The sequence below is a fragment of the Ceratotherium simum genome, chromosome 7, assembly GCF_057802395.1.
Source record: "Ceratotherium simum simum isolate JZ-2026a chromosome 7, ASM5780239v1, whole genome shotgun sequence".
In the NCBI taxonomy this organism is placed as follows: Eukaryota; Metazoa; Chordata; class Mammalia; order Perissodactyla; family Rhinocerotidae; genus Ceratotherium; species Ceratotherium simum.
Genome location: NC_141906.1, coordinates 32,587,148 through 32,875,505, shown reverse-complemented (window position 1 = coordinate 32,875,505; position 288,358 = coordinate 32,587,148). Strand labels below are relative to the sequence as shown.

Here is a 288,358-nt window from a genome sequence, read left to right as displayed (position 1 = left end):
CCAGAGCTCACTTCCTATCCTAGGGATCCCCCAGGCAGATGAGAGAGGTCAGGCAGAGGGGAAGGGCGGGACAGCCTGAGCCCCGTGAGCTGCACGCCATCACCTGTACCAGGTGAGAGCCTCGCCCTGCCAGCTCTGCCTCCACATGGACTTGAGAGCCTGCCAGAACCCTCAAGGCCCTGGGAGGCCTGGCCTCGCTGGCCCTGCAGCCTCTTCTCTCCCCTCTTCCTCCTTTGCCCCATGAGCTCCTGCCACATGGTCTTCTTTGCTTTCTTAAACATACCAGGCCCCCAGCCACTGGGCCTTTACATATGCAGTTCCCTTAGCTTAGAAGGCACACCCCAAGCCCCAGCCCCTGCCATGTCCATAGTTAATGCCTCTTAATTCTTCCATCTGTTTTAAATAACAGCTTTATTGTGGGCTGGCCCCATGGCGTAGCGGTTAAGTGCACGCACTCCACCGCTGGCGGCCCGGGTTCGGATCCCGGGTGCGCACCGAGGCACCGCTTGTCAGATCATGCTATGGTGGCATCCCACATAAAGTGGAGGAAGATGGGCACAGATGTTAGCTCAGGGCCAGTCTTCCTCAGTAAAAGGAGGAGGATTTGCATGGACGTTAGCTCAGGGCTGATCTTCCTCACAAAAAAAATAACAACTTTATATATCATACAATTCTCCTATTTAAAGTATATAATTCTGTGGTTTTTAGTATATCCACAGATTTGGCTAACCATCGCCACAATCAGTTTTAGAACGTTTGCAACTCCCCCTCCAAAACCTTGTACTCGTTAGCAGTCACTACCCCCTCCTCTCCACAATTGACAACCACTAATCTAATTTCTGTCTCTATGGATTTGCCTATTCTGGACATTTCATGTAAATGGAATCATACAATATGTGGTCTTTTGTGTCTGGCTTCTTTCACTCAGCATGATGTTTTCAAGATTCATCCATGTTGTAGCATATGTTAGTACTTCATTGCTCTTTATTGCCAAGCAGTACTCCATTGGATGGATATACCACATCTTGTTTACCCATTCATCAGTTGATGGACATTTTGGGTGTTTCCACTTTTTAGCTATTATGAATAATGCTGCTATGAACATTCATGTATAAATTTTTGTGTGGACATATGTTTTCATTTGTCTTGCATATATTCCTAGGAGTGGAATTGCTGGATCGTGTGGTAATTCTGTGTTTAAACTTTTGAGGAACTGCCAGACTGTTTCCCACAGATGCTGCATCATTTTCCATTGCAACTAGCAGTGTATTAGGTTTCCAATTTCTTCATATTCTCATTGACACTTTTATCTTTTTTTTTTTTTTATTGCCATTGTAGTGGGTGTGAAGTGGTATCTCATTGTGGCTTTGAGTTGCATTTCCCTAGTGGCTAATGATGTCAGAGCATCTTTTCATAGGCTTATTGGCCATTTGTATATCTTCTTTGGAGAAATGTCTATCTAGATCTTTTGCCCTTTTTTTTTTTTTGGTGAGGAATATTAGCCCTGAGCTTACATCTGTTGCCAAGCCTCCTCTTTTTGCTGGGGAAGATTGGCCCTGGGCTAACATCTGTGTCCATCTTCCTCTGCTTTATATGTGGGATGCCTGTCACAGCATGGCTTGATAAGCAGTGCATAGGTCCACACCCGGGATCCGAACCTGCGAACCCTGGGCTGCTGAAGCAGAATGAGCAAATTTAACCACTACATGGGCCAGCCCCGTGGCTTAGCGGTTAAGTGCGTGCACTCCGCTGCTGGCAGCCCGGGTTCAGATCCTGGGATCGCACCGACGCACCACTTCTCCGGCCATGCTGAGGCCGAGTCCCACATACAGCAACTAGGAGGATGTGCAGCTATGACAGACAACTATCTACTGGGGCGTTGGGGGAAAAATAAATAAATAAAATCTTTAAAAAAAAAAATATTTAACCACTACACCACCGGGCCAGTCTCGTTTGCCCATTTTTTAATTGGGTTGTCTTTTATTATTGAGTTGTAAGAATTCCTTATACTATATTCTAGATTGAAGTCCCTTATCAGATATATGATTTGCAAACAATTTTTTCTCATTCTTGATGGTGTTCTTTGAAGCATATAAGTTTTAAACATTGATATCTGACATTTCTAATTTTCTTTTTGTTGCTTATGCTTTTGGTGTCATAGTCAAGAAATCATTGCTTAATCCAAGGTCACAAAGATTTACAACTATATTGTCTTCTAAGAGTTTTATAGCTTTGGTTTTTACATTGAGGTCTTTGATTCATTTTGAGTTAATTTTTTGTGTATGGTGTGAGGTAGGGGATCAACTTCATTCTTTCACACGTGGATATGCAGTTGTCCCAGCACCATTTGCTGAAAAGACTATTCTTTCTCTCATGGAGTGGTCTTGGCACCATTATCAAAAATCGATTGCCAGTAAATATCGTCCTTCCATCTTACCTCAAGCATCACTTCCTCAGGGAAGCCTTTGCTGACTCCCCTTTCCACCACATCTCAGCTTAGCCAGCTCCCCCAGTATATGTATAAAACACATAGGCAGCACTGTAGATTATCCACTGTGTTTACCTGTATAGTGCAGTTGTCATGAGCACACGCTCTGGAGCCAGAGAGCTGAGGTTCAAATCCCAGCTCTGCCACTTCCAGGCTGCCTGGCACATTGCTTCACCTCTCCGGACCTCAATTTCCTCATCTGTAAATAGGGGATTTACTGACCTCACAGAGTTGTCATGAGAGTTGATATGTGTAAAGTGCATGGCAGGTAGTAATAAGGTTGAGTGTCTGAGCTCTTATTAATCAGTGTCATCTCCTGAGACTTTAAACACCGTGAGGACAAGGAATCCGTCTGTTTTGGCTTCCACACAATCCTCGTGGTCAGCACTAGGCCTGGCCAGGGGAGGGCATTCGATACCTGCTTGTGGAATTGAGTGAGCGAAGCCGTGCAGGCAAGAATGAATGAATGGGCCTGGCAGACAGGGTTCTAATGCCACCCTCATGCTGTCTGGCCATGTGATTTCTCCGGAACTCTAAAACCAGATCATTGCGTACGCTGGTGGTTTACTCCCTTTCTCTGGTTGCAGAACTCTCTCTTCTCTTGAAATAAGAGGAACCCAACATATAAGGCAGATAAAGGGAGCTGCTGTGAGAAAAGCCAGAGCAGAGCCCAGAGCCCCCACCCCCCCAGGCACCCGCGAGGGCCCCCAGAGCCTGCAGGACACAGTGTGAAAATCGCTGTCCGGGATGTGATCCTACATGCTCCCCCGGCTCGGAGCAGCAGTGATTCAGAGGCAGCTGATGTCTGAGGTTCCTAATTCAGCCCAAATGCTGGAGGTCTGTGTCTGCAGCACGGGGGAGGCGGGGGGCACATTCCAAAGGGGAGAGCTCTTTCTTCCTTCTGCCCATAGGAGGGGAGCCCTGCGCCCTGAGGTTGCCCAAGCACAGATAAGCACGACGTTGCTCTCATGCCCTCCTTCCCTCTCTCCTTGGCTTCCTAACCCAGACCTGGAAGGGCCTGGCTTCCTGGGCCAAGCTTCCTCCTGCCTGCCTCTCCACCCTGACCTCAGACCCAGCTCACTTCCAGGGGGTCCACCATGCTCCTGCCCTAAGTCACCTCCACACCCTCGCTTCACCTGGGAGACAATCCCTTGGAGGCTGAGAGAGGTGAATGGCACAGCAAATAAGGGCAGAGCAAAGATTCGAACCCCAAGCTCTTGACTTCAAATCTGGACTCTCTCTTCAATAGCTGCCTCCAATACCTTAATGGGGCACCGCCATCCACGTGACTACAGGGGCAGCACCAGACCAGGAGGTGCTGGGGGTCAGCCAAGCTCTGCGGCCTTTGGGAGGAGGGAGAGGCCCCCCAAGGTGGTCTCCTGGCAAGAGACCTAATGATCCTTCCAGGCAGAGGTCCCTGGCCACAGTGGGAGGAGCTGCCGTGGGAAAGGAGGGGAGGGAAGGTCCCCACTTGGTAGGTTACAAACATGAACGTTGGGGCTAGGCAGATCTGTCAAAGATACCATCAACCTCTCTGAGCCATAGTCTCTCCTTGCCCATGACATAAGGATAATCGTACCCAGACAGCTGGGTTGTTGACCTTAGCCCTCCCAGCCTGGCGTGAACGTAGTTATTACTTAGTGCCGAGAAGCCGTCAGCTGGGCCCCACGGGAGATACCGAGGGTCCCTGTAGGAGGCAGATCCAGGAGACAACTGGCTCCCCTCTCCCTCCCAGGTCCTTGAGTTTGCTGACCATGTCTTGTTTCAGGAACTATATTTCTACCAGAAAAAGAGGTTTATAACACTAGCAGTTTGGAGGAACAAACTTGGGAAAGTCACTGGTGAAGTGGAGAGTCACTTTGGGTTAATTTTAAATTTTTTTCAACTCAGACTTCCTTCAGGACATTACCTTCATTTGTCTGGTTAAGACAAGGAGAGTGTAGAAATGGGACTGTGCATGGGGTGGGGGGAAGGGCAGGGGCTGCCTTGCTGTGAATCCTAGCTCTGCAGATTGTCCAGGGAAAGTTATTCAACCTTTCTGAGCCTCAGTTTCCTCATCTGTAAAACAGGAAGATGAGAAGCTGGGTGGAAGCACCCCGTTCCAACTGTGCGTGCTGAGTGGGAGCTCCTATTAGGGGCCTTTAAAGGGACACCTACAAAATGCTAAGGAAAAGATCCCTTGTTGGGGGGGAACCTGGGAACACTTCCTGGAGGCAGTGGCTGGGCCCAGAAGACCAGGGAAGGGAGTCCAGGTGGAGGGAACAGCTTGAGCAGGGGTACGGCAGCAGGAAACCACTGGGCCCACAGAGATGGCTGCAATTGGATGGTGAGATCATGGACAGAAGACCGGGAAGAAGGCGGGGAGCTCAGGTGATCTGCTCCAAGTCACCCACAGAGTCCGGATCCTAGCTGGGGCCTGTCTGTCTTTCCCGTGCTCCAGGCTACTTCTGGGAAGGGCTCCTGGATCTATTTTCAGAGCCCCCGAGGGATGGGGAGGGCCGAGTGATTCAGGTCTGCCCCTGCGCTGACACAGCTTCCTGACACGCACGTTGAGGAGCAGGTTCCTGGAGGACGTGGCCTCCCATCCACCACGCCCATAGCCCCTCGACCCACAGGAGGGTCAAGGGGAGTGGGGTCTGACCCACGCCTGAATTATTCATCAAAAAGCCCAAAAAAGCCAATGAAAGACGCCCACGTTCATAATAAAAATAACAATTCCTTAAATGTGATCAGAAGATAGGAGCTGACTGGCCAAGGCCCGCCTCTCTGTGAGGTCACCCTCATTACCCTCCTTCCACGGAGGCGGAAACTGAGACTTGGGAGGGAAGTGGCTTCTCTGAGGCCAGTCATTATGAGACTGTGCCCTAGGTGGGGGTGGGGGCACTTGTGTGTGTGATGTGAGGGGTGGAGGCATGGGCACCGCAGGGAAGGGACCACTGCCTGGGACATTAACCCACTGGGTTCTCCCAGTCTCGGGAGGGATGAAGGGGACTGGGGTAGCTGGTCCCAGGGCCTCTCATTGCCCTCAGCACAGGTGACACAGCAGGAACAGAGAACAAGAACAGCGTGTGCCACGATGTGGCAGCGAGACCCAAGTGGCAGGGGCAAATCTGGGCGTGGATGGAGTCGGGGCTTGTAAGAGCCAGATGTGGGAAGTGGGCTCTGAGGGGGGAAAAGGGGGCAGGTCTCCTGGGGAATCTGTTGATGTACCACGGGGAGACTGAGGCCCAGGAGAAGGGGGATTGTCTATCCCAGGCTGTACTGGAATATTCCAGCCCGATCTGAAGTAAGTTGCCTTTCCCCTGTGAATTGAAGCAGTCCCCACCAGGAGTCCTGAAATGAGGGCACCCCAGCCACATGGCGTAGGTGTGGCAACCTCCCGAGGGGACTGTTTCCTGGGGGAGGTGTATTTGGAAGGATGCGTCCAGCTGTGCTGGTGACACCTCTAATATTCCATCTCACATGATAGACAGGGACCCTCCTCCTCCCCGCCCCGAGGGTAGGGCCTGACTTGCCTGCTCTCTGAGCATAGTTTGTTAATGGACAGAGGATGGATTTTTGAACCCCAATCCCTGCTGGACCCAGCTCTCCCCTTTGACCGGCTGCTCTTCCCCTGGCCTGGCAACCAGGACCAGGTCAGACAATGGTTAGTCCTTGGAACACTCCCAGGCCTTCCAGGGCCAGAGGGGCCCTTCCTGCACAGCTCTGACTAACAAACCCCTGATTCTGTGTAGCATCACAACAAAGTCTGTTGCCAGGGCGACCTCCAGACCCAGTGGCCTGGGGCCTGGGGCTCCGGCCACCCCACACTGGCTGCTGGGATGAGCAGCGCTCTCTGGCTCAGCTGGGCTATGTGGGACAATAAGGCAGGAGGAGACCCTGTCTGGGCCTGGGGCCTGCTCAGCCTGGGGCGAAAGCAGAGAGGAAGCAGAGGCCCTGGCTTTTCTCTCTCCCTGGGTCCTGGTCTCCTGATTTCTCCAGTGGGACCCCACATGGCCACCGCATCACAGGGCTCAGGGGCCCAGGCAGCAGCATGCGCACCTCCCGAGCTCTCCCCATGCCCTCCTCCCATCCACCACCACAGCCTGCGCTTCCGCCTTCTCCAAAACCTCTGGGGCTCACCTCTCCCCGCTCCTCTGGCCCTCAGCCCCAGGCCCAGCTCAGGCTCCCTCCTGAGCCGGGTCTGGATCACAGCCCAGCCTCCCCTCTAGACGCCAGGCCCTAGTTTCCAGAGTGGACTCGAATGGACATTGTCCCTCCCTCAGGAATCCCTCCCTAGCTTCCCCATCACTCTCAGCCATGGAAGAATCTCACCCTCTCTTCAGTAAAAGCAAAGTTTGTGCAATCTAACCAATATAGGTGTTTATTTATTTATAAATTATATATGTATGCCACCATATAAATATATTGGATAAATTAATTATGTGTTGCTTAACAACAGGGATAGGTTCTGAGAAATGCGTGATTTCGTCATTGTGTGAACATCATAGAGTGTACTTACACGAACCCAGGTGGTATAGCCTACTACACACCTAGGCTCTACGGTACTAATCTTACGGGACCACCGTCGTTATATGCTGTTCATCGTTGACTGAAATGTCGTTATGAGGCGCACAACTGTATAAAATATACACCAAAAATAGAAACTGAACAAAGAATGAAAGAGTAAATAAATAATATTATTTTTAAAGTTTTGTTTTCCTTTTATTTAGTGGTCTAAAAAAAGCTGCTTGGTCTGACTAAATATATTATTTCTAAAAATTATGATTAAGTATATTTCATTTTTAAATAAAATCTTGGTTAAATGATGTGGTACGCTCATTTGAGAATCTGGCACTAAATTCCATTTATCTTTTCACTTGGTTTAATGACCGTTGTAGCTGAAAAATACGTATACCTCACAAAGAGCCAAAGCGCCACGGGGAAGAAGCGCGTTCCTGGACGGGCTTACTGAATCACGAGGGGAGATTTCAATTCTGTGCAGAGGTGTTTGTTGAAGTTTGGTTTAACTGATGTCAGTCAGTTGTTATCGGAAACAAATCAGGTGTTATTTTTAAAATATCTTTGACAAATGAGTTCAAAACCCAGTGAAACTCTTTACTTAGAAGATTTTAAAATAGGTTATAAAATTCCATTTCCCAGTTCTTAAATGTGTCGATGCGACAGACAGGTGATGCCCCAACAACCACTTCAGCAACGAAATCATTCCAAGATACCCATCGGCAAAGTGCTCTCTCGGCAGCATGAGTTTCTTCCCGAAAGCAGTTGCTTTCTTACTCAATCTTAAAACGACCTCTTCCCCTATGCTATTCACCTATGCTTCACCTCTTCACCTATTTATTTGTTTTAGTATCTGCTGGATGGCATACCTTGTTGTGTCAGAAAAAGCCAGCATGTTTGGCTCATTTGTCTTTTCGTAAAAGAAAAAGGCAAAACTCATCTTTAAGGTGGTAACTCTTTTAAGTAATTTGCTGTGAGACAACCAGCAAATTTCTGTATGGCACAAAAGATTTTTGTGCCTCCTGCCTTTGTCAATAATAAGTTTTGCGAAGATTTTACGATTGTTTTTATAGAATTAAGTGCCTGTGGCAACTAATTGAAGGCATCACAGAGGGCTGGGGGTGCCATTGTCAGCCAAGCCCACACAATGGACCCCACGCTGCTTTCCTCAGGAGACCTGGGATGTGGAACATGTGACCTCCCATGGTGTGGACAATGTGAGGGGACTGATGTCAGTCTATTCATTAAATATTAGTAGAGTTTAAATTTTTCTTCCTTTTCTTTAAAAGGTAAGAATAAAAATAAATAAAAGTTCTAGAATGTTCTTTCCACATGAATGGATCCTCTTTTACAACCCATTTTGGACACCTCTGGGCCGTGCAGCAGGGTCCTTAGCCATGCTCACAGCCCCTTAGGATCTGTTCCAGTCTTCCTTCCACCTTGGCTACCGCATAAAACTACATCCAGTGTTCTTGAGTACACCACACACTGTTGTGTCTTCCCAGTGCAAGTCTTTGTGCCTGATATGCCCATCCCAGTGGACTGGCTCAAACGTCTACCCTTTCTTCAAGAGCCAGCCCCAGGCCACCCCACAAAGGGTTCGAGGAATGACCCTTGAATAGAGTCATTCATTTAGCTGTTCAACAAATATTTATTGAGCACCTACTGTATGCCAGGCACTGCTGGGTATACAGCTGGTGAACCAAACAGACAAAAATCCCTCCTCTGGGAGCTCGCATTCTGGTAGGGGAGATGTTGATATTCTCAGGTCAGTCCTCATTCCATTCACCCACAGGTGGTTGGCCATTTACAGGTCTGTCTCCCTAGGAAAACGTCTGTTCTTAAGAGCAGAGGTGTCTGAGCCTGAGCTCCAAGCACAAGTCCTAGCCCAGAATAAGGGCCCAAGAGATAGGTTGGAACTAATGAATAATATGGGGGTAACCCATGCCATGACCCCCACCATAGACGAAGATCTGACACCAAATCCAGATTGAGGGCTTCCAAGCGCCAGTCTGCTGCAGGCCAGCCTGGACCTCTAGCTCAGTCTCAACGCTGTAACCGAGAGCCTCCCCCTGCTCCTACGAGAAGGAACTGGATGGCCCCCTGCAGCCGGCAGGAACCACTTCCACCTCTGTGTGTCCCTATATTTAGCATCCGCTGTGACGCTGCGGCACTCCCCTCTCTGTGGCCCGAGGGAATTGCCCAGGCGGCTTTGATGGCCTGTTTTCCCAGGCCCGGCTCCTGCTTCCCAGGCCTTCAGCAGCCCTGCAGGAGGTGCGGCTTGAGTCCAGCCCCCACTCAACCGGCAGGTTCCGCATCCCAGAATAGCATCAGCACTTGGCAAGGAGAGATGGCCATCTGAAGGGACAGCACTGGGGGTGTGGTGGAGGGACAGCCGGTGGGAGGATGGCAGACGGGGGCATGGCCTGGGCTGAAACCGCCCAGGTAACTCCCGTGCTCCCTGATCCCTTCCACACAGTGTCCTTGGCCCCTAATTCTTCCACCGTGCGTGAGGCCAACTGCTGACTGCCAAAATAAGGCCTTGAGCCCCCTCCCACCACGCCCCCACCCCTGCACGCCCAATCTGGACACTGGCCACACTGCTCCACACAGGTTCCCGAGTGAGCTGCCCACCCCTGAAACTTGGCTTACTTCACCTCCCCCCGCCCCATGAATGCCTCTGTTATCTGTTGAAACCCAGTCGGTCTGTAAAGAGTCAGTTCAAATGCCACCTGGGCCACAGAGGCCCTCGGATGCCGTGGGCTTGGAGGAGGCAGCCGTGCTTCAGTTCTCTGTCCCAGATCCCCCAGGCCCGCCCACCCTGTGACTTCTGCTTGGTTCAAAATGCCAGACTGATGGTTGGAGGATGGCGGTTCTAGCCTCAGCTTGCTCTGGGACTTTGGGGGTGTCACTCCCTTGTCTGGCCCTCACTTTCCCTGCCCCTGAAATGGAGAAGTTGTATTCCATGATCTCCATAGGGCCCTCCCAGAGATCTGAAACTGTGATTCCCCATCCGGGGGAATAAGGTCAGTTTGGTAGAGAGAACTTGCCTCGACCCTCGAGCTTTCGGAGGTGTGGTCCCCTCCTCCTTCTCCCATCCTTCCCCACAAAGCCAGTCGGCCCTGAGGCAGATGTGGGCTCCCAAGGGGGTTCTTCTGCTGCCGCGGGTGGGATGGGCGCTATGGCGAGGCTGGCTCCCAAACCAGCGAGGCAGCCTTCCTCTCAGCATCCATCTGGTTCAGGTTTCTCTGTTTTGTCTCAGCTGGAGCACTCGGCCCACAAGTCTTGTCAACTGGAATGAAACGTCCCAACCACACATTTCCATGTTGTTTACTTCAGCAGGGCACAGGCCCAGGGGTTCCGCCCAGACCACTGGGATCTCAGCAGGACGGTAGGAAACCCCAGCAGAGGTGCTGTGGAAACTGGAGAGGGCACCAGCTCCTGCTGGGCTTCCAGTGAGGCGACAAAGATTCCAGAAGGTGTTCAAGTCTCACCAGGCCATTGAACCCCATTGAATTCTCAGGCATGCACTCTCTCCTTTCAGCAGAGATTGGAGGTGGCTTCCAGGAGCTGTACCGTTTAGAGAGAACAGTAAGAGGCCATCTGAACCAGACCGCGTGTTCCACGAGGGCAAGGATAGCAAGCATTCAATGGTAACTTATTCAGTAAATGTCCACTGGGGGCCAAGCACTATTCTGAGCCTTGGGGTACAACTGTGAGTAAAACTGACATAGCCCCTGCCCTCAAGGACCTGACATTCTAGTGGAGGAAAGTGGACAAACAAATATACAATATTCCAGGTAGTCATAAGTGCTTGGAAGGAAAATAAAGTGAGGCAAAGGGACTACAGGAAAACTGGGAGTGGGGGGCTATTTTAAACAGGCCAGTCTGGAATAAGTCAAGATCCGGAGGAAGTGAGAGAGGGAGCCCTGGGGATATCTGGAGGAGGAATGTTCCAGACAGAACAGCCAGTGCAAATGCTCTGAGGCAGGAATGTGGCAGGAGTGACAGGGGAACAGTGAAAAAGTCAACGAGGCTGCAGCAGAGTGAGCGAGGGAGAGAAGGAAGAGGTAAAGTCAGGGGGTAACGGGCTGGGAAGCAGACCATACTGATCAGCATCTTAATTTTTGTTGATTACAACCCACAGTAAGAAAAAAATCTTATACTGCAATCCAGTACAAACATACATATACAAAAATAACACCAAGGTAAACATTTTATGAAACATACCTTTACTATAAGTGTGCATTCTTATATATTTTATTTTATTCTATTTCACCTAAAAAAATAATGCTGGTCATGATCCTGAAATTGATTTCCTGACCTACTAAAGGGTCATGGTCCACAGTCTAAAAAACACTGATATAGGGCCTTCCAGACCATTGTAGAGGGTAAGCTGGGAGCCACTGGACAGGGTCGTGCGGAGCAGTGATGGGATCTGTTTTGCTTTTGTTTTCCATTTTTTAAATGAACACATGATTTATATACAGTAAAATATACCCTTTCCAGTGTATGGTTCCGTGAGTTTTGACAAATGCATCCAGTCGTATACACAACATGTTTTGCTTTTGAAAGGGCTCAGACAAGCTGCTGAGTTGAGACAATCCTGGAGCGGGCAAGAGCGGCCTCAGAGGGACCGGCTGGAGGCTGTGGAGACGGCCCAGGAGAGAGACAGTGCTGGCCCAGAGCGGGGTTGGAGTGCGTTTCTGAAGGCTGAGCCGACAGCATTTGCTGACATTTTGAAGGTGGGATGAGAGAGCAAGAAAGGCATCGAGAAGGCCTGGAAGGTTCCTGGCCTGAGCAATGGGAGGTGGAGAAACAGAGGAGGGAAAGGTTTGGAGGAGAAAATCACAAGTCCTGGTTTGGACAAGCTACTTGTGAAAGTCACTGAGGCCACCAGCTGGGAGCGGTGGGCAGGCGGGGAGGGGCCCGGCCCCGAGGTCTGAGCTTGGGAGAGCCACGGGCCTGCCCGAGATGGGCCACGGGAGGTGGGGTGGAAAAGCCCCGGGGCATGGCCATGTTAGAGGGGTGGATGGTCACGGTAGGAGTTCTCCGCGGGAGGGGGAGAATCAGCTGCCGGTGGGGCCAGCAGAGACCCGGGGGCCAGGGTCTGCTAAGTTGGGCAAGATGAGGGCAGAAGATCGATGGCTGTAACTCGCTTGGACTTTATTCAGTGGACACTGGGGGGAGGGTAGGTTTCTGAGCAGGCAGTGGCTTGAGCTGCACTACGCTTTAGGAAAATTAATTATTATTATTTATCTATTATTTATCATTGATTGAACTCTGGCTCCGGCCAGGCCCTGCGCTAGTACTTTACACATATTAATTCCTGGACTGCCCCGTCAGCCTTTTGCGACAGGTGCTACTATAATTTCTGACTTACAGGTGAAGACGCTGAGAGGCCCAGTGACTTGCCCAAGGTCACACGGCCAGGAGGCCGTGGAGCTGGGCTTAGAACCCGGACGGTCTGGCTCCAGAGTAAGACTCAGTGGGGGAAGGAATTCACTCCTGGGAGCACAGCCTCAATTCAGACTCAGGCTTTTTGGTCTATTGCCCAGTCACTGGTGACCTTGAGAAGGTCACTGAAGAAGTCTGGACTTTGATTTCTGGCCCGGGAAGTTGGGGGAGGACCACTTGATTTCCAGTGGCCCTGTTCCTTTGCCTTTGACTGCTCCTGGTGTCTGTGCCCTTGGCGCCCAGCACCACCCCCGTGCCTCCCTACCCGGGGGCCAGAGCAGCCCAAAGGCTCCTGGGTGGGGTTTGGCAGCTGCAGGACTGTGAGTCTTTTGCTCTTTGGCTGGCTTGCCCTCCCCTGGGGCCCCTGCTCCCTTGCCCAAAGTGGTTAGTGTCTTGAGGAATCTGTCGCCATCTGGTCCCCATGTGCTGCCTGCGGGTCTGTCTCCAGTGTCTGTGGCACCGCAGGATTCCTCTCCAGCGCAGAGTAATTGTTACCAGAGGAGGAAGACCAGGGTGGGAGGAGGGGGAAGGGATGGAGCCCTGCCCAGAGCAGTCGCTGGGGCCTTCAGCGACTTGAAAAGAGGGGGCGTGAGACAGAGGCAGAGAGAAAATCAGAGACAGAAGGTGGCAGAGAGACAGAGGGAGACACCAAGACAGCGCAGGGCAAGAGAGGGAATGAGTGAAAGCAAGACGGGGACTGAGGCCGAGGTGACAGCGGGAGGCAGAGACAGAGGGAGCCACATGGACAGAGAGCAAGATAGGGAGAGAAAGGCATCAAGAGATGGACCCTCGGAGAGGGGCAGAGACAGCCTCAAGGCCAAAATCCAAGAAGAGACTCAGCAGAGAGGAAGAAGGGACAGAAAGGGAGAGAAGAGAACAGAATGGGGGAGAGAGGCAGTGTCAGAGGGCGAAAGCACAAGGCTGAGAAAATGCCAGGACGGCAGAGCTGGCGAGATGGGCGGGATGTGGGAAGGCTCAGAGCAGCCGGAGCCCCCAAGCCCAGATGGTGCCCACTGCAGCCACAGTCCTGGGGCCGCCATGGTCACCCTGGGAGAGGCCAGCTCTTGCCTGCTGGCCTCTCAGAGCCCGGCCCCTGCCCTGCACCCTGCACCCGAGGACACCCTCCCTCCTGGGCCCAGGGCCTGGTCACCAAGTCACCTCCCCACTTGGATCTAGGAAACCATTTCTCTGAGGGTGGTCCTGGGAGGTGGGACGAGCACTAGACCATGAGCCTTGTTCCTGCCCCTGCCTCTATTCACCATGTAACTTCTTGCATCCTCCCTCTCCTCCCTGTGCCTCAGTTTCTTCATCTGTAGAGAGGTCTGGGCTTGCCCATCCAGCTCTACATTCTGGCCTCTGCTATACCCCCACCCACGCCCTCAGTCACTCATCCACTCATTCTTTCCTTCACTCACCCTCTCCTTTTCCCCCTCTATCTTTTCCTTTCTTCCTGTCTCATTCTCTCTCTCTTTCTTTGTCTTCCTCTCTCCCTCCCTTCCTTTCTCTCTCTTTCTTCCCTACTCACTGAGTAGCCGCTTTGTGCCAACCCTGGGCCGGGCACTGATGCCTCACAGGTGGATTCTACAAGATCCCTGCGTCTGGTGGGCTCAGCCCAGGCCTGAGGCACAAGGCCCGGGGCCAGTAGGGGCAGATCAGACTCCAGGCCAGCTGGCCCCAGCTCATGCCGCTCAGCCCAACCCCCACGTCTACACAGCCCTGCTTTGGGCCGTTCAGCTCTGGACACTGACCCCGACATGCACCCAGGCTAGCACTGGCATAACCAAACATTTACCCTGTTACGGTCAGAGAGGGGCAGGGACTCGCCCAAGGTAACACGGCCAATCACAGCCTGACTCACTTTCTACTTGGCCTTGGTCTGTCCTGGGGGGCTGGAAGCTGTACAAATCCCACACCCGAAAGGAGGGCAGCCTCAGCCAGGCCTTTGAAGAACCAGGGAAAGTCTGATGATGGCCAGTCAGAGTGAGGTCACTGATGGGATCCATGTGTTCAGGCCTTGCCCCCCCACAGCACTCCCCGCCCAGCACCATGAGGCCCGGGAGGTAAGGGGATGCCACGGTGCGTCAGTCCAGGCGCTGCGCCCAGAGGTGATGAAGGCCGAGGGTGAGAAACAGGAGACACAGTGGCCCCCACCCTGCCACCTTACATATGTTGGGGGTGGGGGGTGGGAGGGCTCTGGAAGGATCAAGCCTCAGGCTAGAGTGGTGCCTGCAGGCTCCATGGCCTCAGGCGAGCCCAGACACTGGGCCCAAACTGAGTTCTTCAGACTTGCCTAGCCAGCCCCCTTGCTCTATACAGCCAGTTCCCAGGAATGTGTCTCGTAGTGTACATCTCCTACTGCTTCTGCTTCTCTGATGGAGCCCTGACTGATGCACCATCCGTGGTGGAGACCATGTGCACATGCCATTTTTTACTTAATATTCCTTCCCAAACACTTTTCCATGTTGCAACAAAGTCTTCATTTTTAGCTGCAGAATATTCTATCTCATCAATGCGCCATAATTTACTAAGCCAATCCCCTTTTGCTGGATATTTAGATTACCTCTAAATATCCACTATTTTATATATATATATATATATGTATATTTTTTTAAACTGTCAAGAACATCGTCGTATAGTTTGAAAGTTTTTCTCAAGAGGAACCTCCAGGCGTGGGGCTGAGATAGAGCCTGCGGACACCCCACCCACACCAGCCCAGCCTCCGCCTGTTCCTCTTCTCCTCTCTCTCTACTGGAGGGCTCCCTCCGGTGTCAAAAGACCTTGTTCAGCCTGTGCAGGGAAGTGCCAGAGATTCCATACTGCCCCGGGCAGCCCTCAGTTATGAAGGATGGGAGCTGGACAAACACCCCAGCCTTTAGCTCCCCGGTTTGAGAACGCTGGTGTGTGTTCTACACACCAGCTCCAAGGGTGCCCAGTGGGCCTGAGCCCAGGCACCCGCAGTGGTGACCTGCTCATCACACACACTTTCCTGGGCTCACTCGAGTCCTTGGCTCAGGGTCCGCTTTGGGGAACCCAGTTTAGGACAGGAGTTGTGGACACTTTCTCTCAAAGACTCAACATCACCAGTGGGAGAGGGGCCATATTAACGCAAGTTTCTTCTCAAACTCTCTTGCGTCCCCCTCCCTCGTAGACCGTTCTCAGACTTCACGGTGCAGTGTAGTAGAGAGCGTGGGCTTCGGAGACAGGCACCCCAGTGACAGCCCCCAGCGCCAGCCGTGGACAAGTCACTACACCTCTATGAGCCTCAATTTGCTCATCTGAAAATGGGCTACCTATAGCCCAAGATCTAACAGGAACTGCAGTCCCACCGCCTCCTTCCCACCCCGGGCCCTGCCCCCTTGGCACCTGCCTCTTCTCCGTGGCTGCGTGAGCGAGGCTGTGGCCAAAAGCCACATCCCTAACTCTTTCCTGTTCTTTAACAACCACCACTTACTATAAATCAGGTGCTGTGCCGGGGGCCATGCATCGATGATCTCATTTAATCCCCAACGACTCTATGAGGCAGGTACGATGATTATGGCCATGTCATAAATGAGAATACCGAGGTGCAGAGAAGATGGGGCATGCCCCGGCCACACAGCTGGCGCGAGGCAGAGCCTGGATTCGCCTCAGGTCTCTCTGGCTCCTAAAGCCATGCTCTTGAGCATCACATAGGCCTGCTTCTCATCCTCAGAAGCCTCTTGAGAGGAGAGGGGATTCCTTGGAGCTGACTCAGGGCCTGGGGCAAGGAAGCCACATCCCTGGGGTCTGCAGGGAGGGAGAAAGTGACGCCGGGGAAATTCCCACACAGCTTTGAGGTTCTGACCAGCTGGGAAGCTGGGGTTTGGAGCAGAGGGCTGCAGGCCTTGTTGGCCACACTCGTCCTTGGGCACGGGTCCCTTGGCTGGTCTGAGCGTCCTGGGAGGCTGCGTGACGCATGGGGAGTTGGGGAGAAGATGGAGTGAGGCCACCCTGAGTGACTTCCGGAACCCAGGGGCTGTCTGGGAAGCAGACATTCTTCACTGGCTGAGGTTGAGTGGAATTCAGTGGAAATTCCAAAGGCTGCTTTTCCTGGGAGCCACTGGGAAGATGCCCTGAAAGTGGGCTTTCCAAGTTCTAAAGCAGCGGGATCCAATAAAATACAACACGAGCCACATATGTAATTAAATCTCTCTAGTAGCCGCATTATGAAAGTAAAACAAACAGGCGAACTTAATTTTAATAGTATATTTTATTTAACCGAATATCTCAAAAATATTGTCATTTCGGCATGTAATTAACATTAAAAATTATTAATGATATATTTTACATTCTCTTTTTAAGTCTTTGGAATCCGGTGTGTGTTTTCTACTCAGAGCACATTTCGATTCAGACAAGCCACCGTTTCAAATGCTCAATAGCTGCCCATGGCTGGTGGCTACTGACTCGGAGAGCACAGTCCCAGAGGCCCAGGGGTGACCTGAGGATGCAGCTTTCCAAGCAGGAGTAAAGAGCGTGAACCCCAGTGCCGGGCGGGCTGGGAACCCAGAAGTAGCGACTGGGCTCCAGGTACTGGTCATATACCATTTAATGTTCTCAACAACCCCATGAGGTAAGTATTATTGCCCTTGTTAGCTAGATGAGGAAGCCAGCTCAGAGAAGTCAAGTGACTTGCACAAGGTCACGCAGCAGAATGGGAGTGTAGTCACCCCCCAGCATTGAGAGGATGTTGTAGCCCATCCCACCCCGGGAGCACAGATGAGCAAAGGAGGACCCCCATCCCCCGCCCCAGGATTGCTGAACTCGCTGACCTGGCTCACCCGGTGAGGGACAGAAAGATCCAGGGAGAGGCCTTCAGTCACCCTCCTTCACATGGAAGTGGAGGGACCAGCAAGTGGTGGGCAGCAACAGCTCTTTTCTCCTTCACCTTGACCAGTCAAAGGCTAGTATGGGTGGTGCCAGGCGGCCTCACCTAGGATGTGGCTTCTCTCCTTCCTTCCCCACTCTCCTGCATGAGCATGTGTGCGCACGCACACACACACACACACACAAGGCAGAGCAACGGGTGCCATTCAACCTGAATAGGGAGCTAGGCAGGCAGCTCCATTCAGCAGATGGGGAAACTGAGGCACACGCTGAGAAAATCATATGAGATCAAAAGTCCGTGGACCACCCCCAACCTCAGCTGCATAGCTTGTGTCCTGAGCACCCACTGTGCTTCATGCCCTCCGCGAGCACCCGAGTGTGGTAAGCTAGCCGGAGACGACCATACCCCCAGGACCTGTGCCGCTCCGGCCTGGAGCATCTCGGAGGCAAGAGACAAGGGAGGCTTGGTCAATGTTCCGGTTTGGGGAACATGTCTGGGTGTCCCTCCTGCCGCCCCACTCCCCACCACCAAGCCTCCGGCATCCCTGGAAAGTCCATGGAAACTCCGGGATCCCAGAGATCAGTCGATCCCACTCCATGATTCCAGATCAGGGAAGAGAACTGCCTGCTGCACAGTGTGTCCCCTCGAGGCAGGGGTGCCTGGGCCGGAACCTTCCTGCAGAAGACCACAGGAGAGAGGCTCACAGAGGAAACCGGTGAGGGGAGAGCTTCTTGTGACGACTGGGCTAGCCCAGGTCACTCTGGCCCCTTCCAAGGCTATGGACGCTGCCTTCTGGCTGGTCCACACAACACATACAGCGTCCTGCCCCACCCTCCCCTCACCCCAGCCCGTCCACATGTACACACCGTTCAGAGCAATGCCACTCACATCTGTTGGCTCAGCCAAAATAACCTGAGAGATTAGCCCTACAGGGATTTCTGCCCATTATACAGATGGGGAGACTGAGGCCCAGAAAGGGAAGAGACTTGGTTCCCTGATCCCTGCAGGGCGTCGGTCCTGGGAGTCTGTCCACAGCCTCCCGCTGGCTCTCATGGGACAGACCCCCACAGGAGGGGCACAGCATTTGTGGGCATGAAGAGGAGGCAGATTTGCAGATCTCAGGGCCCAACTATGGGCTCTGAAGTTGGAGCCACCAACAGCGGTGGACAGGGTCTGAGCAGGTGTTGAGAATGGCGCCGGGTCCACGATTTCCAGAAACAGCCCTCCTCCCCAAACTGGGGCGCTCTGCCCAAGCTGAGAGGGAGCTGAGCCAGCAACTTCAGCACCTGTGGAGGGGCACCTCCCAGTGACGGGAGGGGTGAGGGGCAAGGGTTGGGGAGATCTAGTTGGCTTCCAGGTTTCTGGCTTGAGCGGCTGAGTGTGACAGTGGTTCCATCTGCTGGGATGTGCACCCGGCGGTGGAGCATATGGTGGGGAAGCTGAGTTCAGGTTGGGCAGGGTGAGTCCCAGGGGAGCTGCTCCATCGGGAGGATCCGGGAGGTGTCTCTCTGGAGGGCGCTGCAGCCTGGGTGGGCGCAATGCTGTCAGGAATGTCACCTTCCTGGTGAGCCTTCCCAACCACCCTGTTCACCCAGCCCTCCACACCCCTATGCCCCTTCCCTGCCTCATTTCCCCAAGACACTCAGACCCACAGCACACTATCGACCTATATGTCACTTACCAGCTTATTGTCTGTTCCCCATGGGGGGGGGGGTGTCTGTTGTTTGTTTGTTTGTATTTGTGTTTTTCTGCTGAGCCCCTCTGCTTAGAACACTCCTGCCTCAAAGACGCGTGGATGGATGAACGCCTGAAGAACCGAGGGCTCAGGATGGGGGAGTGTTGGATATCAGCATTTCAGAGGTGACAGAGAAATAAGCATCAGTCACCGAAGTGCACCGTGCCCAGGGAACCTCAGGGAAGTCACTACTGGATCTTGGTTTCACTCATGCGTATAAAGGAGATAGGTGAGTCTGCTAGGGCTGCTGTAACAAAGTACCCCAGACTGACTGGCTTCAACAACAGAAATGTATTGTCTCACAGTTCTGTAGCCTGGGAGTCTGAGACCCAATGTCAGCTGGGTCAGTTCCCTTCGAGGGCTGTGAGGGGGAGTCAGTTCCATGCTCTCCCCGAGATTCTGGTGGCTGGCTGGCGACCATTGGCATTCCTTGGCTTGTAGAAGCCTCACCCTGATCTCTGCCTTCATTTTCCCGTGGCCTTTTCCCTGTGCACATCTATTTCCAAATTTCCCCTTTGTACAACGACACCGGTCATGCTGGATCAGGGCCCACCCTCATGACTTCATTTTTACCTTGACTATCTCTGTAAAGATGCTGTCTCCAAATAAGACCATATTCTGAGGGACTAGGGATTAGGACTTCAGATGAATTTGAGGGCGACAAAATACAACCCATAACATGAGATAATATAAAACTTGTTGTGGGGGAGGTTTGAAGATGAATGCAAATTACTGTCCGGGCTAAGCCCCTCTGCCATGACCATTAAGACTGCATTATAGCCCACTAAGATGGACCTGGCCGCACATGGAGTCCCATAAAGAACTGTCATAAAATGCCGATGCCCAGACCCCACCCAGAGATTCTGGTTTAATTGGTCTGGGGTGGCGCCCTGGTTTTTTCTAAGCTCCCAGGTGATTCTGACACGCAGGCGGGAATGAGAGCCCGTGTCCTCAATCTGTGGGTATGAGGACTCTGCTGCCTCAGCAGCAAACCCACGCTTGGTTGGCACAGCTGCCCAAGCCCTCCCCAAATCCAGGCTGCTCAGGGCGGGGTCACAGGGGGGCAGACTATGGAACAAAGAGGTTTTGTCCCCAGGCCCACACCCTAGGGTGGAGCCCTCCTCGTACCTGGCTGTACTGAGAGAGGCAGATGTTCCCAGGCTGTGGCTGTGGGAAAAATGGGGATTACGAAGTTCCCATTTCCAGGGGATTATACCCAGGAAGTCCCTGCCTGACAGCCTGTGACAGGGAAGAGGATGGAGCCTTCCGGGCCCCGAGGTTTTACGGTGAAACTGGAGGAGGTCAGAGAATGGGATGGTGAAAAGGAAAGTAGGGGAGGGAGGGTCCCCAGAAAAGGTGAAGTCTGCGTGATGCAGTGGGCCGTGGTGTGGTGGCCTCTGATGTCGTGTGTGTGGGCATTCAGATCCCCACCCTGCCACCCCCCCAGCAGTCTGATGCTCGGCAAGCGGATAACTTTTCTAAGCCTCAGCTTACACATCTGTAAGATGGGAATTGTAGACAGAATACCAAAATCGTGTGTGTGCGTGCATGCGCGCGCGCACGCACGTGTGTGATGATGGTGGTATGGTGAGAATAAACATCAGAATTAGCCAAACAGTCCTTTACTTCAGATTTCACCCTATCCTCTATCCGTGCATTGAGTTAATCCCTCTGCTCAACACCTCCCACCCCTGCTGGGGGCATGGTCCTGGGGTCACACCGTCCACCCCGCACAGAGCAGGCCCCTTGCAGTTTCACACCTGTCTGCTCCCCACGAGACGGAGGATCTGGAGGAAGGGGCCTGGGTCTTGTGCCTCTGTGTCGCGGACCCAAGGTTTATGCTCAGCGAACAGTGGGTCCCTTCTGAGAAACACAGCTGGGCAGAGATAAGCATCTCCACGGGTTCTCGAGAAGTACCTTGCAGAAGGGAGCAGCCCATTCTGTGTTTGTATGCAACACCACACCTGAGCTGGGTTTGTTCCAACAGGTGCCAGGGAGTGTTGGGCTCAGGGATGGACGGACACACGCGCACAGCATTTCCTGTGGGGTCCACCCTCCTCGAGGGGGGTTCCCGTGAGACCCAACGCTTACTGAGCAGCTGTGCTTGGTTCTGTACGTGCACCATCTCATTTGCCCCTCACAACAACCTTCTGGGGCAGCTGCTGGTATGCATGCCTGCTTTGCAGATGAGGAGACAGAGCTAGAAGGAGTTGAGCACTTGTCCACAACGCGGGTCCCGCCATGCCCCACCCCTCTGCAGCGCACAGGGCACTGGGAACGCCATCTCGTCTCTGCAGGCCCAGCGCTGTACCACCACGGCCGTGCCTGGCTCTGACCTCCCACCAGACTGGGAGCCCCTGGCAGGCAGGCACCGGGTCCCCTACATCTCTGTGGCCCCCACAGCCTGCCCAGCACAGGGCCTGGCACAGACAAGGGTTCGTTATGTGCGTGAGCAAATGAATGAGTGAATGAATGAATGAGAGAAAGCCAGGACCGCTGTCCTCGAGGGTCTTGTGGCTCGAGGGACAAGCACACAAAATGTTCAGGGAGCAGAGGGCCTGGGGAAGCACCGGCTTCTCCCTCTGCATGCACGGGGAGCTGCCCACCCAGCCATCCAGCCCAGGTAAGGTGGAGAGTGAGGTTGATGACAGAGAAGGGGCTTTGGGCAGTGGGAGAAAGTGCCCCCTGAGTACCCCCTCTTTGGGCAAGAAGGAAGCTGAGGCCCAGGAGCGGCAGGGACTTGGCCAAGGCCACACGGCTAGTCCGTGGCAGAGCAGGTTTAGGGCCCGCTTCTCCCAGCTCCCTGCCGGCCGGTGTCCTCTCCTCAACGCCTCATGATCATCGCTGTGCCATAATTATCATTACATGCGATCTCGCCCTTTAGGAAGTCCCCTTGAGAGGCTGGCCTGTGCCAGTGTGGGAACAACAGCAGCCACTCCTGGGTGCACCCCGCTTGACCTGGAAGCACGGCCCACACCCGTCTCCTTCGTCCCGCAACAAGCCATGAGGGCGGCGAGCTCGCTGGGGTAAATGAGCACGCTGAGGCCCCAGGCGGGGAGTTACTCTCCCGAGGGCACACCGCCAAAAACCACCGCCAAGAGTTGTTTGGAAAAGTTCTGGGGATGGATGGTGATGATGGTTGCACAACAATGTGAATGTACTTAATGCCACTGAATTGTACATTCAAAAGAGGTTAAAGTGGTAAATTTTATGTTACGGATATTTTATCGCACTTTGAAAAAAAATGGCCAAGGTGGGATTCGCACCTGGGCCAGGGGAGCAGGTGGGGCACCACGCTTGGTTTCTTTCCCTTCTTCTGCAGGTGGGGAAATTTCACTTAGTCTTGGCATCCTGGTAACCCAGGCCACTCTCCACCCCTTCCCTCTTCAGTAAAACTTTTCCTGGTTCTGCTCCGTGCCAGGCCCTGGCCGGGGGCTGGTGACACAGGGATGAGGCAGGCGTGGGCCCCGCCTTCCAGGAGCTCAGCGCTGAGGCCAGTCCAGGCTCCTTCTGCCTACAGGTCCAGGAAACCCGGATATAGAGCGACCCAGCCCGGGGCAGGATGGGGTCCACCATGCCTCTACAGGCCTCCAGGCCAGGCTGGAAGCAAAAGACGAACTGACCCTGGATGAGTAAGATGCTCAAGAATGCAGCGAAGGGAGGACCAACTCAGGCGACCCCGGGGCCACGACTCCTCATGGAGGCTAGGGCTGGGATGAAGCCCCCAACCTTAGCGCAAGACCAGGGGCAGGAGCACAGGGGTCCTGCAAACCTGCATTTGAGCCCCGCTCTGCCACTCACCTGTGGCAGCTCACTCCCTCTCCGAGTCTCAGTTTCCCCAGGGTGAGACATGCTCCACCTTAGGCTTGTGGGACTTCATGCATGCACAGAAACCGCCCAACTCAAACTCTCCTCCCTCCTCTGCCCCCTCCCCAACCCTGACCCTCTTGAACTCCTGTCGCTCCACTTTGGCCCTGACTTAGATTCGGGACCCTCCCCTGAGCAGAGGAGGGCAGGAGGGCCCGGCCCCATGCTCCAGGGCTGACTGTGGGCTCCCCGCCTCCCTGGGCCCAGACTGAGCCCCCGTATATGCCAGGGGCTTTGCTAAACACCTTCCCTTGTGCATTTATTTCATCCTCTCGCGAGGCGGGGATTACTAACCTCCATTCTACAGAAATGGAAGCTGGGCTCAGAGAGCGACTCCCTCAGTGTGTCAGGGCTGCCTGACTCTCAGACCACGACCTTGCCGCTCCACCAGCTGTTGGGGTCGTCTGCAGTAGACCTCGGCCCCTGAGGCCTTCACCCTCCATCCTTCCACCACACTTCACTCTGGGACTGGACTCAGGCCTGCTGCTGGGCCTGCCATCCCGGCCGTTACCTGCACAAGCCTCCCACGGCCCCCTTGTCCTGTTACCACGTGGCTTGTACCATCACACACACACCCGCAGATGCCCCAGCTCACCTGGACACTGCTGGTGCCTGGGTAAGACCAGGTCATCTGCTCCCCACTCTGAGGGGGGGAGAGGCCTTGTCCATCTTTGTCATGATGTGTCCCCAGTACATGGCACGTACCATGGGCTCCATAAATGTTTGAGTGAATAAAGAATGAATGACCCACTGCAATATCCCTGGCACCTAGAGCCAACACTGTCTGTGCAGGACCATGCCACCCCAGAGCCGGAGCCAGGGCCCTGCCCCAGAGGAGTGACCAGGACGGTGTCTGCAGCTGGGGAAGAAAGTGCACACCTGGAGCAGGTTCAGAGGAAGGGGCAGAAGGCAGCAGGTTCTAGAAACCACACCAGGGAGGATGGTTGGGAGAGGTGGGTGGCAGGGTGTTATCCTGGAGAAGACTCCAGAGGGGACTGCTCATTCATTCATTCATTCGTTTGTTCAACAAACTTTCTGGAGCAGTCTTCTCATGCCACAGCTGTGCTGGATGCTGGGCACAGAGGTGAATCCAACCTGTCCCTGCCCTGGAGAACTCCCAGTGAGTAGGATTCAGAGCAGGACCGGACCAGAGCCCTCCTCACACTGCTGTGAATGGGCCAGGAGCCCAGACGGAGAGGTCTGGCTGATGGGCTGCAGGGATTGGGCAGGGGGCACAACGATGCCCTTAATTCTGACTGAGCAGCCGGGTAGATGTTGATAGCACCACAGAGATGGGGAACTGAGGAACACCTAGAAGAATATGCGTGAGGCAAGAGAGGATCTGAGTGGGACATGTGGATGGAGCTGCTGCTCAGACATCCGGGGGGACTTCCAAGAGGACCAGACAGATGGGTCAGGCGATCTGCAGAGGGCTCCAGGCTGAGGACGCAAGCCCTGGAGACTGTCAGCGTAGAGATGATTCTGATGCCCCTGGAGCAGCTGAGTGGGCAGAACACAGGTTGGGGGAAGAGTTGAGGACCCTGAGTGAGAGGAAGCCCTCCCCGGGGAGCCCAGGCCACTTCCTCCCTCTGCTTGGAGCCGGTGGTGATGAACGCTGGGCCTCAAGCCTGGAGGCACTGGGCCCTTCCTGCTGAGCAGCGCAGCATACGAAGGAAATAACTTTATTAGCTCGTGGATGAAAAACAGGAAATGTATGCTATGACTCGGGCACCGGCCGAGTTTCACTCACATCTAGTTTCTAGGAAACAGTTATGTAGCCTCAGACTAGGTTGGGGTTTTCTCAGCCAAGTCTTTCTGGAAACGCCATGCTTTTCTCAGGAAAAACCATGTCCTGTAGGCCCCCAGACTAAGAGGTAGTAGCGAGAAGAGGCCTCACTTCCCTTCCCAGCCCCCTACTCCAGCAGGCCTCTAAGAGACCCCAGTTGACAATGGCTGATTTCCTGAGCACCTACTATGTGCTGTACGGTAGAAATAAATTGAATACATCAGTCATCACCATACAAGATGAAGATGGTCAGAGTAAGTAAGAAAAAAAATAGCTCTAAGAACACAGCAAAGTTGAAAGTCAAAGGATGAACAGATAAATATTAACCAAAAGAAATCTGGAGTAGTCTTGTTAGTCTCAGACAGAACAGACTTGAAGACAGAAGCATTATTAAAGTGGGCCATTACAAAATGATTAAAGATTCAATTAACCAGGAAGATATAAAACTGTTTAATTCATACACATATAATAACATAGCTTCAAAATACATATATACGTATATATCAGACAAACAGTGGGAGCTATCAGGATTTGATAGATCATGTAAACAAAAATCATCAGTACGAGTCAGCAACCCCATTAAGAAGCGACCTAGTGCGTGTATATAGACCCCGCACCCAATGACTAGAGAAGAAACCCAATTTTAAAGCACATATGGACCACCTTTGCATGCTGATGACAGACCAGGCCATAATGCAAGTACCAACATATTCCAAAGAATCCGTTCCATACAAACCATATTCTCTGACCACAGGGTTCAACATTAGAAAAATCTATAAATGAAGTGCTTTGATTAACAGATTAAAGGGAAAAAATTAATAATTTCAATAAATATATAGAAAACATTCAGCATCTATTAATAATTAAAAATAAAACTCTTAGTAAATTAGTAATATAAACAACTTTCTAAACCTGACATCTATCAAAAAAAAATTTTAAAACATCTTACTATATTAAACATCTTACTAAATTCCAAAATGTTAAAAGTGTTCCTTTTAAAAACAAGAATAAGGGGTCAGCCTGGTGGCACAGTGGTTTAGTTTGTGCGCTCCACTTCAGCAGCCCAAGGTTTGCGGGTTTGGATCCCAGGCGTGGACCTATGCACCATGCATCAAGCCATGCTGTGGCAGTGTCCCACATACAAAATAGAGGAAGGAGGGCACAGATGTTGGCTCAGGGCCAATCTTCCTCACTAAAAAAAAAACAAAAAACAAACCAATATAAGGATGCCTACTATTGCCATTTCTATTCAACATTGCACTAGAAGCTCCAGAAAACACAAGAAGACACAATAGAAATAAAACTATAGGGACTGAAGAGGAAGAAACAAAACTGTGTTATGATTTAACATGATTTTCTACATAGAAAAGCAAAATCTAAAATCAAATTGTTAGACTTAAGAGAGTTTAGCAATTTGTCTGATCTAAAATCAATATACAAAAGTCAACTGCACTTCTATATACTACCATTTTTCCATTTTTTCAGTTATAAAATGCACTTTAAAAAGGATGCAATTTGTGGGGCCGGCCCAGTGGCGTAGTGGTTAAGTTCGTGCACTCCGCTTTTGTGCCTGGGGTTCGAAGGTTTGGCTCCCAGGCGTGGACCTACGCACTGCTCATCAAGCCACACTGTGGCAGGTGTCCCACGTATAAAGTAGAGGAAGATGGGCACGGATGTTAGCCCAGGGCCAACCTTCCTCAGCAAAAAGAGGAGGATTGGCAACAGATGTTAACTCAGGGCTAATCTTGCTCACCAAAAAAAAAAGGATGTGATTTGTAGTAGCAATAAAAATACACAATATCTTGGAATAAAGCTAACAAGATCATTAATAAAATTTCATTGAAAGACATTAGAGGAGACCTAAATAAGCAGAGATGTCCACTACATGCATGAACAGGAAGGCTCACTGTCTTGATGATGTCAGTTCTCCCCAAGTTGACCCACAGATTCAATGCAATCCCGAACAAAATCCCCAATGAACTTTTTCATGGGGAAAAAACTCGTTTCGGTTTGTTTTCTCCTGTTTCATCATATTAGTATCATATGAAAAAGGAAAAGTCCAAGACAGGCTCCCACTGACCACGAGATGGGATCATTTGAACATCAATAACAATTAATGACAAGTAGATTGAAATGCATAAAAATGAATAAGTTCATAATAATACTTTTTTAAAAACCTTATTGATCACCTCTAGAGGATGCTTGAAAGCTAACTCATCATGATAAAAACTGTCATTAAAGAGAAAGACTCAGATATTTATCCTGACTCGCTATTTAAACTGTACCTCCAGGAAATGAACTAGTGCAGTTGATGAAAAGGAAGTTTTTGAATAAAGGAATTCTAGCTAATGAACAAAGAAAGAATAAGAGAATTAGAATATCACCACTTTGCATTTCCTCAGAGAATGCCTAATAACAGGCTAGGGATAGGAAAAGTACAAGATGCACCTGGAACTTCTTGTTATGCCAGAAGGTAAGGACATATTCAAAGAATGACGGGGACTTTTCAAAAGGATACAGGAGCCAGCTTGAAGAGACTCCCACTGGGCAAATTGGGGACAATTTGATCATCAAATTAAATAATGATAGTGAGAGATTATAACCCATTGAATAAAACAGAAAACCATGAGTCCATACTGATATAAACAAATGAATAAATTGAAAATTTGATGAGGAACGAGATATTTGCATAGTTTCAAAGTATCTCTTTATAGAACCACAAAGGAGAAAAGAGTAACCTCATGGAGAAGGCTGGCAGACCTCACCCCAAATCGCCATCAGTAATGGGACTGATCAAAATCACACGCCACCTGAGGAAGCAACAAGAAATCTACAGGGTCACTTCCGTGCTATTCCTGCTGAAGATGCATACTGGACAGGAAACGTCAGACAAACTCAAGCTGAGGAAGATCTACACAACAACTTCCAAAATGTCAAGGTCTTAAAAGTCAAATAAAAGTTGAGGAATTCCAGACAGAAGGAGACTAAGGAGACACAACAACTAAATACAGTGCGTGTGTCTGAACTGGATCCTTTGGCCAAAAAAGATGTTATTCAGACAATTGGCCACTTGAATGGGGTCTGAGGAGTAAATGACAGCAACCATTCCATGGGAACCTCCTGGTTTTGATGGTTGTACCATAGTTATAGAGAAGACGGTCCTTGACTCTAGGAAGCATTACAGATTTACGGGGTGATGAGAAAGCAGGTCCACGCCTCACCTTCAAAAGGTTCACAAGAAGGAACATTCTTTGCAACGTACTTGCAACTTTTCTGTGTTTGTGATTGTTTCAAAATTTAAAAAAAATTTTAAGAGACACAAAGGCAATGTCTAGATCTTATTTTGGATCCTTATTCAAGCAAACACATTACATATATATGTGTTAAAAGATAACCAGGGAAATTTGATACATTGGATATTTGATTGTATTAGAAAATCATTCATTTTTTAAGGTGTGAGTCTTTATCTTTTGGAGAGACTTGCTGAAGTGTTCATCAATGAAATTATATGATGTCTGGCATCTGCTTCAAATTACCTTGGAGCTAGGAGTCTGGATGGAGCATGTTAGCCATGAATTGGTCATTGTTGAAGGTGTGTGATGGGCTTCATTGTATCATTCACTCTACTTTTGCGTATGTGTGAAATTTCCTTAATATATTTTTTTTAATTTCCAAAGAAAATGTAATAAAAGCTAATGTAGGGGCCGGCCCAGTGGAGTAGTGGTTAAGTTCAGTGTGCTCCACTTCGGTGGCCTGGGGTTCGTGGGTTCAGATCCTGGGCCTGAACAAACACCACTCATCAGGCCATGCTGTGGTGGCGACCCACATACAAACTAGAAGAAGATCAGCAACAGACATTAGCTCAGGGCAAATCTTCCTCACCAAAAAAAAAAAAAAAAAAAAAGCTAATGCAGTAAATATGAGTGATGGATACAAAGTGTCTATTATGTTCTTTGTTCTCTCTTTATTGTATCTGTTTAAATATTTTCTTAAAAATACTCTGCATTGGTGACTGTGTGATCCGACAGGCAGTGTGCTACATGGCTAGTGGCATATAAACGGCTACAACCTTTTTGGAGGGTAATTTGTTTATTGAAGTAGAATTGATTTTCAAAAAATGATCTGTTGAAAACACCAACATACCTCCAGGAATTGATTGACTATATTGGAATACTTCTCTAAAATGGGATCCTCTGTAGGTAATTTTTTAAATGGGGCAGTTCTATTTTTCTGACATGAAAATATATTTGACATATTTCTAAGTGAAATGTCAAATGGCAGGACAGTACACGCAGAACGATTCCATCATAACGTATACACAAATACATTGCATGTGCATGTTGGGATCCACACTGAAAACGTTTTATAAAAATGTATACCACACTGTCAGACTCTCGCTTTCTCTGTTATACAAATTTTAGAGTAAATCATTCAAATTAATAGTGAGACTAGTATTATTTTAAGAGAAATTTTATATAAATGAACAGTGCTAAGAATTTTTTAAGTGACCTTTAAAAGATACAAAAACTATAGCAAAGACATTCCAGAAGAAGAAGATGAAGACGGGGAGTTTTGCTCTACCGGATATTAAGACTTACAATACAATTCTAGCAATTAAGACTGTGAGGTATGGCTGCAGAGACAGACATAAGACAAGAGACGGTGCTGCAGATCAACAAAAGATGCTGTGGGCCGGCCCTGTGGCTTGGTGGTTAAGTGCGCGCGCTGCGATGCTGGCGGCCGGGGTTCGGATCCCGGGTGCGCATCGAGGCACCACTTCTCTGTCCATCCTGAGGCCGAGTCCCACATACAGCAACTAGAAGGATGTGCAGCTGTGACATACAACTATCTACTGGGGCTTTGGGGGCAAAAAATAAATAAAAAATCTTTAAACAAAAGATGCTGAGTTTGGGCCGGCGCGGTGGCGCAGCGGTGAAGTGCATGTGCTCTTTTTTGGCGGCCCGGGGTTCACGGTTCGGATCCCAGGTGCGCACCGACGCACCGCTTGTCAGGCCATGCTGTGGCGGCGTCCCACATAAAGTAGCGGAAGATGGGATGTTAGCCCAAGGCCAGTCTTCCTCAGCAAAAAGAGGAGGATTGACATCTGATTTTAGCTCAGGGCTAATCTTCCTCACAAAAAGAAAAAACAAAACAAAAAAGGATGCTGAGCAGTTGCTTATCTGTATTATAGAAACAAAACTAGCATGCCACCTCACACACTACACAAAAATCAACGTGAAAAGACATATGTGTAAAGACACATGTGAAAGATGGCATTTAAAATTTTTAGAAAAATATAGGAGCCTCTCTTATGATCTTGGGATTTAAAAAAAGGATTTAAAAAGCAGACAACAAAGGATCAGAGCATGAAAAAAACATGGATAAATTTGACAACATTAAAATTAAGAACTTCTGTTCATTAAAAGACATCATAAAGAATATGAAAAGACAAGCCCCAAACTAGGAAACATATTTTGCAAAATACATAATAAATTTATTATCCAGCAGGACAATCTATCTTTCTAGTTTTATATCTCTATATAACTTTATGAATTCCCAAAAATCAATAAGAAAGAGACAACTCAACATCTCCGTCAAATGGCCATCTACTCCGCATCTACACCCCAGGATGTGGCCTTCCTCTGGGGACTCACTCTGACTGGGAGAAAGTTCTTGTCCTCATGGAGCTGAGAACGGGGCTCTGCTCTCCCACACCTTCCAGGCTGCCTGCTTCCTAAGGAGGCCCAGGGCAACCAGGCCAACCTCAGCTGCACGCATTTCCCAGGGCTGCCGTAACAAAGGACCACAAACAGGATGGCTTAAAACAACAGAAACGTACTGTCTCACAGTTCTGGAGACTAGAGTACAAAAATCTAGGTGTTGGCAGTCATGCTCCCTCCAAAGCCTGCAGAGAAGGATCCCTCCTTGCCTCTTCCAACCTCTGGTAGCCTCAGGCATTCCTTGGTTTATGGCAGTGTGACTCCGTGGCTGTCTTCCCTCTTCTTATCAGGACATCAGTCATACTGGATTAGGGCTCACCCTAGTGACCTCATCTTAACTTGATTACGTCTGCCAAGGCCTTATTTCCAAATAAGGTCACATTCACCAGTATGGGGGTTAGGACTTCCACATATCTTTTGGAGGGACACGGTTCAACCCATAACACCAGCCTCATTTCTGCCTTGCTGATCAGGTCTTGGTGTCCCAGGACCTGGGGCTACCACAGCCCAAGGGAGAAGGGGAGCTTTGTGCACAAGCCAGTCCAGGGTTTATTCACTCCACCCACCAGCCTCCATGTGGGCCCTGCCAGAGCCAGCATGGTGCAAAGCACAGTCTTAGAGCCAAGTAATGTAAAATCCAGTCCTAAGTCTACCATTCGCTGGTTGTGAAAACTTGAACAGGTCATGCCCATCTGAGCCTCATTTTCTTCATCTGTAAAATGAGAAGTGATAATATACACCTCCAAGGCTTGTTGGGAGGGTCAAAGGGGATGATTGTGGAAGTGCCTGGTGTTTACCAGGCACGTGGCTGGCTCTCAGTAAATATCAGTGCTCTCTCCTCCAGTTTCCAAGAGCTCCTCATGGAGAGAGGAAGCCCAGCCCTGCCCCCCAATGGCTTGTGAGCCCCTCAAGGGCAGAGTTGTGTCATATACTTCTCAAATCCCCCATGCATGGTCCCTGCAGCTGTCCCATCAGCGTCATCATGTCTGGGATGAGTGACCCCTGGGAAAGGGCAGCCTGACACCAAGAAAAAGCCAGTCACCACTGGGAAAGCCGTGGGAGTCTCCTCACTCCTGTCATGAAGCAAAGTCTTGACCCTCAAGAAAGGAACCAAAAGGACAGAAGCCGGACTTCTCAGTGGGCGGCTGGGCATGTTCTCGTTCCCTTTTCCCCTCTTTGGAGTCTGGCCCCAGTGGGATTTGGGAATGTTTATTTTTTTTTTGGTGGGAAAACAGAGTAGGATAAAATATTTCCTTGTGTCTGGAGAGCTATTTTGAGCCAGGCCAGCCGGGCGATGCTCCTGGTGATGGACGCTGGCTGACCCGGGCTGGGCCCTGGCCTTCCGGCCTCTCTCCCTCCCAGGCCCCAGAGTCCTGGCAGCAACGCAGCTTATGGGAGCCTGGGTTCCAACCCCAGCCCAGTGACTCGTCCTGGGGTGGTCTTGGGGACGCCTTTGGTGCTCCTTGGAGCTTATCTGCCCAAGGGGAGACTGAGGGTTGTGCTGCCCCCTCCTGGGGATTTGACGGGGGACTCAGATGGTGACATGAACATGCTGTAGAGATATTCAGGGTGTAGACACACAATAGGACTGCCATACAACCTGTCCAGCTCAAGATCCCAGAGGTGGAAGGGACCTCACTGGAGGCTCCTCGGACCCCCACCAGCCTCCACACGTCAAGCCATGCCCCCTCCTGTCCATCTCCACTCAGGGGCCGCACAGTGCTTCTGGGAAGCCAATCTGATTTGGCCCCAAACTTGCCTAATCCATTCCCAGCCTCCCACCGCTCCTAGAAAGAAGTCCACCTCCACCGGAGGCCTGTAGGCCCCGCCTGAAGGGGACGCCCCCTCCTCTGCCCGCCCCAGCCTCCTCTTTCTTTGTGCTCTAAAGCCGGGCTGGCCTCTGCCCACTCCTCAGACTGCTGACGAGTTACCCAGGAGTCTCACGTGATTCATCCTCGCAGCGACCTTCAAGCAAGCGTACCTTCCGGGGCCGAGGGTCGGGCGGAAGTGACGTTTTTAAAAGTGCCTGCCACACAATAGGACCTTAATCAATGTTGGTTTTCTTCCTTCCTTATGAACACACACCCTCTTTTCTTTACAAAACCCCAGTGGCACCCACATAAATCTCACTCTAGCAGCTGCTGCTGTTGGGCGGGCACAGCCGGGGCAGGAAGGCCCAGGCGGCCCCAGAGCAGCGGTGTGAGCCAGGCCTCAGGGTGGGAGGCTCCTAGGAGCCCTGCTCTCTAGTGCTTGCCTGGCCTCCACTGAGGAGCTGGGGAGCTGTGTAATGAGCCCCCCACATCCTCCACGGAGACGAGGCTCTGTCTCCCGGGAAAGGCTAGTGGAGGGTCCTCCCGAGGCAAGTCCCAACGGGAGGAGGGAGCAACTTGAGACTTCTTGATCCTGACAGCGAAACAGGAGCAGATGGAGGGGAGAGTGCCAGAGGTGGGAGGAAGTGCTCCCAAGGAGGACTTTCGGGAACCTCTGGAAAACCCCGGGGGCAAGGAGGGCGCCTGGGATGAGGGACAGGAGGCATCTCAGAGCCCCAGCGGCTTAGAGGAGGCCAGGCCTGGAAGTCCTTCGGGCTCTTCCAGGCACTGGCTCTTAAAATGTGATTCAAAGGCCAGCAGCATCAGCAGATTCTGGAAGCTTGTTAGAAATGCAGACTCTGGGCCAGCCCAGTGGCGTAGTGGTTAAGTGTGCGCACTCTGCGGCTGGCGGCCCGGGTTAGGATCCCGGGCGCGCACCAACGCACCGCTTGTCAGGCCATGATGTGGCGGCGTCCCATATAAAGTGGAGGAAGGTGGGCACTGATGTTAGCCCAGGGCCAGTCTTCCTCAGCAAAAAGAGGAGGATTGGCATGGATGTTAGCTCAGGGCTGACCTTCCCCACAAAAAAAAAAAAAAAAAATGCAGACTCTCAGGTCCTGCCCCAGACCTGCTGAATCAGAATCTGCTATCAACAAAATCCCAGTGATTCACAGCACACAAGGGTCTGAGAGGCACTGTTCACAGCAATGTCCCCATTTTACAATAAAGAAACCAAGGCCCCGAGAGGAGACAGCCTCTGCCCTGGTTCCCGCAGCAAGTTGGTGACAGCACAGAGCCTGGAGGGTTCAGGGTCCTGGGACTACTTCCACCTCGCCCTGCCCCCCAGCCTCCCAACAGGAAGCCGTCCTCCCTCGCTGGATGTGGTCAGGACAGAAAAGACTGAAACTGGGGTAGAAGAGACCTGGTTGGGGAAGCGGGGAGCCTGGAGTCTAGTCCCGGCTCTGTTACCAATTCAAGGTGTGATCTGTGCTCTTGGGACCTCAGTTTCCCCTGTGGTTCTCTGAGATGGGCTGGAGTAGGCAATACAATCAGGTAGTACAATCAACCACACATTTTCTCACAGCTGCTGGTGAGGCAGGCAGGCCAAGAAATATCATCCCTATTCTACAGATGGGGAAACTGAGGCCTGTTAGGCAGTGACTTGCCCGAGGCTGCCAGCCCTGGCCGCCTTGCAGTGTTCTGCACAGCCCAAGCGACTCTGAAACGTGCCCCCTCGACCCAGCCTTCCCCTCTAATGGTTCTTTCAGCTCCTGTCAGTTATCAGGGGCCCTGGTTCGGCTGACAGCCAGCGTGTCTGCTGCTGCTGCTCGGATGCCCACATTCCTGGGCTGTGACGGGGAGCACACCCAGAGCCTGGGCTGGGGGCACCCGGAGGGGTTCCACTTGGCTGCAAGCCCTGGGGCCTGGCTGTCTGGGGAGTGTCAGGAAGTAAGAACTTTCTCTCCTTCTCCCTGATGGGGGGGGGGGTGGATGGGGAGATATGTCTCCAGAGGCTGATACGGCAGGAGCAGGACAGGGTGCAGGCTCAGCCCAGCCCTGAGGCAAGGCCTAGCCCTGCAGACTGGGGGACGGGGAGTGTGAGGGGGCAGGAATGAGCTGGGGGTCAGGGGCTGAGCAAGAGTGAGCTATCTGAGCAGCAAGACTGAAAGACCTCAGGCTAGAATGCCAGACCCGGCTGGATTTTTGTCCAGGCTCTGACGTTTCTTAACTGTGTGACTGGAGGCGAGGCACTGGTTTCTGACCCTCAGACCCTCTCTGACCCTCAGTTTCTTCATTTGTAAAGTCCTTAACACAGCCTGGTACATACACAGTAAGCCTGCAATGTAACCTTATGAAGCCAGAGGCACTCACGGTGCAGTCTCAGAGCGACACTGCATCAAAGAGGCGCACCTAAGCAGATAAAGCCGTTAGAACAATTCATTTGTTTTCTTTTTCTTTTTTTCTTTTTTGGTGAGGAAGATTGGCCCTGAGCTAACATCTGTGCCCATCTTTCTCTTATCCATTCTTTTTTTTTTGTTAGCTCAGCCCTGAGCTAACATCCATGCCAATCCTCCTCTTTTTGCTAAGGAAGACCGGCTCTGAGCTAACATCCGTGCCCATATTCCTCCACTTTATATGGGACACCGCCACAGCATGGCTTGACAAGCAGTGCGTCGGTGCGCGCCCGGGATCCGAACCCAGGCCGCCAGCAGTGCAGCACGCCATTTAAGCGCTATGCCATGGAGCCGGCCCCGTCCTCTTATCCATTCTTTTCTTGACTCTCTTGAAGAGAAAAACAAATCTAAATACAGTCCATGCAACACTCTCAGGGTCCACTTTCTTTTCCACTTCTATCCTCTGCCTGGTTTGGCTCCTCTCTCCTGAGAGACCCTGAAAACTTCTCCAACCCCGAGCTATTCAGCTTTCTCATCTTCTCTCCTCCCTCCCCTCGTCCCCAATACTTGATTACGTGGATCAGCTTGGCCTCTCGTCCAGCAACAGAGAAAATAAAGGGGAAAACTGTAAGGCCCCTCGTAGTTCTCCCTTTGGCAGGATGGAGGTCCTGCGTAGTGACCCACACACCATCCCAATGACTGCTATTATTTAAAGCTGTGACAGAACAAAAACGACTAACATGTGAGTATCCAAGGGCTTCTCCTAGCCCCTGCCCACTAACAAGGCTCTGCCTTTTCCCCTCAGTTTCTTCCCGTCCCTGCCCCTGTCTTGCACTGCCTGGTAGGATCTGTGACTTTGGGAATGAAGAGTGGAGTTGGAGGGTAGGCAGAGAGAGACCAGTCAGAGGGCAATCGGGAGCGGGAAGAACTTGGCAAGAGAGATCAAGCCTGTTTACTAAGTACCCAGGAGAGAGGTTTCACTACCGCCCAAGATGCAGAAAGCTGGGAAGAGCGTTGCTCCCATCCACACAAGAAAAAGCCAGAACTTTCCTTGAACCCAGTGGACAACCAGGTACCCTGAACCCCAGGAGGGACAGGCACCTCCAAGGAGAGATGGAGCCAGGGACCAGCTCGCCTGTGGCAGCACAGACATTGTATGGCCATCATACAAGCAGATAAGAAGAAACGAGCTATGAGTTTAATAACTGAAAGCGGCTGAGTGTTGGCCAGCATGACAGTATGGAGCCCCAGATGCAAGGAGCGGTTTAACGCACTTCCAGGATCTTTTCCATGGACTTCTACCACATGATCATAAGAAATTTTGGAGGAAGGGAGAGATACCGGAGAGAGCCACCTTTGGGAGTGCAGGTGTGCAGGTGGGGCACTCGAGAAAGGGCACACAGTACTGTCCCTCTGCCAAGATCCTTCTCTCCTCTGCAACAAAGCCCTTAAGCTACTTGGGCAAAAGCAGCACACCTTCTTGTTCCCCAAGGGCACAGGCAACCTCCCATTGCCATTGAGAGAAAGATAAAAAATTCCTCTACCCTGGTAGGCAGAAAACTGTCCTGGGCCCAGAATCCTAAACTAATACCACTAGAGGTCTCTTCCTGCTGGAGGAGGGCAGGAGGTCCTATCCAGAACAACACTCACCACAGATACAAAGCAGAGATTGGCCTCCATGAGGAGGAGTGGCAGGGATGCTGAGAAAGCCACACCTCTGAGGCCCAGGCACCCAGGGCCAGCCTAGGACAGAGGCTGGAACATAACATGGAGAACACTTCCTTAAGCCCACAACGAGCCTCGTAAGCACTGAGTAACAAGCAACATCAGTCTACTCCTGGGGGAGGAGAAGAATGTGGAGAGTGAGCCCTTCTGTGGTGAGGGAGTGCAGGGATGGCTGAAGCCCAATCACTGAGAAACCCCCCCACCCCAGCATCCTAATTCCAATCCTAAACACGAGGCAATTCCAGAAGAACTTGAAACCTGTGATGCACTGAAGATAACCATAGTAACAACAAAAACCCAAACCCAGGTCAACTCTCGACTAGATTGACTCAGTCCCACACACTAATAGTCTGACAGAACAGGAGACCTGCCTATTTCCAGGTATCAATACTTCTATCTCAGTCTCTACTGTTCTATGAACAGTGTCTGACATTCAGTAAAGAATACCAGATACACCAAAAAAGCAAGACACAAATGACCCATTGTCCAGAGACAAAGTAGTCTATACAACCAGACTCAGAGATGACCCAGATGTTGGAACTCTCAGAGGAGGCCTTTAAAATAACTAAGAGTAATATGTTATAGAATCGAGTGGAAGAGGTGGGCAATACACAGGAACAGAAAGAGGCGTTTCAGCAAAGAGATGGAAACTATAAGGTTGAGTCTAATGGAAGTCCTAGAAACAAAAATCACAGTACCAGAGATGAAGAATTCCTTCAGTGGCTCATCAGTAGACTGGAAATGGCTAAAGAATGAATCAGTGAAGACAGGCCAATAGAAATTACTCAAACCAAAACACAAAGAAAACAAGAGTGACAAAACAAACAAACAAACAAAAATAGAGAATTCAATAGCTGTGAGACAACATCAAACAGTCTAATATAACAGTAATTGGAGGCCCAGAAAGTGGGGGGAGAGAGCAAGAGCACGAGGGAGAGGTCCTTTTATTGTTCAAAGGGAGAGTAAAGACATTAACTACATTGGATTTTGGTAAATTCACGACAATCTTTTAATTTCTAAAGAAACTTCTAAGAAGACAAAAACAGAGCGTATATCTTTCAGACTAGTAGAGGGAAAAATGGAATGGCACCAAATAATCAATCCAAACGAAGGTGAGAAAGGGAGAAAAATAAATAAAATGAATGGAATAAATAGAAAGCACAAATAAATGATAGATATAAATCCAATATATCTGTATTTAAATTAAATATAGAGTAAATGCTCTAGTTCTAATACAGAGTTTTTCTGTTTATCAAAAGGCATTAAAAGTGAAAAGGAAGCCATAAAGTAAGGAAAAACATGTGCAATACATTCCACCAGAAAAGAACTTACACCCAGAATATATAAAGAAATTCTAAGAACAATAAGAAAAAGGTAAGAATCAAATAGAAAAATGTGCAAAAAACTTGAACAGGCACTTCATAAGGAGAAAAGTCAAATGGCCAATAAACATATGAAAATAAACTCCATCTTAATAATAATCACAAAAATGAAATTAAAAGTGTGATTCCATTCAAAATCATTTGTCATTAGGGAAATACAAATAAAAACAACGAGATTCTATTACACACATTAAAATGGCTAAAATCCAAAAACCTGAAAATACCAAAAGCTGATGAGGATGTGAAGGAAGCAAGAGGAAATCTCATTCATTGCTGGTGGGAATGCAAATAGTATAGCTACTTGGGAAGATAATTTGGCAGTTTCTCACAAAGTTAAACGTAGACTTACCATACAACCCAGCAATCACACTCCTGGCTATTTACTCAAGTGAACTGAAAACTTAAGTAAATACAAAATCCTGTACATAAATGTTTATGGCATATTTATTCATAATTGCCCCAACAGGAAACAACCAAGATGCTGAATGGATAAACAAACTTCATGTAACAGTCAGAGTTCTCCAGAGAAACAGAATCAATGGGAGATATATATATCTATCCTATATATATATATATATCCTGGGCCTGGAAAAACTTGTACATGTACCAAAATATTTCTATCATAGCAAGAAACTAGAAATCATCCACCTTAAGTAGACTGGAAAATAAATTGTGGTATATCCATTCAATGGAATACTATACAACAGTAATAATGAACAGCCACAACCATCAACATAGAAAGATCATATGAACATCATGTTGGGCAAAAGAAGCAAATCATGGAAGAATACATTCAGTATAACTCCACTTCTATAAAGTTCAAAAATTGAAAAATATATTATTTAGCCACACACAAGTAGATGGTAAACTATTTTTTATTTTTTAAAGCAAGGGCATGACTACAACAAAAATGGGGGAGAGTGGTTTTGTCTTGAGAAGAGAGGAGGAAGTTGACCAAAAGGGTCATGCAGACTTGTGGGGTGACTGGTAATGTCCCATTTCTTAACTTGGGTGGTGGTTACATGAATGTTTGACTTGTAATTATTCTTTAAACTGTACCTATATGTTTTATACAGTCTTCTGTATATATTATGTATTTCTAGATGTAAACATTATTAAAGAAGAGTATAGAAGCATCTATTCCTCCAGCACTAGCTTCTTTATAGGCACTTCAGCCTGCTAACCTTCAGAGAGCAGTCAGCCCTGCCTGCTCCAGCCCCACCTCTGCTAGAGGCAATGCTGGTGTCACTTAGGCATGACCTTCACCCACTCTTGCTACCCATCATGCCTTGCTCCCTAGTGCCAGTATTTCTACCACCAGTGCATACTTCTACTGTTCTCTCTGGCCTGGATAGCTCTCATTTGGCCAACAACCACATGCCAGGCATTGTTCTACGAACTGTGGATACAGCAGGGAATAAGACAAGAAACTTCCTCAATGAGTGTACATTACATTCTAGTGCAGGAAGACACATATGTCAATAAAAAAAGAAGGTGGTTTCAGGTACTAAGTTCCATGAAATAGATAAAATAGGGTAATGTAGAATAGGAAGTAGGCTTTTGCCAGGATAGTTTGGGAAAACCTCTCTGAGAAGATGATACTTGAGATGAAACATGACTGATGAGAGGGAAGTAGTTCTGTTTGAAGAGTTGATAGAATAGCCTTCTAGGCAAAAGTAACAGCAAGTGCAAAGGTCCTGAGACAGGAATCAGCTTACCATGTCCAGGAACAGAGAGAAAGCCATTGTGGCTGGAGCATGGTGAACGAGGAGAATGGAGGAAGATGAGGTTGCAGAGGTAGGCAAGGGTCAATCGCACCAGGGTTAGGGGTTGGGTGTTATGCTACGTACAGTGAGAAGCCAACAGTTTGTTTGATACTTAACCCAAGAGTTATTTACAAAATTTAGAACTATTTTTTAGTAGTTTAATGGAGATATACTTCGCAAATCGCAAAATTCACCTATTTAAAGTGTAAAATTCAATTGTTTTTAGTGTATCCACAGAGCTGGGCAATCATCTCCACTATCAATTTTAGAACATTTGCATCACACCAAAAAAAAAAAAAGACAAAAACCCCATGTCTGTTAGCAGTCACTCCTTCCCACCCTGAAACCCAAGCCACAGGCAACCACTAATCTATCGTCTGTGCGGATTTGCCTATTCTGTACATCACGTATAAATGGAATTATACAATATACGGTCTTTTTGTGTGTGTGAGGAAGATCGTCCCTGAGCTAACATTTGCCAATCCTCCTCTTTTTGCTGAGGAAGACTGGCCCTGGGCTAACATCCATACCCATCTTCCTCCACTTTATATAGGACGCCGCCACAGCATGGCTTGTCAAGCGGTGCGTCGGTGTGCGCCCAGGATCCGAACCGGCGAACCCCGGGCCACCACAGTAGAGCCTGCGCACTTAACTGCTTGTGGCACCGGGCTGGCTCCCAATATATGGTCCTTTGTGATGGGCTTCTTTCACTTAGCATAACGTTTTCTTTTTGTTTTTTTGGATTTTTTTGGCTTTCTTAGTGTGGAAGTTTTTTTTCTTTACTGATATTCTGTCTGTTTTTTTCATTAATAAGAAAGGGATGTTGAAGTTTCTGGACCTAATTGTGAATTTGTCTATTTCTCCTTGCAATTCTGTCAGTTTTTCTCTAATATGGTTTGAAATTCTGTTGTTAGGTGCATATGCTTTTAGGATTATGTCCTCTTGATGAATTGACCCCTTTCTCATTAGGAAATGATGTCTTTAACCCTGATAATGTTCTTTGTTCTGAAGTCGACTTTATCTGACCTTAATATAGTCACTCCATCTTTCTTTGTATTATTGATAGCATGGTATATATTTTTCAGTCCATTTACTTTTAACCTACTTATGACTTCCATTTTTAAAGTGTGTTTCTTGGAGGCAGCATATAGTTGGGTCTTGCTTTTATATTTAATCTAATGATCTATGCCTTTTAGCTGGGGGTAGACAGTTTACATTTAGTGTGATTATTTATATGGTTAGGTTTAAATCTATCACTTTGCCATTTGATCTGTCTCTTCTTTGCTCCCATGTGTGCCCACCAGCTTCCCTTAATGACGGCATCCCGCATAACCATAGTGTATTGTCAAAATCATCACCTTCATTTGTGAAACATTTTCAGTGGGTACAGAATTTTAGGTTGATAGTTATTTTCTTTCAGTACCTAAAAGATGTTGTTCCACTCTTTTCCTGCTTGAATTGTTTCCGAAAAGAAATCTGTTGTTATCCTTATTTTTGTTCCTTTGTATTGTAGTGTGTCTTTTTTACCCCTCTGGCACTTTTTTCTATTTATCATTGGTTTTGAGCAATTGACTGTGAAGTGTCTGGGTAGACTCTTTCATGTTTCTTGTATTTAGAGTTCATTGAGCTTCTTGGATATGTGGGTTTATAGTTTTAATCAAATTTGGGGAAATGTTGGCCATTATTTTCAGGGTTTTTTTTCCCTGTCTCCCCCTCCCTTTTATTTCCCCAGGATACCACATTACACATATATCAGACTGCTTGAAGTTGTCTCACAGTTAACTGATGCTCTGTTCATTTTTTATTTTCTTTATTTATTTTCATTATTTTTTATATTTTTGCTGAGGAAGATGAGCCCTGAGCTAACATCCATGCCAATCTTCCTCTACTTTATGTGTGGGTCGCTGCCACAGCATGGCTGACGAGTGGTGTAGATCCAAGCCCGGGATCCAAACCCATGAACCCAGGCTGCTGAAGTGGAACGTGCCAAACTTAACCACTACACCATGGGGCCAGCCCCTGTTCACTTTTTAAATTTTTCTTCTTACTGTCTGTGTTTCATTTTGGATAATTTCTATTATTGTCATTAAGTACACTGATCTTTCTTCTGAAATGTCTAATCTGCTGTTAATCCCCTTCAGTGTGTGTGTGTGTGTGTATATATATATATATATATACTGCAGAAGTTTGATCTGTAGAAGTTTGATTTGGATCTTTTTTTGTATCTTCTATGTCTCCGTTTAACATGTGAACACATATATGCAGTTAAAATAACGTTTTTAATGTCCTCATCTGCTAGTTTTTACATCTGTGGCAATCCTGGGTCTGTTCTGATTGTTTGATTTTTCTTATTATAGGTTGTATTTTCCTGCTTCTTTGCATTTCTGAGAATTTTAATCAATGCTAGCAATTGTGAATATTACCTTGTTGAATGTCGGATATTTTTGTATTTCTATAAACATTCTTGAACTCTGTTCTGGGATGCAGTTAAGTTAGTTGGAAACAGTGTGATCCTTTTGGGGTATTTCTTTTAAGAGTTGTTAGGCAGGACCAGAGCAGCATTTAGTCTAGTGCTTAGTATTCCCCACTACTGAGACAAAACTCTGCTGAGTACTCCACCTGCAGTCTTGTGACACATAAAGTTTTCCAGACCAGCTGGTGGGAACCAATGCTATTCCTGGCCCCGTGTGAGTGCCAGCTGTTTCCTCTACTCCTTCCAGGTGGTTCTTTCCCTAGTCTTGGATAGTTTCTTCATACACATGCACTGATCAGCACTCTGCTGAGTACTCAAGGGCCCTCTGCAGATCTCAGGAGTTCTCTCTCCGTGAAGCTCTCTCCTTTCCAGTACTTGGTCCTGCACAGTCGATCCACCGTAGTCTGGACTCTTAGCTCAGTCTCCTCAACTCAGGGAGTCCACCAGGCTCTGCCGGGCTCTCCTCCCCGTGCCAAGGCCTGGAGCCAGCCTGTGTTTGTTTCCCACCTCTCAAGGACCACTGTGCTTTGTTGCTTCATGTCCAGTATCTTCAAAACCACTGTTTCATATATTTTCTTTGGTTGTTGTTTTGTTGTTTCAGGCAGGAGAGGAAATCTAGTCCCTGTTACTCCATACTGGCCAGAAGATTTTTGCAGGTTGGAATGATCTGGTGGGAGGGAGAAGGAGAGAGAGAGGTGACGCCACAGAGAAAGGGGATAACGGCAGGAGGGAAACCCTTCAGAAGCCGGAGGGATGTCATCCGGGGCCCTGGTAGAGGGTGTGACCTTCCTAAGGAACTGGAATACTTTCTCCATTATGACTAGAGGAAAGTCAGGTACGCGGGTCCAGATGGAAGTGGATTAGTAGAAATAGCGGTGGGGAGAAGTAAGTGGGTTCCCCAAGCAGACCCTGAGATGAGGAGTTGCAGGTAAGTCATTCATTCAGGAGGGGATCCCAGGACACACTATTATAGGAGTGGGAAGTGAGGCAGGGAGGGGAAGGCAGCAAATAAAGGCAACAGCATCAAGCAAGTTACCACTGTGGGTAACTGGGGCTAAATGTGGGGCGAAAATGCCTCAGACTTATCCCAAATCAAGAGGCGAGAGAGCTGGGTTATTTTTACATGGGATCTCATCAGTCCTTCGTTGACTGAGGGGCATACATTTCCCAGCACTTTGGCACCTGCCAGGGCAGAGCAGGCATCCATGGCCAGAGAAAGCCCTCAGGCAGAGAGGCCAGGTGCCAGCAGATGCATTGAGTCCGGCCAGCCTGCCCTGAAATGGAAAGGCTTGAAGGGGCGCTGGGTGGGGCACCCACAGCATCTCCGCATACGCTACAGACGGTCACTGCTGCTTGTGATTCCTGTCCTTAGTTTACACGGTATGAGGCAAGGTCCTCTGAGGGGGGAGATTTGAGGGGAGAGGAAACGCTATTCTCAGCCGGGGTGTCCTAAGCGAGCCTGCTGGGCCCCATGTGCTTACAGCTGTTGACCGGCCTTTCATTTAATACAGGCATGCGTGTGCGCACATGTGCAGCCGTTTCCCCCCAGCATCCCCACAGCGCCGCGTCCGCAGGGCTGTGTGTGACACACAGCACAGACACGGTAAAGGCAGCAGGAAGCAGTGAAGAGCACTAAACCTGGAGCCATGAGCCCTGGTTCTGCCCCTTGGTGAGCTGTGCGACGTCAGGAATTGGTTTCCCAGTAGGGAAAATGGTGCTCACTTCCCTCCCAGGACTATTGTGAGGAGGAAGAGAAACAAGGAATGTGACGCCGCTGCCTAAACCTCGGAGCACTGTGCACATGGACGAATTATTACTACCGGAGGCCACCTGGTAATTGTAAGATGCCCCAGAGAAACAGTCTCTAAAGATAAGCTTCCTACTAAAACCCACACAAGACGACCTCTGGGAGGTCAACTCAAGACTTGAGGTTGAGAGGGTGACCGGTGGGCCAGCAGCATGGGCATCGCCTGGGATCTTGTTCAAGTTGCAGAACTCAGATCTCAGACCAGAAGTGACTCCAAATCTACTGAATTGGAATCTGCATTTTCACAGGATCCCCAGGCGCTTTGAACGCACATTGAAGCAGGACACCAACTGGTCCTGTTGTGGGGGTCAGGGCCTGCCTCTGTTCCTTCACTTACCCCTCTGATTTCTGGGGCAGCTCACTGTCTCCACCTTAGATTTCAGGCTCTCGTCCAGATCTGCTCCAGGGAGAGATCAAGCCTGAATGACCCCTCCTCTCACTCATTTAGGAAGGCTCTGTATTCTCATTGCTGAGCTGGAAAATTTTTTTTTTTTTTTTTTTTGGTGAGGAAGGTCAGCCCTGAGCTAACATCCGTGCTAATCCTCCTCTTTTTGTTAAGGAAGACCGGCTCTGAACTAACGTCTATTGCCAATCCTCCTCCTTTTCCCCCCCCCAAAGCCCCAGTAGATAGTTGTATGTCATAGTTGCACATCCTTCTAGTTGCTGTATGTGGGACGCAACCTCAGCATGGTCGGAGAAGCGGTGCATCGGTGCACACCCCGGATCCGAACCCGGGCCGCCAGTAGCGGAGTGCGCGCACTTAACTGCTAAGCCACAGGGCCGGCCTGGCCCCGGAGAGGGATATTTAAATCAGCATTATGAAGCTGTATTTAGAGGTTTTATTTCAAATTTTTTATTTATTTATTTTTCCCCCAAAGCCCCAGGAGATAGTTGTATGTCATAGCTGCACATCCTTCTAGTTGCTGTATGTGGGACGCGGCCTCAGCATGGCCGGAGAAGCGGTGCGTCAGTGCGCGCCCAGGTTCCGAACCCGGGCCGCCAGCAGCAGAGTGCACGCACTTAACCGCTAAGCCACGGGGCCGGCCCTGGAAAATTATTATAACTATGTTCATCATAATAATCCTGAAGAAACAAGAGATGGGAGAATCATGATCAGAAAAGTATGATAATGCACTTCTGAAATTTACCATCTAAAATGGTTAAAATCAACAAGAACGAAAATAATGTCCTGTTGCTTAATTTATTTGAACTGTGGCAATCCGGAAAAGTCGTCAATACAAAATGACTCATTCCCTGAGGGTTCTGAATAAGATTCTAAAATCACCACCCATGGTTTTCCTGCACTTTGAAGTGACAGAACAAATGACAGCAGAGATGGGCACTGTCCTCTGAGTCCAGAGTGGCTGATACACAAACATCTCACAACAATAACATCCTCATCCAAAAACAACCTGCAATAAGGATGTTATTTCTGGGATTTGCTTGTGCATTCTAGTTAATAAGCATTTGTGCACCTGTGGGCAGAGCTCCAGGATCAGGATGGTCTGGGTTTTTTTATACAGTCAATCAACAAACTTGTTGATGCCTCCTCCACGCCAGGTCTGGTTTTAAGGACACGAAGATGAATCCAACTTTCAGAGCAAAACTTTCGAGGAGCATAAATTGAGAGCCATAAAGGAGACAGATACAGAAGAGGAGGCTAAGAGGGAAAGCGTCTGGGAAAACATCTCAGGAGGTGACCATGAAGATGCAAGATGAGAAGCGGTTTGGTCAATAACCAGAGGTAGGTGCATTTTATAAGGAGAGAACAGCTTGCACAAGGCCCAGAGGGTGAGAGGGCTTCTTCTTCCCGCAGGACAATGGTCTAATGCTATGGAAGAAAAACTCAAGATAAATACCCCTTTGCATCATGTAACAAACTACAGATAACTCCAAGGGACCCGCACAGAAGGCTTAGTTGGCCTCTGGGTGTATAACACCCTCCAGGTGACTGGTCTGAGCTCACTGCTCCCTAGGCACCCACACCCAAGCCCAGTTCCCACTCCCCATATTTGGGTGCTCTTCCCATTTCATTCTTCTACCCTCTTACCCATAGAACATGTCTACCCTTCTTCCAGCCTCACTTCTGGGATTGCCTCTTTACTGAGGCCTCCATGCCACCCAAAAACCTGCCCCTTCCTCTTCTCAGCATGGGTGGGGATGCCATGGACAGATAGTAACATAGCAGAAAGCATGGATTAAACAGAAAGGAGTTGATCTTGGCTTGGGACAACTTGAGGCTGAAGTACTCATGGGAAATTCAGTTGGGGATGTCTCAAGGCAGTGGCTTTTGGCTTAGGGAAGAGAGAACGATTCTTGATATGGGTTTGAGACTCGTTGGAAAATTGAAGCAACTGTATCTACCCACCTACCTGCTTCTGTCCCTGCATATTTTCTTTCTCTTCTGTTGTAATGGATGAACCCAGTGCCTTCATAAATCCCCTCCCCTCCCACTATTCAAGAACAGGGCACTAGCAATTCCCCTCTCTCCTGCATTATAAACTCTCTCCTCTCCATTGGATCAATCACATCCAGTATCCCATTTCCTTAAATTATAAAAACAAAACAAAAACAACAAACTTCTTGACTCCACTTGCCTTTCCAGCAGCTGCTCCATATCTCTGCTCCTCTGTACAGCCACTCACTGAATTATCTGTAGTCTCAGTCTCCAATTCCCTCCTCACATTCTCTTCTAGCTCTTTTTCCCAACTCCACCAAAATTGTTCTTCCCAAGGTCACCAGTGACTTCACGTGGCTAACTCCATGAGTCCTCATCTTATTTGACTTATCAGCTTGGTCTGTTTTCAAGATAAACACTTTCTTTATCTGCATTGAGACTTTTCCAAGACACTACAGTCTCAATCTCCAGCTTTACTTCCCATCCTTCTGGCCACTCCTTCCCAGTCTCTTCCCTGGTTCTTCCTCATCTTCCTGACCCCTATGTGTTGGACTGCCCAGGGATCAGCCTTTGGATCTCTTTTCTTTTCTACCTATCTACTTGACTTCTCCACTTGATGTCTAATAGGCATCTTGAATTTAATTTATCCTAAACTGAGCCCTTGATATTCCCCTTCAAAGTTAGATCTTTCCACAGTCTTTCCACCTCAGTTAATGGCTATTCTACTCTTCCAAGCTGCTCAGGACAAAACCTTGGTGTTGAGAGTGATGTCAGCAAAATGGCAAAGTAGGCAGCTCCAAGCTCCCATCCTCCCACAGAAACCTCGAAAAACAAGCAGAAACTATCAGAACCAACTTTGTCTGAACTCATGAAAATAGTCAAAGGTTTACAGCAACAACCAAATGCTGAATCAAGAAAAAGGCAACTTCAAAAGTGTAGGGTGGTTAATTTTGGGGCTGAGGGAGGCGGGAATGGGGAGTCATTGTATAACAGGTACAAAGTTTCAGTTTGGGATGATGAAAAAGTTCTGGAGATGGATAGTGATGATGGTTGCACAACAATATGAATGTACATAATGCCACTGAAATGTACACTTAAAAATGGTTAAAATGGTAAATTTTATGTTATGTATATTTTACCACAATAAAAAAAATGAGACAGAAAAAAAATTGTGGGAAACCTTTGCGGCATTTTTACTAGCCTTCGCCCTACCCTCTCCCTGGCTTGGAAGCAGTCTTGAAAGATGTCCACCCACATCAGTATGGGGCCCTGGTCCTTGGTTCTGAAAAGAGTACAGCAGACCTTACTCACAAATTATTGTGCACATCTGTTCTAACCTGCCTCAGGGCTATTTTGAAGGACTATGGAAGGCCTTTGTCTGTTTCACCTAAATCAGAACCCACCCAGGCTGGAAAAGAAGCAGACATTGCTTGAAAACCTGGTAAGGGTGACAAACAACCTGCAGACGCTTGAGGCAAAAAATTATGGTTGAGACATACAATAGACCACCTAAGGCCTGTGAGGAAAAGCTAGGGAGAGAGTTCCTTTAGAAAACTAGGGCATTCAAAAACAGCTGCATATAAGGAAGAATTTAGAGAGTTATGTGCATGCTTAGAAAAGAACTGAGAAGACCTCAAGCTTTCACCTCAGGCTGGTCCCTCATCTCAGTGGAAGTCTGGATAAGAGTTGAAGAAGGGCCACAGCAAAAAGCCAAGTTGCAAAGACCAGGAGAGGGGTGTGTGTGTGTGTGTGTGTGTGTGTGTGTGTGTGTGTTTGCTTAGCTCCTAGGTTTCAAGGAAATCTATGTCAAAACACTATTAAACACATGATGATGAATAGAGACTTCAGTGACCACACATGAAAAGGAATACAGTCTCTGGAAAAAATAGTTAGGAGAAGTCACTAGACAAATGAACCACTACAGCATTTAAAAATCAAAAAAACCAACCAAAACAAAAAACCCTGGCAAACCCTGGGAGAAACAGAAAATCTGATTTCCAGAGTTACCACATCCTAATATTCAAATATTCAAATAATGTTCACTTTTCAACAAAAAAATCACAAAGTATACAAATAAACAGGAAAGTATGGCCTCTTCAAAGAAATACAATTAACTGACTGAAACAGTCTCCCAGAAAACCCAGACACTGGACTTACTACACAAAGACTTTAAAATAACTGTCTTAAATGTGCTCAAAGAGCTAAAAAATAACATGGACAAAGAACTAAGGGAAATAAGGAAAGTGATGTATGAACAAAATGAGAATATCAATAAAGAGAAACTATAAAATGGAACCAAACAGAGATTCTGGAGATGAAATGTACAATTATTGAAATGAAAACTTCATGGAAAACAGTATAGAGGTTCCTCAAAAAATTAAAAATAGAACTACCATATGAACCAGCAATCTCACTGCTGGGTATATATCCAAAGGAAATGAAATCAGTATCTCGAAGAGATATCTGCACTCCCATGTTCATTGGAGTCATATTCACAATAGCCAAGATATGGAAACATATAGATATACACACACACACACATACAATGAAATATTATTCAGCCTTAAAAAAGAAGGAAATCCTGAGGCTGGCCCAGTGGCATAGTGATTAAGTTCGTGTGCTCTGCTTTGGCAGCCCAGGGTTTGTAGGTTTGGATCCCGGGCGCAGACCTTAGTACCCCATATCAAGCCATGCTGTGGCAGGCATCCCACGTATAAAGTAGAGGAAGATGGGCACAGATGTTAGCCCAGGCCCAATCTTCTTCGGCAAAAAGAGGAGGATTGGCAACAGGTGTTAGCTCAGGGCTAATCTTCCTCACCAAAATAAAGAAGGAAATCCTGTCATTTGCAACAACATAGATGAACCTGGAGGACATTATGCTAAGTGAAATAAGCTAGACACAGAAAGACAAATACCGCATGATCTCACTTATATGTAGAATCTAAAAAAGTTGAACTCATAGAAGTAGAGAGTAGAATGGCGGTTGCCAGGGGCTGGGGAAATGGGAAGACGTTGGTAAATAAATTTTTTAGAAAACTTCACTAAAGGGGTTCAACAGCAAATCTGAACATGCAAAAGACAGAATCAGTGAACTTGAAGATAGGACAACTGAAATTATCCGTCCAAGGAGCAGAAAGAAAAAAGAATGAAGAAAAATGAACAGAGCCTATGGGACCTGTGGGACACTATCAAAAGGATCAATATATGCATTATGGGAGTCCCAGAAGGAGAAGAGAGACAGAAAGGGGCAGAAAGAATATTTGAAAAAATAATAACTGAAAGCTTCCCAAGTTTGATGAAAAACATGAATACATATTCAAAAAGTTCAATGAACTCCAAGTAGGATAAACTTTCAGATCCACACTAAGACATATTATAGTCAAACTGTCAAAAAACAAAGACAGAATCTTGAAAGAAATAAGAGGGCAGCAACTTGTCAAGTACAAGGGCTCCTCAGTAAGATGAAAAGCTGATTTCTCACCAGAAACCATGGAGCCCAGAAGGCCATGGGATGACACATTTAAAGTGCTGACAGAAAAAAAACCTGTCAATCAAGAATTCAATATCCAGCAAAACTATCCTTCAAAAATGAAGGAGAAATTAAGATATTCCCAGATAAACAGATGCTCAAGGAGTTCATTACCACTAGATCAACCTAAAGGGAGTCCTTCAGGTTGAAATGAAATGCCACTCAACAGTTAACTTGAAGCCATATGAAGAAATAAAAATCTCCAGTAAAGGTAACTACATGGGAAAATATAAAAGCCAGTATTATTGTATTTTTGGTTTGTAACTCCACTTTTTATGTCCTACATAATTTAAAATATAAACGCATACAAATAGTTATAAATCTATGTTACTGGGCACACAACGTATAAAAATGTAATTTGTGATGACAACGACATAAAGGGGAGATGAAACTTTACAGGGGCAGAGTTTAAATGTGATCAAAGTTAAGTTGATACCAATTCAAACTAGATTGCTACAAAATTAGGATGTTCAGTGTAATCCTTGGGGTAACCACAAAGGAAATATCTAACTATCTACAAAATGAACACAAAGGAAATGAGAAGAGAATCAAAACATTTCACTAAAAAAATCAACTAAACACTAAAGAAGGCTGTAATGGAAGAAATGAGGGATAAAAAATATATAAAACATATGAAAAACAAATACCAAATGGCAGAAGTAAATCCTTCCTTATTAGAAATTACATTAAATGTAAATGGATTAAACACTCCAATCAAAAAGCAGAGCTTGGCAGACTGGATTGAAAAAAAAACCCATGATCCCATATGCTATCCACAAGAGACTCATTTTAGATCCAAAGACACAAATAGGTTGTAAGTGAAAGGATGGAAAAATATATTCATGCAAATGGTAATCAAAAGAGAACTGAGGTGACTATATTAATATCAGTCAAAACAGACTTTAAGTCAAAAACTTTACAAGAGACAAAGAAAAACAATATATACTGATAAAGGGGCTGATTTATCAAGAAGACATAACAATTATAAACATATATGCACCAAACAGAGCTCCAAAATATATGAGACAAATATTAATAGAATCGGAGGGAGAAATAGACAGTTCCACAATAATGGAGACTTGTGGAGACTTAAGTACACCACTTTCAATCATGGACAGAACATCCACAATGGAATTAAGATAGAAATCAACAACAGAAGGAAAATTGGAAAATTCACAAATATGTGGAAATTAAACAGCACACTCTTAAATAACCAGTGGTTGAAGAAATCCCAAGAGAAACTGGAAAATAACTTGAGATGAATTTGTAAAAAACACAACATACCAAAATTTATGGAATGCAGCAAAAGCAGTGCTCAGAGGGAAATTTATAGCTGTAAATACCTACATTAAAAAAGAAGAAAGATCTCAAATCAATAACTTAACTTTACACCTTGAGGAACTAGACAAAGAAGAAAAACTAAACCCAAAGGTAGCAAAAGGAAGGAAATAATAAAGAATAGAATGGAGATAAATGAAACAGAGAATAGAAAAACAATAGAGAGAATCAATGAAACCAAAAGTCAGTTCTTGGAAAAGATCAACAAAATTGACAACCTTTAGATACTGATAAAAAAAAAAGAGAGATGCAAATAACTAAAATCAGAAATGAAAGTGGACGTTACCGCTGTCCTTACAAAAATAAAAGAATTATAAGAATACTATGAACAATTGTACACCAACAAATCAGATTACCTAGATGAAATGGACAAATTCCTAGAAACACACAAATTACTTAAACTGACTTAAGAAGAAATAGAAAATATTAACAGATCTCTAACAAGAAAAGAGATTGAATTAATAATCAAAAACCTCCCAACAAAGAAAAGTCCAGGACAAGATCATTTCACTGGTGAATTCTACCAAACATTTAAAGAACTAACACCAATCTTTCTCAAACTCTTCCAAAAAATAAAAGAAGAGGGAACACTTCCTAACTCATTCCATGAGGTCAGCATTTCCCCAATACCAAAGCCAGCTAAAGACATCACAGGAAAATTACAGACCAATATTCCTCATGAATATAGATACAAGAATCCTCAACAAATTACTAGCACATTGAATCCAACAGCATATTAAAAAGAATTTATGCCATAACCAAGTGGGATTTATAACAGGAATGCAAGAGTGGTTCAACATAAGAAAATCAATCAATTTATATATTAATAGAATGAAGGGGAAAAAAACCACATGATCATCTCAATTGATGCATAAAAAACATTTCACAAAAACTAATACTCTAATAAAAATAGTCAGAAAACTAGGAATAGCTTCCAGCTCTCTCTCTAACCTTACATCTTACTGCTCCCTCCCTTCCCATTCACTCTGATCCTATCTCGTTATTCTCCTTACTCTTCTTAGAATATGCCAGGTACAGATCTCAGGGCCTTTGCCCTTGCTGTTCCCCCCACCTTGAACACTCTTCCTGCAGACATCAGCCTGATTTCCTCACTTCCTTCAGGTTTTTCTCAAGTCACTTTCTCAGTGAGACCTTCCCTGTCTATCCTACCTAAAATTTCACACTCACAGACCCAGAATTTCATATTCTCCTTCTCGACAATTTTTTTCTCATTATCACTAAGATACTATATATTTTTCACTTATATTTATTGCCATTTAGAATGTAAGCTACATAGGGCAGGTGTTTTTTTATCACCCACTATTTTATTCACTGCTATATCTCTAATGGCTAGAACAGTGCCTGGGACAGAACTACTCGATAAATATATATTCAATGATTTAATTAATTAAGCCATATATAGGAGGAGGTTGAAGCCGTAGCATAGATGATAGCCTCAGGAAGACTGTGCAGAGTGAGACGGGATGTGGGTTGAGCACAGACCTTGGTGAACTCTACCATTCAAGGAAATAGTAGTTGATCTTGTCGAGAATCAAATAGGATGCTACTGACTTGAATATGAGAGTGAATCTTACCAAGATTATCAACGTTCTCACTAAACCCTAACAAACTTGAATATTAAGCCTTGAGATTCAATTCAAGGGCATAAGAGAAAAAGACCCGAGAAAGCTCAGCACCTCTCACTTAAGGCTGAATGAATTTTTTAGAGCGATTCCCTAGAATATTGCATTTCAAGGACTCTCTGAGAGGCACATTGTGAGGGATTACAAAGGAACCCTCACGTTGTGTGATGGTACACACCTGGGACCAGGTATTCTGTAAATTTGGTAACTTCAAAAAAATAAAATGTGAATCCTTGCCTATACAGAGGATGCTTATGCAACACAAATAATTCACAGTAGGTAACTAAGGGTAAGTGCTGAATAAACACGTGTTTCTCCCCAAATGCTAGAGGAACCCAGCAGGGGTGGGATGAGTCCTCATTAAAGAGATCTGGGCCGTCTTGGCGAAGGAGGTGGAATTGAACTGGGCTTTGAGGAATGAGTGAGACTTTCAAATGCAGAGCATAAACAATGTGTGTAGTGGGGGAGACAGGCAGTAGGTCAGGGTAGTGAAATGGGTTATGAAGCTAGAAATGTAGGTTGAAGCTTTGGCTAAGATCCTTGAATGACAGATTCATACTACAGTATTAGGTAACCACTGAAGATGTTTGAGAAAAGGACATAAGGAGATGAGACTGGTATCAAAAAAGAAATGTCAAATATATTTTTCTGTTCTAATAGACGTTCTAATAGACCAACATAACTCCAAGTACTTTATAAATGTATTAATTCATTTTGCCAGCTCCGGTGGCTTAAAACTTTTCAATGATTTCTCATTGGTCTTAGAATAAAGAGCCAAAGCTTTACCATAACCTGCAAGATCCATATAGTTTGGTCTCCACTTTCTACTCCCCTACGCTCGCTGCCCTGGCCCTCTGTGCCGCTGCCACACTGGCCTACTCTAAGTTGCCCTCCCACCACGGCCCTCCCACCACAGGGCTTTTGTACCTGCTATCCATCTGCCTGGACAGCTGCCCCCTCCTCTCTGCCCAGTTAAATCCTCTTCCTTCAGATCACAGCTCAAGCATTCCTTCCTGAGGGAAATTTCCCAACCTCCCCTTTTATACGCTATCAGGGCACCACGTATTTCTCCATCACCGCACTCAGCACTGAACATATTTAGTTGTGATCTTCGATTAACATATCTCCTTTACCAGGCTGCAGCTCCATGAGGATAAGGGCTTCCCCTCCTGGCTGACAGCTGTATCTCCAATGTCTGCACATAGAAAGTACCCAATTAACTGTTCGTTGGAAGGAAGAGAAGGAAAAGTCAGGATGCCAGAAGGAACCATTTGGGAGAACGATTGCTTATCTAGCAGACTGTTTTAAAAGTGGGAATTAGATAATGAAGCATTATACTTCACTCCATCTTCTGCTGTTTTAAGCCTCTTAGAGCTTGTCCAAGCTCACATGGCCTGTCAGGATTCAAACCCAGGCTTGTCTGGTTAAAAAAAAAAACAAGCGCATGTTTTCAGTTACAGTGTGTATGTGTGAGCGAGGCAGCGGGAAGGTGGCGGAGCGAGCTTTCTCACAAGTACAAATCTGGCCCTATTGTGTTTCGATTCTTCTGTTTTCAATATATAGGTCATCAAGCCTCACTTACTTAAAGGGAAGCTGCAGGCAGAGGCAGCAGACTCTTTTGTCACTGTCCTTTCTTGGAAAGCCTTGCTTTCACTCCACTTCCTCTTATCTGGGATTTGTGACACATAATTGAACTCAAAATAACAAACCTGAATTGAGCACCTCTGTGTGAAGGCACCTGTGGCTGGCGGAGATCATTTATAACCAATGCCAAGTTCCTCTGTTCTCCCAAAGGCCAGTCCTGTGTTTGGCGGCACAAACACACTCCTCTATAGAAAGTAGCGACTCATGGCTCAGCAAAATGCCTATCAGCATTCAATCTGTGAGTTTTGGTACATCATTTGTCTCTGAGCCTTCAGTTTTCTATTTATAAAGTGGAAGTGTTATAAATACTAGACTTAAAAAATAGAGCACAGAGTGCCTGGCATTTTTACATGCACTACTTTATCCAGTATTCACAATAATTCCATGGGGTCAGAAATACTCACTTTATATTATGGGGAATGTGACTTGCTCAAGTTCATATGATCAATAGACAGAGGAGCGTGGGACTCAAATCCAGACCACCTGACCACTATTTCCTCTGTACTATGTCTCTTATCCCAGTGAACCTCACGAAAAATATATTTAAAAGCATTTTCAACTATAAAGCTCTATACAGTTTAAGAACGTTAAGCGATTTGTGACATTAGAGAGGAAGAACTAGAACCTGATTAAGATTTTAAGGGTGAAGAATTACCAGAGAACAGCTTACTTTTCTCTTAATAGTGGTAACATTTCCTGTATTTCAAAAGTTCTTAATTTAAATAATAAAATAAAAAATAATTCAATTGAAAAACTGGCAAAGGACATTTCTCCAAAGATATATGAATGGTCAATAAGTACATGAAAAGATGCTCATCATTAGCTATCAGGGAAATGTAAATCAAAATCACAATGAGGTACCACTTCACACTGTAGGACGGTTATAATTAAAAAGACAAATAATAGCAAGTGTTGGTAGTGAGGATGTAGAGAAACTGGAACTCTCCTACACTGCTGGTGAGAATGTAAAATGTGCAGTTGCTGTGGAAAACAGTTTGGCAGTTCCTCAACTTGTTAAACATAGTTACCGTATGCCCCAGCAATTGCACTCCTAGATATATAACCCCCAAAGTTGAAAACATATGTAAAACTTGTATGCAATGTCCATTTCAGCATTATTCATAAAAGCCAAAATGTGGAAACAATCCAAATGTCTATCAACTGATGAATGGATAACTAAAATGTGGTATATCCATATTACTCAGCCATAAAAAGGAATGGAGCACTGATACATGCTACAACATGGATGAACCTTGAAAATACTATGATAAGCAAAAGAAGCCAGTCACAAAAGACCACATATTGTATGATTTCATTTATATGAAATGTCCAGAATAGGCAAACCCATAGAGACAGAAAGTAGTTTAGTGGTTGCCTAGGGTTGAGGTGCTGGGGGGGTGGGGTTCAGGGGTGATGGCTAAGTGGTACAGGGTTTTTTGGGGGGTTATACAAATGTTCTAAAATTTATTGCAGTGATGGTTGCCCAACTCTGTGAATTTACTAAAAACCACTGAACTGCACACTTTAAATGGGTGAATTGTACAGCATGTGAATTAATCACATGTGAATTAAAAGCTGTTTTTTTAAAAAAAAGTTCTCTAAGTTCACCATCAACTGCATCTGCAATATTAAGCATTTATCAAAGTTTACTTTAAACCAAATGGATTTTTCTTATCACTGCCTATAAGCTGTTAGGTTTCTAATAATTTTGTAGCATTTGCATCAAAATCTCTGAATATGTTTCACAGGGATGACTTAAAATTACATTTAATCTACGGACTTAAATAAAGGAAATACTAATAGATCCAATGCTAAGTCAGTAAAAGGATGGCTGGAGATCCACACAGCATCACCATCCAACCACTTAATCAAGAAACCTAAGAGTCACTCATTTCCTCCTTCCTTCAGCCTTTGCATCCATTTCATCAGCAGGAAGCCCAGTTTGTAAACTCCCTAAGTGTAGGATTTTGTTTATTCACTATAGTATCCCTGGCGCTTAGAGTAGTTCCTGGCACATACAAGATGCTTAATTAATATTTGTTGAATAGATTAGAAAATTCATGCTCTCCTTGAAATTAACACCTTTAAAGAAAAAGAAATTTAAATCCTTCATTTGATAATTTGTTATATATACATTAATTTTAAAAAATGTAGACTACGGAAGTTTCATTTGCCATTCTGGTTGCTGAAACATATTAAGGCTAAATTCTCAATGGGACACAGGTATGCTACACTGCCAGAATATGTAGAACATAATAACTTTATTCAAGTTTGCTCTTGTTACCTGATCCACGAATATTTAAAAGATATTTTATTTTATAAAAACTTACATCTGTAAGTAATGGATTGACCATAACAGAGGGCTTAACCTGGAATACATGGATAGGTTTAGGGGCCCATGAACCCTTAAAATTGTATGCAAAATCTAACATGTATACTGGTATGTGTATCTTTTTGGTAAGAGAGTTCATAGTGTAATTAGATCTTCAAAGAAGTCTATGACCCAAGAGGTTAAAAAATTACTTAACTAGAAACAGTCACGAAGTCTTTTAAACATGAATTTGTACAATAAAATAACATCCAACAGCTCCATCTATGGGTAAGTAATTTTCACCCAGTAGAAATAATCACAACTACCAAAGATCAGTGCATCTATGAATGCTTGTGTTTAAATCTTCAGTGTCACTCTAGTGGGGATTTATTAACTACAGTATCACAGTTTTTTTTTTTCCAGATATAGATGCAAAAATTAGGAGACTGTTGATGAATTCTACTTACAGTACTTCAGCACCAAAAAATTGGGCAGTTATGCTGATATATGTATGTACAGTTCAACATTTGTCAGTCTTAAAATGCTTATTTATAGTGAAATCTATATAAAACCGTTAAAAACTTTTCTATTTACATTTTTTAAAAAATGAAAAGTATAATTTCCTTTGCCACAACTTGTCAAAATTGACTCTTACCCTCCCACCCTCTCACCCCTCACTCTACTTGTGACAGACAGTGACCACAAGACCCAAACATATTGCTTAAACAAACTGTGTCCTAAAAAGGCAGAATGCTTAAAAACATTACATTTAGAACTGTAAATGAACTTTTTATACATTTCAAAGGGGGTTAAACAAAAGTATGTAAAAGTTTTTTCAAAGTCTCAATCCAACATGAATGTGCAATTTCAATGTTAAGATAGCATCATATGAATAATTTCTTTTCCTGAACATAACTGAACATTTCCTTTGGACCAGAAAACGTTTCTTTTCCTCTGCTTCAAAATGAAACATTTTCTCATAAGTTTTCTTAAAGGCGGGGAGGAGAGGGTGGGAGGTGGAAAGGGTAGGCAATCCTCGTTTACAGGAAATTTGTCAGAAGGAATATGGCCGACTTTGAAATGTTTACATTTAAATAAATAGAAGGCAAGTGTGCTGCCTATAGCACAAAGGAACAACAACACAATAAATTAGCATACAATTGGTGAGAATGTACAAGCCACCCAGAAAGCACTTTCCACTGGTTAGGGATCTGATTTCCACCATCCAACAAGGATTCTTTAATGCCAGTATTTTTCTAGTTATTTTATAAACTATGAATCAAGCAAATGTAAAATGTTAACCAATTCAACACTTGCAGGGATTTGCAAAAACATACAAGATTTTTTAAAAAACTGTTCCTGACACACTGTTTCAAAATACAAACTATTCACATTCTCCTTTTTTGATGGTGTTTTGCTCAGTAGAAGCCAGTTGAGGAACATTCACAGGAGAAGTTTCTTTCCACTGCAAGACAAACTTTTCCATCAGCCATGGTCCAACAGAGAAAGAACATCAGGTCTTATGTCACTGTAGATGTGCATCTTTTTTTTTTTTTTCCTTTTTAAAAAAGTACATTCCCCTGTGAGTTTTATCTTGTTTTAAAATGCTGCTCCAGCAGCAATTCTTGTTGAAACACTGCTGTTTCAGGGTCCGCAGCCTAAGCATGGGCAAAGTGCTCTCTTTAGACATCAAAATACAGGGCTTCCCTGGACACTTGGTAACCAAGTAGGTTTTAAAGTGCACTCCTGTGTCCAAAACACTAGGACCGTTCAGCAGAACTCTGAGAGGGGCTGGGCTCAGTTCCATCCTCTGTGCTACTGTCTATGTCCTGCTCCATTGCCGTCTCATCGTCATCCAACTGCTGACTGGTGAAGTTGTTCAGCTCAAGGAGCCCGCTGGGCTCTACTACCACGTTGGAGCTGGAGTGACAAGGAATAGCATACTGGGGAATGGCCTGGAAGAAAAGACACAGGAGAGAAGCTTAACGGTAAGAAAAGGTTAACAGAAGGATTTCCCCAACAACACTAAGGGAGGAAAACAGGAAATGGACATTTATTGGACAACTACTACACGCTAGGCACTGTGCTAGGTGCTTTCACATATGATATTCCTCTAAATCCCCACAACAACACTATAAGGAAACTATTATTCCCATTTTACAAATGAGGAAACTAAGAGGGTAAGTGACTTAAGGTCACACAGTTGGTCAGGGTTCAAATCCAAATCCTGTACAACTCAAAGTGATCTTTCCACTCCCTGATGGTTCCTCTTCTAACAAAAAAGGCTAAAGTCTGTGCCTAATTCAAGAGAAAGACTTTGAAGGACATTTTCATTTGATCATCAAGCAAATTTTAAATGTAAATGTAGTCAGATTTTGCCCATTATCATCTGCAAGATGATTAATTTGCTGATACCATAATATATTTTAAGCCCTTTGGCAACTCATTGGTAGTTCAAAGGGGAAGTTATTTGTTTGGGTCACACAGTAACAATCTTCATTGAAACTGAGGAGAGAGGACAAAACTATCTTTTAGATAATAAAAATACCAGCAGATAAACACATATTATGGCCACACTGCCCTGTCAAGATTCTTCTTTCTCATCTTTATTAAACATCTTTTTAAAAAGTTATCAGTTCGCATCATAGCCCTGCTTAAAACTCTACAATTGTTTCCTATTATACTTGCTATAAAATTGAACTCCTTACCATGGCTCCAGCCTATGCCAAACTCATTGGACCCTTTGCACTAATTCTTCCCCTCTTCCCGGAATACTCTTCCTTCAAATCTTTGCATGGCTGGTTCCATCCTGTCATCTGCATCTTAGCTCAAACGCTTAGTGTAAAAGGCTTCGAGAAGCCTTCCCTCTATGAACCATGAAACCAGAGTTCTGGCTTGGTCCCACCCGCTAGCTCTATTACATTCTGCTACATTTTCTTCATTGCATTTATCATCTGTTTGTTAAATTTTTTTCTTACCCTTAGAATGTAAGCTCCACGAGAGTGTGGAACAGAGTGCAGATCTTGACTATCTTTTTCACTGCTAAGACACTCAGGACTTTGAACAGGGCCTGGCACACGTTAGATGCTCAACAAACATTTGCCAAATGAATAATGTATCTTTAACATTAAAAACCCCAGAGTAAAGTTGAATACCAGCACTTTGCAAATATACCTGACCAAAACAACCTTCTACTGGGGGGAAATGTAAATTTAATTTTAACACTATCAAGAAAATATTGCAAGATGCCTAGGCATTGATTCTAAGGTGGTGGAGTTGTTTGTTTGTTTGTATCCCCCCCGCTCCATATAGCCAATCATTGTGAAAAAGCCTCAGGTAGGGTCAGGAGACCTGGATTTTAGTTCAGCTCTGGCTCTGACTTGCTGTGCATCTCTAAATAAGTCACTTCACTTCCTTGAGCTTTAGTTTAATCTTGTGTAAAATAAGATAGTTGGAGAAGATATGTTCTAAAGATCCTTGTGGTTCTAAAATGGAATGAATTCCACATATGTAGATTCCTTCAGAATAGAAGATACAGTCATCTTGTTTACTCCTCTATCCTCAGCACCTAGCACAGTGCCTGAAACAGAGATTAAACAATACATGTGGAATGAATGAATGAACAAATAAATGAAATACAGATAATCTGACTACAAAGAACAAAGCTTTTCATTCAAAGCATTTACTATCAAACACCCTGAATTTTTATATAACATTTTTCAAGGAATCAAAGCACTTCTGCAGACTTCCTTCACTCATCCTCATAGGTATTTTACTGAATCAGTAAAATCAACACGTCAGGTCAAAGCTAAGCATAACTAAGAATAAGATCTGAAAATGTTCTAACAATAAATTAATGATGATTATAATAACAGGAGCTATCTTTATTGAGTATTACACTATATCAGACACTTAAGCAGGTGCTTTATGTACATTTTCTCACTTAATTCTCAACAACTCTGTGAGTAAGTGTTATTGTTTCCACTTCATAGGTAACGAAACTGAGGTACAGAGGTTAACTCTCTTGCTCAAAGCCATAAGGCTGGTAAGGAGTATAGGTGAGATTCAAATCTAGGTATTTCTGACTCCAAAACCTTGGCTCTTAATCACTATGCTGCTCTTCCCTCTGACATAGCAACCTAGCATATGGTACACGCGAAAAGTTAGCTGAGTACTCTAAAGAGAACACACTCATTAGCTATCATCTTTTGATACATGAAACAAACTATATTTTTACCCCTGTTCATAAAGTACAGAAAATAATTTCTTTTTTTTTTTTTTTTTTAGATTTATTTATTTTTTCCCTCAAAGCCTCAGTAGATAGTTGTATGTCATAGCTGCACATCCATCCAGTTGCTGTATGTGGGACGCGGCCTCAATGTGGCTGGAGAAGCAGTGTGTCCGTGCGTGCGCGCCCGGGATGCGAACCCGGGCCGCCAGCAGGGGAGCGCGCACACTTAACCGCTAAGCCACGGGGCCGGCCCCGAAAATAATTTCCATATAAACGATCCAAAATCATTTTCAATCTAATGAGCATGCCAATTTAAACCCCCAGGAGCCATTGTAAATTTTGGTAAAAACAGTTAATAGCTACCATTTATTGGGCAATCACTAGGAGCCAAGTACTGTGCTAGGTGCTTCATCTCAGTTTTGTGTAATCCTTACGTCAATCATGTAAAGTAGGCTTTCTTTATTCCCATTTTACTGATGAGGAAACTAAGGCACAGTGAGGTTAAGCAGCCTTGACCAAAGTCACACAGTGAATGGCAAAGTCAGCAAACCATTCCTTTTCCACCATACCCTACCTCTTAGGGGAAAAAAAAACATAACAAATTCCTTTGTCAAGGATTATTTAATTTACTAACATTTGTTTTTACAAGGAAGAACAAATCATCTGAATAATTCAATGACCAGTCCTTTTTGCCTTTAAACACTTCTCCCATACTTAAGTTATATTGTATTTGGATTAATATTGATCAATTTGCATTCTCTCATAGCTTAGCATCATGGAAAAGGGAAAGTTTACCACAGGAACTTTCAAGTCACACAACAGTGAATCTATGGTAAATCCTAGACTATCCACATTTCAGTAAATCCAAATTCCCAATTAACTAAAATGTGCTGCTCTGATACCTTTCAAGCCATATATCAGCTTAGCAAAAAATGACAAATGTCAAGACAACAACCTGACAAGGAGAGAGGGGAAAAAAACACAACTTCTAAGGGTTAGTCTGGACTCATAATTCTTCAATCTTAATCTATTATGCATGATGACAGATGAGTTTTAGAATGAAGGAAATGTGAGGCACAGGAAGATCTACTGTCAATGAAGAATCCATTATGTTCACTAGCCTGTACTTACCAAGGCAGGACAGTAACCATAACAAGATTTTTCAATAACAATGATTGAAATAAAAAGCAAAGCTTTACAGTTAATCCCAAGTTAGACACAAAATTAAATTACTTAGAAACAATCTCTTATAACATGTTTCTCCAGACATGTCAGTTAATTAAGGTTTTATTGTCCTAAAAACCATAAATTTGGATCAAGATCAAGAACTGTGTTCTTCCAAGGAAAGGGTCCCTGAAATTAACTCGAAATAAAAGTGCAACCCAGTTATATCCCAGGAGTTTTTGAGCAAAGATTGAGAAGCCCCAAGTTTGACCCCAGGAGTTGTCAATCTTCTGGGTTGACTTGCTGAGGTAACACTGGCAAGTGGGGCTTGCATTTATTAATCAAGATGACAAACGGGCTCAGGGCCTTTCATTGTCTCTAAGGTGTGCTGTGTGACAATACCTATGAATTTTCTAGGACTCTATTTCCAGAAAATAAACATAAATTTGAATTACTTGTACTACAGGTATTAAGCCAAATTTGTCAAATGCCATCTCAAAGATTATCTCTGTGTCTTTGTGCCATCTTGGCTTGACTCTTCCTGTGACATTCCAAAACACACCAAACCCACAAGCCCCAAGATGCCCAAGATTTCTCATGTTCCTTCCAAGTCTTACCTGGATGATAATTTCTGCTGGGCTCTCTTCAGCTTTCTTTTGGCCTATATTCTGAATACGCATGAACTGGCCTGTTGTAGGCACTCCTGGCGCATCGATTTTCCTTGTCGTTAAGGGAGGGCCAACAGCAGATGGACTTGAACAGGACTCTCTACATTTCTGTTGCTGGGGAGTGGAATTCGCCATCCCTGCCACCACCACGTGGGTGGAGGGTAATGATCCTGCGTCACCAGTGAGCATACTAGTGGCAAGAGCCTTCTTTGGGGGATCCACTACCATATGCTCTACATTTGTATCAATCTGAGCTTCCATCAAAGACATTTTCAAAATGTCTGACATTGCTGTCTTCTCAGAGGCCTGAATGGGAGATATGCTTGTAACTGGTGATGTCAGCTTAGGCACAGAACTGCCACCAGTTATCTTTGTAACTGTAGGAGGCTGGCGCCCCTCAAAAGTTATCTTTGTAACAGAGGATCCTTGGGTTATAATTGGCTGCTCCACCTGAAAACAAATTGGGGTTGTGTGTGTTACAGCTACATTTCTTTGAGAAAACCTATCAAATACCCCAGACAATATGGCAAAAGAAACATTCGTGCGGTATACTAGGAAGACATTTTGAAGCTCGATGTTTTAATAAGAGGGCTGGATGGGAAAGTATCTGGTTACTTTTAAGGAACCTAGGGAAAGAGGAAGGGTTGAAAGAACCTTTGTTCAGCCAGCCAAGGTTCAGAGCAGTAAAGGAAAAAAAAAAGTCACAGCAGCCTTGTTTTCCTTTGGGATTTATATCCCCACACAGTACACCTTCAACCCGTCTCAAATTATTTCATATAATCTTCAGCTTTTTAAAATAAAAAGAAGCGTTTTGTTCTTTTCAATCTTTTGCTTCAAAATACATTTATACAAACATATTCTCTATATATATATGTATTTATAATATACACATACACACATATATATCACTCCAAAGCCACTGATTTTCCCTAACGTAATTTTTCTTTCAAATATCCACAGAAAATTCCTCTGCAATCTAGAAGATAAATTTATCAACTAGATGGTGATGATGTAAACTACAAAGGAAGATGTTCAATAAAGCTCCTTAAAAGACTGTAGTTTACTTAGCATTACTGCCACAGAAATAAGAGTTTACAGGCACGGAAATAAATATTTTATACCTAAAAAATAAAAATAATTTAGGCGTATCGCTTCTATGCACTGTTGATCAATGCTGAAGTGATTTCATTAAAAACTGCCTGGAAAATCAAGTTCTGAGTGCTATGCTTTTTTTTCTTCCTATATTAACATGTGCATTTCTTTCCTAATGTCAACCTTCTGATAGGGTAAGGTAATACCAGCGTAATGAGGCTTTTGAGTTTCCTTTTGCCAGGAGAAAGCACTGCTAATCACGATAGGGTCGTGATGTTCTCATTTTTTCCGTGAACAGAGAAGTTTAACTTTGCATGCTATCAATATTCTGTTACCTGGCTTGCCGGCTGTTTCTCAGACGAGGCTGGGAGTGGCATTTGGCTCTGGGGGGTTTGGGGTTGCACGTAGATTTTTGGTTGGTTCGGAGCCTGCTGCAGTTTAGGGAGCTGCTGCGTGGTTTTCACTGCAAGCACCTGTACTACAGTTTGCGGGGGCTGTGCCATTAAGGTAGGAAGTTGCCTGTCTTTGGCCACCATGGGATGCTGTGTGTGCTGTACATCTGGCTTGGGCTGTGCTTGTTCTTGCTGGAGAGGGGTGAGTTTTTGATGCCTGATGGAAAGCTGGGGCATCTGCGGGAGTTTGTGTTGAAGCTGGTCTGCCTGCAGGTGGATGGTCTGCTTCTGTTTAGTCTGGAAGCACTGCAGAGTTTTCACTTGCAGCTGAGTCTGTTCCAGCTGGGGCTGGCTAAGTTTCTGCTGTTTAGCTGACTGTGACTGAGTCAGGGCAGATCGGTAAAACAGACCTGTCTGAGGGTCTAAAGTGTCCATCTCTTCAACCTCGCCCTCCTCAGTTCCAAGTTCCTCGCTGTGTTTGGTAAAAGCAGTGTGACTGCTTAACGCCTGAGTAAAAAAGGCACAAAGTAAGAATGAAATAAGAAAAACACCTACGTTGCTAAATTTCCTCAGACTGGAAAAGACTTGGTTACAAGATTCATTCAAAAATTTTCAGAAGGCAGAGCCTAAAACGACTAAGAAAGCTCAAGGTTTCTAAACCTAAAGGGGGCTTTAGATTGAGACTCTTGTAATTTCAACTCTCAGACATTAAGTACTGCAAAAACTGGTCTACTCACTTCTATATGAAAAGTCCTAGAGGGCCCAGAACTTATAGATAAGAATAAGGTTGCCCTGTAAGCACAGCCCAACACAGAAAAAGGAAAGGCTCCCTGGCTCAGGACACAGCTCTCCAGCCTGGTCATCAGAGATGTTAACCCGTCCAAAGAAAGAATGCAGTAACCAAGGAGTGAGGCTTCCAGAGAAAAGCCAAGGTCCAGAGAAGCCCACTTTGGCCGTGTGCGCCTCCAACGCTGTCCAGAAGGTAAGAATTGTCTGAGGGACAATTCCCATCCCAGTCCCCACAGACAGCCTCTCTGCTCAGAGTGGAGATGGCTCATCAGATTTCACCAAGGTCGGCATGAAGAGCCCTCTGCACGAGCCCTCCTTGCCCCTTTGCTCAGATTCCAGGCCCATCAGGCAACAGCTTCCTGGACACCTGGCTCCCAGGAGGGAAGGAGACTCGGAGGGGACAAGAGCACTCCTGTCCTCGAAAGGGAGATTGCCTGGTGTGGGTTATAACAGCGTTGGGCGGAGGCATCGATCTTGAGTGACATGGGTAGGGCCAGCCTGTCTGACCTTTCTAGGTGTCTTGAGAAAAGTCAACATCAGGACCAACCAGATGAGGGCCAAACTCCAGGCTGAGATCTGACACTCAGCAAAATCTCTGGCCATCTGGCTTCCTTCAGTGACACAAGATCCACCCCAACCTCATCCTTCCCACTGCCTTGTCATATACTACACCTCCACTCTAAACTTTAAAACTTTGAGATTCAACTGAAACTCTCTCCTATCCCTTACACATGCAGGTTTTTAATTTAACAGTTCCCTCATTGCCTTTCAGGTAGTCTACCTACAATTAGGGTCAACTAGTCGAGTGATGGTGATTTATGTGACTACTCATGATAAGTCATGCTTAAATCTGATATCTATGATATCACTTTCTAATAGAGGCAGGACGCTTTGGGTTTAAATCCTGGCTCTGCCACCCAGGATAAGTTACTTAACTTCTGTGAGCATAAGTTTCCTCATTTGTAAGAAGGATAATAGACCCACCTTGCAGAATCATAGTGAGAAGCAAACAAGTTAATGTATTTAAAACTCAAAGCACAGTATCTGACACAAAATCAACTTAACATATTTTTTCCTTTTCCCCATTGCCCTTGATATCAGATTTTCTGTTTTATATTAATTCATTCTCCTTCCTATTGAGTCTCTTCCTCCTTAATTGGTCATATATAGTAAAAAAAAAGTCAAATATTTATTTACCTTCTTATTCACAATGTTCCCCTGAGGATTCATTATAAAAGCAAAGTGTAAAACAAACAAAAAACTCAAACAAACAGCTAAACAAACCAACTTCTATTTCATTTGAAAATCTTACCTCCATGATAAATTCTTCCATAACAGTAAAATATACAGAAACAGTGACCAATTAATTCTGAGGTCACAGATTCATCTAGATAGCCTCGCCCTATTGAAATGTTAAGAGTTCATAGAAGATCCAAGAACACTATTTCTTAATTACTTTCCAGTGTTAAGACTATAAATTCACTTCCTCTACTCACTCCTCACAGACAAAAGGATTACACAAACACTCTTCGATTCAGTTATTTCCCCTCTTTTAATAGGAGATTAAAATGAACCTTATTTCAGGAAGGAGGCAGTTATAGAAGGTAAGAAGAAAAAGAAGAGATACAACCTGCTGCATAATGTGGGTGATTGCTCCAGGGGAAGATGCCGGGATGGACTTCACCACCACCGAAGTCTGTGTTGCGGTCTGTGACTGAGCCACATGCTGGAGCAGGGTCCGCTGGGGCTGGGAGGGCTGTTGGGGCTGGGAGCGATGGCTGACTGAAAATAGAGGAAGTGATGATATTTCCCCCGAAATCACCACAGCATCTGTAACCAGTAGTCATTTTAAACAAATGTCTGTGAGACTGCATCACAGAGAAAATGAAGTAATGTGAACTAGGAGGCAGACGACCAGAGTCTGCCCGTCTATGAGCTGTGTGACTCTGAGAAAGTCACTTATCTTCTCTGAGACTCTGTGTCCTCATCTGTAAAATGGGAATAACAGAGCTATTATAAGGATGAGATGAGAAATATATGAGGAAGCACTGTGAAAACTAATATCACAAAGGAGGAACAAACCCCTTAAAGTTACATCCTCCTGTGAGTTGTACTCATTTTCTCCAATTACCTTTACCCCATTAGGGAAAGAAAACAAAATCAGTTTCTGTAATTGAACCCCAGACTAATATCTTTAAGGATAGTAAGACAATACAAGTTCTTGAATCTCTTGGTCCCAGTTCCAAATGCAATACAAAACCAGAAGCATTCACTCCTTTATATGAAGTGACACTGTTTCACAGGCTTCTAGTTTCTAAAGATGTAAAGGGTCAAGATGATACTGCGGATAGAGAACTGGACGAAGAGTCACATCTGGATTCTGTCCCACTCTGTCCCCAATCAGCTATGAGAATTTGAAGACGTCACAAGCTCTACTAACCTCTAAAACTGAGAGGTTTTATTTTGTTTGTTTGATTTTTGGGTTTAATGGGATAATAAAAATTTCTGTTTCTACTCCAAAGAGGACCAAATGAAGTAGTGGATTGAAAATGGCCCTTAAGTACTAAAATATAAAGTTAACAAAAGAATAGAAAAATCAGTGTTCTTTCATCTTCTCAAATTTAGCTCATCTGACACAAATGGGTGAGAGTACAGTGGAGGAACAACCCCACTTCTTATTTTCTTGCTACAAAGGTCCCATGGAATAAACTATGCATTTATATTTACATTTTTTTATAGACGTATAACTATACATCTACATTGATACCAATCTATCATTTTTTCCAGCCTCAATTTCAACTTTTTAAACAGTATAAATATTCACCACTTCTTATTCTACAGAGCTTTAAAAATGCTTATAGTTACCGGGAAACCAACTTTTTGAACCAGGAACAGAGTAAAACAAATCTGTAAAATTAGCTAAGGATTTTGAGACTATCAAAACTCTCTCAATAATCCATGATTCTAATGCTCATATATCTCAATTTACAATTTAAAGCAGTAGTGGTTCCATACTTAGAAAAGTCATAGTGAGGTGTCCAAGGGTAAGATGATCACTACAGAAATCCATATAAAAGTGCCATTTATGTATTATAGTCATGCGTCACTTAACGACAGGGATACGTTCTGAGAAATGTGTTGTTAGGCAATTTTGTCATTGTGTAAACATCACAGAGTATACTTACACGAACCTAGATGGTATAGCCTAGTACACACCCAGGCTATATGGTACTAATCTTATGGGACCACTATCGTGGTCCGTCGTTGACTGAAATGTCATTATGTGGCATGTGACCGTAAAGTAGAGAACTTGAAAACTAGTGAAATATAAACAAGCTTTATTTATTTTTATAATATATTCTATCTATATTCACAAATATAGATTTTCTATCGCTGCTATACATATGTCTACATGTGATATAAGAGATTATAGGCAGCATCACCAGAATTCTTTATAAATGGACTACAGTATCTTACTGTATTTCACAGTATGCTTTATATGTATATTTTAAATTATAACAGTTAATAAGATCTTCCATATGTGCTCAACCAAACTAAAAAAAGGGGAGTCAGGGTTTATATTAAAACAACTATTAAAATCATTACAACATGACTGAGTAGGAGAAAAGACAAATCATACTAACATTTAAATTAAGCAAGCAAATTAATGAAGTTTTCTATTGATGGAAGCATCATCAGAAATGAATGACATTTGAAAAATTAATAATAAATTAAAATTTTCTGATGAAACTATCAGATTATATGGAACACTTCTACTGCCCATACTAATCTTCATAATTATTACATTAAATTTTTTTATTAAGAAATGAAATGGATTTAATAGATCAACTAAAATCATTTAAAAATCATCCTCATTCAAGATACTATAAATCTCTTCATAGTAATTCCCCAGGAGTGCAGGAGAGTTAGAGAAAAGTAACACCCACTGCAGGGTAATAAAAGAGGCCAGGGCCAGAAAGCTGGCTTTGAAGTCAAAGAAAATGCTCATTGTGGCTGAGGATATGATGGGAGGAGATTATGGAAGCAGGTCACAGAGTGAACATTTGGAAAACAGCTGAAGTGACCTTAACTGGGCCATAAACACCATAAACAGTCACTCACTTATTTAAAAAACTCATATTTTCCAGTGTCAAACTGCTCATTTCTGAGAAGGAATCCCACTATTCTGCAAAAGGAAAATCTCTCTCCCTTTCACTGAGTGGAGCTTACCTTTCCTCTACCAGATCACAGTAGAGCGCATCCATTTAAGTGGTTCCCCCCAAAACAATCATCTTTTACCTTAATTATACTACAAATGGATGCACACCACTTACCTAGAAGGGGAAAAGCAACCTCTGTCCCCTCATCAGTGCGTTCTGAAAAGGATAAGGGAAGAAATCATAGGTCTTTTTATCTATTTACCATTTGATGACCTAGTCTATCCCAGAGGTTAATACTGATTTCCCCACATACTGCCTGCCCTCTGCTTTACTTAGCATTCTGCTAAATATCTCTTAAAAAAGATGTTAGATGGCTTTCCATAATCTTTAACTAGATTTTTCCTTTTAGCAAATTAACACATTAATCTTAATAACATCTCCTAAAATGATGCCAAAGAATTCCTTTTCCGCTTTGGTATTTACATCCTTCAAATATTTGTAACTTTATGTTCTCTTTTAATCACTGCTTAAGAAAACTTAAGACAGGTGTTCTTTACATATTGCCTCATAAGTCATCTCTCCTAACCCCTAATTATTCACATTACTACTCTCTGAACTATTTCAAATTTCGAGGTAATGAAGTGTCCAAAACAGAAAGCAGTATTCCAGGTGTGTTCTCACCAGAATATGAGAGAAAGAATCTATTATCCTTCCTGCTCCACTTCTCTATATATGCCATCCAAAAAACTCGTTAGTGTTTTGCTGCCAGACCACATTTGAAACAAATACCTAATTTTCTTTCCACCAGAACCTCCTAAGTATTTACAAGGATTTAAAGTTTTCCACATTTTTTTTCTTTACATTAAAAAAAGAGTTGGATTTTGTATCTTTTTTCTCCCTTGACCCACCTCCCCTCCCCTAAAACTAAAAACTTCAGTTGCATAAAAATATTTATTCTTAGATAAAAGATATTTAACTGTTACCCTATATTCACAGATGTTATTTATGGCCAACCTCCAGTTTTATATTACTTGCAACCTTTGTAACAACCTATTGATTTTTCTCCCTAGTCATTAAAGATACTTGAAGTAAATCCCAAGGACAATGTGAATTTGCTCTTAGAGCAAACTGGAAAAGATCTAGAAATACAAAAAAATATATTCTCCCCCAAAGAACCACCCCATGAAATCCAGACAGGTAGCTCTCCTACCTTAATACTACTTTGTAAAAGGACACCTACCAGTAGTGATGTATTCAGCAACTAGTTCTGACTCTACCACAGCAATTGATGGACTCTCAGGAGAATGTCTCTTTTCCTGGGTCATCTGAATAGGTACTGCCATTTGACTCAAGTCAATAGTGGGTTGTCTTGGTTTAGATTCCAATTTTTCCTTTACTGCATAAAAAAGTCAGGGGAAAAGTTAACTTTTATTACAAACAAGTACCAAAACCAGAGTTGTCCATGGGAATAATGAACCAGATCTCTGGGGTGCCACACTGGCAGTGACTAAGAAGACAGTAAGTTGTAAAGAAAAAAAGAGACTGCTATGTATGGCTGTAGAGTGCACAACTTGTGCAACCATACCCAGCAGCCTAGCAAGAAGGACACATATGCAGTCAGACCAAAATCCCCCCCATTATCACTAGGCCAAACAACTGGGTCTGTTTCTCTTGTACACACCTCCCTTAGATCATTTCCTTTACCCTTCTTCAAGGTAGTCCCTGGTATTCTTGAGTTTACCAACCTGAAAACAAAGGGTCAATAAGAAGTACACAGCATGATTTGCTCTAGGGCATGCCTACCCAGAATAGCATAACACAGTGACAAGTTTAATTTGATCTATTAGAATTCAAGATGATCTCCAAAGAAATGGTACAATGTCAATGACTCAAAGAATAAAAATTTTCAGTGTTAGGAAAAAATGGCCCTTCTGTTCCTGCAAAAATGTGTTACGGAATGGTCTGGAATCAAAGATGGTTTCCATGGATAGATTTACTTTCTATCTTATCACTTTTTCTACAAAATCCACTCATTTGGTTTCCACCCTCTATAAGGCATTAATGGAAATGGCTGAGTATGTCAAAGTCAAGGAGCTGAGCAAATGCCTAAGGCCAACAATAACACCAACAGAAAGATTAACCAAAGACTTACATTAAATGCAAGTGTTCTATGGGTAGTGTGGAATGGATACTACAACAAACAGTAACCAGTAATTAAGTCCACTGAATGATCATTCAGATTATTCCCATCAAGCATATAACGTGACAAAATCAAGATAATCATTTAAACAAAGAAACCAAAACAAAACCAAAAGAATACTAAAAGTCACCCCACAAGTAGAGAGGACATTGAACTAGGAATCAAAAGACGTGGAATCTCACTCCGCCACTAACCAATTGGGTAACCTCTCTAGATCTCAGTTTGCTTAACCATAAAATGAAAGGGTTGGATGAGATCATCGATAAGGTCCCTTAAATACTCTGACAATCTTTGAACCTATTATAATACAATAAAGTCAGTACTATAACTAACACAGTTTTGCCTAGAGTTTATCAAAGATATATAGTAACTAGAAATACTGATAGGATCTTATTAAATGAGTATAGCTTTGCATGGAAGCTCAAGTGGTTAAATTATACAAAGAATATGAAGATAAAATTAAAACAAATTAGAATGCTAGCAAGGGCCATTAATGATGTTTTATGACCACAAAACTGCCCCACCAAAATCAAGGAGGATGGCAGGGGCCCTTCAATTCTGCCTCCTACTATTCTTGAAGAGAACCGGCAACTACACTGCATGGATCCTTGTGCTTAGAATGATAGACCTACTCCTTTCTGGTGACAAGAGGCAACAGGATTGTCCATTTTAAGCAGAAGACAGAGAAGAAAGAGCTCTGCCATTTTTTTCTTCTTTCTACTGACTATAATCTCTCTTTCAGTACTCCTGTGCACATCTTAATGAACTGACAAGTAAACAGACTGCACCAATGAATACAGACAAGTCCAGAGGGGGGAAATGTGCTCAAATAATAACAAAGAAAATATAACAGTGGTAGTATTTTAGCACAACCCATCTCCAGAGAAAACATGCTTCATTCAAGTGAGCATGTGAGTTCATACCTGTTGTCTGTTGGAGTTCTAACAGAGCTTTGATTGTTGAAGTAGCTGATTGTGATTCACTGGATACATCCTGATAAATTATGGTGGGGCTAGTCTCCATTGCAATCTCATGTTCTGACCAATCCTGACGCCGGGAAGCAATTACATGAACTACAGGCTGGGAATCTGTTTTATATTAGTTAAAAAAAAACAAACCCTATAAACAAAGTTTGTCTTAAAAAAAAAAACAATTTGTTTTTTTATCTTTGTATTTACTGTAAATTTCATGCTTTATCTCCCCAAGAAGACTGTAAGCCTCCAGAGGGTATAATGTCTTTCATGTCTATATTCACTTATTCATTCATTCATTGATTCAACAAACTGGGCACCTATGTGCCAGAGTCTATATTCCACATTGAGGATATAAAAGAGCTCACAAAATAATCAGAGGATGCTCAAGAAGCACACAATCTGGTTGGGGAGACAGACATGTAAAAAGACAAATTACAATTCAATGTGCTAATTGCTATAATATAGGTGTGCATTTGTGTAGGTGTGTGCATGTTTGTGTACAGTAAGAACAAAATGCTGTAGGAGTTTTATTTTCCCCAATGCACCTGAAAATGTGTTCTGTATTACAACCTGAGCATTCAGTCAACACTTATTGGATGGCTGAATTACTGAAAGGAAATCCTGTCCACCAACAACAAGAATGGATAGATAATCTAGAAGCAGCATGATATAATAGGACACATATAACATTTAGAGTTCGAAGTCAGGTTACAGCCCCAACTCTATCAATTATTAACAAGTTGATTCTTTGGGTCTTAGTATCATTATTTCTAAAATGCCAATAATAAAATTACCTATCTCACAAGATTTCTGAGGATATAATGAAATGATATATGTAAAAGAGCTTTATAAACTATGAAGGACAAGAGAAATGTTATTATTGTTGTGGTGGTGGTGGCCTGAAAGTTCTCAATTCTAAGACTTTTTATTAAGTTTCAAAACAAATTACAGCCCTAATTCAAAGCTTATTATATTCATGATATACAGGTATGCATGTAAACACTAAATGTGCATCAAATCAAGCAACAAATTATTTATTGAGTTTCCCATCTATAGAATAAGCAGGTTGGACTAGACTAGTGTTAAGTCCCTAAACTCCTTTGTCCGAGACACCACACAGGAAATTATGTAGGATATAAAGGCATGACCCCTACTCCCAAGTTTAGATTATAATGGAAGAGACATAAAATAAAGATATACATATAGCTTTGTATTTTGGGGTAAAATCAAACGCTTAGAAAAAGACTGCTTTGAATTGGAATGGTCAGTGAAAGCATCACGGAAGAATAAAAAGAATTCATGTGGCCCAAAAAACAAGAATAAATACAACAGAAGTTCAACCTTCTATAAACCTCATATTTTTGAAAATCACAAAGTTGTCCAAAAAGGTTGGGGAAGGGGGAACGACTCTTCAAAAAAAACAGCCTTCCCAAAAGAAAACAAAATCAATATATAATAGATATGAAATTTTTAATTACCATTAACAAACTGTATTTTCCCCCAAAAAACACTGGGTAGGATATACGCCACACCAGAGATGTATAATTTCCATTAAACTTCCAAAAAAATCTAGAAGATTGAAGGACACTATCCTGCAATACCAAATGCCATGTGAAGCATGTAACTGTTTTTCTTTACTCAAAGTAGATATATAGAATTTAAACTTAAGAGAGCTGATTATATTAGGGAATCATTCTTTTTATATAACCTAAGTTCTCAAACTTAAGAAATTTTCATGATGATATAGGTACCCTTTGGTTAGGTGAGAGAACCTTTGGGCAATAACTTTGCAACCTAACTGTATACGAGACATTGAATACCGAGAAGAACACAAGGATTGCATTTATACAAAGATAAGGTAGAAAGAGACTGGAAAAGGAAAACAAATTTCCACATGGGAGCACCTATCAGAGACATCACCCCAAATAACATCATCCTGTAGGGACTGGGGAGACTGCTCACTCTTTCTGCCCATACTCAGAAAGAGTAGCTGACCATCACAAAGTATCACTGCAGCAACCCCAACAGCTGTGACACAGAATGAGAGCGTGAACCTAGACATAAAAACATTCCTTGAGTGATTTCCTCTCTACTTTTGGCTTATGCTTAGACTAGATAAATCTACCACCTATCAAGTCTGATGCTGGGGTCAGAGTACAATGACTGAGACACCAGGAGCCTGATCTCACAGTACCATTTCATCATGTAGTTTGCATCCACCTAGACTTCCCTTTCTCTCTTGAGGATGGTGGCTTGCTCACCTTCAGATATCTTTCCCAACAGGTCACTTAACAAATACTTATTGGACATAATACTACAGGTTAGGTAGTAGAGATACACACTGTATTGTTATATCCAAAGACAGACTCAGGCATCTCTATGGAAGAATGTTTCCTATGTCTTTACTATAAAAGTCCTATATCATACTTTCATAGAATTGTAAGACCTCTCAGTTAGAAAGGATCTAAAAGTTCATCTAACACTATCATCAATCCTATGCTAAAATCTTCACAACAATATCCCTGCCAGTCTAGAAACTCCAGCATCAGAGAACTCACTACTTTCCAAGACAGTTTCCTTCCATTCTGCACAGTTATGACACTGGAAAAATTTCTTACATGGAGTGGAAATACGTCTTCCTGTGACTTCTACCCAATGGTTTTAGTTTCCATCCATGTCTCCACAAAGACCAATTCTTTTTCCTCTTTCACATCACAGTCCTCAAGGTAACTGACAACAGCTCCCATGTCCCCTCCAATCCAACCCTCATCTTCTCTTCTCCATAATAAATCTCCTGTCTCCACCAACCATTCCTCATATAAATGATTCTCAGATGTCTTACACATCTAAACCATCTCTTCTAAACTATATCCCTTCTACGATGTAATGTGTACCTTCTCCCTGAACTAGTCATAAAGCCCAAGGCCTTCACAGTATTTAATTGCCTAGACAGCATCCCCCAAAATGTTCCAGAGAACATCAGTTCCTCAAGATGTTCTGCAAAAGAAGGGTTCCATGTCAAAAAAATTGGGGAGCATTTTATATTACATACTCCACTCTTCATCTTTCACAACATATATTAGCAGCACATAACGGCTCTGAAATAAGTTATGTTTTGCCTAATCTGGATTTATTTCCCACCCTTACCATGACATACCAAGATCACAAAGCTTCTGGAAAAATCATCCTAGAAACCCAAGTTGCGGCCTACTTAAAGCAATGTCTTTACAGAATGCATTTTTGTATCTGCCTCATGCCTTGTTCCATCTTAAATCCCTACCCTTGGTTTTATCTCCTTGTACTCTTCTATTTTACTTCGCATAATCTTATAGTCTATCTAATCCATCTTAAAACTTTCTGGAAATAAACAATATAAATAAATAAATCTTTAATATTTTTCTCTCTTTTTTTAAATATGGAACCCAGTAAGGCTAGACTATTTCCAAGTGAGAAAGGGAAAAAAAGAAGATCCAATTAGGAAGGAAAGCTCAGGAGCTATGGAAGGGATATGGCCCAAACTTCAGTAAGTGACCCACAAAAGCACAGCCTTGATCCACTAGGCTTGGTCACCTAGCTATCTGTCAATATCTAAAAACACTCCAAGTACATACCACTTAAAAGGCCCATCCGCAAGGTTAAGGGGGACCCCAGAAAGGAAACAATATTTTGGACTCAGGTGACAAAAATAAGTTTATAAGGCTGAAGCTTAACCCTATGCCACAGTTACTATGGTTGCTGTTTTGCTGTTTGTTCATTCAGTGAAACTTTTACTAAATGTCTACTTAGTGCTAGTTAACCTGTTTGCTAAATATTGGATATACAGAGATGAATATGATCCTTGCTCTTGAGAAGCTAGTAGCCAAGTGGAAAAGAAAACAATTGTAATAAACCAACAATCAAAAAGTACAAAATAAAATGATCAATGATAAAATAGCTGGTAGTATAAAGCAATTTTGGAAGCGTAGTGTAGAAGGAATTATGAACCTTCCCAAGGTATTCAAGGAAAGCATGACAAGGTGAAGCTGAAAATCTCTATTTTATCCTGTGAGGCAACAGTTCAGGAATAAAGTATAAGGCCTAAACTGCTCCTCCTTGGGGGTGGCAGATGGTAGGGAAAGTTGAGAAACAATAAGTAGAATCAAGAAATTTCCATGGCATAAAAGACATCCTTATTCCAGTATTTGTGTAAGGGAAGTCGACAGAAAAAGGATCTGTAGTCAAGAAAAGGTTGATTCTTTCTTACAGTAGAATGTCAACTATCAAATATATAAAGAATAATGGACTTTAGAAAATCATTCATGGATGTTCAAACTAGTAAATAATTGTTTGATGAGGAACATGGTATTTATATAGTCTCAAAGTATCTCCCCACAAATTACTATTAATTTCAAAGGGAAATATGGCAACTTTGTAATGCAAAGAACTGGAAGACATCGCCTTAACGCAGTGATGAACATTAACATCATCAATATTGAGACAAACTGACATCACATGCCTCTTGATAAGACAGAACTAAGGACATAACCTCACATCTGTGGAATTCCTGCTGAATCTAATCACGAGGAAACATCAGACAAAACCAAACTGTAGAATATTCTACAAAGTAACTGATCTATACTCTTCAAGAATGTCAAGGTCAAGAAACACAAAGAAAGGCTGAGGAACTATTCCAAGTTAAAGGAAAATAAAGTGCCATAACAATTAAATGCAAGTAACAGCCATGCAGCATCCTGAATTGGAATGTGGACTGGGGGAAAACTATAAAGAACATTATTGAGCTGCTGATGACATTTGAATGGATTGTAGATTACAGAATTGTAAAGTTAAATTTCTTGATTTTGATGACTGTATGGCAGTTATGAAGAAACTAACCTTTAAATAATACAAACCTACAAATTTTAAGTATTTAAGGGTAAGGGACATCATATCTACAACTTGCTCTCAAATGGTTAAGAAACTTAAAAATTATAAACACACAGAGGAGTAGAAAGAGAGTCAACAACAAAGCAAATATGGCAAAATGTAAACAAGTGGTGAATCTAGGTAACGAGTTTACACAGGAGTTCTTTTTACTCTTCTTGTAACTTTTTTGTAAGTTTGAAATTACATTAAAAGAAAGTTACTGAAAAGGGGAGGGGGAGCTAAAAACTACAAAAGCAATATAAAGGAAAAATGGACAGCTATGTAGTACTTACATTCCCAGTAGATGTGACCCACATATAGTTTGAAAACCACCATGATCTTAGACTGACCAAAACCGTTATCCCTTCCTCTTTATTTATTTATTTATTTTTTGTGAGGAAGATCAGCCCTGAGCTAACATCCATGCTAATCCTCCTCTTTTTGCTGAGGAAGACCGGCTCTGAGCTAACATCTATTGCCAATCCTCCTCCTTTTTCTCCCCAAAGCCCCACTAGATAGTTGTATGTCATAGGTGCACATCCTTCTAGTTGCCGTATGTGGGACACGGCCTCAGCATGGCCGGAGAAGCGGTGAGTCGGTGCGCGCCCGGAATCCGAACCCGGGCCGCCAGTAGCAGAGCATGTGCACTTAACCGCTAAGCCACGGGGCCGGCCCTATCCCTTCCTCTTTAAATCATAGCATATATATTCCCAGCCCCTTGTCTTTGTGAGAATGTACTAAGGAGCTATACAAGGATATAGGGGGAGGGGCAAATGTAGATTATAAAAACTGGCTTTACAGTCAACTATATTAGACATTCCTATGCTGAATTGTGAAATTTTTCTGTATTACAGAATATCTGTAAAAGAAATAATATGTGATGAAAGATAAAGAATAAAAATACATGAAGCTGTGTATAATAGATCGAAGAGCAGAAAATCTTACACTCAATCAGTTCCAAAAATAGCCAAACTTTTGTCCCCTTCTTAGAATGAAAACTGAAACAGTTCATTAGTGAACTGTTTTCACTAATGAAATAGCATGTTTGAGAAGTAATGATTGGCTTACAGCTCCCTTAGGAAAAGATTAGCAATTTCAAAAGATCATCTGAGATTATGTATATACAGACATCTATTGTCTGTCCCCCTTTTAGCACCAACTCATAAGCTGAACATTTTACCTGCCCTCTATGAACATGGCCAGCCCTGGTGGTCTAGTGGTTAAGATTTGATGCTCTCACCACTGTGACCTGGGTTCACTTCCCAGTCACAGAACCACATCACCCATCTGTGGTGTGGTGGCTGCATGTTGCTGTGATGCTTAAAGCTATGCCACCAGTATTTAAAATACCAGCAGGGTCACCCATGGTGGACAGTTTTCAGTGGAGCTTCCAGACTAAAACAGACTAGGAAGATGGATGTGGCCACCCACTCCAAAAAGAACGGCCATGAAAACCCTATAAATAGCAGTGGAGCACTGTCTGATATAGCACCAGAAGGTGAGAGGATGGTGCAAAAAGATTGGCAAGGTTCTGCACTACTGTACACAGGGGTCACTAGGAGTCAGAATCGACTTGGCAGCACTAACAGCTATGAAAATATTTCTCAAGGGGGAAAAAAGGCTAGTATTATTCAAGAAACTGCAGACTTAAAGAGGAAAAGCAGCTGATGTCTTGAATTAAGAATAGAATCTATAAATATCAAATCAGTATAACTCCAAAAGAAATAAGAGAATAAGCATCACTCCACTGTAACTAGCACATAAACTGAGTCACAATCAATATAGAATGATAAAGTGAATCTAAGCAAATTGATTCAGAAAATATTACTGTCATTCATGATATGCTGAAGAAAACTACCCCCTTTCTGAGTGCCATATTATTTGTTTGTTAAAATCAACATTTTTATTTACTTTGACGAGTTTTCAACCATTTCAAATGCTACTCCTTCATGAAGCTTTCTCATCCTCTCCTCACTGGAGTGTGAACTTTCAGCCTTTGGCATTTTTCTGTTTATTACTAATAAAATTCTTATACTGAAGTTGTACATATTTTTTATCCCCTCTTCTAGATTTTAAACTCCTAGAGGGCAAGAATTATATTTTACTCAATCTTTATAGGGTCTAGCACAATGCTTAACATAGCATAACCTAATAAATGTCAAACTGAATTAACAATTTGAACCATGTAAGACTAACCTGGGAAGACTCCACTGAAGAGTTAAAATAATAAATGTTCACACAATATGAAGAACCTGTATTAGAAAAGTGAAGGTGTTATGAAAGCACTCCAGAGAGAATAATGGAGAGGTGAAGAGAAGGAATGGAGTGAGTGAGAAATGATCAAGGGAAGATAAACAGCTTTGCTTAGATGCATCAGAACACATAAGCATAGGCATAAATATACCACCTGACAATAAGGGTGGTTAAAGTAACTGATAGACAGGAGTGCTAGATTTGCAGAAGGTCTCAAAGTTTATGATCATGAGTTTATTTCCAGAGACTTCCTAGAAGAGCAACATAATTAAAACAGCACAGAGGATAAAGAGCTTCCCTACTATGGAGTTTGGCTTCATAGCTCCTTTCTTATAATTAGGACAATCATAAAATTATCATCTAAGCTGGCATAGCTTTGAGAGTAAAAGGGAATGCTATTAATAACTGCACTAGAACAGACATAAAGTAGGACTTGTTCCATGCAAACTGCAATGTATGGTCACCCTACTTATAGCCCACCTCTGGCCACCTTGATTCTTTCTCAAGATTCAGCAACAACCATCAAAAAGTATATTCACTTTTTTGTATACTTCTACTTACCCAAAGCAAACAGGAGGAATCACAGCTCTATCCAGTTTGATAATCCCTCTCTGTCAAAATTATCATCTAAAATTTACCAATTACTTGATGAACATATGCCATGCAGAAAAGAATGGTAAGCCTTACCAAAAGCGAAACTTTAGCTCACTGATTACATATCAGACAAAAGAAAATAAAATCAAAAGAAATGACAAATCAAAGCATATATGTTTGTTTGAAATCCCTAGATGCAACTATTTTGGAACTAGGGCACTATGTCAGCAGTAATTATATAAATCAGAAGTAAAATGGATCTTACCTTGGGAACTTTGGGAGGACTCTGTAGAAGAGGAACTACTATCTGTATAACTCTGTGGTTCTTCTTTTCCCTCCTGAATAGATGAATTACCAGCCTCTGCCACCCTGGATGCTTGCTGTAATGTTTCTGTGACCAGCTGCCTTGTTTGCTCACTAACAACTGTGGCTTGAAACGTCACTGGTTTGGGTTTAATAAGAACCTAGAAGAAAAGCAGAAATATACCCAGTTTAAATTTTAGAGCACTATTTAAAATGCTAAACTTCTAGGTCATAAACTAATATTTTCCTGACATGGAAAACAGCATTCTATACATTGATTATGCTTTGGGCATAGCACTGTTCATCAAAAATTAATCCAATCTATGAACAAATTATAGCCAAGTCACACACAATGTTTAAAGTGGTACATGCCAGACTGCAACAGCCATGATTCTGACAAGAGCCTTTGCCCCTGTTTTTCCTTGCCTATAATGACTTCAGGAGTCATTTTACAACCTGTAGGCTATTCAGCAGAATAGTAGCCACAAGCTAAGGATGGCAGAACAGAAAGACACAAGGAGCCTAGATTCCCACTGGAATTTTTGAGCCACAGTAACAGTCCAGGATTTCCTCCCTCTAAACATTAACATAATAAAAATAAATTTGTTTATTTTTATAATTTTTTATTATTTTTATAATTTTTATTTTTGTAATTTGTTTAAGCCACTGTTGTTCGGCTTTCTTTTCATCAGCAACCAAATGAAATTCCTAATTGACACAACTGCACAAAGTAAATTTGCTTGGGACCTAAGTCATCTTTGAAGAAATCCCCAGAGGAACACTGATTTAGACAACTATCAGAAGCAATATGGAATATGTGGTAGATCAACTCCTGGCAAAAGTCCAAACCACATACACAAAAACAAGCGAAATGGGAGAAAATTTCCAAACTGAGCCATTCTACTTCAAAATTTGGACTCTAGGAGTTGACTTCAATTGGGTGTGCAGAATAAAAATGTTAACTCACCACATGAGTTTTTTCTTTCTCCCCATATAAGATTCTAAACCTTTTCAGACTCTATTAGTCACCCATTTCCAAGAATTCAAGAATGAAAACACAGGTTATACTATGACTTAGATGATGGAGCAAATGAAATTTTTACAGTTGAAATTTAAGGCAATTTGGACTTATTTCTAATCACAAATCTTATTTGTTTAGATATGTAAACTATTTGGCTACGATTCTGAGGGAATTGATTCTAAAGGCAAATTATTAGTTTATAGGTAAATTAATATCTTTTACAAAAATTCTAGGATAGCATTTCTCAAGCAAAGCTGAAATGGCTTCCTTTGATATTCTCAGAAAAGCAGTTAAAGTACCTACAAAATAAACACTAGGCTAGCAACGTAAGATTAAATCTTGAGCCTCATTTTCCCTGGCAAATTTCCAGAAAAGTTCCCTTATCTTCTATTGGTTGAAAAATGAACAGACCTCTAGCTTCTCTATTATTTAGGTTTCAAGTAAAGCAAATTTTATAATAAAATGCTTTCAAAGGCCATATAAGCTTATAAAAAATGAATACTTTTCTTTGAGAGATTCTTAATAACTACCATCCTCCCTCAACCATCTACTTCTCAAGAATATACACCTTCAGCAAATTTTATTCCAAGCGGATTCTTTTCCCCAATCTTTGCTCATGACATGACAAAAATATTTAGATATCAAAAAAAAAGTACTGAAGAGAGAAACATAGGTTTTGAAAACAGATGATATACACATTCAGTCATAACTTTTAACAATCTGATTTTTTAAAGATTACTGATCTTTTCATTCAAATTTCTACCTTCGAATTTTAGGAATTTGAAATATACCAGAATCAAGAAAAATAACCATATCTTATAGCATACCTGTGTTTTCCCTTGCTGCCCATAAACAATTTTTGTTGGGATGATTTTAGCTGCTGGTTGTACTGTGGAACCTATTCCTTTTGGCTGAGTTACAATCATTTTGGTGATAGGTCTTGTAGCTGTGATAATAGCTGGCTTTGCACCTGCTGGCACCGTCTGAATAGTCTTTTCTCCCTAAATTGAAGTCAGTGAATATATGAGATTTATATGCATTTAAATGATAAAAACTGTCCTTTTACTAAAAAGTCACAGAAAGATTTTCCCAGGGTGATGGGAAAGGACTGTAAATTAGGCAACAAAGTACAATGTTTCCAGGTGATCAAAAATCCTAGACTTAGTTGAAACCATCTTAGGAGTCATCTGACCAACTTTGTGTCCAAAGAAGACATTATTTCCTGATGAGTGAATTTTAGAAAATTACCTTACATAAGAATACTTACTATACTGTCCCATTCACAGAATACATATATTAAAATAGTCAGAGAATTGTAGAAGAATATATACTAAAATGTTAACAATAATTATCTCTAAGAGTTGGGATTATAGGTCTTGCCCCCATACATCCATCTCTATTTTCTAATTTATCTGAAATGAACATTTATGTAATAAAAAAAAAAAAACTAAGGTGCATTATACCAATAGCTAACCGTGCACATTCAAAATAAACTTCCTAAGTTGCCCAGATATGAAACTGTAAGAACATACAGCAGAACGTCTATGTGAAAAAGTATGGGCAAGAGATGAAATCAGCAGAGATATTAACATTCTTTCTGAGGTTACATGGGAAATTATGAAGGAAAAGTTTAGCACGTTTCCCACATTTTACTACTAGTATGTTACTAACATCACTTTAGTTTATCAACTAGAGATAACTTAAGCCCATTAACTTTTCACCATTTTCTGCATTTTCATCTGCTTTATTCTTAAGTACCATTTTCTGGTCATTTATGCAGTCAGTACCTGAGCACAACTAAATTAAATTTAAATACAGTGATTTTACTAAATTATTAGAATGTTAAAAATTAAAATTCACAAAATTAAGAAGAAAGGATCTGAAATTTTTCACCCTATCAGTTTTTCTTAATTTTCGGTCATTATCATCTAAATGTGTGGCCATTTAAACTTAGCAGCCAGTAAAAGCAAAGCACCCAGGTGAGCTAGCAAAAAGGTAATCACTCTGCAAATTTAGAGCTAAATATGATTACAAAAATCACAAGTTTAACTATCTGCTGTAATTATCTAAGGGAAATATGAAGTGTCTGCCAACCATGTGATTACTTATTTTAATACACATACACACCCTTCACAGCAGCATCTCTGGAAAGAGCTCTAGTTCACTTGCCAAGATCTGCTAGTTTGCAAGTGGGCATGCCTATCTATCAAATAGCTGGTTGGACCCTGTCCAAGTATAATGACTCATTCAAAGCTGATCAAAACCAACTAGCAGGTTATTTTTTGAAAAAGCTCTTCTGATGCATGTGTGTGAGCATGCATGGGTGATCAAGTTGTGAGTACAGGTACACATACACATGTGGTGAAGAGGATGGTCTTATACTCTGACCTGCTTGTTTTACTATCATTTCCTGTGTCAAACTGTTGCTACTAGATATTTCTAGCAGCTAGTATTCATTCATGACTCTGAGATCTATGTGACCTAGGGTGCATGGTATCCTTTCCTATATAACAAGTTCTATAAAATTACAAACCAGACTATAAAGGGTTCTGAAAATCTGAATTCTAATCCTGGCTTTACTTTTGGTTTACTATGTAAACTTAGGCTAGGAACAATCTGTGTTCTCATACATGATGAAAAAAATCTAATGCCGGACCCCTTCCAACACTGTAAAGACTATGATGCCTACGAAGCTACTAGAGATCTACTACAATGAAGTATAGCATTCTTTTTTCTAGCAAAGTAGGGACATTACCAAGCCTAAATAGTTAAGTACCAAGAACAATGGACAATAAGAAAAAACCCTTTATTGAGGACTTCCTACGTGCCAGGCACCGTTCTAAGCACTTTCAAAACAGCAACCAGTTACTGAACAAACTCACAAGTAGAGATCATCATCCCCAATGTACAAATGAGGAAATTAAGGATAAGAGAAGTTGAATAAGTTAGCCGAAGTCAAACAACTACTATACTGAGAGAAAAAAACCAGGTTTGTCTAACTCCAAACCTCTTAACTTCTTACCAACTGCCTTCAGAACTATAAATGAATCTGTTATTTGATTTTTTTTTAATAGCTCAAAGAGGTAAAAATGAAAGTAACAAATTCCTGTCAATTAATTTAGTCTTAATCCCAAATATTTCTCTGTGCCCAGCCTTAGCCAAATACTAGGCTGGTATCTACTGGCCATAAGCAGGAATAAAATTGTCCTCTAACAGAGATCCTCCTGTAGTTAAGCCCGTGGAATCCTCCATCTGGACCAAGCTAAGCATCTAAAGCATTGTCATAAGCAACCTAGCTATGAGCAACACGTTTTAGAAATTACTGTGAAAAATGGCATCAGTAGGTGGTGTTTCAACAGTTATTACATCACAGTAGTGGTAAACCAAGCCATTCTGGCCATTGTGGGGTTCTGAAGTCCTTAGGCAAATATTTGTATAGCTGGTCTTTAAAATCCTCAGTGGATTGCTGAGTCTGCAGTTCAAGCTCTTACTTACTCCAGCATTTAGCAATGTTGTGACAACGTTTTTGCCCGGGAGGCCTTGAATGGTCGTTCCTTTTCCTGTAGTCTTTTGCACAACAATCACATTGGGCTTGGAAGTCATTGGGATTGTAGTGATTTTGGTAGTCGTTCCTTAGAGAAGGGGGGAGAAAAGGAGGCCTGAGTTAAGGACTAGTGATATTTGGTTATTTCTGTTTACGTTGAACATAATTAATACATGTAGTCAGTCATCCCTAGATGACGTGAAGGCTGTCATGAGGATGAAAATGAAGGCTTGGAATAGTAAATTACAAGTTGTCCTAGAATGAGAGAATATTAAGAATCGACTCTTATAGCAGTAATCTTCTCGGAATCTGAGGACCTACACAGCAAACTCAGAATCTAAAAATATCACTATCCGTTTCCCCATCAATATTCCTCTTCTGAGTGGTTAATTGGAACAAATCAGAATCTCTATTCCACCACAAGCATTTCCCCTAAACCCAGTATTATATCTGTGTGACTAGCGTTATGGGAAAACTCTTCAAAAAAGAACATAAAAAAGAGGTAGATACTTATCAAAATTCACATAACACTACACTCTAGAGAAAATGTAGGAAAATAAGCCATGTATTTTTGTATGTAATCAAAAAAGACAAAATAAACACTGACTCACAGATTTAAATGTGTGCTCTGGTAATCTGCAGCACTCTGAGGAGTCTGAAGATGAAATTCTAATTTATATATTTATACATAAATTTATATTTTCAACCATTAAGATCTACTTAGTAGATCTATATCTACAGATCCAAACATATTATTATCATGCCCTCTCCCCCACATCATTCCACAATGTGCTTCTTTTCTACCTATTAAATTTATCTACCTGTCAAATTTATACCCTATATTTTTCTAATTGTCCAACTTGGAAATCCTGGTGCAAATCTTTGATTCTTGACTTGTCTTCACTCCCTGTATCCCCCAACAAAATGAAAGCCCCTTGAGATCCACACTGTATCTTTTCATGTCACTGATTCTTCAATGCTTAGCACAGTGTACGACCATTACTCAGTAATAGTTATTCAACGAGTATGTGAATGAATTCAATTTGTCACCAACCTATGTCTTCTTTCAAAATGTTATGTCAACTCAACAGACAGACCCTCATCTCTTCTGGCTTCCCATATATTCTCCCAATTTCAAGCTTCTCTATCACGCAAATAGCTCTCATGCTGTCTGTCATATCAAACATCCTGAAAAAACTAATTGCATCATGTCAAGAACCCAGAACATGTGCAACTGGTCAATAACCTTCCTAATACCTATTGTAACTTCCTAATACCTTCCTAAATCCCTATTGTAATCCTCTAGTTCTAACTTCCCCTCTTGGGTTTCAAAATTCTGTATGATCTGGCCCTTAATCTACCAATTTTATCTTATTTGTTCCTACTCCACAACACACACCACAAACTCTAGTCTAACAAGTAACTTCTTCACTATATGGCTTCCTATTACCAACCACACAAAGCCCAAACTCTTCTGCTTAGCTTTCCAGCTTCCACCAGACTTTAATTTTCAGGATTATCCAATATATACCTCTCCTTCAGTGTGCTGATTTCCACACTGGTCCTTGAGCATACCAGTCTCAATGCTACTTTTGCACCTGTAATTTCCTCTGCCTATGAAAACAGACAAGTCATATTTTTCTTCTACAGGCTTGCATATCATTTATCAAACGACTAAGCACAGAACAGGTATTTGAAAACATGACTGATTAATATATTCTCAAGAAGAAAAATTAAACAAAATTCTATTCTTTAAACAAAATTATATTCTTTTCTACTGGACAATCTTAGCATTTCTTACTAGAGTTTTAGAAATAAGATTGCACTAAGAATAAGAATATTCTAGTTATATTTCAGTTTTTGGCACTTATTAAAATATCTTTATATTTGCCATCATCTCATGTCTCTTTAGTCCATGGTAACACACTCAGGTTACATAAAAAAGCACTTTTATCCGTGGACTAGCTTCATAAATGTTTTTCCCTTTACCTGTAGTCTCTGAATAGTGAGCTGTTAAGAGCCACAAAAACCAAGCTGCTCATTATTTACTTATATCAACTTTAACTTATTTTTTTACTTTTTTTTTTTTGAGGAAGATTGGCCCTGCGCTAACATGTGTTGCCAGTCTTCCTCTTTTTCCTTTTTTCTCCCCAAAGCCCCAGTACATAGCTGTGAATCATAGTTGTAGAGTTTTGGTTCTTCTATGTGGGACACCACCTCAGCATGGCTTGATGAACGGTGAGTAGGTCCACGTCCCGGATCCAAATTGGCAAACCCTGGGACGCTGAAGCGGATTGTGCAAACTTAACTGCTATGCCACTGGGCCGGCCCCTCAACTTTAACTCTTAATTAACTCCAATCCCTCATATGTGATTGATTATGATGCCTCCTTTGATAACGCAGCCTCACCAAATATTTAAGTGTTTTTAGAAAGTAAACATTAAAAACTACCTCAAGAAAATGTAAACTAAGCTTTAACCCCACAAAGTACAAGGTCTACTTTTTTAACAAAACTTGCTTAACAAGTGAATTATATCTACAAAAATGTCTAATCCTTTCCATTACAGATGTGTGTCAATTTATGAGACAGTTGCAAACGAAGTTTATCAGCTTAACAATATACGGGTCGGGGAGGAATGTTAGAAAATAGAAGAAAAAGGCATAGCATGAGGAAAAGCAAGTACAGCATTATATTAAAATAGAATACAATTTATGACTAGAATTATCAAATTATACAAGTCTAAAATTCCAGTGAGAATGTTTCTGTATCTCAGGTGATACCTATGTTATATTGAAGAAAGAAGTATTATTCATTTTTTAAAAAAAGGTCTTCCTCTACGCTTTCATAGTATTCAGTCTACAGTCTCATGTTACAAAAGAATGTATACAAGTTCATTTGTTTAGTGTTCTTTAGGGCAGAGAATGCACCTCATGTACATCCGTAAGTATCCCAGCAACCAGCCCAGTATCTGGTTCAGAGCATATCAGAGAACCCATCTATATACGGTCTTATAAAGAGTCAAGATACAAGGGGTGCACATAATTGTGAATCACATTTGGATCACGGGCTATGATACTGATGCATTCCAGAGATTCCTATTTAAAAATAAGATGCCTGTAAAAGTTGGAGCATTATGGCAAGGAGGCTTAAAGAACGCAAATTTATTGGCCCAGATTTTACCCTTCACAGATTCTTAAATCTCTCTGACAATCTTGGTCTTTGCGTAATGCTTTACATTGCTTTGCTCAAAGAATGAGCAAATGAATGAATGAATGAAAAAGTATATAAACACTAGCTCCTTGCCTGGACACTGTACTAAAGATCAAGAGAATCAAAATCAAGTCTTGCCATTGTCACAAATTCTCATGTCCTTAGAGTCAAGATGATGAGCTCATCTCTAGAGGACCCAATCTTCTGCTTAAATAAAATAGGCATGATTCTTCAACCAACCCTCAACAAAGTTCACAAAAAAACTTACCTATCTGATAGTTCTCTCTATTTGACTCGATGAGTTAAATAACTGCAAAAATAGTCATGCCTTCCATTAACTGTTTATTATAATAAAAAGAAAAACTTGACCTTTCTAGAAAGCACTTTGGAAGCATGAACTTGCCTTCTAGGATATTATACAAAGGAAGTAAAAACTCCACATAATAATTTATGTATAATGATGTTCATCACATGATTACTTATAATGACAAAAAGATTGTAAGCAATCTAAAACATTCAACAATGAGAGAATGGCTAAATTACGGTACATCGTATGAGGAAACATTGCATAGCCATTAAGTGGGCGTATGGGAGGTGTCAAAACACATTTAGTGTAGGGGCCAGCATAGCGGCATAGTGGTTAAGCTCACGCACTCCGTTTTGGTGGCCTGGGGTTCGCATGTTCAGATCCCGGGCGTGGACCTACACACCACTTATCAAGCCATGCTGTGGCAGGCGTTCCACACATAAAATGGAGCAAAATAGGCACAAATGTTAGCTCAGGGCCAGTTTTCCTCAGCAAAAAGAGGATTGGCCGCAGATGTTAGCTCAAGACTATTCTTCCTCACACACACACAAAAAAACACATTTAGTGGAATGGGAAAATAATATTATAAGAAAAAAGGATAACTGATTATATTAAATCTCAATTTATTTTAAAAAATATAATATACACAAACTCATTTATCCAAAAAAATGAACAGAAAAAGGAATGAACAGAAATATATACACTTAAATTTTAACATATTTCTCTGGATGGTGAAAATTATAGGTTTTTAATTTTCTTTGTACCATTTTAATTTTAATTAAAATTACATCATTTAATTTTCTTTGTACCTTTAATTTTCCAAATTCCCCACAAAGAGGTAATTTTTTTTTTAAGGCTTCTATTCTTACAGCTAGATGTCTGAGTGTATTTTAAGAAAAGCATTTCGGGCCGGCCCCGTGGCTTAGCGGTTGAGTGCGCGCGCTCTGCTGCTGGTGGCCCGGGTTCGGATCCCGGGGGCTCACCGACGCACCGCTTGTCCGGCCATGCTGGGGCCGCATCCCACATACAGCACTGGAAGGATGTGCAGCTATGACATGCAACTATCTACTGGGGCTTTGGGGGAAAAAATAAATAAATAATAATTTTAAAAAAAAATTATTAAAAAGAAAAGCATTTCTTTTTTGTTGGGGGTACAGGGCCACAGACTCTAGAATCCAGCATCTGACCAGGGATGAAGGCAGAAAACTGTTTAAATTTATCCAACCAGGCATACTAGTTTGCTGTGAATAAACAACCAGTGAAACTACTGTGAAAACTACTAATTAACCTATAATCCAAATAGCATGGAACAAGATTATAAGAGAACTGTTTTTATAATATATATTGATATGTAACATAAAGATAAGTCTAGAGCAGTCAGAAATGAGAGAGTTTCTTTAGAATAAAAGTGTCAAACAGTGAAGGAGAGGCAGAGACAAAATCAGCTCCAGGCAATTCTGAAGAAAGTTGTTTCAACTGTGTGCCAAGTATATCTTATAGTGCTGGAAAAGTTTAAGAACTCTTCTCATTTGTATCCATACACTTGAAATAGCAACTAATCATGAGTTGCTGTATATTTCAATACAAAGGTGGATAAACGCATACATGTGTAGGGTATATATCTCACCACCTCTTTGATTCTAGGAAAATGTGCTTGCTGGTATTGCTCTAACCTGGTACAAAGCAGCTAAATCATAAATAAGGTCTGAAAACAGAGACCTCGTGACATCTAGGCATTCCTTCAAGCTATATGGTATTATGAATTCATACATAAGTAAAGAAAAACTCTTATGGTCATAAAAAACTATATACCAACGAAAAACATGACAACTTTTTGAAAAACGTTTGTATATGTGCTCTATGCTATTTAAAGATATTGTCAGGTAATAAATTATAATTTGAGTTTTAACTGTGTTATTTAAAATATCCTCTTAAAAGCTGGAGTATGATGATTCTTTCCCTACTGGTTTCATTCTCCTCAGTTTGGCAAATGTTGGATTTTCTCACTTACATTTAAAAGTAGAGCCAAAATTAGCAGCTTTAAATACAGTGCTTTACGCCAATACCATGCCCTGCTTTGTTTTTTTTCACTCCCTGAGTTATCAGCAACATCATATTACTGCCAGGAACTTCAATCCCTTCACTTTAAAATGTTAGAACAACTCACCTGGGGCATACAAAATATGGCTAGTCTGCAAAAATAGTAGACAGTTAAAGTCCACAGGGCTTTTGCTTGATCAGAGATTATTTACATCATTTTAATTCAAAAATAATAATCAATGAAAACGGATGCCATTTTAACATTCAACTTCAGAGTCTACAATCCAAATACTGCAGGAATTAATGAGCCAATAAAAATCAGGTAAAGTTCTAAAATACCAATAAATATGAGCCTTCACTATCTGAATAAAATATTTTTAAAAAGTAAACAGTCAATATAAATGGTGAAAAGCAAATAAAGATATTCAACTATTTTTATTTTTAATAAGCTAAAGTGACATTAGTAATTGAAAATGAGATATGGTCCCTCAAACATATTTAGATGAATAAATACTGATTCTTCCACCATCTACCTTCTGTGGTCTTAGGTCAATTTCATCTCTCTAAACTTAAGTCTGTCTGTATCTGTAAATTGAGGATGATACCAACTATTTTAGAGTTATGAGAGGTCTGAATGGATTGACAAATGGGAGAATACTTTGTAAATGAAAAATCTCTATGCAAATGTAAACCATAATCTTTCCATTCTGATTAAAAGCAACTAAATGTTCTTTCTCTTTTAAAACTATCAAAAAATTAAAATGTGAAGATTTAATATCAGAACCGAAAAACTATACTTAATCACTAAACATCAGGACTAAAACCAAAGCTCTTAGATTCCTAAGCAGGAAACTGAGATCAAACAGAATCCTTCAACAGTTCAGGAAATATGCTTTTTGCCTCTTACTGGTCACCTATACCTTTAATATATTTCGTATATACCTACCAGAAACTATATTACTGCTAATTATCTTGCCCCCCAAGGTAGCTAATGCTTTGGGTACTACTGTAATGATGCTACCACTGGTAGTTTTCACATAGGTTGCAGCTCCAGGGGTTGCAGCCATCCGACCTATGGATGGGCTCACTGTTGGCCGGGTATAGGTTGCCTGTGTGCCTATAAAAAGGGAAAAGCCAAAAAGAAAAATTTGTCATTACTTATAAGAATGACAATTTATACAGTTTAACTATAATTCAATGTAATCTACATTGCCTAACTTGAAAATGGAATTTCAAGGTGTCAAGACATTAAGTTACAATTTACAGCCAGTTTTCAATGCACATACCAGGAACTATAGCCAAGTCAATTTGAATTAATTTTACACATAAAATTTTGTGATGTGTTGCATCAAATTATTAATCCCAAGAAAAAGTATAACTAACTCTGTTCCCTTCTTCCACTACCCTTCTTCCACTAGTTTTATGCCAAAAGAAACTTAAATTTAATCATCTTTCCTGCCAGAGCATTTTAGATATTTCTGTTATAGATTTTAAGGTTTCTGCATCTGTTTTATGCTGTCTCAGTGCCAAACCCAATGTCAGCACTCAGCAAATAAGGCAGTATTGTTTGCCTAAAATTTTATAAACTTTTACTGTTTTGTACTCTGCTACCCTCTCAATATATTTCCATCTTTTAAAGAGTTATTCCATCATTTTACTAGAGATTAAAGTTGAAGCTGCCAAGAGTTGCCAGGAATATTTTTTTTTAGCCTAAAAAGTTTCCTATTTACATATTTCCTCAACTTTGACTGACCCTTTAGAATATTTTTCTTCATGTCTCTCAAAGGATTTTACACTCTTCCCCAGTATTGCTAGAACTTTTTTTCTTTTCCCTAACAGGAATTAAAAACTAACCAGATGAACCTGTCATAGTTTCTTACAAATCTGGTAACTCAGAAATACTATTCCTAAACTAAGAATTATTAGTCTTAGGGAGAATGAAGATGACAAAGATAACTTCAATTGAAAAAAAATTTTTCATGATAACTAGATTCAGAGGTCACTGTGATAACAATATTCAACAACCCCCTCCCCCCAAAAATGCTTTTAGTAAGTTATTCACTGTTTTAAAATACAATCACTACCCAAAAAGGGAGGAGGGGAAGAACATTAAGTAGAATTAGTTTAAATTGGTTATAAACAGACATCTGAACCAGAAGAAAAGTCTAGTGCAAAGTAAATATGCTATAAAGATACATAGTATGAATCAATTGAATTATAACTGAAAAAATTTCAACTTAAGCTTTTGTTTTAAAAACAGAAACACTTATCTTAATATAGATACATAAGCATAGACAAATTATTATTTTTTACTACTATCTTTGTACCAAATGGAGGAAAGTTTTGGGGGAAGTACAATAGATTTAATACAAGAATAACAGCATTTTAAAAGCACAGGCTTTGCATGGAGACAGAAAGTAGAATGGTGATTGCCAGGGACTGGGGGAAGGTGGGAATGGAGAGTTATTGTTTAGTGGGTACAGAAAATGAAAAAGTTCTGGATGGTTGCAAAATAATGTGAATGTACTCAATCTGATCTGGGTTCAAATCCCAGTTCTGCCCTTTATTGGCTGTGCGTCCTTGGGCAAGTTGCTTAATGTAAGTCTCTGTTTTGTCACTGAAAATGGAGATATTAAAGCCTAAGGGAGATTAAGTGTAATGTTTGTAAAGACCTTTACATATTGGCCAATACAAGATAGCTTGTAAACTTGAGACAGGTATCATTTTACACTATTTAGATTCTATCATCTAAATATTGACTCTCCTCAATAAGTTTGGTAAGAGTTATACAAATTTAAAATAATACCAATGGCGAATTCTAATTTTAATTAATAAAAATAGCTACTGAGCACTCTGCTGGGGACTTTACATACCTAATTTCACTGACTACTTACAATAACTTTATGGTATAGGTATTATTATCCCATTTAAATGACAAGGAAAAGATTTAGGATTAAGTAACCTGCTCAAGGTCACCGTGGGTGGTACTACTTAAAATGTTCTACACTGTCACTTCCTTGAGGACAGCCTGGCTGTTCTCATATCTGGGCAAAATGGTATCCTGTACTTCCTTCAGTCTGAGTAATGCTTATTATTACACTATAATGTAACACAGACTCTCAACCTCATCAGAGTGAGATCCTTTTGGGCTGGGACTGTGTTTTCACTCACTCAACAAAACCTGTCTAAACACCTACTTACAGACCAGCTCTGCATATATTTGGTGAATAAAACAGACATGGTCCCTTATCCTCATGGAGCTCATGGTCTAATAAGGTGAACATTCAAGAAATCAACAAACAAGTAGCTAAATAATTAGAAATTGTAGTACACGCTATAAAGGAAAAGTACAGAAGACTGCGACAATAATAAAAGAGGGCTAACTTCAGCTGGGGGGAAGGGAGAAGTCAAGAAAGGCCTCTCTGAAGAATTGTCTCATTAATCTCTATATCTGCACTGTCAAGCACATTGCTGGTCAAAGAAATTACTCAATGAATATATGATGAATGAACGGACTGATGCTCAAGAAAACTTACCAGTAGGAGTGGTTACCAGTTTAGTTGTCATAATTGCACCATTACTGCTAACCACCATAATAGGGGAATTGCTACTGGTGGGCAGGGTTGCTGTTACTGGTTTGGGTAAAATTTTACTTGGTTGAACTTGTTGTGTGATGATTTTAACACCTTTGAAAGAAGAAAGATAAATCTCAGTGCAAATTATTTTTAAAAACATGTGCCTTATACCAACCCAAGAGGGCAGTAGTTATACATATTTATTCAGTCTTGCTTAAAGAGAAGCTTTTTTCCATATTGATGAAACTCAAATTTTTATTCCCCAAATTCCTATCTTTCCTAATTTCTCTAATTTAGGAATACAATTAAAACATTACAGAAGCTATTAATAAGTTCTTTAAAAAAATCAATCTTTTGTCTATGACCATGTCATATAAGAGCTTTCAAACCAGATTAGCCATTGACCTTAATTTTTACAGACGAATAATCTGTTCCATGCAAATACTTGGGATAAAAGGATTAGAATAAGAAGTCAAAAACAAAAGTTAATGTAGCTTTTATATATTTCCAACTACACCAAAGATTTCTCTAACCTCTTAAATTATAGAGGCTGGTGAAAACTATAAACAGTAAGAACATTTTCTTTTTGAACCTTTATTTTTAAATTGACTTCTTTTAAAAGTATTTTTAATAGCTCACTTTGTCAAATACAAAATAAAGGATACACTGTTATTGTACCTACATGAAATATGTATATGGATAAGAATTTGAAGGCAATAAGTAACAATAAAATAAAAATGTTAGGGTAGTGATGTTATGAATTTTTTTACATTTTTCAAAAATTTTATTTAAATGTTATAATTGTTACATTGACTTTCCAAATGTAAAATGTCCATTTAAAAGAAATCTCTCATGCTAACTATAAATTTAAGTACTCATAATTGTTAACTGAGGAAGGAAATTTTTGGTAACACTTTTTCCCCATTAACTTCACTGAAATAATTCGTGGGATAGAATATATTGCCATAGACAACTAAAAATTTTATTACTTTTTTGGATGGTGATTTAGGTTAAGACATCAGAAAACAAATCTATTTATTTAATTGCCTTAAATAATCTTAAATTTCTTGTAGCCAACAAGTAAGTTAAAAATATGACATGCAGGCATAATTAGGCAAATTATTTAATCTCTATGACTCAACTTTCTTATCCATAAAATAAAGATACTATTAGTATATATCTAGAAGGGCTATTGTGAAGAGTAAATAAATCAAAATTGTAAAGCACCTAATAATAGCAAGATTCAGTAAATAAAGTACTATTGTAGAAATAAAGAAATTCTGATAATAAATCATAAATAGTGAAGTTATACAGGAAACAATGATTTCTAGCATTATCTCATTAATGAATTATAATAATGGTTAAGGCATATTAAAAAAAAGCCCCCAAAGAAATAACTACACAGAAAAAAATTAAAGGAATCATAAAAGACTACTTTGCTCAGTCATATGCAAATAAGCAGAAAATCTGGATCAACAGATAATTTTCTAGAAAAACACTTTTTATCCAAATTGACCTCAGAAAAGAGAGCTACTAAAGAGACAAATTTCCTCAAAACAAACTTTTAAGAGCTCCTCCCTTTTGCCAAAAAACAGCAGGCCCAGATAGTTTCACAGGGCAATTCTACAGTCCTTTAAAAAGAAGATAATTCCAATGTATTTAAAACCATTCCTCTTAAAAGTTCTCATCACAATAAAAAAAAATTCTAACTGTGTGGTGATGAATATTAACTAAACTTATTGGGGTAATCATTTTGTAATATATACATATATCAAATCATTATGTTGTACACCTAAAACTAATACAATGATATGTCAACTATATCTCAATTAAAAACAAACAAATATCCAGAGATCTATTTTTGACAAGACAGCATGAGGAGCTCTGTTAACCCACTAACCCCAATGAAATTGGTGAAAATGATAAAAGAACCACCAATAAAAAACTCTGCAAATGGTCCCAAGGAAAATTAAGAAACACCTATTCGAGAATATGTAGAAAAGTTCAGTAAAAAAGGCAAGATCTGTGGTATTTAAACTAAGACCCATTCCTCCTTCCCCCCAAGTGAGGCAAAGACTTCTCTCCAGACTGCTGCAGTTAAGAACACAGGGTTTCCTCTTACTCCAGCTCCCAGTTGGAGGGCTTTCTTCTGAGGAGCAGCAGGACTTCAGCTTATCTCATCCTGACCCCAGGTACCTGCTGATAAGGCTAAGTCCGAGACAAGTGCAATCAAGAAGTGGGGGCTCCCTTCTTCTGTCCAGCCCCCAATTTGTGGAACAAAGGCTCTATCTTGGGCATGGCACTGCTGAGAATACTGGGGTTTTGATCAACATTGCCTTGGCTTGTGAGGCGGTAGCTCCACCACCAAGAGAAGCAAACCTAAAGGATCTCAGGCTGCTGCTCATCCTCCCACCCCTGCCTTCACTGAGTGCTCAGCTCCTGGAGCTGAGGTGTCATTCAGAGAGAAGCTTGCCATGGACCCTATCCCCAGAGCTCCAGAGCTGCCTGAGAGTAGAAATAGGTCATAAAACAAATAGCTCCTAATCTCTTCATTTGTAAGCGAGCATGGAGAAGTTCAAGCCCAAGGGCACCGTCAAGAACAACGGATGATGTGATGAAAAGCAACTGGAAGGAGATTCATGGATATAATGAAGACACATTCTAGACTACAGGCCAGACAGCTTGCATGAGAGAACTGAGGAATAAGGAAGCTGAGAGGACCCTTCCTGTGGTCAGAAAAAATATCAAAAATAGATCTCTGAAACTATTCCATCAAAGAAGCCAAAATTTGGTTTGTAGAGCAATTTATGCTGCAGAGCATTGTTGAAAACAATAGAGAAATCAGTTAGTGCAGTTTGGCTGAGTGTGGTCAAGGAATAAGAGGAAGAGAGCCATACCAATACCACTGTCATCTCAGAATGACTGTGGGCATACACAGAGCTGTACCTCCCTGAGGAACAACATCAGAGATTTAAATTCACTAAAATAATTGATCTAGTCACTAAACAACAAATAACCAAGCAAATAATAACAAATCGGTGGGGGGGGGGGGGGAGGGCCTAGGGGAAGACCAGTACCCAACTACAATATATAATATCTAATATCTATACGTGTAATATTTAAAATATCAATATAAATATCCAAAATGTGCAGTTTCCAACAAAAACATTAGGAGGCATGTAAAGAAATAGGAAAATATGACTCAAACACTGGAAAAAAAGGAGGCAACAGAAACCACCTGTAAAAGCAGCCAGATGTCAGATTTAACAAAGAAAAAACTAAATAGAATTAAATATCAGATTATCTCTTCAAATGGTCCATCTAAAGAGAGTTAAAATCAAATCTGTTGGGCCAGTCCCAGTGACCTAGTTGTTAAATTCAGCACACTCTGCGTCAACAGCCTGGGTTCTGTTCCTGGGCGCAGACCTACACCACGCATCAGCAGCCATGCTGTTGCGGTAACCCACATACAAAATAGAGGAAGACTGGCAGCAGATGTCAGCTCAGGGCTAATTCTCCTCAGCAAAAAAAAAATCAAAAAACAAAAAAAAACTTCAAAGTAGCCATCACAAATATGTTCACTAAACTAAAGGAAAACATGATTATAGAAGTAAAAGGGTATGACAACAAAGTTGCATCAAATAGAGAATACTAATAAAGCAATAGGAATTACAAAAAAGAACTAAATGGAAAATCTGGGGTTGGAAAGTACAATAACTGAAACAACAAATTCACTAGAGGGTCTCAAAAGTACATCTGAACTGGCAGAAGAAAGAACTAGCAATTTGAAAATAGATCAATAGAGATTATGCAAGCCAAAGAATGGAGAGAAAAAAGAATGAAGAAAAATGAACAGACTTCAGAGAAATGTGGAACACCATTAAGTGCACCAACATACATGTAACGGAATTACCAAAGGGAAGAAACAGAAAAAATAAGAAATATTCAAAGAAATAATGTCTGAAAATGTCTCAAATTTATTGAAAAGCAATAACTTACACATCCAGGAAGCTCAACAAACACCAAATAGGATAAAGACAGTGATCCACACATGGACACATCATACTGAAAATGCTAAAAGTCAAAGATGAGGAGAAAATCTTGAAAGCAACAAGAGAAAAACAACTTATCACTTACAAGGGAACTGCATTAAGGTTAACAACTGACTTCTCAGTGGAAACAATGAAGGCCAGCAGGCAACAGGATCATGTATTCAAAGTGCTCAAAAAAAAAGAACTGTCAATGAAGAATCCAATATCCAGCAAAGCTATCTTTCAAAACTGCAGGCGAAATAAAGTCTTTGCCAGAAAAACAAAAACGGAGAGAATCTGTTGCTAGCAGACCACCTTACAACAGGCATTAATGGAAGTTCCATGAATAGAAGGAACAAATAGCAAAACAATGATGTCTTCTCTTGCCAGTTATATTCAACATTTTACTAGAGGTTCTAGTCAGGGAAATAAGGCAAGAAAAAGAAATACAAGGCATCTAGATTGCAACAGAAGAAATTACCTCTATTTGCAGATGATATGATCTTTTATTTAGAAAATCCTAAGGAATTTGAAACTACTAGAACTAAAAAATGAGTTCAGCAAAGTTGCAGGATACAAAATCAATACAAAATTCAGTTGCATTTCTATACATTAACAACGAACAATCCAAAAAATAAAATTAACAATTCCATTTATAATAGCTTCAAAAATAATAAAATGCTTAGGAATAAATTTAACAAAAGAAGTGTAAAATTTATACTCTGAAAACCACAGAACATTGTTGAAAGAAATTAAAGAAGATCTAAACAAATGAAGAAACATCCCATGTTCATGGATCAGAAGATTGAACATTGTTAAGATGGTAATATTCCTCAACTGATCTACAGATTCAATGCAATTCCTGTCAGAATCTCAGCTGACTTCTTTGTAGAAACTGACAAGCTGATTCCAAAATTCATATCGAACTGCAAGGGACCTATATAGCTGAAATAATCTTTCAAAAAAGAACAAAAAATGGAGTACTCATACTTCCTGATATCAAAATTTATTACAAACCAATGGTAATCAAAACAGTGTGGTACTGGCATATGGATAGACATATAAATTAATGGAACAGAATTGAGAGTCCAGAAATAAACCTATACATATGGTCAACTGATTTTCACCAAGGGTGCCAAGATCATTCAATGGGGGAAAAATAGTCTTTTTAACAAATGGTATTGGGACAACTGGAGAGCCATATGCAAAAGAATGAAGTGGAATCCCTACCTCACACCATAACAAAATTAACTCAAAATGGATCAAAGACCTAAATTTAAGAGGTAAAACTATCAAACTCTGAGAAAAAAACAGGGATAAATCTTTATGACCTGGCATTTGCCAAAAGATTCTTAAATATGACATCAAAGCATGAGCAACAAAAGAAAAAATAAATTGGACATTATCAAAATTAAAAACTTTTGTGCTTCAAAGGTTCATATCATGAAGAAAGTGAAAAGACAACCCACAGAATGGGAGGAAATATTTGCAAATCATATATCTGATAAGGGTTTAATATCCAAAATATATATATTTTAAAAAAACGCTTGACAACTCAATGACAAAAAGACAACCCACCTAAAAAGTGGGCAAAGGACATAAATAGACATTTCTCCAAGGAAGCTATATAAAGGGTACGTGAAAAGATGCTCATCAGTAGTCATCAAAGAAATGCAAATTAACAACACAATGAAATACCACTTTACACAACTAGGATGGCTAAAATCAAAAAGTCAGAGAATAACAAGTGTTGGAAAGGATGTAGAGAAATTGGAACCCTCACACACTACTGGTGGGAATGTAAAATTCCAAAACAGCTATTTTGGAAAACAGTGTAGCAGTTTCTCAAACAATGAAACATAGAGTCAGCAATTCCACTCCTAGGTATACACACAAGAGAATTAAATACCCAAATACTTACACACAAATGTTTTCCATAGAATTATTCATTATGGCCAACAGGTGGAAATAATCCAAATGTAGATCAACAGACAAATGGATAAAAATGTGAAATATTATTTAGCCATAAAAGGGAATGAAATACGAATACATGCTACAACATGGATGAACTTGAAACATCGTTAAGTGAAAGAAGCTAGTCATAAAAGAACCTGACTAAAAAGCCAAAAATTTTAGACCCAGTTGCCTAATATGATTCCACTCATAATGAAAATCCAGAATATAGACATCTAGAGACATATAAAGTAGCTGAGTGGTTGCTTAGGGCTAGAGACATTGTCATGGCGAATAGAAAGTGACAGCTAAAGGGTACAGGGTTCCTTTTGAAAACGATGAAAATGTTCTAAAATCAGCTGTAGTGATGATCACACATCCGTGAATATACTAAATACCATTGAATTGTACACTTTAAATAAGTGTAAATAAATATACTAAATACCATTGAATTGTACACTTTAAATAAGTGTACAAATAAGTATGTGAATTATATCTGAATAAAGCTGTTTTTTAAACAAAATTACAGAACATTTTAAAAAATGAAAACTTTACAATTCCTTCTTGGAAGCACACATAACGTTGAAACTAAAGTCTGACAAAGACTGCACACAAAAAGAAAACTACAAACCAATTTCCCTTTGACTATCAATACACTGTATTATCCATACCTCATACTAGGATAAATTCCAAAAGATTTAAATGTGAACTGTGACTAAAAATCTAGAAGCATTAAAAACCACACTGACAAATTCAACTATATAAAAACAAAAAAGATCTACACAGCAGAAGTCTCCATAAATAAACTCAAAAGAAAACAATAAACTAGCAGGAAAATCTCTGCAAATCATGAAACATACAAAACGTTAATTATCCTGACATATAAAGAATTCCTAGAAATTGATCAGAAAAAGAGCACAGTAGAAGAATGAACAATGAATACATGAAGTACACAAAAAATTAAATACAAAGGGCTCTGAAACATATAAGCAGTTGCTCAAACTCACTCTCAATAAGAGAAATGAAAATAAAACAACACTGAGATAATGGTCCCCCCACATCAGATTAGCAAAAATCCAACAGTTTGATAATATACTGGTGGGAACAGGGCACTCTGAGAAAACTGGGACTCAAGTACATTACTGACTGGAGTATAAATGTAAAATTCCTATAGAAGAAAATCTAGCAATATGTATCAAATTTTTAAATTCTTCTTTTGACACACTCTTGGGAATCTCACTCCTGGGAATTTATCCTACAGATATACTTCCAGACATGCAAAATGACTATGTACAGTCCTGTTTACTGCAGTTTTGTTTGGGGAAAAAAACCAAAAGATTGGAAACAACCTTATAGGAGATTAGTTACATAAATTATGGTATATCCACTGTAGAATATAGAGACAATTTAATTTTATGTACTGACTGCATTGGAAAGATCTCCAAGAAACATCATTAAGGGGGGGGGTAAAAAAAGCAAGGTGCAGGTGTTACATTCTACATCTGTGTAAAAAGAGAGGATGAATAAAAATTCAAAAATTTAAATTCGCTTGTATATTCAGAGACTGTGAAAATACATAAGAAACTAAGACCTTTTTTTAATGGTTAGGGAGAAATGGACAGATAGAGGACAACTTATTCACTGTATGACTTGTTATACTTCTCAGTTGTTATACTTCTCAGTTTTTTTTTTTTATTTAGTTTTTTTTTTGGTAAGGAAGCTCAGCCCGTTGCTAACATCTGTTGCCAATCCTCCTCTTTTTGCTGAGGAAGGTTGGCCCTGGGCTAACATCCATGCCCGTCTTCCTCTACTTTATATGTGAGACACTTGCCACAGCATGGCTTGATAAGTGCTGCAGAGGTCCACGCCCAGGATCCGAACCTGTGAACCCCGGGTCACTGAAGTGGAGCACACGAACTTAACCACTACACCACTGGGCCGGCCCCTATACTTTTCAGTTTTTGACAAATATATTATTCTCTATTCAAAAGATAAAATAAAATAATTGATTCACAAATAAAAATCTCACCCAAATAGACCTTAGAAACCAGAACATTGCAGAAATTGGAAGTATGATATGTAAACAGAGTTATCAAAATCTCTCTTCTTTACTAGAAAGGTAAGGTTATTTCAAATATAGAGTAATACATGGTGAAAAAGTCAAGACTATGATAAGCTACACATGTATATTATGAGATCATGAGCAAACACTAAAAAAACAAAACAAGGGGCCTGCCCGATGGCATAGTGGTTAAGTTTGTGCACTCTGCTTCAGCGGCCCAAACCTTCGGTTTGCAGGTTCAGATCCCGGGCGTGGACCTATGCACCACTTATCAAGCCATGCTAAGGCAGGTGTCCCACATATAAAATGGAGGAAGATGTTAGCTCAGGGCCAATCTTCCTCAGGAAAAAGAGGAGGATTGCCAGCGGATGTTAGCTCAGGGCTCATCTTCCTCACACACACACACAAAAATACACTCAAATTTTTCCAGTAAAACCACAAGAAGGTAAGAAAAGAGAAACAGAGAAAGAAGAAACAGAAGGAACAAACAGAAAACAAATACAATCAACGGTCACTTAACAACGGGGATATGTTCTGAGAAATGCATCGTTACGTGATTTCATCATTGTGTGAACATCATACAGTGTACTTACACAAACCTAGATGGTATGGCCTACTACACATCTAGGCTATACGGTACTAATCTTATGGGACCACCATCATACATGCAGTCTGTCGTTAACCAAAACATCATTAAGCTGCGTGTGACTATAATAAAATGGCACATTTAAGCTCTACCATATCAATAATTACCTTAAATGTAAATGATCTAAATACATCATTTAAAAGACAAAGACTGGCAGAGTAGATTAAAAAATATAACTGCACTATATGCTGTCTACAAAAAATTCACTTCAAATACAAAAACGTAGGTAGGTTGAAAGTAAAAGGACGGGAAAAGACATACTATACAAACATTGATCAAAAGAAAACAGGACTGGCTATATAAATAACAGCTAAGTAGACTTTAGAGTGAAGAAAATTATTAGAGAAAATTGGGACACTAAATAATGAGCAAGAGGACCTATCCACCAAGAGGACACAATGTTTCTAAATAGGTATGCACCAAAGATGCCTCAAAATACACGAAGCAAAAACTGAGAGAGCTATTTTTGGGGTATTCAAGCCCAACAATCATAGTCGAGAACTTCAACATCCCACTCTAACCAACTGGTAGAACTACAAGATAGAAAATTCAACAAAGATATTGGAGAACTGAACAACACAATCGACCCAGATGAGCTAATTTATATATACATAAAACACTTCACCCAACAACAGAACAGGTATTTTTTCAAATGCCATGGAACAATCATCCAAGTAGAACATATCCTGAGCCAAAAAACAAACCTCAACAAATTTAAAAGAACTCAAATGATACAGAGTATTTTCTCTGACCATATGGAATAAACTAGAAATCAACAGCAGAAAGACCACAGAAAAGTCTCCAAACGCTTGAAATTCAACAACACACTTCTAAGTAATTCATGGGTCAAAGAGGAGGTCTCAAAGGAAATTTAGAAACACACAAACTTGAATGAAAATGAAAACACAACAGGTCAAAGTAAGTGGGATGCACCTAAAGCACTGCTGAGAGAAATTTACGACATTTATTTCTGTGAATGTACACATAAATGCTCAAGGTTTAGGAAAGAGAAAATGTTTTTACTCAATAATCTAAGTTCCTACCTCAAGAAACTAGAAGAGCAAAGTAAACCCAAAGCAAGCTGAAGGAAGGAATAGTAAAGACAATAAAATTGAAAACAGAAAAATGATTAAAAAGATGAAACAAAAACCTAGTTCTTAAAAAAATTCAATAAAATTGACAAACCTCTAGCAAGTCTGACAAAGAAAAAGAGAGAGAAGACACAAACCATCAATATCAGGCATGAAACAGGGGACATTAATTTAGATGTTGCAGCCATTAAAAGGATAATAAGAGATTACAACCAACAACTTTACACACATAAATTCAACAACTTAGAAGAATTAAACCAATTCCTTGAAAAGCACAAATTACCAAAACTCAACCAAGATGAAATACATAATCTGAATAGTCCTATAAACCATTACAGAAACTAAATTCATAATTTAAAAGCTCCCCAAAAAAAGACATCTCCAGGCCCAGATGATTTCATTGGAGAATTCTACCAAACATTTAAAGAAGAATTAACACCAATTTTATACAATCTCTTCTAGAAAGCAGAAAAGGAAGAAAAGCTTCCAAACTCATTTTATGAGGCCAGTATTACCCTGATACCAAAACCAGACAAAGGTAGGACAGAAAAAATAAAACTACATGCCAATATCTCTCATGAAAACAGACACAAAAATTCTCAACAAAATGTTAACAAATTGGGTCCAGTAATGTATAAAAAGAATTATACACCATGACCAAGTGGGATTTTATTTCAGATGAACAAGGCTGGTTCAACAGACAATCAATCAATGTAATCCAGCATATCAACAGACTAAAGAAGAAAAGCATGATGATATCAATGACACAAAAAAAGAGCCTGCCAAAATCCAACACCCATTCATGATAAAAACTCTCAGAAAACTAGGAATGGAGGGGAACTTCCTCAACTTCATAAAAAGCATCTACAAAAAACCAAAAGCTGACATCATACTTAATGATGAAACATTGAATATTTTCTCCTTAAGACTGAGACTAAAGCAAGAATGTCTGCTCCCTATACTCTTATTCAACATAATACTAGAAGTTCTAGCCAATCTAAGAAGATAAGGAAAAGAAATAAAAGGCATAAAGATTAGAAAAGAAGAAATAACACTGTCCCTATTTACAGATGACACAATTGTATATATCGAAAATCCCAAGGAATCTATGAAAATACTCCTGGAACTAATATGTTAGCTTACCAAGGTCAAAGGCTATGATCAACCACATTTCTGTATATTAACAACAAACCTGTGAAAATTGAAGTTAAAATCACAATTCCATTTAAAATCACTCCCAGAAAATGAAACACTTAGATATAAATCTACCAAAACATGTACAAGATTTGTATGCTGAAAACTGTAATACACAGATGACAGAAGTCAAAAAAGACCTAAATAAAAGTAGAGACATACTGTGTTCATGGACTAGAAGACTCAACAAGATGCCAATTCTCCCCAAACTAATCTATAGGTTTAATGCAATTCCCAGGAAAATCCCAATAAGGTTTTAGTACATACAGATAGGCTTAATCTTAAATTTATATGGAAAGGCAACAGAACTAGAATAGCTAAACTAATTTTGGAATAGAAGAACGAAATGGAAGGAATCATTCTATCTGATGTTAGGGCTTACTATACATAGCTACAGTAATCAAGACAGTGTGTCACTGACAGGGAGACAGACACAGAGATCAATGGAACAAATGGAGAACATAGAAATAAGACCCACACAAATATGCTCAACTGATTTCTGACAAAGATGCCAACACAATTCAATGGAGTTTGATAGCCTTTTCAACAAATGATGCTAAAGCAATTAGACACCCACAGGCAAATAACGGATCATGGACTTACACGTAAAAAATAAAACTCTAAGACTTTTAGGAAAAAAAAAGTAGAAGAAAAACATTAGGACCAACAGCAAGGCAAAGTTCTTTGACTTGATACCCAAAGCATGATCTATAAGTAGAAAAACTGATAAACTGGACTTCATCAAAATCTGTATTAATGAACAACCAGGCCTATTATTGGGATTTTCTTAATAACAAATTCCTCCCCTAACTATGTTGGTTAGATTTCTGAAATCAGTGATGGTATAAGACTCTACAATTGAGGAACTTAAGACTTGGAAAAACAGGTTTAGAGGACTGAGGTTTTGCGTAAATCTAGAAAAGATTTATGAGCATTTTTACATGGAATAAAATAGAATCCAAACTACCCAATAAATATATAATATCATACAGCCTTTATTAGCCATAATAGATTTTGTATAATCCCTACTGTTCCAAAGAGATGATTAAAAATCCATTTTCAGAATAAGACAAGGATGCCCACTCTCACCACTTTTATTCAACATAGTACTAGAGGTCTTAGCCAGAGCAATTAGGCAAGAAAAAGAAACAAAAGGAATCCAAATCAGAAATTAAGAAGTAAAATTGTCTCTATTTGCAGATGACATGATAGTATACACAGAAAACCCTAAAGAGTCCGACAAAAAACTTGGAGAATAAATAAATTCAGTAAAGTTGTAGGATACAAAATCAATATACACAAATCAGTTGCATTTCTGTACACTAATAACAAACTATCAGAAAGAGAAATTAAGAAAAAAATCCCATTTAAAACTGCATAAAAAAAATAAAATACCTAGGAATAAACTTAATCAAGGAGCTACAAGACCTGTACGCTGAGAACTATAAGACACTAATGAAAGAAAGTGAAGATGACACAAATAAATGGAAAGACATTCCATGCTCATGGATTGAAGGAATTAATATAGTTAAAATGTCCATACTTCCCAAAGCAATCTACAGATTCAATGCAATCCCTATCAAAATTCCAATGGTATTTTTCACAAAAATAGAATAAACAATCCTAAAATTTGTATGGAACCAAAAAAGACCCCAAATAGCCAAAGCAATTGTGAGAAAGAACAAAGCTGGAGGCATCACACTTCCTGATTTCAAACTGTTACAAAGCTATAGTAATCAAACAGTATGGTATTGGCACAAAAACAGACACTTAGATCAATGGAACAGAATAGAGAGCCCAGAAATAAACTCATGCATATACAGTCAATTAACTACGTCAAAGGAGTCAAGAATACACAATAGGAAAAGGATAGTCTCTTCAATTAATGGTGTTGGGAAAACTGGATGGCCATATGCAAAAGAATGAAACTAAACCACTATCTTATACATACACAAAAATCAACTCAAAATGGGTTAAAGACTTGAACATAAGACCTGAGATCATAAAACTCCTAGAAGAAACTGTAGGGGGTAAGCTCCTTGACAGAGGTCTTGGCAATGATTTTTTGAATTTGACACCAAAAGCAAAAGCAACAAAAGCAATAATAAACTACTGGGACAACATCAAACTAAAAAGCTTCTGCTCAGCAAAGGAAATCATCAATAAGAAAAGGCAACCTACAGCATGAGAGGAAATATTTGCAAATTACATACCTGATAAGGGGTTAATATCCAAAACATATAAAAAGTCATACAACTCAATAGAAAAAAACAAACATTAAAAAACGGGCAGAGGATCTGAACAGACATTTTTCTAAAGAAGACATACAGATGGCCAACAGGTGCACAAAAAAGTGCAACATCACTAATCTCACTAATCATCAGGGAAATGCAAATCAAAACCACAATGAGATATCACCTCACACCTGCTAGAAAGGCTACTATCAAAAACAGAAGAAATAAGTGTTGGCAAGGTTGTGGAGAAAAGAAAACCCTTGTGCACTGCTGGTGGGAAGGTAAATTGGTGCAGCCACTATGGAAAACAGTATGGAAGTTCCTCAAAAAATTAAAAATGGAACTACCATATGATCCAGCAATTCTACTTCTGGGTATTTATCTGAAGGAAACAAAAACACTATCTTGAAAAGATATCTGCACCCCTATGTTGACTGCAGCATTATTTGCAACAGCCAAGATGTGGAAACAACCTAAATGTCCATCAATGGATAAATGGATAAAGAAAACATGGTATATATATACAATGGAATATTATTCAGCCATAAAAAAAGGAAGGAAATCCTGCCACTTGCAACAACATGGATGGACCCTGAGGGCATTATGCTAAGTGAAATAAGACAAAGACAGACAAATATTGGATGATCTCACTTATGTGTAGAATCTAAATAAAACAAAAACAAAAAAACTGAGGAGAACAGACTGGTGATTGCCAGAGGCAGGGAGGTGTGGGGCTGGCTGAAATAGGTGTAGGTGGTCAAAAGGTACAAACTTTCAGTTATAAGATAAATAAGCCCTGGGAGGGTAATGTACAGCATGGTGAGTATAGTTAACAATACTGTATCGTATATTAGAAAGTTGCTAAGAGAGTGAGTATTAAAAGTTCTTATCACCAGAAAAAAAAATTTGTAACTATGTGTGGTGATGGATGTTAACTAGACTTACTGTGGTAATCATTTTGCAATATATGCATATATCAAATCATTATGTTATACACCTAAAACTCATACAATGTTATATGTCATAATTATATCTCAAAAAAATAATAAAATGTTCCTATCAAAAACAAAATAAAGCAAAACTGAAAATGTCGGTATCTTCCAAATTCCTGTTCTACCATATAAAGTCCAGATTTATTGGAGGAAAACAAATCCATTTTCTTGTCTTAAAGACAGTATTTTTTTAATCTCTCTGTGTCTCAACCTCCATCCTACCTACCTTTCTATACAATACTTTTATGATTCAATAACTTACAATAATTGACTCCTACCTCTGAGTTCCCACTGTGCTAGAAATGCTTTCAATAAACTGCTAAACTGTTATTCTATAAACCACAAACTTCTTCATTGTATGCAATGTTCTATAATCTTAGCAACTCTGCCCATGACAAATTTTATGCCAAATTCATAATACAGCCCTCTAACACAAGACTCCCCAGACTAATTTTTCCACTGCCCACTTCCCATAACCCCAGTGGGCCTCAGGGTATAGTTCTAAAATCTAGGTTTGTATTTATCAGCTTCCTTTCTCTCTTCTGAGAGTTCACTGAAAAAAACTCTTCCTGCTGTGCAAGCTGCTTTTTTTCCCTTTTCTATTCCCAAGTTCCAGTTCTCTTTATATAAGTATTTCCAACAGGATGGTCTCAAAATATATTTTGGAATTAAAACTCTGGTGCTTGAGGAAACTGTATATGGAAGTAAATCCATATATATTAGCAGTCTTCAGAGAACTGGTGACTGGGGAAGAATTACTATATTTTATAACCATTTTCCAGTTACCTGACTCCTGCTTGATTTGAATGGTAGGCTTGATACCAGGTGGCAAAGGAGACTGCTGGGGCTGTTGCTGATGAGATACTGCAGAAGGCTGGGCCACCTGTTGCTGTGTCTGTTGCTGCACTGGATGTAACTGCTGCTTAGGAGACTGTTGATGCTGTTTGGGAAACTGTGCAAGAATCTGAGTTGGGGCACCCACTAAGCTTTTGGGGGAAGGAAGTCTGGTTGATGCCATTTTGACTGCTGATGTAGATACACCTGTAGAAGAGTTAGAGAAAAGAGAATTTAATAGTAAAGCATAATTAAAGTTACTTCTGGTTATTGTAGTAGATAATAGTTTAAAGACTAGATAAATCAATAAAAACTATGATTTATTAAGCACCTAGTAAGTGTCAGATATAATATGTGCTATTTTACATATTTGATATCTAGTTATCAAGCTTGGCAAGGGAGGCATCATTGCTCTCACACTCAAAAAAACTAACTGATTTTCCCTTGGCGAAGAGTTAGAACGAAAGATGGCAGGATGTTCTCATATGTGTCTCTCAATAGATTTTCTGTTAGAAAATATAGGTTTTCAATGTGAATAACTTAAGAACAAAGCAAACTAAGTTTTGAATCTTATTTGTAATACATTTTTTCAAATATTACTTTTCAGGTTCTAAAGAGCCAATTTAAACATGGCATTAGATAAAATAATTCACACGGAAACATTCACCTTTTGAACTAGTATTTAGCACGGCAAAGTAGCTTTTCTATATCTCATTTCTAATAAGCTATAACATAAGGTCATTTCTTGAGAAGTCTAACTGGATCATTAAATAATCATGTGGAAAGTTAACAAGTGGACATACTCAATATACTCACAGCAAAAAAATCTTGATAATTTAAGGTTTTAAGACATTTCTTTTCAGTGCAATACTAATATTAGCATGCACAGATAAGAAGTACCAACAACTTCCACTAAAGATGTAGAGTTTGAGAGAAATTCTTCCCTCTGCCAGATTTTTCATCAGTAATCTTTTTGGTGAGGAAGATTGGCCCTGAGCTAACACCTGTTACCAATCTTCCTCTTTTTGCTTGAGGAATAGTGGCCCTGAGCTAACATCTGTGCCCATCTACCTCTATTTTTTGTATGTGGGACACCACCACAGCATGGCTTGATGAGTGGTGAAGGTCTGCACCCGGGATTCGAACCTACAAACCCTGGGCCGCCGAAGGGGAGCACGCCGAACTTAACCAGCACGCCGCTAGGCTGGCCGCCAAGTGATCTTCTTATAATTCATCAACAACTCAACAGGACTATTATCTGTAAATGAATTAATATTCCTAACAAAAAGAACCTGGAATATAATTCACCATATCAACTTTCTGAGCACTGCTGAAACAATGGAAAGAAATTGATAATTTAACAGCCTAATTATCAACTTATTAGGCTATTAACCTTCCTCCACTACACCCCCCCACCACAATTACATTGCATTACAGAAAAATTTAAAATAATATCACATTCTTATGTAAAATGTTTCTAGAGAATGATAAAGTTGGAGAAGAAACCTTGAGAAGTCACTCTGATTCTCTGGGCCTCAGTTTCCCCATTTGTTGAATTTTCCTTGCCCTACAAGGCTCTAAGGGTTGCTGTGCGGACCAAGTAAAATCACAGAGTGAAGAATACTTTGAGAGGAGACAAAAGGTGTAGTCAGAATCACCTGGAGGGCTTACTCACATTACTTACACATTCCCCCACCATCCCTCCCTGAATACTAGTATTTTGGAGATATATATGTGCTACATTGCTTAGCTGTACTGAACTAGATTATCTCTGGAGCCCCTTTTGGCACGAACATTTTATGACTCAATGACTATAAAGTATTATACAAATCAAAGATATTATTTTAAAACTATTTAAAAGCTTTAACCTTTATATTGCATCCATAATGAACTCTAGTATTAATTGAGGTAAATTTTGTACATGGGTAACTCCCTAACTAAACTATGTTCTCCATATACTTTTGATTAGGAAAAGTATCTGATGTAAAAGCAGTCAGGGTGATTTTAGAGTTAGAGAACTGTGTTCAATCATGCCTTCAACACCTAAACACATAATGCTATATGATCTGATTAAAGTACTTAATCTCTCTGACTATTTATTCATTCAGTAAAAACTTACTGAGTACATACTTTATGCTAAATCCTTGGAAAACTATTCTGCATCCATGAAACAGTCCCTACCTTTAGTTAGAGAAGACAATCAAATGATCACATAAATGTATCATCACAAACTGTAATAAATGCTATTTTTGTTTTAACAAGTAAAAGGTTCCTCTTCCTTTTGCCCTTTGCTTCCCAAACTATTCAGCACTAAAGCCATCAGGCGGCGCAAAGCAAGATGGACCAACAAGTGGTGGCTAAGCAGAAGAATGGCCAAGCGTGGGGTGTCAGAGCCCACTGCAGAGACTGGCCTAGCATGGGAGTCAGCGTCCAAGTAGGACAAGGAGGATGTCCACGCTGGGAGGAGATAAGGGGACCATGTGTAGCGTTAAAGCCCAATTAGAATAAAGAGGAGTTCCACGAGTGTGAACCACCTAGCACAGGGTCTGAAAGTTTGAGGAGGATGTCCACGGGAAGGGGGCTGGTACCAGAGTTCAAACTAGATGAAGAGGACTTCCGGGTGGGAGGGCAGCCTGGCACAGGTGTCAAGAGCTGAGCAGGTTGAGATAGGCAACCACGCAAAAGGGTGACATGCGCAGGGTATCAGAACTCAGGTAGAGTGAAGTAGGAGTCTCTAGGATGTCAGAGCCTGAGGGAAGTGAGGAAAGCATCTGCATGGAGGTGGGGGCAACAGCAGCAACAATGACATACTGGGGGACTGATAAGTATATGAAAGACAATGGAAGCTAGGTTTTTCACTATCAAATAAGGGAAGGGAGAAAAGTAAAATTAACAGGCAGTGTTTGACTGAAATTGGATATATCAGTATGCACCCATAGTTTTCAACATATATAAATAAATATAGATGTAAATATGTGAATGTGTGTATAAACATCCGTGTAAATGCACATGCATGCACACACACGCGCCCTAGCAATGAGCATATCTAGCACCCAGATTCTGGCTTCTAATTATTACTTCCCACTAAAAGGAACCAGGGCTTCTTGAAGAAATGGCTGATCCCAGGGCTAGAGCAGGAAAAGCACAAGATAAGCTTGGTAGATACATAGGCTTTTTTTCCCCTTCTTTTGCAAGTTCTTTAAAAGAAAACTGATTGTTTAAAGCAAAAATAACAGCAATGCAGTGTGGGGTTTATTACATATAGAATCAAAATGTATGGCAACTGTAGCACAAGGATGAGAGAGAAGAAATAGAAGTATGCTATTCTAAGATTCTAACACAATATGGGAAATGGTATATTATTTGAAGTCAGACTATTATAAATTAAAAATGTATATTGTAAGCTCTAGAGCTGAGTTCTTAACCCCCTGCCCCAGGATATTTGGCAATCACTGGAGACATTTTTTATTGTCATGACAGGGAAGGTGCCTCTAGTTATCTAGTAGGTAGAGGCCAGAAATGCTGCTGAACATGCTATAATGTCAGCCCCTCATAACAGAGAGTTATCTGGTCCAGAAAGTCCATATGTGAAGGTTGAGAAGCCTACTCTATATTTTAAAATAAAAATATATAGCTAATAAGCCAATGGAAGAGATAAAACTGAATCCTTTTTTTAAAAAACTCAACTCCTAAAGAAGACAGGAAAAGAAAAAAGAAACAAAGAACAGAGAGGACAAATAAGAAACAATTATCAAGATGGTATACTTAAACTCAATCATATTGACAATCACATTAAATGTAAACAAACAAAACACTTCAATTAAAAAGCAGAGATGGTGGGGCCGGCCCGGTGGCCTAGTAGCTAAGTTCACGTGCTCCACTTCGGTGGCCTGGGGTTCGCAGGTTCAGATCCCAGGTGCAGACCTATGCACCACTTATCAAGCCAGGCTGTGGCAGGCGTCCCACATATAAATTAGAGGAAGATGGACACTGATGTTAGCCCAGGGCTCATCTTCCTCAGCAAAAAGAGGAAGACTGGCAACAGATGTTAGCGCAGGGCTAATCTTCCTTACCAAAAAAAAAGAAAGCAGAGATGGCCAGATTGGACAAAAAAGTAAGACTTAACTATGCAATGTTCGTAAGAGATGCATTTTAAATACAAAGGCACAGATGCATTAAAATTAAAAGGATGAAAAATTCGATATATTGTGCAAACACTAATTATAAGAAAGTTGGAGTGGGTACATTAATATCAGAAAAGATAGACATCAAAACAAGCAGTATTACCAAAGAAAAAGAGCAATGTTTCATAATGAAAAGGAAGTCAGTTCATCAAGAAGATACATCAATCCTAAATGTGCATGCACCTAATAACAGAGCTCAAAATACATGAGACAAAAACTGACAGAGTTAAAGGGAGAAATGTTCAAAGCCACAATTATAGCTGGACATTTTTATACTCCTCTCTCAATAACTGATATAACAAGTAAAAAAAATAAAAAGGAGGACAATTTGAATTCTGTCAACCAATTTAATCTCACTGACATGCATAAGACCAAATGAAAAGTCAATTGTTTAAAAATCATTTATTAAATAATCTAATGCAGCATACACTCTTGGTTGCCTAATCTTTCTCCTCTGCCCTTTCTCCTTTCTAACAGAACCCTATTTTCTCCCCCACAAAGGATGCACCTTCCTGGGCACTGGCATGTAGTTTAGGAGAAGCTGGCCCCAAGCCAGCCCTGGAAGTCAATTCCTAATTGATCTAAGCCAGTCATGGTGGCCCTATTCCTTTTTGCCAGGGACTAGTTTAGGCTAGGGTATATGACACAGATAACAAGACATGAGGGGAATCTTCTCCTGGGGACTTCTGGGAAAGGTTTTCTCTTTCCTAGAACAGACTCAACAGAAGGAGATTATCCTGTGCCCATTGTCATATCTGGATGTGATTCATGGAACTGCTGCACTCATCTTGCAACCATGATGGGAGCTACCAGGGAAAAAAGCTGATGCACCAAGAAAAGCAGAGAAGGTGGAAAAAAATACTCCTTGATGACTCCAGTGAGCTACTATATAACTTAACTGGAACTTCCTTGCTTCTAGACTTTTGGTTTTGTGAGATAATAAATTTTCTTATTGTTAAAAACCAATCACTCTGTCAATGCAGATTTATGTAAAGTCATTCAATTATTTATTGCATTTTACAATTCAATTTAGATATTAACAATCTAGGGGCTGTGTAACAATTATTAAACATTTGAATGTCCAAAAGAATACAGGCTGCTGTGAATACCACTGAAGCAAACATAATAGTTCATATCTGGAGGAATTACATACAGTTCAGGCTACATTGGTAATTTTGAATAAATATGAATACTTAGAGTTTTAACATGAGGCCAAGAGAAAGAATGAGGCCCAAAAGACATCAAAAAACAACGTCATGTAAATGAAGTGGAAAGAAGGTACATAACTGTAAGAATATTACCTGTGTTTTATCTTATACACATAGAGATTAAAGAAAAAAATCAGGTATTAAGCAACTGACTGGTTAAATAGTATGCCATTCAAAATTTCTTTTAATCCTAGAAATTATACTCCCCTCCTCTTTTTTTAGTAAACAGGACGAACAAGGACTTAATATTGGATACATACTAGGGAAATATTCCAAGATGATATAGTTCAGGCAGCTAAAATACGGCATTTAACAAACTCTATGAAGAAATTTGAACCCTTTGATTTGGTAATCCTGCTCCTGAGCTGGTTTTAAGAAAATAGAGGGCTCAACTAAATACAAAAAATGTTCACTATAGTTAAATCTATAATATCAAAACCTGGAAATACTCTAAATATCCAACATTAAGGGAATAATTTAATGAATTATGTAATAGTAAGAGAAATATTAAACAGCACTGAAAATAATTAGGATAATTATAGAAAAATAGAAGAATGTTAAGGAAGCAATGTTACATGAACAAAGTATGATATCAAATAAAATACAGGTTTTTTATTTCAAATAAATAAAGAATATTCATATGGGTCAAAAGGCAATAACATATAAACGGAAAGTGCTGCTGTTATAGAGTGGTGGGATTACTGACAGGCTTTTGTTCTCTACTGTTCTCTAAAATTATTTAATCCACTAATACTTTCAGGTTTTAAAAAACTTGGATGCTCAATGAGGACCACATCTGAACTGACAGGGTTGGGGGATTTCATGCAACAGAAATGGAAAACAAGAACTGCATTCAGGGCCACCCTAAAGAAAATAAATACAGTGAAGAGAACAGGAGTATTAGTAGATACAACATAATTGGAAGCAACGTGTTACTTAGGTTGAAGTGGGGTCAAGGAGGGAAAATAAAAGGTCCACAGCAGACTCTCACAGTTATTGGGTAAATAATCCATGAAGTCCACAAAAGAATACGAGAAGAATGAGATGAAAGAAAATTTCTCTCACCAAAGCGAGAGAAAAGACAATGGCAACAAGAGTTATCTGAGAGACAGGTAGAATAAAAAGTAGAAAGGTCACAGTAATCAACGTGAGCAATAAACAACAGCCCATTCTTTGTTAATGAGGAACAAGAGTCAAATGGAATTAAGAGATATAAAAAAAGCTATTTACAGTTTCTGGTCTAATAAAATGCAATCCAGAGAGGCAAAAAAGGAAGAAGTCAAATATGAAGAAGCAGTCAACTAAAATAAACTATTTCCTTCTATACACACAAAGCACATTTCAACTATCACTTTCTCTGTATTACCAGCACCAGACTTATAACCACCAAATTAAAAATTATCCCTTCCAAACATTAAAGTGCACAGCCGAGTGTATGTTACCTTTTATCTAAGAAAAAGGGGAAATGTAAGATATACATATTTGCTTATATGTTAAAAAAAATGGAAGGATAAGTAAAAATCTACAGTAGTCCCCCCTTTTCCATGGGAGCTACGTTCCAAGACCTACAGTGGATGCCTGAAACCACGATAGTACCAAACCCACATGTAGTGTTTTTCCCCATACATACATATCTATGATAAAGTTTAATTTCTAAATTAGGCACTATAAGAGATTAACAACTTCTCTTTGGCATATCCGAATTGCCAGCATTGCTACTCTTGCGCTTTGGAGCCATTATTAAGTAAAATAAGAGTTACTTGAATACAAGCACTGCAATACAGTGACAGTAGATCTGATAACCGAGACTGGCTACTAAGTGACTAACGAGCGGGTAGGTAGTATATGCTGGACAAAGGGATGATTCACTTCTCAGGTGGCACGGAGCTGGACGGCGCAAGATTTCATCAGACTATTCAGAACAGCGGGCAATTTAAAACTTATGACTTGTTTATTTCTGAAATTTTCCATTTAATATTTTTGGGCTGCAGTTGACCATGGGTGACTGAAACCATGGAAAACGAAACCACAGGTAAGGGGGGACTACTGTAAAAGAAAAAAAGGTTACCTATCAGGGAATGACAAAACAAAGTGTAAGAATTGTAGATCAAAGGTAGACTCCTCAGAACACACCTTGTTTTGTAGATTTGACCTTGGAACTACATAAATATCCTACATAATTATAAATGAAATTAAGTCAAAAAATTTTAAAGTGCAATCCATAAAAACAAAACAAAATGAAACAAATTAACCTAACGATATACTGAATTAGAGCTTAACCACAGAGAAAAAAGTTATTTCAAGTGACTTTAAAATACAGTAATTTGACCATTTAACCCATTAGTGAGAATATCCTAAGAACCAAAAGAACCATAATAAAATCTTAAATTCTGTTCAGTAATCATACTGTTAGTCATCATATTGGTTTTGTTATTCTGAAACTATTATATATTACAGAGTAAATCAAATACATAATTTTATTAATCATTATGAACCAGGATTTTCAGTACAAGAGGACAAAAAAGATACAATTATACAAATAGAAAAACAAAGAAGTAAAAACCCATACTTCTAAATTGAAATTGGTAATATCAGTACAAACTGATGACGTATTACCTCCTTAAAATAAAGAAAAGGACTTTAGCTCTGTCTACAGAAAAGATCTAGAAACAATGACGAACCCAATAGTAAAGACCATCCCCAAAGTGCCCAGATTGTGGTGTCTAAACACCATTTCTCACTGAGAAACCAGGGCTCCTTAAAGAAATGTCTAATTCCAAATCTGGGGCAGAAAATGCGTAAGAGGAACCCAGGACATCTTGTCACACCACAAAACAAGAAAGCTATTAAGGACTAATGTGGTTGTGTCAAAAAAATTTAGGCGCTAACTTGAAGAGGCTACCTCTGGAATGGACGGTACATTTGAACACCAAAAGAATATCTGCAACAGACCGACAGACATCAAAAATCTTAATGATACTGGAAATAAAAATCTCATTGGTCACTGAACCAACTCATTATCTGAAAACATACAAATAAAGAGAAATCGTCAGGCATTTATTCTTCTCTTCCTACAAGAACTGTACCTCAGGGTAAATGGTAATAAGGGAAAGTTCTTTAAGAATTTTACCTAATAAATGAAAAAAATAAATTTAAAATTCATTTTGTAACTACCAATAAAATAATGATCGAGGCAAAGACTATCAAAAGCTATTAAAACATTTGGTAATACTTGTGCCTACCGATCAATGTTAATATCATTAGAGAGAACCCAGACATGTGCCTCCTAAAGCGATGCAACAGGAAGGACCACAATACCACTTATAAAATGCTCATTCCCCTACCTCTAAAAACAATCAGACTTGAATCTGATCAGGCTTCTTGATTTAACTATCAGTTTTATGGAAATATATGGAACAGGAGAACTTGTTAAACCACACCATGGGGATAAAAATCAGCAAAATCCAGATTATGGAAAACTCTCAGGAAAAATGATTGATTTCTTCAATTAATAAATTACAAAGAAAAGGGAAAAGAGGGAAGTTAAAAAAAAGTAACCATATCAACCAATGTGTAGACTTCGTTTGGATCATAACCCAAAAACAAATTTTTTTTTTATGACATGATCAAGGAAATCTGGATACTAGAGATTTTATTATATCAAGAAATTATTGTTAAAAATTCTAGGTGTGATAGTGGTATTGTGAGTTGTGATCTTTTTTTTAGAGATACATACTGAAGTATTTACAGCTGAAATTATACGGTATCTGGGATCGGCTTCAAAACATTATAGGTCAAAAAAAAAAAAATTACAGGTCAGGGGTGTGTGGAGGGAAATAGCAGGTACAGATGAAACAAGACTGATCATGTATTGCTTATCCCTGAAGCTGGATAATGGGCACATGGGGGTTCATTTTACTATTCTCTCTACTTATGTATGTTTGGAATTTTCCATAATAAAAAATGTTAATTATCCTTTCATCTAGATGACCAACTCAGAATAACCATTCTAATCAGTAGAATTTTAAGAAGTCCCATATTCCAAATATTAAGGAGTTCCTTTCCCTTCCCACAGCATGAGCCAGCCATACACAATCACCCTACTCCCTACCTTTGGAACCATCTCTATACTTATAAACATGGGGTCAAGCCGCCAAGTTACTACTACTAAGACTCTTCCCCTCTACCACCAGCTGCCCCTATAAGAATAACCAGAGATAGATACATCAGCTCTAAAACAGCCTGTCTCTAGTCCCCAACAGCAGCACACACTGAATGCCCCTGTCCCTCAGGAGCTGCTACAGAAGCCCTAGTCAGAATCACAACCACAGTCTGTATATTACCACTTCCAATAACATTTACCTTTTTTAAAAGAAAATGCCTTAATTTCTTAGCACTAATAATATCCAAATTAAATATCACAAACAAAAATTCAAAGGAATCATGTAGTTTCCTGGAGTATCTATATTCAGATAGTTTACTTTTACATCTCTCATGCTCTACAGAATTCCAGTGAATTTACATGAAATTTCTGAGACGTGTTGTACAGCTCCCCTTTAACTACTTACAGCTTGAAGAGATATAGGATGCTAAGAAGCAAAGGAGAAAATAGGGAAGTCATAAGTTCCCAAAAGATTCAGAGGATACCTGGAGAAAATTAAGAATGAAAAACAGAAGCATGGAATATTCGTTTTGCCTAAAGATAGCTCATTAGTAACCAAGAGAAATACCCCACTTATCTCAGATAATAACATCTTCCTTGGAAGAACAGTAATCTTTCCAATACAGTAAAACTTCAGCAAATTGTGTGATGAGTACTAAAAGGGAAAAACAACTATCAATGGATGATAGTTTTGATACAGGGGTCAGTCAGGTGAAGAGACAGGTGGCTTTTCCTTCTCTCACCTTCAAATTCTGAAATGGTGAATTTGGATCATGTTTTCAACCAACATTTTATTTTATTTTATTTTCTGTATTAAAACTATTTCTATTTTTAATAATACTATATTATATTTAACTGTTATGCAAACAGAAAAGTTGGAATGGTTATAAAAAATTACTTAACGTAACAAATAAGAAAGAAAATAAAGAAAAATTCAAGCCTGCTATTTCCTGTCATTGATTGAGACATTAAATGGGTATTAGAGCCAGAAAATAATGACAGACGCTCTCATATCCTACCATTAGGGCTGCAGAGTTAAGGAATACTGATCACATTCCTATCTATGTAACCTCTTCTTTGCTAACACAGTTATAGAGAACACACTAAATAAACATGACTAAAGCAATTATGAAGAACACTGTGCTTTCCTATTTGAGCGCTTGCATTCACTACTAGTTCATAAACTAGGATATTTCCAAGTCCCAGTCTATCTTAAGCTATATATCATTCAAGTAAAATTCAATGAAAACTAATACTAAGTACTGTTCTATATTGCTCCTATGCTCCCTTTGATAGACTACCACAATGGGTATAAATTCTGTATAAATGCTTCCCTCTGATCCCCATCTTAAGACTTACCAACACTAAAAAGAAAATTTCTGACAGTGTGCTATTTGCCTTTCTACAGCAGGATTACAAAGATATGGAAGACAGCTAAGCTGATTTAAGCTAACATGGAACTGAGGTTTCCACATTTCCTTTCCTCTGCTATTAAGCAGCAACTGTCCTTCAGTTCAGCCTTAGTTCCTCTCAATACCTCCCATCATCCATCTATACAGAAAATTTAGGAGACTGAAGAAAAGGCAAATGGCATGTCCTTGAAATCATCCTCTTCACCATACCTCTTATCACTGGGTAACTTACTTTGAAGAGGTTATATAATTAATGTTTCTTCTGAAGAACCTATAGTAAAATAATTTGAAATTCCTCATTTAAAAATTTTATTAAACGTATTTGTATATGCCTTTGAAATTTGTTCTGACAAGATTTAACCTACATTTTGTGAATGTTAATTGCCTAGGTGGCTAGGTACTATGCATTTGAAAAAAAAATCTTGGAGTAAGCATATTAATATAAGAAAACTGAGTAACCCACTATCTTGAGTAACCCACTATCTTGACATTCTCAAACTGGGGGAGGGGGAGTGGTAAGCTCTGATATAACAGTAGGAACCTTCACACCCAAAGCAGAAAAACACACCCACAGAGTTTTCTTCAAAATTCCCATACCGCACAGGGACAGAATTACATGGTGAATCACCACTCACCTTGTGCTACTGTTGACATGACCACAGACGGTGTGGAAGATACCACAGCTGTTACTGCAACTGTATTAGGAATAGGTGATGGTGTAGAACTGCTGCTGCCACTGCTGCTACTACTGACCAGAGAGGACTGTGAAGCAGTTATAACCACTGGTGGCTTCTGGGTTGTGGAAGCAATGACTGATGTTGGTACAAGCTTAGTGACTGCTGCATAGTTATGGGATTTGGAGAGAATGTTGGGCACGAAGGTTGAACTTGGTGATGTGGTCACTATAATAACCTAAGGAAGGAAAAATAAGTTATTTTCATGTACCTACCATACTACTAATGTATCTAAACTCACAGTTAAGTCATATACAATGCAAAAATAGCTTATGAAACATGAAGAAACAATTCAACAAAGAGAAATGTACAGCTAAAAATATATGAAAGCTTTCCTTTACTAGTAATCATCAAAATGTATTTAAAAGAAACAATTTTTACCAACCAAATATTTTAAAAGACAACATTCAATGCAGTACAAGATACAGCAAAGTAAGCATTTCAATATACTGCTTAGGGAGTGTAAATTGGAACAATCTTTCTAGAAAGCAATTTCGACAATCATTCATTTATAAATATTTGTTGAGCATCTACTATGTGCCAGGCATGGTTCTAGATGCTGGGGAAAGTGGAACGAACAAAACAGATGAAGTTCATACTTTCGTGGAGCTACGTTCTAGTAGGGGGAGAGAAACAATAAACAAATAAAAAAGTACGTAGGTAAAGATAAACAGAAGAGACAATAAAGCAGGGTAGGAAATAAAGGATAATAGGAATGATTATTTGAATCGTTTTTTATAAAGTAACATGAATGATTTTTTATAAAGTATTCAATGAGGATCTCTCTGATAAGGTGACATTTGAGTACAAACTATAAGTAGGGGTGTGAACTATGTTGCTACCTAGAGGAAGAGCATCCAATAGCACAGGGAGCAGCAGTAAATACAAAGGACATGAGGCAGAAGCAAGCTTGGTATGTTCAAGAAATTTCAAGGACCTAATGAACAGGATTGGAATTTATAAGGTAAAGAGTAGAAGGAAGCAGATTCAGAGAGGTAATGGAAGACTAGATGATTTAAGATCATGTTGATAGTATATACCCTTGATAAGATACAATGAAAAGGGCATTTTAACCTCTATGGTCTTCCTTCTGAAAACCCATAACCCTAGTCTAATCATAAGAAAAACATTAGACAAATTCTAATAGTGAGGCATCCTACAAAATACTATTCCTCAAAACTGTCAAGGTCATCAAACACAAGGAAAGTCTGAGAAACTTTCACAGCCAAGAGGAGCCTAAGGAGACATAACAAGTAAATGTAATGCGGTATCCTGGAACAGAAAAAGACAACAGGTAAAAACTAAAGATATCTGAATAAACCATGGACTTTAGTTAATATTAACGCATCAATATTGGTTCATTAATTGTAACAAATGTATCATACTAATATAAAATGTTAAGAATACGGGAAATTGAGTGCAGAGTATAAGAGAACTCTCTGTACTATTTTTTCAACTTTTCTGTAAATCTAAAACTGTTCTAAAAAATAAAATATTTTTTAAAAAGCATTACTCTATCTGCTAGGTGAAAAGTACAGTAGGGCAGAGACAGTAGAAACAGGGAGACAAATCAGGAGGCTCCTACAATAAACCAAGAAGAGATGACACTGACCAAAGTGTTTGTGGTAGAAGTGGTGAAAACTGAACAGATTCTGAATATATTTAAAGGTAAAACCAACAAGATTTGCTCTTAGGTTGATATAGAGAATGGAGAAAAAAAGAGGCAAGAAAGACACTTCAAGGTTAGCAAGTACGGCTAGAAACCTGTAGATGATATAAGAACACAACATTTCAGACAGAGAGAACAGGATGGAGCAAAGGACCTAACGTGGGAATTAGCTTGATGTATTTAAAAACAGAAAGAAAGCCTGTGTCGCAAAAGCGTATAGGGCAAGCAGGGGTTGGAAAAGCAAGCAGAAGCTGGATCAAATTTGTTAAGCCAGAGTAAAGAATTAAAACTTTATATTAAGTATAATGGGAAGCCATGGGAGGATTTTTTTAAGTAGGGAAACAACAAAATTTGATTTATATTTTAAAAGATCATTCTAGCTGCTATGTGGTAAGAGGCAAGAGTAGAAGCAATGAGACTAGTAAAGAAGCAATTACAGTAGACCAGGCAAGAAATGATAGAGCTGCTTGGACTGGGGTGTTAGTAGTGGAAATAAAGACAAGTGATCAGATTCAGATTATTTGAAGGGGTAGTTAATAGGACTTGATGTATGGAAATGGTAGGGTTAAGGAAAAGAACATAAACAAGATTAATTCCTACACCTAACATGCATTGGGGCTTATTTAAATCCCCCAAAAATCCAATAATACAGATACTATTATTATCCCCATTTTATAGCTGAGAACACAAAAATCATTTACGAATCTGTAGTATCACAGTTCTGGGTGAGTATAATGGTGGCACAGTGATACCCAAAACAGAGCAGAGTATCTTTTTTCAAACTCTTTCATCAAAATTACTTGTACCACCTAGGACAGAAAATTGTTTTGAAAAATCCAAAGAATTTAAGGGAGAAACTCTTTTTCATTTTTATATCAGTTCTAAAGAAGGCCTGAAGTTAAAATAGTCAGTCAAAATTTACCAAGTATGTCTATACTCATACCTACATCTCAAAGAAACTTTAACTATATCATTGTTTTTATATATTTTTGGCATTACAGAGAATTATAAGATATAAGTACATGGCCATTACTTTAAGGAGTTTGTTAATTATTTGAGGAGTCAAGAGAGATAAACAAGTCTTGACTGGCAAATACCTTTATAGAGTTGACCAGCATACTTCTACATAGACTTAATCAGCAAACACCTATGTAGCATTATTACAAAAACAACCATCAGCCATCATATAAACTGAGAAGAAGTACATCAATATGGTAAGAAGACCAGAAGTTTAAGAGTCAAATGAACCTGAGCTTAATCCTGCCTCTGCCACTGACAAATGGCAGGCCCCTGAACATGTTAAAATCTCTGGGCTCCAATTTCCATCTATAAAATAGGGATAATAATACCTACCTTGCAAATCATTACAAGGATTAAACAAGATAATGATGTGAAGCATCTAACATAGTGCTAGGCACATAGCAGGTGGTCAATATTTGGCAGTCAACAAATGGTACTTATTAGTAGCTTATTATTACTACTTACTAAATGTTAAAAAGATATCAGTAAAGGCATTATAGATCAAATCAATCTGGAAATATATTTTAATGTACTCTTTTTGTTTCATTAAAAAATTTTATATATCTTTTTCCCAAATTCTGATACCCCTGAGAATCCAAAGAACTCATAGCTACTACCACAGTCAAACCAATTAGAGTAGTAATGGTAATTAGGTTTCACATTTGCCAATTCCAAACTAATAGTAATAGCTTCCCGGAGCACAGTGTTTATAAGGACTCTGCAGCACAGATGAGGACTCACCAAGGCTTGGCAGGAAAGTATGCCACAGTTAATTAGCAATGTCTGTCATGGGCAAGGGAAGAGGAAGCATTCACACTTGTGTCAAATATCTGCAAGTTTAGAACTAGAGTATGCATGTAGGCTTCTAACATTAAGACAACAAAATTTTAGCAAAATAAATCTGGAGTCTTTAAGAGCATGTTTTAGGTTATAGATACAAATGATTGAGCATGTTTTAGGTTATAGACACAAATGATACAACATATTTTGAGTTTTCAATCTGCAAGTTCATTTCTGATCTGAAAAGGGGTTATCCAAAATTAGAGATCCACCTTGAAGAAAATTACTTGCACTTTAAAGTTATTTATTACGACAGGGGAAATAAAGGGATTTTGAAACCAAGTGAACCCAACAGTGTTTATTCAGGCCATAATTCAAATTACTGACCTTCTAGCACTCACAAAAACTCCTTAAGAGTGCTGGGACTTGCACCCTAAGGATAAAATGAAAAATATCAATCAAGCACGTGAAAGCATAAAGCTATATTCTGTTGCTTTGTTTATATAAGTGCTGTACCAATGTTATACTCAAAATGAAGGCACCACATTAACATAGGTGGAAATTTGTCTACCCTGAAAATCGATGACCTATCTGAATTTGAATCAAGTCCACAAATTCATAACTATACTTAATGTAAAATTTCACTTTACCTAAAATAATTCCTAAGTTGACTTACACAGGATTTGTGAGAAATCCAAGGTGAATGCAACAATGGCAACAGCCTCACAGAGATTTCAAAAAAATCCAATTACCAAGCAAGAGGAAAACAAAATCCCAAAGAATATCTATTAGTCCTATCTATACTCAGCTTGTCCAAGAAATATAACACTAATGGCACTGAGTCCACGTGAAATAAAAGAGTACAGTTTTGCATCTGGAACATAGTAGATACTCAATAAATATTTGTGGAATGAATGAGTCTTATTTTTAATTTAGTTTGTTTTAAATGTTTACTTTTTAACACAGTAGGACAAATCTAAGGTTCTGAGCCTGGAATATCAGGGTATGGCTCATATACGACTTTGAAGATAAATATGCCCTCTTATAAGCATCACAAGTAACTACCTCAACTATCCATTCTCAATTGACAATTCAGAAGAGAAAAAAGAAAACAGAGATATGGTTAAGTCAGTGAATCAAAAAAAATTTCACCAACTTCATTTATAGGTGAACCCCCCATCTATTACAAGTATTTTTATATAGGTCTACCAAAGAAGGTTGGAAAGTTAATAATGGTAGGTGACATTTACTAAACACTCATCATATGTACTATATACTAAGCACTTTCCATGAATCATCTGATTTAATTATCCTGATAACTCTAGGAAGTAAGTACTATTATTATCTTTGTTTTATAAGGAAACGGAGGCTCAAGTGAGGTGGCAGAGCCAGTATTGGAACCAGATCTATTTATTCATTTACTCATTCATTCATTCAACAAATATTAATTAACACCTACTACATGCCAGGCACTGTTCTAAACACTAGGGGATACAGTGATGAATAAGACAGTCTCTACCCTCAGCAACTTATACTCTATAGGAGAAATAGGAAATAAACAAATATGTGATATAATGTCAACTAGTTATAAGTGTAATGAATAAAAATAAAACACAGTAAGGGAATAGAAGGACATGGATGGGAGGTGGGTGCTCTTTTAGCTATAACTTTGCTACACTATTTCTCAAAAAACAAATTAAAAGAGTAGATAAGAAGGGGGGAGGAGAGAAAAATTACTGATAAAATAAGACCCAGCCAAGAAGGTAGTAAAAAAAATTACAGTAAGTAGATTTAAAAACTCACAGAGTATAGCAGGCTGATGACATCATTATAGGGCTAGCCCAGAAAGCAGTAACTATATTATAATATAATATGAAAAATGATATTCAGAAAGATTACCTTGGAGTCATCAAATACAAATGCAAAAATTATGTTCAGTAAAGTCATCAAAAATAGTCAATTTCTACATATTAAGGGGTAAGCTTCAGTTAACTGATGAATTCACTATTTGGAACAGCTCCTTCTCAACAGTGCAAATAAATAAACACTGCTTTCCATAAAATACCTGCAAGGAAAGGGAGCTAACATTTTTGAGTATATACCTTATGCTGCACTTTAAAATACCCAAGCTCATTTAATCCCCACAATAACCTTATAAAATTGGCATTATTCTCATCTTACAGATGGGTAAACAGATTTACAAAGACTAATTTATCTCTGGTCATACTGGAAGAGCTGGGGTTCTAACCCAGGCCTCTTTGACTACCAAAATTCTTGCTTGATTTTAACACCACACCATCATACCTCATCCTAAGACTGAAAATAGAATTATATTCCACGGATCAGCTCATTACCACTTTCAGTTTATTAAGAAAATGATAATTGTTTTTATTATATAATGACATCTTCCAGGAAACTCAAGGAGGTTCATTAAATGAAAGTTATTGTGGATCTGAAGATTCAAAGGTAGGAAAGACCACGCATTGAACACAAAATTTATCTCCACTCCTTCCCCAAAATCTCTCTAAAACAGTATGAAGGGATATTTTAAAAGGAAGAAAGGCACATAAACCCATAAGGTCAAAATGGAAAAGAGACAACAGCTATAAAGTTTTGGAAACTGGAAAACAGACAGATAAGTAGTAACCGATCAAGCACACCCAAGAAAGTGGAAACCTAAGACAGCAAACAAAAACAAAAAACATGACAACTTGCATCAGAGAACCCCAGAAAGACTCAGGAATTGAGAGCACCAGATATTTTGAAGTGGGAGTAAAAGAGAGACTAGAGAGAGAAAAATTAGTTGAAAATCTGTTTAAGCAGCATTTAGATCCCTAGCTATCTTCCCCCATCCTAAAGGAAGACTAGGCATTTATTCTCTGAGGGAGAGACTGAATCCAAGGGAACCTGATGACACCAGGCTGAGGCAGGTGGGTGCTATGCTAAAAACAGAAGGGTTAAGTAAAGTCTATATTATATACTGAATGATGAGACTATCCAGCTCTCTCCCTCCATTTACTCCCAAAATACTGGCAGAAAGGCTTATTACTGCAGGCAGGAGACTAGAAGATTCTTTTCTAAGGAAATCTAATCAGTCCATGAAAAAGCCCTAATGAAAGTGACAACTGGTGGAGGTAAAGGGGTAGTGGGTGTTTCTCAACAAAACAGCCCAGTTAGTTCAACCTACAATGAAAGCCACCAGCCAACATGTGCCACCCTATACACAGAGCTTTCTGTTAGCTTTTTAGTGCCCACTTGCATACATAGACAGACAGCCAGCATTTAAGGAGACTCTGAAATGAAAGACAGAGATCAAAACAAATAGATAAAGGGAACTTACAGGTAAGAGAGAAAACATGAAAGAAGAAAACATGAAAAAAATTATCATGAATATCATCAGATAAGAGAATATAGTGATTTTATGAAGAGCAGGACACTATTTTTTTTTAAAAAAAGGAACTTTCAGAGAACAAGAGTTATTAGAAATGTAAAGCATGATAGCAAAAATGAGAAGTTCCATAGAAATAGTAAAGCACAAAGTAAAAGGACAAAGAAAATAATACTTATAGAACATCTACTATGTGCTAGGCTCTATTCTAACAGTTTTATATTTATTATTTCATTTTTTTACACCCAAAACCTTATAAAATAGATATATTGTTTTCCCTATTTTACAAATGAGAAAACTTAGGTCTGGAGTTTAGTCTTCCCAGAGTCACATAGCTAGTAAGTGGCAAAAATTGGGATTTGAATTCAGGAAGTCTAGTTCCAAAATCCAGACTTGTAACCACTATACTATAGTAGAAAGAAAAAGCAAACAGGAAATGGGAGTGAGAAAAGATAAGAACATTAAAGGATCAATCTAGGCAGTTCAATGTCTTGAAAAATAACTGATCCAAAAAGAGAGAATAGAGAAAAATCAAAGAAATAATTCAATAAATTTCCCAAAATCAAAGGACATGAGTGTCTAAAATGAAAAGGGCCATTGATTGTGCAACCCAATGGATAAAATAAAGACCCACACCAAGGAAAACTACTTTGAAATTTCAGAACTCTGCAAGTTATTAAAAGTTTTCAAAGAGAAAAAGATCTGAAATTAGAATGGCACTGGGCTTCTCAAAAGCAATACTGGAAGCCAACAGCCAATGGAGCAATACCTTCAAAATTCTCACTGAAAATGACCTCCAGCCTAGAATACTTTAACTAGCTAAACCATCAGGGAAGTGGGAGGGTGGAATAAAGAAATTTTTAGTCCACCATGCAAGGTCTCAAAAAATTTACTTTCCATCCACCTATACACCAAGAAGCTACTGGAGGATATGTTCCAGCAAATGAGTAAATAAATCAAGAAAGAGGAAGATCACAATGATGGTGAAGGGAGATGCCCAGAAATACAGGTGTGCAACAAGCCTAGGGTGTCATCAGCATCCAGATTAGTGCGGGAAGTTAGAGGGTTCTAAGAACATAAAATTGACAGAAGATGATTTGAACATACTGAGAGAAGAGTTCAGGAATGAAATAATGATAGCATACAAAGAATAAAAAAAAGACAACAATAATTATTCACTTAATCATATCCTTCCTTTCTTCTATGAAACACCTAACTGACAACTTTGTTACTCTGGCAAAGTAAAAACTGAGTTCCTAAAGGTAAAGTTATCCAAATACAGGTTAAAAAAATCTTTTATATTTTAATTTTTTTCCAAATGGCATCACAATAAAACTGACCAAAAGTCTTAAAAGTGGGAGATCTGCTATCTGTGTTATATTAGGCAAGTCATTTGGCATCTCTGAGCCTCATCTACAAAAAGTGAAATAATAATACCTATCCGAAAGCTTTATGTGCAGAATTAAAGAGATGTGAACATTCCCAGCATAATGCCAAGCACATAGTAAGCACTCAGTGCATGTCTGTTAAATGTGAATCATAATGACTGAAAAAGATGAAAATAGCAATTGGCAGACAGAGACTCCCTCCACCACATACCTTCTGTGTTGTTGTGTTTGTCGTCTGTGTTGATGGTTTGGTGAAGGTTATTTTCACAGGAGACATGTGGGGTGGTAAGGAGTTGGCAATGCTCTGCATGATGTTGCTCATCTTGGGACTGCCACTCACAGGCACAGTGATCGTCTTTGAGACCGGAACAACGGCCTTTGGAACTTCCTTTAGGACAACAGGGGAGGAGCTAGACGAGTTTGTTCGCCTTCGTTTTCTGGGTTTTTCATCTTCATCTGAGCAGCTAACACCTGAAAGGCAATGACAATATTGCTATATTTATAGCAATTTAACTTTGCATTTTATACTTTATCTTAAAATCTTTGTCATCAGTCATCTTGGACCTCTTCCTTTGCCTCAAGCCCCAATCAGAGAGTAAGTCCTATCAATCTTCCCTCAGAGAAGTTGTCTCTGAATGCCTTCCCTCCTTTCTTTAATCCTACAGCCATGTCAGGCCTTCTTATCTCCAGTCTGTATTTTAGCAACAACCTCCTAAAAGGTGTCCATGCTTCCAACTGCTCCACTTCTATTCTATCCTCCATCCTACTACCAGTTATAAAATCTCACATCGAATCATGCCAACGCCCTGCCTCAAATCCTTTAGTAGTTTTTATCTCCCTACAAGATGAGGCACAAAATCATTACTATATCGTTCACGGTCCTATATATCTCCAAGAACACGATACCCTGTTCCACCTAACCCTGCACACCCCTATAATCCTGGCACACTGAACTACTCACCATTCCCCAAAGCCACCTTACCACGTTCTATCCATCTAGAGTCTCTATACACTATTGTTCTTTGGGGAATACCACCTACCATCAGTGACCTCTTCATCATTCTGCAATTATCATCCTGCAAGCCAAGTCCTCAGTGAAGCTTTCTCTTACTCCTCTAAGGAAAGCTAATCCATGTCTCCTCTGAGCTTACAGAGCACTCTGGACGTCCCCTTCTGTATCACTTACTCCATGGCAATGTGGCTGTCACTGTGCACGTCTCCCATTATTAAGGGACTCCCAGAGGGCAATGACTAATTCTTATTGGTTTATTTTCCTGGTATAGTGCCTTGTGCATATGAAGTTAGGTGAATGAATAATTATATCCCAAACTAATGTTGCCTGTGTCACTTCTGAGAATAAAGCAATAAACCTCCTGTTCAAACTACATATTATGTGAAATGGTTTCTTCACGTTTGGGATTCATTTTCAATGTTTTAAAAAAAGAGCAAAAAATAGATCTCTATAGTTATTTTAAAAGACCACCTTGGCTAAATCCACAGAAATCAGATATAAACTTAACAGTCCCAGATTCTTAGTTTTTTCTTTATGCACTAAAGCCTCAACTGTTTTTGTAGACTTTTAAAAAGAATCAAGTGAGAAACATAAAACCTTGCAATATACATAGGAAATCTCTACAGAGCAGACATTAAAAAAGTATACAGCATGACTCATAAAATTGGTCATAAAATATAACTCCTTACACCTTCAATTTTTAGACTCTAATTTAAACAAGGCTGACAATGACCTAAAATCATTCCTGTCTAAAACAGCAAATTCCACCCCTAAAAGTTACAAAGAAATCAAGTTTATAACTATATTGAGAAAAATGAAAATCAAAGTTACAGTCAACTAGAATATAAAAGATGGACTCTCTAGAATGCTTCACTGAGTCTAACAGTTAGATGATATATAAATAATTTTTAAAACACCACAAAGATTATAATTACAGGAGTAAACACTGAATAAATCACACAAGCACATTCCTTCAATTTCTAGTCACGTTTCTATTCCATGACAATCAAAACAAGTGAATACTTGAAGGATAGCACTGTTCAAGGCAGATTTCCCACAAAGAATAAGAAAGAAGTAATTTCTCAACCCCCAGAACTGATTAAAAAGCAGTATATACCTAGTCATATGTATAGGAAGGAATTCTTTAGAAACTTCAAAAACTAACCACTGCTAATAGCCAGTGGACTGATGATTTAATCCAGGAAGGCAGATCTAATCAGAGCCTATGCTGCAGCATTTAGCCAAGAAGGCCCTGATAACACTGAGAATATCACTTACTTTTGACATAAACAGTACTTCCACTTGGCAAGACAACTACATTGGAGGCAGGACTGGCAGGTCTTGGAGACTTAACCGTTGCTACGCTGCCACTTGGAACAGGGGTAGAGGTTGGGGTTGACGTGGTACTTGTGTAGGAATAGCAAACCACTACTGAAGGAACGATAAAAAAGTCTGCTGTTAACTTTCACCAAAACTGTCCACACATACAGAAAAATTATTTTTTCACTGCAGGCCAATTTTAACATTTTCATATGATCAGCAGTTAGAGGCCAATACTAGGTATTAGGTTCACAGGTTAAAAGGTATTAATTAATAACCTTTCCTGAAAATCATCACTTAACTGGGTTTTCCCCAAGTATTTAACAGCTGTCTACAGGTAACACTGCCAATGGAGAAGAGCACAATTACAAAGAAATCAAGTTTAAAACTATAGTGGGAAAAACGAAAAAAATTTTTCATTCATGGCAGGAGTTGGGCAAGAGGCACATTACTTGTATTCCCTTTTAATACTAAAAGCAGCACCACTGACAGAGTGATGGATAATTTTTCCCTAACCATAGCAATTTCCAACTTGGCTACTGAGGGGAACCAAGGCAAGGTTCCTTTATTATAAACCAACTCACTAGTCACTTGCCATCCAAGCAGTGCAAGAATAACTAAAGTAATGACAACGTCATATTTCAACTTCTTGAATAACCACCACAAGAAGCAAGAATAGCTCATAGGCCCCATTTACTGAGTACCACACATTATGCTAAATCCTTACATATATTATCACCAATTCTCACAACACCACATCCTCATTTTAAAGATGAGGAACCCGAGGCTCAGAGAAACTAAAGAAAGACTTGCTGGAGGTGACACAGCTAGGAAATGGCAAACTAGGATTCAAACATAGATTTGACCATTGGAAATCCTTTCCACTTTACCGAAGAGTTGGTGGACAGAAACGGTAAAAGTGGAAAAAGAAGATACCCCTCCTACAACAAAGAAAACAGGAACTCAATGGAGGCCAAGTTTATACGCTGCTAACTGTCTCTCTCTAAATATAGTTTCCTTCAGCCTAAAACAGAGTCTGGCATGCATGGAAAGAGTGTCTCACTCTGCTCCACAGCCCATTGCTAGTCAAGAAAAGGCAATTCTCCAAAGTAATCTGACAACTGCATTATTTTCAGGGTCATTTTCATGCAATACCTAACTAAGCCATTAGAGTTAACCTAAATATGTGCTCTCAAATTTAATATTACTCTTGGTGACCTCAGGAGAATTCAAGGATTTTTAAAGTGTGTGTCAATTATTAGATTAAGTAACAAGAAGAAAGCCTTCTTCTGCCAGGTAATCCCTAACGGATTCAGCACATTGACTGGAACAGAGAAGCAGCATATACCATTGATTCCAGAAGACAAAAACAGAGCTTTATTTTCTAAAGTATCAGTTCGGCATCTCTGTCCAGCAGCTAAATGACTTCTATCATCTTATTTATTTTCCATGTCACCCATTAAGGCCTTTTATTCACTTCTAACAAGATACACTGATATCAAAAATTCATTCCAAGGAGGCTTTTTGCGACTTTGTGATTAATATAATTCACACTTTGAACAAAAGGGAGATTTAATTTTGGCTGAGACCAAAGTCTTGGCAGTTTCTAGTTTCAGAATAAGAGCTGCTCACTATGTTCTGCAACCTTTAAACACTGGGATAAAAACAGATGAAAAATAAGACAACTTTTCTTGAAGAATCTGAGAAAAGTCATCTCTACACACAGAAATATTTTCCTACTCACCTTCCTTGCTTCCTGTTTCCGCAGGCACTGGAAGAGATGCATTGTGCTGCACAGCTGCATTGGCAACAGCGTTAGCTGTTACAGTGAAGGCGGTTTGGGGAACCAGCCGGGGCATCAGCGGTACCAATCGACGACCTTCAATGGACCATTCTGAAGAGCTATTAGGTCCAGACATACTAAACAAAAAAGAAAACACTGCTACAAGGGTTCTCAATCACTAAAAATGAATCAAATATATTCTCTTAAACAAATATAACTTTTTAAATTATAAAAAGTACCCTGAGTGAATAGGAGAGGCTTTATTTTAATTACGTAAGCAAGATCAAAATTATGAATAACCAGAATTCAAGGAATTTCACACACACACACTTTATTCTATAATCTGAATCTTCTAATGAACATAACTGAAACTCTGAAAAATTTTCCTATGCCTTCTAAATAAACATTGACATTATTTTCATTAGTTTAAATCCAGTATTGCTAACGAAAACTAGTATTTCTCCTAACTTTTAGAACTTAACTTTGTAATTAAACTAAAAAGGTAAAAAGTATTCATAATTTTAAAAATCAGATTTTCCTTAATAATTAAGGATGGAATTCACTGAACCTTTGCAAAATTATCTAACTGCCTGCATGGCCAGAGGTTCTAAGGCTTTCAAACAAGGGAAACTGAGGCAGTAAACGAGGGAGACTAGGTACTGAGGGATAGAAGAGGGCTGTATATATCACTGCATGTGTCACTGACAATGTGTTATATTATTATCCTTCCTATTAAAAAATAGACTAGATCTGAGGACACTGGAAGAAACCTGCCAGTACTTTTTTTTTTTTTCCATTCATCTCTGTAAGAAGTGTTTGAGGCTACTGAAATCTATCCCTAAGCAGACACTGTTCTCAGTTTTTCTACTCTAAACTTCTTGAGCAAATTTTATCCCAGGAATCCAAACAGAGGTTAAAATATGAAAAGACAGGTGTCTTCACTTGGCTCTACAAAAAGTAGTCGTGTCACCTCTCCTGACTAATGATTAGTGTCAAAGTTTAAAATTCACTCAGAATCAATCAAACACTTCACTAAGAAATATTCACTGCACCTTTTTAAAAACCAACGATCCTACAACTCAACCTAGAGTTTAACATTGTGTGTCCACTGATTCATCAGATTTTGACAGATTACACAAAGCCCTTGTTAGTGGAGAGTGGAATAATTATAATGATGATGACAATGGTAATGATGATAGTTAACATCAATTAAGCACTTACTATATATCAGGCATTGTTCTAGACATTTTATATGTATTAACTCATCTACTTCTCTCAACAATCCTATGAAATTGGTAGTATTATTATCTCCATTTTATAGATGGGGAAACTGAGTCACTGAGAAGTTAAATAACTTGCCTAAGGTCAGACAGCTACTAAACATCTCTTTCAACAAGCATACATCATGCTACTGAAATTATTTACCACATCAAAAGTAGAAAGTATAAAATTTTTCAAGTGTGTTTTATGTCTAACTTTTGCCTCTGATTTATACTAAGTGGGCACTGCTGTCTAATTACTACCAACTTTCACTGAATGGAAAAAATAAATTACAACTTGGGAAGGATTTACATTCAGTTCAGAAAGGAATTTCCAGGAGTTGAGGAACCCAATTAGTTTATTGTAGGAAATCTGCAAATTCCCTTCTGATTTAACACAGTCCTAAGACAAGAGAAAGAGGAGTTCCTAAGACCCCGATAACCCTCACAAATTTTTTATCACTTAATCTCCAAGTTGATGCTAGTTCTGAAATAGAGAACAGTACAAACAAGAGAGAACGGGCTTTAGCTAATTGCCAAAGGAAAAAATTCTAAAAGCTATTCAGCGTTTTCTTGGCTTATTCCTATTTTGCTATCGTTTTATTAGAATATCGCTAAGAAATCTGCTTGGTGAGAGTTTACCACACAAATAAAGCAATGTCTACACTTACCTGGTGCATTGTTTAAATGGTGGCAGAAATTATGGAAGATTAATCATTTGAAACACATGAACATATGCCATGGAAAAAACAATTTGCAGTGCAAAAGACACAACTGCAACTTTCAGAAAGATCTATAAATCTTCCAAATTTCTACTCATGCAAACATGCTCAAGCTTTTTTTAAGTGAGTGAAAAATTAAACATCATGTTAGAATTAGATTTAAAAAATTCCTATTTGCTTAGTAACGAGGGTGTAAATATGCATTAGTTGCACAAATCATCTAAACCGATTTTTACAGATTTTTGTAAACATCTCACTCCAGGGCTTCCCTGGGATACCTAAGTTTCAATGTAAGAATGCCTCTCTATTTACACTAAGTATGGCAAGGGAGGGTGGAAACCTTGCTCCAGTCCCTTTTCTCAGAAATCTGACATAATACTACTGAAACTATCTTGGCTTTCACATCCCTTGCTGTGCAGGGCACCAGCATGAAATCCTCATCCTCACATAGAAACTCACCAAGTATCCTAACAACGTTTGGCTTATGGGGAAGGGGTTAAGAGAATTGTAATTCCAGATAACCACTTTTCTGTGAACTCTAGAGACAACGCTGGCAAGAGTAGCCCAACTAAAAACTGACGCCCCTTGACATTCCAGACTTTAATACTATAATATTCTGACATATTTCAAAACTGAATTAGAGTATCAAACTTAATAAATGGTCTGGTGCCAAATAATAAGTGTTATGCTTTAAGCCACAAGCAAGGCTTTTCTTTGATCTCAGACACCCCACTCCTTTTTTTTCCACCTCCTTTGTGCTCAGTCTTCTCGGCTTTCTCTTCACCTTTCAACAACATTCCTTCTGGCCTAAGCTGCTGTTCTGAGTGGGGGAGGGGAGGGAGAGGAGAAAGGGAATGCAGTCGGGTCAGATGCATTCCTGCTTGGCTCCAGTTGCTTTTTTCAGGATCAGAGTGTGAAGCTCTCCTATAGATAACCTTAGGAACTGGGTTCCGTTGCAACTTCTGAGGGGAAGAGGGCAGAGGTGATGGAGAGGAGGGGTCTATTCCTTCCTCACCATTCCCCACTCACTGACCCTTGGGCTCAATGAGTAAATTCGACATCTGGTCAAACTAGAACCACAATATAAAATATTAAAACAGGAGTATGGAAAGACCAAAGAAGCTTAAAATTATACACTGAAGTAAACTCTTTTCAAAAAATTAAATTCATGTATTAAAGAAATCAGAAAGAGAAAAAAAGAGGAAACACAGGCAGATAAAAGCCAACTCTCAATTATCCATGCTGATAGAGAGAGGAGGGAAAGGGAGAGGTCAAACAGATTAAAGCAACCCACATATTATCCAAAAGTACTTTAGCAAAAACTTGTAAATTCTTCAACCAAACCTTTTCCAGGACAACTAACAAGTAGCAAAATGACTAATTAAAATTTTCACCTCCTCTCCCTTCCCACCCTCTGACTAGAGGTACTCCCAAGCAGCAAAATGGCTAAAGGGTGGGCAGTATTAGGAGGGGGAGGAGGGGAAGAGAAGGAAAAGCAAGGGGCACGGTTAATTTGTAAATGGAATATGTGCCCCTGAATAATTGAGAGCTTCAATTTTGAAATAAATACAAGAAAAAGCCTGAAATAATAATAACCTAGTTGCATACCTGTAACTTGGTCTTTCACCCAAATATAAGGATAAATTCATTCTTTAAAGGGGAAAAAAGGAAAAGGAGACTAAATAAATGTTATCCTTTAAGTATGAAACTGATGCATCAACTTAAAACTAATTGCCCCACAATACTGTTCCAATGCTTCTAAGGTATTGATTTTGTCTCTAAGTGCCTCTGAATGCAAGCTATTGTTGACTACTTTATTATTTAGCACGTAAATTTCCTATTAGCAGTTCTCAAATTAGAATCTGTCTCAGTTATTATTTTTAGAGTATCCCAATTCAAAAGTTTAGAGCAAATTAGAGGAGGAACACATCAATATTTGAATGTTTCAACCATGTTGGTCTGCCAACTAAATACTTAATGTCTCTAATGGAAAATTTCCAAATTTCTACAGTGCATACATACCTACCATTGAAAAACCTCAAAATTCAAATAGCTAAACTTTCAAACTATGCAGTTAAAAAGGTAGCACCTCATTTTACAAGTTAAGTAAAATGAGGAACAGGGAAGCACAACATGAAGCTAATGGATCTTCTGAGTCAGTTCGAATACTGCCAATTGGTTTAAATGCACTATTTATCACAATATGGAAATGCACTAAATTTTTTCCTTTAGTTGTATTTCACAGTAAAACATAAAAACAAAAAACAAATGAATTATACTAGAACATATTTTATGAAATGTTCCTATCATCTTGCATTAACATTTAAAGGATTTCTATTCCTTTTTATTCTTTAGGAGGCACTGTCTCCATACATACTCTATTAATGCCCTCCACCCCATCTGTCAAATAGTTATAACGATCTGAAAACAATTTGATAAAAATCTTTCATAATTTTATTCTGTTGGCTTTTTAAAGTAAATTAAGATATAGTGTATTCATATTTCTTAAAAGCATAACATATATTTTACAACCTTTTTTTCTGAATCTCAAAATACATGAAATATTAGAGTCAGTTATCAAAAAACTTATAATGCCTATTTATAAAGCAATATACACATCAAATACCATTACAAAGAACCTCTAAGGGGCTGTCAAATTCAGGGAGCACACTACTTTGTTACTAAACTTTGCTTCAAGTAAGAGAATCATCTGCTGAAGTGTGGTGGCCTTTAGTTATACAGAGATTACATTGTAACAGATTTGACCTGAGTACTTAAAGCTTGCCTAACCAAATGCAAAAACATAACCAACTGAATAAACAGTTAACACCGCTATAATCAAGATCCCTGAGTATAGAGATATTACTATTAAGATAAAAACTCAGGAATCTGCTACACAATAGGAAGACTGTTTCAAAACTATGTTATACTACGTCATAAAAAATCAGGGGTGGTATGACTAATGGCTTACTTATGTGCAATTGTTGTTAACCGTTCATCGTTTACTGCTCTCCGAACTTCAGCACGGTGGCGTTCTGTTGAGATGCTATGAAAAAAAATAGCCATTATAGAACTCTGCCAAGCAGGCAGCTCTTTTCTACACTTTTATTCATGATTAAGTCAACATTTTGCTTGGGGGAGAGGGGACAAGACTGATTTGTGAAAAGAAATAGACGGGTGCCCAATATATATCTTCACATGCTTTAATTAGTCATAGAAAAGGATTCATACTGATTCTGTGTAACTGCAGAGAAAATTAGTTACAAATTAGAAATCACAGGAAGACAAATTTGGCTTAATATCAAGTCATTACTTCCAAAACTCAGAAATGTCAGACCATGTTCAAGATTAGTAGATGTTCCTCTTATCTAAATATGCAAACAGCCACTGAATGACCTCTAATCATGGTTACTGAGAAGAGGATTTTGGCACTCAGAAGAAAGTCTGCTAAGGTCCTTTCTAAAGCTTAAGAGTCTACAATCTTAGGTTCAGTGAATATAATAAAGAAATGAAAGTGGCAAGATAATCAGTTTTCTGTGGGTATATGCTATGAAACTCGACACCAGGATATCACTCCTTTATTATCCAATACTTCAGCTGTTATGGTACCACTATGGTTAAAATGTACTTATATTGATCCTGATTAAATACATGTAAAGTTAATACTACACAACTGAAAAAAGGCCACACCTATTCCATTCATAAATATTCAATAAAATGAATACCACTCTTCAAATTGTAATCTTTACTGCTTAAGCTAAATCTATACCATGGACTGAACTATTTAAGGGGCTGGAAAGCAGAATTTACGAGGAAATATAAACAACAAACAAACAAAAAATATAAATTGTTAAATTTAAAGGACAATAAGACTGAGGATTTGGCTTAATAACAATGCTGATTAAATACAGGAAAAGCCTCTTCCCTATTTTCACTTAAAAAAAAGAACAGGACAAAATGGTTTTAAACGTAGAAAGGAGAGGCTGGCCCTGTGGCCTAGTGGTTAAGTTCAGCGTGCTCCGCTTCGGCAGCCCAGGTGCGGACCTACACCACCCGTCGGTGCCACGCTGTTGCGGGAACTGACATACAAAATAGAGGAAGACTGGCAGATGTTAGCTCAGGACAGATCTTCCTCAGCAGACAAAAAAAAAATGTAGAAAGGAAACTTCCATTAAAACAGCTAATTTTTTGAGAAAGCTCAAGATGTCAGAATGATCAAGGCAAAATATCAAAAAATGTCTGTCACTAGAATTTTTTAACAGAGTCAAGTGCCACTCTAATGGGAAGCTGAAGGGATAAACTATGTTTAAGGCTATGAGTATATAATCACCACCCATTTCTATCAAGTAAGACAACAATTTCCTAGTATCTCCTTCTTCTCCCCAACAAATGCCACTGGCCACTCCAGATCTTCTATCCAGTTGCTGCCAGCTCTTCTTCCCTTCACCCATGTCAAAAATATTTCCCTTTCCCAGGTAGCTCAAACCTAAAATAACCTGCCTTAAACCCTTTCTGATTAGATTACAGAATAAATGGTAAATTACATAATTTTCTGTAAAAAAGCACACAACTGGGATGGGACCCCTAAGCACCAACAACTTGAACACCTCTGTTCTTCAACTTGAGAATGAAAAGTATTAAAACCCCTCAAAACAAAATTTCTACAGTCACATCTCACAAACTTTTATGATAATTTACCTAAGAACTTTTGAGAGTTCTCCAAGAAGATCTTTCTTTTCCTTGGTGAGATCCCCCTGTGCCCGAAGTGCACTGATAACTCCAGCATATGCCTCCAATTCTAGAAGAAGAAAATTATTTTATCAGGATAGGCCTTTAATATTTTAATACTATGGCTTCATATAGTGAAATTTCAGGGCAGGAAATCTAAAAATCAATTAAAAAATCAATATGCAAATATTTTTAATTTCTCTCAAAAATTTTATCTAATAACATCGATTAAAATGTGGCTTTTATAATTTTATATCATTTTATTTTTTACTGCCTCACAGAAGTCATATATGTAAAAACATTTAGAAAAACCTAACAGTAAATATTTTGTCTCACATTATCATAGAAGAACACCTAACTCAGGTGCTACCAACAACTGGGAACAGACTCCAAGTGATATGATAAGGCTGATAAGTGTAGTTTTTAGCATTATTGAAAGGTACCTTCACTGCCCAATCCTTGAAAAATTCCTTAGGCCTTCCTGAGAATTCAAACTACATTCCACCTCCCTCCCAGGTAGCTGAGAGTACTATGAGTACTGCACAACTGAAAAACTACTGGGACAAGAGTCAAATGACCAGATTCTGGCTCTAGCACTGCCACTTACTAGTTGTGTAACCTTGAGCAAGTCCTTTCTCATCTCTGAGCCTCAGTTTTTTTATCTAGAAGAGACTTTGAAGGTACCTTCCAGATCTAAGATCCTCTGCATAAAAACCACCATCAAAATGACTACAGCAGATTAGGGAACATGAAATGCTCTTACAGCAACCAGGACATAATATACTGAACCCCAATGCCAGATGGTTTCATTTCACTATCTTTTCACAGCAACAACCATTATGAAATGAAACTGTCAGTACCTAGTACTGATTAAACTATAAAACAAAGAAGTCCCTCAGTGGCTCTCAATGAACATGCCTGCCTCCCAGTGTACCCCCTGTGTACTACCTTTGTATAGTCTCCTCCCGCACTGGCTCTGGGCTTGGCATGTGATTTGCTTTGGCCAATGGAACATCAGCACACTTGATGCAAAAAGAAGCTCCCTAGGCACTTGCACAGGGCCTTGCTCTCTTGGAACCTTGACATCACCAAGCTGTAAGAGCCCAGGATGAAAGGCCACATGGAGAGAGAGGCCTAGCTATCTCAGCTAAACCCAGTCCACCAGCTAAACTACCAGCTGAATACACCACTTGAGAGAGCTCAGACAAGACCAGCAACCCAGAGAATCACGAGAAATAATACAATGGTTGTTGTTTTAAACCATTAACACTATAAGACAGGTATATCTGAGCAAAATAAAATGAGGGGAAACAGTGTCTAGACTACAGTTATTTTCTTACGTAATTCAAGTTGCTACCAGTATTTGCTATTTGCCAATGCCTGACACACAACGGACACTCAATGTTAGCCAAATAATGAAGCCATGGACACTTGCATACTAGGTACTACACCAACAATAAATTAGTAGCCTCATTCAGTTCATATTATTCACAGTTCTGACACAAAAAAAGCTTTATATAGAAGGGTGAGCTGACTATATTAAATAGAAATGTCTGGTCCAACAGAATTATCCTATGTGTAAACATCCTGCATGTTCAATCTGTGCTGGATACTATGTAGATGCTTCACCGGGTCCCTCTAAGGACAAAGCTCTGCTGCTCTGAAGTAAGGAAGGAAATACTTCGTTCCAGGAAACAAATACTTCAGCTTTTATCATGACCCAAAGGGGAGTTCAGAAAGGCACTGGGGATAACCAACTAAGAAATCACTAGACTCTAAATGTTTATGCCCCATTTATGGAATATTTTATTCAACGAATCAGTATTGAGTCCTATTATTTATTACAGAGAGTATGCTAAATCCTGCCCTCAAAGAGTTAACTCTAGAATAAAGCTACAGTGAAACAAGTCATAAGACAAGTATGATACAGTTTACAAAACAATGGTAAAAGTACAGAGGAGAAACACATCATCTAGCCTGGAAGCATAAGCTTTAATCAGAAAGAGAACTGTGCTCCAGGCAGGCAGGGGGGTAAAAATGCAAATATGCAAAAGAATAGAGAGTAAAAGAGCAGATAATGTTTCATATAGACATCAAACTTCCAGGAATAGTTGGTGACTATTTTGAGAGTTTTACATTAAGGAAGTAAAAATATGCCTGTACTTGGATAGACACTAATTCAAACCAAACTACTAATTGAACATTACTACTATAAGGTACCATAGAGAATATTCATATGAAACAAAACAAAGTCTTTATCCTCAAGGTGATTAAAATCCAGCAAGTGACGCATACAAAGGAATAAAGAAGGATAAAAATTGAAAAGAAGTTGAGGACCTGACTAAGAAAAGCCTCTAATTCCAGTCTAAAAAAATTTTATTTGATAGGACTCAGTAATTGATTGAATGTGGAAGGAATGGCAGAAGGAAAGGAATCAGGTTTTGCAGTTTATGAGATGCTTAGGAGAATGGCAATACCATAAAAAGAAATGGAGAAGTCAGAGAGAGGAAGTGGTTGAGAAAAAAGAAAAAGCTCACTTTTGGCCTGTGGAATTTATAGTGATCAAGACACACTTTCAAAAAGAGTGAAATTAACTAAAGAAATGTGACAAAGATTTTGACATTTGAAGTCTCATTCCAAGTCTAACTAAAAAGTCATGCAGAAAAGTAAAAGGTGGCAACCTCACACAAAACTGGGACTCAGAACACAGTTATTGGTACACAGTCCAAGGCACTGCCTCCCGTTCTCCAGGAATTCACTTATTGTAAAGAATCTTTACTAGCTTCCCAATCTGCTTCACATTTGTTGATTTCCATTTTGAAGGGTATCCTCAGATCCTGACAAATATCAAACTTAGTTGAATTTCTGGTATTATTTTTGGTGCCATTCTATTGTAGTGTTAACTGTAATGACACATAAGTATAATGAAATAATAAACACATGCAAACACCACAGGAAACCAAAGATTTGCCAAATCATTTTCATAAAGCCCTCAACCCTTCCATTTAAACAAATCAACCACTCAATTATACTATAGTCCACAAAGTCCCATGTTCAGGAATGGTCATTAAAAAGTAGGGCAGGGGAGAGGTGGGACAGAAGGAAAGAAGCATTTTATCTATTACTGGTATGTTCAGTATACCACAAACAAATTCTCTATCCCAGTTTCTTTATATAATTCTCTATCCCAGTTTCTTTATATTTAAGTAAAATCTAAATGTTTAGCATCTTATATTAAAATTATTTGTAACTATTTTTAAAAGGACAAAGCTAATTCTTAAAATATTTTAAGCTAATTCTTAAATACAGTACCTTCTCTAAACTTTGGACCTACAGCTAGAGTTTGGAGGCAACTCAAAGGTTTCATTGTTATGATAATGAGCCAACGGGTGGGGAGGAAGTCTTTCTGCAAATCACTATCAAGGCTCACCTCCTAACGTGAAGGGTCATTGAAGATGACATTACCCTGTAGGAAGGCTGTTTTCTTTTGTAGAGAAGCAGCTCTCCAGCAGCATTACCCACAGCTCTGACTAAAATTAAGGATAAATTTAGACTTAAAGGTTACCATTTTTATATTTAAACATAATCTCTTGATTCAAGAACCCAAAGCCTGGAAACTCTAATCTAATGTACTGCAGTTGTGAGCTGTTCCTCTACAATTATTTCAGCTATGAAATAAATATGAGTCCAACTTTATAAATAGTAGCTAGCAAGTTATAACAACCGCATGTAAGTGTGTAGAAAACCATCTTAGAACTATACTAAAAGTTTAGATACATGGTTAAAGGAAAAAAAAAAAGATAAAAGAATGACCAAAAAAAGCTCTCTGCATGTGCTAAAATATAATGCTAAGAAGTAGTTTAAAATAGAGAAATCCTCATAGTGGCCTGAAGAGAAATAAAAAGGGTAAAGATTATTAGCAGGCAGAGCCAGAGCAGCTATGATTCTGATTTACACATAGGAATTCCCAACAAAGATTTCCTTTGAAGATTCACTTGCAAATAAATTAATGACTAAAGGCAACCACTTTAAAACACTATACACTCAGATGTCAGGCACTGTGATAGGCCCTTTTCATATACAGTTAAGCCACATAACAAACTTATGAGGCAGACATTATTATCCTTCTTTTACAAAAGTGTCAACAGATTTAGGGAGATTAAATAACTTGTCCTTGATCATGTGGGTCATTAGTAAATGGAACAAGACACCAGGTCTGTCTGAATTCAAGGCCCATACTTTACCCTTCAAAAATCATAGATATCTGAATAATTCATATCCACTGCCAAAACATTTAATGTTCTTTTTTTTTTTTTTTTTAAATTTTTATTTATTTTATTTTTTCCCCCCAAAGCCCCAGTAGATAGCTGTATGTCATAGCTGCACATCCTTCTAGTTGCTGTATGTGGGACTCGGCCTCAGGATGGACGGAGAAGTGGTGCCTCGATACGCACCCGGGATCCGAACCCGGGCCACCAGCATTGCAGCGCGCGCACTTAACCACCAAGCCACAGGGCCGGCCCAATGTTCTTTTAAATTATTTTTTCATTTACTGTGCCAGCCTGAGCCTACAGTGGTAAATAAGACAACACGGTCCTTCTCAGACCTTACAGTGTAAGGCAGCATTTCTCAACCAAGGATCCTCATTTGAACCACAGAATACAGAAAATGATTTGAATAACCTTTTTGTCAATTTTCCCAAGGATAGTACATAACTAATACCATTCCAGATGCATGAAAAGTTAGTTCACTACATACAGTGGATGCCTTAGCATTAGGGCTTAATTCTCTCCCTAAATGCAAGTTGAGAAAGGTTGTTCTAAAGGAAAAGAAGCACTAAATAATTCATTACAAGCGTAAAGGGTGTTTTATTACTGATAGTAAAATACAACTTGGGAAAGTCAGCATAGCTTACGTTAACTTAGAATTCAGAAATAGTATGTAATTCACATATAAATTAACGTAGGTTAAAAGTATGCTCAAGTGAGACTGGAATCATATTCCCTGGGGAGAAATCCTGACTCCATGACTTACTATTGGCATTATCTTGGGTTCTAAGCTTCAGTTTTGTCGTCTATAAAATGGCAACAGAAAAAGTCCCTTTTTGATTTGAGTGAGGATTAAATGAGATGTTGAATGTAAAGGACTCAAAATAGCCCAGTACCCCTCAAGAACTCCTAGTTGCTAGTATTATGATGATGATGATGATTCATGAACGTACTTTGTACAAAGCACTATGCTAGGCACCTGGGAAATAACAAGAAGACAGGGACTATACCTCTAAAGAATTTCTGACGCAGCATGGGATACGACATCCATGCAAACAGCCATGACTCAAACACAAAAGGAAAAGTATCACAGAGAGGCATAACACATCAAAAATGAAAATCATACCCAATTTTCGAAGAATCCTTTTGCACTCATCCCTGCTGAGATCCAAAAGGGTTGGCCACACAACAGGCATTGCTGCTTCCTTTTGGTAGCCCCAAAGAGCTTGTCTTCCCTACCAAAACAAAAAACAAAAAAAATCAAATAACCAAAGTACAGTGAAAAGGCCACTCACCTGGAGATACACACACACTAAGAAGTAAAACCAATAAGAAAATCTCACAATCCTATTTCACCACCACACTTTCCAACTTCCGACAAACGAAGAATAAACAACCATTTGGGAGCTTATTGTTCCAGCCTGTGACAGTGGAAAGAGTCAGACACCTCTAGGTTCTAGTTCTAGCTTTCAACTTATCGGCTATGTGATCCTGCGTAAATCGGCCTATCTAAGTCTTACATAACTGTAAAACAGAGGTAATATTTTTGTCTTGAGGATTAAAGAACAGTGTACGTGAAGTTCTTACAGCGGCTAGCAGGTTGTTTATTAAACAGACGCTACTACCTGTGTAACCTTGGGTGAGTTACTTGACTTCTGTTGGCTTTCTCACTTAAGAGTTACATAAGATAAAATTAGTAAAGCTCCTAGCACGTTATGTGGGCTAATGGAACTTAATAAAGAACGTTCTCAAGTCTCAGCAATGAAAGATGAATTTATACCCTGTAGTCTTTGAACAACCATTTACCAAAAGTTTAGATGTCAGGAACTTAACTTCGTACTGGGAATTCCCTGGTCTAGAAGATAAAAAGACAACCGCTCTGGGCACTTGCACAATACCTGCTTAGCACACAGTAGATCCGCTGTAAATATTTGTTAAACGGGCAAATGAACGATTGAGAAGAGCAGAGTGAATGAATGAGTGAGTGAATGAATGAATGAGCAAGCTCACTGTCTAGTGTGGGAGGCAGGCACGGAGCTGTAATCACCGCTATATCCCGTTCCAGGCGCTGGGGCTGCTACCTCCAACTCCACGCCCGGAGTTGGGCCCCCCTCCCCCTACTTCCCATAGTCCTCTCAGCTCAGAACCAACCCAGAGCAAGGAGAACTGGACTGCGCGCCCGAGCCGGCAGGATGACATAAAGAAAAGGGGTGGGGAGGAGGAGGAAGGGGCCGAGCCAGAGGAATCCGCTCCCTCCACCAGCCAGTCCCCGCCTCCCGACAGGATCTCGGAGGCGGCCGGCGACCGCCCGAATCCAGCACCACGTCACGGCATCCCGACGCGTCCCCGCCGGCGGACCCCGGCGCGGCGCGGCACTGCACTGGGAACCTGGGCAGCCCCGGCCGGAGCCCGCTCCGGGAACCCGGATCTCGTACAATCCTTCCCCCGCTCAGGTGTCAAGCAGGCAAGCCCGCCCCGCCCCCTCCCCAAACACGCACTCGCTCGCAGCACCACAACAAGAGCAGCCCGCCCACCCTCCTCGCCGGTGCCGCTCGGCGCCCGCCCCAATGTCAAGCCCACGGCCCGGGCCCTTCGGGACCAGACGCCGGTGTCAGGGGCCCCGGCCGGCATCAGCGCCTCGCTCCCTCCTCAGCGGAGAGGACAACGGAAAGAGAGTAGGCGCGCGGACAGCCGCGCAGACGACCGAGGCTCACCGAGAGGCTCCCAGAGCTGGACCCCCGGGATCCCAGCCCCAGGCCTGCCAGAGTCCCCCTCAGCCCACCTCGGGGAGCCCCACGATCCCGTTAGGAGACAACGGAGGATGGGGCTGGGCGCCCCAAGCCGGGTCCGAACGCTTGGTCCGGCGTCCCTCCAGCCTGGCTAACCTGCCAGCTCTTCCCAGCACTCTGTCTGAGAGGCACCCACCTGCCCGGCCTTTCGGGGCTCATCTAAAAGACTCCTCCGCCAAGACTAGGGGACACCAGGAATTGGGTTTGTTTGCGGTGCCTCAGAAGGGGCAAGATGGCGACAGGTATCAGGGCGCAGGCGCAGCCGCGCGCTGCCAGTCGGGAGGTGTAGTTCGCCTTTCCCGCCTTTCGGAGAACGGACACCAGAAGGCCTCCATTCTCCCTGCCCCTCTTGTCCTCCGCGTTTTGAAAGGAAAGGAGAGACATCACGGGGGTGGTGCTGGGAGTTGTGGTCCGAACCCAAACTCCCTCCTCTTTCGCTCTCGCTATGCCGTCGCACGCGCAAGGAAGGCTGGGATTGTAGTTTCCTTGTCTTCTCCTCCACCCACTTCCCTGACTTCGCGCGCCTCTCCTTCGGCTGCCGTATCCCAGCCAATCGGCTGCACTCTCTGCTACGTGTGGCGTCACACGTAGCGGTCAAAATGGCGCCGGTCGCTGGAGCTGGGTCTTCCCCGCGACCTTTTCTTTAGGCGAGGTTAGGGACGGCAGGAAGCGCAACGTCCGAAGCGCCGTTGAGAATTAGGATCGAATTCTTCTTCAGTCATGGGAACAATTATCAGCGGCCTCCAGCCCCTGCGACGCAACTCCACGCTACAAGAACCGACGTAGTGGACATCGCAGTTGCCGGTACCGGATCGGGGGATTGCGGAGTTGCAAGTAGAGCAGGGGAGCCCGGGCGTTCTCGGCTTCGGGTTTCGCCACGTGTGGAGCTGGAACGTTAGTGATACCTCGTGCTATATCTGTCAAAGGCAAGAAGAAGGGATTTATTTGAGGCCCTACGACGTGGTAGGTTCACCCTTCAGCCTTTGTTATTATTTAATCACAGAACAATTGTGTGAAGGTGGTGTTGTAGCCCCTCTTCTACAAATGAGAAAAGAGGCCCAGTTTATTGTTACTCGCGGCCATAAAATCGAAGCCAATGTCTGGTATTGTTGAAGATTCAATCAAGTTTGGTGATTGTCCTCCGTCTTAGATTTTGTGGTTTTGGAAACATCGGATCTGATAAAAATGCTTAAGTCAAAAGGAGTTTTTCATATGGATAAAGAGAGCAGATTAGTGGTTGCCAGAGGGGAAGGGAGTGGGGGGCGGTGGGCGAAAGGGGTAAAGGGGCACATGTGTATGGTGACGGATAAAAACCTAGACTTTTGGTGGTGAGCACTATGCAGTCTGTATCCTGAAACAAATATAATAAATGTACACCTGAAATTACAAAATTTTTTAAACCAATATGACCTCAATAAAAATTTTTTAAAGAAGTTTTTAATATGCTCTCTGATATTAACATAGTTTTCTTGTAAAATGGAGTTAATGCTACCGTATGGGGATGTTGTGATACACAACGTAAAAAGAAGTTATTTGTAAGTTGTGGAGCACTATACAAATGTGTGAGGCTGTTCATGTTCTTGAATGGAGCTGTAAGTTAGAAAGAGAAAATAAGTAACAGCATTTAAGTTTCCTACTGCTGTTTCCCCATTAGCTAAAAATACTCTCTGAGGTCCAGGAAAATTGTTATTGTTGAAACCCAGGCCTAGGGCTGGCCCCTGGCTTAGGGGTTAAGTGCGCGCGCTGGGATACTGGGGACCGGGGTTCGGATCCCGGGCGCACACGGAGGCACCGTTTCTCCGGCCATGCTGAGGCTGTGTCCCACATACAGCAACTAGAAGGATGTGCAGCTATGACATACAACTATCTGCTGGGGCTTTGGGGGAAAAATAAATAAATAAAATTATAAAAAGGAAAAAAAGGAAACCCAGGCCTGCCCCTTCAGAAAGTCATGAAGCGGAACAAAGAATCCCCAGGCTCTCCCTCCATGCCCTCCCTGATCTTCCAATGCATTCTCTTCCATCTATCCCGCTAAATTGAGTCACCTTCTGTTTTCAAGCCAATTAAGAACTCTTGGAAAGATGGTAAATGAAACTTTAATAGAAGATTTTGTAGTTGAACGTACATTCGTTGATTTGAGCCTCGCAGCATCTCACTGAAGCAGGTATAATTAAGATTCCTCCCGGGCCGGCTCCGTGGCTTAGTGGTTAAGTGCGCACGCTCTGATGCTGGCGGCCCGGGTTCGGATCCCGGGAGCGCCCCGAGGCACCACTTCTCCGTCCAACGTGAGGCCGAGTCCCACGTACAGCAACTAGAAGGATGTGAACCTATGACATGCAGCTATCTACTGGGGCTTTGGGGGGAAAAAACTGAATAAATAAAATCTTTAAAAAAAAAAAAAAAAAAAAAAAAAAAAGATTCCTCCCTACTGTGAAAGAGAAAAACAGATATTCAAGAACTCACCCAACTTCACAAATGAACTAGGAATTGAGAGGATCTGGGCTTTATAACCCCAGGTCTTCTAACTGCAAGTGTCTTCCTCTAGGAAATATCAAGGTGACAGGTAACGGAGTAGAAATGGAAAGACAAGCTGCTTATAAAGCCGACCCTGACCATAATAAGTAGCATATGAGTCAAGAATTATTGTAACTTATCCTTGTGCTTACCAGGTTCCAAGTACTGTTCTAAGCATTTCGTGTATTAATTCATTTAGTCTTTAAAGTACTTTTATGAGGTAGAAACTGCTGTCTCTAATTACAAATGAGGAAACTGAGGCATAGGAAGGAGATTAAATAGCTTGCCTGAAGTCACACATTATAAGTAAATGGTAAGGCAACTTAAACCTAAGCACCTTGGCTCCAGAGTCTTCTCTAGACAGTGGTTCTCAAACTTTAATGTTCAATAGGAACCATCTGAGGATCTTGTTAAAGATGCAAATTTTGATTGAGTAGGTCTGGGTAGGGCCTGAGATCCTTATTTCTAAGAAGCTTTGAAGTGACAATGCTCTGGCATCAACTACTTCTAATCTACCACGTATTCTCCCTTTCCTCCTAATTGTATTTGTCTTTTGCAGCCAGAAACTGCCTTCCCCATGCTGCCTCTGACTGCTCCATATTCTCAAATGTTCCCAACATTAAATTCTTTTTCTTAAGGATCAGACTCAAACTTTACTCTCAAGAAGCCTATTCTGTCCCTGCCTTTCCCTCTAGGATGAAACAGGCATTCCTGCCTTTGCTCCTACACCACTTACTACACATCTTGTTACAGAACTCAGAACACTGAGTTATGGTCGTTTGTCTGAAAATCTTCCTCTCTAGACAATGAGCTCTTTAAGAGGGGAAGCAGGTTTGTGCACTCTAGTGCCTTGCTCATAAGAATAATACCTAATACTTATCCAGGGCTTTCTCTGTTCCAGATGCTGTTACATACATTAACTTGTTTAATCTCGTGATAACCTTATGAGATATACTATTATCCCCATTTTATGGATGAAGAAACTAAGGCACAGAGAGGTTAAGTAGTTTGCCCAAGGTAACAAGCTTGTAAGTAGCAGAGCCATGATTTCAAGTGAAGGCACTTTGACTCTGGGAAATGTGTGGTAAATGAGAGCCAGTGTCCACTTCCAAAGAAGAAAAGCTGTAAGACTTAATATCCTACTAGACATGAGTATAACCACCTCTAGTCTGGGAAAAAGTATTGGAATACGATACCTATCTCAAACTTTATTCCTTTATTGACTAAGATTAAGCAGGTTTCTTGAAACCCACTTCTTCAAGTGCCTACCATCCACCATTCTAATTTTGTAGTGATGTATTGGAGAAGGTGAATTTCACCATTACCATGGAAATATCTGTTAAGCTATGGTATTGTAGAGTTAGACAAATTGAAATGCATAAGACCTTAGAGATTCATTTTCTGAATGAAAAAAACTGAGATCCAAAGAAGTCAAGTGAGTTAACCCAAGTCATACAGGGATTTCATGGCAGGACTGAGAGGGAAACCAGCCCTTTTTACTTACAGTCTGCTGCTCTTGTCACTGTACCACACTGCGCTTAGATTCTTATCTTCAGAAAGTTTTATTACCACACTGTTATAGCCAAAGTGTGTACTAAAAATAGGAATAGCAAGACCCCCCCCCAAAATACAAATAGAATATCAAATAGTAGATCAAGATAAGTGGATTTAGGGGACAGAAAAGAGAGGAAAGTAAACTGGGGATAACTGGCAATTATATATCCAGGCTCAATGGAGGATCAGAAGTGCTTTGAACAATCTAGAACAGCTTCGAAAAGAGAGATCTGGCCACTACCTTGTCAACTGCCTCCACTCATCTCCCTCACTGTCCATTAAATTCTGTAGTCTCTACTTCCTAGATAGCTGACCCCGTTATTGTAGTAGGCTGATACTGAGGCCTCATCACCTGTGCAGCATGGACCTTGTTACCAACCCTCTTCCTCCAAAGGAACCTCCCTGCATCCTTGCTCAGTCTATCCACCATACTACCACTGCTGTCGGAGTGAGCTTTCTAAAATTCAGAGTTCATCGTGTCAGTCCCCTGCATAAAACTTTCCAGTGGCTCCCAATTGCCAACCGAATAAAATTCCAGCTTTTTTACAAGCAGACTCGTACTAATGCAAAGAAATTTCCTTGCACGTGGAACCTTTTCCCAGAGCACAGCTGAACTTCATCTCGCTTAAAATTTGACGTTTCCTAAAGTTCACTGCTTCCCTCAAAACGCTGTCAAATAGAGTTCTTCCTTCTTCCCACATCTTCAGTATCTTGAACCAGAAGTAAAGGCTGGCATTCTTCTAACTTGTCACTGCAACTTGCAGACCGACCACCCCTGCATTGGGGCTTTCACCATCAAGCCATGCAACCTGCATTCCACTCTCATTCCATCACTCTAGGGATGAAGGGATCTTAGGGAGAGGGTTTTTAACAGTCTGCTGTCATCAGTTTATGTTGCCCCATTGTCCCATCTGCGCTTGTACTCACCAGAATGGTATAAAAACCTTTCCCCAGCACTGCCCTTCCACCACCCGCTTTTGTGACCATATCTTGCACTTTGTTCTCCAGCATTGTTCCACCTCTGAAATCGGTAACCCAGATATTCCACATTCTAAACAAAACTTCCTTTTATTCTTGTTTTCTTACTCCTTTACCCTCACCAGACCTGCTCTTCAACCTCAGTGAACTCTGAAGTTTACAGTCTCCCAGTTCCAAGTCTGTTTCCCTCCTCTGGCTTTACTTTCTTCCCTTTCTACTCTGCACCCTGTCATCGTTTATTTCAAACTCAGTCTCATCAGCACTTTCAAGTCCATTCAACCTCCTCTGTCCTTCCATATAGACCCTAAAACAGCCCTCAACTTTGGATCAGTTTCTCCCCTACATCCCTTCTCATATTCATATATCTACTAGTCAACTATTAGTGCATAATAAATTATCCCAAACCTTAGTGGCTTAAAACAATAAAAATTTTTTTCATTTCCTACAGTTGTTGCAGTTTCTGTGGGAATCAAGAGTGGTTTAGCTGGTTGGTTGTGGCTTGGGATCGCTAAGAGGTTGCAGTCATGATGTCAGCTGGGGCTGCAAGATCAGCTTCAAGCTAGCTCACTCACATGGTTGGCAAGTTAGTGAGGCAAGAGGTCTGTTTCTCACCATGTGGACCTCCCTATAAGGCTACTTGAGCAACCTCATGACATGGTAGCTGACTCCCCACAGAGCAAGTGATCTGAGAGAGCTATGTAGAAGCTACAGTGTTGCAATGTGCCTGCATGTGTGCCTTCACACAAAACCAGGTTTTATATTTGTGTGTATATAACACAGGCATACCCTGAAAGGGAATTTATACAAAGCAGTAAATCTAGAACAACTTCAAATAATAGTAGATAGCATTTATTGAAGTCCCATTATGAAAAGAACACCTTGCGTGCATTGTCTCATTTAAATCTCACAACATTCCCATGACATAGTAATTATTGTTCGACTTTACAGCTGAGGAAACCAAGGCCCAGAGAGAAAAATAATTTGATTTCTTCTTTGATTTCTTCATTAACCCAGTCGTTCAGTAGCATTTTGTTTGATCACGTATTTGTGGCTTTTCGGATTTTCTTCCTATAGTTGATTTCTAGTTTCATACCGTTGTGGTCAGAAAAGATGCTTGGTATTATTTCAATCTTCTTAAATTTATGGAGACTGAGAAAAATAATTTGTCTACCGTCAAATATCACCAGAAGACTGTTCCCAAGAACACAGATATTACAGAAATCTGGTTATCTATGGTTGCATAACAAACCATTGCTGTGGCTTAAACAATTTATTTTGCTCATGAATCTCCAGTTTGGGTAGGGTTTATTGGGAATAGCTCATCTCTGCTCCTCTGGGCATCAGCTGGGGCAGCTTGAAGGCTGAGATCTGGAACCATCTGAGGGCTCATTCATTCATATGACCAGCAGTTGATGTTGGCTGTTGCCTGGAATCTTTGCTGGGATTATCAGTGGGAATATCTGTATGTGGCATCTCCATGTGGTCTAGACTACATTACAACATGTGGCCAGATTCCAAGATCAAGTTACTGCAGAGAGAGAGGTAAGAGGAAACTATCATTTTTATGATCAAGCTATGGAAGTCATAGCATTATTATTTCTGCCGTAGTCTTTTTTTTTTTTTAATAATTTTATTTATTTATTTATTTTTTCCCCCAAAGCCCCAGTAGATAGTTGTATGTCATAGCTGCACATCCTTCTAGCTGCTGCATGTGGGACGCGGCCTCAGCATGGCTGGAGAAGTGGTGCGTCCGTGCGCGCCTGGGATCCGAACCTGGGCCGCCAGCTGCGGAGCGCGCGCACTTAACCGCTAAGCCACGGGGCCAGCCCTCTGCCATACTCTTGATTGGGATAGTCAAGCCCATCCAGGTTCAAGGGGAAGGAAAATAGATTGCATTTCTTGATGGAAGAGTGGTAGAGTTCTGAAAGAACCTGTTTGGAAAACAGAGAACATTTTTGGAAAACATCATCTGCCACAGACTATCCTCTGTACACAACAATTCATGTCCCTCTCATGTGCAAAACACTCATTCCTTTCCCCAAAACCCCCAAAGTCTCTTCCCATTATGACAGCAGCCTTGTGCTGCTAAGAGGTTGCAGTCATACTGTGAGATTCCATTTATATCAAGTTCAAAACCAGTCAAAAATAATCTATGGTGCTAGAAGTCTGAATACTCAATACCTTTAAGGAGCACTTACTTGGGTGCTATAAATGTTCTGTATCTTGATCCAGGTAGAGGTTATATGAATAGATATGCATATGTAAAAGTTTATCAAACTGTACATGTAGGATTGTGTCTTTTATGTAGGTTATACCTAAATAAAAAGTAAAAAGGCACTGCAGTGGTGTATACATGTAGTTACACATTTGTCAAAACCCATAGAATGTGCAACATCAAGAGTGAACCCTAGTATAAACTATGGACTTTGGTTGATAATTACGTGTCAATGTAGATTCATCAATTGTAACAAATGTACCACTCTGGTGTGGGATGTTGATAGGTTGTGTGAGGGAGGTAAGATGCGGAGGGGACAGGGGTATATGGGAACTTTCCACTCAGTTTTGCCGTGCACCTAAAACTGCTCTAAACAGTAAAGTTCATTAATTAAAAAAAATAATAAGCAAAAAGGATTAAAACAAAATACCTGAAAGTTAGGGGGGTGTGTTTGTGTGACACAAATGATGAATGAATGAATGAAATGGTTTAAAGAACAATGGAAAAATTTAGTTCACTTAAAATAAGTCCTGGGGTAGTTCTGGCTTCAGTCATTGCTGAATCAGGGATTCAAACAGGGCGGGTCTTGGTATCTCTCCATCCCTCAGCTCTGTCTTCTACTGCGTTGGCTTCCTTCTCAGGTTCCATGTGTTGGCTCCCAGCAGTTCCCGGCTTGTTCATCCTCCCTGCTTGGAATGTCAGCAGAAAAGAGCACACACCATCTTTTCCAACAGTCTTATCAGAAGTCTTCTGGCTCTGCTGCTGTTGGCTCCATCTGGGTCACATGCCCATCCCTGAACTGTGGCCAGGGGAATGCAATGCCCTGATTTGCCAGGGCTGAACCACGTTTCCCTCTGGGAAAGGGGGAACGGGTGTGGGTAAAGTCAATTATTCCCAAAGCAGATAGACTGGGTATGAGGGTGGGCTTGGTTTCCCTTAGGAAAATTAGGGTTGTATTATCAGAGGAAGGTGAAAGAGCACTGCAGAGCAAAATCTCAGATGCTACTAAAGTAAATAGTGGCAATGTGTGGTAGGAGTCATAAGAATGTTCATACCCTTTGATGGAATTCCCATTTGTGGGAATAATCCAAAATATGGGAAAAGTTATATTTACAGAGATTTTAATTTCAGTGGTATCAAAAAATTGACAACCTAATTATCTTACAATAGGAGAATATTTACGTATCCCACACATCTACTCAGTATGTAGTCATTTAAAATGAAAATTACACATAATTAACATCAAGGAATATACTTATGGTAAGTGGAAAAAGCATACACATGTAAATATCAAAAAAAAAAAAAAAAGGAAGAAAACATGCCAAAACAATAACATGTTAGAGTGGTAGAGTTACGGATGATTCTTTTTCCTTTATTTTTCAAGTTTCCTTTTAGGTATTTATATTATTGTTATGATTTAATAATCTATTTTGTAAAACTCCTTAGTATCTTACTAAGAATACTTCATTGTCCTAAGTGTGGCGTAGAGCCAAAATAAAGAAACTGCTACGTCAGTTGACTAATGAGTCTGGTTAAGGTCATAAAACCTCCGAGTTAGAAGAAACCTCAGAGATATTCAGTTTAACCCCTCATTTTACATAAAAGGTATCTGAGACCCAGAGAGGTGAATTAACTTGTACAAAGCCCCACAGGAACCAGGGGGCAGGTCTCCTGATTTTCAGGCTAACATTCTCTACACTGATTGAACCAATCAATTAAGATTTGAATTTTTGTAAGATTGCTCTCCTGAAAATACATCCTCAAGTTCAAGTTGATTTCCAGCCTTCCATTACTAATTCAGATTAAAGCAGCTATTACGCTTTTGTTGGGAAAGTGATGTTTTTAAAAGAATATCAAAAACTAATTTCATGGCCCTTGAGGTCTTTCCCTTTCACATCCTTGCACGTCTTTCTCTGTAAGCGACTTAGTGAGTAAATGCAGAAGAAGCCCAGATCTGGCTAAATTAAACGGACCAATGTAAAATGCGCTTTATTTTTGGGGGGTATCAGCTTCCTCATTCATTCAATGAATGAGCGGCAGGCCCCATGCCAGGCCCTGGAGATAAGAAGATGAATAAGGTACAACCATTATCCTCCTGGAGCTCACACTTGAGTGGGGAAGTTAGACACATGCAGATAGCTCTATATACCACAGGAGAACGTGACAACACAGAATGTTCATGAAGGTGTGTAAGAAGTGCTATGGGATCCGGGAGAAGAGGACTATTTCCATCCCAGAAGGCTTCATAGCAGAGGTAGCATTTGGGCTGGGCCCATAGGGTGAACAGGACTTTACCAGGCAGAGAAGTGAGGAGAGCCTATCAAGGCTACCATGGCAGAGGAAATAGAAGCCAAGGCGTGGAAGCAGAAAAGGACACATAGAATGGCAACCTTAAGAAGCAAAATGAGGGATGTTGGACTCTTAGTGGTCCTCAACTGGGAGTACTTGTCAAAATAACTTGGGGAGCTCTATCAAATTGCAGAAGATTGTGATATACACTCTTGGCTAAAAACCCTAGATGGCCACTGAGATCTTGTCTATACCCTACAAGTTACTGAGCCTATCATTACCACAGTACCTCACGAGAGAGCACCAGACCTAATAACACAAGGTATTGCCATTTAATCCATGTTGGAACCCAAGGGGCAAAAATACTGTCAAATACTGACGATGATTTGACACTGATTAATGACTTGATCATTAGAAAGCCAAAGGGAATTGCAAATGAAAATAGAAATAAAGACGTAATTTCACACATTGACTTTTCCCTAGTTCATTTTTGGAAAAAAATTTTTGTCTTGGGTTCACCCAAGTGCTAAGGCGCCTCAGGTGAGGAGCTGATGATAATCAGTAATTATCCAAGGTGAGATCCAAGATATTTCATAAACATGGAAATAATAACCCTGTCGGAAATGGAAATCAGCTATAGGGGGGAGGGGGCTATAAATCCAAACATAATATTCAACTTGTCTTCACCTCAGAGAGTTTCCAGCTGTTTATGACATTCTGCTATGATTTGCCAGAGATGAAATGCATTTTTTTAAAACTCTGCTGCAGCCAGCTGAACCAAAGTCTTGGAGCCATATTCTCTTTCAAGAAGTGTTGAGCGCTTGTGAAGTCTACAGAGAAATGGTAGAAGGTGTCCGCTTGCTTGTCAGTTACAATGAGGGTCTTTTCCTTGCAACCCTAGGATTGATCATTATTTTCTAAGTGAGCTGGTGGAAGACTAGGTTAGGTCTCTCTTGGGTTGAAAGGGCATTTGTTGAGATGCTATGGACTTGAAACTTATCACACACGTCAAGGCCAGCAGTTCAAATCCAAGCCTGGCTAAAGGCAGAGGTAATAAAAGAACACAGGCTTACAGAGAGCCCAGGGAATGTGTGTGTTGAGAAATGATTGTGGGAAGAAAATGGTCCAAATAATGCTTGTGTGAGTATCTGCACGTGTGTGCACACGCACATAAATACACATCCTGAGCTGAAATGTACAAGGCAGTCAGTGCTGATAGCAGTTATCTCAGCAGACTTTAATTAGATTGGAGACTCCTTAAGAGCAAGGACTGAGGTTTTTGAGCTCTGAATCCCCAGTACTGTTGAGTGAATTACTGAATGGCGTGTTGAACCCGAGAAGGCAGTGAGGTGGGTGTGTGACTTCCCAGTCACCCCCCTCTTTAAGCCTCCCCCGTGCCTTGCCCTGAGGCTGTACTCCTCCCATTCTTCCTCTGCCTGAAATGCTTTTACTCCATCCCTTCTTCCACCCCCTTGCCTTTCAAAGCCTGTCAAAATCCTCATTCTTTTTTTGTGTGTGTGAGGAGGATGGGCCCTGAGCTAACATCTGCCAATCCTCTTCTTTTTGCTGAAGAAGACCGGCCCTGGGCTAACATCCATGCCCATCTTCCTCCACTTTATATGAGATGCCGCCACACATGGCTTGACAAACTGCATTGGTGCGCGCCCGGGATCCCGACCAGCGAACCCTGGGCCGCTGCAGCAGAGCGCGCGCACTCAACCACTTGCGCCACTGGGCCAGCCCCAAAATCCTCATTCTTTATACCCCATCTCAAATGTATTTTGAAAATAATTCTCCAAGCACAGATGGAAGCAGGGCATGTTCTGGGAAGTCAGAGAGATGTGAGTTTGAATCCCAATTCCACCTCTTTCAAATTCTGGAACAAGTTACCTCACTTCTTTGTGCCTCAGGTTCCTCCAGAGGGGTTTGGGGAAGATTTAATGTGATAACGTATCTCCGTGACTGGCACAGGCTAGATTATCAGTGAGTAACTGTTAGCTCTCTCCCCTGGTTCACCTTCCTCCAAGAAACCCAGCTCGGTGCTTAAAAAATGTTAGCTCCCTCTGCCTATACATTCTTCAACACTTCCCTTAGACTTCTTTCCTCCACCCGGCACTCCCTTATCAGGTATAATTGCTCCCTCCTCTGTTCCGTAGTGCTTTGTTTATGCCTCTTTCCTAGCACTTACTATAGGCTGACTTGTGCTATAACTTATTGTGTTTCCCTCTGGCTCTAAACGCCTCAAGGGCAGTATCTCCAGCTGCTAGCCTAGGGACCAGCTTAGAACAGACATTCCATCAATGGTTGTCTAATTGAAACAACATTCAGTCCAGCTTTCCAGGAGGCAAAGTGAACATGTAACATGTCTTCTCCCAGCAAGTGCTGAATGGTCTAAGTAGCAAGGAGGAAATTCCCCCACAATTAAGTGGTGCAGAGTTGATTGCTGTCCATCCAGCCCAAGTGAGCAGGGCCTCCCCTTCCAGATGTCTGTTTGTTCCACTTCCAGCCCAGCCCAGCCAGAGGAACATTCCCATAGGGTAACCCAATATATCTTTTTTTGCTCATCTGATTAGAGTGTGAAATACTTTCCTTGGAGAAAATGCACAAGAGTGAGGTTTTTCTCTGTTTTTGCAAGGGACAGAAAGTGAGGGAGAGAGAGGAAAATTGAAGCCAGAGGAAAATTGAAGCCAGAGGAAAATCTGTTTTACCCCAGGGGATGAAGAATCCATGTATCCAACACAACAGATATTGTCCTGGGTCAAAACTTCAAAGCATGAGCCATAAAGGACTCCATACCCTTGCACTGATCCTAGGAAAAGAATTAAACAAAAGCAAAAAATAAAAACAAAAAAACTTCTGCCCCAGGAGCTATTCTTTACAATGATATCTGTACCAACAAAGAACTGGAAACAACCTAAAAATTCAATCCAGTCTGACAAATACTTACTGAACTACTAAATGCAAAGGCACCCGCGTTGTGGAGATATTGGTGAAGGTTGACTTCTAACCTTAGTCTGTTCTACCCACTCAATTATCCTTGGGAAAACATCCTGGGGAAAAGCACAGTATTTTAGTCAATGTTCAAATAAGGAAGCAGAACTACTATGAGTTGTGGGATAAGAGATTTATTTATTATAGGAATGAGAACTTACACAATTGTGGGAGGAGTTGTGGAAGTGCCTCTGAAAGTGGAGGGGCAAGGATCAGTGAAATCACCAACCAGTCAATCCCAGAAGAAACCAAGCACACCCAGCTGTGAAGGAGCTGTGAAGGGGAGCTGATGGAGAAGTCTACAGGAGAAGTCTGTGGGTCCACAGCCACGTGTCTGGTGGTGGGCTTGGAGCTGCTATTAGCCAGCAGAGTCAGCGGTCGGCAAGAGCTGGTTGTAGGGTGGAGGAGAGTGAAGGCAAGCTGGAACCTGCTGGCATCTCCATGTCTGTTATTGCTGTAGCCAACCACTACGATCTTCAGAGAGCAACAGCTGCTGATTCAATTCCGCTTCTCAAATCCCAAGCAACTGTCTTTTTTGACCAACTTGAACCTAGAACCATACAGTTGCAACTTAACCAGGCTGACACTCATAAGTTTCCTCCATCATCACAAATTCACATCTGTCTTCTCCCAATTTTCTACGATGGGAAAAGAGTAGGCTTTTAAGTCTAACAGGCCTGAGTTCTAATCCTGGTTCTGCTCCTCCCTAGCTGTATGACCTCAGGTAAATTACCATTTCTGGGCATTAATGGATCGGGAGCCCTTTGTCTGTGCTACCATAGCCCCCTGTGCTTCTCTCTGTTGTCGCATTTATTTCCTTTTCTTGTCATTATCTATTTATGTGTCCATTTCCTCCACCAGACCACAAGCTCAAGCATAGGGATCATATCTGATTCCACTCTATAGTTATAGTAACTAACGGTGCCTAGCACAGAATAGATGCTCAACAGGTGTTTACAGAGAAGGAATCCTTGAAATGGAGAAGAGAAACTCCTCAGACTATCACGCTAAGAGTGGAGTCCAGTACTAAGACATTAAGGCAGTGGGACTCATCTCTGTCCCTACCACATCTCAGCACCCTGTAAAAACAGGCTCCAGACACCCTTACCTCATCCATAGCTTCTATCTTAAACCATTCCACTTTCCAGCCTGTTTTTTTTTATTGATGTTTTAATAGTTTATAACATTGTGAAATTTTAGGTTGTACATTTTTGTTTGTCCATCACCATATATATGTCTCCCTTCACCCCTTGTGCCCACCCCCCACCCCCATTGCCCCTGGTAACCACAATACAGTTTTCTCTGTCCATGTGTTGGTTTATATTCCACATATGGGTGAAATCATACAGTGTTTGTCTTTCTCTTTCTGGCTTGCTTCACTTAACATAATACCCTCCAGGCCCATCCATGTTGTTGCAAATGGGACAATTTTGTCTTCTTTTATGGCTGAGTAGTATACCATTGTATACATATACCACATCTTCTTGATCCAATTGTCAGTCAAGGGACACTTAGGTTGCTTCCACTTCTTGGCTATGGTGAATAATGCTGCAATGAACATAGGGGTGCGTCAGCCTCTTTGGATTGTTGATTTCGGGTTCGTTGGATAGATTCCCAGTAGTGGGATAGCTGGATCATAGGGCATCTCTATTTTTAATTCTTTGAGGAATCTCCATACTGTTTTCCATAGAGGCTGCACCAGTTTGCATTCCCACCAGCTGTGTATGAGGGTTCCTTTTTCTCCACATCCTCTCCAACATTTGTTGTTTTTTGTCTTTGTGACTTTAGCCATTCTAACGGGTGTGAGGTGATATCTTAGTGTTGTTTTGATTTGCATTTCCCTGATGATTAGTGATGTTGAACATCTTTTCATGTGCCTATTGGCCATCTGTATATCTTCTTTGGAGAAGTGTCCCAGCCTGTTTTAATGATCCTGATTCCTGACTCCTGGGCTTGCCGTCTGTTTATCACCTGCTGTCACCTCATAGACCTAGTACTTTAAGTGTTCAGGCCTCTGGCTCTCTAGCTTGTTTGAATCTTTATTTTCCCCTCTGATTAAACTATTTTTACTGTCTTAGCATATTTCTCACCCTCCTACCCTAGGTTTCCAGGTCACAGACTATGAAAGTCCCTGCCCTCAGGGAGTTCTCAGGCCAGTGAATAGCAGACAGGGAAACCAGCAATTCCAGGACAGTGTGGTAAGAGGCCTGGTTGAAGTATATTCAGGGTACTGTGGGAGCATAGAAAGAATGAAGAGCACCTAATCTTACAAAGAGAAGGGTAGCTGTTGGAAGGAAGCATAGTTTGATTTGAGTCTTTAGAAATTGCTCAAGAGATTCCCAGGCAGAGAAAAGGAAGATGTGCATTGCAGACAGGGACCAGCAATGCAGAGGTCTGAAGATAGGAGAGATGAGGGTCAGGGTGTTGTAGGTGGATTAGTGTGGTGGGAAGAGCATGGAGGCACAGTTGGAAAGTGGAGGGAAATGAGCCAACTTTTTTAAAGTGGGAGATTTCACATAAAATTATGGATCTCCAGCTGCTGTTGAAAAATCAGAAGATCTGGCCACCCCAGGCTCTCATTCCCACCTGAGCTGAGTGTTGTTTGTCCTGCTTAGATGCCATACGTGTTTGGTAACTCACTCGTCTCCACCACACCCTTTGTCATCACACTTGCATCCTTGGTTCCCTTTAAGGGGAGAAATATTTCTTAGCACCTGTGTCTCTGTGAAAAGTGGAGAAATGGAGGTTTGACCACTAGAGCCAGGCATTCCAAAAAATGAGGGCTAGCATGTTTCTTTGTGGAAGTGAAGAAACAAGTGTATCTGTTGGAGGACTGCAACTTTCTCTCACACCCAGTCCCCTTCGCTCGTCTATGTTACCTGCAGGGCTTGCTGTATAAAGAGTGATGACTTCACGGGGCCACCTTACTTTTCATAAGACCTTGCAATGTTCACAGACCATCAAGAAGGAACGTGCCACTAGTGCTAGTCTTAAAGAAGGTGTAGGAGACATGTACAGGTCTGGAAGCCTCAGAGGTCTCAGAGCCTCTAGTAGGTGATGAATCAAGTAGAAAGAAATCAAGAGGACTCAGAAAAGGGCATGTCCGTGGCCAAAGGCAGCTGATGGCAAGAGTTCTCTGCAGCCAGTGACAGCATGGGGGAAATGCAGTGCAACCCTCGCTCCCAGATCCAGGGCCGAGAGACCGAGCTGCTCCCAGTAATCAAGAAGAGCTGGCCCAGCTTCTCAGTAAGATGGTTACTGGTTCCTTCAGAAACCCCTCCTGGTCCTCACATCCTGGGACTGCACTGCACTTCCAAGTATCTAAGGCGTCCAGCCCTCCCAGAGCCTGGAACTCCTGCTCTGAGCTCCTCGCAGCTGGCTGAGAAGAAGCTGCTTGGGCTCCTTCGGGGCCTCCTGTCTTCAGTGATGATTCTCCGCAGCTCGGCTCTGGCAGTCTCACCTCCTCTCCCTGTGTAACTGATCCCGGTCCTCTGGCTCTGTCAGCACCTCTGCTGTGTACATCATGACATGTGTGAGCCTCAAGCCAGGCGAGAACACTCAGAGTGAGGTGTGAGTTTCCCCCTAGGCCATTGAAGCTGCCTTTCCACAGTATGCCAGACATTTGGGCTCTGCTAGTTGGAAAACAGTGCCTTTACTAGGTGGTCAGGGAGAAGGAATCCCCTAAGTCTTCAAATTGATGTCCCCGCTCCCCATCTTTTCCCACATCAATTCTGCTTGTAAGTGCTGAATTAATGAACATTAAAGCATAATGCTAAGTATGTTATGTTTCTGATCAAAAGCCTTCATTGGCTCCTCATTTCCTACCAAATTCAAACTAAGTCATCTGCCCTGGCATGTTGGACCTTTCCCAGGAGGACCCCAAATGCTTTTTCTAGGCTTATCTCCCAGTATAAACACCAAATACTCCAGCCAGAATGACACTCGCCCTTCTCTGCAGACATGGTTCTTTTCTTCCTTCCTCCTTGCCCATTTCCACCTGTCCAAAGCCTACTCATTCTACAAATCTCATCTCAAGGCCACCTTCAATGTCCCTAATGGCTCTAGTCACATGTCACCTCTTCTTGCTTGAGGTTCCTGCCACACATCGTGTTTTCCTTGTTAAACCCTGGGCATAGTCTCCTTATTTTAATTACGTGGCCCCATGCCTCAAGTTTCTCACTAGACTGAGCTTAGACGACAGGGGTCATGTATGTTCTTCTGTGTCACCATGTCCTGGACAGAGCCTAGTGAATGCAAGATGCTCCAAAATATTTATTTAAATTGATTGTGTTCTTTCCTGCCATATTTTTTGGTAGATTCGAACAAAAAAAAAAACCTTTCTGATACCTCTCATGTAATCCTAGACTCTTTAGCAAATGAATGGATCTTAGCTGTCATTTGTCCAATCCTGCATTTGATGATAGGAATCTCTTCTTGACATCCCTGTCAGGGATGCCAAGTAATTTCCCACTGGGACAATTGGAAAAGTGGTTAGGCTCATCCAGCTGGGACTGAATACCTAGGGCAAGTGAGGAATTTCATGTACAAAAGCACCAGAGTTAGTCCAGTTGTGTCTCATTGGGGGCCAGGCTGTCTCTTTCAACAGATGTTCTCAAGCCCCAATAGCAGGAAAGGCCCAGTCCACTGGTAATGTGGAACCCAGGGCAAGCTAACTTGTGTGTATGGGTCCCTCTCACTTGCAACCATCCTGCCCTGCATCCTGTGGCTGCCCCTCCTCATCCAAGTGGGGGCCATCATATTTTAAGTACCATACATCATGGAGTCAAGTTTTTGGAAATTTCATCCCAGAAATTGGGAGGCCACAAAATCTGGAAGAAAGAGCATGGTCTTTGGAGCCAGACAGACCAGGTTCAATTTTCATTGTCTTTCTAAGTCTGATGTTAAGAACCCTGGAGTTAGGGAGAACTAGAACTATTCTGCCATTTCTTATCTCTGCAACTTTGGACAAATTACCCAACTTCTCTAAGCCTTCATTTTCTAATATGTAAAATAGGGACAATAACATGATCCTCGTTGATTTTTGGAAGCAATTAAATGAGAAAGTACATGTATATCAGCTAGAATGTCTTCAGCTGCAAGTAACAAACAAAAACTCAAAAGAGCTGAAACAATAAGGGAAATGTATTATCTCACACAACAAGAAGTCCAGAAGTAGAGAAGTCTCAGGATTGGTTAATTTGCCAAGGACCCAGGTTCTTTCTGCCTTTATGCTCTTCCAACTCAGTTTGTAGGCTTTCCTAGGCTGGTTTTCCTCGTGATCATGAAAAGATGGCTGCCACACTTCCAGGCGTCACATCCAGACACTACAGTATGCAACAGAAGAGAGTCATCTCTTTCTTTTGTGTTTTTTTGAGTAAGAAAACCTTTCCCTGGTATTCTCATGGAACACAGTCTCTCCCCTCAAAGCCTTTACACGTGCTACTTCCTCACCTATGCCCCCTCCCACATCTTTGGGTCACAAGCCTGTCTTTAATCCAATCACTGACAAAAGGAAATAGAGTCACCATGATTGGCTTGGCCAGTCATACTGGAGATAGAGTCCTTTTTCCTGAAGGGTGGATATCTGAACAAAATTAGGGCTCTGTGAGCAGAGAAGGGGTGGGATGGTTGTTGGGTAGGCAACAATAGTGCCTTGTTACACCATGGAATCTGGCACATGGGAAGCATTAAATATATGTTAGCTATTGTTGTTATTAACTCTTACTAGCTGTGTGCACTTATTCAAGTCACATGTCTCCTAGAGTCCCACTTTCCTCTTCTGTAAAATGGGAATAGGATTATCTGATTTGTTGGATGGTTATAAAATTAAGTGAGATGACATATGTAAAGTCTTTGGTGCTTAGTAAATGATATAGCTATTATTATAGCTCTATGTAATTGTTGCCAGAGTATTTGGGCAGCAGGCTGAGGTCTCCAACAAAGGTTCCTGGAGTTGACCTCAGCCTGAAAAGCTCAAAAGCATGAGCACTAGAAGTAGTTAATACTTAATGCTCTATAGCTGTGATTGTGTGTATTAATTTGCTGAATGCTAATCCCTCAGGAACAGTTGCCCATGCCCAGTAGTTCTCCCTTTTTGTCAGGTTACCAGTAAGACAATGATTCCTGCTAGGCGGTCTGCTGGCTTGGTGCTTTTGCCCCTAGAGGGCACTAGAGGCAATCCCGCCTCCCCTACTGAAGGGTTTGATGGCCTGAGACCAACAACCCACCTATCACCAAGAGTAGATCTCATTTCTCGGCCTTTCAGTCTTCAACTTAAGATGGGCAGGAACCATCTTCTGTCTTCTTTGCTCCTCCACAGCACCTAGGACTATAGCTGTGTCAGATCCAGGCTCCCATCTGAGCTCTACCACTAAGAGTGGTAGACCTTACAGCAGTGTGACGTTAGGCAAAGCTCTTTACACCTCTTAGAATACCATTTTCCTCACCTGTAAAATGGAGATGATAATATAATATCCATTTGATAGAGTTATGGTAAAAATTAAATTATATGGTAGCTATGCATATGCTTGTCAAATTGAGTGAGGCTCGATAAACGATGGCTATGTGCTTGTAAGTACTCAATAGCTTTTTGCTGATTGACTATAGAGGGTGAATCCATACACATATGGTCTTGAAGAGAGTGATAATTAACTCCAATGCTTACTCTTTTACAAACTAAGTATTCCCTGTAGAGGTAGAAATTAGCCTTTTCCTGGGCCGGCCCCATGGCTTAGTGGTTAAGTGCACGCGCTCCGCTACTGGCTGCCGGGGTTCGGATCCCAGGCGCGCACCGACGCACCGCTTCTCTGGCCATGCTGAGGCCATGTCCCACATACAGCAACTAGAAGGATGTGCAGCTATGACATACAACTATCTACTGGGGCTTTGGGGAAAAAAAAAGGAGGAGGATTGGCAATAGATGTTAGCTCAGAGCCGGTCTTCCTCAGCAAAAAGAGGAGGATTAGCATGGATGTTAGCTCAGGGCTGATCTGCCTCACAAAAAAAAAAAAAAAGAAAAAAGAGAAATTAGCCTTATCCTAAGTTTTACACAGGGTGATACTGAGGCTCGGAGAATAAGAACTTGGTCTGGATCACACAGAAAGTTAGTGGTAGAGCAGGGATTTGTTTATTTATTTATTTTTTCCCCCAAAGCCCCAGTAGATAGTTGAATGTCATAGTTGCACATCCTTCTAGTTGCTGTATGTGGGATGCGGCCTCAGCATGGCCAGAACAGCGGTGCGTCGGTGCGCGCCCGGGATCCGAACCCGGGCCGCCAGCAGTGAAGCTCACGCACTTAACCGCTAAGCCATGGGGCCGGCCCTAGAGCAGGGATTTGAATCCACGTATCTCTGATGCCAAAGCCTCACATTCTTCCACTGACCCATCTTTCTCTCTTAATCTGCTCATTTAACCTCCTCTCTGAAGACAGAGACCCTCGCTGACCACACCTCCCACATCCCTCCCCACAGTGGTCTCTCTACTGTCTCAGTTCCTAGAGCACTTGCTTGAACCTCTCTTTTGTTCACACTTATGAGTACATCCAGGTAGCCAGGCCATAAACCTGGGCTCACCCTGGACCCTTTCCTCTCTCTCACTCCTCGTGTCCACTAGGTTAATTAGGTCTGTCAATTCTACCTTTAAATAACTCTAAAATCGTTACATGCTTTTCTCTTCCCACTATCACCACTCTGTTTCAGGCCTCCAACATCTCTTGGAGTAATGCAGCAACCACTTAACAGGTCTCTCTGCCCTGATATTATCCTCCAGAATGACATTTCTGAGAGAGAAAGATGACATGTCACTTATGCACTTAAAACTCTTTCAGAACAAGTGGCCCTGCTCACCTGTGCAGCCTCATGTTTTGTCACTTTCCCTTCAAATTCTGGTCGCTGGTCACTGGGAATGACCTGCCATTCCTGAACAGATCACACTGTCTCTCCCTTCTAAACCTTTGCACATGCTACTTGCTTGGCCAGGAGCAATGCCAACCCCACTCCCATCCTTGCTTGGAAAACCCCTCCTCATCCTTCAGGATGAAGTTCAAGAAAGCATCTCCTCTTTCTCCACCTCCTACCCCCAGCTCAAGTGATTCTGATGTACCTTGCACTTATCGCTATCATTGCACTGATCTCCCTGGATTGTAACCATCTTTTACTTCTTCATCTTTACCACTAGATTGTGAGACCATGAGTTGAGGGCAGGGTCCCCCAACTTATTCATTGCTCTACCCTCAGATGAGTAGACTGTTAAAGTGTTATCGCTGCACTGAAGTCTTCTCAGTGAAGGGTAGCTTGGCAATCTCCAGTGAAGTTGCCATGGGTGTTGTGTGGAACCCCAAAAGCACCACAGACTCATTGACCCTCCCTCTCTCTTTACCCCCAGAATCCCAACCACAACAAAATAGCATGATGACTTACTTCCTTGGGAGACTTCCAGCAAGTGGAGCATTTCAATAAACAAACGATGAAAGTGCGGAACAAATGGGACAGGGAAATGTAGGCCCCCAAGAGGAGGATTGGAATTGGACTTGGCAAGAGGCTGTGAATGCTTCTAAGGCAGATAGATTTATGATTGGGAATTTTGTGTTTCCACATGGACATTGCCTGCCTCAAGTATACTAACAGGCAGGGCTGGACAGAGAGTCAAAGTGATTTGGAGGAGATAGGAGACCTAAATTCATTTGACTTGGAAAGAGCTTTAAATTTTTACATTCTGTCTTCAAACATAGGAGACCTGAATGGTCTTAGGGGGGTACAGGTGCCTTTATGCACATGTGTGCTCTCTCTCTGTGCTCTCTCTCTCTTCCTCTCTCACACTAGAGACACACACACACACACACACACACACTTCTGTATGCAAGGATTGGTTTTTTTAAAAACTTGAACACACTCCCATGCTGCCCTAAGAAATTAGATAGAAAAGAGACCCATAAGCTTCTTTTTTATTTTTCTGGAGCTCAGGAGGATTTAGGCATTCCAGATTCTCTTGTTTGTCTGAGTTGAACCAAATGTCTCCATTCCAAGTCTCAGGGTCCCATTCCTTCCCATTCATGCCCTAAATTTCATCTAAGAAACCTGGAGAAACTGTGAATTTTACTAACATTATAATTCTTCAGCCACAGGATCAAAGTTTGGGTCTGATTTTCAATGATATTATAATAGATTATATAATATAATATTGAATACTGAAGTTATAATAGATTAAAAAAATTATTTTAGAGCCGTAGTAGAAGCTCTAAGTTTCTCTGAATGTGCCTAGAACTGAGAGTTTAGAACTCTGAGCTGGTCATTTTCTTTCTTTTTTTTTGGTGAGGAAGATAGGCCCTGAGCTAACATCTGTTGCCAATCTTCCTCTTTTTGCTTGAGGAAGACAATCTTCCTCTATTTTGTATATGGGACACCACCACAGCATGGCTTGATGAGCGGTGTGTAGGTTCATGCCCAGGATCCGAACCCGCAAACCCCGGGCTGCTGAAGCAGAGCACGTGAACTTAACCACTATGCCACCAGGCCAGCCCCTGTAATTTTCTTTCAGTAAGCCCCCCAGTGCAGTCAGAAGCAGCCAACTCATCTCAAAATCCTTATAGGCAAAATTCCCACCATAATAGTCCATTTCAGCAGCAATTTGGTCTCCCAAAGATTTGCCTTCAATAGGCATTTCATCCTAGGTATTCACAGGTGATAGTTTAAGTAATTCTTTTGCTACTGCATGTCATGGATTACTAGTTATTGGGAAAGGCAGTCCACCAGGGTCCCCAAGTGTCCCTGTACATCCTTGTTGAGTGTGCCAAACTGCAAGGCCTAACCATGCTCTGACCCTGAGTATTTCTATAACTAGTCTCAAAGGAAATTAAGTAGGTCAAGATGACCATAATATGACTACTGTACAACTATTCACTCCCCAGGGGAAGGAGACTGGCTTGTTGGCTGCTTACCATAAAAGGTTCTGAGCACTTAGCCCAAGGTTCCTCAGTGACGATGCAACCCCATTGCATGCATAGCTGCCATCTGGACCCATTGCATTGACCCATGGGACATGAGGGAAGGAAACTGGCTGTACCATGCTGTTACTCCTACTGTTTGCAGTGCTGTGAAATAAACTGTCTTTCTCTGATTGGCTGAATCATGTTGTCTACTTTCATCACCTATGGAGTGTGGCAAGTGAACCTGGAGTCCTGTTACTCCTTGCCATCTTCCATAAGGTTGGGGTTCTTCCCTGACACAGTATCCCATTTTCCACTGGCAATGAGGTCATCTCTGAATTCAAGCCCGATCAGGTCATATAACAATCCTGGAGTCCATCTTTGGGGGTCAGTTTCCCATGACCACTTTCTGTATCAATGACTGTAACAGCCAGTGTCCTGTCAGAAAAACAAATCATTCTGAATCTGTGCTGTCCGGTACCGTCGCCATTAACTACATGTGGCTATTTACATTTAAATTATGAAAATTAAACATAATTAAAAAGTCAGTTCCTCAGTTACGCCAGCCACATTTCAAGAGCTCAGTAGCCACATACAGCTAGTAGATACTGTATTGGTCAGCACAGTTAAGACATTTCTATCATCACAGAATATTCTATGGGACAGCACTACTCTGGATCATTTTAAGCAGAAAGGGATTTAAAGCAGGAAATTGTTTACAGAGATGTTGGGCACATGGGAGTAGCCTGAGGAAGAAAGGGCTTAGAAGGGTTAGAAGAGAAAAAGGGCGATCAGGAAGGCGCTGCCATCCTAGATGAAGCCGGCCCACAGTAGGTCTATTAGGGGTGCTGCTGCTGAGGAGGAACCCGAGAAGCTGTGCTTGCTTGCTGCTGCTGGAGGCACCGCCGGATAGTGGAACCTAACAGTGGCTTCTTCCCTCCACGTGTCTTTCAGTCTCCTGCCAACACCTTCCCTCTGGCAAGGGAGTCTAAAAAAAAAGTAATTTGCAAGTTTCTACACTTCCTGTAATACTAAAGAGAGCAAGAAGAGTGGGAATGTCTCTTACAACAAACAGACAAATAACTGCAGAGTAGGGATATTATCAATAATAATATCACTAGGAGGTGCCAAGGCTCCCACTCTGTAGCTTACATCCATTCCCTTATCTCTAGCAACTGCCCCCTGCCCTTTATATTCCAGCCATATGGAATTGCTTTCAATTCTGCTCTGAAGCCTTGTGGTCTTGCTCCTCCTCACATCTTGCATATACCGTTCCCTCTGCCTGGAACATGCTTTCCCTTGCTATTCACACAGCTGGCTATTCTCATTCTTCAGCTCTCAGGTCAGATATCCCTCCTCAGAGAGACCTTCCATGACCTTTCTAACCTACCCAAAACAGCCTCATCCTCCCCACCTCCCGCCCCGGCCATTTCCCATCATGCCTCCTCGTTTATTTTATAGTCTTTGTTTCTATTGAAAATTATCTTCTCTGTGTATCATCTGTTTCCCCTCACTGGAATATAAGCTCCATGAAAGCAGGGGCCTTGTCTGTGTTGTCCTGGGCTGTGTTCTCAGCATTTAGAACAGTGCCTGGCAAGTAAGAGGCACTCAGTAAATATATATTGTCTGAATGAATAGTTTCTATCCATCCTTCAGGTCTGAAATCTTTTCTGTCTCTCTAGCCAGGTGAGGAATTTCTGCTATGTGTTCCCATAGAACTCATACTTCTACCATTATAACACTTAAAACAACTGTAATTACTTGTATCTGACCCCTTGCTAGAGTATAAACTCAGTGAAAGCAAGGACATGTCTATCTTGTTCACGGTTGAGTCCCCAGTGCCTAGCGCAGTGCCTAGAATATAGCTGAGTGAGAAATTACCCGATGGATTTGGTCATCATGTTGCTTATCATACAGGAACATGGGTATCATGTTCCCATCATACAGTTGGGAAGAAGATTTAGTAATGGGGATATAGGAACTAAGCAAAAGAAAACAAGGCAATTATTAACCCTAGGAAAAACTAAAATCTTACCAAAAGTGAAAATATAATCACAAAGCTCTACACAGCTTGGCTGTGAATAATATTTACATAGTCATAACCAGGGCCAACAGGACTGTATTAGTTCTATTAAACTGTATTAGTTCTATTAAACTGTATTAGTTGTTAAAGTGTTGAAATTTTTCTATACTGGTTAGTAAATAGTATAGAAATACCCCAAGCGCCCTGAGTACCCCACTGCCACTGATCCAGCTGCGCCTGCACCCCATCTTAGGACTCCCTGAACCTCCCCAGGATCCAGCAACTAAAGAGATGATACCTGGCACAGCCAGGGGCTCCAGAACCCTGCTCAAGAGGCCAGCATCTGTTTGAATCAGTCAGTGCCTGTGTCAATCAGCAGCCCCCAGCCCCTCCTGGGCACTGCCTTTGGCTCCCCCAGAAGGCTTACTTCAGTCCTGCTTCAGTCCTGCTTACTACACCTACCTGGGCCCAGGGCGCCCTGCATGGGAACCATCCAGACACTATCCTGGTGCCCACCAGGCTGCCAGCCAATGGCAGCCTGCTCCACCTCCCACACATTAGCCCCTGTCCCTGAGTGTTCTACTTTCCCCCAGCCGGCTCACACCTCACCAGGAGAGACAGCTGTCCCGGAGAGGATGCTGGCATCTCAGAGGGCAAATATTTTTAAAGGTACTCCTGGTCCTTTTTACATAATTTACATAATATGTAAATACCACATAATGATTTAACCAAAAATTGTGATATAACTACATTGGAGGATGGATCAGGGAAGTGGGGTTAGAGAAATCTTCCATTGTTCAGTTAGTAGATAATTTCTGAACTTAAAAATCAAGAAACAGGGCCGGCCCTGTGGCTTGGTGGTTAAGTGCGCGCGCTGCAATGCTGGTGGCCTGGGTTCGGATCCCGGGTGCGCATCGAGGCACCACTTCTCCGTCCATCCTGGGGCCGAGTCCCACATACAGCAACTAGAAGGATGTGCAGCTATGACATACAACTATCTACTGGGGCTTTGGGGGGCGGGGGGGAATCAAGAAACAACAGTAGTGGTATATCCTTTGGAAAACAGAAGTAAATACTAAAAAGAAACAGCTGAAACAGTTGAAGTGGCCAGTTGTCTCTGAGGAACAGGGCTTGGGGTGGGGACAGATGGGACAGGAATCTACTGTTGTTTATTATAAGCCTTAGAGAGAAATTTGACTTTTGAACCATATACTTATTACTCTTTTTTTCTTTTTTAGGAGACTATTGCAGGAACCCTGATGAGAGGTGATGGCCAATGATGATGGCAATGAGACAGAGATAAGTGGATCCAAGAATATTTAGGATATGAATTGGCATAACTTGGTAATTGCCAGTGCAGAGAGGGAGGAAGGGGGAGAGGGAGGAGAATCACACAGATTTGGGCGTGTAGCTGGGGTTAGGGGATAACTTTATTGGTGAGCACTTGGATGCCAAGTGTCCCTGCAGGCACCACATATAGTAAGAGTAACTAACTCTGCTTAGAGAATTGATACTAGTCCACAGAGAAAGGGGTATTTGAGATGGGTCTTGAAGAGAGTAGAGAAGTTCCCAGCTTCACAAAGGGTGAGCTCTATGGTGAGTGAGCGTGTTAAAGGAAGGATATTCTTGGACAAGGGTGATGGAGAATAACAACAAGTACAAAGGCACAAAAGCATGGGAGCATCATTTTGAGAGGAAAATAGTGAGTTGTCCCATGTGGCTGCAGTGTAGGAGGCATAATGGGGGAGAAAATGGTGGGAAATAAGGCAGGAATGGGAGTTTGTGGCCAGAGCCCAAAAGCCTATAATGTAGACCAAGTGGTTCTCTCCCTCGAGCTGGCGGCAGAATAACATGTACAAACGTTCTAAAAAACAAATTGGAAATACACGAGAAGCCATTAAAATATTTCTAACCTCTGTCCTAGTGATCCTATTCCTGGGATTGTTCCTAAGGAAATACTTTTTTTAAGGGAGGAGTGAGTAATACACATAAGATATTCATTGCATCGTTATTGGAAATAGCGATAAATTGGAAAACAATCAACATTTCCATCGGAGGAAAATACTTAAGTAAAAGATGGTGCATTCATCTGATGAATAATAAATACACAGACTGGTGTGCCTGTCAGAATTTAGGTGGGCTCGCCCAGGAGGCCTGCTGGGCCAGAGGTGGGGAGAAGGTCCAGTGTGGGCAAGAGAGGAAGGGTGGAAGCAGAGTGGCCCCTAGGTCGGCCCCAGCAAGGGCATGGGAAGGGGAGCTTCCATTGGTTGGGCATTTCCCTTTTGGTATCTCATTTCATCCTCACAGTAATCCCACGAGGGTGGTACTAATGCCATCCCTATTTTACAGACAAGGACCTGAGGCTCACAGTGATGAAGTGATCTGCCCAGGGCCATCTAGCTTCAAGGGCCATTTAGAGGAGTTGAGATTCCAACCCAAGTCTATGCGATGGCAGAGCAGTCAGTGCTTTTCCTTTGCACCATGATGCCAATAGTCAATGACGGCCATGTTGTCTATAGGACGTCCCTTTCACATGGCCATGGCATCTTTCTTTAGTCTTGGCGGAACAGGGCCAAGCCTGTGTGGACACCAGGGGTTGGCAGGCAGTAGTGAAATGGAAAAGGCTGTATGATACAATGCTGAGCAATAAGACTATGTAACTGTATCAGTGATAAAAGCCAAAAAAAAAAAAAAAAAAAAATTATGCTTACACTCCACAGCAGGAAGAGGCAAGGAGAAATGGAAACAGATAATGTGTGAGTGGCTGTTCTCTTTCCTCTTTCTCTTATTTTTTGGGTTTCCATTCCTATCACTGTATTATTTGCACAATAAAACAATTTACAATGAAAAATGGAAAGACTGAGAAAATATGAGCCCCTGGGGTGGGCCCATGGCTATGCCTTGAGTCCAGCTGCATCTCCTGGCCTTCCAAAGCCATTCTGACGGCAGCACTCATAAAGAAGAAGTTGGCTTCTTCTAGACAAATGAAGGAAGGAGAGAAATGTAGTATGTGACCCATGCCAAGAGGCTTTCGGTCTTTGCCATCATGCTTCAGATGTTAGTGTCATTGCTACATCCGTGTGAAGCTCTCACCTAGGCTGGGGAGGCTTGGCTGTGATCGGTGCTTCCCAGCCCAGGCCACTTTGCATCTCATGGTTGTTGCTGTTCCTTGTTCATTTTCATTGTTGGCTCTCCTGCCTGGGGCTTGGGTTGGGCCTTGCTGGAGAAAGAGCCAGTACAGGATTCTCTCTAATTGAGGGACAGAGGCCAAGGTGACCTCAGCCATCGAAGAGAACAGTGAAACAGCAGTATTCCTGCCTGGGTTTCAGAGCTGGGGCCCAGTGATTTTTCTTTTGTTTGTGCTCAAACCCCATATCTCACTCGATTTTATTCTGTCGTCTGGGTCACCATTCCTTTCAGGATTCCATACATTCGCCCATGCTATTCCCTCAGTCTGCCCTTTGTCATCTTCCTGACAGAGCTCCACCCTGCCCATCCTTTAATACCATTTCCTTGATGAAACTTCTCCCAATCTCCTTTTGGGGAATGAATCATTCCCTCCTCTGGCTCCCACAGCACTTGATTTGTATCTATCCTACAGCAATTGTATTTTTCTGCAGTATGTTATAGTTATTTATGTCCATGTCTGTTTCTCCTACTAAATAGTGAGTTTCTCAAGGTGGCCAAGGAACATGTCTTATCCAACTCTGTTTCCCCACACAGCGTGGCCAACATCTGGCTTATGGTGGGTGCTCAATCAATGTGTGGAATGACATTAAGTTATGATGGCTGAGTTCTTCCTCTTTCTGGGTCATGGTCATGGACTCTCTGGGAAAGCTGTTGAGACTGTAGGCAGATGACCAATTGATTTTATATCCATTTCTTTCCTGTGCATTTTGAAAGGGGCAGCAAGAAGAAGAGAGTTAAAGCTATCTGTGGCTCCATATTTCATGGATTTCAGCCAGGGGTCCTTAGAGGGGGTAATAATATGAATAATAACTAACATGTGCAGAGACTCTTACTTACATGCTCACACCCATTAACTCTGCTGGGTCTCACAGGGACTCTAGGAAGGAGGCTGGGTGGGCAGTATTTGGCTTGTCCCAATGTTACAGCCGAGGAAACCAAGGCTCAGAAAAATGAAGTGATTTGCTCAAGATTACATCACCTCAAAGTAGAGTTGGGACTCAAACCCAGGTCTGTTGACTCCAAATCTCATGCTCTTGGGATTGCAGAGGTGACAAAGACATAAGCTGTCCTCTTCTTGATAAACTTTTGCAGAATGAAGGAAGGAAGCCCAATTCTGGGAAGATGGTGGCATAGGAGGACTCTGAACTCACCTTCTCCTACAGACACAACAAATCTACAACTACCTGTGGAACAATTTCCTCTGAGAGAGATCTGGAAACTGGATTAAAAGAACTCCCACAACAAGGGACAACACTGACAGGGGTGGAGGAGGCAGGAAGACCATCATTTAACCCTTGATAAGGTGTGCCTGCATCAGGCCCCACTTGTTAGCCTCGTGCACATTCATCTGCTCATCTAGGGATATAGTTCCTCAAGAGTAGGGTCCACGCCTTCTCCTTTATTTCTCTCCCCAAACCTCAGGTCTTGGGCAAGCCCCACACTTTTGCTGGGTCTTGGTTTCCATGTCGGTAAAGCGAGGAGGCTGAGCTAGAAGTTTAAACTGAGTCACATTCCCACCAGCGTCCAGCACAGAGCCCCGCCCGCAGTTTCCATCACCCTCCCCGTGGACGACTCCCAGCTCCAACACTAGAGGCCTCCAGGACTCCAGCTGACATGATGGAGTGTGTACCCTGCACGTTGCAGCCTCTTCCCAGGCTGGCTGTGGAAACGGAGCCTTCTCCAGGCAGCAGGGCTGCTCCGCTCACGCAGATCAAGTTGGGAGCCTCATTAGTCACGTCAGATGACATAGTTAACACTTGGGGCAGGTACAGCCAGTTCATCAAAAGCTCCTATGTGCCTGGCTCCATCACTGCAGCTGAGGAACTACTGTATGTGGAGCAGGCAGCACATCAGAGGAGCAGCGCCAGAGCGCTTCCAAATTGGTTTTGATTAATTGCATAGACATGTCTTTAATTGGTGCCAGGGTAGCGGCCAGAGAACTTATGGGAAAGCAGGATGTTATGCTTTCATTCCCTGAAGTCCCATAAAGCAATGAAAGATGAGGAACAGAATCACTGCTCGTTGAAAATTTATCGACCATGCAGACCTAGAAAATACAAATAACTATCTGAATTGAAACCTAACCTCATTTTCCCAACTCATTGGAAGGCATGCATGTTCCCCTCTGTGCCCCTGCCTGCCTGCTGAGATGTACAACTGAGCAAAAGGTGTGATTTCTAAGAAACAAGTGCTTTAGCCTGGAGACGGCACACACAGCTTCCCCCAGAAGGGCGCGGAGGACTCTGGGAAGGCCTCTCCCCTCAGAAACATTTCTCCCTCTGACCCCCATCCTATGAACTGGTATCAGAGGCTGATTCACTTCGGGTGAAGCATTCATTCACACATTCATTCTTTCTTTTCCACCCGTTGGAGACTTAAGACACATGTATTGAGTGTGTACACATACAAAGCACTGTTCTGGTGTCGTGGGGAGTACAGGTGGAGTCAAGTGCAGACCCTTCTCTCAGGGAAATGGCTATCTAGGAGAAAAGAGGGGACAGGTCCACAGATGAACTAATGCATGACAGGTGGCACTACATGGAAGATGCATTGGGATTTGGCATCAAGAGGACTTGGGTTCAAATCTTAGCTCTGATTCTTATTACTGAGACACCTTGGAAGTCATTTGGATTCTCTAAGTTTTAACTACAGAACAGGATGATAATACCTACTGCATATGTCAGTGTGAGGCTTATAAGAGTCAGCAGAGTTGAAAGGACCCAGCACGGGGACTGCCACTGATCAATAAACGGTTGCTAATTCTGGATAAGTGTCCCCAGGGAAGTTCTGATGGAATGCTATGTGAGAGTTCACATATTCAAGGAACAAATGTCTACTGATTGCAGCCCCGGTGCCCAGCTCTGTGCTGCATATTAGTGATTTAGCTAGGAAGCCCTGCCCTTGATGAGACTGAGGTCCAGGAGGCAGCAGCAATGCTGTAGTATGGTAAGAATGGCAAATTGTTACAGGTGTGCAATAGAAATCTACTCAGAGTCAATGGGCAGGAAAGGAGACAGTGGTCACATCTACCTGGGGAAATCAGGAGAGACTGGCCTGAAGAGGCGATGTTTGAGCCAGGTCCTAAAAGATGAGGTTTTTGTTTGCAGATAAAGCAAGAAAGGGTATTCCATGCTCAATGCCAGAGTTTCCTTCTTTTTGTTCCTAGAGCAAGCAAAGGTTATCCCCTGGGATCTTGGAATCTGCTCTCTTTGTATGGAAAGTTCTTCCCCTTCCCCAAGAGGCTGACTCCTTCTTGACATTTATAACCTGACTTGCTTATTTGTTCTTTTGTTTTTTGTATGTCTCCCCCACTAGAATGACAGGTTCATGAGAACCTGAGACCTGGGCTGTCTTTTTCTCCACTCTATTACAACCTCTAGGACATTGCCTGGCATAGTGTAGGTATTCAATATGTGTTCGTTACATGAATAAATAAATAAACAACAGGAGGCACATGAGGGAATACTGCAATCAAGGAACTATAAACATGGTACCTGGTGCACAGCAGGCATTGAATTTTTTTCTCATAAAATTGAACAATGAGGAATGCCTGAAGCACTGGCCAGAGGAATTGAGGTGGGAGGTAATGGAAGAGGGGGCCTCTGGGCTGCATCTGAAGGCAGAGAAGGAAGACAATGTGATGGGGATGTTGGGGAGGGGATCGGAAGGATTAAGTCAGATAACTGTTAAATTCCTTCCAATGCTGAGCTTCTAAGGATTTCTCTCAAACAAATTATCTCTTGCCATGCTTCCTGGTCCCCTCACTCACATCCCTCCTTTCCACTCCACCCTGTCTGGAGGCTGTAAGGACCTCTGACACACCATTTCCTGCCAACGTAAATCATGGACTGATGTGTGACGCTCGTAAATCATGGACTGATGTGTGACGCTCGTTCCCAGTTTTTACCATCCCCCGGGAGGAGATGGCCCCGTAACTCAGGGTGGAGGCCCCAAGCACAGCCAGCCTTTCCACAGGGTGGCAAATAAGGGGGAATTGTTTACCCACCAGCCCCTTCCTGGCCCTGCTCCCAGATCATTTTATGTCCTCTGGTCCTGGATCTGCTCCTTAGTTGGATGCACCCCAGTTCACTTGCTGGAGCACTGATGTGTGACTGTTTAACTGCCGCTGCTTCCTGTCCCAGGGATCCTGGGCTTCAGGGAGCACGGAAATGAGACAAGAAAGAGAGCTTTATATGAGGTAAGCTCTGACAGTAATAACAAAGGCCAAAAACTAACTTACACTTACATAGTGCTTAACAATTTACAAAGCCCTAGAGAACTCCTATTCATCCTTCAAGACCCTGCACAAATGTTACCTCTTTTCATGAACCCTCAGCTCTCTGAGGCAGAGCTAATCCTTCCCTCCACACTTTGTAAAACCTCCATTATAGCCCTTATTACCTTGTAATAAATTTGTTTGTATATGTGTCTCATTTCCTCCATGAAACCATCAGCCCCTTGGGGGCAGATCTCTTCTCTTCCAGTAAAACTCATTTCTTTCTTTCTTAAAAAATAATTTTCATTATATATATATTTCTAATTATAAAAGTAATGTATATAGTTACAATGACCAAAAATTGTATAGATAAAAGCATAATTGAAAATCACCTATAATTTCATCACCCAGATAAAACCACTGGTAACACTTTGAGTGTATCTTGAGCATTTTTTTAGCATATAGAAAGTAAAAATGGGACTATATAATGCATGTGGTTTTATCATCTGTTCTGTTGTGAACATTCAAACATCGTTGACAATTCTTCAAACACGTCATTTTAAGTGGCTGCATTACTTCACTTAATGAGGATACACAAGTTACCTGACAATTTCCCCATTGTGGACATTTGAGTTATTTACTTCTTTTTACTATTGTTACAAATAAAATGAATAGCTGTATACATAAATCTTTGTCTGCATCTTTGACTCTTTCCCTAAGAAAGATTCTTAGAAATGGAATTTCTAGGTCAACTGGCTGAAGCTTTAAAGGTTCTTGATGCTCACTGCCAAATTGCTCTGAGATACCAATTTACAATTCTGCCAATGCACAAGTGTGCCCATTTCACAGGCCCTGACCTGCATTATGTATTAGTCTATTGGTATCTTTACCAAGTCCAGTGTTCTTTTCACAATACCCCCTCAAGGTAAGTAATTTTTTTTAAACACAGCAGAAATTACACAACCAAACTTAAAGTTGTCTTTTTCCCAGTTATCAACCTGGGAGGGTATATTTATTCGAACAGTGCTTCTACTGCTTTAAACATTTCTATAATTCTGATTCAAAAATTGCCTGCAGATCAGACAACCCATTCTTTTGCATCTAAATTACAGTACAATTCTGTCTTTGGGGAATGATCTTTTATTTTTGGCAACAGTCAAAAGCCATTTGGAATTCATGGTAAATGAGATGAGGAGCTGCAGCTGGGTTTGGGGTCAGACATGAGGTGTCATTTTACAGTAATGAGATTGAGGTCTTTCGGTAACTCATAAAGGGGAGTCTCACAGGAGTTCTGGGCAGTAGCAGCATCATCAGAACAAGTGCCAAGCCTCCCAGCATGACCATTCCAAAGTGGCCACGCTCAGGTGGAGGCACAAGGCTAGCATGTGTAATTACGGAACCTCTTCTCATGACTTCATCGTTCCGCCGTGTAGAGCCCCAGGGGCAGGCCTCAACTTATTTCAGAGCTGATCTCTTTCCACCTTCTCTCTTCTTCAAGCCTACTGGGGCCTGATGTGATTCCAACACCAAGACCGTAGAGGTCCAGTTGAGGAGAGTGCGGGGCATGGTGGGGCAATGGAAAGACCCCTCAGACTGCAGTCAGAAAGAACTGGGTCTGATGCCTGGCTCTGCTTTGTACCAGCTGGGTGTTAGGCCTCATTTGTAGAGAAAACTACTTCACAGGATTGTTTGGAGCAATGGAGAACACATATAACCACACACAGACACACAACATACACACACACACAGGCACATAAAATAGCTAACACCTATTGAGCCCCTCCTCTGTGCCAAGTACTGTGCTTTATACGCCTGTGGCAGACACTCAGAGGCCATTTCTCCTTTGCTACCTCCCACCACCACTCCCTCGTAGTTAGGGGTGATCGTGTGGCCCAGTTCTGGCCAATAAGATTTAGGTAGAACGCTGGTGGGAGTTGTTGGGAGAGCTTTTGCTTTCCTAATGAAATAGGACAGCTGAGTCTGAACTGTCCTCTCACCTCCACTCCTTCCTGCCTTGAACTTGGAGGTGAAGGCTGAGCATTGCAGCCATCTTGTATCAAGATGGAAAGGCCAAAGGAGCACCTCTGGAATTATTGTTATGTCAGAAAATAGCTACCTGTTTGTTTAAGTCACTGTTAGTTATCATTACTTGCAGCTAAAAATATTCAAATACACATGCGTATAAAAATTGTAACACATAATCGATGCTCAATAAAAGGTTCCTATTTACACTGATATTCACAGAAAATACCTCCTTCTAAAGAACTAATGAGATTAATGATGATTACCTCATATTTGTGCAGCACTTAGCAATCTTCAAAAGATTTTCACATCCATTTTGTCATTTCATCCTCACAACTATGCAAAGAAGGCAACTTTTTATCCTCAAGACTCTTTTTAATTGCAAAATTATATATAAAAAGTATTTCAGAATGCTTATATGTTACATATAGGCTTGTCTTCTCTCCTTTCCTTCTTTTCTTCCTTCCTTCCACGCCGGTCCTGAGCCTGTTCTCAGACCCATCCCCCGGCCCTCTCTTCCTCTGCTCTGCTCTGTAACACAGGGAGGTTGATCCATTGACCCCATGACTCCAGGCTCCAAGACATCTGACTTCCAGTTGAGTTTGGCCAAAGGAAGGTACCAGCAGGAGATGGGGGTAGGTGGAAGGTACCAGCAGGAGATGGGGGTAGGAGGAAGGTACTAGCAGGAGATGGGGGTAGGAAGTGGCCAGTGTTTCTTCTCCCCCCATCTGCCCCAGGAGGCACCTCTGGCCACCTGTCCTCCACGGCTCCTGCTCCCACTGACAGGCCTGCTAGGGTTCAAGCTTCTGATCACCTGGCTTCTGGGTCCTGGTGACATTGCCTCCCCCATCTGTCCCCTTGCCTTATCAGTGGCAGTGGTTTCCTGCTCTTGCTAAGCTCTGGGATGCCTCTTTGTCCCTTATTCCATCACCTGGGTAACCAACTCATTAAGGTCCCTCTACTGTAAATACTTGAAGCGTCTTCTTTTTCCCCAGCTACACCTGAACTGACCGCCACTGATCCACCACATCCTTGCAGGTCACTTCCTCAGGGCCAGGCCCTGTGCAAGATGCCCAGGGTAAGAGGTGCTCCCAGGCTAGGAAGTGAAGTGAAAAGCCTCAGAGTATGCCAGTCTCTGCTGAGACATCCCCCAACCCAGCAGAACTTACAGGGAAATCTTACATGGCCTGGGCTTCCTCTTTCTTCCAGAGTCAAGCCAAAAACAATGTGCACGACTCTCGGTATGTCCCCTTCACTGCCCACCACATAAGTGAGCTTGGGGATGCTTCTCAATGGTGGTTGAAATCCCTGTTGGCTTTCACATGCTCCCAGCCAAATGCTCCTACCGACTCTTAGGTTCAGGAGAGCCCAGCTTCCACAGTTTCCATTCTACTCCCTCCCCCTCTCCCAAACAGCCTTACCTAGGAAGCAGGAGGAATCTTTTCCAGAGTATTTGCTTCAGCAAAATTCCTGGAGTGAATTGTCCATAAAGACTAACAATGGAGAGAAGGCAGAGGTACTGAACTGCCTTTAAGAGGCCTAGATATCTTACCTGGGATTTTGTGGACAAACAGACTGAACATAAAACCTATTTCCCCACTTACAGTTTTATGGCTTTGGCAATTTAGACAACCATTTCTGAGCTTCAGTTTTCTTATCTATAAAATAGAGACAATATATGTCTTCCTCACAGAATTATTGTTTCTGATCTGGCAACTTCCAGAAACATGACCAACTATGCTGATATAGATGGATTTCCCATCCCATCCCCTGCTACAGACATATAGAGATGCTGGATGAACTATAACAGCAATGTTATATTTTTATCACCAAATTTGAAAAGTGTAAAGAGAAATCCCCAGATGTCAGAAATGAAAAACTCAAAGCCAGAACAGGGTAGAGATGACGTGCCTTAGCAGCACACAGGGATTGCACACTCAGCTATAGATCCTGAGAGCAGCAGGCTAGGGTTCCATTGGGCACTAGGGAGTAGGAGATGGGGCTTCAGTCCCAGCCAGGTGAAGAAGCTGGAACGGAGTCCCTTGCTTGAAGCTATGACATTGGAAGATCTGCCCCTGCCATAAAAGGAGACGGGAAACACTGTACTCCAGGGTTAGAGAAGATGCAAGGAAGCTTGGTGTCTGAAGAGGCCTTGGGTGGGGAAAAATGACGCTCGTGAGAAATAGAAACCCCAATCTCTGCAAAATGCATATGGGGTTTAAATTCACTCTACCAGTATACACAGGCACCTACTGAGATAAATTAACACAAAAATAGGTCCAGACCATTAAAATTCTTAGGGCTGAAGTAAGACGTATTAAAATTCTTAGGTTTAGGCTGAAGCGAATTCAAAATAGCTCTGTAGGGATGCCTAACAATCTAGGGCTTGCAGAATCCACTAGAAAAAACAATCCCTGATGAAGATGTTCACAAAAAGAAACAAAACACGTGAGGAAAGAAATGGCCAAAATGGAGAGTCAACAAACACAACAAACTAGAGAGAAGAAGGGCAAAAATAGAACCATCTGAAAGAGACTCTGAATTAGGATGATTAAAATAGAGATAAGGGGCCAGCCCCATGGCTTAGCGGTTAAGTGTATGTGCTCCGCTACTGGCGGCCCGGGTTCAGATCCCGGGCGCACACCAACACACTGCTTCTCCGGCCATGCTGAGGCTGTGTCCCACATATAACAACTAGAAGGATGTGCAACTACGACATACAACTATCTACTGGGGCTTTGGGGAAAAAAAACAAAGGAGGAGGATTGGCAATAGATGTTAGCTCAGAGCCGGTCTTCCTCAGCAAAAAGAGGAGGATTAGCAGGGAAGTTAGCTCAGGGCTGATCTTCCTCACAAAAAAAAGAAAAAAAAAGAGGGGAAAAGAGTTGGGAGATTTGAAAAAGAACCATCTAGAACTTCCAGAAACAAAAAACATAGCCACTGAAATTAAAAACTCCAAGGATGAGTTAAACTACCTATTAGATTAGCTGAAGAGGGAATTAGAAGAGATATTGGAGGAAATCACCCAAAATGGAGTAAAACCAGAGAAAGAGATAGAAAACCTAAACAAGAGATTAAGAGCTATGAAGGATAAAAAGAGAAAGTCAAGTGTATGTCTAATAGGAGTTCCAGAAAGATTGAATAGAGGGAATGGTGGAAAATCATTATTAAAAATATTATAACTATATTAGGGTTCTCCAGAGAAACAGAACCAACATATCTGTGTGTATATATCTATATATGTATATGTGTGTGTATATATATATTTATACATATATATAAATTTATTATAAGGAATTAGCTCATGCAATTATGGAAGCTGACAAGTCCCAAGATTTGCTGGCAACCTGGAGACCCAGAAGACCCAGAGATATAGTTCCAGTCTGAGTTTGAAGGCCTGAGAACCAGGAGAGCTGACAATGTAAGTTCCAGTCTGAAAGCCAGCAGTCTTGAGACCCAAGAGGAGCTGATGTTTCAGTTTGAGTCTGAAGGCAAGAAAAGACTGATGTCCCAACTCAAACAGCCAGGCAGGAGGAGTCCCTTCTTACCTGTGGGAGGGTCAGACTTTTTGTTTCATTCAGGCCTGATTAGATGAGGCCCACTCACATTAGGAAGGGCAATCTGCTACACTCAGTCTACCAATCTAGATGTTAATCTCATACAAAAACACCCTCACAGACACACCCAGGATGATGTTTGACCAAATATCTGGGCACTCAATGATTCTGTCAAGTTGACACATAAAATTAACTATCACAAAGGCTGACAATTTTCTGAAATTGAAGAAACATATCAAGACAGTCAATAAAAAATTTCATAATTAGTCATACCCTGATGAAACTGCAAAACCACAAGGCAAAGAGAAAAATATAAAAGCCTTCAGTGAAAAGGGAGAGATTACCAAAAGGGATGTCTACAATGATGGCAGTCTTCTCATTAGCAACAATGGAAACCAAAAGACAGGAGGATAATATCTTCAAAGTGTGGAAAGAAAATAAATCTCAAAACAGAATTCTATACACAGTTAAATTCATAAATGAGAGCGAAATTTTCAGACAGTGAGTTTACCTCACATGAACTCTTGCTGAAAGAACACTAATGGATATACCTTAGTAAGAAGAAAATTCAATCCAGAAAGAAGAAGTGAGATGCAAGGAGTAGGACGCAAGTGAGGTGCCAGAGCCAGCTCGCGTCAGCCCAGAGAGCTGACAGTTAAAATTTCATGAATTTTGAACTGGCTGTTAAATAGTCATTATTAAAATTAAATTATATAAACTTAGAATTAAATGAATTATTCTAAAAATAAAGGTAAGAAATCCTCACAATGCATCACTTCTTAATTATTTTACTACAATTTTGCCATCATCTAGTCTCTCTTTTTTTTTTTGGTGGGGAAGATTGTCACTGAGCTAACATCTGTGCCAATCTTCCTCTATTTTGTATATGGGATGCTGCCACAGCATGGCTTGACGAGCGGTGTGTATGTCCGTGTCCGGGATCTGAACCCGTGAACCCCAGACCACCTAAGGCGAGTGCATGAACTTAACCACTACATCACCAGGCTGGCCCCTTGTCTGTTCTCTTGAGGTTATTCATGCCTCCTGTATCTGTATGGTAGAACCACTGCAGAGTGTGTGCTACCGCACATTTCTTCCCATCTCTATATTTCAGTGAGGTGACCTTGGCAACTTGAGTATTTACACCCCACAGATCAACAAATTCCACAAATCAGGGTTCCCTTACCCCCACCACATGAGACCTGGTTGTTAAATATCTACCAGCACACCACTGGATACAAGAAATAATGGCTTCCACTCCTAGGTATATGTCTAAGAGATCTGAAAACATATGTCTACAAAAATACTTGCACATGAATGTTCATAGCAGCATTAACGTATAACAGCCAAAAGGTGGAAACAACCCAAATGTCCATCAACTAATGAATAGATAAATCAAATGCAGTTTATCCATACAATGGAATATTATTTACGTATAAAAAGGAATGAAGTACTAATACCTTCCCCAACATGGACGAACCTTGAAAACATTATGCTAATTGAAAGAAGCCAGACACAAAAGGCCATATATTACATGATTCCATTTATATGAAATGTCCAGAATACACAACTACATAGAGACAGAAAGTAGATTAGTGATTGCCAGGGGCCGGGGATAGGAGTGAACGGGGAGTGACTGGTAATGGGTATGGGATTTCTTTTTGGGATGATGAGAATGTTCTAAAATTAGATAGTAGTGATGGTTGCACAATTTTGTGAATATACTAAAAACTATTGAATTGTACACTCTAAAAGGATGAATTTTATTGTCTGTGATTTATACTTCAATAAAAAGAAAGGACTAAAGAAAGCTAGGCAAAAAAACTGGTATGCAGGTTTGTAAATCTAAATAAATACTGGCTATTGAAACATCTAATGGAGGGGTGAGTGGTCAAAGTAAGTCAGAACTAAAATGCTAAAAAGCAAATTACTTGGAAGACAGAAGGGGGTGGAGATCAGAATGAAAGAATTCTAAGGATCCTGAAATCTTCACAATGAGCTAGAGATAGTAATTAACTTACTGATGTTAAGTATGCACATTAATAATATGAGAACACTCAGAAAGAATAGAATAAAAAGGGAGTAAAGAAAACAACCACATCAAAAGATGGCAGGATAAGAGAATAAAGCAAAAAAACATATAGCAAACAAAACAAAACAAAACAATGGGGAAAATGTCCCCAATATATCATAACAATAAGAAATATAAACATGCCTAGAAAAAACAAAGATTGTCAGATTGGATTTTTAAAAATCCAGCTGTAGGAGGCCAGCCCGGTGGCACAAGTGGTCAAGTGCACGCACTCCGCTGCGGTGGCCCGGGGTTGGCCAGTTCGGATCCCGGGTGCACACCGACACACCGCTTGTCAGGCCATGCTGTGGCGGCGTCCCATATGAAGTGGAGGAAGATGGGCATGGATGTTAGCCCAGGGCCAGTCTTCCTCAGCAAAAAGAGGAGGATTGGCAGATGTTAGCTCAGGGCTGATCTTCCTCACACACACACACAAAAATCCAGCTGTATGTTGATTATAAGAATACATCCATGATAATGACACAGAAACGTTAAAAGGATGGCGAAAAATATACTAGGCAAATACTAAGCAAAATAATGTAATAATAATAGATTTTAAGGCAAGAAGCATTATTAGGGATAGTCATATATTTTCATGATAAAAGAGAGAGTTCATCAGGAAGATATGATGACCCAGAACATCGCTGTACCAATTGGAAACACTGCCTCCAAATATATAAGACAGAATTACAAGGAGAAACAGACAAATTCACATAGAGGGAGATTTTAACACATCTCCCTCAGAAGCTGATAGAGTAAGCTGACAAAATATTGTAAGGCTACAGAAAAACACAACGATCAAGATTTTTTCTTTCCATCTTTCCATACTTGCATTCCTAGGCCTCAAAATTTCCTCCTCCCTATTGCTGTACTGAGTCAGTTGCCAAGCCTTGTGGATTCTCATACCACAGTGGATTGGTTCCGAGCCAACACGCTTTCACCCTCTAGCTAGTTCTTTGGCTCAGGCTTTAGTTGCCTTTTGCCTGAACCACTGTAATTGTCTCCTGATTGACCCCCCTATATATATGGAGACTTACCCAAATGACATGTGGTGCAGTAGTTTCATTTTGACGCTATAAATTTTATCTTTGGATTAAGCCAGAGCAAAGGTACAGCAATATTTCAGTCACAGTGGAATCACTTTTATTGAACTGAGCTCTGGTGTGAAGCTATTGGCTACTTGGAGGGATGGTAAAGACAAACTCCTGGGAAACTCGCTCTGGCTGTTATATTATTCCAGGAACAGACAGAATCCTCTTTATGAGGAATCTCGGGGGGAAATATTCTGAAATCTGTAATTGTCCTGTACAACCAGTTTGTATATATTTTATGGACACTAAATCCTGTAACCAATATTTCCACTTTGCTAGGGTCACTAGGAAACTCACAGCCAAATTTGCTGACCACTCTTAACAAGTATACAGAATAATAATAGTTAATATTTATTGAATGCTTGCCCTAAACCACACACTTTTCCAAATGCTTTACATGTATTAATCTATTTTACCCCCATCTCATTCCAATCAGATAGGACCATTATGGTCCCCATTTTAAGAAGAGGAAATTGAGGCCTGGAAAGGTTATATAACTGGCCCAGGGTATACAGTTAGTGAGATGGAGAGCCAGAATTTGAACCCAGGCAGTCTGGCTCCAGTGTCTATACTCTTAATTAACCACTATATGATATTACCTCTTTACGTCTTATGATATGCATGCCTGTGCGCTAATCATAGCCCCTGGCTCTATTAACTTCCTATGCTTATACTGTTGCTTCTGGCCAAGATGTAGTAATAGGGACTAGATTTACCTTCCCACTTGAAGCAGCTACAAATCTGGACAAAATGTATGAAACCATGGTTTTTAAGACAGTAGATATCAGGCAACTAAAGACTGATCCCTGAGAGACAAGAAACAAGTGAGGTAAGCTCTATGATTGTCCCTGCTTACCTCCTGGAGAGGGTTTCTAGGCTGTGGTGCTGAGAGAGTAAATGCAGGCAGAGCCCAGTAGTTTCCCTGAGTTGAGGGGATGGAGCTAGGAGTCTGGGGAGGTCAAGGTGGCAAGAGTTCACAGGGAAGAATACCAAAGAGAAGAGAGCTGCACAACAAGAAAGCCCTGGCTGTCTGCTGAGGGTACTCCTCGAGTCTTCAGCATGCATGCGAGGAAACCGCCTGAGGCTAGAGAAAGAACCATCCAAAAGAATCAGAAGAACAATTCTCAGAGATCACACAGGTCTGGCTCCTGTTTCCAATATTCAGAGTGGCAAGGCATATTTCACAAGGTATCAGGTGGGCTTTGCCACAATAGAGGGGAAAAATTAGCCCTAGACTAATACGGCTCTGGCCCCATCTAATAAAGCTTAAAAGTAATAGCCAAAGGCTATTTCCAAAAAGCCAAAGGACTCATGCTAAAGGATCCATAATGAGGAGAAAAATCACTCAATTGAAACTGGCCAAGATAGGTAGAATGGATAGATAAGGACATTAAAACAGTTATAAATGTATTCCATGTGGTCAAGAAGCTAGAGAAAAGACTAGATTGTTAAGTAGAGACATAGAGGATATAAAAAAGATCCAAATCCCACTGGCAACAAACGCACTCAGTGCCCATATCTTGGTTTCTAAATACCATTCTCCAATAAAAGGAACCAGGGTTCTTTAGAGAAACGTTTGATTGCAGATCTGGAACAGGGAAATATGAGATGATCCTGGAGCATGCTATAGTACTAGAAAGTAAGGAAGTGCTCAAAAAACAAAAGGATGGGAGAATATCAGAGACACAGAAGCCAACCTGAAAGGGCATCCAGTGGCCAAAGCTGCAAAAATTTGAGCAGTAAAATAAATAACATAGTATTGGATTACAATCCAAAATATTAAATAAACATACATGAGTCCAAACTAATATAAATAAACGATTGAATAAATAAATAAACCGGGGAGAAAAGATAACTATTCTATACAGAAGAATTCCAAATAATATATGCAAATACTCCCCCTCTGCAAGAGGTGGGACTTAATCACTCCCCTCCCCTTGAGTGTGGTGTGGGCTGAACTTAGTGACTTGCTTCCAAAGAACAGAGGATGGAAAAAGAAAAATAGTAACTTTGCAATATGAAAATCTAGCAAAACTACCTTAACCAAGTGATTAAAGTTAATATCACCAATGATATCAGGTGTCTTCTAATTTGATATGAGGACACTTTACCTCTATGTTAGTCTTTCCCAAAACCCATAACCCCAGTCTAATCATGAGAAAAACATCATGCAAATCCAGATTAAGGGATATTCTATAAAATACATGACCAGTACTGCTCAAAACTTTCAAGCTCATGAAAAAGAAGAAAAGACTGAGAAACTGTCATGGGTCAGAAGAGATTAAGGAGACATAACAACTAAATGAAATGTGATATCCTTAATTGGTTCCTGGAACGGAAAAAAAAGACATTAATGGAAAAACTGTTGAAATCTGAATAAAAGTGTGGAGTTTAGTTAATAGTAATGTACAAATGTTGGTATCTTAGTTTTGATAAGTGTACCACAGTAATGTAAGATAATAACATTAGGAGAAACTAAAACTGGATGAGGGGTGTATAGGAATGCTCTGTACTATCTTTGCAAATTGCAGAAAATCTTTGCAAATTTTCTGTAAATCTAAAATTATTCCAAAATAAAAAATCTATTTAAAAAACCCAAGTTAAACTTCTTGAGATGGAATCATGATATCTGAGATGAAAAGTACACAAAATAGGATTAAAATAGATTAGACATTTCAGAAGAAAGGATTAGTGAATTTGGAGACACAGCAATAGAAACTATATAAAAAGACACAAAAAGAGAGGGGAAAAAAGACAGAAAAAATTGAGCAGAGCATCAGTGAGCCACAGGACAACTTTAAGTGGCCTAATATACATGTAATTGGAGTCCCTAATGGAGGGAAGGGCAGAAAAATATTTGAAGAAAAAATGGCCATACATTTTCCAAATTTGGTGAAAACTTTAGGCCCATGAATCCAAGAAGCTCGATGAATCTCTAGCACAAGAAACATGAAGAAAACTACACCAGGGTATATCTTTTTTTTTTTTTTTTTGGTGAGGAAGATTAGTCCTGCGCTAACATCTGTTGCCAATCCTCCTCTTTTTGCTGAGGAAGGTTGGCCCTGGGCTAACATCCATGCCCATCTTCTTCTACTTTATATGTGGGGTGCCTGCCACAGCATGGCTTGATAAGCGGTGCATAGATCCACACCCAGGATCCGAACCTGCGAACCCCCAGCTGCCGAAGCGGAGCGTGCGAACTTAACCACTATGCCACCGGGCCAGCCCCCAGGGCATATCTTAATCAAATTGCTAAAGTCACTAATAAAGAAAAAGTCTTAAGAGCAGCAAGAGAGGAAACAGTACATACAGAGGAACAAAGATAAGAATTGCAGCAGACTCTTCATCAGAGACAATGCAAGCCGGAAGATAGTGGAGCAAAATCTTTAAGGCACAGAAAGAAAAGAATTGTCAACTTACAATTTAAAAATATCCTTCAAAAACAAATGTGACAATGGGGAAAGAATAGTCTTTTCAATAAATGGTGCAGCAACAACTGGATATCCACACACAAAAGAATGACGTTGGACACTTACCTCACACCATATGCAAAAACAAACTCAAAATGGATCAAAGACCTAAAACTAAAACTCTTGGAAGAAAACATAGGGACAAATCTTCATGACTCTGAATTTGGCAATGGTTTCTTAGCACCAGCAACCAAAAAATAAATAAATAAATTGGACTTCCTCAAAATCAAAAACTTTTGTGCATCAAAGGACACTATCAAGAAAGTGAAAAGACAATCCATAGAATGGCAGAAAATATTTGCAAACAGTATATCTAATAAGAGTCTAGTATTCAGAATATATAAAGAACACCTATACTCAACAACAAAAAGACAAATAACCCAAATAAAAAATGGGCAAAGGACTTGAAAAGACATTTCCCCAAAGAAGATATACACATGGCCAAAAAGCACATGAAAAGAAGCTTAACATCATTAGTTGTTAGGGAAATGCAAATCAAAACCACAATATTCCACTTCACACTCACTAGGATGGATAACAAAAAAAAGAGAGAGAAAAAATAATGTGTTGGCATTATTGGAGAAATTGGAATCTTCAGTTCATACATTGCTAGTGGAAATGTAAAATGGTGCAATTGCTGTGGAAAATAGTCTGGTGTTTCCTCAATAAGTTAAACATACGATTACCATATGACCAGCAAATCTATTCCTAGGTATATACCCAAGAGAATTAAAAACAGGTGTTCAAACATAAACTTGTTCATACATGTTCAGAGCAGCACTATTCATTAATAATCAAAAGATGGAAACAACTCAAATGTCCATCAATGGATGAATGGATAAACAAAATGTGGTATAACAAACAACGGAATATTATTCAGCCACAAAAATGAATGAAGTACTGATACATGCTACAATATGGATGAATCTTGAAAACATTATGCTAAGTCAAAGAAGCGAGACACAAGAGACCACACACTACATGATTCTATTTATATAAAATTTTCAGAATAGGCAAATCCATAGAGCAGAAAGTTGATTAGTGGTTGTCAGGGACTGCGGGTACAGGGGGAATGGGGAGTGTCTGCTTAATGGATACAAGGTTTCCTTTTGGAGTGATGAAAATGTTCTGGAACTAGATAGTGGTGATGGTTGTACAACACTGTGAGTGTACTAAATGCCACTGAAATGTACACTTTAAAATGGTTAAAATGGTGAATTTTGTTATGTGAATTTTGCCACAATAAAAAAAAAAGCAATTACCATAAAAAGTCTCTTCTCTTAAGAAAATATAGGCAGAATACTCTTTGACATTGGTCTTAGAGGGATCTTTTCGAATTCCATGTCTACTAGGATAAGGGAAACAAAAGAAAAAATAAACAAGTGAGACTTCATCAGACTAAAGAGCTTCCGTAAGGCAAAGGAAACCAGGATCAAAATGAAAAGACAACCCATGAACTGGGAGAAAATATTTGCAAATCTTATATCTGACAAGCCGTCAATCTCCAAAATATATAAGACCTCACACAACTGAACAACAAAAAAACAAATAACCCGATCAAAAGATGGGCAGAGGATATGAACAGACATTTTTCCAAGGAAGATATACAGATCGCCAATAGGCACATGAAAAGATGTTCAACATTACTAATCATCAGGGAAATGCAAATCAAAATTACACTAAGACATCATCTTATACCTGTTAGAATGGCTATAATCACCACGACAAAAAATAACAAATGTTGGAGAGGATGTGGAGAAAAGGGAACCCTCATTCACTGCTGGTGGGAATGCAAACTGGTGCAACATCTATGGAAAACAGTATGGAGATTTCTCAAAAAATTAAAAATAGAAATACCTTATGATGCAGCTATCCCACTCCTGTGTATTTATCCAAAGAACTTGAAATCAACAATCCAAAGAGGCTTATGCACCGCTATATTTATTGCAGCATTATTCACTATAGCCAAGATGTGGAAGCAACCCAAGTGTCCATCGACAGATGATTGGATAAAAAAGATGTGATATATATATACAATGGAATACTACTCAGCCATAAAAAAGACAAAATCGTCCCATTTGCAACAACATGGATGGCCCTGGAGGGTATTATGTTAAGTGAAATGAGCCAGACAGAGAAAGACAAACACCGTATAACTTCACTCATATGTGGAATATAAACTAACACATGGACAAAGAGAACAGTTTGGTGGTTACCAGGTGGAAGGTGGTTGGGGGGGTGGGCACAAGTGGTGAAGGGGAGCATTTATATGGTGACTAACAAATAATAATGTACAACTGAAATATCACAATGTTATAAACTATTATGACATCAATTTAAAAAAAGTCTCTTCTTTTAGTTGTCATCAAACATTTATTGAAAGATTCCAGGCAAGCTACATTCTGGATGCAGGGAATACAGAGAATAATCAGATGTGGTCTTGGCTTTTGAGTTCATGGGCTGGTAGGGGAGGAAAAACATTCTGCAAGCAATTAAGTTAAGTGTTAGTTTCCTTGATCTAAGAATGTGCACTGTACACTGGGGGTGGCTGCTTTCCCGAGGGGGCACAGAGAACAGCAATGGCCAGGCTGAGGCTTCAGTGCTAAGTAGGAGTTTGCCAGGAGGATAGCAGCAGGAAGGGATTCCAGGTAGAAGGGGTGCCTTGAGCAAGCTCAGAAAGCTCGTCAAAGAGCCTCCAGTTTTCAGCAAACTCTAAACCAAATAGCACACGTGCAGGGTAGAGGATGACTGCAGGACAGTGAGGTGACAGGTGGATGGCCACCCCTGTCTGGTTGCAGTAGGTGACACTAAGAAATATGAGGGGAATGACATGGACCTGACTGGATATGAGGGTCAAAGAGAGTGTGACTCGAAAACTGAACCACGTGGTGGGTGGTGGATACTGCCAGGTCCCTATGGAGGGCCTGCAGAGCATTCTGTTCTCAGCGGACATCAAACTAGAATTTACACCCCCCTCCTCATCTTAGGTATTCTACTATTTTTAATGATTTCCTTTTTTTTTTTTTTTTGCATTTGAAACCTACTTCCCTTTTTCTTGGGCTTCCTCTGTCTTCCTGTTTGAAATACATGTTACTATGGAAATGTCATGGCACAGTAGAGTGGCATTTACAAGTGAAGTGTAAGGAATTTTCAAAACATCTAGAAACACAAGTCTACGGTTTAGGAATATAAACCCTAACGATGTGATAGCGTTCATGCCTTCAGACACTGTGTCATAAATATAAACACACCCGGAAATTGGAGACAGCATAGAAGAGATAGTTGAGAATTTTATTAGGATTTATGTGCCCAGATTTAAAAAACATATATAAGAAATATTAAAAACACAAAACATAACACACTACTTGGGAAGAACATCTGGAAAAAAATGAATGACAGTGTGCCAACATGTACTTATGAAGACACACCTCTGGAAGAAGGACCAGGGGGCCTGAACGCCTCAGGGAGACTTGGAAAAACCTCTGTACCACCTTCTACACCATCAATATGTTTCGGAAAAATTGCATGTAAATCAACTGTTAGTAAATCATATTTATCTCACAGAAGGGTGACCACTATTTTAAAGATATCTTAAGAATGTACACTTTAGTAAAGGAAATTGTTACCAATGGAGTAATGGAAAAAACTCACTGGACTGAGTGAAATTCAAGATCCTTCATTATTATCCTGGCTCTGACACCAACTAGATGTGTGATTCAAGAAGTCACTCAACCTCCCTGGCCCAATTTCCTCATCTAATCTGAGCTATAATTCTGAATTTTCACTTATTAGGTTTTTAAAGCGAGGTACAGGGGTGCTGGCCCACACCCTAACGTCCAGTTCTCCTGAGAGGTAATACTTTACTCCAAATCCTCGTTGACAGGGCTCAGGGCCCTTCTTCATAAGAGAAGCCAGGGACTATACAGCCAGCATGCCAGTTACCACTGGTCTATGTGTACTGCATCTTTATACCCCACTTTCTCATTCCCACGATCACCCTAGGTGTGATGATTCCAACTTTTTGTTCCAAATTCTTTGCTAAAGCTTGTTCCTCAGAGCGGTCCTCTGGGAAAGACTGGCAGTCTAAGATACGAGCCCATTCTCGGCTGTCTCTGGCCTTTTCTCTATCCCACAAGGCTGGGCACAGCCTCAGTGCAAGGGCCATACCCTCTGTGCCTAGTACAGGTCCAGGCCTGAAGAAGCAATTCAGTATGACTGTTCACTGGATGTTTTTGAAGGAGGAAGGTGAGGCAGAGATGGGTCTGGTGAAATACCTGAACCCTAGGGATGAACTTTTGCTTGCTTCTTTAAACATTTCTGCTTTCCAAATTTTCTACAATGGGCAGAAATACAGTAGTCTCCCCTTATCCATGGGAGATATGATCCAAGACCCCCGGTGGATGCCTGAAATCACGGATAGTACTGAACCCTGTATATACTTTGTTTTTTCCTAACTAATGGGTCAATGGGCGGGTAGTAGATACAGCCTGGATACACTGGACAAAGGGATGATTCACGTCTGGGTGGGATGGAGTGGGACGGCGTGAGATTTCATCATGCTTCTCAGAACATCGCACAATTTAAGACTTACAAATTGTTTATTTCTGGAATTTTCCATTAAATATTTTCAGACCACAGTTGACCATGGGTAACTGAAACCGTGGAAAGTGAAACAGTGGATAAGGGGGGACTACTGTATAAACATACCACAAGCACCAAATCCTCCTTTTTCTGGCTTTTTGTCAATGCCCTGGTCTCCCATAAATAATGCAAACTTTGCTCAGTTCTCCAATGTTTGGAACAGGATAGGGCACACATCTTTTCTTTAAGAAAAACAGCCATCACAGTCTCCAGTCTGTTTTGCTTAAACAGCAATGACACTAAGCATTTGTCTTTGTGGACCTAACACCTGTCATCCAGCCCCAGGCAAGGACCCCTGCCAACCGGCTTCAGAAAAGGCTGTTTATCAACAGTGTTTGGGCACCACCTTGATTCATCTGCCATACAAGAAGTACAAAACACAACTGTAAGAATTCTTCTGTCTTCTTAAGCAAAAACAGGTTTAGGCTTTATTAACTGGCAAGAGATAGAAGGCAATGGGTCAGGTTTTTTGTTGATTACTACCATTTTGTAGGGTAAGCAGTTAGGAAGACCATGAAGCAAAGGAAATTACTATCTATTGAGTCCTTACTACATGCCAGGTCTTGCGTTGGGCACCTCACATATATTATTTAATACAAGCCTCACATCTAATAACCATTCTCTAACATACTATACTTTTACTCATTTATCTTATTTCTTGTCTGTCTCTCCCACTTAAATGTAAGCTCAGGAGAAGGAACATTGTCTTGTTTATTGCTATATCCTCAGTGTCTAGAACAGTGTCAGACACATATAAGCACGCAATAAATATTTGTTAAATGATCAAAATGTACAACTCCACAAGACAGGTGTTATTATTCTCCTTTTATAGATGAGTAAACTGAAGTGCTCCAAGGGTGCAAATGAACTGCCCAAAGTCACATGGTTCATTAAGGAATTGGAACTAATACCTAAGTCTCCCTCTTGTTCTTTCTATAGACCAAGAGGTTCAGGCTTAGACTTCGGTCCTGAAGAAGTCTTCCAGTTTGACAAATCTATAATCTCTATGCCCATAAAACATGTATTTACCTTGTATGCCCATTTGAAAGTTTGAAATGTTACCAAGGAGCTATATTTGGCATTTTAATGACAAACATTTTGCTAAAGCAACAATGAAGGACACATTTTCCTAACATAATAACAATTTCATCTATGGATAGGCATTATCTACATCATTTCTCACTTTAAAATCTCATAACCTGATTACTCTTCAGACATAAATAAAAAGCACAGTAATTCTGGACGCCAACAAAATAACATCTGCAAACCTTAGAGTTTTATAAGTTACCACATTAAGATGACTAATGATAAGCAATGGTATTCTCAGTGTGGAATACCAAATATTCCTGTGTACCTCTGTGTTGCTTGAGTGTCTCAGTATGGGAGGAGGTAGACTTGGCACATCGAAAGCCATTTCTATCCTAAAGAAATTATACGGAAGCTCAAGGATTCTTCAGAGAATCAGCTGTAATAAAATCCATCTCGAGAATATCCATTTTGAATGAGAGAATGCAAGAATGAGGTCAATTTGACCCAGGAGAGTATTTCATATCCTTTCCCATTTGTCCAAATATACTTGATCCACATGTGCTCTTTTACCTACCTAGGACTACATAATAGGAGCCTGTCACTCGTGGCGCCTTCTCATACCACTTTGGTTTTTTGTAGGGATTCTGGTCACATCCCCTTCTCCTGGGGGGCAGACTCTTCTCCCTTCTGTCCCACTCCTGCTATCAACACAATATCATACAGCCTCCACGTCGACCCAGCCAGTTAACTGTTCATCGACCAAACTCGGGTTTCGCCTCACTCTCTCCCTTGCCAACCTTTGGTGCTATTGTTTTACTCTGATAATAAAAGTAATAATATTTTGGAGAAATAACCTTCAAAAGAAACAGGACAATTTTAAAAACGCTCATAATCCAACCACCCAGTTCGCATATCCCTTCTAGTCATTTTAAAAACATTTTTTGATTTACATATACAATTTTGCATACCACTCTTTTCACTTAACATTATAAGCATTTGCCATGCGGTTTTAACTCTTCATAAATATTAATTATACCAACTCCATAATAGTCTATTGTATAGCCATACTGTAAGTTATTTAACCAATTTTCTACTGTTGGACTTCTGGATTATTAAGCATAAATTTTGCCCACATTTTAGACTATTTCTTTAGGACAGATTCCCAGAAGTGGAGTTAGGGGATCAGAAGATATAAACATTTTTAAAGCTCCTGATAGATACTGCCAAATTGCTTTTCAGAAAGCTGTTGCCAATTTACACTTCCAACATTGCCAGTGTATTTTTCTACCAATACAGTTCTGTGTAAAGGATAATAAAATTTAAGTGGAACACACAGTCCTCAAATTATTAACGCAGTTGGAAAGGCATTATGACCATAGCACAGAGGCCTGTGGCAAAGGTCATACCTATTTCCAGGTACGCAATTAACAACGAGTTAGTGTAAGCATACGGAACAGAAGTTTTGCAAAAGTGAAGAGTAATATAATTAGATTTCAGACTGTCAGATCTAAGGCCTGTGTCTGCTTTGTCCATTGCTGTACCCCAGCACACAGGACAGTGCCTGGCACGTACAGCCACTCAATAAAAATTTATTGAATTAACACAGAATCTTCTTTCAGATGCATTTTTTCAGCAGTGTAGGATTTAGTTACTCCCGGATTTGAAGGAAACATGACTGGCTGGACTGAACCTTTACACTTGTAAAGGTCTATTCAATCTGGAGATTCTATTTCAACTTTGGAAAAATCAGTTTAAGGTGACACAATACAGTTGTCTTTAGTAGAAAAACAAGAAAACACACCTAAAAGGACATACCCTTGGCACAATTTGCAAATATATATATATATGTATTTTTTTTACAAGCATGCAAAAAAATATAGCTCAGTGAGCTCACCTCCATAACAGTCACTTTCATAGGTGATAACATAAACTTTTCAATTGCTGCCCCCATGGGCACAGCAATTTGGAACCACCTTAAGTTCATTCTATTATTGCTGGTTGTAACTTGGCACCATTTGCAGTATTGCCAAAATTGTTTTTGAGATGTTACAAGGGTGTAATAGGTAGTAGTTTGTGTAACGTCATTTTTAGTCAAAAACAGCACAAAACTCATTTTGTGAACCAGAATACGGTCAAGGTAATGTAGTCAATCATTCAGCTTTAGTTCACTCTCCTGGCACCAAAGATTCCCTTCAATATTGCACAATTTATATATAGTAAATTGTTAGACACTGCTGGCTCAATGATCCATCATCTGTCATTTTATATACACACTTTATATACACTAGACCAGGGGTCGGCAAACTATGGTCCGTGGGCGAAATCTGGCTGACCATCTGTTTTTCTACGGTGTGCAGGCTAAGAAGTCTAAGAATGGCTTTTTACATTTTTAAATGGTTGAAGAAAAATCAAAATATTTTGTGACATGTGAAAATTACATGATATTCATATTCCAGTATCCATAAATAAAGTTTCATTAGGACACAGCCATGCTCATCTGTTTCCATATTAGCTATGTCTGCTTTTGCAATAAAATGTTGAATTGTTACAACAGAGACGGTACAGCCCACAAATCCTAAGACACTTCCTTTATAGAAAAAGTTTGCTGACCCCTTCACTAGACCCAAATGGGTCCTTGGAGGTACTGAAGTTTCCAACTATACATTTTATGTTTCTGGATAGTAATACTGGGAGAAGGGTGATGCACTGGGACAGTATTTGCAAGGATCTGATAAAGCAGAGACTAGAGAAGATAAATACAGGAGGGCTGCCTCATAGAGGATGTAAAAGCCTGGTAAAATCTGAGAAGTCTAAGCCAACCAAGAAGCCATTGGAGAACGCAGTTACACAGTTCCAGCAGCAAAGGAACCTCTTACTAATTGAGCCACATGGGACCCCAGCGAAACCCAATCCAAGGAGCCCAGTGAGACTTGCTGGCAATGATGTCTGCAAATAGCAGGCTGGCTGAGCAGTAGACGTGATTCAGTGACAGACAGTTCCCCGACAGTACCGCACTCCTTTACGAGATGTCCTCAAGTCATTTAGCATCCAGACTTACTGGGGCATCTCCAGTGATGTGTGAACTCTAAGCACTGAATCTGAAAAGAAGGCTCTGGAAAGCAGGCCCCCAGTACACATTCTTCCTAAACAATAACATTTCAATGAGAATTCAGAGCCAGAGGAAGAATTCAGAAGACTGCAGAACTATATCCATGTTTTTCAAAATCAAAGATTGGTGAACATTTTATTTCCGTTTTTGCTCATTACCAGTAGGACAGGAGGAGTAAGGTAGGGCGGGGTGATGGGTGGAGGAAGAATTGGATAAAATCAAGGATGGGATGATCTGCCCTGGAAGGTGTCTATTCCTCTTGGACTTCCAGCTGTGGCATATGACAATCCTGTGGATTTTGAACCAGAATAGGGATGAGGAGGGAGATCAGCCTAAAAGCCAAAGACTGTGATTAACCGACTGTGTGTTCAGTTGGAGAATTATGGTGAAAGTTTACAGATGGCCAGCTTTCCTCCTGTCTTACAGAGCCAGGCTTCACCTCCTATAGTTAGGTGGGGTTTCTCTTGCCAGGGAAGACGCAGTTGCTGGGAGAATGGGATTTGGATGCTGTCTCTGAAAAACTTTCACGACCCCTGAGTACCACAGCTAACCAAACTGCCCCCTTAAGAAACTAGTAACAATGGTTGCCTCTGGGGAGTAGAACCCCTGGTGGCTAAGGGAAGGAGGGAGCGTTTTTCCTCCTTGTATGCCCCTTATAAAAAAAACAAGAACACAATCCTCCATGTCGCTCCACCCCGCTTCTTGAGGACAGGAAGGCAACTTGGGGCCAGGGCTGGTGCAGACAATTTCCTTAATCAAGACTATAGGGCTGAAGTGGGGAGCTGGAAGAGGCATCCAAAAATCAGAGGGGAGAGGAGTTGCAAGTTAGTGGAAAACCATCCCCAAAAGGGCAATTCAAGAGCAGCACACCAAAGTGGCCAAAAGCAGCTACTGGAGGGAGGCATGGTCCAGAACCAGAAAACAAAGCACCAGGGAAACAGAGGAGCAAGAGCAAACTGAAGGAGAATAAATAAACTGAGAGGTGTGTGAGAAAAGCCAAGGGAAGGAGCCTGGGGCATGATGATGGGTGGATCGGAGACTAGGATCGGGAGATCAAGAGGCCTGGGTAGCACAGGGCAAATTTGTGTCAGCAATAAATGGATCCGGTGGGTGGGCACATAAGGGCCCTGTCATATAACTCTCCTGTCTGGGGACATGCCTAGGAGATCACACTCTAGCCTGCAGTTTAGTGATTCTGAGCAGCCATGTGTGAATGGTTTGCTCTGGATGAGGGTTAGGGCAGTAATTTTACTTCCCCCAGATCTGAGGCATCCTAGGGTTTATTATCTCATTGAATATTTTCTGGGAAGCCAGGCGAATGGGCAATGGGTTCAGATAGTAAGTTTGACCTGACTACCATTTGGGATGTGCTCTAAGGTGATAAATTAAGTCCTTTTCATTATAGCTACTTGGAACAATTTGAATTCACACTCTTGATTACCTGCTTCTGGTTGCTCTGTGTCCAAACCCTGTCTGGGCCAACATTGCTTCTGGTACCCTACACACTAGCATGGTCTTGGTCCAGCATTTTTGCAAGGGTCACTCTAGCCCTGTTCACAGGACAGGAATAAATCCAGAAATAAGTTCTCACAAGACCTCGGCGTTATAACAGGTTGGAGATGATGCCTGTAGGTACTTTGTGGGATCCTGGGCTGGGCCCAGGAGCACACAATTCTGCAACAATTACCATTGGGCCTGAGCAGGGATTAATATGAGGTTCAGCCACAAAGTCGCAATAGCCAGTCATGGGGGGCTTTGTTCCAGAAGTGCAGTGTCCCTGGTGGTAAGTGCCTGTGGGAACCCAGGGTCTCCTCTGATGTAGGAAGACATAATGGTCCTGAGATGTAACGTCTAGAAATTGCTGAGTAGGCAGAAGTCTGTAAGCTGTTGCTTGGTTTAAGAGTTTTCTTGTACAATATCTTTTATTTGTAGGATAAGGTCTAGGTTTCAAGATGCCTCAAAACTGATAGGTATTAGTGGGGAACTTGTAATTTTTTGAAGGGGATAGAGACAATGAAAGAACAGAACTAAAAATAACTGTATTGAATAAATAAGTGTTGAGCCTGTACACTAACTTACTAGTTAAAATAAGAGAAGCTGTTATGTGTAAAAACTCCTGGGTAAAACACAGACATTGACCAATCCTATGAAATGCTGTTACTAACCATTCCCTCTGACCCCCACATCTCCACCAGGCATTCTGAGATGTTTCCAGTCTATGTGGTATTACTTGGAACTCACTTGCGAAAAGTTCCATTCCATAAATCCTGGCAGAAACAGGAAGAGATAAAGGAGTGTGACCTTGGGGGCTGGCCCAGTGGCGCAAGCAGTTAAGTGCGTGCACTCCGCTGCGGCGGCCCGGGGTTCCCTGGTTCGGATCCCAGGCGCACACTGACGCACCGCTTGTCAAGCCATGCTGTGGTGGCCTCCCATATAAAGTGGAGGAAGATGGGCATGGATGTTAGCCCAGGGCCAGTCTTCCTCAGCAAAAAGGGGAGGATTGGCAGATGTTAGCTCAGAGCCAATCTTCCTCACAAAACAAATAAATTAAAAAAAAAAAAAAGGAGTGTGACCTTGTAGAGACTGTTTTGAGGGTCTGATGGGAGAATTAGACAACCAAATAAGTGGGTTATTATAAACCTATCCACAGACTCAGGGGAAGCACTTTATAAACTACTGGCATAGAGTACGGGGCAGAGGAGAGGAAGCATATTATCTCAAATTGTTCATCTTGTGCAATACCATTATCTTCCTCTTTGGAGGTTGCTATTTCAGCCAACAGTGCCATCATTTTCCTACTGATGCAGGTTCGAGGCCTCATGCTGTTCCACGTGCCTGGGAAGGTTTCTCTAATTTCCTGCCCCTTGTCTCATCCTTATGAATCCACTTCAGGAACCACCTCATCCATGAAGTCCACCCAGCCCTTGGTGATCTTGTTTCATGACTTTACACTGTCAATGCCCAACAGTGTTCTTAAAAACTGCAGGGGCTCAAAAAACACCTGACCATGTTGGTGTTACTAAAAACAGGCTGCTGTGTGGGAAACAGCACGTAGGCAGGCTCCTTTAATTCAAAGTCTAGAGTGTCACCTAGTCTTCCTCCCCACACATCACAGCCTGGGCCTGAGTCCCCTGGTTTATATCTTCTAGGACCAGATCCTCCTCTTCCAGCACAGGGGACACCCAAATGGCACGGGGCGGGGTGTGTGTGTGTCCAAAACAGGACTAGAATGAAACAAACCCTGTTCTTCTTTGAGGGGCAGGTCTGTAAGCCGATCAGTATGGGTGTCCAACCCCTGAGTTCTGAGGGGCTCCCAGTGAGTCATTTGGGCTGGACTGGCCCTTAGCTTTGCTCTCTCTGTCAGCACGCCACTGCCTTCTGTACCATACCTCAGGCCCTGAGACTGTGAAGCAGGCTGGAACTGTAGGCCTTCTTCTGGGGTCCTCCCAGAAGAGTATGCCTCTCTGGGCATAGAGAGATAGACTCCAGGAGGTCCTGTTCCCACCTTTCACTGGTACCATCCCCTGAGGCAGAATGTTGAGAACAAAGGAACAGGACAGCCACAACAAGCTAAGGTCTGGGCAGTGAAGAGATCCAAACTTGTTAAGCAAAAGAAATCAAGAACAAGCAAGTACCAGAAGTCAACAGCCAAAAGTTCTTCCAAGTTGTGGAGAACAGCAAGGAAGATGGCCCAACAGTCCTGCAGAGAGTAACTAGGAGGGCCAAGACACGTAGGGAGGAGTGGCAGAGAAGACTGAAAAAAGATGAACAGCATATGAAGGTGCCTAATCGTGAGGCCGCTTTCTAGTTCACGTTTAGCTACCTCACGTTCCTCTCACCACGGTGTGAACCAATCCTGAGCTGCCCTGGTGGGGAGGCTTGCTGAAGATGAAGCCTGGAGAAGCTGGCCGGCAGGGTAGTGGATTTTGGGATGAGGTACTGCCAGAGGTATTTCCCCGCCAGCCTCGCACTGGAGATGACTCCATGTTTCAGAACTTGTTACCTTTCTCCTGGTACATGAGCTATTTTTCCTAGTTTCCTTGGAAAGATCAGACCGAAAGTCGAGTTTTCGAGGTTTAGGCTCATCTGTCAAAATACCCGATATAACTTTTGCAGGAACTTTCCTCATATTCAGGTTTTCTTTCAGAATGAGTCTAACAGTTTCTTTATCTAAATTTAACTCTTCAGCCATCATTCTCACCGTTAACTGCCTGTTTGAACAAACCAAGTCCTTGACCTTCTGGATATTTTCATCAGTCCGGTGGGTGACTGGACGACCACTTCGGGCATCATCTCGAACATCTTCCCGCCCTTCTTTAAACCTTTTGTGCCAGTCAAAAACTCTGGCCCTTGACATGACTTCATCCCCATAAGCCTCTTTTAAGAGATGGTGGGTCTCACTTGCAGACTTGTTCAATTTCACGCAAAATTTGATACTAATCCTTTGTTCTAGATAGCGGTCACTCATTTCGGCACTGAAACAACACGGGAAAGGTAGAAGGCCGCAACTGTGAGGGGAAGACAGAGGGACTAGTCTCTACGGGGCTGCAGGTGTAATCACGTCAGTATTCTTGCTTCTCTGGAAGCCTCACTAGAGAGGAATAATTGCTTTTGAGTTTTCTCCTCTCGGCTTCCAGTCGAGGCTGGGGAGGACCGTTCTGAGACGCTAACGGGGCCAAACAGTAGCTGCAAAGCCGGGGAAAATAAAATCTCCTACAACCCACGTCTGCATTCAACTCATGCACGCAGATCTGCCGGGAGTGTGCAAAACCAGTCACCAAGGCCGTCCCGATTCCGCGGCCCTTAAGAGTCTATGGCTATTTCTGCAATAGAGGCCTAAGTGGCGGCAACTTAAGCAAGCACGGAGAGATGCACCGGTGATGTAACGTGCAAGCTCGCCCCACAGCTGCAGAAACCCGCGCACGCCGAACCTACCGGAGCTGCCCGGGGCTCGCCTGCTCTGAGGTCCCGGGAGACACGCCCGCATGCGCAATCCCCTCCCCTCGCGGGGGAGGCCATGCGCAGGCGCACTGAGTCTGCCCACGCCAGACCCCACCTCCGCCGCGCCACGCCCTGGCCGGCGCGCTCGTTTGCGCGTGCCCGCCCTCGGAGAAGTCGGCGGAAAGGAGGGGGCGGGGGCGGAAGGCTGAGGGAAGAGAGGGCACCCCCGGGCGCCGGGGTGCATTGTGGGAAGGCGGCGGCAGCGTCCCGGGCGGGCGGGAGGTGCACCAGCGGCGGCGACGGCGGTAAATCCTCCCGGCCGCTCACAGCACTGTGGAGCCGCGTCCCCAGCCCAGCCTCGGACCGCGGCGCCCCTCCTGCCCCTCGCGGCTTCTCGCCCGCCCGCCCCTCCCCCCGGCGCGCCGGCCCTGTCGAGCCGGCCGGCCGGCCTGGCTCCCCTCCCCGGCCCCGACGGGCGGGCGGGCTGCCCTGAGGAGGCGGGGAGGGGAGGGCTGGGCCGGCCGGCGGGCGGGCGACGATGCCGAACTTCTGCGCTGCCCCCAACTGCACGCGGAAGAGCACGCAGTCGGACCTGGCCTTCTTCAGGTTCCCGCGGGACCCGGCCAGGTGAGCGGCGCGCGCCGAGCGGGCGGCCGGGCCCACCTCCGCGGGGCGCGCTGCCCACCGCTGGCCCCCGGCGGGCTCCGGGGCAGAGAGGGCCGTGGGGGGGCGCCGTCGTCGACCCCAGCCTCGGACCGAGGCGGGGAGCGTGCCGCGAGCAGTGGGCGGGCGGGCGGGCGCCCGGGGGATCCCGGAGCACGTGCGCCGGCGGGGGCTCGGCGCGGAGGGCACCTCCCGAAATAAGCGGCTGGGGCGGCGCGCGGGCGGGATCGGTGGGTTCTCGCCCTGGTTAGGGTGTTGTGTGACCTCGGGCAAGACGCTTTCCTCTCTGGGCCTTAGTTTCCTCAGCTGTCAAAAGAGGGACTTGGATCCTCTGGTTGTGGTCACCGGGCCCTTCCCTCTCTTTCCCACCACCCCCGGGACGGTGTTTCTTTTTGGAGTCCGGCCACCTTGTTTGATCTGAAGTCACAACCACTCCCTCCTTCGCACTTGTTCATGGTTCAACTTCTGGCTCTGACCGTTACTCATTATCGCACTTGGTTATTGTGGGGCTAACGGCGGGACGGGGGGACTTACGCGGGAGGGCGCAGGAGTTGGTATTGAAACCTCTTCCTTGAGGCAACCCACACTCTCATCTGACTTACATTTAGAGAGTGGTAGCGTAGAGACTGTGTTTGAAAGGCTGAGGATGTTTCATGGGCCTCTTGTGGATTCATTCATTTCCAGTCAATACCTACCTACTATGTACCGAGCACCGTTGTTAGGCGCTGGAAATTCAGAGGTGAATGAGGCAGTGTCGCTGCCTGCAGAAAGCTCCCAGTCCATTAAGGAGACAGATAGGCAGGTGATTATATTATAGCACGCTATTTATTTATTAGTTCCACACATATTTAGTAAAGGCCTACTATGTGCTAGGCATTCTTCTGAGCACTAAGAGTGTACAGATGAACAAAGACCGTACTCTCGTGGAGTTTACATTCGAGTGGGGGAAAATGGACAAGTAAGCGTACAGTGAGTCAGATGGTGCTAAGTACTAGGAAGAAAAAGCCAATGTTGGGGGTAGGGGAATGAGGAGTGGCAGGGGAGGCACAATTGCTGCTTTAAGTAGGGTGATCGGAGAAGGCCTCACTAAGGTGAATTTGAGCAAAGACCGGAAGTACAGGAGGGGGCCAGCCAGGGAGATATCTAGGGGAAGAGCATTCCAGGCTGTGGAAACAGTTATTGCAAAGGCAGGGCATGCTTGTTAGAGGTACAGCCAGACGACTGTGGTCTGCTAGAGCTGGTTTAAGGAAGGAGAGACGGGGGGAAAGATGAGACTAGAAAAGTGTATGTGTGGGTAGGGGCAAATTGTGTAGGGCATCGTGGACCATGGAAAGCCCTATGGCATTTATTCTGAGTGATATAGAGAGTCATCGAAGGGCTTAGAGCAGAGAGACTTAAACTTTAAATGGGATCACTGGCTGCTTGTTCAATAGATTGTAGGGAAGCAAAGGTGAGAGCAAGAAGACCAGTTAAAGGCATTTGCAATAATCCAGGTTAGTAGAGGAGGAGGTGGTAAGTTGTATTTGAGATGTGTTTTGAAGGTGAAGCCAACAGGATTTGTTAATGGTTTAGATGTGGGTTGTAAGAGAAAGAGAGAAGTCAAGGATGACTTGAAGATATTTAACCTGAGCATTTACTGAGCTGTGGAAGACTAGGAGGAGCAGGTTTGGTGGAGAAATATAAAAAGTTTGGTTTGGAACATGAGAATTTCGAGAGGCCTGATAGGTTCAAGAATAGATGTCTTTTTCTATACCATATCCAGAAATGAACTCAAAATGATCCATATTTAGGTCAATGACCTAAATATTTAAGAGCTAAAACCGTAAAAAGATACACAAGTCCGGAATGCAGAGACTTCCAGACTGGAGATTGTAAATACCGGTGTTCTGAAAGATATGCAAAGCCATGGTACCGAGTAAATAATGCAGAGTGGGTCTGAGGATTGAGCCCTGGGCCTTCCCTAGTGTTTCAAGTTCAGGGAGATGAGGAGAAACTAGCTCAGGAGAGTGAGGAATAGCTGTTGGGTTCTATGGGAGCGGAGAAGAGGAACATCTGAATCTGACTGGGTTTTACCTCATTAAGCATTATCTTCCTTTGCCCAAATTTAAGCCCAAGGGCATTCTTGGGAGTATATTTCATTTGCACAATGAGGGCACCGCTAGTCAGTTCTGGACCACAGGTCATTTGTGTCCATATGCAGTGAATGCTCTTTTCATGACACTCTTTAGGAGAGAGTATGACGTATAGGGGCTTACAGTCTCAGATTTGGAAGGAGTTTTTAGATCTAGTGCAGTATCCCTTGAAATGCTGGAATTCTCTCAATGTTAGTGGCTTTTTAACGTTTTTTGAGGTCACTGTCCCTTTTGAGAATCTAACATAAAGACTCTACCTTGAGAAAAGACATAGACACACAATTTTGCATTCCACCATCAAGGTATTTATGGACCCTTAGGGGTCCTGTGCATTCCTGAAAGTTGGACCTTTGCTAAAACACCTCCAATGATGGTTCTCTCCTTTGTGAGGGGACACTTGAGAATTTTGGACGGCTTTGGCATTGTTTCTTCCTTGTATTGAGTGGAAATATGCCTCCCTGTAATTTATGCTTTGGAGGTCCTAGTTTTGTCCCTAGGGTCGCACTGAGCAAATCTGTGCCCTTTTCTATAAGAACTCTTTGAGTATTTCAAGACCAAATTATGAACTTTTCCTAACTGTTTTTTAAACATCTTTGTTGAGGTATAATTTACATACCCTACAATTCATCCATTTAAAGTGCATAATTCAATGGTTTTTGGTATATTACATTAATTTTTAAATTTTGGTAAAATATATGTAATGTAAAATTTGCGATTAACCATTTTTAAGTGTATAATTCAGTGGCATTAATTACATCCACAATGTTGTGCAACCATTACTACTATCTGTTCCCAAAGCTTTTTCATTACCTCAAGCAAAAACTCTAACCATTAAGCAATAACTCCCTCCCCACTCTAATCCACTTTCAGTCTCCATGAATTAGTCTTTTACTAGGTACTTCATTTAAGTGGAATCATACAATAATTGTCCTTTTATGTCTGGCTTATTTTACTTAACATAATGTCTTCAAGGTCTTAACTTTTTAATCCAGATCCGATCTCCATAGGATAGGATTTCAAATTCTGCTGTATTTGACAGTTTCTTTTTTACCATGTCCAGAGTTAATTAAAGAAGTAGTTTCCAGAGGTGTTTATTGAATTAATAACAGTATTTTTAGGCTTATTAATTATAATTAGTTTTTTTCTGTAAATGGGTTGTAGGGAAGGTCGATAAAAGGTAACATTACCAATCTGTTCTTCAAAAGTTAACTAACATTGCTAACTAACAATGATAGATATATTTAATGCTGTTAAATCGTACATTTCCCATTCATCATATTTATAAATTCCATGCACACTTTTAGAAACAGCTGTTTAGAAGTAATTTAAAATTCAAGAGTGTAATTAATAAAGGGTTCAGTGTGGAATTTCATACTATATAGCTGTTATTGGTTTAGAAAAAGTGACATTAATGTGCTTTTTCTTTTTTTTTTTTTAAATATAAAATAATAGAATCAACTTGCCTTAGGGCAGTGGCAGGGAGGTCACAGATTACCTAAAATTAAAGTAAAGAGGGGCCGGCCCCATGGCATAGCGGTTAAGTGTGTGCGCTCTGCTGTTGGCGGCCCGGGTTCGGATCCTGGGAGCGCACCGAGGCACCGCTTGTCACGCCAAGCTGTGGCAGCGTCCCATATAAAGTAAAGGAAGATGGGCATGGATGTTAGCCCAGGGCCAGTCTTCCTCAGCAAAAGGAGGAGGATCAGCATGGATGTTGGATGGAGGTAAGATCAGCTCAGAGCTGATCTTACCAAAAAAAAATAATACCTTAAAAAAAAGAAAGAAAGAAAAAAAAGTGCCTGAAACAAGGATGGCTTGACTGATGCCAAGGCATGGCAGGAACCTGGGGCCGGTTCTCAGTGGAGCTCATCCCCAGACCAGGTGAAGGTACAGGTAGAGCTAATGAATTGCTCCTGTTAGAGTAAGTTGGTCAGTTGAAGCCCTCTTCTTCCCCCTCAGGCAGTTAGTACTAACTCACGCCTGAGGTGGTGAAGTCTTCCAAGGTTCTTTTGGCAATTTAGTCAAAGTTATTTGAGAGTTGATGTATTCTACCTTGTAAAATGCAAAGTGGTAGTTTTCCAGGCATTCATGAGGGGTCCCCAAGAGCTTTTCAAGGAGTCCACAAGGTAAAAACTGTTTTCATAATAGCACTCTTGACATTATTTGCCTTTTTCGTGCTCATTCTCAGGAGCGTTCAATAGAGTTTTATTTATTTGTTGAGGTCACATGGGTTTATAACATTATATAAATTTCAAGGGTACATCATTATATTTTTGACTTCAGTATAGACTGCATTGTGTTCACCACGGAAAGTCTAGTTGCCTACAGTGGAGTTTTTCAGGGGCTGCATGACATATAATAACATCATTACTCTAATAAGTTGCATATTGTATTTTCTAAAATTTCCTAAGTATGATTATTCACACACAGGTGTTTGGTAGACATTTTCTTGGAAATGAATGAAATAAGCCTACCACTTCAAGTAAAACAACTGACATTCAAGCATTTAAGCAAATATTAGAATTTTGAAAAATTTATGTGCACCACCTTGAACCTGACAGCTTTCTGTTACTTAAAGCCTTTTCTGATGAGATCAATAGTAATATTGATAAATGTGACTTTTTAAATATATTGTGTAATGAAATGTGTTTACCATTCAGATGGTCTGCATAACTCAGTGAACTAATATTTTCCAAATTGACCCATTCATGATTTTACAAAGGCATGCATGGAGCAAAGCTATATTCAAAGTGTAGAATAGACCAATGGATTTTAATGTAACAGTGTGAAAAAGCTCATTGGTCTGGTTTCAGATTCCACGTTGCAACTGATCTTTAAAGAAATCACCACCTGTGGAGTTTCGGTGTAGTATCAAACAAGAACATCCACCATTATGTGGGAAAGGGATGAATATTTTAATAACCTTTTTAAACTGCATATCAGTGTGAGGCCAGATTTTATTCCTATACTTCAACCAAAACAACGTATGGCAACAGATTAAATGCAAAAGCAGATGTGAGAATCTAGCTATCTTCTATTAAGTTAGACATTAAAGAAATTTGCAAAGATGGAAAACAATGTCATTCTTTTCACCAAATGTTTTTTGTTTGTTTTAGAAAATGTAGTTATTTTTCATTAAAACATTATCTATGTTAACATGTAATGGGATTGCTATTTTTAGTGAATTAATAAATATTAAGAAATTTTTCTCAGTTTTAATTTCTATAATGATAAATATTGGTAGATAAAACCCACATAAACAAAAACTCTTGGGGTCCTCAGTAATCTATAAAGGGGTCCTAAGACTATGAAGTTTGAGAATTGCTTCTGTAAAGTAGGATCTTACAGTACTTTCATATCATCTCATTTAATCCTCCAAAAATGCTGTGAGTTGTAATTATAAATACTACTTCTTATAGAATACTTCATATTCTGTGTGCCAGGCACTATTCTGTGTGTTTTATGTACATTATTTTGTTTAACCCTCACAATAAATTTTGGGATAGTCCCTGCTTTCAGATGACCAAAGCAGGCACAGCGAGGTTAGCTAACTTGTTCAAGGTCCCACAAGAATGTCTAAAACACCAAGAGTAGGATAAAATTTGTAATATTACCCAAACTTATTTGCCCATGAAACCTTTTTTTAATAAATGGAACAATTCTTTGACTGGTATTCCTTGGAATATGTTTTTGGAAATGCTGCATTAGTAGGAGACCATTGAAGGAAAAAATTAAAAACAAAACTTAAAAAGGAGTGGTTGATGATGGTTGAATAGTACTGAAAACGTGATTAAGATGATGATAGAAAGTGTCCATTGGCTTTGGCAAGATGGAAATCTTTAGTAATCTTGAGCAGTTTCAGTGGGAAAAGGATAAAGCAGAAGCCTCCTTGGAATTGATTGAGGAGAGAATGTGAGAGAAAGTGGATACAGTGAAAATGGACTCTAGCTAGTTTTGCTATGCAGAAGATCAGGGTTAAGAGAGTTTTTAAGATGAGAGATACTAGGACACGTTTATCCTGATGGTAATAATATAGTAGGATAAATATAGGATGTTGAGAGACCATGTAGAGAGAGGTAGAGGAGCCTTACGTACCTGGGGGGATGTGTGTATACATACTGATACACATATATATATATACACATCTGAGTCAGGAAAAGTTTCCCTCAAGAGATGACATTTGAGCTAAGATATGAAGGCTGATCTTTGCATAGGCTTTCCTGTGTAAAGGAAGTTAAAAAAAAACGACAGGAAGAGGGTACGAGGCTGAATAAACAGCATGGGGAACAGCCCTAGGATAGAAGTGATCACGGTACGTTCCTGAAACTGAAGTAAGGCGTGTGAGGGGCAAGGAGGGTGGAAGGGTGGTGTGATATAAAGATGGAAAGGTAGACAGGGTCCAGATTGTGCAGGACCTTGTAAGACATGTGAGGAGTTGGTTTTTTATCCTGAGAGTAATGAGAAGCCACGAAAGGATCTTAAGCAGGGAAAGACATTCTCAAACAGGCTTTTTAAAACATTTACTCGGCAGCTTGGCGAAGGGGTTAGAGAAAGGCAAAAGAACAGTTTGGAAGTAGATGGATTTGGGGAGTCATTCCATTCTGCTAAGGGAAAAGGCTACAGAGTCTGGAGTACAAGGCACAGAAAAATGACAGGGAGAGCTCAGAAAGGGGAGATACTGGTAAAAAAAGAAAAATTTGAGAGATAATTATGTAAGTATGTATATACTTATATAAGCATGTAACTTTATATATACATGTACATACATACATGCATGTATATTAAAAGACTTTCAATATGTAATTTTTATAACTTTATTGGTGTAAAATGTATATGTACACAGAATATCACAAATCGTAAGTGTATGACTTACAGGATGTTCAGTGACATGTCCATAAGACTTGACCAGATTAAAAAAAAAAGAAGAAGAATATTGCTAACATCCCAAACTCCCTCTCCTCTGTGGCACTCTCAGTCACTATCCCACTCTCCCCAGTAGTAGCCACTGTCTGACTTCACACGTTAGATTTGTTGGTTATTGAGAAGGGGAAGAATGAGAGGAAGCTATTTTATTGATATATGACTTACATAGAGAAAAGTGCAAAAATGGTAGTCTAGAACGTGATAAATTTTTACAAATGAACATACTCTGGAAATGTCCAAGATACAGCGTTACCAGCACCTCAGAATCCTCCTTTGTGCTCACTCCTAGTTCTCACCCCCTCCAAATGTATCCCCTCTTCTGACTATCATCACTGTGTTGGGGGTCTCCAAGGCTACCCCCTATATTCAGAGATTCACTAGAAGGACTCACACAACTTAGCATATAGTTGTACTCACAGCTAAGATTTATTATAGCCACGTAGTAAGAACACACATCTGGACCATAAGGAGAAAAAGCACAGGTAGAGTACGGAGACATCCATCTTTAGGCTTCCTTATGTTCTCTCTCCTGTGAGGGGTCACACAGAGCCCACTTTTCCCCAGCAATGAAAATGCAGTAACATGTGTCATGTTTCTGCCTAGAGAAGTTGATTAGAGACCCAGTGCCTAGAGTTTTTATCGGGGTCTGGTCACATAGACACTCTCTGCCTAGCATATACTAAAATTCCAGACTCCTGGAAGGAAGGCAAGTGTTCAGTATAAATCATATGGTATGCACAAACAGTTCAGGCACGGAGAGCCACCTTATCAGTTAGGGAAAGTTCTGTGTCAGTGTAGGGAACTTTTTACCGACCAAGTTCCCAGACACCAGCCAAAAGGCCAACCTTACAAACGAGGCTTTCTAAGGATAGCAATCTCAGGCCTGCTGTGTTAACTCTTTTTCTGCACAATCACTGTAGATGAGTTTTGCCTGTTCTTGAACTTAATATGAAAGGAATCACATAGTATGTACTCCTGGCTTATTTTGCTCAACATTATGTTTGTGAGATCTAGCTAGTTTGTTCATTCCCATTGCCAAATAGTATTCCATGTGTAATAGTATACTACAGTTTAGCCTTTCTACTGTTGATGGGCAAAGCTGGTCACCTTCTCAGCAACATTTGATATTATCTCTTTTACGTTGTAGTTATTCTTTCAGGTATGTAGTAATAGTTTGTTGTGGTTTTAATTAGTATTTCCCTGATGACTAATGAGATTGAGTTTTTTTAATGAGCATTTTTTTTCCTGTGTATTGGCCATTTGGATAACCTTTTTATTGTAAATTGCCTGTTCAAGTCTCTTGCCCATTTTTGTATTGTGTTGTCTGATTTATTTGTAGAAGTTCTTCATATATATTTTGGATATGAGTCCGTTGTTGGATATGTGTATGTATTGCAGATACCTTCTTCCCTTTTGTGTGTTGCCGTTTCACTCTTAAATGGCTTCTTTTAATGAAGAAAGGTTATTAATTTTAAAGTAGCCTAATTCATCTTTTCCTCTAGTTTGTGTTTTCTGTTGCCTTCTTTAAGAGAACTGCGTCTGTTCCAAGGTAGTGAAGATAGTCTCTTGTGTTATCTTTTAGAAGCTTTATTGTTTTACCTTTCATATTTAGATCTACAATTCAGTTGGAATTTATTTTTGTGTATATGGTGTGAAAGTAGGGATCAAGATTCATTCCAACTGACTCAGCACTATTTTAAAAAATTTCCTTTTCGCTGCTGTGCAGTGCTACCTTTGTCTTAGGTGTCCGTAGCTCTCCATTTTGTTCCATTTGTTTTATCCTTGTGATAATACCACACTGTCTTAGTAAGCTTTATAGTAAGTCTTAATATCTGGTAGTATAAGTCTTTCAACTTCTTTTTTTCAATATTGTCTTGACTATTCTTAGTCCTTTGAATTTCTGTATAAAAAGTTTTAGAATCATCTTGTCATTTCTTCTCTCTCTCTCTCTGTCACACACACAAACACACACACACATGCACAAAATAACTTGTTGGGATTGTGATTGTATTGAATCAGTAAATCAATTTGGGGAGAATTGATACCTTTAGAATTCAGTATACCAATCCATGAACCTGTATATCCTCCCATTTATTTAAAAAATTTTTGTGTTAAACATCTTGCACATCTTTCATTAGATTTATTTCTAGGTATTTGATATGGAAGACATAGATGTAGTTAATTGGGCTCTCTGCCCAATCTATGCTTTGTTGAATCTGAGTGCTCTTGGTATCAGAAAGCTGTTTCAACTTAGTTCAGAGATACTACAGACAGTGGTGTTCTGTGTGGAAAGTCTCCAGAGATTTAAGAATTAAAAAGCAAAGTTAACTGTAGCAATATGGCAAATTATTTTATAGTGAGGCAGTTTTTATACTAAATATTTGGATGTTGAAACATGAAGTGTTTATAATCATACTGCACAACTATATAAAAATATGATTAAAATATGGACATCTTAGGCATCATTACTGTGGGCAGTCCTACTTCTTGGTCAAATGAAATGCTGTACAGTTTAGGTGTGGTTTTAGTTTAGGTTAGAAAATCACATTTCACTGTGGTTTTACATATTGAGAGTGGAGGCAGTTAAGTGTCAGAGTGTGTGGAGGGGTGAATTGTAATGCTAAGACATAAGAAAATATACTATGATGTAATTATAAGATATGTTTTCAACCTTGTGACACTGTTTATTCATGGCAGAATTTTTATTCTTAGAAACTTGAGGAATGAAGGAAAGATCTAGTTTGTTGTAACCTTTAGCAAATTACTTAACATTTTTGTGCCTTCGTTTCTTCATCTACACAAGGGGGATAATAATAGTACACCTTTTGGAAAGGACTTAGGACAGTGTTTGGCTCATCATAAGTGCTTAGTAAGCATTATATCATTATTATTATTATTATTAGTTTTTCTGCAGATATTTAAGACCAAGAGAGTATGGACTTTGTCTTCTTTACTATCTTCTACACCTTCCGTGTACTAGATTGTGTAGACATAATCCCTGTGTTTATGGAGCTTGCAATCTAGTCTGTGCATATCATTGTAGATGATAAATCATGTTCATAATAAGGCAAATGAATACAGCCATCATGCTTCTGTAAGACACTCTAGTTATTTATAGAACATCTACTTACTAATTTTCTACAGTGACAGTGTTGTTTCATATGCTTGTTTAAGTTGAAATCCTGAGGGGAATGTTAGGCATTGTCCTCATAGTTGTGCAACTTTTTGCTTATACTCTTGATGATGGAGTCCTCTCTGATGCTAGGATGTCCTGGGAGTTGAAATACTCAGGTTTAAGTTCTAGTTTTGCTGCTGATTTTGTACATGACTTGAGCAAGTTACTTACCTTGTCTGTAATTGAATGTACTGAATGATTTCTGAGGTTTCTTCCAGCTCTCATTTTGTTGTTAATCAATTTCTTCAAATGACGTTATGTTCTGCAGGTAGAGGGGAGCAGAAATCCATTGTCCATAGTATATAATTGCCTTAAAACTGAATGCTGAAATTTAAATGTTGAGCTCATATTCCATAATTATGTTTTGGTTTTATTTATAGATGCCAGAAGTGGGTGGAGAATTGTAGGAGAGCAGACTTAGAAGATAAAACACCTGATCAACTAAATAAACATTATCGATTATGTGCCAAACACTTTGAGACCTCTATGATCTGTAGAACTGTAAGTAATAGGAGGGCTTAGTTTTTTTGTTTTCTCTCTCTCTCACTCACTCCATATCTGGTTGGAAATGTAAACCTTTATTTATTAATGTTGGAGGGTATCCTTACACCCAGCCACTTTTTTTTTTCTTCTTTCATTTTAAGAAGACAAATTAGAGCTGAATAGTATCTATATTGTTCTTAAAACCCTTTTTTTTTAATCCTCCTGTTTCTGATGCCCCATTCCTGCTCACCAGAGGTAGCCACTTTTAAACTTCCTGTGTAGCCTTCAGAAAATTTTGGATGATTATAAAAGTGTGTATTTAAGGTAAACTTGGCATTTTTATTTGGAGCAGCTTCTCTAGAGCTTTTTTATGAGTGAAATCTTCATTGACCAATGGAGCTCTTTGTTTTCGTGTTGTATATGTTGGTAGAACCAATTCTTAATTTTTATGTGCTATATACAACAGGAAGCAAATCATACAATTAATGTGAAAAAAACATTTCCATCAATAATTTGCAATTGCATATCAAGACCTGGGTCTCCCAGCCTTACTACTGTTAACTGTGAATTTGGCCAAGTCACTTCCCCTTTCTGGGCCCCAATTTCTAATGAGATTAGACCAGATAATTCCTGAGATCTAAGATTTATAATCCTCTATGATTCTGTTATTGCTGTGATTCATAAAATGCACGAATAGGGCAGATTTGATTGAAATGAAGCAGACTTGAAACACTTTAAAAACTAGTTAGAAAGACAGTTTTGTTAAACAAATAATATATTCTTGTGTAGGTATAACTAATGTATCATCTCAGATATTGGGATAGACATAAACTTGATTTGAAGGTCCACTATATGTTGTTATGCAGCAATTTATTTTGATATTTTTTTCAGATGCATTTTGCAGAGGCATCAGAAAACTAAAGAATGATTGGGTTATTTTATTTCTCAAAATTAATTGAAGCAGATACTTGTGAAGTCATTGGGAGGTGAGCCACTTCCGGTTCAACAGTTTAATCACGAATATTAGAGGGATATTTTTGCCTTGCTTTGTTAAGAGGGTCATAATGATCAGCCAAAGTAAGAGATTTCATATGTTTAAAAGGCAAACTACTTTTATGTTCTTGACATTAAGTAAAAATATCCCAAATTATTATTTTAAATACACAAGCCATAAGCATTTTTATACTTTTATTTTAGTAATAAATATGGTCTCTTAATTAGATAATTCCAACAAAATTAATGTGAAAAACTTAAAATATAGTTCACTCATATTCTTGCTTAGAGCATAGAACAGAAAGATGAGCTATTTTCGCTTTTTAAATTTCCACATGATTCTTAACTCTTGAATAAATTAGTGCAAATGAGAGAAAATGTTCTTTCTACACACATAGAAGATACTGCTATTAAAAGCTGGATTATCTGGTATCTATATCCAAATGTTTAAGAGTTTTGACCTCATTGTTTTGGCATTTAAGATCTCATCAGTGAACATTTGTGGCTAGTTCAACCAAAGCCAGATATTATCTTTGATGCTAGAGTAAGATCATTGCTTTATGCTCAAACTTTAATTCAGCAGTTAAAGATTAAATCTTGATACTGAGTTAAAATTATTATGTACACGAATTGAATATAGCCCCTTTTGGTATGCGTACTTATAAATAAATATTTATTAAAAAATTGCATGTTTATCATTCATATATTCTGTTTTCTGGTCTGTCATATCTTTGCTTTATAGCAAATTAATTTTATTTGAATTTTTAAATATCCATCCTCTCCTTGTTTAATAATTGGTAAGATCTCAAGAGTTGACTGTGTATGTGTGCGTTTGCTTTTTGACATGTTTGCTACGTGGGAAAGATGAAACACTTTGCTTATAGTATAATTTTTGCTCCCTTCAATGATTGTGTCCCTAATCAATTCCTAATTCAAACTCCCTAGTAGACTCAGGATAATTGGTCCAGCACTAGAAGCTGAATGTCATTAAGAAATAGATTTTCTTCTTTGTGTTTTCTGTGAGGCATGGGATTGAAATAGAAAATATTGAATCTGAATAGAAATTTTTCCCAAATGTGTTTAACTACTGTTTGGATAAAACCTCAGATAATGTGTGCCTTTTAGTTGTGTATTTTTCCTTCATATCTTCCTAACTTTCCTTTCCTGGGTGAAAAAATATAGGAGTTGTTCTTTTTGTTTGGCATATACTTTGAACATGCTTCAATAGTCAGCTTTGAAACAATCACTGCTCCCAGGAAAGCTTTTTAAAATGAAGTGTATTTTGTCTTCATCAGTGCAAATTCGGGAAGAAATTAAAGCACTGTTTCTTTGGACTAGCTAGGGGGAGTGTAGTAGTAGTTATTCATCTGTTCCTCTACCTCTTAGTAAACTTGGTGTCCCTACCTGACCTCTTCTGGGCTGGCTATGGAAGACTCACCATCTAAGTATGCATTCAGCTTCTAGCCAGATTGGATTAGGTTAGCAGGAATTAGGATAGAGGATAGTCATCCCTCAATGATAAGAACATTAGGATAAGAAGGGAGTTTAGAAATACCTAGTTTAGTGTTTGCAAAAGTATGATTATGTATATCATTTGTGGTATGAGTGATTTCAGGTGGCACATGGATCAGTTTTTATTTTAGAAGTTTCATGATGTGTGTTAAAAATATAACTAGCCTATCAAATCATTATTTTATAGTTTTTATTGCTTAAGACAATGTTAACTAAAAAAGTGAGTAGATTGTGTGGAAGTACAGATGGTGATATAACTGAAATGGCAAACATGATCATTAGTATGTGAATAATTTCATTTTGGGAAGTGTTGATCTAGTTCAATATCTGAATTTTATTCAGAAGAGGGAACAAGTCCAAAAGGGGAAAGTATTTGGCCAGGGTCTCATAGTGACTCACTGGTAGGGTTTGGACTAGTTCCTAGGTCTCCTGGGTCCTAGTCCAATATTATTTAACTGTGCCTGATGCTTCTTAACAATGGTAGCAAAAGTGGAGTGAACAGCAGGTAAAGGAGGGGAGAATTATTATAGAACATACAAGAGGATAGATTATTAGAGAAACCTTTGTACCTGCTGTAGATTTTATGGGCTCATGGAAGGGCAGAACAGATAAAGTAGCTGGGAGGCTGAATTAGAAATATATATGCAAAATGCAAATACATTTTATTTTTTATGCCTACCATCAATTCAGTTCCTTTTTTTATAATAGGAAGATTGCCAGAAGGGCAAATGCAAAAAGAGTTAGAAATAGTAAGCCGATCTGGACTGATATCATCAATTTTGCAAGTCTCTACACTTTAGAGCTGGAGTTGAAGGAGTACTGGGCAAATCATTAATGTAGAATTTTATTTATGTGTAATACATTCTTAAGAACCATCTCTGAATTAACACGTTTTTCTTTTTCAGAGTCCTTATAGGACAGTTCTTCGAGATAATGCAATACCAACAATATTTGATCTTACCAGTCATTTGAACAATCCACATAGTAGACACAGAAAACGAATAAAAGAATTGGTATGTCAATGTGCTTTCAGCTTTCCCACTCCCCGTAATACTATGAGATCAAATATAGATGCATTCATGCTAAAATTGAACCAAATTACTCTCTATTTCAAAAGCATTATGGGAAATGAATGCTACGGTTATTATTGAGGTAGCCTGGCTGTAAGATGATTAGTTTGTTTTAGTATTTAAATTGGAAAATCTCCCTCAAATTTAGCCACTTGATACTCATTGACTTGGGCCAAAGTATGCTGTTAATTACAGTCCAGTAGCTTCTTTCCTTCCTGGGAAGAAGAAGGAAAAAAAAAAAACTACTTTTTTTCTTTTGTAGTAAGGAAAGTGGAGCTGACGTATATTTTCAGAATTCAGCAAAAAGGGATAAAGAAAGGGAAAGTGTAAAAGTTAAGACCTGGATAGTTTTACTAGAGATAAGGATTCTATCACTATTAAGTACTGACAGTGTTTAGAAAACGCTTTTAAGTCTGTGTATGGCATCATTTATGCATGTTTTTATATTCCTTTCATATCATTTAGTTCTGATGATTGAAACTTACCTGTTTTTTTGTTGACCTTAGGTGAACAAAATTAAATTACTCAGACTTCTCAGTCCGTGGCTTTCTGTCTTCATTGCTGCTAGCAAGGCCCTTATTTTGTTTATTATTCCTTCTTTCACTATTATCATTCCCATTCCTCCCCTCCCTGTTGGTATCCATGCTACTGTATTTAATGTATGTCATTTCATTCCACCTACTATGTGTTTTTTTAAGATAGCGTTTATCTAATTTTCCTCTTCATCTATGTTTACCTTTCTTATTTAGATATTTGATCCATTTGGAGTTTGTACAGTATCCAGTAGGGATCTAATTTTATTTTTCTCCTTACAGAGAACCAGTTTTCCCAACATGATCTGTTAATCTGTCCTTTCCTCCACTGGTATAAGATGCCACCTCTGTCATATGCCGGGTTTACTTATATGCAAAGCTGTTTCTGGGATCTTTATTCTTGTTCTGTTGGAGTATTTGGAACAGAACTGTTCTGGGACTTCTCATAGATGAATGCTGACACTACACAACAGTCCTCCACATCAGCTTTCTTCTTAGGAATATGTCCCAGGGGTGAGGAGCTCAACCACTTCCCATCCTGTAGCTATCGTGTCCCTGTACTCTGCCCCTCAGGGAACCTCAGATACCTTACAACAGGCACAGTCTTCCAGATCTGCCATCCTTGTAATTCGGCAGCCCACAGGATAAGGAGGGAAAGTTCCAGGTTGGCTAGCCTGCTGACATTTCTTGTTATCAGTATCGTGTCCCATGCTGCCCAGCAGGTACCCTGCTGTCTCCAGCTGTCACTGGTACTGCTGCTTTCCTGCCCCAGAATAGTAATGGGGTGGGTTGTGATCTAAGCATTGTAGTGGGTTAGAGGGAGAGAAAAGGACACACCTGGAAAGTTCTTCCTCAGTCTAACCCTCTATGTGCCACTTGGCCCTTTATGCTGTATGCATCCATTTCTCTTCCATATTGGCACTGTGTCCCTTTCTGTTTCCTAGGGATTTTTCATAGCTTTTGTGTTAGGTTCTGAGATCCAGCAACTCCTTCTTACGTAGCATTCCTCCAGGGTTATGTTGGGGGTGGAGGAGGCATGATTTGTGTCCCCTTGGATTTGACCCACAAGTAACATGATATACTTTCATGCCTTTTATTAGCCAGTAAACACTCGTGACCCAAAGTTATGATGATTTAAGTATAAGTATGTTACATGACGTATTCTTTCCTCTCTAGTATTTTATTATAAGCTTGGAGTTGTTAGCAAATTATTGTTCTGGTTTTTCTGTCATCTGTTTGAAGAATGCATTCCCTATAAAGAATTTATGCTCTTGAAGGAATTAAATTTGAATCAAAATATGCTTTTTACTTGTGAGTCTATGATGACGTACTACAGTTCAGTTTTCTTTAAAGGTGGCTCTTTCTTTTTTTTTATTTAGAGTGAAGATGAAATCAGGACACTGAAACAGAAAAAAAGTAAGTGATAGTGTTAATGACTCAACTTCTGAATGCCTTTTAAAAAGGCCTTGACCTGGTAAGGACAAATAAATATGTTTTATGTCCAAAGCCTACCGTGTGAATGATGTAAGAGTGTGGCAGGCATTGTCCTGTGGTCTGGAATTGTCTGTGAGACAAAAGTCTTTAGTTCAGTTTGTCTTATTGAGTGCCACTATGCCATCCACTTTGCCTTCTCCCCACTAGGTGTTCTCATTGTGGTAGGAGTGGCATACACACAGACAGTGTCCTAGTGTAGGGAAGGAAAGGCAACAGTAAGGACGGGCAGAATCTCTTTCCACCCACTGTGTGATGCATAATAAGTTCTTGGTAAGTGTTTAAGGAATAAATGCTGTGGGGACACTTAGCCTTGTAGAGAAGGAGTCACAGTAGCCTGCAGGTACTGATGCCTGAGCTGTGTCACCACTTCTGAGGACTAGAAGTTGTTTTTATTTTGTTAGTTATTACTATTTCTTCTCTATTTCCTCCTACTCCTGCTATTATTATTAACATAACTTTTTATGGAGTGCTTACTGTGTGCCACGTCATTATTCCAAGCGCTTTACTTATATTTATTCATTTAATTCTCACAATAGCCCTGAGGTAAGTACTATTATTTTCCCCCTTTATAGATGAGGAGACAGGGACTCAGGCAAAGAAAGGCAGAAAGGGTATTCTGTACAGAAGTAGAGTGGCTTGAAACAGGGTGCCAGATTTGGGGAACTACACTCATTTTGTTGTTGGAGCTTCTAATCACCCGTGAGGGTTAGAAGGTGAACCTAGAGGGACCACAGGGGCCAGGACTTGCAGGTATGACTGTGGGCAGGACGCTTAACCTCAGGGCCTCAGTTTTCCCATCCAAATATGAAGAGATTAGGTGAAGACTTCTAATATTAGCCCCGGAAATTGCATGAATATACTTTATATTATATTGGTTTGTATAACTGTCTCATCTCCCATATAAAAGTATAGCTTAATGGTTTGATAGAAACAGCATCAGCATGAACCTTGGAGCCAGACAAGCTTGGATTTGAATTTCACGTCCATCCTTCTAACTGCATCTGTGACCTTGGACAGTTATTTATGATACTCATTTGTCAAATGGAGTTGATATCACCTACCTGTAAGAGGGAGTAATGCGATACATATAAAATGCCAACACAGTGCCTCAATAAGTATTAGTTCTCTCCCCCTTCCTTTTTATGAGGACATAGACTATCTGTTATTACTCTGTGTATGTGATGTACCTTGTTGTTAAGTTTCTAAGAAATCATTCCTCTCTTATAACAGCATTTACATGTAGCATTAAATATCTCTGCTCACAGTATTTGTCTCCCACACTAGAGCGTGAGTGTCTTATTTTAATCTCTGTATCCTGGTCTGTGGTCCAGTAGGTGCCCCTTGAATGTTGAATGAATGAATTTGGATTTTAAATATTTAACCAATAAAAAGTGTAACTTTTTTGTTTATATAGTTCCTTGTGAGCCTGTTTTTAAAATTAATTCTTTGTTTTCCAGTTGATGAAACTTCTGAACAGGAGCAGAAACATAAAGAAATAAACAACAGCAATGCTCAGAACCCCAGTGCAGAAGAAGGAGGTGAAGAACAGGATGAAGACATTTTACCTTTAACCCTTGAAGAGAAGGAAAATAAAGAATACCTAAAATCCTTATTTGAAATTTTGATTCTTATGGGAAAACAAAACATACCTCTGGATGGACATGAAGCTGATGAAATCCCAGAAGGTCTCTTTACTCCCGATAACTTTCAAGCACTGCTGGAGTGCCGGATAAATTCTGGTGAAGAAGTTCTGAGAAAGCGCTTTGAGACAACAGCAGTTAACACATTGTTCTGTTCAAAAACACAGCAGAAACAGATGCTGGAGATCTGTGAGAGCTGCATTCGGGAAGAAACCCTCAGGGAAGTGAGAGACTCTCACTTCTTTTCCATTATCACTGACGATGTAGTGGACATAGCAGGGGAAGAGCACCTGCCTGTGTTGGTGAGGTTTGTCGACGAATCTCATAACCTGAGAGAGGAATTTGTGGGCTTCCTGCCCTATGAAGCTGATGCAGAAATTTTGGCTGTGAAATTTCACACTACGATAACTGAGAAGTGGGGATTAAACATGGAGTATTGCCGTGGTCAGGCTTATATTGTGTCCAGTGGGTTTTCTTCCAAAATGAAAGTTGTTGCTTCTAGACTTTTAGAGAAATATCCCCAAGCTGTCTACACACTCTGCTCTTCCTGTGCCTTAAATATGTGGTTGGCAAAATCCGTGCCTGTTATGGGAGTATCTGTTGCATTAGGAACAATTGAGGAAGTTTGTTCTTTTTTCCATCGATCACCACAACTGCTTTTAGAGCTTGACAATGTAATTTCTGTCCTCTTTCAGAACAATGAAGAACGGGGTAAAGAACTGAAGGAGATTTGCCATTCTCATTGGACAGGCAGGCACGATGCTTTTGAAATTTTAGTGGACCTCCTCCAGGCACTTGTTTTGTGTTTAGACGGTATAAATAGTGACACAAGTATTAGATGGAATAACTGTGTAGCTGGCCGAGCGTTTGTCCTCTGTAGTGCAGTAACAGATTTTGATTTCATAGTTACCATTGTTGTTCTTAAAAATGTTCTATCTTTTACAAGAGCCTTTGGGAAAAATCTCCAGGGGCAAACCTCTGATGTCTTCTTTGCAGCCAGTAGCTTGACTGCAGTGCTGCATTCACTCAATGAAGTGATGGAAAATATTGAAGTTTATCATGAATTTTGGTTTGAGGAAGCCACAAATTTGGCAACCAAACTTGATATTCAGATGAAACTCCCTGGGAAATTCCGCAGAGCACAGCAAGGTAACCTGGAATCTCCACTAACCTCTGAGGGTTACTATAAAGAAACTCTAAGTGTTCCAACAGTGGAACACATTATTCAGGAACTGAAAGATATATTCTCAGAACAGCACCTCAAAGCTCTTAAATGCTTATCTCTGGTACCCTCTGTCATGGGACAGCTCAAATTCAATACGTCAGAGGAGCACCATGCTGACATGTATAGAAGTGACTTACCCAATCCTGACACGCTCTCAGCCGAGCTGCACTGTTGGAGAATCAAGTGGAAACATAGAGGGAAAGATATAGAGCTTCCATCCACCATTTATGAAGCCCTCCATCTGCCAGACATCAAGTTTTTTCCTAATGTTTATGCACTGCTGAAGGTGCTATGTATTCTTCCTGTGATGAAGGTTGAGAACGAACGCTATGAAAATGGGCGAACACGTCTCAAAGCATACCTGAGGAACACTTTGACAGACCAAAGGTCAAGTAACTTGGCTTTGCTTAACATAAATTTTGATATAAAACATGATCTGGATTTAATGGTGGACACATATATCAAACTCTATACAGCTAAGTCAGAGCTTCCTACAGATAATTCAGAAACCATTGAGAATACCTAAGAGACTTTTAAAATAGGCTTTGTCTTATATTTGACATTTGAAAACATCTTACAGAAAAGCTGTAAGGTGTACGTGAGGCCACTTAATCACTGAATATCTTGACCAGTAGGCCTCCCATTGAGTACATTAGCCATTGATAATCTGCCTGTTTAAATGGTCCCTGTTTCAACTCTCATGCTTTGGAGACCTAACTGTTCTTCTAGAAGATAGCATTGAAAAGTGCCATGTTACACTTCTGCGTGATTTCTGCTGATGGCACTTTGGAATTGTTTTAGTTAAGTTATTTTAGACATAACATTTATCACTGGACCCAATTGTCAGGTATTATCAGTTCTTCAAAGAAATAAATTTTGAGGAGGTGTGGGAGGAAGGAATACATTTTACAAAATATTACAATGAAGCTTACAATTGACCTTTGAATAGTAGGAGTTTTAAGTATGTTGTTAAAAATCTATAATGGACAGTTAAGGGAATCACCAGACAGTGAGAGAAACATGTGAGCTCACCAAACAAGGATTTCAGTATAGATTTTGTCAACATCAAATGAACTTAAAGGAACAAGTGACAGTTAAAGGTTGAATGGAAGAGCCTGCCATTGTTGTTCCACATCTGGTTGTTGCTGTTTACATTTCCTTGTTGAGCCCACATCTTCATAAGCTTTCTAGCAGGTATATGTTGGACACTTCTATTTCATGGTCAAGACAGGATCAGAAGCCATGGATACTGACAACTGATTTGTCTGTTTTCTTCTGTCTCTTTCCATGACTATATCTACTGCCTCATCTTGATTTATAAGCAAAACCTGGAAAACCTACAAAAATAAGCATTTTGTGGTTTATCTGGGAATAATACAGAAAATATTGCTGTTATTTTTGGTGAAGAAAATCAATTTTGTATAGTTTATTTCAACTTAAATAAAATGTGAATTTTGTTTAAAGTTCAGGTACATTATTTTTGGTGGGGACAAAACAGATTGTTATGGTAAATTCTTTCAGAAATATTTATCACTTTCACAATTGAAGATAAGTTTTTTTTTTTTGGTACCTGGTTTACTACTTGGGGTATATAAAAAGACATTTTAAGTTAGAAATTATTGAATGTGAAGTTTATCTAACTGATTTTTTTTTTTTTAATATTATATGCTGTATGGCCCCTGATAGAAACTGTCAGAGTTTGTGTAATTGTTGCTGGCTAAAATGTGAATGAGTGAATATAATTGCAGAGATGTCATTGAATTATTTTATGTTGGGATAAGTGAGTTTCAGAAAACAGAATGGGGTGCATTTGTGGAGTGCTGGATCTTAATGACAACCGGCAGTGCATTTCCCTGTCGTGGGCAAGCCCAGCAGATGTGTCAAATCAGGACACGTTACCCATGCAGGTTATATAAAAGGTGACAGAGTTTATCTTACAGCCAGAGCTCTAGGAGATGCCTCTGTCCTTGGCAGAAAGAACTGATCAGGTTCATGATGGCAGGATGACAATGAAGGAGACACAGAGCTGGCCTTTTAATACCTGCATCCCATTCTTAGGACACTTAAGAGTGGTGTGACCTCTCTTAAGTCACACCAAGAGACTTGATATGTTTCCTCAACTGGAAAGCCATGCTTATGGTTGTGCTATGAGGGTTAGATAATTTATCATCAGTTACCTGTTACTCTTATCAGCATTCCAAAACTTAGTGGCTTAAAAAAACAGTTTACCATTTCTCACAGTTTTGTGGTTTGGTTAAGTGGTTCTTTTGCTAGACTCATCTGGGCTCTCTGCATTCAGCTGGCAGATTGAGGGCTGGGGGGGTACAGCTGGGTCTCTTCATATGGTCTTTTATCTTGGGCTTATGGCGTGGTGGTCTCAGAGTACCGTGAAGGCAAAAGCAGTAGCTTCAAAGCCTGGCTCAAGAAGTCACAGAACGTCACTTTCACCACATTTTTTTGGTGAAAGCAAGTCATAAGGCCAGCCTCCATTCAAGGGAAGAGGAAATACACTCCTCATCTTGATGGGAGGAGCTGCAAAATATGGTCCTGTTTTCAGTCTGCCATAATAATATATCCAAAATATTTATGCCACAAACGTTGGTTAAGCTTTTAAGGTGCCCATCATTTGTTTTTATAATCTCTGTATGTTCTCTAAGTTAATTTGGAAATTTATTGAAAGCTTAAAAACCATAATTTGTTAAGCAGCGTTTTCTCAAACTGGTATTAGAAGGTAGATTGAGTCAATGGTAGTCTCCCCACAGATAAGACAAAGACTGTCATTTTTGTAAGATTAGATAGTTAAAAACTGGTAGGCCTAGTGACTGTTCCACAAATATTAGTTGAAGGCTTACTATGTGCCAGGCTTCTCGGTTAAGTGCTGGCAAAAACGGATGCACTTTCTTAGCACAGAGTTCACAGCCTAGAGCTGGCCCACGAGACTATAATTGTATTTAATTATAACTGCACACACACTTTATAGAGTTAAGTGACCAGATTTATTGAAATTAAAGGAAAAGAAAATAGGTTATCAATAAAAGCCTGTGCATTTTTAAACAATCTGTATTGTATCTGAATAGTTTGCCAAATATACTAGCAAATGTATTCAAGATTTATATCTAATTGGAGAAATTTTTGCTTTTGACATATCCACTCATTTTGGGGGAAAAAAAGTTACACAGTTCAAGCCTGACATTTGTTACCTGCAAAATAAGTGAGAACAAATGCTTTATTAATATTATGTAATTTTCATTTAATTCTTAACAATAACCCTGTGAGGTAAATAGTAGTTGACTGAGTTGAAAGAGACCCCTCCTCTTGAGGCCAGTTCCTCAGCAGTAACTTAGTTGGATTCGGTTTTTGTTTCATATTAGGGACAGCCACTTGTTAAGTGCTTCTTAAAGTGAGTAATTCATAAAACATAAGAAGATTGTACTTACAGTACTTATTTATATAATACTTTGAATCTATCATTCAGGTTCTCAGAAGAACTCAGGCAAGTATTATCCCCATTTTGCAGTTGAGAAATCAGTCTCACAAAGGTAAATGAATTGCCCCAAATTATGTAGCTAATAAGTGCCAGAGCCAGGTACTTCAATCCAGTCCTTCAGTCCTAGAATTGATTGTGAAAGCCGCTTCATTCTTAAGGTTTGTGGAAGAAATATTTGCCTTAGGAATATGCTCCTTTTATGTTCTTGCTTGATCCGTTGCCAGCTTTCAGCACAGCATCTCTAAAATGCATTCATTATAGTCGACGTGGGTTCTTTGCAAAAAAAAAAATGAAGCCTGAAACTTCTGAGACTTTATAAACTGGATGTAGAAATGCTGCCACCTTTGTTTGGCTGCCAAGACACTACCACAAAGGACTGTAGATCCAGGTCCATTTATTTCACGAGAGCGGGTGCAGCTGTCTTGCTGTAATCAAATGCTCCTCTATAGCCAGCTTTTTGTGGCCAGAAAAAGCAAAGTAATTTTTAGTAAAGATTAGCATAAACATCTCTACTAGATCAGTTTCAGGAAACAATTACTACCTTAGAAACAACAAAAGTGTGATCTATAGGTTGGCTAAAATGGCAGTTAATTTCCAGACCCTTTTAAATGCCCGTTATTTCTCACCGTGAATACTATATAAATAGAATACACTACCTGCCACTGTATTTGGTTTCATAAATTATTTGGACAGGGTGAACAACAGACTTCAGAACTAAGTAGAGGTAGTAAATCTGCCTTTTTTAATGAGTTTGAATTTACAGTAGTAGTTTAAACATCTGGAAGTTTAGGGTCTTAATTCATTGCAAATGTTCAACAAGGATATACTGCAAAGAGGATATTGTAATTGGATCAAGAAAACTACTATTGACTCAAATCTGAAGCCTTTCTAATTTTCTCTATATACATTAATCACATAAAACTTGAAAGGCTGACAGTTCAAAAAGAGTAGAGATGGACCCAAATATTCAAGTTGGCATGCTTATAGAAGAGTAACTTTTAGAAGAGGGTATAGTTATAACAAGGATGAGGTTTAAATGCTGTTACTGAACACATCTAGGATGTGTCCAGACAGTGCTGCTGTGTTCTATGTGTTGTGGATCTTTGCTTATGGATATGAGATAGGTTTTTAAGAATTGTTATTATTAAAACTGGACTTAGAGGAGTCAAACCTTTGACTTCCAAGTTGTAATTTTGACTAATGCATCTTGTAAGCCAAGAATCCGGTCTGCAGCCAGCATCTAGCATACCAAGCATTCATTTAGTGCACAGTTGAGTCCCTGCTGGGTGCTTGTTAGGTGCTGGTTTAATTTTCCTGCAGTAGAACAGGGTTGTGACAGCAGGAGTGGTTGTCATTGTCTCAGTAGCAGCTGCTGACAGAGTGTTCGTATATCAGGTGCTGTGCCTCATTTAAACTTCTCTGCCCTATGAAAAAGATACTATTATCCCCATTTTTTCAGGTGAAAACCTAAGGATAAGAAGGTCACACTGCTAGTGAAAGGTGGACCCCAGGATTCCAACATGATGTAAAGATTTGCAAGTTTAATTTGTTGTCTCTTGTATTTGCTTTTCATTCTAATTTCAAATGTTGTATTGAATGCCTCCAGTGCTCCATCTGTTTAGCCTCAGGCTGGAGGCTAGGTGTCATGGATGCAAAGATAAGATTGAGCCCATACCCTCAGTGAGCTGAGTCACATGGGGGAGCCAGACATGCAAGCCAGGATCTGCCAGGAGCAGGGCTAAAGGTAGGGTAGTGGTATAATTGATGGTCCCAGCCAGTGCACTTGTGCAAGTGTAAGGGTGCACTATTAATAGTCATGCCAGAACAACAGATAAACCAGGACTATCCAGAACAAACCAGGACTTACGGTCACCCTAGCTAGAGGAAAATCCACGGTGTGAGGGGAGCAGAGGAGAGGGCCCTAGCTAAGCCTAGAGTGCAGTGAGACATGCTCTTGTCTCCAGTCACCACCCTTACACCCTCGCTGTTCACTCATCAGACAGCAGCTTAGGTGTCACTTTCTCTGGGGGCTTCCCTGTCCCTGACATCTGAGTCAAGTGGCCCTTACATGGGCTCCCAGGTTTGCCCAGCTTGGCTCTTCCACTAGGTGTAAGCCCTGTGAGAACCTGTGTGGTTCTGGCGTTGTCTCCCAGTTTGTAGCTAAGAGTAGACCTAGGTCATATTGAATATAGGAAGTCAAAGGGTAGGCAACAGCCTTTGCAGAAACAGCAGTATTTGTTTTCCCATAATATTACCTCATTTAGTTAACGAGTGATAATGGTATACAAAACTAAGCCAAAATCACCACCAACATTGCCAATAAGAAGTCCAGTTAGTATAGGTTTGAAACTACTGAGAAATTGATGTTTGCTAAGAGTAGGTCAAACTTTGAAAATATGTATACTGTGGGACTTCATGACCCCAAATGTTTTCAAGTTAGTCTCTCACTTCCTTCTCAATAAAAATGTGACTGGTGTTATCTTAGTAGTAGAAATATACCCATATCTTGTGATTCATTTCCCCCAAAAAACCAAGATCAGTGGATGATCATTATGATATTCAGTATGCTATTTAAGGTTTTCAAGATACCTGGGTAAGATGTAATACTTCTTCCTCAATCCAGTATTTTATGTGTTAAAACTGAAATCTGCATGGCAGTAGAGTTTTAGAGCTGATAGGAGTCTTGGAAACTATGTAGACAACCCCTTATTTTACAAAGGACTGGACTGGACAGCTTGCTCGGGATCACACCCCTCGGTGGCAGCAGAGGCCAGGGGAGAACAGAAGTGTCCCGACAGTGCTGTGCTCTGTCATACCACACAGATGTAACAGACGATGGAAAGACTGAAAGAATCATTTTTTGGCAGGTGAGCAGTGTCCACCCTTTAAACTGTTATTAATATAAATGGTAATCCCATAAGTATGTCAGCTTTATAGGAGAGAGATTTATTAAAGAGGGTCTGGGGTTAGTTCTTGGCACATTTCTGTTTTGTGTTACCATAAAGTTTTGGTTTTAAAAATATTTGATATTGCTTACATCTTATTTGGCAAATTCCTGTTCTTAGTATGATTATTTTTCTTTGGAAGAGTACATGTGGTTAGATTGTGGATTTGCAAAAGCGTTTTCTTAAAAAATGAGATGTTGAAAGCTTTCCATATAATTGCATCTTGTGGGATTTGGACTTCCTTTTATTAACAGCAGCTACTATATATTGAGCACTTACCATGTACCAAGCGTCTTAGGTACTTCGTATGAATTGTTTAGGCTCACAATACCCGATGCAGTAGGTGTTGCTGTCTTCATTTTATGGATCCAAAAGTGACTCGTCCAGGGCCCTTCAGTGGTGGAGTGGGATTCAAACGCTGACCAACTGATTCTGGTAGACCAGGCTGCTCCTCAGAGTGAAAACACTCACCTTTTAAAAAATGTCTGTGAAAAGACGGGGGGGAAAATACTAATGTTTGTCTCTAGGCAGTGAGAGTATGAGGAATTATAAATTTTTCTTCTTTCACATTTCTATTTTTCAAATTTTCTGTAATGTATATATTTTTCCCATCTTGGAAAGGATTAAATAGCATTCTGAAGTAGAAAATTCAAGATTAGTTACATGAAAACATTTTTCTTCCAGAAGATTTGTTAGTACTTTTCAGTTCCATTGAAGACCTATCATGCCAGGCATTATGCTAGGTGTTTTGGCTACGAAGATAAGACATTGACCCTGGTGGCAAATTGTTAGGCTGCTAATTCTTCAAGGCCCAGCTCAAGTGTCTATGACCAGTGTACCTCCACCTCCTGCTCCCAGTTACTCCTCACCACCTCTGCTGTTACTACCCTAGTTCAAACCACTATGTCTATCTTTCCCTCCAAGTTTATTTTCCATCTAACAGGCTAAGTGATCAGGGATCTCTTCTCACACCCTTCTGGTGGTGTAAGACCAGAATTCAATCTCCAACCTTGACTAAGGCCCTGTGTGGTCTGGTCCATGTCAACCTCATCCCCTAGTCTGATTCTTCTTCACTCTGGCCAGAGATTATGGTTTTCTTTTGGTTTCTTCCACTCACCAAGCTCGTTCAGAGAAGCTTGTTCGAGACCTTTACACTTGCTGTGCCTTGAAAGCTGTTAATCCAGTTAGTTCCTAGCTCAGTTTTTGCATCGTCAGATCTTTGCTTTAATATCTCCACAGAGAAGCCTTCTCTGACTACCCTTTGAAAATTAGCGTACCCTTACTGGAAATGATTTGTCTTCCCACACCAGTATGTAAGTTCTACAAGGGCTGGGACCTTGTCATGTTCACTGAGGTTATATCCCACAGCCTGAAACAGTGCTTGGTATGTGAAAGGTGCTCCAATATTGAATGAATGGACAAATGATGTGTTCTAAGACCAATGGGAAATTCAGAGTGGCTGGAGGATTGAGGGGAAGGGAAAGCAACTGAAGATGAGGAAAGAAAGGCATTTGGGGCCACCCAATCATGAAAACCGTTGAAATTCCTGCTCAGGAGTTGGCCATCACCTTCTGGTCAGAGGGATGCTCCAAGAGATGCTGAGCCCAGACCTCTTGCCTATGTGAACTGGCCATAGGAGTGGAGCCCTCCATAGGTGAGATGTGTATGGCAAAGTCCAGCCTGCCGTTCTGGGCATGTTCTAAAAATGAGAGAACCCAGTTGAACTAAAAAGCAAACCCCACATTGGTCACTGTTTATCATAATTAATATTGTCTGTGATTTGTATAGTCTTTCTTCCAAAGTGTTCCAAGTCTTGAGACATGATCCCTTCGGTACCCCCAGGCCCTGCCACAATAACAACCTTGGCATGTGACTCACCGCCCTCCCCTGCCATATAATACCCTCCTATTTATCACCCTTCTTACCCCTTCCTTTCCAAGTCAAGTAACTTCTGCCTTGTTTTTTTTCTTTTCCTTCCCTTCTCAAACCACAACCCATATAATTTTCATTGCCCTCTTTAGAACCTGCTGTGTCTCAACTCCAGCCTTTTATAGAGAAAGGGCGCAGACGTGAAACAGTATGGAGGGAGAGAGGTGCACTTTTAAATTACCTCTGTTATATAGTGGCATTTTCCTCTGGACTGCAATTTGTTTTCCAGCTTTGCAGTCTCCCCGGAAGATAGATGATTAAACCCAAAGGTGGCTGCTCGTGCCTTAAAATCATTAGCAATCTCAGTGCTCCTTTGAGGTTAAAGTCCCTACCCGAGGTATGAGATTTATCAGTCTGCTTAAATAATAGAGTTAAGGTATTGATTTCTGCTGTGCTTCATATAATGATGCTTATACTTGGGAAGGAATTTAATATTTATTGAGTGCCTCCTGTATGCCAGGCGCTGTGTGAGACGCTTTATGTGCATAATCTCGTCTAAGACTCACATTTTGATGAGGTTGATGTATCGTCCCCATGAGAGAACTGGGTTTCAAAGAAATTATTTGCCTGCGGTCACAGTCCATGTCTGTCCAAAGCCAGAGCCCATGTCGGCCCTGCGCTGTGCAGCTAGCCTCAATCCTGCCATAGTACTTGAAAGTGCACCAAGGGTCTTCACAGATGTTGTGTCATTTCAGTCTTCATAACAACCTGTGAGACTGGTGGAGTCATCCCCAATTGCTTGCCAAGATGCAGCACCACTGGGACTCAACCGCACGTCTCCTTTCCTCCAGCTCTGTGGCTCTCTGATTCGCAGTCGGCTGCTGGGGCAGGGTCCTGTGCATGTCACTGTGCTAGTTGAGGGATTTGAGTCCAGCTCTAGAAGAGTTAGAGCATTGGTGGGCTATGCTGGAAGGGGCAGACCACAACCCCTGTGACATCAGTGAGAGCAGGGATGTGGGTGCTCATCTTTTGGGGAAGCCTGGAAGAGGCTGCTGTCCCTTTCCTACTGGCAAGAGTGGAGGCAGGCCTGGCCGGTTCCTGAAAGCATCCGAGTCAGAGAAGGGGCAGAGTTGGACAGACCAGCAGTAAGGAGCAGGGGAAAGCAGAGGTTTGGTGTGAGGAGACCCAGTCTGAGCTCTGCCACTTGGGAGTTGTGGGGCCTCAGGCGAAGCACTTCACCTCTCTGAGCTCAGATGTCACAATGTTTATTGTGCAGTCATGGGTGAACCTCATCACAGCTTGGAATGCCACTTTCTCCAAGGGAAGGCTTAGCCAACCTAACTGCTAACCAGCCAGTTATGGTTAACTATCCCTGTACAAGCATGAAGTACTGATGTGAAGAACCTGGAGACACTTCTCTAGCCTGCCCTTGAGAGGGAGGCTAGGCAAGTTGCTGCCCCTTTCTGGGGCTCAGTCCTCTCATCTGTAAAGCAAGGATGCTAACATCTCTAATATGATTAAGGAGAAAGTGTTTAGTCAGCTATCTACTGTGTCATGTCACTGAAATGTTCTGATAGAAAAAAGCTACCAGATGAAGTTAGAAAAGGATGAGCTTCACGCCAAGGGACCTGGAAAGGCTTCTTGGAGGAGTGTGGTATGAGCTAGGTCACAAAGGCTGGATGGGCGTCAGCAGGGGAGGATGCAGGGTTTGAGGGTTTGGGTGGACAGCTGGGGCAGAGGACCAGGCATCCTCCTAGTACAGGGAGGGCCACTGCTCTGTCTCTTTCCTTCCCTTCTGACTCCATCAGCGCCTCCCACATTCACAGCTCCAGCCCTCGATTCTCAATTCTAGAGGCCATTAGTTATGAGATACACTTTTAATTAAATAGCAGCTATTAGAGGAATAAAAAATATTTCTACTATAAGCACACATTGGTTTTAAGTTGCATCTCAATTTCAAAACTATTAAATTGTGGGGAGAAAGTGTATCTTAATTGAGAAAATACAGAATATGTCACTTCAGAATGAACACTACCCAAAAGGTTCGTCATGTGGCCCTTGAGACTGATGTTCCTGTTCCTGTTCCGCCACACACTAGCTTTTTTATTCTGGGCAAGTTGCTTGATTTCCCTAAGCATCGATTCATTTTTCAAATGGTCTATAAATTGCCTGGGCATGGAGGTGAGCAGTTAAGGTTGTTTGAATCTGAATGTTGGTTCATTTTGGAAAGAGAGCTACAGAATATAGTTTGTCTAAAACTAGGGGTTGCCATATTTTTAAAAAACTATATGTTGTCATTTTAGGATAGTATCAGTGGTTCTCAACCAGGGGCGATTTTACCCCCAAGTGACATTTGGCAATGTTTGGAGGCATTTTTGGTTGTCACAGCTGTGCATGGAGGGGAGCTACTGGCATCTGGGGTGTCGAGGCTAGGAGTGCTGTTAAACATCCTACAATGCACAGGACAGCCCCCAGAACAAAGGATTTCTGGCCCCAAATGTGCATAGTACGGGGTTAAGAAACCCTGATGTGGAGATTAAGAATGTTGATTGTGGAGCCCAACTATGTGAATTTGAGCCCTAGCTCTGCCACCTACTAGCTGTGTATCCTTGGGTCACTTACGTGACCTCTGTCATCTGGAGGGGGGTAGTAACCATTTCTGCCACATAGGGTGGTTGTGAGGACCACTAGGACTGACTGTAGGTAAAGCATTTCCAATGGAGACTGCCTTCCAGGAGGCACCCACTAAGTGTCCGCCCTTATTTTAAGTAACTGAATAAGCACTAGACTTTGTGAAAATACATGGTGACCGGTGCCAGGACCTCAAATAAGTTACTTAACGCCTCATGCCTCAGTTTCTCCATCTGTTAAAAAAATGTTGTGGAGATCCAATGAAATCAAGGATATGAAAGCACTATGGAAACAGTGGAAAATCGTATAAATACACTTGTATAGTTATTATTGCCTCAAACTCCAGTAAGAGAATGTTCTGGGGTGAAGCAATAAACTCTCCTGGGCCAGGCTGTAACTCAGCAGAAGGGACAGCCAGAGGGAGGAGGTGCTCAGAGCAGCACGTTGCAGGCCCAGCGGTGGATTGCGCCTTAAGTACATCCTCAGCTGTGAGTCCAGGAAGTCGCCTTTATTGCACTGTTATGTGCAAACTGCGCCCAGCTTCACATACCGCTTTCCCCGGAGGAGTGCTTGGCGAATCAGCATACACGCCTGCTCTGCAGGCTCTCAACTCGGGGAAAAACAACAGCTCAGATGGAAAGAGTGCCCTGAAAGCCCTTGGCCAGGGATGTGTTCCTGCTCCACCTCTGTCTTCCCTGGCCCCAGTTTTCGCAGCTCTCAGATGAAGGAACTGGATTGCTGGCTGGGACTCCAAGGCTTGCTGGAGCCCTAGCTCTAACCACACAGGACTGAGTGAGGATTATTATTATCTTTAACAATTATATTAGCAAACAGTAATCTAGCAGGGATTGTGCCAAGCAAGTTACATAAATAAACTCATATAATTCTCAGAACAGCCTTGTGAAACATTGAGTATTATGGCCTTATTGCTGATGATATCACTGAGGCTAAAGGATGTTAAGCAGCTTGCCCAAGAATGCAGAGAGCCAGATCCATGTCTGTCTTGACCAACGTGCTGTAGTACCCCAAGCCAGAGTGGGCAGAGAGCCCGGCAGACATGAGGCACTTAATATTTGTTCATTGAGTTTAATGAAGGAATGCCCAAGGGCAAGTCATAAAGTAGCTTCTCCCTCCTCTAGCTCTGTCCGTCCCTGCCTGTCACCCTCTTGTGCCCTCTCCTTGCCTGGGCTCCCTCTGCCTGCTCACTCTTGCCGAGACCTCTTGGCAGCAAGTTAGACTACTCTTTAAGAGACTTTCAGTGACAGCTGCAGAGACTAGCCTTTCCCACTGTTCCATCTGGTGAGCCTGCTCTGTGCCAAGCACTGAGAGGGGGTTGGGGACACAGAGCTGAGTCATCTCCAGCACCTGATCTGAAGTGGTCCACATCTGTGGGAGGTGGGTGGGGGTGAGAGGGGAGACTGACGAGTAATCCAGCTGGTTACAAGCAGAAGGATAAAAGCAACCCTTGGAGGGGAGGGTCTCAGGGAAGCCTTCCCTGAGGGCGGGCAAGGCTGCTTTTGAAATTCGAGTACCTGTGTTTGGCATAGACTGGGCCACAGCGGCCTTCTCCCACCCATCCCAGTCTATGTTTCAATCAGTGCCTTGACACCACACAATGGAAAACTAAGAAGCAGTCTCTCTCTCGAGCAGCTCAGAATCCGCACTAGGAAAAGAGGGAGAAAGAAACTGTTGCTAATCTCTACTATGTGCCAGGGACTCTCATCTACTTCATTTAATATAATACTCATAGGTAGCCGATGAGGTAGATATACCCATTGTAGAGCAAGGGAAATGAGGTTTAAAGAGGTTAAGCAATTTACTGAAGGTTCCAGAGGAAATTGCTTATAAGGAAACTTGCTTATAAGGATAAGCAGATCAATTGGCCTCTTTCCATCTTGGATCCCTGTGCAGGTCCACCCTCATGACCCCTGAGAGGGGCAGTGTGGGGGTGTCCAGTGGGCTGCAGAGTCCAAGTGGGGAGTGAGGAAAGCCCCGTTTCTACAAACTCCCACAGGTTCCCTGGTCAGAACAACTCGGTGGGAGCCCACCTCCCCTGGAGTGCCCGTGGGGACAATCTAAAGGGCAAGAACACATGATGTGGCAAGACATCCCCACACTTCCAGAGGTGGGCATTCTCCTGGGGCTTCGGACAGGGATGGGAGCCCAAGGGAGAGGCTTAGGAGAGAGGGACCTTTCACTGTCCCGGGGACTGCCCCAGAGCAGGCCAACCAGCTGCTTTGGGAGCCTCAGTCAGAACTGAAATGCTGCCTGCACCACCCACAGTGAGTACAGTTGTGGACACAGGTATAATAAGCTGCTGCATCCCCACTCATTAACCCAATCACAGCCACCCCCGTTCATCTAATCCTCCACCATCAACCCTCCAGCCTTCCTCCACCCGCCTCCGGTCGTTCCCCTATTGCACTTGAAGTTTCTTTCACAACAAGTGTCTGGGGGCACTTGTCAGGCAGCTCTAGAATATTGCCAGGATCCAAGGAGCCTTCATCATGGTGCAGAAAGCATGAGACCTGAGCCTTGACAGATGAGCTAGAACTCTGTCTGGCAGGCTGAAAGGAGTTAAAACAAAGAGCAGTCCAGATGGAAGGAACGGTATGAGCAAAGGCAGAGAAACCGTAAAATCTGGGAGAAGTGTAAGCAATAATCTGTCATCCGCTTTGGCAGAACAGTGTTTCCCAAGAATATTTGACCACAGAGTATCTCACGGGATTGGTGACCTGAGGAATGCAGTTCAGGAAATGCTTTGGTATAGCGTGTGTGGGCGTCTGTGCATGTGCATGGCAGAGGATAGTGAGGGTGAGGGCTTTCTACTTGCTCCCAGAGGTGGCAGTTCTTAGCATCTACTCCGCAGAGTACTGGCCCCCAGAGACACTCTGGGAACGTGGTCCCACAATAGGTGTGAGAAGCACCACCTACAGTGTCTTCCTCAGGATTCACGAGGCAGCAGCATATTAAAGGCCACCTCACCCCAAATCCTGCAGCAAAGACACTTTCACTTTATTTAACCCTGCATGGACCAAACTTGTTTCACCACGAATCCCCTTGTTTCAGGGAGTATCTTTATTTGGGGGACTAGAGATTAACTTTCCTTTTTTTTTTTTTTTTAAGTTAACGTGTTTATGGTATGAATACATTTCAAACAGAGCAAGAGGGTAAGATTTGAGTAGTTTTTCTCCTGCCCTGGGCTCCCTTATACTCCCGGTTTCCTTGTTCCGCAGGTAGACATTGGTGGCTCTTCTGTATCCTCCCAGGGAATTCTAGGCTACACAGGATGTATGTGTGTGTTTTCTTTTCAAAATGCAGATGGAGGCGATTGAGAAGCACATCTCTTCTGCAGGCATATTCCATCCCAGGGATATGTCGTATGTATGTAGCCACTCTTCTGGTGATGGGCATCGAAGTCGTTTCTAGTCTTTTGTTAATCTAATCAGGGTTGGCAAACTATGGCCTGCTGGCTGAATCCAGCCTACTACCTGTTTTTGTAGCAATTAGCCCATATGGTCCTCAAGCCTAAAATAGTTACTGTCTGGTCCTTTATAGCTCTAAACAACGCTGCAATGCACATCCTTACCCATTATTGCAAACTCGTGCAAGTAGATCTCTCCTAATATCATCCTATTTGATCTAAGCCTGTGTGAGGGGCATAGCTCAACAAGTACATTTCACTGCTATTCTAATTGATTTTTCTTTTCTTTTGAGTGAGGTTAAGCATCTTTTCACAGATATAAAAATGTTTATTTTTCTCTTTTTCGTAAATTTTATTTTTTTCCAATGAGATAAAGAATATGAACAAATGGGGCTGGCCCCATGGCGTAGTGGTTAAGTCTGGCATGCTCTGCTTCGGTGGCCTGGGTTTGCGGGTTTGAATCCTGGGCATGGACCTACACCACTCATCAGCCATTCTGTGGTGGTGACCCACATATAAAATAGAGGAAGATGGGCACAGATGTTAGCTCAGGGCTAATCTTCCTCAAGCAAAAAGAGAAAGATTAGCAACAGATGTTAGCTCAGAGCAAATCTTCCTCATACACACACACAAAAGGCAGAGCATTAAATCATCATTAAAAAAAAAGAACATGAACAAAGGTATTTTTCTTATTGCTTTATAAAAATATTAAGGGAATTAGCATTTTTTCTGTCTTATATATAAATGTTTTCTCCGTTTGCCATTTGTCTGACTTTATGGGTTTTTCATGCAGAAATGTTCACTTTTCGGTGATGTGAAGGTGGGTTCAGGTGCTGACAGCAAAGCGGGGTGGGGGGACCTGGGCTGGGCAGATAGTTCCTGTTTTTGGAGACCCTGCCCTGTTCCAGGCCCTGACCAGGCCCTGGGAATCCAGTGATGAACGAGATAGGCAGAGGCTCTGCCGTGGTGGCAGCGATGGGCGAGTGGGGCAGTGCTCAGTGAGAATGTCACAGGGGCACCTCCCCCAGCTATACCTGAGGAATGAGGAGGGACTGCCCAGGGGTCTGGGCTGCAGGGGAGAGTCCAAGCAGTGCCTCATACAAGGCTAGACCTCAGAGAGATGGAGGTGTCCGAGTGTAGGTTCCTGGAGCCCAAGCTGTCCTGAGTGGTGATAAGGCACTGGCACAGCCATGCCTGGGTGTAGGGGGCAAGGACAGAGTCTAAGGAGTCTCTGAGTCTCTGAGTAGACAGAAAGCCACTTTACTAGGGCCTGCAGAAATTTCATCTCTTTGTACAGAGGAAGAAGGTGACTCTCAGGGCTGAAGCCACCTGGCCAGCAGAGGCAAACTGCAGTCTGAGTGGTTGAGACTGGCCAGGATGGCAGTGAAGTGTGGCTCTGGAAGCAGCAGAGGTTGAGAAGATAGTGCTGACCTCTCCTGGTGCCAAGGCCTCTGCCTGCCCCTCCACAGCCCTGGCCCTGTTCATACCTCTCCAGAGAACCAAAGGGAGAGAGGACCACATGTGTGAAGACAGGGTGGCAGCCTGGGAGGGAGATGTGAATGGAGAGAGGGGTTGAGACCAGACCCTTGGGCCTTGAATGCCAGGCTAACAGGGGTTAGAGACTGCTGGAGGTGATGGGGGCCGGGGAGCCTGGGAGCTGCTCCCCTGCCTGAAGCCCCACCCCAGGCCTCCTTGCAGATGATGACAAGGATGAGGGGGGAGCTGTGGGGAGAGCCAAGAACTCACAAAGGTTCTGCTGTGCTTGGCCAGGGCCTGCGTGCTTGCTTGCTCAGAGGGAAGGACCTGATTTAGAAAGGTGGTTGCCGGGGGCTCAGGGCCAGGCCTGCTGGCTGCCAGCCCAGCACCGCACCCCCATTCAAGCTCCCATCCCAGGGCCTCTTCATTCCTCTTTATTTTGGTGCTCCCAGTTAGACCAAGTAGGATTCCACAGCCTTGAACTGAGGACTTACTCGGTGGCAGGGGCCAGTGCTCACCTGAGGACCTGGGGAGGACCCGCAGGACTGGCCCAGTGTGCACTTCATGGAGAAAGAAATGAACGAAGGCTGCCCTTCACTGAGCACCTACTGTATGCCAAGCACTGGGCATTTACAGGGTTCACATTTGATCCTCCCAACAACCCAGCAAGGTATTATTATCTCCATTTTACAGAAGAGAAAACAGAGTCCTCGAAAGCTAAGTAACTTGCCCAGGGTCACATAGTCAATCAATGGCAGAGCCAGAATTCTAACTCAGGTTGGCCCAGCCTGCAAATCTAATCTCTACTTAACCCCTACACTGCTTTGTACAGGAAATGATCCTGTGTCTTGCATGTGTCTGGCACAGAGTAGGGGGTCCCATAAACCTTGACTTTATCATGCACTTTCTCTGCTAGAGCTTGTGAACCTCACAGCAACCCTTCAGAGTCAGTGATGGTCCTCTCAATGTAATGATGCAAGCTCAGAGAAGCTGAGCAACTTGCCCAAGGTCACCCAGCATACAGCAGAGGGTGGGGGATGTTGGGGGAAATTCAAAAGAAGGGGGTAGGGTGGAGCGAGCTAGTGCAAGGAATGACAGGAATTTTCAAGAAGCCCAGGGAGCCCCCTGAAGACTGGGAGTGTCCCTGGAAGCTACAGATTTGAGGCTGCTCATAGAATATTCAGCCCTGGCATCGATGGGCTCTCACCCTTCAGAAGAGCAGCGCCCGGCCAGCTGGGCTTAGGTTGCCTGCCTGGCCCCGAGTGCTTCCTGTGGGACTTCAGCAAGAAAGGGCCTTCATTGGGCCTGTTTCCTCTTCTGTCAGATGAGGGCAGCTAGACTAGGTCTTTGAGGTTCTTTTTTAAGTAGTGGCACCTTTCTTTATAATAATCTTAAACTAAACCTTAGTATTCTTTCATCCATTCAACAAGTATTTATTGAGACCTTCCAGGTGCTGGAACATATGGTTGACTGGATTTTCTTCCTACTCTGAGGTACTCTGACATGTGGGAGAGAAATGAAGGGTCCCTACCCCTTCACTCAGGGTAGGAATTCGCCACCTGGGCTGCCAAGTGTCCCTGTCCTCATCTGGGAGCTCTGTGCTGACAGGAACCTTAGATTCACACACTCAAAACCAGCCATTTCACAAAAGCCCAAAGAGGAGACCAGGCCGAGGGTCCCCTGAAGCAGCCTCTTCACGGCATCATTAATCAAAGAGGCTTTGTGGGATTGGTGGAGGCTGGGTGTGTCTGTGAGGGGAGAGAAGCAGGGAGGAGGCACGGCCTTCCCCTCAAGGTGGGAAAGAAGCCATCTTGCAGAGGCCAAGCCCCCCCACTTTCCTCCCCTGCCTGGCAGAGGCTTCCGAACAAACTCCCCCTCCTCTACTCGCCCCCGCCATCCTCTGCTCAGAGCCAGGGTGTCAGCTTGGGTTTGGTGACAGCAGCCGCAAAGAAGGTGTTGGATGGCTGAAGCCCTCCATTGTAGAAGCTCTGGCATACTCCTTGAACCCAGCTTCGCCAAGTTGTCCTCCTGCCAAGCTGGAGAGAGGCTGGCTCCTGAGGGGGACCCTCTCCAAGCAGGGAACTCGATCCTCTGCAGCCCAGCACCAGCCCATCTCTGTCCACCAGAACTGGAGCCAGGGTCAGGAGAGGCGGAGCCCCAGAGCCAGGGTGGGTGGGGAGAATATGGGGCTGACAGGCCAGAGACTGGGGTTCTAGCCTCAACTCTGCACTAACTTGCTTTGTGACTTTGAGTAAATCACCTCCTCTCTCTGGGCCTCAGTTTTCACATAAGGGAGTCTGACAGAGGGGTGGTTCCCAAAGGCTCGTGCATGGACTGACTGGCCGGGGTCTCCTTGCTCTGCAGCATTCCTTTCAGATAAAGGTCTGACTGCTCTGTGCTGGGTGATCAGGGTGCCCACTGGCTCTGAGTCCCACCACCTGACTTCCTGCTCCTTCAAGCGGTAGGGGCAGCAGAGGCTTGTGGCTGCTGTCTTGGTCCTCAGCCTCTCTCAGCTTTCATGGAACTTTCCAAATTCAGTGGGACTACATTGGGCGTGGCTTCCATTACCCTCAAGATAACCAAGTGAACAGGGTTTTCCTTAACAATTGTGATAAAGCTTAAGAACAAGCTGGATATAGAACTCCACTTCATATCTGAATCCCTCAATTGACAAAACCAATGTGTGAGTAATATTGTAAAATAAAGCTTTGATTGTTTCTCTCCTGGGGTTTTTGTTTTTTTTTTTTTACTATCATACATGTAAATATACGACCATCATTTTTTAGAAGAACTGACTGCCCTTTATTGAGATTATGCCTTTCCCATTTTATAGCATTAAAATGTCTTTTTTTTTTTTTTAGATGAAATGATGGTGTGAGAGTACATGGTAGTTCCTTGAGTAAACTTTTACCAAGTCTAACACACAGAATAGTCACGCTCACAAGTGTCCATCTTGATGCATTTCCACTGTGCAACCACCACCCAGATCAAGAAATAGAGCATTGTAATAGATCTTTTTTAATATTCTTTTCCTAGCAAAATAAAAAGTTGGTCTCCCCACTCTTTACTAAAAATTTACCCGTCTGTAAAACCTAAAATTTGGGGACCTCTGGGCTAGACGACTCAATGTCCCGTGCAGTGTGAGCACTCTGCAGTTATGTTGGAGCCCTCGGAGCTGGCATCTTCCGTGATACCCCAACCAGAGGGAGGCAGGTCTGGCCGGGGACTCTGCCTGCCCAGTCCTGGGGGATAGGGGGAATCCAGACAAATGTTCCTCCAGACGTGGGACTCAGCACTGCTGGCCCCTGGAAGCCAGGGCCAAGGGACAGTGAGGAGGAGTGGCTTTGGGCGATGAGTCATTCCCCCATCCAGGCCTCTCTCCAGCCGCTTTTCATTTGCCATTACTCTTCCCTTCCGCCCACCCACCCTCCTGGACACCTAAGAACCCTGGGGCACTCTTTCGTGCATCATCATCGCCATCTCCTCTCCCCCGACTCCATTCCCAGGCCAATCCTCCCAGACCCATGGGATCATTCTCTACCTCTTATTTCTCTTTATTGATAGATGGGGAAATCCCGGCACCTTTCTGAAAGGTTAAGAAATATGTTCCAAATCCCATAGCAGGCTGGAGTCCAGGAGGCCACACCCGCTCCACCAAGGCAACGCACATTGATCAAGGACCGCTCTGTGCCAAAAACAGAGGTGAGGGTGATCCTAAGGAGGAAGATCCTTTCTCTTCAGTGAGTAGTAAGTATTATCCTGTTCAATAAGCAAGTGCCCAGCCCTCGCTAGGTGCCGACCATTCACGCATTCAGCAAATATTTATTGAGCAACTTCTCTGTGTCACTTGGCTGAAGTCACTGTCCTTGGGGAGTTCACAGCCTGGCGGGAGAGACGAGGCCAGACAAAATATCTCCAGCTGAAGCCAGACACTCATCACAGTAACGAGACGGGGATTAAGGGGGAGGGCGAAGGAACATGAGGTATCGGGGACCACAGAAGGCTTCTGGAAGGCGTGGCATGTGAATTTGTCCTCAGATGAATTGCCTTCCACCTACTCAGCTTAGCTCCCCAGAGTCCCCCAGAATGTTCCTCTCCTGCTAGCATTTCACAGTTGGTTAGTGTCAGGCTAAGCCTTTTGCAATGACGGCCCTCCTGCCACTAGTGGCCTTCGCTTAGGGGCTTGTTGTCACTCAATTTTTAAAAACTTTAGTTGTACATGCACATAATTTAGAATGTCTATAAGGCTTGTAATGGAAAGGAGCAGTTCCCCTCCTCAACACACACACCACATCATTTTCTGCTCTACAGAGGCAATTGCTTTCAATTCTAAATTATTTGCTTATATTGTTACTTCTTGATTTTTTAGTTCTAGGTGTCTCTCTCTTTCTCCTTGCTCTCTCCACACTCACATGTCCATTTTGTGTTCCCTGCCATTCTCCCAGTATAATTACATCACAACTTTGGTGGGAAGAGTATTCACTGTTTGCATTAGTAGGCCACCTAAGAGCTGTTGACAAGTGAGCCGTGTAATAGGCTATGATTACTTTTCCTTTCCTGCATAACAATTACAGTTATGTAATCTCCTCTCAATATGTTTAAATGCTTTGGATAGTCTACCAATTTCATCTTACTGAAGAAATCTCTTCTAGAGTCTTCCATCTTGTTCCAGTCAGGATTGGTTGCTTTCTACTGCACAAGCATTGGCCTGGGGGTTCCTCTGCCCCCTCCTTTGTGGCATGGTCTTATCCTTCTTGGTTTACTCACTCATTTATGCTGAAGCACATCCTTCAGCAGCTTCCTGAGAAAGCGTGCAGAGATGTCACATGACTAAATATGTAGTTATTCTATCTTCACCCTTGATAACGATTTGGCTGGGTATAGAATTCTGGGATGGAAATCACTTCCCTCAGAATTTTGAAGGCACTTTGCCATTGTTCCCTAGTTCCCATCTTGCTCTTGAGAAATCCAATGCCACTGTGACTCTTAATCCTTTGTATGAAGCCCACTTATTTTATTTTTTCTTCTATCTGGAAGCTTTCGTGATCTCTTTCTTCTCAGGGTTATGAAATTTTGATGTCTTGGTGTCAGTCTACTTTCATCCATTGTACTGAGTCCTCAATGGGTCATTTCAATCTGAAACTCATGTAGTTCAGTTCTAGGACATTTTCTCTAATCCCTCTTTCTAGAATTCCTGTTATTCAGATGTTGAGTTCCTGTGACTGGCCCTCTAATTATCTTGTGTTTTCTGTTTTCCATCTCTTAAGCTTTTTCTTTATTTTCTCAACTTTATATTCCAACCATTCTTGTGAGTTTTTCATTTTCTGCTATCATAGTTTTAATTTCCAAGAGTTCTGTTTTGTAGCATCCCATTCTCGGTCATGGATGCAATATCTTATCTCTTAGGACATTAATGATAGTTTTCTCTTTTAAGTCTTCTGCTTTTCCCATAGTCACTATCTTCCAAGTCCCTTTTTTTTTCTTCCTGCTGTTTGTTTTAACCTCTTTCTTATCAGAGGCTTTCCTCAAATGTTTACTCATCCTTTGCTGTCTGCTCATATTTAAGAATCGGAAACTAAAACACAGACTTGATACCCTCTGATCATGATTGCGGCGGTGTACATGGATCTGGTTGGGCCATTCCATGTCTTTCCTGTTGAGCTGGAAGAGAAAAGCTCCTCCAGTCTCCTGCCTGGAGGGTACTATCCTGGCAGCCAGAGTTTGGGTAGCTGAGTGGAGAAAGAAGGCTAGAGGCCTCAGTATTGAGTACAGAAGTGTTCACTTGATCCCCATTGTTAGAGTGCCCCCTTTTAAAAGAGAGATCCTCTGTTACTCTCTCCTGAGACAGACCTTTAGTATTCTACCAGGTGGAGAGGGTGTCTGGGAGTCTGACTGCTTCTTAAACAGATTTTCAAACAATTTTCCTGTTTTTAAGCCTCTTCACCCACCCAATTTCCAGAAGTCCCTGGTACAGCCAATTCCTGACCCATTTAGGGGTTTCACAGTGTAAACTGGGCTGCTCTTCAACTTTCTTGATTGATCAGTCACCATTCTTTGTTGGCTGTTTCTGGTTTCCAATATTTTGATAAATCCCTTTACTGTTGTTTTAGTTGGTTTCAGGAAAGACCACAGTGTGTGTTCAACTTGCTGTCTTTATCCCATTTCAATTTATAAATGAACAGCAACACTTTTCAGAGCAGGAATTCTCTGCTGCCAATTTACAGAAGTAAATAGAGTGTAACCAGAATATGGAAGTGGGTCTACAGGGCCTTTCCCCACCAGTGCTTGACTTGTTAAGATCTTTCCTGGCTCTAAAAGCCCAGGTCAAAAGCAACCCCTTGTGATGCCTTCCTCAGTCTCCCAAGTTTGTATCTTGTTTTCCCTTAGTCAGGCCTGCTGAGTGATAGACATTACAGAACCTTACGGACATTATTCCATTTAAACCTTTACACTTTATAGCTATAGAGACTCAGAGAGGTGGATCCAGAGATCACAATCCCACAGGGATCTTGAGGGACAGGACTGACTCATCTGTCTCCACGGCTCAGCCCCTCTGACATTATTGCTAACTCTGAGGAACCCCAAAGGAGGAGCTCACATTCTGGTGAAAAAAATGGCACATGTACTGTAAAGTCAGTCCCAGGCATAGGAAAGGTGCACCAAATAGGGGTGAAGAAGTTGAGTGGTGTGCAGGCCAGAGGAAGCAGGGCTTCCTCCCAAGTGACTGAATCAGGGTGTGCTTTATAGACGAGGTGGCATCTGCGCTCACGGCCACCTCCACTTCCGGATGGCTCCTCTCCTTGTCTAGAGGACGGTCAGTGACCCAAATCCTAATGATGGTGGTGGTTTCCTTTGCAAAGATCGCTTTGATAGCGGAAGGGACTTGCCATCCAACTTGCCATCAGTTGAGGGGAGCCTTCCTATTTCAAATTCTCTCTTCCTCAGTGTTTCACAAAGTGTGGTGTGCGGCCTGCTGCTTGTTTTTAAAAGCCGATTATTGGGTTCCACCCTAGACCCACCTAATCTCTGGGAGATGGGGCCCTGGAATCTGCATTTTAACAACTGTCCCCTTGATTCTTGTGCTCAACTAACACTGAGCTGCCCTCGGTCTACAGTGATGCCAAACGGCGCAGCGGGCAGAGCGGGGACCCTGGAGTCAGCACTGCCCTTCTTCGTTCTGTCTTGGGACCGCCTCAGTTTCCCTCCTGTGAAGTAGGCAAGGCTCCGAGGGCTGCCCGCCCGGGTAGCACAGGCGAGCTCCACACCTGCCCCCACCCTTCCCTCCCCCCACCCCCCAGGCTCCTTCCCGCCTGCATCCGCCCACCTCGCCCCGAGTGGAAGGAAACAGCTAGGGGCTCTCGGCTTCCAGGCTGCGGTCGCCCCCTAATCAGCTGCGGACGGGCCCTGAGGTTGGGGGCTGCGGGCCGCTTTCCGCACGCGCCAACCCCACGCCGGGGGCCGCAGGGGACCCGAGTGCGCGGCGCTTCCCGCCCGCTGGGCAGCCGCGGCCCCCGCCTCCCTCCTCCCTGCCCTCCAGCAGCCCATAAATATTCCCTGGGCCCGGTGGGGGCGGAAACGGACTTTCCAGCGCGCCTCCTGGCCCTGGCCCACCTTCTAGCGCGCTGAACCTCGCAAGCAGCAGCCTGGACGCCAGTCAGCACCCCGCGCAGCCCGAGGGGCGCATGCGCGGCCCGGGACAGGGCTGCTGACCTGAGAGCCCGGCGCTCTTGGTGCAGGGGGCGTGCGCAGCGGAGGCACACAGACCCATGGGGGCAATCTGCAGGAGGGCTTCCCGCTCCACCGTGGGGTCAAGGAAGGCTTCCTGGCGATAGTTAAGCTAAATTCTGAAAGATGAAAGAATGCGATGGACAGAGGGAACAATATGCAAAGACCAAGAGGGTGGCGTTTGGGGAAATTACCAGTATTGTGTGTCACTGAAGTATTGAGTTCAAGGTGAAGTGTCACAAGACGCGGCTGGAGAGAGTGACAAGGGCCCATCCAAGCAGGGCCTTGTAAACTATGCGGGGCAGGCACTGTAGGATTCTAAGCAGGACGTGTGATTCCGCCAGATTATTTGCTTTTAAGAAAGAGCACTCTGGCTTGGTGTGGGGGAGGGGAATGGAGGGGTTGTAGGGACACGGGTGAGGAGTCTGTAGACAGAAGTCATGGTGCCTGGGCCGAGGTAGCCACAGTGGGAAATGGAGAAAAGGGGATGGACTGGAGAATTTCTGGAATGGATAGGGCTCACGGATAGACTGGATGTGGGGGTCAGGAAGCCAGTGATGGGTGGTTGGCCCAGCTTTTGCCAAGTAGGAAGCAAGGAGGAGGATGGTGCCTCTTCCCACAATGTGACCCTCCTGGAAAATTCTCCTTCCTGCCTATCCATCCAGCTTGGATTCAAGGACTCACTCACTGCCCTACCCCAGCACCTCCAGGAAGCCTTCCCCGCTTCCTTATGGATCTCAGAACTTCAAAGCTTGCATTTGGTTATTTGCTGTCTTGTATAGTTCTAGAATTAGTATGTGTGTGCATCAGCCTTCAAGGGAGCCAGCATTGTGATTAAGATCACATTAGAATCCTGGCTCTACTGCAGACTTGCTCTGTGACCTGGGAAAGTCATTCATTGCTCTGAGCCCCACTCTCCTCACCTGTGCAATGGGGATAATAACCCCTCTTTGAGGGATTCTGTATGCCTGGCATATGGTGTGTGCTCAGTGAGTCAGCTTTTTTTCCCACCAGAGTTGATCAGCCTGGAAACCAACAAGGACCCCTAGAGTGTCTCCTGAAACTGCTTCTCTGGGGCTTTTTGATAGAAATAACAGAAAGGGGTAACAGAAAGATTTTAAGGCCAGGGGTTGGAAGGCGTGAGCTCCTGCTGTGGACTTCCTATGTGTCTTCAGGCAAGTCAGGGCCCTTTGTCCACCGTGGACAAGAGGGAGTGGGCAAGAGGTCCCAGGGCTGCCCTGTGGTCATCCAGTTTCCGGTGGAGTCCCGTAGCTCCCGGAAAGCCCTGAGCACTGTGGGATAGCAGTGCCCATTCCCAGGCTGCCATGACCTCCTCCCTCCAGCCTGTGAGTCTGGCTCTCCTCTAGGGCCACCCTGATGGGGAAGAAGAGAATCTGGCCTCTAGAGACTAGACCTGGGGCTAGTCCTCCAGTGGGGCTTGGAGTCTAGTGGGATTGGGCCTGAGTTTCCTTGGGGGGCAGAGGCCCCTGGGAGACAAACCCAGAGCTACAGATCCAAGACAGCAGACTGACAAGGGCCTGGCCTGGAGCAGCTGCAGCAGGTAGCAGGGCTTGGGAGGTGGGTATCTTGGGAACAGCAGGATGAGACGTGTGTGAGCAGAGCCGTGGGATTTGGGTAGGTCTCAGCTGGAGGAGCATAACAGTGGTGTCATCGCACCCTTCTCTTTACCCATATGAAAATCAAATGAGCCACCCCTGGCCATACAGCATGGTACTTTACTGGCAGGGCATTTTGGCTGACAGGAAGAGCAGGAGCAAAGTGGCAAAGGCCTCTGTGTTCAACACAGGTGAACTGAATCACTGCAATCAGGTAAGGCATGAGAGAGCATCTAGTCCAATGGCACACAGTAGATGCTTAGTAAATGCTGCTTAATTTAACACCAGACCCTGTGCTGGGAAGCAATGGGTCACACACCCAGTCTCTTCCCTCAAGGAGCTCAGAGCCTAGGAAGAACAAGAGATGGACACAGAAACATTCCTGGCCTATGCAGGGATAAAGGGCAGCCCAGGGACTGTGGGGATGCAGAGGATGATAGGCTTGAACTCCTGCTGCAGGACAGGCTTGGTGCCCGGTGGTGAACTTGGGGAGAAAGGTATGTCAAGGAAGGCTTCACAGAGGAGGTGATGTTTGCACTGGTCTTGGATGGCTATGCAGGAGTTTTCTAAACCAAGAAGGCAGAAAGGGATATTTCAAGCAGAGGCAAGAACATATGCAAAGCCATGAGGGTGGGGAACATATGGGGTGTCTAGGGGGCTGGTGAATTTTTTGCTGTATAGGAAATGAGGCTGCAGTAGTCAGCAGCGGCTGGAATGGGAAGAGCCTTGAATGCCAGGCTAAGGAGTATGCATGGAACCCGAGGGCAGTGGGGAGCCATGAAACCTTTCTGAGCGAGAGAATGATGTGGTCAGAATCCGTTAGAGAAGGGAACATTCTGTGTTCAGTAAGCCACCTGGAGAAGCCTGGGGAACTGGGGAACTGGGGCAGTAGGAACCTCTTTCTATGCTTCAATCCACTGGGACTTATTTAGGTCAGAGCCAGGCTCCTGGGACTGGTGGCCTCTTCCCAGGTGGACAGTAGGTGGCGCTGCAGCTCTGTGCATCCAGCCTCAAGGCGGGGCCACCAGCCCCTCATCTAGGCAGGTGAGACCTGTTGTCCTGCTTGGCCCTGGTGCTTGGGCCCTGTCTCAGCTGATGAGGCTCCAGGCTCTGAGAAGGGCTAGGCTGGCCTGAGGATGGAAGTGAACTTTTCTTCCCCTCCTCCAAGAGCAAGGTGGGCCACTTGCTTTGCCTTGCAGAGCCATGGGATGTGAGCAGGGAGCACCTCCAGGCTCTTCTGGCCCATTTCACTTGTGGGGAAACTGAGGCCCAGAGAGGGAGGGGCTTGCCTGAGTCACCTAGTGGGTTAGTAGCTCGGGGTGGTTCCAGTGTGCCAGATGTGGGAGGTCATCCTGCCCCTTCCTCCTCGTAAGTCACAAGTTCGCCTCCTCCTTGGCATCCCGATGGCCACTTCCCCACTCAGTCCTCAACCATTGGCGTGGCCTTGACCATTGTCCCCGTCTCCTCACAGGTCCCTGCTCTGTGGGTCTCCTCCACTCCTGCCTGGGCCTCTTCCCACCCCACCCAGCCCCCACGCAGCCCGGAATTTTTCTCCCACACAGATCCCACCATCACCCTCCCCTGCTGAAGCCCCTCCCAGTCCCCCTCATCCCCCAGAGGATCGGAGCCTGGCAGTCCAGGCCCAGGCACAGGGCCCCTCTCCCTCCATGGGCCTCAGCCGTGCAGATCTCATCTGGGCCCCTCACGCTTTGGTCCTTGCTGAGCCTCCCTTCACTGTCCTCCTGTCAAACTCCTACTCATCCTCTATGACTGGGTGGGGCCTTGGAGATGTGGGGGTTCAGGTGCCCCTCCTGGGCTCCCATGGCTGGGACTGCACTGTGTGACTAGGTACCCCTGTGCCTGTCTCCTCTGCTGGGTGACCCGGACAGCCTCTGGGCAGAGACCCTGGTACAGGGCTTGGCCCACAGTTGGATTCAGTACGGCCTTTTTGGGTGGATGACTGAACGATAGGTACACTCGGCGGGGAGCCATACCAGATCGGTGCCCACTGCTATGGGCCCGGCATTGTGCTGGGCACCTCTGCACACGCACAGCCTCTCAGTCCTCACCACAACCTGCACAGGTCAGAGACTGCCATTGTCATCCCTGTTTTGGAGAAGAGACGGAAGTGCAGAAGGTCCCACGGCCAGTGAGTGAGTGGAACCTGGCTCAGCAGGCTGTGGGCACAGCAGGGCCTTAGGCCACAGCTGGAGGGGGCTGCAGGGCCGTGGGAGCCAGAGGGACCCAAGTTTCTGAGTGGGCCTGGTATGGGGCCATTGGAAGGCCACTTGGGGTGCCTAGAGCAGAGGTCCCTCAAGAAGTGAGGTTCCCTCCCTGTCTTGGAGCATGGGGAGCCCCAGCTGTTCTGAGCTAGGCAGGGACCTGGGGCCTGCGTGCCAGAAGAGTTCATGTGGCAGCTGTGAGGCAGAGACCAGCAGCTGGAGGCCAGGGAAAAGGCTGACCTGGAGATCCAGGGAGAGGCAAGGCCCAGCTGGGGGGCGGCTCATGGTCTAGGATCAGGCTGGGCCAAAATACCAAGGCTTTCCAAGGAGCCTTGTGGTCAGCAGGCTGGAAGCTGGCAAGCCGGAGGTACGGCTGCCCACAGAAGACAGGCGGGCAGGACGTGGTAATGAGCTGCAAATATTTGCTGCAGAGAAACCCAGGGCTGGGGCTGGGCAGAAGGAGGGGCCCACAGGGTGTCTCAGGCTTCTGGGTCACAATCAACGACAGGAGTGTCCTCAACTTGGGCATCCTTGGCCTGTTCTAGGCACCAATAAGGAAAATTCTAGCCTGGAGTCCACAAAAGGCCTTGTCTGGGTGCCCAGTCTTGAAGCTACATTGAAGTCAGAGATAGAAAGGCCCTTGGTGCCTAAGCCCGGGTCCTTCATTATCTGAAGGAGAGACTGAAGCCCAGAGAGGGACCACACCTGCCCAGTCCCACAGCAAGCCAGGCCCAGAACCCAGGTCTCCTGATTCCCAGTCTGATTTGGTGATGACTCAAAGCACGTTCCCTCCTCTTCTCCCAAGACTTGTGCTCAGATTCTTTGGGGGAACCCTTTGGGGGCCATTTGGTGCAGCCTCTGTGGCTGGGCAGCCCCACTTTAATCCTCACCCCTGAGGAGGGAGTGTTCAGAATGCCTTCCTGGTCTAAATCCACTCCAGACAGTGCTGGAGAAAGTCCTTGAGCCTATCCCTGCTCCCTCTAGCTGCAGCCGTCCTGCCTGGGGATGTGTTTGGGGCAGGGCATTGTGAGGAGCCGCTGGTGAGGAGAGGGGTGTCAGCCTGGTGGTGACGCCCAGCTCAGCCTGACGCCTGCCCGCCCGCTAGCATCACACTGATTGGTGAGGTCATCCCTTCTCTGGGAGGCTTGCTCTGGGGGGGTCCCGGGGGGTCCTAGTCAGGTCTTGTCCCTGACTCAGCCAAGGGGTCCAGCTGCTTCTGGAAGACAACTCCTCCCCTGGGTCATCCATCTCAGGTGGGGCGCCCTTCCAGCCACCCCGTTCTGGGGGGCGGGGCCTCTAGTCATTGCTCCCCAGCTCTTGGCTGCAGAGAGAAGTCCCTGCTGGTTTCCTGGTGGGAAAAGTCACATCAGCCCCTGGGACTGTGCCACCAGCTCGCCTCAGGGGACTTGAGGGGTAAAGCATCATTCCACCCCGAGCGGGGAAATCAGGCGAGTCTTAACGTGCCCCGGAGTCTCTGTCCTGGCCTCCTGGCTCTTCCTCAGGCCCTGCCTCATCCTAGGAACATCCTCTCCTTTCCTGGGGAAGGGCACAGTGAGGGCGGTCTCCTGCTGCTTAGGAGGAGAGGGGACACACGTCTCCTGCGCTCCTGCTGGTGGTCCATGTAAGTGCCTCCTATGTCAGTCCTCAGAGCCACTCTATGCTGTGTGTGTCCCCACCCTCGATGACCTGCTGAGACCCCAAATTGCCAAGCCACTAAGTGGGGGAACCAGGACTTGAATTTAAGTCTTTCTGAATCCAAATTCACTCTTCTTCCCAGGCTGTCCCCATTTGTGGATAGGGAACGACCATTCACTGTTTTTTCTTAAAATGATTGTAATTGGTGAGACTAACTGTATTTCAGCTCACATGTGGTACGGGTTCAATAAATATTTGCTGAATGAATGAGTGAGTGAGTGAACTAGTTCTCAGGGGCTGGGGGCTGATGAGAGGACCTGCCCTTATTGGCGTTCAGCCCCAGCCCAGAGAGGAGGTGCCCTTCAGGGACCTGAGGGCAGAGCTGCCCTTGTCCCTTGCAACTACCTGGGGTGCCATTTCCTTTTCCTCGCCCCCCACCTTTGAGAGGTAGGCAAGGCAAGTCTGAGGTGAGGGAGACAAGCAGGATTTGAGGGGAGGCTGAATGAATACTGGGGTGTCCCCTCAGGGAGCTCCTGTATGTTGCCCTCCCACATGTCTCTCAGCTGTCTGTGCTCCTGCTCGGCTAGGAACGCGCCCCTGGGAGCCCCTCTTCTGCTACAGACTCGACCTGCTCCAGGAAGCCTCCTTGCACTGAGCCTGGACTGGGCCTCGCTCTGGGCTCCCCCACCCCTGTGAATTGTTGTCACACGAGTTCCATGCTGTCATTGACTAGTTATGTGCTTGTTTTCCCATCAGACCAGGACTTCCCTGAGGGCAGGGCTTGTCTGATTCCTCTCTGAGTCTCAGCTCCCATGACATGGCCAGGAAAGAAGGTTGTTGAACGAGTGAATGAATGAATGAACAAATGACTGAATGAAAGAAATAGGCAGTGCATATATCCCCAGTTGGCAAGCCTTGGGCCTCAGTTCTGCCACCAGCTGGCTGGGTAATGTTGGGCAAAGCCCTGTTCTGGTCTGGTTTCAAACATCACCTTGGTCCGCTGGGTAACAAGACTAGTTCTCAGGGGCTGGGGGCTGATGAGAGGAGTTAGGCAGAAACTGGGAGTTAGGCAGGGCTGAGTGCACTGGCAGACGCTCAGGATGACGCTGTCCCCCTGGCCCTGTCTGCTCTGCCCTGAGCCCCAGGGAGGGATGGGGTACAGGGGAAAGACCGCCAAGTTGCTTTCGCACGACGCTGCTTCACATTGCCTCATCTCAGAGATGGTCCATGTCAGCTGGGACCTCTCTGCCCCACTGAGCCTGCTTGGCCAGCAGAGACACTGACTTCAGCCAGGGCTCGCTGAGGGCAGGTCCCGCAGTCCACCCCCAGGGTCAGGCAGCGTCTGCAGTGCTCTGCGGGTCACCAAGCCTGTGCTGCTCCCCGCCATCGCCTCACACCCTGGGGGGCTGGCCTCTTCATCTTTGTTTGGTCACCAAGGAAAGTGGGACCCACTGAGGGAGGGGGGCCAGACTGGTCCCGAGTGCTAAGTGACCAGTGGCTCAGCTGGAATCAGGTCTTAGACTCCAAATTGGTTTATTTTAATCCCAGTGCTGCCTGAAGGTGTGAATTTGGGCAAGTGGGTGACTTCCTCTGGGCCTCTTTTCTTTATCTCTTTCAAGAAGATGACTGTTGCCCTGTCTTCCTGAAGGTGCCTATAGCGATGGAGGGACTGCTCGGCCTCCATGGAAGGAGGAAGTGCAGAAAGTGCTAGACCGGGCGCCAGGCCCAGCTCTGCCCATCTCTGGGCCTCAGCAACTGGTCTGTACAAAGAGGGTCCCTGGCTGTCACCTGTTCTACCCTCTTCCCCTCACTCTCCATCAGCCTCACAGTTAGGGTGGTGGCTACAGTAGCATCCTGTGTACCAGCCACTTTTCGGGCCTGGGCTGGGCTGTGGGCATCCAGAGAGGACACAGTCACCACCCTCAGGGGGCCGGAGGTTCTCCAGGGAAAAACACATCTATCCATCAGTCTGTGCATCCAGCCATCCATGCAGCTAGCCAGCCAACCAGCCAACAAACGTTTACCCAGCAGGGTCACTGTCCCAGGCCAAGGATACACTGGGCTTGCAGAGTAGACTCCTGTGGGAGGTCTCCAAGCTGCCTCCACATCTCTGTCCCCAGCCTGGATGTTCCAAGGTCCACATCCTTATATTCCACAGATGCCTGAACTTCGCCCATCGGATGCCTCTCAGGCTCCTCCAACTGGAACACTCGAGCGCCACCCCCACCCTCCTCTCTTTTTGTTTTCCCCAGTCAGTAAATGGCTCCTCAATCTCAGCATCTTTCCAGCCTCCTCTCTCCCCCTCACTCACCTCTAACATCCAAACAAGCAAGCAGTAAACTCTGAGGATACTGCCTCCAAATAAGTTTCTGCTCTTTCCATTTTCTCCACCTCCACCATCGCTACCCTCATTGAACCCTCACCACTAGAGTCTTACTGGGATTGTGACTATTGCCCGCTGGTCTCCCTCACCCTCCTCCACGTGGCAGTGGGTTGTCTTTCCAAAATGCAGACCTGACCATGTCTCTCTCTGCTTAAAACTCTTCCAGGCTCCCCTTGCCCACAGGCTAAACCTGTGTTCTGTTGGTCAGTGTCCAGCTGTGCCCTCTACCTTTTCCACTGGCCTTTTTTCAGCTCCTCAAACGCCCGCCTCAGAGCCTTTGACTGTGCTGTTGTCTTTGCTGGAAGAATATGTCTTCCTGCCCCTCCCCCCCCACCCCATCGTGTCCACTGCTGGCCAGCTGCCTCCCTCCCTGAGCTCTCAGTTTAAACACCGCTTCCTGGAGCTGTCTTACCTGACGCCCTGAATCTCGTTAGGTTCCTCTAGGTGCTCTCTGCCTGCCCCCAAGACCATCCTAACTTCTCCATTTCCTACCTTCCTTCTCTCTGCCTGTATTTAAGTACCTACTACATACCAGGCATAGAAGTACGGTGATGAACAAGAATAAACGTGGTCCTTGCCCTCATGGAGCCTGGAGTCTAATGAGGGAGACTTACATGAAACAAAGAACACCCCGTAAGTAACTGCAAATCAGGACAAGGCTCTGTCATTCTCACGCAGCGTCCCTGGGGTTGGCTCCCCTGAGAAGCTGCCTCTGAGTTGAGCCTGGCACGCGGGGTGTTTATTAGGAGTGCCCTTGGAATTGCCCACTGCAGACGGGAGGGGAGGAAGCTGGCCTGGGCAGAGGGAGCGGGCAGGCGGGAGACAGTCACGAAGGCCTCAGCTGACCCCACGGGGAGCTCTGAAGCTGGGACGAGCCTCAGAGTTGTCTTCGTCTGGAGTGAGGGTCGGGGCCTTCCCTCCCCTCGAGTCGGTCAGTCGTTGATGAAGGCTGCCCTAGAAGGGGTGTGATCTTGGGTGGGGCAGTTTTCTTCAGCAGAGCTAGTCCCCCCAAAGGGCTGACAGCTGAAGCCGCTCTCCCAGCTCTTTACTCCTGAAGAGGGACCTGGCCGGCCCAGCACAGCGCCTGTGAGGTACATGTACATGTATATGTACACGACGCGTGGGGAAACTGAGGCTCACAGAGGTTCTGTGGTTGCCCTGTGATGGTGTGGCTTCTCCGCGTCGAGTGGTCTCTCCACTCCCGACCTTCCTTTCTGCCTTGGCACCCGCTTTACCCTCGGGGAACCATGGAGGCAGCTGAGCATGGGCGGGTCTCGGGTGCTCAGATAACCAAGTGGTCCAGCGCAGGGGCAGGGAGAGGTCGGTCCCTCCGCCAGGTGGCCTCACCTGGTGCTTGCAGGGGTGGCGCAGATGCTGCCTCTGGGGGCACAAGAGGGAGGAGGACTCTGGGGCCTCCTGTGGGCATTTCACAGCCTCAGGACTGTCCTCCTCTGGCCCTTGATGCCATCCCCGGCCCCCACACCCGCAGAGGCCAAGCCTGGGTGCTGGCTGAGAGCTGGCAGGTGACGTAAGTGATGTGTTTTAGGGGAAAGACAGGTGAGCCAGAGTTGGGCGCTGCCATTCCCAGGATCACAGCTTAGACAAGCTAAACAACAAAACCAAACAGAACAACCCTCCCCGCTCCCCAGCCAGCTGAAAGTATTTGTCAAGTGGTCCACGTGGCAGGTAGTTCTCACAGCTCTGTGAAGAGGTTCCATGTATTAGCCCATTTTAAGGATGAAGAAACGGAGGCTTGGAGAGCTCCAGTGATGTGCACAGTGGTATCCAGTTAACAAATGGTGGGCAGTGGGAACCTCGACAGGAGGAAGAAAATTCAAAATGGAGGGTAGGAGTGGGAGCCAGGAGAGAGTTGCCGACTTGAGCCCTGACCCTTTCCCAGAGTCCTGGCAGCCCTCCAGGAGGGAGAGAGGAAGCCGCCTTGAGCACAGGCCCGGCCACCTCCAGTCTATAGTTGGAGGTGTGTTGGAGGTGGGACATGTTAAAGCTGCCTCAGCCACAGAGCCCTCGGTGAATCTTGTCTGGAACTTTCCACCAGCTTCTGCTGAGACCTGGGTGTGGAGGGAAGAGAATAAAGGGAGAGTAGAGCCCCTCCCCACAGCATGACCACTGGCTACAGAACCAGGAAAGTTCCATCCTGGGTAACAAGGCCGGGGCCCTGATTTCCCACTGCCCTGCCGCATGTGGAGAGGCTCCTTCTAGGGCGAGATGGAGGGGCTGGGCTTTGTTACCAAGACACCTCTTCTTACCAGAGGTTGGGACTTGGCAGGAGCCACTTGAATGTTGTCATGGCTTGGCAGCTCTGGGGCTGAGTTCAGATGCTGCTGTGTCTTGCAGGCACCTGAGCTGTGCTCAGCCCATGTGGGGCTTTGTAAGTCAGTGGTCCCATCCAGTCCATACAGGGGCCCACTGGGAGAGAGATTCGCACTCCCATTGCTCTCATGGGGAGCTTGAGGTCCAGAGAGATGAAGAGCCTTGCCCGGATCTCCTAACTCCTAGCCCAGGATTCCCTCCACTTGTCCTAGCTACTTCCCCAAAAAGGCCACACCTGTCTCTTCCAATCCCTGAGTTAGGGAGCAAGTGTCAGTGGATTGGAGCCTTTGGTTTGGCTTTTGTGCTTGTTGGGGAGAGCTTTTTGTTGGACCTGCCAACCCTCACTTTCCCCATCCATTAAATGGGTATTAATACTATGAGTAGTGCTAATAAATAAACTCGGCCTTTCAGGATGCCGTGTGGCTCCGGGGTTAGCACAGGCCCAGAGCCTGGAGCACAGGAGGGGACCCCAAAGGTTGGGTGGTATTACGGGGGGGTAGGAGAAGGAGCAGGCAGACCAGTAAATCCTCAGCCTCCACACCCGCTTCAGGGCCTGTGCCCCTTGCCTCTTCCTGAGAAGGGCCTCGGCAATGCCTGTGTCCCCCGTGGGTGTGTGGTCTGCACACTTGCATTCATGCACGGCTGTGCTGCTTCTGCCCTCAGGCCAGGGCCCCCAGGAGCCTCCGAGGCCATGTCTTTCCTTCAGATCGGGGCTCAACCCAGTGGGTCCTCTTCATGGTGCCTGATTGCTTAATGAGCTTGGCATCAAGGTATGAATAATTGCACCATAAAGTATGTAAATCTAATCATAACAACACTCTGCTGGGCAACTTGCATTCTCTCAGCTCTCAGGTGCCCCAATCCTGGGGCGAAACTGTCGTGGGAACCGTACCACCCAGCTCTCTCCTACTTTCCTGAAATTATAACTACAACGTGTACCTTGGCCTCAGCAATTACAGTTACACCAAGGGCTCCCTGCCCCCATCCCATCTGAGTCTCACAATAATAATGAGCGAGCATTTATGGAGTGCTTACAGTATGGCAGGCGTAGTGCTAGTTATTTTACATCTATTAACTCATTTAATCCTCCTAATAACCGGATGAGACAAGCATTGGATTCCCTGTTTCACAGATGAGGAAGCTGAGTGTCAGAGGGGCACAATAACTTGCCTAAGGCCACACAGCTACTAAAGTGAGAAGCCAGGAAATTCTGCAGGAAGGGAAACTGAGGCACAGAAAGGAGAAAAGAATTGTCCAACATCTTGTAATAATTCGGGGTTTACCCTGGTCTCCTGGGACCCCTTCAGCTGTCTTTGGGTCTGTGTCACCCTGATGTGTGCCTGCGTGGCTGAGCGTGTGTGTATTGGAGGTGTGGACCGGGGCCTCATTCTGGGAAAGTTAGGGGATGCAGCCAAAGCAAAGAGCTATTTTAAGGCCTCCGCTGCCCGCCCTGCTCCCCACACAGCCCCTTGCTGCGCCAGGCTGCAGTGGCCCGGGGCCTGCGCCAAGCGCGGAGAGTTTTGTTCTGAGAGCAGAGGGAAGCCTTGGCTCCAGGACGTTCACACCCAATGAATTACTTCAACGCTAGATTAGACTTGCAGGCTTGGAGCAAAGTGATAATAGACCCAATTAAATTAATTTATATGGACTCTGTGCTCCGGGCCCCTCCCTCGGCGGTGGGGCGGGCCTGACCCGCCGCACCATGGCCCCCCAGGCCCAGTCCATGCTGGGAGTTCTGGAGAGCCGTAGGGAGATGGGACTGGGGGCCGCTCCTTCTGGGGTGGGAAGAGCAGTGCCAGAGCTGCGGAGGGAGAGGCCGGGATCGTTGTTGCGTTTTTGTTTTCAGTCTGATGTGCAGGTTGGGAGACATGACCCTAATTAAACAAAGACTTCAGGAAGCTAATTCTCGGTTAGAGAAGGTAAGGACCGGCAGGGCTGGCTAAGGCCGGATTCCCAAGGTCCTAGGGAGGGACCCTGAAGAGGTCATTTGAGGAGGCCCTCGGCCCATGGCCAGGCCTCTGTCCCTCACCATTCCAGGCAGGGGACAGGTGGCTCTTTGTGGCGAGTGGGTGGGTACGAGAGAGGGCTGGGCACCTGGGCCACGGGCTGCGCTCTGCCAGCAGCTTGCTTTGTGAAGGACATATGTGGACCTTTCCAGGCTGAAGATGCAGCCCACTTCCCCACTAGGCTCAGTCCAGCCCCTGCTGCCTCTCCTGCTGCATCTCCTGGCCCTCTTCCTTCTGCCCCCCCGACCCCCTCCCTGTACCCTAGATGCCCGGAGTCTACCTGCAGTTTCCTGGCTGGCGTGCTTCGCTATCCCACCCCTCATCCCAGGGCCTTTGCACCTGCTGTTCCCCTGTCCAGGATGTCCTTTCCCCTACATTCCCTAGAGAGCACCTGATCCTTTTCCTATCCCCACACTTAATGTGTGGTGGTCTGTCTCCCCCAGATCTGCCTTCTGGAGGCCAGATCTGATCACCACTGTGGCCCCAGGGCCAGGACAGGGCCTGGCACAATGGTGGCATCGGGGGAGGTTGGATAATCTTGAGTGTCTCCTGCAGCACTAATGCTGTGACTCTGTTGTGGCCTCTAGCCCAGGCCCAGGGTGATCACTCACCTGCACAGGCCGCACTGGACGAAGGAACAGGTGCCTCGTTCATGACTTGGCTCAGCCACTGGCCTGAGATGAGTGACCTCCTTTCCCTCAGTTTCAGTTTCCCATTCTGCAAGAAGTGGGCCTTGGTGTCCTGTGTCTGGTGCTCAAGGATTCCAGCAGTGTCGGGTGTAAGTCTTGCCACACCAAGTAGAGGCCAGTGCCGATGCCGTGAAGCTGAAGGTGGCCGAGGCGGGCCCCCTGAGCTGAGTCCCAGCCCACAGGCTGCAGGAACGAGGGGTTTCCCAGGACCTGGCCTCTCCTGCTGTCTTTGTCCGAGCGGGTGGGGCTCATCGCACAGATACTTGTCAAGTGCTCAGCGTGTTCAGTGTGCCTCCATTTCTGCCGTGGACACTCCGCTGTAGGGTCTTGGCTGCCATCTGCAGGACCGGGAGCATCTGCCAGGCCTGCACGGCCCTGAGCCCCAGAGAGTCCCCCAAGGGGCCCGGGGGTAAGGAGTCAACCTCCCCTCTCCCCCGACCCAGCCCCCTGTTGTTTGAATCCAGATCCAGGAGCTTGAACTTCACCTAAGAAATGTGGAAGTCTGTGCAAAGCAGGAGATGGCCTGGTCAGACGGGGCGCAGGTAATAAGCCTGTCCTGAGACGCCTCCACGTGGGGCCCCTGTGGGCAGGCCCTGCTGCCCCCAGCATGGGAGACCACTGCGTCTCCCTCAGATTTTACAACAAGTCATGGACTCTGTAGGTCAGTGGGGCCAACCACAGAATAACCCACCCTCCCACCCCAGCCCCATCCCCCCAGGATGCAGGGCATTTGGGGGCTGTAAATTTATGGCGGAAGCTGAGGGCCGGCGCCTGCAACAGGCAGCCTTTGAACCTTAGCCTCACGCTCAGCACCCACCAGGGGCCTTTCCTCCAGCCAGCGGGAGGACCAGGCCCTTGGCCCGGAAAATGAAAGTCCTCTGTGGGGAGGCAGGAGCCTGAAGAACTGCCCCTGGCCCCCGGATCACCTCTCCGGGACCCCAGAGGCAGGCCTTGCTAGCTGGGCTGCAGGAATGGCTGACTTGAGCGGGGAGCCCGGGGCCAGCTCAGGCCCTCCGCCTCCACAGGCCTCCTCTTCATCTTTCTTTGGACAGGACAGCTAACGGGACGGGGACTTAGAGCTTGGGTTCCTGTCCTCCCAACTCTGCCTTCTCTGGGCCTCAGTTTCCTCTTCTGTAACAATAAAGGGTTAGACACTGTCATCCTTATGTTTCATTGGGGGTCTAATGTTCCGTTGCATCCTACATTCCTTTCTGAGCCCCTCCTCTGTGCCAATGCCAGGGTCAAGAGAGACGCCAGGGGCCTGCTGTGGGTTGGGGGCAGGGGTGGGGAGGGGCCAGGGAGTGTCCCAGAGGGAACCCAGAACCAGCACACTCACCCTGGAGGCAGGAGGCGGGGAGGACTTCTCATGGTGAACGAGAGTTGACCTGGGGCCTGGAATTACTGATGAATTCGTGGATTGATTGACAAACACGGAGTGCCTGCTGTATGTCATAGAACACACTAGATGAGGGGTGTGTGTGTGTGTGTGCACGTAAAACAGTGATGCAGAAAGACATAACCCTGAGAACAGAGGTTTACAAAGGGACGTGGAGGGAGGGCCTTCCAACGGAAGGAGCACTAGGCGGGGAGGCTGGGAGAGGAGAGCTTGAACCAGAAGTCTCTGAGGTCTGAGTCACCGAACATACAAGCATCTATCCCAGGACATCCTTGCAGAGGTTGGAAACTAGCACCCTTGTCCCATGAGTTTGCCTTCTTCCAGACTGACCTGGCCCAGAAACCACAACATTCTCCCCATGTTCTGTGTTCCAGAACTCACCTCCCTGGTCACCTGCTCTGGCCAGAAAGTTCCACTCCCACACTGAGTCGCCAGTCTCTAGGAATCTAGTCAGTAGGAGTAGATTTAGAAAATCATCTCCCTGAATTTGGGCACAATCTCTATTGATGTGGCCAAAGGGGTCAGTGTTTGTTTGGCAGCCTGCCTTTCGCTCAGCTGCAGCAGGGAGACCCACCTGCTCTGGCTAGATGCTCTCAGACATCTCAGGATTTGTAGAAACACAGAGCATTCCAGGGAAGTGATAAATCCTTGTGGGATGAATGAATGAAGTGTCTGACTTGTGGCTCAGGCCAGCCCTGAGGAGGGAAATCCAGAGAATTAGGGGGCACAGAGGGATCTCACGGCTGGAGCCTGGTTCAGTTTTTTCCTTGGGATCTCAAAATGCTTCCTGTATCCCCATTCATCATCACCCCACCCTGCTGCGTGCTTTCTGTCTTCACAATACCCCTTCTTTGGGGGAGGGAACGGCAGGCTAATAGACTCAGAATCACAGGTCGTCAGCACTGAGGGGCCTCTACAGAGGGTCCAGGTCTAGGCTGGCGAGGTTTCCCAGAGTCATCCTGATGGAAAGTGATATAGGCAGGTGGTGAGGACCATGTTGGATGATGTAAGTGCAGGTGGCCCTGACCCAGGGGGACAGCAGGCTCACCCTACTTGCGAAGTCTCTAGGTTAACCCCAACCACCACCACCACCCAAGAGCCCTGCAGAAACTCAAAAACTCTCTGGGCTCAGTGACCTGGCCGAGTCCCAGACCCCAGACCCCAGACCCCACGGCAGGACCTGGCAGGGGACTGTGGGAGAGCATCCATCCTGGGGTGCGACCATAAGGCTGGCACAGGGAGGGGGCCCCAGCTCTGGTTCTGGTTCTGGCTTTGCCCCTGCGCTCTGTGTGACCCTGGGCAGGACCCGTGCCTCTCTGGGCCTCAGTTTCCCCATCTGTGAAATGATTGCCACACTGGACTCAGAGGCCCCTGCGCTCTGGCCTGCTGTTTACCTGAGTGCTTCAGCAGCGAGGAGTCTGCACTCACCTCCAGCGTTTCCCGCCTTGGCACACGCCAAGCCCCCTATCTAATCCTGGGGTCCCAGGCCTGCCCTCCAGGGAGAAATTGCTGTGATTTAAGGTTCCAGATTTCCTGGACCATTAGTGTCATGATACTTTATATCTGGGCCTCGATTGCTTTTTAATTAAAAACGAATCCTTCCCAATCCCTGGTTTTACATGCGTCTCCAGGAGCCTGCGGAGGCTCCACTGGGCCTGAGGCTTGATGGAGTCCTGCTTTCTGCTCTTCTGTTTCCTCTCTTGAATCCCCAGCTTCTCTTGTTTTAGGAAGAAAAGAGTCTGGAATTCTTTATGGACACCTTCTTTGTGTTAGATGCTGAGGCCCCAAATTGCATACCACAGATGCCTAGCACCCCACATCTGAAGGCATCTGTGCAGGACAGGAAAAAGGGATGGCCCTAGACCAGTCCTGTGCCTGGCACTCACTTCCAGCCCAAGTATGAGATGAGGCAGGGGCTGGAAGGACAGGCCTTGTGTGCAAGGACTGTCCCTGCCTCATGGCAAGTCCTGGAGTTTGGGGGTGGAGGGGTGTGTGTCTGCTTCTTGCCTGAAACACCGTCTGAAGCCTTGAGCTGGAGGGAGAGGAGGGGGCCTGTGGGGTCTACCCTGCCCTGCCAGAGTTCAGCAGGCAAAGAAACAGTTTCCTGTGGGCCAAAGTGGACACTCTGGAATGGAATAGGGCGCAAATCATTGAGGAAGGACCAGTCCAAGGGGTCTGCTGCCTGTTGGGGTCAGGTGGCCCCAACAGAAAGTGTCTACTTGGGGCTGAGGGGAGGGTGGGAGACATCGGCTGGAAGAGGGGGCATCACTCGTGTCAACAAATTGCTTCTTAACCAGGAGGAAAAATCCACAAGACTCCCCAAAGAGAGAAAGCTGGGTGTTAGACATTGAAGAGGACCCCCATGTCAGATTCCAGCAGCCCCAGGTAAGCCCTACTGTCGTCATTTTATGTCTATCCCCGCTCCCCTCCACTACCCTGCCCCTCATCTAGACGTGACTCTGAAGGTGGAGGGGGACACAGAGGAGTGGAGGGAGGTGAGGAAATAGAACAGACCCGCAACACCCCACCCCTCATGGCTAAATCTGGAAATGGAGCTGGGGGAGGAGGGACTGTGAATTGAGTGTGAGAGTGACTTACTGAGGTCAGATTGGGTGCACTCGTTAACACCTAAAAATGAGACTGTCCCTCATACCTAACATAGGGTGGAAGGCTGGGTCCACCATAGGTCCTGTTCAAGGGCAGGTTTGACAGACAGTGGTGAAAAGATAGTGTTTCTACTTGCACACCACAGAATCCCGCCTGTTCCACATGCCAGTTACACCTACATGATTTCATTGAATCTCACAGCCATCTGCAGGGTCAATTTTATCATTCCCAAATTACAGACGAAAAAATAGAGGTTCAGAGAAATCCAGTGCCTTGCCCAGGGGTCTTTAATTTGGGATTTGAATGGATTCCACTGTCTGGATAGAACTCTTTCTAGTCTAGCATTTCTCCTCAGTCTTCAAGCTCAGCCCCCAAAGATCCCGACTCAGGAGATGAGGAGTGGGGCCAAGGACTCTGCATATTACAAGCCGCTGGAGACTCTGGTACAGGTGGTCCAGAGAGCAGGTCCTGGGAAACACCACCAGCACCGCTGTGCCTTTTGTGGCAAGAATAACATTGCAGGCGCCTGAGGCGGCTGGGAACGCCCAGGCCAGAGAACACCACTCTCATCCCCACATTCTCTGTGCCCTCCAGTCCCCGTTCATGTCTCATGAACGAACGCATAGCCGGTGCCAAGAATGGTCATTTCTATGCTCTGGAGCCAGACTTCACAAGCTGGAAGGCCAGTTCTGCTGCTTCTTAGTTGTGTGACCTTGGGCCAGTTACTCCTCTCCGTGCCTCAGTGTCCTTATCTGTAACATGGGATTATTGGGGTACCTACCACATAGGTGGTTGTGAGGATTAACTGAGGTGGTGTATGTAATTCAGTGATATGTCACATGTACTATGTGGAGAGTGAGCACTCCATAAATGCTAGTTGTTATTTTTTTTTTCCCCCCAAAGCTCCAGTAGATAGTTGTATGTCATAGCTGCACATCCTTCTAGTTTCTGTATGTGGGACACAGCCTCAGCATGGCCGGAGAAGCAGTGCGTCGGTGCGCGCCCGGGATCCAAACCCGGGCCGCCAGCAGTGGAGCGCGCGCACTTAACCGCTAAGCTGTGGGGCTGGCCCTAGTTGTTATTATTAATATTAGTAGTAGTAGTAGCATTCCCTGTGTGAGTGAATCACATGGGGCTCTTCAGGGCTGGGGGAATGGAGGGCAATGACAGGTCCACACGGGCCAGGTCAAGGAGGGCCTGGAGATCAGAGAGTTTGAGGAGGGGCTGCTGGGTGTGGGTAGAGGACCCTGGAGCCAAGGCTTCCGTTGGAAGATCCTTGACAATCCAGGAACAAAAAGACCATCAGCTGAATTGGGGGAAGCCCCAGAGAGAGGTGGCCTTGGTGACAACAGGATGTGCCCATTCATTGGGTCAGTGGTTGACACCATCTTGCCTGGAGGGCAAAGCGGGGACACAATAATAGTACCTGTTGGGCACCTTTATCTGCTCGATCCCCTCAACAGTGACATGAGGTGGAAATAGCCACTTTGTTACTCTCACTGGAGAGATGAGAAAACGGGAGCGGCTTGCTGAAGTGCAGCTTCAGGTCACAGGGCTAGCGGCAGAAGCAGAGTCAAACCCAGCTGACTCTAAGCCTGCAGCTTTAACCATGGCCCCCCAGGGAAGGGAAACAGAGGGAGGCCTCTCTGCTCCCTCCCTATTACACCTCTCGGAGAACTACAAGGGGGTCAGCCCGGGTCTGCGGACAAGGCCAGTCCTTCAGCTCACCCATTGCGCGGATGAGCAGTCTTGCAGCACCTCCTCGGTTGGACCTGGCCGGGTCGAGAGCCGTTCCCCGTGTCTCGCAGGCCGCAGGGGCAGCAGGGCAGGTAGGGATTTATCTTGGTGGTCCAGACCCATCAGCCCTGGCAGCTCATCCTTTGGTTTTGGGGCTCACTTGCTCTCTGGTGAGCTCAGGGTTTCTGGGTCGGGGGATCCCGGGTGGTCTCAGGGCTTGTAAGCTGTCTGAAGTGACTTTATGGGGCTGCCGTGTTTGCAGGGCTCATAAAACACCTTGAGTCTGAAGCCCTCAGAGTTTCCACGTCTCCCCGGCTGGGGGCCAAGCAGAGGAGCAAAGAGCCTCAGGAGGCAGCGCTTTGGGGTGCGGCTCCCCATGCCGGTGCCTGCCCGGGGCACAGAGGCAGGTGTCCAGGGAGCCAGGCCCAGGGCAGGCGTCTTCCAGACATCTTATCAGACCTCGCAACCCCCACAGCAAGTGGGGGCCACTCTTTTTTTAAGAACTTTTTTTGGGCTTATTTTGATATTGTAAAATAGTCTTATATTCTCATTTTACAGATGAAACTGGGGCTTGGAGAGGTGAAGGGACTTGAAGAATGAGGGGGCCCTGGGGAAGATGAGGATGAGAATGGACCTGTTTTGGGGGCCCCCCACCCCCAACTACAGAAGAGACTTTCGTACCTAAGAAACTGTATCCAAAGCTGAGTTTTTCCCCACCGTGTAAAAAGGACTAATGTAAACGTGTTTTTACATGGCAAAGTAGGGGGAATTGTTTGGCCTCAGAATAGCCCTGAGAGCAGATGGGGCAGGTGAGGGCACTGAGGGGATGGGCCCCACATGAAACCACGCAGAGAGCGGGTGGCAGGCTGGCCTGGGCCTTTTGGGCAAGAAGACTGTCTAGTGGAGGCCTCGAGCTCTCAGCAGGCCCCGCCTCCTCTGACCATCAGAGGGCCCACCTTTCGGCGGGCTGGGTCTCTGGGCCGCAAGCCCTCTCCTCCTCCTCATGACCCCCAGCTCTGGCCCCCAGCAGCTCTGCGGACAGAATCTCAGAACCAGAGACCCAGAGACTCCAGAGCCTCAGGAGGGAACGCTGGCTCTAGTGGTCCGGACCACATGCCCTCCACAAAGAGATTCTCCTACCCCTCCCTTGATGGGGTGCTCTCTCCTCCCAGGGCAGCCCCTTCGTGTGAGGCGTCTCTGCCTGGGAGAAGGTCTTTCCCGACATTGGTTCAAACCTTTACCTCGCTGGGCTGCCTTTCTCTTGGCACTTGCTTTGCCCACTGGGGCCTCACTCACTTACTCATTCATTCATTCAGTAAATATTTGTGAGCACAGTGTGGGTAGGGCCTGTGTCTGCCATCCCCTCTGCCCGGTCAGCCCCTCTGGGATATGAGTGCTCTACGGGGCTTCTCTTGAGGCTGCTCCCGGGGTCAGTGGTCAGTTCTTTCTCTGCCCCCACCTTCTTGCCACCTGGCTGCCCCTCTGAACAGTTATCAAGGACCCACTGGCAGCTGTGGGCAGAGGACAGGCTGGAGCCCCAGGCGGGGCGTGAAGGGCCTGGGTTTCAGGCACAGCCCTGCCTCTGCTCCTTGCAGCCCTCTGTGACGTAGGCCTCCCTTCTGTCTAATGGGGATTCGAAGCAGATGGCCCTGAGGGGTCATCCTCTCTCCCTGCCCCTCAAAGCTCTGCATAAAGGCAGCCTAGCCCTCTAATGGCCCAGCTCAGATTCTTCCAGCTCCTTCTCTAGGAATGGCTACCTCCTCTTCATTGTCTACATGTGAGCCCTGTGGGTTTATTCTGTACCCCTGGCCCCAGTACCAGGTGGGCACAGGAGGGTTTGGTTAACATGGGTGTGAACTGAGAGGTGGGTGGCCCTGGGCAAGGCAGCAGCACATGCTTCAGGGGTGGGTAGAGGCTTGAACTCTGACCACAGGACATGCCTTCTCTGTGAGCTTGAGCAAGTTTTAACCTCCCTGAGCTTCAGTTTCCCCACCTGTAAAATGGGGATAATACTCAGAGAGAGTTAAATAATGTAAGTATCTCTCATTATTGTAGGTACTCAATAAATGGCTGGTATTATATTATTTCATTTTTCCCATATAGAACCAAAGGTTTCTGCATTTTACAGAGGAATCTGTGCATTCTCTGGGAATGTGTGCATAGAATGTAATTGTTCAACTCACCTGGCCTTGGCTGGGCACCCCCTCTGTGCCCATCCTGTCGCATTGGGCTCCTAACCATGCATACCAAGCCTCAGGGACTCCACAGTGTGGAAGCTGGGCAGGCTGGTGGCAGCAAACAGGCCTTGGAACGCCTTGTTGGTAGAGGCCTGGCGGCTGGCATGGGCAGGCTGGGGAGCTAGGCCGCCTGCCAAGGTTGGGCAGGCTTGATTGCCTCCCCCCACCCTCCCAGCCTGGCCTAATTAAAAGGTTCTGCCCCGCTGGAGTTGGAGCCCCGGGAGCTGAGGAACTCGTGGGAGAGGGGAGGCCCCAGCTTGGGACAGGCTTCGCACACAGAGGCCCTCTCTGCTTCCCAGCCAGGTCAGCTCATTCTCTAGCCCTTTCCTGAGCACCTACTGTGTGCCAGGCCCCGGCTGGGGGCTTTGCACACATTATCTCAGAACTCCACTGAACTGCAAGATCCAGATCATCATTCCTAGTCTAGAGACAGGGCTCAGCCAGGGAAATGGCCTGCCTAAGGTTACACAGTGGGCAGGCTGTGGGGCAGGATTTGAACCTGGGTGTGTGTGATCAGAATGAGGGGTGGCTTATGACATCGAACATCCTTTCCTCACTCCCTCCGGTCCTTCTTTCCATAAACATGTAGAGAGAACATGCACCATCTGAGGAGGGGGCTGGAGGAGGGTGCTGGGTGGGTACATAAGGCCCCTGCCTCAAGGAGCTCATCAGCTAGCAGGGAAAACAGACAGGAGCTGATAATTATTCCATGAGGGAGGGAGGGAGAGAGAAGGAGAGAGGGAGGGAGGGAGGGAGGGAGGGAGGGAGAGAGAATTATGAGGAGGGCTGGGCTAGGGGAGAGGATGTGTGTTTGAGGATCCTTCATTTTTGTTCAACTTTTAGACTAATTTATTTCTAGCCTACCTCATTCCAAAAGGGAGGGGGCCTACAGACATATATAGAATTCAACCAGTTTTTAAAGGAAGGGACAACAAGGGCAGAAAAAATACAAGGATACAAGAGGTCAGGTCGGCTCACAAAATACCTGCCGGGGAGTTCTCTCCACTCACCAGACATGAGCCTTGGACACAGCTCTGAGCTTCCTAGAGCCCACACGAGGCAGGAAACACACCTGTGTTTTCTCCTTTCGTTTTTAGCATTGCATCACATTTCTAGATGAACTCTTGTGCAGAACCCCAGTGAATGTGTCTGATAAGAGGGAAGGTGCTCTGGTTGAAGGGAGGTGAGGGGCTTAGAACCCCAACCACTTAGCCTTCCCTCGACCCTCTTGGCTGCTCCCAGGCCCCTCTGAGGGTCCTGAGGGCTCAGTGTAACACCACCAAGGTACACTCTTCTTTGTCCATCGGATGAAAAGTGAAGGCAGCTCGGGGAACCCAGCTGTGGCCGACATTGAGCCGGAGACAGTGTGGGTTTGAGAACCTCCTCCACACCAGGCTCATGCTGGGCACGGGGACCCAGATGAGTCAGATACATCCTTATCTGGGAGCCTTCCCTCTGGTGGGAGAGCCAGATGTGTGACAGGGACTTCGGCTGTCTGGGCCAACATTGACCTTGTGTCTGCCCCTATATCTGCCCTCACGTACCTGTTTATAATTGCATAAAGGGTAAGGGATGTTTTGTTCCCTGGTGGGAGGAGGGGGAAGACTTGACTGGAGTCCTGGCCAGGGCAAGAGGAACAAGTCAGAAATTTATAACACTCCTGAGCACTCACTATGTGCTAGGCAGGGTTGGATCCAGTTTTGGGGGGCCTGAAACTTATACATTTGGGTGGGGAACTCTCTTTAATAAGAAGAAAAATGCAAAAAAAAAGTACAAAATCAAATACAAAAGTGAATATTTATTTAGAATGAGAAAAGAGATCACAATCAATTACAAATTTTTAGAAGCAGACAAATACCACAAAAATTGCCAGGTTCAGAAAAATAATAAAATATTTTTCTTAAGTGCCAGAAACACCTCTATAACACTTTTTTCTTATAATTTTAGACTACGTACTCTTTATTTGCCTCCTCATATTACGATAACTTTAGTAATATTTTCTGTAGAAAGAAAGGTAATTCAGTCTTTCCTTTTGTATGATCCATTGAAACTAGTTGTTTATTATCGATAGTTGGGATACATAAAATATACAACTCCAGTCACAAATGTACTTGCTGTTGGTGATACTGCTACAGATTGTGCCCTACAAATACAGGACTTCTGGTAAGTTCTATTTCACATGATTCCCATCTAGAAAAAAAAGATGTATTTATAATTTCTAATTACATAGGCTTCATTATCAGTGACATTACTGAGAAGAGAGAGTTTCTATTTTGATAAGGCCCAAATTCTTTGCCTACAGTTTGGTACATCTGATGCTTGAAAGAATATCCCACAGACTAACTTCCAGCTCCATACGTTTCAAACCTTTCTTCTCTTTCACTATCCACATACTTCCAGGGCCGGTCACAGTTTGGATGCTAAATGAGTGGGCACAGTGCACAGTAAGGTCTTCAATCTGGAAGCTGTTCCTATACCAAGATTGCTGGCAGTCACTATACCCATTACACTCACTAATCCAAAATTACTGTAAATGTATGCTCAACTTCCCTTTAGCTACATCCCCAAAATGCTTCAGCCACTCAAGACCCCTCATCAGGAAAGGAAGATGGAGGGAGATCCAGGGTGAAAAGAAACAGGGCAATCAACCCTTTGTGGCTAAAATATCTTACTTTTTACAAAATCCTACAAAATCGTATGACCATGAGAACACATTTGGAGAGTGTCTTCTGGAGTAGGGACAAAATGCAAGCAAAGGGCCCTGAAACACAGACTTCATTACCTTCCAGATAAATCTGCCTCGTGCCAGGCACCATTCCCATCAGTTCACATGTCTTGTCTCAGAGAATCTCATAACTACACTGAGAGGTAGGTCTTTTAATGATGAGGAAACTGAGGCCCAGAGAGATGGAGAGAGAAGCCAAAGGTCATGCAATGGAGGACAGTTTTGAACTCAGAACCATGTGACTCAAGAGCCTGTGCTGGTAACTTTGCTCCCCAGAAGCTGATGGGACTTTGTCAAGAGAAGGAAGGATGGATGGATGGATGGATTCCTATCTTATCCTCTGATGCATTGAGTACCCAGCTGTTTTCCCAGCTAGACATAAACTTCCCAAAGGCAAGACTGAGTCTGAAGCTTCACTGGTCCTGAGAGCTCAGCACAGGGCAGGAGACAGAGGAGGAACTTAGAAAAGGACCAGGCTGGGGACAGAAGGATGAGGAGACCCAGGTCCCTGCCCTCAGGACCTCAGCAAGAGTGTGGGAAAGAAGTCACAGACCGGGCAGAGGTGACATGTCAGAGAGCCATGCCCACTGCTACTAGTACAGTATTCTGCTGAGAGGCAGCCTGCAGGACAAGTCCAGGTCCTTCTTCCCTCAGGCCACAATGCAGCCTGCAGGGGATCCTTGCATGGGGCTGGGGCCTGGACAAGTTGACCTCTCAGGTACCTAAGCCCTGCAAACCTAGGCTCGTCCACTCCTCTGCTCCAAGGCATTGCCAAGCTTCCCTCTGAAGTTTTCCAAGGTGTCTAGGGAATGAGATGCCCACCTGGGTGGTCCATTCCAAGGTTCAAGAGCCGGAACGGACAATGCCAGATTGCTCCAGGCCGAGCTCAGTTCCGCTTGAGGCATTTTATGGGCCCAGCCTGGGTAAACACGAGCCCCATTAATGCACTTGGGGTTCCACCTCTGCTGCTGTCACTCTCACCTCCCAGAGCCGCAGGCGCTGGAGCGTGAGGCTCAAGGGCAGTGTGGAGAAGACACAACGAGGGCCGGAATGGCTGCCTGGCAAGGACCCCCAGACACTGTCCAGTCTCCATTCACAGACTGGGGACTGAAGCTTGGGGGTGGGGCGGCAGGGGGGACAGGGACCCAATGAGGCACAGCCAGAGGTTAACCCCCTGACTCCAGCCACTCTGCCCACTGTGTATCACCACCCCTCAGGTCCTGTGTCATCCCATAAACACGGATGGCGCTTCCGAAACCTCAGGTGAGACACATGGTCTGACAATAGCTGAGTTCTGAAGGGAGCAACTGGAAAGAAACTGAAATCAGAACCTCGTAGAAAACTCCAGGACTCTGTTCCCTTGGCGCGTTTATCACCGGATTCCTCCACTCCCTCCACATACCTTTCCCGATGCCAGCTCCACTCCAGGCCCTGCGCTGGGGCTGGGGACCCCAAGATGAGTCAGACCTGGCCTTTGTCCAGGATGAGGTCACAGTCTGGTAGGGGGACAGGTGTGGACACAGGCAATGACAATGACAAACCGATGTGCTCAGTGCTGGGACAAAGGGAAGCTCAGGGGCTGTGGAAGCCGTGAGGAAGGGCGCCTAACACAGCCTGGGGTCGGGGGGTCGGGGAGTTCCCTGGGAGCGGGGGAGATTCACATTACCTGAATTTTGAAGATGAGTCAATCAGGCAGCCAGGCTATGAGGAGGCACGTCAGGCATCTACAGCACATGCAAAATACCAGCCCTTTAGAGGGTATGACGGAGGTGGTGAGAGGCAGCCCTCCAGGCTCCCGCTATGGGGCTCCAGGCAGCCTCCCCGACTTGTGAAGCTCATCAGCCCTTCCTAGAGGGAACTGAGCACCAATATTTGCTGCCGTCTAGCCTGTATAGGGTTTTACAGTGTACAAGCCCCCAAGGCCTGTATAGGGTTTTACCGTGTACGCCCCCTGCTGAGAATACCTTATTGCCTCTTCTCACGGCCTCTGCTCTTTTTCACAGCTCTGCGCTATCTGCACTCAGGGAGGAAGTCCGGGCATTGCCCGGGGCCACACAGCCTTGGGAGCCGCGGAGTCAGGATGCACACCCAGATATGGGGTTACAGGATCTGGCTTTTCTCCAGACTTCAGTGTCCCCACCCAGACTGGCAGAGTCTTAGGGCAGGGCCAGGGCCTGCTCACCCGTCACGCCAGTGCCTGCCCAGGCTCTGGCACAGAGAAGATGCTTGGTGGAAGACTACTGAATAGAAGGACATCTTGCACCTGCCCCGATCTTCTGTGCAGGGCTGAACAGCCAGGAGTCCTGGGACCAGCCTGTGGATGGGCTGAGTGTGTGCGTCTAGGGGGAGGTACATGAGCGGGGGTAGGGGATGCGGGGCAGGGGGAGAGGAGAGAAGGGGGACACATCCCTGACCAGCTGGTGGGGGTGTGCACAGACTACTCTGAGACCACGGCCCATTTCACCAGGGCAGTTCTCTGCGAAGCCAGGAAGTGGTTTGTATTTTCAGAAGGAAATGAGTGGGTTTTGCTCATGGGGAGCAGACAGCTCTGGGAAACAGTTCCAAGGGAAACAGGCCATGGTGGGGAGGCCAGAGCCAGCCCCTCCCCTGTGAGGCAGGCAGGTGTTGACCAGCAGGCTGACAAATGAGCTGACTGTGTCCCTTCCCTGACGCCACTGTTGAGAGGTGCCTCCCCCAAGGGGGTCTCTGCCCTGGAGACTCCGAGGGGTGCACGTGGGCCAAGCAGGGAGAAGAAGGAGCTCAGACTTCTTTCACCACCTCGGGGACCCCACAAAGCAGGGCCAGCAAGGGGAGGGCGAGGCCCACTGCTGTTCTGCCTGGGAGGCCACAGTAAGGGTGACAGAGGGGCCCGGAGGACTGGCTGGAGGCCGTTTGGAGATTGCGGTGTCCCTTCAATCACTCCATTTGTCCATCCTCCTTCAGCCGTCCACCCATCTGGTCAACACCAAACCCAACTGAGGTCCCCGCGCTGGGCCTGGGAGATGTGGAGATGGAGCCTTCAAGGGGCTTCAGACCTGATGTGGGGAGGGGAGACAGGTAGACAGCTGTGAATGACACAGGGACACCCTGAGGCAGGGGGGACCAACCCTGGCTGGCGGTCAGGGATGGCTTCAGGGAAAGGGTAACGTCTGGGTAGGGTCTTGGTGGGGGTAGGAGGACATCAGAGGAGAAGGTGGGGACATGACCCTCCTAGGCACAATGGGTGGAAAGCCCCTGGATTCTTAGGCCTCAGGGAGCTCTAAGGAGAGGGGAGGGACTGGAGGGGGTGGGGGTATAAGCCCTGGGTTGGCCTGGGTTCCAGTCCCGCCTTGGCCCCTGATTCTCCGTGTGAGGCCCACAGGAGGCGCCTGCCCCCCAGCACCTGGAGGCCGTGAGGGGCTCTGGAGATGGCCCTGGACGAGGGCCCAAGAGTGTGAGGCCAGCTCCCTGCTCTGCCCAACTGGCCCTGTGGCAGGAACAGGCACCGCTCTCTGCCCTGCGGGACTTCCAGCCTGGTGGGGAGTCAGCCCTCTGAGCTCACAGATGACCGCTGTGGAGACGAGTCTGCAGGGAGAGGTGCGGGGAGTGTGGAAGGGAGCTATTTGGCCTGAGGGATGGGAAGGGCAGCTCTGGGGAAGGGACGGTCCTTAAAGCTAGGAGCTGAGGGATAGTCAGCTGGTCAGAGGGGCGAGGGAAGGGCGTCCAGGGTGGAGGGAAGAGCTTGTGGAGGTGAAGCAAGAAGGTGCAGACAGGGCACATTCAAGGCCAGAGTGCTAGAGAGCAGGAGCTTTGGGGAGAGGGACGGGAGGCGAGGCCGCCATGCTAGGTGGGGTTGGAATCACTGAAGGACTCCCATGGCGGCGCCTCTTCTCTGTGCCGGGGCCCAGGCTGGGCACTAGGGTGAGGGGTGAGCATGCTCTAGCCCTGCCCTAAGGCTTCGCCAGCCTGGGTGGGGACACTGAGCTTTGGAGAAAAGACTTTTAGAAAAATTCACCTGGCTCCTAGGTAGGGTGTCCTGTGGGCGCAGAGGGACCAGAAAGGAGGCTTCTGTAGGTTCAGGTGAGGGGCGGGGGATCAGACTTCCTGGGAGGAGAAATGCCCGGAGAGTATAGCAGAGGCTCGGCCCAGAGCCTGAGATGCTCCCACAAACTTGTCCCCTTATTCCCTGCATGATGGGGCTCAGGCCGAGGCCCCTGCCCCTCCCTGGGCCTCCAGTCTCGCCCTTCCAACCCAACCCCTGCCGGCAGCCAGGAGAGTCCTTCTCCCTCCAACGAATCACATCTGTCCAGCGGCTCCCCAGTGCCTGAGCCTGGCCCCTGCACCCTCCATGGTCCAGCCCCTGCCACCTCCCCTGCTTCCCCCTCCTCCCAGCCCTTCTACCTTGTGCGTCTCAGCCCTTCTGGTGGTTTCAGCCTTCGAGCTTTGCACGTGTTTCCCACTGTGGGGCGGGACCCCCTGTCTGTCTGAACAGTCATACTCATCATTCAAAACCCAGCCCAGCACCACCTCCTCTGAGAAGCCTTCCTTGATCATCCCCTTCCCCGACAGAGTTAAGCCGCCTCCTCTGGGCGGCCCCTGGCCTCTGGCATGCTCAGATCATTGTGTTTCAGAGAATGTCACATGCCTGTCTTCCCGACAGACTGGGAGCAACCTGAGGGCAGCTCACCTAGCCGGAGCTCAGCAGGGGAGCTGAATAGTAAAGCAGATATGTCTCTGTCGAGCCAGGCTTCTGGCCAAGGAGGTGTGCCAGAGGGGGCACCTGTCCTGGTGAGGGGTGTGTATAGTGCTAGGTGCACAGTGGGCACTGGACAAAGACAATGACTAGATGGGGAAGTGGGGGTGGGAGAGGTCAGTGGCAGCTCCGCCTGGGAGTCTCTGGGGAGAAGCACGCTAGGCAGGGGGTCAGCATGGGGAAAGGTGGGGGCAGGACCGCATGGATAGTCAGTCACAGGAGCAAAGAACTGCCAGAGGTGACACAGAGGAGGGGCACTTTGGGAAGGCCCCTTAGAGATGGCTGCTCCCCTTTGGCTCACTGCGGCCAGGCCCTGAACTTGGTGGGGTGTCTACACAGCTCACAGGAACCACACCGGCACCCGTGAGGTGGGCACTGGTACCATTTCCATGTGACGGAGGAGAAAACTGAGGCCCGAGCTCATGACCACCACATCCGGCTGTCTCTGCCCCACTTTACAGAGGGGGAAACCCAGGTCCTAGGAGGGCAGTGGCTTAGCTGGGTCTGCCCAGCACATCCAAGGACGAGCTGGGCCTCAGGCCTCGGGCTCGACCATCCTGGCTGGGATGCAGGTCTCCTGGCTGCACCCTCCACCGCAGGGCCCCTCCTCAGTGCCACTGGAAGAACTTCAGAGGCGGCTGAGCTGGTAGAGCCGGGAGGGGCAGGGAGGGGCATGCGGCCTGGCACCTCCAGGAAGAGGACCCCAGCCCCAGCGGCCTCTTTGAAGGAGGCTGAGGGCAGGGGTGGGGGCTGTGGAATCCTTGGAATGTGCATTGTCTCCAGAGCTCCAGGGTGGGAGGGTGATCCCAGGAGGAACGGCTGAGAACAATGGGGTCCTGGGAGTGGGGGCTTCTGGGACAGACAGGGCAGGGTGGGGAGGAGCAGGGCTGGGCACGGGCTGGGCAAGGCCCTCGGGGTGTGAGTGGCTGAGATGAAACCACAGACCAGACAGGGAGCAGCCTCCTTTCTCCCCGACACTGTGGGTGCCAAGCACACGCAGCACCTGCGCCCTGGAGGGTGCTTAGAGCACCCATAAATGCCCTCACCCACAGTCTCGGCAGGCCCCGGGTAGCCTGCAGGATGGGCTTGGTGGTGGTCATCACACCACTTTACAGCTGAGAAACTAAGGTCAGAGAGGCATGAATTACCCATAGTCACTCAGCACACTGGGGACACACCTGGATTCAGTCACACCTGGGAGTCCCAGACCTCAGGGTGACCCGGGAGCATGGGGCAAAGGGCACAGACTCAGATGTTGTCAATGCAGCATGATCAGAGAACTGTGGGAAGCCAGAGTGGGGAAGGCTCAAGGGAGGCTGCCTGGAAGAGGTGTCATCGATCTGAGTCTCAAAGCAGGGAGATGAGTTCCTGGGAACTCGGGAGGAGTGGCTGCTGGGCAGCAGGCTTTTGGGCAGGAGGAACGGTGTTCACTGGGTGTGGGAGGGGAAAAGCGGCAGGGGCTGTGTGTCAGTCTCCAGCTGAAGCAGAAGCCCTCAGCCCAGGGCGGGGGAAATGGGGGACTGCTAGCTGAGAGGGCGGGATCCCCATCTGTACGCTGGCCAAGCTTGTCTTGGGGCAGGCAGTGACAGCCCTTGCCCCAGACCCTGCCCAGGTGGACTGTCCTAGACTGCGGACCCCGCCCCCCAAGGCTGCACGGGGCCCCAGGCACTGAGGCTACTGAACACCCATCCCGCCTCTGCCCTGCAGTGGGAGACTGGGGCCCAGCAGGCCCCCATCCAGAGGGGTGGGCACCTATCTCTGGGCCACCCTGACAGATCCATCAAGACTCTTGAATCGCCCCTCCCCAGCCATTCTCTCCGGGCCTGCTGTCCCTGGTCTCTAGCCTCCTTTCTTGGCTCTATGCTGTGCCCTCCACGCGGCAGACACAGAGCTCCTTCCTGGAGCAAATGTGTCCTGTGCGGTGGCCTCCTTATCTCCAGGCCTCAACCTGGCATTCAAGGTCCTCTCTGTGTTCCCCAAATGTCCTCCCCAGGCCGATCTCCTGCCACTTCTGTCCCCACCGCATCTCAGTCCTTGAGCCACAGCGGGGACAGCCAGGTCTCCGCAGGCTCTGAGCAGTTCTTGTGCTGTTCTCTCTGCCCGGATTCTTCCCCTCAGCGAACATCTCCTGGGTGCCTCCACTTCGCCAGGCACCCACCAAAGACCTGCCCTGGAGGAGCCCTGTCTGTTTGTTTGGGGGTGATGTCTGCACCCCCTGGAGGGAGTGAGACAGATGCAGGGAGGCAGGGAGCCTGGGGGACAACGTGGTACAGTCCCGATGAGGGACGCGGAGGCCTGAATGAGTGGCCCTACTCTCCCTGGGCCCGTTTCAGCCGCAGGGCCCTACAAACGTTAACCCCCAACCCCCTTCAGGATCACACATCTTGGAGAAGTAGAGCCAGAAAGAAACTTCCATTGTACAGATGGGAATCCTATCTGTACATCCAGAGAGGGCCAGGGACCTCCAAGGTCACAGACACAGGGCCTTCCTAGTCCAACCCAGCCCAGCCAAGCCCCCTCCAATGCACTGGTGCCCCACCTCACCCCAGAAGCCCATCCTGAGGCCAGGGGCACAACAGCCCCGTGCCCGGGTTTCCCAGTGAGTACTTACCTGGAATCCTGGAACAGGCAGGCACAAGGGCAACTGGCCTTGCCCAGCACCCCCGCCCTGCGGCCCCACCCTGCCCAGCCCCATCTGTGAGCTCTGGCAGCAGGAAGGAGCAGGCCGTGTTATTATTTTCCTGGCTCACCCGACTGTTATGACAGCCCCTATGATCACAAGGTGGTGCCCCTGCCTTCCTGTTATGGAGCCAAGGGGCCCCTTATCTGAGCAGACCACACCTCTGCCCCTACCTGGAGCCCTGCTGGGACGGGAGCGTGGGTGCCCAGGGGTTGCATATCAACAACAATAACGGTAAGAAGACCAGCAGGGGAGCCCCCACCCAGGGCATTCACACACACTGTCTCTCTGGACACTTCCGCTGGGCAAAGGGGCAGCGGGCAGAAACTGAGGCTCTGAGAAGGGACAGAGCTTATCCAGGGCCACCCACAGGTCCCAAGTTTCAATCTCCTCTGGCACCCTTTCCTTTGCTCCACCCCAGACGCTGAGCAAGGAAGGTTCCAACGCACAGGCCTCGGCCCCCTGGCTGAAGACCCGGCTCTTCCTTCTCCCTGCCCCTCCCTTCTCTGCGGCCTGGGCAGGACTCAGCTGGAGGCAGGAGGCCGGGGTCCTCACCAGCCCCCAGACGTGGCAAGCTGTGTGAGCTCCCCTCTCAGTCTTGCACTCTCGGCTGCTCTGGGGACCCGTCCCCAGCCCTGGCAGGAGTCTCCCTGTCCTGCTCCCAGGCCCTCATCTCTCCACAGGGGGGCAAGGTCACCATCTCTCCCTGCCCTGAGTGGGAGACCAAGAGGCAGTGGATAGAGTCTCCGCCCTGGGAAACCCAGGACCCCTCTTGTCACTGTTCTGAGGACAACAGAGGCGGCAGGTGGTTCTGGGCCACATGAGTGGCCCAGGTAGCAAGCTGCAGGGAAGGGACAGCCACAGGATGGACAGGGTCCTGCAGCCTGGCCGCAGGCCCCAGACCCCTCTGTCACACGCTGGCTTTGCACCTCGGGAAGTCTCGCCAGCTCCCAGCGTCCTCATCCTCATCTCTAAAGGGAGGCTGGTAGCACCTGCTTCATGACGTGGCCTTGAAGATCTGGTGTGAGGGCTTGCAAAGCACTGAGTACATCTTAATAAGATGTAGCCGGTATTACCATGAGTATTCTTAAACAAGTGGTGGACAGGCCGGCTTCACACAGGAGCAGTCTGAGCTGAAGGCTGATTTAGAGTCGGAGTGAGGTCCTCTCTACCGAGAACCCACTGGGTGTCAGTCCAACATGGCCTCTGCTCTAATGACCCCGTGGGATTGGTACTGTTATCCTTGCTTGCAGGAGTGGGAGGGGGACCCCAGAGAGGAGGAATGTTCTGGCTGAGGCTGCACTGATTTGGGGTGGAAAGGGGACTCTGTGGGACCCTATGTCTGGTACACCGCATAGCCACACCCCTTTCCCAGGTGGACCCTGATATGTCCCCCTCTCTCTAGCCCCTCCTGTTCAGCACCAGCCCCTCTGGGGTCTCTCTGGATATACAGGCTTCCCAGGAGCTGCTGGTGCCCTTCCCTGGCCCTGTTCTGGAACTTTGTCATGCCCAGCTCTTTCCTACTCAGACACAGCTGCAGAGCTGTCATCCCAGCCTTTGCTGACATCTTCACTTGTGCCCCCTTACTTAAGTGTCCCATCCGGCCCTGGTCTTCTCCCCCAGCCTTTGAACTTGACTGGGGTTGGGGCTGGGTCACCCACTGTCTAGGCCTCCCCACAGGTGTGAGGCTTCGGGCAATTCCTTCCCCAGCCACTGCCCCCTGTTTCACCTCCTGCGCATGCAGACACCTGCTGAGTGGTCTTCAGTGACAATGCATTCCCTCGGTCAGCAAATATTTGCTGCCTGTGGTTCAGCCCACCTGCAGGCCACCCAGGATAGGAGCAGAGGGGCAAGTGGCCCTGAGCCAGCAGTGGGAGGCTGCAGAGGATGCCAGCATCAGCTCCGGCGGCACCGCCGAGAGGGTGGGGGCCAGGACCATGGAAGGGATGTCCTGCCTTGGAGAACTGCCCCTCTGGGCTCCGAGGACAAACTGGAGCAGGAATAGGTCCTCACGTGCATCCCGGGAAGTCTAGCTGAGCTGGGGGGTGCCTCCTGGAGAAGGGCAGACTGGGAGGTAAGGGCGGGAGGTTGGAAGGCCACCATTGCCGGCTCTCTCTGCATAAACCGCGACCCATGAGCTTGTCATATTTCAGCTCCCCGTGAGAGATGTCTTTCTCCTAGATGGAGCCAGCCCACAGTGGGAAGGGTGCTGTCCCGTGAGGGTGAGCCCCCTCCATGGAAGGTATGTAAGGTGATAGATGTGAATCCCTGCCTCGGAGTGTTGAATCATCACGGTTGGTGAGTCCAGAGGGGCAGCTGGGTGTAGGGAGAGGGCCGGGCAGGGAGTCCTCCAGGTGGGCTCCAGGTCTGGCGCCATCACTGACTGTGGGATCTGACGTAGGTCCCCCGCCCTGCTGAGCCTCAGTTTCCTGATTGTAACATGGACACGCTCGTGCTTACCTCCAATGGCTGTGGGGTGGTGATGAGATAGAGCCCAGCACACAGTAGGTGCTCTGGTAAGTCAGTCCTCCTCCACCCCACAGAGAAGCTGGACACAGGAAGATGTAATTATTCCTGCTTTACAACACTCTCAGAGAGGTTTGGCCATCTGTCCTCGGGCGCCCAGCCACTACGCTGGCTGTCCCTCCAGAGGGCTTGGCCGCTGGTGCTCCCTGGCTGAGGCACATGGAAACTGTGTGCTGCAGATGGGCTGGGCCTCCCTGGGAACGGGCAAGGGTTCGGCACCAGGGCTGCCTCCAAGCACACTCTCTCCTTGGAGGGTAGTTGCAACCTGTCAGATGGACGCAGAGCGGGAGGTGGATGCACATGCCTTCCCTACACCTCTTCCCTGATTCCCCACCCCTGCTCCTGCTGAAGCCCGCCTGCCATCTGGCCACCACCTGCTCTAAAGCCTTCTTCGGCTCCCCGGTGCCCACGGCATTGTTATAAGTCTATAGGATGTAGCTGCCTCTTGGGCCTGGCCTCCCTCTCCAGCCTCCCTCACTGCCTTCTGGCCACACCCAGCTCCTTCTCGGCAGGGTCCCCTCTTTGTCCTTGGTGTTGCTGCTCCCTTCGCTTGCAATGCCTTTTCCACCCCATCTCTGCCTGTTCAAATCCCACCGCCAGAGACTGGAGAGGGTTAGACCCGGCCGCTGTGGATGGAGGGGAAAGGAGTTAACTAGGTCACTGCATGTGGAGTTGGGGTCAGTGTCGACTGTCTGAGTGTGGTGTGAAACGGTAGTGACAACAATGTGCGCTGCTGTGTGGCTTTCTGTCTTCAACAGCGCTGGGCTGCTTGAGTCTAGGCATTAAAAAATGCATAGTTGGGCCCACCCGTCGTCGGATTCTTTTTAGATTTTGTGCAAAGAAAAAAGGCCACAGGTCTGGGGTGTTAGCAACAGTGTTATCAAAACAAAGACTATGGATAAGGAGGGAAGCAAAGAAAGAGAGAGCTTGTGGACTGGGAGCAAGTGGGGAGATCAGCTCATGGAAAGGCCCAGCGAGGTCAGAGCCCCGTCGACTAGGGGACTGATGGCACAGACAGACGGGGAGGAAGGGGTTTGTAGGCAGAGACGGGGTTTGAATCAGTGATTTTGAAGATGGAGCCGTTACAGGTGGTGGCAAGGTCCCAGGTGGGATTGTGGGAGTGGATGCTGAAGGGGAGTGGAGACAGTGAGCAGGGATGACAGTGGGAAGGACTGAGCGGCCGGGTGTTGGATAGTCACCTACATGGTCCCAGAAATCTCCCAGGATCACCCCAGGGCTCGGCTGGAGAGAGGGATTGGGTCAGTACACTTTTTCGCTACAGGGCAGATAGGAAACATTTTAGGGTTTGCAGTCCATATGGTCTCTGTTGCAACTACTCACCTCTGCCTGTAGGGCAACAGCAGCCACAGGCAATGTGTAAAGAAATGGGCGTGGTGGGTTCCAATGAAACTTTATTTACAAAAACAGGCAGCAAGCCTCGTTTAGCTCATAGACACAGATTGACAACCCCTGGAGTCAAGGATAATAGCAGTGAATTGGGGAAAAGAGGGATCGTTTAATTTTTCTTGAAGACTATTACGTAGCTGGTGGTACTTGACATAATTATCGGTAATTAATGAAAAAACTTTAATTGTGGAAAATTTAAAACATCCAAATTATATAGACTGGTATAATGAACTCCCATGTACTGATCACCCGACTTCAACAATTAGGAATCCATATGCAGCCAGCGCCACCTCCTCCACGTCCCAGCCATGTGGCCACAGCATCGGCTGCTCCTTTGAGGGACCTCTGAGCTCATGGAAAGCAGGCGGGGACTAAGGCCCAGCCCACACCAGGGCTTAGCTCATTTTAGGTGGCATCAAGGTGGTTGGATTGAATCACCAAGAGGAGGGGAAGGAACCGGTGTCTTCTGAGCACCAACTGTGGATAGGGAGCTCTCCCTTGTGTCATCTCCCTGTGAGGGAAGTGTTATTATTCCCATTTTTACAGATGAGGAAATGGAAGTGCAGAGAGGTTGAGTGTCTTACCCAAGGTCACACAGCATTAAGTGGAAGAGGTAGGCTGGGAACCTACGGGCCTGGCCCTAAACACACTGCAATCCTAGCCAATCCACACCCAGAGAGGAAGACTTTGCCATACTTTTGTTTTTGAAAGGGAAGTAGATTTGAGGGGCAGCTTGGGGTACCCCAAACCCGATCTTGTTCCAATTGTCTGAAGGGCCTGCTGGGTCAGCTGGGCAGGTGGCATGAGGGAAATGGTCCCCCCCAACACCCACAAGAACACCCCCTCCACGTCTGCCACCACTCCCAATGTCCTTAAGAGACCATCCTCCCTTCCTCCCCTCTGGGGAGGATCACCTGTCCTCAGTCCTGGACCTGTTGGTCACCTGTGTGACCTGCGGCCACTGCTTCCTCCAGCAGTGCTTAAGGGGGGTGCAGGGCATGGTGTGGCTAAGGCGTCAGGGAATTGGGGACTTACTAGGCTGACCCACTCACTTTGCAGATGGAAAGACTGAGGCCTAGAGAGGGGAAGGGGTGTTGGAGGCAATTCTAGGGTAGTCCTTCTCCTGCAGACACTGCTCCTTTGTTGAAAGGAACATTGATATCAGCTCTCAAGATATGTATCAGCTGGACACAGAGGGGAAGTGGCCTGCCCAAGGCCACACAGGCGGCTGTGACTTGAAGCCAGGAGGGCGGCTCCAGAGCCCCCATCCTTAGCTGCTCTTGCTCTTTGGAACCGACTCTGAGTTTGCCTACTGGCCTTCCAGGGGGCTGGGGAATGCTGCCTTTGGCCTGAGTCCCCTCGGTCCCCTGCAGTCCACAGCCCCCCACCCTCACCTGGCTTACCACCCGTCCACCTGCCCCAGCAAAGGGGGCGCTGATGGGCTATTTGCTCCCACACTCTAACAGGAGGGGGCAAGCAGGAGGGCCCGGGCAGTGCTGCCATCTCCCCTGGCTCTGCCCAGAGCCCCCCAACCTACCTGAGGTGAGAACCCCTGCCCAGGCCTGTCTAGCCCCAGGTGGGCCTCCCCAGTTCATCTTGCTAGCAAAGCCAACAGACCGTGGCGTCTGCAGACCGTGACCTGCTCCCAGCAGACAGCAGCTCCGTCATCACCGCCAGCTCCAACGCCTCAGTGCGCTTGGCGGGGCCCAGCCCCAGGGCTCAACCCCCTGCCTCCCCGAGCCCACCCGCGTGAGCCGGAGAGCGGCCGGGAGTGGCGAAGGAGGCCCGGGACGAGAGGCGGGCTGGTCTTCCTGGCTCAGCTGGGCCGCAGCGTGGCTGTGTGACCTTGGGCAAGTTACTTGAGCTCTCTGAGGCTCACTTGCCTCCCCAATTCTTTTGCAGGTTCAGTGAACCAGGGTGTGGAAATAGGCTTTGCCTGGGGTAAACCGCTGTGCAGACAGGAGGGGCTCCCGTTATGCTCGTGCTCTCTCCCATGACCCATTTCTCCTGCCCTTTCCAAGTGACCCCTGTGGTCACGTCACATTGAAGAGGAATGCTCTTGTGCGCTTCAAGGACCATTGCCCGGCCTGAGGGCCAGGCCTGCACACACTCCCACGCAGAGAACCCAGACCATCCCAGGCAGGCAGGGCCCTGGGGACCCCTCGTCCCCCCCTGTCTGTGCAGTGGAAGCGAAGAGGTCTGCACCAGAAACTGCCTGGTCGGGCCAGGCCTTGGGGAAGCACAGCTTTGGAGGAGAGAGACCTCCGCTGAGATTTTGCCCTGGAGATGCGGGCGCAGGAGGGCCGTGCAGCAGGCTGGCCCCGTACCACTCTAGGGCTTCCCTTTGCATTACCGTCATCTGGCCTTTGTGTGTTTATTAAGTCAATTTCTACTCTGAGGAAGGGATGCCTTTTGTCCACGTGCAAGGGTGCCATCGCCCTGCTTTTTGTCATTTGTCACTTCCTGCATCCCTTTCACTTGCCTGGGGCTGCTCGGAGGCAGGGACTGGGTCTGATCATCTCTGTCCCCAGAGCCCAGGACAGGGTTTGCCACACAGAGAACTCTTCCCAAGCATTTGCTGAGTGACTGAGTGACCCCCTTGTGGGTGCACTGTAGCTAAGGGCCTATTAGGGCCTTACCCAAAGAAGAGGCCTGAACCCAAAAGAAGAGGCCCCTCAAGTCCCAGACAGATGGGGGAACATCAGAAATGCCCAGGTAGGAGAGTGCAGTGGGTTGGGAAGGGCATTGCCCCCTGCCCAAAGCCCACAGTGTGGGTGACATACCCTCTGCCTGATCTGAGGCACCCCTGCCAAGGTTGTGTACAGGTGTTCAGGTTGTGCACTGCACAAAGGACCAACTGAGGGGCTGGGGGCTGCAGTCCATATGGTGCTCCTGTGCCCTGGTGTGAGCTGCACTGCCAAGGGGAAAGAGAAGATTGTTCTAATTTGCACTGAGCCACCTTATGGGGCAGCAGCAGCCCTGCCCCTGTGCTTTGTACAGACTCAGACCTCTTTCCAGAGCCTCCCATCTCTCCCAAGCACTCCCTTGAGTCTGGATTCAGCAAATTGGAGCAGGGCCACAGACTTGAGATGTGGGTAGAGTCACTGTGATGCTGACATGTGACACAACAACATGACATGGGTAGTGACCGTGGGCTCTGCAGTCAGACGGATCCAGTTCAAGGCCCAGCTTTGCCACTGCTAGCTGTGTGATCTTGAGAAAGTCACTTAACCTCTCTGAGCCTCAGTCTATTTTTTTCTATCACAGCATCTTTAAAAAATGGAAGTGTATTTGACAGAGAGTAAGTACATCAATCTTAAGTATACATCTCAAGTTCTTTTTCCAAATGTATATACCTGTGTAACCACCACCTGAATTAAGGGAGAGATTTTCATTCCTCTAGAAAGTTCCCTTGTTGAGTCTCAGTTTCTTCATCTGCAAAATGGGGGAAATGATAGCTTCACAGAGTGTTGTGAAGATGAAGTGAGATGGCGCTTGTCGAGCACGTGGCATGGTGCTTGGTACAGCGTGTGCTCAGTCCATGTGGGCGGTTCTTATCTCCCCGTCGCATTCAGACACTTAGCAATTTCTGCCTCATTTGAGTCTCAACAGGCTTGCACTTTACCCCTGGGGAAACTGAGGCTTGATGATGCAGTAGCCCTGGATTTACTGTGTGACCTTAGGAAAGTCACCTCCCTTCTCTGGGCCAGTGGAGTCACTCAGACGCTCCCCTGGGTCTCCTCTGACCTTCTGGAGTCTGTGTTTAGGTTCTGTGGTCTGAGGTCCAGGGCCCTTGGCTGTTTCCACTCAGGAGTCAGGGGGTGTGGGCCTGGGCCTCTGCATGGTTGTGTTGGGAGTGGAGGAGGTGGCTGGTTTTGGCCGTCAGCCGGCGGGCCCAGCCCCTGGGCTGCCCCCGGGGAGCTCCATCTCTGCGTGAACTCACTTTCAGCTCCAAACTGCACATGAGGCACTTTCAGGGATCTATTTACCCCCCCCACACACACACACACACACAGCCCCCGACCCATTTCGCATTTGTCAGGGAGAAATAGGAGGAGCCGGAGTTGCCCTTCCTCACCTCAGCCTCCCCTGGGACACTCCTGGATCAGACAAGAGTGGAGGCGACAACAGAGAGAAGAATAAATCCTGAAAGACAAAGCCCTGCATTTCCTCTGTTGGATATGAGGAGCGCATTCCGATCCCTTCTCGGTTTAGCCAGGGGGGCTTGCAGGCTGGAGACAGGAGAGGAGAGCAGAGATCTCGGTGTTGATAAAATGAACCTGCTCCCCCCCGAGGGTGGGAGAGCTCAGCCTCAGCCCCCTGTCCAGGCAACTTCATCCTTGATTTATTGCCCACAGGCTGGCCCAGAGTCCGACACTCTAGCCGCCATCCGCCGGGCTGGCTCACGTCAGGACCACGCAGGGAATGAAGCCAGGAAGGAGCCGGAGGCCTGGGGCACGAAGACAGCTTTCAGGGCGTGAGCTCCTGTCCCGGGAGGGTTCCAGCAGAGACGAGAGGCCCACTGGGCAAGCATGGCTCAAGGTCCCACAGACAAGGGTTTGGGCTCCCTCTTCTACTAGCTGGTTGAATCTGGACAAGTTATCTGAGTCTCAGTGTCCTCGACTGTGACATGAGATGATCACACCATCTCCCAAGATGGCTAGGGGACTGAAAGTGCCGATATCTGTTAAATGCCCAGCCAGAGGAATAAAAATAGGAGCAAAAGGATTGTGGTAGTGGTATTTGTTATTTTGTTATCTGTCTTTGTTTTCTAAGGCTGTTGTAATAAATTACCACAAATCTAGTGGCTTTAAACAACACAAATTTATTATCTTACAATTCTGTAGGCCAGATGTCCAAAATGGTCTCACAGGGCTAAAGCAAGGTGTCAGCAGGGCTGTGTTCCTTTCTGGAGGCTCTAGGGAGAATCTGTTGTTCCCTTGCCTTTTCCAGCTGCTAGAAGCTGCCTGCGTTCTTTGGCTCATGGCCCCTTCCTCTTCAAAGCCAGCAATGGCCGACTGGGTCTTTCTCACATTCCATCACTGTGACGTTGACTCTTCTTCTGCCTCCCTCTTCCACTCAAGGACCCTTGTGATGACAAAGGGCCCATCCAGGTAATCCAGGATAACCTCCTTATTTTACGGTCAGATGATTAGCAACACTAATTTCATCCACCATCTTCATTCCCCTTTGCCATTTAACATAACGTCTTCACGGGTTCCCAGGGTTAGGATGTGGACCTCTTTGGGGGACCATTATGCTGCCTACAGAATAATGCCGTATTCCGCGCTCCGTCCGTAATGTGTTTCTC

General features: G+C 43.7%; 4 protein-coding genes across 17 annotated transcripts; 2 read left to right on the top strand and 2 right to left on the bottom strand.

Moving 5' to 3' along the window:
• Positions 1-56,551: 56,551 nt before the first annotated feature.
• Positions 56,552-147,123, bottom strand: EMSY (EMSY transcriptional repressor, BRCA2 interacting). Of its 13 annotated transcripts, none has more exons than XM_014790340.2 (22): positions 147,036-147,123; positions 145,237-145,345; positions 139,813-139,912; positions 138,086-138,160; positions 136,723-136,764; positions 133,095-133,270; positions 131,309-131,461; positions 129,230-129,489; positions 120,675-120,951; positions 109,026-109,280; positions 93,998-94,147; positions 91,408-91,578; positions 84,855-84,991; positions 82,187-82,360; positions 80,301-80,499; positions 72,236-72,400; positions 70,353-70,508; positions 69,287-69,328; positions 66,583-66,734; positions 64,107-64,670; positions 62,629-63,129; positions 56,552-58,571 (listed from the first exon to the last, which is right to left on the bottom strand). In XM_014790340.2, the coding sequence occupies exons 2-22, from the start codon at positions 145,304-145,306 to the stop codon at positions 58,377-58,379; spliced, it is 4,014 nt and encodes a 1,337-aa protein (XP_014645826.1). In that variant the 5' UTR covers positions 145,307-145,345; positions 147,036-147,123; the 3' UTR covers positions 56,552-58,376. The 13 variants fall into 13 exon arrangements, with proteins under 13 accessions (XP_014645826.1, XP_014645827.1, XP_087289598.1 ...); XM_014790341.2 differs by having other exon boundaries at positions 131,309-131,458; XM_087433472.1 differs by lacking the exon at positions 147,036-147,123 and adding an exon at positions 146,009-146,263.
• Positions 146,355-176,514, top strand: LOC147916640 (uncharacterized). Its single transcript, XM_087433476.1, has 3 exons — positions 146,355-147,862; positions 172,624-172,729; positions 175,667-176,514. The coding sequence occupies exon 1, from the start codon at positions 146,678-146,680 to the stop codon at positions 147,488-147,490; it is 813 nt and encodes a 270-aa protein (XP_087289602.1). The 5' UTR covers positions 146,355-146,677; the 3' UTR covers positions 147,491-147,862; positions 172,624-172,729; positions 175,667-176,514.
• Positions 176,382-204,735, bottom strand: GVQW3 (GVQW motif containing 3). 2 transcript variants are annotated; one of them, XM_087433477.1, is made up of 2 exons: positions 203,784-204,735; positions 176,382-176,621 (listed from the first exon to the last, which is right to left on the bottom strand). In XM_087433477.1, exons 1-2 carry the CDS (start codon positions 204,246-204,248, stop codon positions 176,382-176,384), a joined length of 705 nt encoding a protein of 234 aa, XP_087289603.1. In that variant the 5' UTR covers positions 204,249-204,735. The 2 variants fall into 2 exon arrangements, with proteins under 2 accessions (XP_087289603.1, XP_014645825.2); XM_014790339.2 differs by lacking the exon at positions 176,382-176,621 and adding an exon at positions 196,455-200,069.
• Positions 204,736-205,003: 268 nt separating this feature from the next.
• Positions 205,004-225,529, top strand: THAP12 (THAP domain containing 12). The gene is made up of 5 exons (XM_087433471.1): positions 205,004-205,348; positions 215,992-216,112; positions 219,505-219,612; positions 221,582-221,618; positions 223,154-225,529. Exons 1-5 carry the CDS (start codon positions 205,260-205,262, stop codon positions 225,085-225,087), a joined length of 2,289 nt encoding a protein of 762 aa, XP_087289597.1. The 5' UTR covers positions 205,004-205,259; the 3' UTR covers positions 225,088-225,529.
• Positions 225,530-288,358: the final 62,829 nt, after the last annotated feature.

What these genes read in the sequence shown, in the direction of transcription:
- EMSY (XM_014790340.2), bottom strand. Translation starts at nt 145,306, where the DNA reads ATGCCTGTTGTGTGGCCAACCCTTTTGGATCTCAGCAGGGATGAGTGC. An exon ending in CAACATTGCTAAATGCTGGA is followed by an intron (nt 82,361 to 84,854) that starts GTAAGTAAGAGC and finishes ACTTCAATTTAG; the next exon opens with GGAGAAAAGACTATTCAGAC. An exon ending in TCACCCACATTATGCAGCAG is followed by an intron (nt 64,671 to 66,582) that starts GTTGTATCTCTT and finishes TTTTTTACTCAG; the next exon opens with GCGTTAAGCAGTCACACTGC.
- LOC147916640 (XM_087433476.1), top strand. Translation starts at nt 146,678, where the DNA reads ATGTCAAGCCCACGGCCCGGGCCCTTCGGGACCAGACGCCGGTGTCAG.
- GVQW3 (XM_087433477.1), bottom strand. Translation starts at nt 204,248, where the DNA reads ATGAGTGACCGCTATCTAGAACAAAGGATTAGTATCAAATTTTGCGTG. An exon ending in GCTCATGTACCAGGAGAAAG is followed by an intron (nt 176,622 to 203,783) that starts GTAACAAGTTCT and finishes TGTATTTTCTAG; the next exon opens with GTCTGCATGGTCGATAAATT.
- THAP12 (XM_087433471.1), top strand. Translation starts at nt 205,260, where the DNA reads ATGCCGAACTTCTGCGCTGCCCCCAACTGCACGCGGAAGAGCACGCAG. An exon ending in CCTCTATGATCTGTAGAACT is followed by an intron (nt 216,113 to 219,504) that starts GTAAGTAATAGG and finishes TTTCTTTTTCAG; the next exon opens with AGTCCTTATAGGACAGTTCT. An exon ending in GAAAACGAATAAAAGAATTG is followed by an intron (nt 219,613 to 221,581) that starts GTATGTCAATGT and finishes TTTTTTATTTAG; the next exon opens with AGTGAAGATGAAATCAGGAC.